The sequence below is a fragment of the Perissodus microlepis genome, chromosome 23 (assembly GCF_051167445.1).
Source record: "Perissodus microlepis isolate ML-2025 ecotype Zambia chromosome 23, ASM5116744v1, whole genome shotgun sequence".
Lineage (NCBI taxonomy): Eukaryota > Metazoa > Chordata > Actinopteri > Cichliformes > Cichlidae > Perissodus > Perissodus microlepis.
This window is the reverse complement of record NC_140482.1, coordinates 21,442,083-21,730,440: the sequence shown is the minus strand read 5'-3', so window position 1 is coordinate 21,730,440 and position 288,358 is coordinate 21,442,083. Positions and strand designations below refer to the sequence as shown.

The 288,358-nt window shown below is 41.3% G+C and overlaps 5 protein-coding genes, 1 long non-coding RNA gene and 1 pseudogene across 24 annotated transcripts in view; all 7 read left to right on the top strand.

Annotated features, from left to right (window-relative positions):
- The window catches only part of LOC146361395 (receptor tyrosine-protein kinase erbB-4-like), a 363,843-nt gene extending 282,577 nt beyond the window's left edge, over positions 1–81,266 (top strand). For 2 of the 4 annotated variants that reach the window (XM_084922477.1, XM_084922480.1), the window contains exons 16-27: positions 2,132–2,176; positions 8,296–8,428; positions 17,704–17,826; positions 20,260–20,358; positions 27,731–27,916; positions 54,767–54,928; positions 59,080–59,155; positions 59,358–59,504; positions 68,166–68,263; positions 68,428–68,598; positions 71,245–71,530; positions 72,571–81,266. In XM_084922477.1, coding sequence (XP_084778603.1) covers positions 2,132–2,176; positions 8,296–8,428; positions 17,704–17,826; positions 20,260–20,358; positions 27,731–27,916; positions 54,767–54,928; positions 59,080–59,155; positions 59,358–59,504; positions 68,166–68,263; positions 68,428–68,598; positions 71,245–71,530; positions 72,571–73,409 — 2,365 coding nt within the window. In that variant the 3' untranslated portion in view covers positions 73,410–81,266. The remainder of the gene's footprint in view (positions 1–2,131; positions 2,177–8,295; positions 8,429–17,703; positions 17,827–20,259; positions 20,359–27,730; positions 27,917–54,766; positions 54,929–59,079; positions 59,156–59,357; positions 59,505–68,165; positions 68,264–68,427; positions 68,599–71,244; positions 71,531–72,570) is intronic. The other 2 variants (XM_084922478.1, XM_084922479.1) reach the window with 2 other exon arrangements.
- Positions 81,267–155,723: 74,457 nt separating this feature from the next.
- On the top strand, positions 155,724–158,138 carry LOC146361394 (uncharacterized). The gene is made up of 3 exons (XR_014799539.1): positions 155,724–155,855; positions 155,974–156,079; positions 156,610–158,138. It is a non-coding gene; the product is annotated as an uncharacterized LOC146361394 (long non-coding RNA).
- Positions 158,139–161,850: 3,712 nt separating this feature from the next.
- Positions 161,851–171,545, top strand: lancl1 (LanC antibiotic synthetase component C-like 1 (bacterial)). Of its 2 annotated transcripts, none has more exons than XM_084922004.1 (10): positions 161,851–161,954; positions 162,285–162,431; positions 162,521–162,638; positions 163,630–163,840; positions 164,669–164,816; positions 164,964–165,110; positions 165,532–165,714; positions 167,745–167,921; positions 168,702–168,774; positions 170,807–171,545. In XM_084922004.1, the coding sequence occupies exons 2-10, from the start codon at positions 162,345–162,347 to the stop codon at positions 170,881–170,883; spliced, it is 1,221 nt and encodes a 406-aa protein (XP_084778130.1). In that variant the 5' UTR covers positions 161,851–161,954; positions 162,285–162,344; the 3' UTR covers positions 170,884–171,545. The 2 variants fall into 2 exon arrangements, with proteins under 2 accessions (XP_084778130.1, XP_084778131.1); XM_084922005.1 differs by having other exon boundaries at positions 161,860–161,962.
- Positions 171,546–172,877: 1,332 nt separating this feature from the next.
- Positions 172,878–178,603, top strand: mylz3 (myosin, light polypeptide 3, skeletal muscle). The gene is made up of 6 exons (XM_084921744.1): positions 172,878–175,760; positions 176,127–176,154; positions 177,407–177,550; positions 177,632–177,802; positions 177,907–177,984; positions 178,073–178,603. Exons 1-6 carry the CDS (start codon positions 175,758–175,760, stop codon positions 178,099–178,101), a joined length of 453 nt encoding a protein of 150 aa, XP_084777870.1. The 5' UTR covers positions 172,878–175,757; the 3' UTR covers positions 178,102–178,603.
- Positions 178,604–181,120: 2,517 nt separating this feature from the next.
- Positions 181,121–192,180, top strand: LOC146361391 (long-chain specific acyl-CoA dehydrogenase, mitochondrial-like). 5 transcript variants are annotated; one of them, XM_084921967.1, is made up of 12 exons: positions 181,121–181,342; positions 181,572–181,710; positions 187,449–187,628; positions 187,709–187,846; positions 188,205–188,369; positions 188,460–188,526; positions 188,608–188,772; positions 189,135–189,236; positions 190,470–190,583; positions 190,735–190,862; positions 190,948–191,034; positions 191,118–192,180. In XM_084921967.1, the coding sequence occupies exons 2-12, from the start codon at positions 181,598–181,600 to the stop codon at positions 191,209–191,211; spliced, it is 1,353 nt and encodes a 450-aa protein (XP_084778093.1). In that variant the 5' UTR covers positions 181,121–181,342; positions 181,572–181,597; the 3' UTR covers positions 191,212–192,180. The 5 variants fall into 5 exon arrangements, with proteins under 5 accessions (XP_084778093.1, XP_084778094.1, XP_084778098.1 ...); XM_084921972.1 differs by lacking the exon at positions 181,121–181,342 and adding an exon at positions 182,044–182,145 and having other exon boundaries at positions 181,627–181,710; XM_084921971.1 differs by lacking the exons at positions 181,121–181,342; positions 181,572–181,710 and adding exons at positions 181,791–181,857; positions 182,044–182,145.
- A 7,297-nt stretch (positions 192,181–199,477) lies between these two features.
- Positions 199,478–206,522, top strand: LOC146361390 (long-chain specific acyl-CoA dehydrogenase, mitochondrial-like; annotated as a pseudogene). Its single transcript, XR_014799489.1, has 11 exons — positions 199,478–200,539; positions 202,839–203,018; positions 203,099–203,236; positions 203,589–203,753; positions 203,844–203,910; positions 203,992–204,156; positions 204,519–204,620; positions 204,934–205,047; positions 205,199–205,326; positions 205,412–205,498; positions 205,582–206,522. The product of XR_014799489.1 is annotated as a long-chain specific acyl-CoA dehydrogenase, mitochondrial-like (transcript).
- A 2,836-nt stretch (positions 206,523–209,358) lies between these two features.
- Positions 209,359–286,648, top strand: LOC146361389 (uncharacterized). Of its 10 annotated transcripts, none has more exons than XM_084920492.1 (18): positions 209,359–209,469; positions 238,047–238,117; positions 250,851–250,914; positions 262,104–262,282; positions 264,697–264,771; positions 267,253–267,477; positions 268,620–271,301; positions 271,505–271,696; positions 271,793–271,927; positions 272,542–272,597; positions 273,998–274,115; positions 274,280–274,327; positions 276,089–276,399; positions 279,148–279,240; positions 279,898–279,990; positions 280,622–280,703; positions 284,666–284,778; positions 284,875–286,648. In XM_084920492.1, the coding sequence occupies exons 4-18, from the start codon at positions 262,141–262,143 to the stop codon at positions 285,082–285,084; spliced, it is 4,575 nt and encodes a 1,524-aa protein (XP_084776618.1). In that variant the 5' UTR covers positions 209,359–209,469; positions 238,047–238,117; positions 250,851–250,914; positions 262,104–262,140; the 3' UTR covers positions 285,085–286,648. The 10 variants fall into 10 exon arrangements, with proteins under 10 accessions (XP_084776618.1, XP_084776616.1, XP_084776624.1 ...); XM_084920490.1 differs by having other exon boundaries at positions 271,790–271,927; XM_084920498.1 differs by lacking the exon at positions 267,253–267,477 and having other exon boundaries at positions 271,790–271,927.
- Positions 286,649–288,358: the final 1,710 nt, after the last annotated feature.

Below are 288,358 nucleotides of genomic sequence, written 5' to 3'. Positions count from 1 at the left end.
TTAAAGAAACATGGAAAGGAGAATTTTCAAAGTAGAGGGGATGACAAAGGATGGAAAAGGTACAAATTATTTACAGATACACAAGTTGAAGATCAAGAATTTTAAGGATAAAACCACAATTTTTACATCTTGTATAGAATCGGTACCTTGTTTAAGGACACGTTCACATGGCAGGTCACTCATTAGGCAACTTTCCTGACAAAAAATAATCCCTGGCTTGTTGTGTCTGTTGTCAGAAAAGTCCTTTGTTCTCTGCTAATGCAGAAAGAAAACTGATTGAAAACACACACACACACACAACACAACACTGGATACAGACACTGATTGCTTGCTAATTAGCTATTTGGTACACCATTTAATTGACAACCAAGTGACTTTTGAGGAGCCACAGTTGTCACCGATTTAATTCCAAAGTTAGCCTGCTCTCCTAATTTGCTAAGCAATTTGTTGTGTCGTGTGTGCTCACACAGCCTTCGCGTGCACACACACCGAAGCATTCAAAACCTGTTCTCCTGTGTCTTTCTTGTTGTTCAAAAGTCCTCCACTCAAGGATCTGGAATTAATGAGCAGCTAAGAGTCTACTCTAATCACTTCCTGCTTACCTAGTGTTAACAACACTTCTTACTGATCGCTGTGCTTTCACCACCATACCCCGAGTATCTATCCACTGTAGTCCACAAGATCATCTAGGAACTCAGCTGATCAGTAGGTGGTGATTTTGTACATGAATGTTAGGTCTGCAGCAGAAGTTACCATCACCCTTGTGAAAAGTACATTTTTGTAACAATAAAAACGCAGCATTAACCCTGAACTAAGCCCTCAAATACTTTACTTTGTAGTGCAGGCATCAGGTTTTCCTAAGGCAGGAAGAATCTTCAAGGAAATGTATAATGAGGTCAATGCGTTCAAAAGGCTCCACCATGGGTTGACCCATACAGGCCTCGCCCAAAATACAGATAGCTTACCCAATAAAATGGTTAACTCCAAAAAGCTTGTCGCACATACAGTCACCTTTGGTCCTGATTAATCCAGCCAACATGTGTCATTTCTCACATTCACCACAAAAATACGGAGGTATTAACACAAATTTTGTGTACATTGCTCTTTTACCCCTGTTTTTCTCTCTCCACCAATCCTTGAAGGAAACACATGCTGCTATCTATCAATTTGATCAATTCTAATGCTTTACTTTGTTTTTTAGGGAGTAGCAAGTCTTGTCCATCTGCCACGTGTTTCTGGGCAGGTAGCGTGCGGTGGGTTTTGAAAGCTGCTTTTGTAAATGTAAATTTTTGTAAATACAGAGAGCGGAAAAACCCCAAAGAGCTGAGGAGATTTGCATATTTAGGTGATTATTATCTGTGTATTCATCACTTGGGCGGCTCCTTTTTCCTCACTGACAAGCTGTCATTATGCTCAGCCGTTTATCAAGCAGACATGCAAACAATATAACACCACTGCAATAAAACTGTATGCCATAAAAGGCTTTAGATTCTTTTAAGAAATATCCCTGCAGCTTCCATATTTAAGGCAAATGCCACTTTAAAAAGCTGTGTGTAGAATGAGGGTGGCTGTGAATACCACTAGAAGGCCCGACAGTAAATCCTGTCATACCAGAATATGTGAATCTTGACCTCCACCCTCTAAAACTTTAGACCACAAGTTCACACCCAACATTTCTCAACCTCATTACTGTTTTTTGGGGCTAAAATGCTCAGTGGAGTCAGAAATGGCCTTATTGTGCCCTTTTTTAAATTGCAGTTATTAATCTTTTAGAACTATTGAAAGTTTTCTTTTTAGATTGATATTTGTCTCTTTCCCATTGATTTCCCCATAGGTTTGAAACAGCACTTTGGTTTGACTAAATGATGTATGCTGAGATGTTTGTTGGGTTTTTTGTCTCAGCCCAGAAATCCATTGAAATAGCACGTGAACCAAATGAGAACAAACAAGCCTTCCAGCTCACACACCTCTTCGTGTCATATTGACAAGCGGTCAGCCGTGCTCGGGATTCGATATTTCACAGGTCCCTGCCCAGTGACAGCTGATTGACGTGGAAGAAAAGCAACATGAGGTTTACTCATAACCTGTCCCCGATTTAATGGATGATCTCTCTGGTTTCTCTGCCCTGCAGGTGTGTCGGGCCAAGACTCCAAGATTGTGTTGGGATGATGGACAGGTAAGGCATCTCAGGATACATTTGTGATGTGGGACTGGGAGACCACCATCAGATCCTGCTAAAACTCATTAAAGTTTCTGTTAAATCCCGTGCCTTATGATGCTCATTAACAACAGTGTAGTCCATCTGACAGGTAACATGGGAATCTTTTGTTGTTGTCTAAGCTTGTGCTAAGCCTTCGTCTGGTCCAATTATGTTACTTTGACTGTGTCTGATATGTGTAGATGGAACCAGCAAGGGGAAAAAAAAGAAAACAAAAATCCTCTGAAAACCTTCACAGATGTGGGATAGAGTGTATGGAGGACCAAAAGTGCCAAAATAAATCAATAAATAAACTATTAAAAGTATCAAAGATATTTACAAAATGTTTCTTTAATTTGATTATAAATGATGATTTTGGTCCTTTATATGTTGTAAATTTTTGCTTGAAAAACTGATATTAGCAACATTTTTATATTTATATTTGGTATTTATATTGTCCTTCTTATTTAAAATTTAATTTTACATTTTTAGTTAACTTTTTAATTTTAGATTTCGTTATTATATTTATTTTTCAGTGATGGCAAAAGCAGTACTTGGGTGGCCAAAAGAAAAATATACATTAAGAAACTGCCATTAAAAGCACCAGTCTTTATATTAAGTGTATTTATACGTTTTTGGTCACGTTTTTATTTTTATTTTCTTCTTTTTACATTCTTTTGAGCATTCTAAATAAGACAGGCTGTCATTGGAGGTGTTCTGTGGTATCAGTTTTTTATCCTTTAGAGAGAGACGGCATCCTGCGGTGAGATGATTGCTAATTTCTAATCAGGCTGAAAGCCCCCTCCTCGTTTGGTAATGAAGCAGAAATGCACAAAAAAAATTCAAATTAATAACGGGGAAATAATACACATAAGCAAATGAAAACAGAATTGAGTATTCTTCTAATACTTTATAAATTAATTTGTTTATACGTTTATTTAATAATGTCATGGTGCATTTAATGGCTTAATTTATTTATTTATTTTTATATATCTGTTTACTTGGACTTGTCATAGTGACACATCAGTTTTAGGCCTTTTATCACATTGGAGAGGGTATAAAGGAATTGTAAATCTTTTAAATGAATCTTTTAATTGATAATTAAAAGATGCAAAACTGATAACACTTTAATAACTAACTGATGATGGGAAGCTACTTCTGTAAAGTAGCTGTGTAAAGTATGAAGATGGAAAGCTGTGGGAAAGAGTAAAGAAAAAATGAACTTGTCAGCACCTTTTAGCTCCATTTTGATTATTATGTTGACAGACCACCACCAGAGACTCCTGACATAATAGCTAGTTCTGTAATTACAATCACTGATCTGCTACGTTAGTGTTTTTTCATATCTAAGAACATTCAGGTTAAATTGGGTAAAAGACGCTACCTTTTTTTGATCCACAGCACGGTGAATCATTTAAACACTCAGAATTAGAATGGCAGATGGTAAATATAGTGCACCAAGTAGTGATTTCATTACGTGCAGGGTCATAACCAGAAAATAGTGAGGCTTTTTTTCACTTAATCTATCGCATTTTAGGGGTAAAACGTTTGCTCCACTGACCAGTAGGCTAAACTTCTAAATAAACTAGATCAAAGCATTACAACACAGTCAAATTTTGAAAACTTAAAAAAAAAAAAACAGCTTTCCTTTTCTGGTATGTGGAAATATGGAATTATCCCTTCATTTGAAATGTTAAAAAAAAGCATTTGGGAAAAAAAGTTACTACACAACAGCAGAAACCATTCTTCATGAGTCACACTTCGACCTAACACCTCTAAACGCAACCCAGTCAGAGGCACAGTAGGGCCTTTTCAGAGTCTTTTCAAAGTAAAAGCCATCTAGAGCAGCGGTCCCCAACCCCCGGGCCTCGGACCGGTACCGGTCCGTGAGTCGTTTGGTACCGGGCCGCGAGAGTAGAGGCTCAAGTGTGAAATGTATGGTTTTCAGGGTTTTTATCGGTTTTCAGCGTTATTTTGTTATTGTTTTTATGGTTAACTTGGTTTTCCTGGGTCTTTTCACGTGTGTTATGAATAAATCTTCTTTTTTTCGGTACCAGTACTAGTCTTATTTTGTTGTATTTATCCGCGACACCTTAAAGGCCGGTCCGTGAAAATATTGTCGGGCATAAACCGGTCCGTGGCGCAAAAAAGGTTGGGGACCGCTGATCTAGAGCGTCACATTACCCCAGTTTTACTCTTTTTTCACTGACTTCCTGTCTATTTAAGAATGGATTTTAAAATTCCGTTGCTTGTTTTTAAGTCTTTGAATGGGCCCCCCTCCCCTTATTTATCTGAGCTTTTAAGTATCCAGATTCCTGCTACGGCACTAAGGTCCTCTACTGTTCTTATAATACTTGTAGGCCCTACACTGTGGACCCGCTACCCCTGAACACCAGATCTGATAATAATTTAGGGACCTTCATGTTGTTACCCAAAGCTCGCCTGTTTTCCCTGGCTTTTAGAGAATTTAGTGGTTTCGGTTTAGTTGTTTTAAATGTGCTATGCAAATAAAGTACAAGTTGAAGGTGCCAATTTTTACCATCCTACAGAGGTCCAGACATCAATTAACTCATAGCTGGTTATGCCCAATGCTGTGTGTTACTTTTGTTGGCTAATCCTCCCCCAGATTTTTGTGCTAAAAGGAAACACATAGGTGCATTTGCCAAACTGTTGAACTTTTTTATAAAACCAGGATCTGATATTGAAATAGGACTTGGCTGCTATTATATCTTGGCTTAGTAAAGTACAAAAACAAATTAAAAAGATCACACTTTTAAAATACAGAATTTTATTATTATTATTAAGATACAAGACTAAATGTTCGAAAGGCTGAAAGAGCAGGTGGCAGCAAGAAATCCCCAAAATACATAAAAGCAGCTGTGTTACCAGCTACGGCACAGAGAACCGTATTACTATTATTAACAAAAGGGCAAAACAACAGCAAGCAAGTAGGGTTAAGAACATGTGGTGAACCTAAACAGCCCGAGGACGACAACAGTTCTATTAAAACACCCATAAAAGACAATTAGAGCAAATTCTAAAGAGAGACGGAGTCATTAGAATTTAACCAAACCAGTATACCAATAAAAACAGAGGCCACGAGGTCCTCTTAAACCCAGAAAATTAGACCTTTTTACTTTCCTCTGGGAGTCTTTTGCTGAGTCTCCGGGTTCTTCTTCTGCTCTTACAGCGGCGTTATTCCCCTGTCTCATCTGATGACCCCGTGTCACTTGTCTTGCTATAAAACCTATCCTCCTAATTAAAGTAGTCCTTTCCCTTGTTTAGCGCTGTCTCACTCTGTAATTTGTGTCACTGCCAGTTTCTCATCTTCTTTTGTTTGTTCTTTTTTCTCCCCCCTCCTGCCTTCTCCTTCTTTCTCACCTCCTATCTACAGCTCCCCCCACCCCTTACACTTCCTTTATTTGTTGTTTCTCCTTGTCTGTCTTCCCCTCTCGACCTAATCATTTCAAACTGCCGCATTACTATTCACCACATGGCCGTATATCTCATTATGTCGAAGCCCACAGCCTCTTTGTAAATTTCAAGCTCCCCCTTCTTTAAGTCCATCACAATCGATATGGCAAATGCTGCGGCACCTTCCTCTACCAGAGCACCGTGGCACACAAGTCTTCCATTAGCCGCTAATGGCTTCCACAACTAATAGAGTTTTCAACTTCAGGTATCAGGTGGAAGCAGGTGTTATTTTATGCTATGCGGTTGTGTTGATTCTGCCATCGGAAAGAAGGGGAAAATGGAATACAGATTGGAAAGAAAGAGGAGAAGAATGAGGATAACAAAAGAAAAGAGTGTTATTAAGAAAAGAATTGAGTGGTAGCGTAACACTAGACACAAGTGAAAGGGGTATGTAAATGGCAAATGCATTAGTGCCATCATTAGTGAAGAGAAATAGCTTTTAACTTCCAACTTTTAGGCTTGCCTTAAGCAAGATTCACCTCAGAAGATTGAGAAGCAATTTGCGAAGGGTAGGTACTGTTAATTTCTCATTTGTTCGAAATTTGAAAGTCAGTGAAAACTAAGTCGTATGAGTTGCTGGGCTTGGATTAACTATAAGGAAATCCAGCGCGGTGTAGTAGAAGCTGTGGCTCCTTTAATAAAGCAAGTAAAAGGATCACATAGCCTCAAAGGCTTTTATCTTCTGACCTGTGAAAATGGAAGTAGCCTTCAATTAGAAATTGCTCTGTGCTCTATAGGGTGGGACTGTTTGGTGAAATGGGTTAGGGAAGGTAGTAAAAATAGCTGTGAGTTTATGTGTGTCGCTGCAACAACATGAGGGAAGGTGTGAGCAACTTGAGAAAGACTGGCCACAGTCACATTAAGGATTGTGGGTGGTTGCTGGTGGAAGATTGGACTGTTTGAAGAGTAAGGCATGAGTCGGGGAGGTGATCTAAGAAGTCATGAGCCATGCAGCAAGGGCAGAAAAAAGGAAAATACTTGCAAGGAGAGTTAAACCAACCCGGTTTTCATTCCAGGGGTGTCAAATACTGTCTCGCTGTCAAAGCTGCTGGTGTCTCAGAGATAGGTGCAAAGTGTCCTTTGGCATCTGTGTGAAGACAGCCCTGGTCTCGCAAATCATCTCATATGGACCCATTGATGTCATTTAAATCCGCAGAGTTATTGTTATGTTATGTATGAATGTTATTGTTTTTCACCTAAACCCAACCCAATTATCTTAATAGGTTTGGTGCATAAACCAAATAAATTTTAGTGTGCAAATCAAACCAACAGCTTTTGGTATCAAAACCTAATCAAGTAGTTCTTGGTGCATAAACCCAACAAAGTACTTTTAGAAGCTCTAAGCATGACAAGTAGTTTTTGATCCCTAAACCTAGCCAAGTAGATTTTGGTATTAAAACCTAATCAAGCAGTTCTTGGTGCATAAACTCAACAAAGTAGTTTTAGCAGTGTAAAGTCCGCCAAGTAGTTTTTGGTGTCTAAACCTAGCTAGGTAGATTTTGGTGTGTAAAAACAACAAAGTAGTTTAAAGAACAAAAAGCCAGACAAATCTTTAGTGGGTAAACCAAAACAAGTAGTTTTCAGTCCAAAGACCTAATCAAGTAGTTCTGGGTGCATAAACCCAACTAAGTAGTTGTAGAAGCGTTAAGCCTGAGAAGTAGTTTTTAATGCCCAAACCTAGCCAAGTAGATTTTGGCGCATAAACCGAACAAAGTAGTTTTAGACGCATTAGACGTAGACACATAGGAGTGTAAAGCCGGCCAAGTAGTTTTTGGTATCTAAACCTCATCTTAGCTTTTTTTCCCCCTACATCTAATAATTTAGACTTTACTGAATAGTTTTTGGTACATAAATCTAACCTAGCAGGGAGAAAAAGTGAAGAAAACAATACACAGCTTCTGTCTGATAAATGTGTGATTTTCTGTCCTACTGTTTCGGACTTCTGTTTCCCCTCACCCAGACCGATCATGGCATGCCGTCACATTTGCCTTGTTCTGTCATAGGTGTCTTCACCAAGCACCTCAGGCACATTTCCTTTACCTTAGAATATAAAACAACTTAAGATGACTGTTGTTGAAAACTGGAGCATCAGTAAAATTAAATATTTAAAACAAGACTACTATGTTATCATCAAGTGTTGCTGTGTGCAGTTAAAGGGACACTTTGTCAATGAAACATCAGCGGCTTCAGTATTAGATGCCCGGTGATGAGTGTGTGTCAGCCTTACATTAGAAGCATTTTTGACCGATTAAAAATCGACAGTTTAACTGTGCGACACACGGCACAAACAAGCTATTTAATTGCTGCTAGCAGATGCTGAAAAAGGCTCTTAGCAGAACATTGTTTGTTTTCCACATGGCTCCACTGACATCAAACGATCTCTTAGCCCAACAGAAATGGGCCGCTCCACTAATAAACTTTTATGGCGATCTTGAAGCGAGCATCGCATTTTTCCGGCAGAAGACTCAATTTGACCTTCAGGGGTTAAATCTAAAGGGTGTCGGAGCAGATTGGATAATTTGTCAGCACTGGCTGAGGTTTGCACTTTATTGCAGTGTGCTCGTTAGTTTCTTAATGTTTCAGCAGTGTTCATGTTTTTTTTCTCTCTTCCCCTGTCTCTACAGGACACCCCTGATAGCAGCTGGAGTCATCGGCGGCCTATTCATCATTGTCATTCTGGCGCTCAGCGTGGCCGTTTATGTTCGCCGCAAAAGCATCAAAAAGAAGAGGGCCTTGCGGCGTTTCCTGGAGACAGAGGTGAGAGAGTAGAGGGTAGAGCAAACATATTGGGAGGTTTCTCCTCACCTGTGTTTTCTGAATGTTTTCAGCTGAATTAAGTTCCCTTAAAAAGTTTCATTGCACTAAACTTTTACCTTGTAAGGAAACCTTGAAATATTAAACCTTGGCTAAGGTACTTAGCCAAAGCAGGCAGCGCGAAGAAAGGTTGGAAAATTATGCATGGTCACCCCGCTGCCCATCGATCTGGCCTTGAAGAAGGTTCATTTCTGGGAAGCGTTAGAGAGCGGAGCGGACTTCATTATCAAAGGTGAAAGTCAAAGATCTGGAAGGGTGCAGGGTTTATATAAGCATCCATGCTTTGGTCCATGCCTTTTATGGTGCTACAGGACTCTCTCACACTGTTTCCTCCAGCAGTCATATTATCACTGCAGGTCCGCCGAGTTGGCCGTGCCCGTAGGTGGGGTAGGCTGCTTGTCATTCTGGATTAGGATAATTTACAGGTAGAGGCAGCAGTGTTATAGACAGCTGCCAGGCAGGAGATGGAATTAGAGGAGGGCAGCCATGGGCAGTTTCTGCCTCATCCCGGCCATGCACATCCATCTTAATCAAGCAGGCCCTGCTCAGACAGCCGCTTGACCCGGAGGGAAGTCTTCACTCCGTGCAGATTCGCTAATGTACTGTCACGGAGCAGGAGGGGGTGGCTGAGAAGGATTCAGGTTGGGGGATGGGGATCCACTTGACCCTTTTTTCTTTTGTTTTTTTGCATTTCTCTGTTCAATGTTCATTCAGTGCTGCAGCAGGAAAGCCTGAAATAAAGCCAGCATAGCCTTTTTTCCCCTCCCCCTTCATTCCCTGAGGGGACGTGTAAAAGTAATTAGACATAAAATCTTAAACGCCTCTGGCCCAGGGGCTACACAGATTAAGAGCGGGTCACAGGTTCCGCCCACATGCTCACATATTAGCAGCCATGGAGTGTCCTGAGCTGGACGTTTAACCTCAGTCTTTTTTCAATTCAATTCAATTCAATTAAATTTTATTTATATAGCGCCAAATCACAACAAAAGTCGCCTCAAGGCGGTAACTTTTGGAGGTTACCGCGTACGAGAGCATCAGCCGAACGGTGAAAGGACAAAAGCAGTGGATCGATGCCATTACCTGACGGTTGTGATCGGTGCCTGAATATGTAATTCCCCTGCTGTAATTTAAAATAATAGAAAGATTAAAAGTTCAGTCCAGATTCCTGTTATTTATTGCTGGTTCTAGAAGGGATTAGGTTCTTCATTTGATTTTTGTTTTCCCTTAAATGTATCATCTCATTGTGCATGCACGCACTACTCTCTCCATCTGAATGCTTTCCCGCGCTCTCGCTCTCCCGGCATCCTTTAAAAAAAAAGACCATGCGCTTTTGCAGTTTATATCACGCCTTTTTTTTTTTTTTTTTTTTGGCTGATGAAACTACGTGATAGGCTTTGGACGGCCGAGTGCGGATTCTCTATTCAAACGAATAATGGAGCTGACTCTGTGTCTGTGAATGGAGATCAAGCTTGTCTGGATGAGGGATTTGGGGGACGGCGCCGGGCTCTGGGACTCCCCCTCTCTCTCCTTATCTGCCATAGCTTTTTTAAACAGAGTGCTCACCTCCTGCGTCAGACGGGAGGGAAAGATGCCTCCAGTGCATGCTGTCAGAACGTGATCTGAGCGCCCGACTCCGCATTTCCATATCAAGGACACGTGTGAAGGCTGTTGCACTGTGTTGACTTGCAAAAAAAAAGGAAAGAAACACTCACACTCACTCTGCCATTTCACTGTTCTCCCTTTCTTTCAGTGTTTTCTCTGTTTTACTATTCACCGTCTGTCTCTCGTCGTGTCCTCATCTTCTCGTTTTTTCCCCCATTTTTGATCTCTGCTTATCTGTCTCCCTCCCTCGTGAACAGACGCTTTATTCCTCTGTCATCTTAACTTCCTGTTTTTGTTTTGGTTTTGGGTTTTCCTCCTTCTGTCTCACTCTCCCTCACCTCTCTCTTCACCTCCCTCACATACTATGGAGCCTTTTTGATGAAGCCCCTGAAAACAGATTGCTTTCACACAGGGGACAGGCGGCACAAACAGCAGCAGTCCCCTCACTGCTGCAGCGTGACCCCGGGGTTTTGACCTTTGAACCCAGCTCAATGAAGTAGGACTAATGCCTTTGAATCCTCCGATGCCCCGCCCCTCGATCCCCCTCATCTCCCCCTCATCTCCCCCCTCCCCCCAAGGTCCTTCTTCTAGCTCCTTTGTACAGGCGTGAGTGTTTCAGCACCACGGGTGAGGACAGCTCCCCTGCTGCTCATACGCTCTCTTACATGAAGGGTTTCACCGTGGACAGCTCCTGTTTTTCACCCCAAGGCAGGCTGACTGAGCAGAGGCATGGGGAATCATCAGAAATGCATGCAACTGAAGTTTATGTTAAATTTAAGCCAAGATCTGAGAAATTCAAACCGAATATGACACCTAATATGTCACAGCAAACATTAAACAAAGAGAATATACATGACACGCATTGTGGAACGTATGAAAGTTAACCCTCTGAGGCTTGAACCGTGAAATTATTGCCAGAAAATTTTTATCTTTTTAAACTGGAGTCTTTATTGAACCTTGTGGCGAATAAAAAAAGAGATTAAATATCACATTGCGTAAATCAGGTTTAATTTGGAGCTTCATTTTTGCTACAGATGACATTTTTGTTCAGTTTTATTGCTTAAAAACTACACTGATGATGTAGCAGTCTCAAAAATTCAAAAAACCCATGTATCAAATATGATGTACTTGGCATTAAAGGGTTAAGGTACAAATTTGTGTTTTATATTACATCCAGCCTCTCAGTTTTCTCATACATAAGGATACATTGCATAAAGTCACATAAACCTCTATAGAAAGGGCTAATAACCTGGGATATACTCCAAATACTCTGAAGCCCAAAATCATCCAATGAGAGGCACTTCTGCAAACTGAAGCGCCTTGTTTTTTGGGTTTTCTTTTTTCGAGGGGTCAGAGAAGAATGTCCGGGCTGGTTTGAGCTGACAGAGAGGTTACGGTAACTTGGATAAACCACTCTTTACAGCAGTGGTGAGCAGGAAAGCATCTCAGAAATGCCCAGCATGTCAAAGCTTGAGGCAGACGAGGCAGAAGACACAGCCGAGTTCCACTCCTGTCAGCCAGCAAGAGTAATCGGAGGCAGTAGCGGGCACCAGGCTCAAAAGAGCTGAACAGTTGAAGACTGGAAATAAAAAAAACAACATAGCCTGGCAGAAATCCCCGCTCTGCAGAGGTCTCGTTTTTTCTTTCTTTTGCTGATTAGCTGGATCAGGTGTCAGGTGTGTTGTGCTAATCAAGAAATAATCAGGTGTGGGTTCTGAGGACCAGGACTGTTTGTTTCTGTGATTTGATTTCTTTCCTCGGTGGACTTTTTATAGGCATGCACTGCGCTTCTGTAACGAGAGTCATAATCAAAAAATAAATGGACTCATTAAAGAAACAAATACTCAGCTGAAGGCATCGGTCCATTTAGATATCTATGTATCTACATTTTTGTTGTTTCTTTATATTACTGTGTCTAAATTGTTATGGTCACCTTTATTCTTCAGCACAGTCTGAACTCTCTTAAGCAGCTTTCTCATCATTTCTTTAAGTCGCCTTCAGGAATAGTTCTCCAGGTTCTTGAAGGACATTCAAAGCGCTTCTTTGGATGTTTCTGCCTTTTGTTCTGTTCTCTGTCAACATGATCCCACACTGCTTCAATAATGTTGAGGTCCGAGCTCTGGGGAGGCCAATCCATGACTGATAGTGCTCCACTGTTTGTTTTTCTATGCAGGTATGGTTTTACTGCATTGGCATTTTGGTTGGGGAGCATTGTCATGCTGAAAAATGAAGCTGTTGTTAATCAGATGTGTTCCAGATGTTTTTGCATTGTGGATCAAAATCTGATGTCACTTTTCTGTATTCATAATTCATCAATTTTTGCAAGATCTCCAAAACCAATCTCGATTCATCACTCGTTTAGACCTGTTGTTTCTGATTTTCAGTCCAGTTTTTGTGTAATTTTCATTCCTCAGCTTTTTGTCCCTGTTTCCTTTCCTTAAGCATTTTTGACAGCTACCCTTCCACATTTCTGATGACACTTCAGTGTTCAGTAGATGAAGCTGAAGTAGCTGAAGGTCCAGATGCATCTCCTGTGTCAGGTCTTTGCTGGATTATTTCCTGTTTCTTAAGGATGTGCTTCAGATCATTTTTTTAGGCCTGACACTTCTTCTTTTGTCCTCCACTTTTCCTCAGTTTTTTTAAGGACACACTGCACACCATGCTGAGATATGCCAAATGTTTGGCAATAGCTCTTTGCGAATTACATTGTTGGTAATTCTATTTTATGCCAAATTGTTTTATCTTTGGCATTTTTCATAGATCACTCTAAAGAAATGGTAACAAATGATGTGTTTTTGTGACAGCCTGCTAGTAACAAAGTGCCTAAAGATACAATCTAAAATTGATTCTTTGTTAAGTTAACTGTATGTCTAGACAAAAACACTGGTTCATCCCTTGAATTAGGAGCCTTTGCTATGCTTGACTGATTCATAGGTCAGTGCTAAATGGTTTAACAAACAAAAACGTTCAGGCACAAGGACTGGACTGAAAATGAGTGAAAAAGGAACCAATGTCCAAATAAATAGTGTACTGTAAAATATCAAAGAAGAGTAGAAACGTTTGGAGTAACAGACAGTATAATACGTACCGTATAATCAATGCTAACAACAACAGGGAAGTTAAGTAGGAAAGTAAATAACACAGGCAATTGATTTACAAGTAAATGTAAAAAAAAAAGAAAAACAATATTCATTTAATTATTTCATAATTAATCCCTATATTTAGTTATAATATTATCTTTGGTTTATTTAAAGTCATATTTATTAATTCATCAATTATGGCACATTAGGTCCTCCGTATTTTCCAAACTTAGCCTAAAGTAAAGAACTTTTTTCTTTTTAAATGATAACTGTGAAAGTTACTGAGTCTTTTTCAAGTGACAGGAGAGATGAGTAAGAAAAAGTCTGTTTCAGTCCATACAGCAGTGGAGGAATTAGTTACTGCTCGCCTTTCTCCAATATAGCACTCTTGTTTAAGCAATCTCGCCGGATTTGAATAACAAAGTCAATATAGCAAATTAAAAAAAAAACAGGGGTTGACCCAACGTACTTTCCGGCTGAGGCAAACTTATTAACATTCAAAGCCGCTAACCCCCCCCCCACACACACACACAAAACCCACATAAACAAACCACAGCATTCGAATGAAGATCAGACGATGCTGGTTGTTTAATAAAACAATGTTAGGTGCAAAGAAAATTCCTTTTTTGTGACCTTGTATGTCTCAGTCCATGTGTTTGAGTCTAATAGTTAAATGGCTATCACATTTTTACATTTGTAATTGCGAGGTTATTGTTATACAACATGTTTGTCTGGTATAAATTCCAGTGACCCAATTTTAACCCCTATTAAATCACTGGTGCTTTCGTAAGTCCGACATCAGTCACTAAGAATCAAAATAAGCCAACAAAGTTCACCTGAAAATTGACCAGGCAGCAACACAGGCCCGAGACCACCTACTGCGACTGCTCCGGGGCAAACGCTTGTAGCACGACAAAGTTGTTTCACCTCAATATGTTTCAATTACAGCCAACACAACAAATGTAGCTCTTTGAATGGGTAATGCGAACATTAAAGCATGTACCCGAGGGTTTGCAGAGCAAGTTCATGTTTGAAGACACTGTTTACTTATTCAATACACAATAATTCTGTGAATGTATTCTAGCTCGAGGCTTGAACATACTGCTTATTTGTCCAATGAAGCATCCCAATCCTCTCCACCGCGCCACCAGTGAAGCTCATTTGGCAAAGGCACGGTGCATTATTAGCTGGTAAATAAAGTGGCGTGGTGAGTGTGTGCGCGAGTGAGAACGAGCTCAAGAGAGCTTCGTCGGCTACGGGTCTGTGTCTTATTTAATAGACCTCTCCTCTCTCTCTCCTCTCCAGTCCAGTCCAGCCTCATCCTAATGAAACAATAACAACTACAGCCTGTCACCATCTGCTCTTATTACTGCTCCATCACCACCTCCCTGTGCCTCATCTCTGCTCTCTCTTTCCAAATCACTCCATTTCTCTCCACCCACAGCGGCAATTGTTTTTTTTTTTTGTTATTCTAGCAATGTATTCACACACACCGAAATGCAAAAAATGCTCTTTGCACAAATACCATGCTGATATGATGGATGTGACCAAAGCTTGCCCTTTCTGTTGAGGTAAATACATCCAGTCAGCAACCAGTCATTGCTAGAAAATTTCATATTTCATTTAAAGCCTCAGAGGCACACTGTATAGACGCAGTGATATACCCACTGTTTGTAAAGCCTGTCTTGGCTGTTTGGAGTCGGAGGTGAGCATAAGAGAAAAGACAGCTAAGTTATCAGGTAGAACTTGGAAGATTTATTAACAAGATACAGGCATAGACTGTATGGATGACCTTCAGAGACAGGTACCTGCTAATCAGGGTGAAGGAACATACTAGAATGTCACTCACCAAAACTAAAGAAATTACCTGTCTTTGACAGTCTGTTAGTGTAATCACCACAGAGTTAGCCATATTAATCATCAAAACAACTGCACTAAAATGGTCCTTAACAAAGCACAGGGATGTTAGAAATAAATTATGACATCTGATTATTGAACTCAGAACTTTTTATGCGCAGAAGGCAGTAAACATGCTTATTCTGCTGTAAAATTGGGCATTTTACCATGGGACTCGACAGTTGTTGATTCCCGTTTTTGGTGCCAGCCCCCAAAGTGGCCATGTGAGGAAGTGCAGCTTGGGCTCAGCACTGTATTCCCATAAGTTCTCCCAGCTAAAATGACACAGTACATATAAATGTAACCACGTGTGCATCAGCTGTTTTATTAGCTACATAAATGTACTTGGCAGACTCCCTTTTGCCTTGAGAACTACTTTCATTCTTCATGGCACAGATTCAGCAAGCTGCTGGAAACATTCCTCAAAGATTTTGATCCATGTTGACATGATATGAATTGCAATTGTTGGTACTTATTTGGATATTATCATCTAAAAAATAATTAAATAAATCAAGACTTATAAAGCCTGTCCATATTCTGTTTCCTAACTTTTGTCAGCTCATGTAAATTGCTTCAGTTTCCTGTTCATAGCTGACCAGAGTAGCACCCAATGTGGTCTTCTGCTCCTCTCTGTGTCGCTCCTCATACCTTGGTTGTAACAAGTTGTTATTTGAGTTACTGTGGCCTTCCTGTCAGCTCAAAGCCTTCTGGACATTCTCCTCTGGGTTTTCCAACAGTCACTGGCTATTTTCTCTTTTTTAGGCCATTCTCTTTAAGAGATGGTTGTGTGGGAAAATCCCAGCAAATCAGCAGTTTCTGAAATACTCACCAACAACCATGCTACGTTCAAAGTCAATTCAATCACCTTTCTTCCCCATTCTGATGCTCAGTTTGAGCCTCAGGAGATTTTCTTGACCATGTCTTCCTATACCCACAGTATGCCCAAACAGTTGCATTAAATGTGTGCATAGTTCACAGTTAACTGTCAGGTAAGATGTCAAATGCTTCTATCAGCATTTGAAGCGATTTGAAAAACGTCATCAAAGCAGCACTTTAAATGGCGGGGTTACTGCAACGTACATTGCATGAAAAAAGAAGAAAAAGAAGAAAATTGATGTTTGGAGTTAAAAAAAAAAAAAAAAAATGGGTCCATTTTCTTGACCTTGGAAAGAAAATTCAGTTTCTCTCCATGTTAGATTTATGATCCAAACCTTTTAAAACATCTCACATGTGCCCCAATGTGATACAGCTGTGGCCGTTTGTTTCCGCGCTTCATCTTAACGCTTGTACAAAAATGCGATTTTGGTGCTCTACAGACCGAATGAGGTTTCGAACAGCACGTTACCGTCACTCGATCCACTCAGTCATCCTCTCATCGCTCCTTCCTTGCCCTCTTTCATCTCACTCACTTCCCCCCGTCTTATGAAATTTGTCATTTCCCTTCCCCTGCTCTAACTCACTACCTGCGGTGACATCTCAGCGGGCTTAACACTGCGCCTTCAGGACCGGCCATAACGATAGCCATTAAACGACGTGTCATTGCCGAGCTGCGGGCAATGTCATCTATTCTGCAGACCGGACCAGCGCTGCGATTGCCGGTCCTATTGTGCTGATGGTTTTATATCACATTGAGTAAGTGCTTGTATGGCTGACCGACTGATATATGGTCTCATTATATTGTTTGATGGTCGTGGCCAAGCCGGGTGATTATGACGCTGATAAACCGCAGCGAATGAGGGACCCGATATGCTCATTAAGACACGTATTGATCAGGTGCATTGACTTTTTGTGTGTGTGTGTGTGTGTGTGTGTGCTTCATCTGAGATGTGTACTATAGGCTGCCTGGATGAAAATGTGTGTGTGGCTTTCTCTCTTGCCTCTGGCTCAGATCTTTTCACGGCTCGGTTACAGGTGCCAGCTCCTGCTTTTTTCATACTTAGTCGCCGAGGCTTTGTTTAGCGGCTAGCGGTGAAGGCGGGTGGCCAGGCCAGCTGCTGGGATGCGGCTCAGTGTCAGCTGTTACTGGCAGGGAGGCGGCGGGCGGAGGAGGCTTGTCATAACCTTGAATTGGAATTGTTTTGTATGTGCACAGCTGGTGAGCTGCTGCTCTTTGTCGACTGTGATAGCAGCTGACACCAGACTGTGATTTGCCTAGTGGTGGGCACGCTGCGGTCCACTCTGGCAACTGCCAGTTCTGACAGAACTCCACTTTCACACCCCCGAATTGTCTTTCATAAATGTGTGTGTGTGTTGCAGAATCATAACTATCAGGGCCGTACAGTCTCAGTTTTTTGGCTTCTTTTTTTATTTGCTGCAAATAAAAACCTTGTGTTCACCTTCCACCGCTCTTTCCTAGACTTGCTTTTTACTTATTATTTTAAATGGAGCGGCCTCACCCTGCTGCATGCTCCCGGTGGCTCTGAAGATGTGTTTTAGCATTCAGAGTGCCAAGTTGCAGGAGGTTAAAAATATTTGGATTTGATGTAAAAGAAAGGCACACTTCTAGTTTTCGATAGCTTTGCAATAAAAGCAATAGCTGCCAGGAGGTTTTCTTCACATTCTTGGCACCAGATGAGACGGAGAGTGGGATAAATAGTCTTAATATGAGTGTGTCTGTGTGTTTGTGTTTTGCTTCCTCAGCTGGTGGAGCCCCTGACCCCCAGTGGAACTGCTCCAAACCAGGCCCAGCTGCGGATCCTGAAAGAGACAGAGCTGAAGAGGGTGAAGATTTTGGGTTCGGGAGCTTTCGGAACAGTCTACAAGGTCAGTGTGTGGTAAAGCCATCCTGCAGACTCTGGTACTGATCAATATCAAGTAAATACAGGGTATTGCTGATACCTTCAAGTTGTAAAGGCAGCTTATGTAGGGGACAGCAGTGTGTCACAACTTGTTATGTTGTGTTAACACAATAAAACACATCTTTCAGCTTTTCATGTATTTTGAAAGCCAAAATGCCAGATAGTTGCTGTGCTATCAGATGCACTAATCACTGTTTAGTTACAGCTTTCTGATTGGCATAGAGTATGGCACCAACATGTGAGCACATCTCTCTTAACCCTGCCGTATAGGCTGAATCACACCAGTCCCTGCTTCTCCACAGCAACATATTTAAACTGTAGATGATTTGCTGGATATTGGTAAAATATTTGGTCAACTTCACTGTTATGACACAACACTGACAAATTAACACTACTGGAACTTTTATGGCCCTACACTGTAAATGTCCAAGTCAACAAAACATAAGATTTACATCATTTAAGTAGCTTCTTTAAGCTAGCTACGTATTAATGATGATCAGTTTCTTGCTCTTCTCCCACACGGTGACATTATTTACCCATCCAGAGTGAAAACGCATGTAGCTGACCGTACTTTGAAAGCTTCCATCCTGGCAGTAGGGTAAGATGAAGGATTCTATAAAAGATACACGTAGATGTGACTGAACTGGAGCTCTGAGTGAGAAATCGCCACTTGGGATTTAAATAAGGAGAGATCATTAGCAGGAATTGAACATCATTTATTGATGTACGGAATTCAATTTGAGGTATTTACCGGTTAGACCAGAATGGCCTATCGCAGCAGAACAGAATCCCGGTGGTGATATTGATTAGGGCAGGGCCCCCCGAGTCTACATCAGGGCTGGCAACTCGAGGCCTCAAGTACGGAAGAGGATTAGGGCCACTGGAAAAAAAAAAGTGGGCAAGTCTTTTTTTTTCTTCTTTTCCTGAATTCTGAGAAAAAAGTCAGAATTCTGAGATTAAAGTCAGAATTCTGACTTTTTTCTCAGAATTCTGACTTTTTCAAAGTCAGAATTCTGACTTTTTTTCTCAGAATTCTGACTTTAATCTCAGAATTCTGACTTTTTCATCAAAATTATTTTTTTTCAGAATTCTGAGAAAAAAGTCAGAATTCTGACTTTTTTCTCAGAATTCTGACTTTTTTCTCAGAATTTTTTTTCAGTGGCCCTAATCCTCTTCCGTACTCAAGGGCCGATGTCGTGCAGGTTTTAGATATCATCCTGGGTCAACACACCTGAATCAAATGATTAGTACATTACCAGGCCTCTGGAGAACTTCAAGACATGTTGAGGAGGTCATTTAGCCATTTGAATCAGCTGTGTTGGATCACGGACACATCTAAAACCTGGAGCTGGTCATCCCTGGTCTAGATGCTGGTGGGGGAGATGAATATGGAGGCTTGGATGGAACCTGAGTAACTGGGAGAGGCGGAGATGGGGAGGAGGTGGGTTGCGTGACAGCATCTGCAAACTAGAATGACAGATAACCAGTGATATTTAATGTCTGCAGAGTGGAGGCTGATGGGCCTGAAGGAGGCAGGCAGAAAGATGACTGGACTAGACCAGTGATGTCACAATGAGCTTGACTGCATGGCAAAGTGGTCACGTGACTGAATAGAAATTCAGTTGTTGACAATCAACACCAGATGTTCAGATATCTTTCATAGGTCATATTTGAGGGGTATTTCTTCTACTTTCCCCAAAAATAAACAAAATATAGACCTTATCACGCTAGTGTGGAGGGAATACCAATACCAGCATAGGTGTCAGTACTATCGATATTTAGATGAATCGGCACCTCAGCCGACCTCTCTCGGTTGAAGAACAACCTCTGAACAACAAACACAAACCTTTTCTTTTGTCACAGCGTTTCCTGACAGACACAAGCCGAGGGCGGCTCAAGGACCTGGAACGGAAGCTGCTGTTTGCTTGCCAAATTCGCTGCCCTTGGCAAAATTATTCATAGCACCCCGAAAATCAGCAGAATCCATCAAATAAATACTGCACGTTCTACCGCTGGCTCCAAATTCCTCTGGATTCCTCTACTCATCTGCCCGTTTTAAGGCATATTTTATTTAAATTAATCTGCATGCAATTTATGGCAGTACAATCCCACAGCAGTTTGCTTTTAGCAGAATTTAAGCCTCATAAAGTGAATTGAAATTGTGATATTTGTCTTTTCTAATCGCTTTATCCAAAGGGTTTTAAACTTAGTTATGCACGAGCTAATTGTTGAAGGCCAACGGTATGTTTTGAAGACGGGGTTGGATTTATTAGAGCTGCAGGAGACAGTTAAACACAACAACCACCATTCAAAGTCAGTTCTGCAGTAGCTCTGTGTGTGAGTGTGTGCCAGGGGTTGTTTATTGGGTACATTTATGGTGATTGCTTGTATATTTCAGGGCATCTGGGTCCCAGAAGGTGAGACGGTGAAGATCCCCGTGGCTATTAAAATCCTCAATGAGACCACCGGTCCTAAAGCCAATGTGGAGTTCATGGACGTGAGTATTTATATCGCAACAATTTGTATCTGTTTTCGGCCGTGTGTGTGTGAATGTGCGTGCACGAGCCATAAAGTGTTGTCACAGAGACTGCCGGGTCTGTCGCTTTGTGGAATCGTGCATTTGGCGGTAAATTCTTACGAGAGCACCTTCTCAGTCGGAGCCTGTAGTAAAGTGAACTCCACCACGCTGTACAGCCAGCCATGTATGGAACAAGACTCTATTAAAGAACAGCACTAGTTTATGAGATATGGCTTTATAGCAATGCAGGAATGATGGAAGGGAGAGGAAGATGAGGAAGGGCAGGCAGTGGAATTTCCATTTTTTTCTTTCTTTTCTTTTTTTTCACATACACAAGCGTTTGTGTCTCATTTATCACAAGGTTGTGCAAAAAGGTGCCTCATCAATATACAATTGTGGATGCTGGATCATGAACCCTTTCATCTAGCTGTTCATTTCTGTCTTTTTAAAAGCAAATATCCCGTTGTTTTCAAATCCACCTTTTCATTTGGGGGGATTTTTGGCTCTTCTTGATCTTATGTGGCACTGAAATGGAGTATTGTTGCATTTCAGGTTGCTGATTGGGTAAAACAGGTCAGCTTAATGTCTCATTATTGTACTCTATGCATGTGATGAACTTGGTCTGTGTTTTGTTTCTTTCCTTTAATTCAGCCAGAATAAAGATTTGAATAGATTATAATGAGAACGTAAATGAAATAGCTGTATGTGATATGCAGATGTTGGAGAACAGTATAAAAAATAATGAAATTGAATTGTTAGCAAAACAATGTGGATAAAAGGTTATAAGTAGCATGCAAAAAAAAGTTATTAAGCCTCGCAGTTGTAATTATTAGTCAAGTAAAGTACCCCGTCTTTCAGTTTTAAGGTTTTAAAAAGTTTGTAAATACAAGCTCAGACCAAGCAGACATGCCATAAGTCACTGCGTTACTAATTATAGGCAAAGATAAGTAAAAATGCAGAATCAGAGTGTGAAAAACTAATTCCACTCTCACCGCTTCCACATGAATTAAGAGGGTAGATAGCAGCTTGATGCAGATTATTAAATACTCTTGATTACCTGATCATCAGGAAGTGTGAGCACCTCTATAAAAGCAGACGTTTTTGTCAGTTTGAGTTATAAAGTCATTTCCAAACAATCTGAAGTCCGTCACTCTGCAGTGAGAAAGATTATTCACAGGCAGAAAACATTCAAGATAGTCCCTGATCTTCCCAGGAGTTGACATCTCTGCTAATTCAGTCCAAGGTCAGATCGTGCAGTGTTCAGAGACACTGCAAAAAACCCAGTAGCTACATCTCAGACTCGACAGGCCTCACTGGCTCATGGCATTTGGTTGCTAAGGAAGAGAGGGAAGGGACGGCGGCGAAAGAGAGAGAGTGATGTTGATAGCAGATTTTAAAATTTGAGAGAGATTTGTGATCTTTTGCGTGTTTGGAGTGTGTAGTTAGCGTGTAGTGTAGTCAAAGATGCCACCAGTGTCTCCAGGTGGACAAAAGGAGGAGTGATACACCCCGGAGGTGTCGGGGCAGTAATGTGCCGCTCTGTCTGGTGCTTGAAGTGGCACAAATACTTTGTGTGGCATCTTATTGTGGCACCTGATTGGGAAAACACACCTGAGACATCGGCTGCATTTAATGTAAACAGTTGTACCTTTGCTCTTTGCTGCATTTGTACATAATCTTTTAAAATGTGCAATTTATGTTTGCATTTCAATTTGTGAAAATGCTTTGTTTAACATGTTTGTGGTTGTTACAGTAACTTTTTGCTTCTCAGATTTTGTGCTTTTTTTGGTGATTTTAGTTCCATTGTGTTAAAGGGAACCCCGGCTATTAACACATGTTTGCTCTAAAATATGCATTTTGCTTTCAATAACACATATGTGGTATTAAAATACGCCAAATGTTTTCCTTTTAAGCACATTTTGATATTATTTGTATCCCACTGTAATTTTACTGTATAAAGAGCTAACATCTCCAAAATTTCTGGAGTAGTTAGTCATTATAAGAAGTGTTTATGAACTAAAAATCATGAACGTGGGATACTGTTAGTCCATGATTTCGAAAGGCCAGTGTATGCTCCCGACGCAGGGGAAACAAATTCTGTCGGGGATACCTAGTTTGGCACAACGGCTTCAAAGTTTTGCTGCACTGTGTTGCATGGAGAATCTGTAAAAATAACGATATCGTAATTTCACTGTATAATAGAAATTAGAATTCTATTAATGTTTTTATCATGCGGTTATGCGATACCATGGATAGCTGCTGCCATAAAATTAAGCTCTTTACACCAAACGCTCTCAGTCGCCGTTGCCATTGGCAAGCAGTAGCCGCATAGACACCAGTAGTTTTCCCTCACTCTCGCGTCCTCGTGTGACGGATTGTTTTCATCTTCATCTAAAGTAAGTACTGGTTGACTGTTTTCATCATCTCTCTCGATTTGCTCTGGTTCAAACTGGAAAAGTTGAACAGAAGCCATTTCCAGTGCGCTTCTAACTGTGAACTCGATGTGGTGCAACCATGTGACGTCTCTACCCAGAGTGCATTGAGAAGTAAATAACAATGGTGACCTATTTTAATACCACATATATGTTATTGAAAACACAGTGCATATTTTAGCGCAAACATGTGTTAATAGCCGGGGTTGCCTTTAATGTGTTAATACAGTATGAAAAATAACTGCAAAGTCAGACATGTGAGGTTGTGCTGAAAAGAATGATACCTAACAAGGCAAGGTAAACTGTTTCTAAAGGTGAAATCAAAAGTAGTCAAAAAACAGCCATTTATAACCTTGAACCCAGTGGGTCAGTACAGTTAAGCCAGAGGAAGCTTATTTATAGAGTAGCGACACTCCCACTCACATGTGCACTTGGACACACAACCCAGAGGAAGGTGTCCACGCTGGATGAACACTAATTGGACTGATATCATGCCGGAGTCTGGTATCCAGTTCTCATAGAGCATCCGTGATCCTTACACGTAGCATAGTGCTAACAACTGCGAGACAGATGGCTACACACAGTGATCAATACTAAGAATGTTAATGCAAAAATCAAACACTAAAATCATTATTCACAACTAGCTGACTACCAACCACAGTGCGAACCACTTTATTCTCTCTCCTGTCGCACACACAGCCGCGCTCCGTCCTGCGTTTCCCCATTTCTGGGCACTTTTTTTAATCTGTGTGTAATCCCTCCCTCCTTTTCATCGGTCCCTCTCTTCCTCTTTCTCGGTGTCTCTCCCAGTGGGCGTCCCTGTCCATCCAGAGCCAATATGCTCTGTCTGCTGGCTTGTTAAACAGCAATCTAAAGGCAGGCTCACGCTTCGCCACTGAGAAACTGGCCACTGGAGTGCCAGCTCCAAACACTCTCTGAAAGTCCGCACACACACACACACATAACCAAACACGCTCTGTGCAACAAAAAATAAGCCTCCCCATGGGGTGAGGGAGGGGGAGGCGGGGTGGGGTGGCCTTGCGTGCGAGAGATGCAGAGTGAATTGCTCGTGTTTGCAAATATGTGGATTTGACTCGATTATGTGACGTGTGAAATGCAAAGGCCCTAACAATACATTAATTTAATGCATCTGTTCCACTTTTGTAGCACTCGCGCGCAGACACCCACACGCACTAGCACAGGCGCAAGTTTCACACGGCTCTGCCAGTCTATCACCTCGTGTTTGTGCAAGTGTGTGTGAGGGGGGCAAGTGAGCAAGGGAGCGAGATGGAAAAGGAGGGTCAGCCGGCAGTAATGGAGGTCGGCGCTCAGGGAGATGAGAGGGAAACCAAAACACGCACACACACGCACACACACACACAGGCAAATCCTCGTAACATTTGCCCGGAGAGTAGAAAGCAGGAGCAAGAGTTTAGCCCGACACAGTTTACGACTCCCAGGTCTCTATTGAGATCACAGTCTGAGAATAAAAGTGCTCTTCCCCCTTTTTTTTCCCTTCCTCTCTGGATCCCGAGGCGAGGCGCATTCCTGGTGCAGAGGTGGCTGATGGCGAGTGGTTGGGGGCAGGGGGGGAGCAGGTGGTTTTAAGAAGTGAAAAAGTAGTGGCACTACTTCAGTGCTGCGAGGCTCTGCTTAAATCAGGCCACTGATGGTGCCAAAAGCCTCCCGACGGCCTATGGCCCCGCTGCTGTTTAGAATTAATCTACTCGCGCACCACCCACACTGCCACCACCTCTCTCCCTCTCAGCTCATTCTTTAGCATCTAAATTTAAAAAGGCACCTCATCTATCCATCGGCTGCCCCGGGGCCAAGCCTGGATATACACCTCCTCGACCGCTTGCCGTATGCAAAGATGGAGAGAGAGAGTGTGTGTCCTTGAGGGCGTGAGTGTTTTCGAGAGCTGCCAAGAGAGTGTGTCTGCATGTCAGTGAGAGAGAGAATGAGAGCCCGAGAGAGGCAATAGGAGACGAGAACGAGTGAAGTGAGTGTTTCTGAGCGATGGCACTGAAGTGCAGCTTCTGCTCAGCCGTAACGCGTATACGCGCCGGCCACAAGTATCGGTCCTCGCCATCATAACACTTCATCACCGGCACACATCCTTCTGCTCGCAGCGCCGTAATAACAATTACCCAACGTTGACTCCCAACTGTTCAGACCCCTGCGTCTATCTGCTGCAGAGAGAGACGGAGAGGGAGGACAGAAAATGTATTTACACGCCAAAATGACAACAAGAGCGAGAAATTCTGAAGCAGCTTCTGAAATCAGAGGCGCAGTAACTTTGTGTTAGACAGCAGCGTGGATTCTAAGCATGCACGTTTCACTGTGTTTTTTTCTTTTAATTGGAGCAACATTTAAGAACCTCTGTGTGTTGTGCATGCTAAAATATAGATTAAAAAGGCTGTGTTTGTGCAGCTTTGAAGAAGGGTTCTGCAGGGTTTTCTCTCACTATGAGTTTACTCAGGGCAGATGCTGTGCATGCAGATATAGTAATCATCTCACAAATATTAATTTATGCATCTAACTTCACTATTAGGAATTCTTTGGTAGACACTGTAGTGTTATCCAAGGGTAACAGCTTGATCTGTCATAGAAAAAAAAGGATAATAGAACATAATGCTGCTCAATAAACTAAATATTTATAATGTTGATTGTTTTCCTACAAAAACCCAGAATAAAGATTCCAACATACTTTCAGCCCAGAGCGTCAGATACTGATGTATTGTCAGATGTTATGACAACGTGTCCTTTGGCGTCAGTGCCTTAAAAAACTGGGTTTACGGAAATGTTGAAACAGGAATGTCTTGACAACTTGATGACTTTAAAGAGTTAAAGTCGTCAAGTTTTGTTTGTATGGGTTCCCATTAGAGGCGGGAATCACCCGACACAAAACAATGTTATTGTGATTTTGAACATTTTGCAGTATCTTGAGTTAGAGTTAAACGTTGTCAATACCTGCTTTATTCAGTGAGGTTATCTCGCCTCCGTTATTGTTGTGTTGTAAAATTAGGCTTGTTAAGCACACTAAAACCTGCCATAAATGTTGACGTAACACAGTCAGTCTGCAACCAGTCTGTGATTGGATGGGGTCAAGTTGGCAATTAAATGCAGTTTGTTTCTGATAAACGATTAACTGTGATAAATCGTGGAAAATCATTGAGATTCAATCAGACTGATAGCAACATGTTTGCAGCCTATCTGCTTTTATAAATCAGAAAGCAATTATTTGCAGACCTTTAACAATCTCTCTGATAGTGTTTGCAAGCAGTCCAAGTCAGACTGCAATTGTTTGCAGAAAGGTTGCCTCCTATCAGGCAACCTGTGCAGTCGCCTTGAGATTAAAAGTGGTCACGAGTGTTCAACACCCTCAAAGTCTGGGCAGCTATTTAGTCACGGGTCACTATTGTTTCTTTTAAATGTCTGATTTTTGTCCTTTTTTTTTTTTTACTCGCCTTCCTGAGCCGTTAACTTGCTCTGAAGTAGGAGGTAGCTTTATCAGGCTAATTGTGTCTAGTGTGTGATGGTTTTCAGTTGAGCTGATTTAATATAAGGGCGCTCAGTTAATATTATGTCATTGTGGCGGTGCATAAGATGAGTACTTTGTAATATTTTTATTTATGTAATAAAATATTGATATTTGGTGTGCCTTTATCCACACAATATCACTAGATAAATATCATTGTGCAGTAGTGCACCAATCTCTAGTTCCTATGATATCAAATTTAAGTTGAAATAAACCTCAGTGTTTGCGTAAATCTTACCACAAAGACTTCAGTGAGATAATGTCAATGTTGAGTGTGTGAAAACTGTTTCCCTCTTTAATCAGCATCAGTATTTTCACAGCTAGTGCATCAAGGTACCAAAGTGCCAAACGGCTCCCTGTGTGTGTCTTGATGATGCTAACTTTTTTCAAAATATCAGATTTCAGTGCCCTGGAAAGGACACTAACTGTTACTGTTGCTACACAAAAATAATTTCCCCTCATTAATTTCCTTCAGTTTCTTTTTTTTCCCATAAAAAGGCTTGTGCTAATACGTAATAATGCTAATACCAATACTATCCCAATGGAAAAGAATCAAGAATCAGGAGTTGAACAGCCAAACTTGGCATACAGGTACACCTCAGCCACCTGAAGGCTCTTGTTTTATTGTATGTATTATTAATGTATTATTACATTTTATAATGTCAACATGTTGCCCTGCAACCAACCATGAACAGGCTAAAGTGACCCATTTGTAGCTTTTTTTGCACCTACAACACCTGAAAAAAGCAGCAGATCATTTTTCTGGATTTTATGTCTACTAAACCTGAATTATGCATGATATATTATGATGTCATCACATTGCCTAGCAACCACCAAACACAGACTAATCAGACAATACTCCAGAGTGGGCAGGTACAGTAATAGTTTAGAAAAAGAAGCAGGAAGTTTCTCCATTGTTGTCCGTCATTTTAATTGGTGGAGGTTTTATTGAATGGTCATGACTTTGTGACGTATAGGAGGATGTTGGTCACAATTTCATGTTTTTCCTTAAACTTTTTAACCAGGTCACAAACAGCCCAGTGAGGGTTGTTTCCACATGCTAAATGAGCAAATTTTCAGGAACTAGATTTCAAATAAATTTTCACACATTGCCACCTTTTGAATCAGGTTCTTTTTTTCAGATTTCCGTGTGCCAACTAAAAATAACAAAAATATATATGCCTACAATTTGATGATATTGAAATTACGCAAAAATGTCATAGGGGGAAGCTGCAAGCTTAAAATTCTGTTCAGTGCGACACAAATATAGTACAGAAAGCAAAGAAGCTCCAAAGTATCTGAAGAGAAGTTTCTTGAACCCTGTAAGTCAGCAGTCTTCTTAGTCCATTTTTGTCCTCCTTCCCCCCCTCTCACCCAGGAGGCCCTGATCATGGCCAGCATGGAGCACCCCCACCTGGTACGTCTCCTCGGTGTCTGCCTGAGCCCCACCATCCAGCTGGTCACCCAGCTCATGCCCCACGGCTGCCTCCTCGACTATGTGCACGAGCACAAGGACAACATTGGATCGCAGCTGCTGCTCAACTGGTGTGTCCAAATTGCAAAGGTAAATGACTATAATCAGGTCGAAAGAGGACGGCGTCTGTTTGTGCTGTGGTGTTTGTGCATTACTGTACTGCTGGCAGGTGTTTTTATGGATTTGTGTTCTTGTTGGACGAGTCTGCCTTTTTTTTTTTTTCATCCCCAGCCAAAAATTTGGCTGAAGGTGACATGGAGAGGCTTGCCAAGTGCAGTGTCAAACCGAACGAGTGTGATTTTTTTTCTAAAATATGATCTCATTGCACTTTCCAAATTTGTATTTAAACAGCTTTCAAAACAATTTTTGAGCTGCTATCACAAACACAAATGTCCCTAAGCTGCCGACCTTTCAGTTGGATGCTTTACTTACTCGGGTTTCTGTTGTTGTTTTCCAGGCTTTGTGGAACTGTATAAACATCTACATTATGCAAACCCAGAGCAGTCATAAAAAAATCTAAAATCAAAAAAGCAGCTGCATGCATTTGAAAAACAATGTAGAGCGCTGCAGTGTGTTGCTGTTGAAATTCAGGTGTTCAGTTTTCACAGCCCTTTAAATGACATGATAGGTTACTGACTGTGAGCAAGACCGAGGCCTAGCTTGCCTTGGAGCTTGTCCTTGAAGCATTCGACATTATTCTTTCAGCGTCATAACAAACATTTAAATTACAGACCCATTCGTTGCTGCCCAAACAAAATCTGCACTCAGAATCGTTGAAACAGCAGTAAGGCTTGAAATACTGTGTGCGTGCTTTTGCTTACCCAAAGAACATTTGTGTTTTGTTTGCAAATTAGGTTGATGCAGCCAGAGTGCTTGATAGTGTAACTGCCTGGTAAGATTTAACTTCTCTGAGTTATAACTCTGGGATGGCAGTGGGGTGCCTGGCTGCAATTACATGCTGTGCAGGCAGACATCTGCTGTGATACAGAGGCATCCCCCCATCAGTTTTGGAAGCGGTACATGCAAAAGAGGATCTGACAGAAGTCTGACTTACCGCTGATCACACTGATCGCAGTTAAGACAAGGGAACAACTTTTGACTTTAATGCTGTTAAAGTTTTGGATTCTGAGCGCTTCTGCCCGTCGAGGTTTAAGTCGAGCAAAGAGACAAAGGAACCAGCTCGACTGTGCCTCCAGGAAATGTTTTTGTAATTTAAAATCGTAGCTATTTCACTAGCTGGTTGGTCTGGATATACATTAGAGGTTTTGGACAAAGTGAACAACTCCATCGTATCTGCGCTAAACCAGTCGAGATGGTCCGAAAAACACAGCTTCATTTATGCCATTAATCCAACTTCAAAAGGAAGTGAGCAAGCTTTCCGATTCCATTTTGGCAGCGCCCCATTTCCCCAAGGGGTTGCCACAGCGGGTAGCTCTGCATATTTGATTTGGCAGATTTTTACACCTGTTACCCTTTCTGACGCAACCCCAAATATAAAATGTGTCAGAATGTGAAGTGGAAAAAGTCTCATGAAGCAAATAAGGGGGAAAAACGGGGGGATTATAAAAAATATCTCAATATAGTTGTAAAGTTTACATACTTCATTATGCTAACAAACTCTTTAGATTAGGATTATCGCTGAAATTTCAAACGAAATATAATACTCAGGAAATACCCAACAATTCATACCATTTTCTACTCCACAAGAGGAGAAAAATTCACAGTCTTTGTTTTTTGTAAAGATGAGAATAATACATCAATCACATCACTGTTTTCTTTTTTTCTGATGTAACAGTGAATTGATATATGACAACTATGTCTTAAGATGCTCTTGCTGGTAGAATTTCTAAAAATCTTTTTTTTTTTGTACTTAATATCTTTTTAATCTCTGGATTTAGGAATAGTGGGAATCATGTATTCTGTTAACACTACTAATGTTACCAATAGGCAGCACTAATAATGTTTGCTGACTAGCTCCAATATTAATATTATTCTTTTATTATAAGCCATGGCCACTAGCTGCTACCATTATAATAACTTAATAGATCAGCCAGTGTTGCTATCTGATAATTGCTAATAGTTTAATGGCTAACATTAGCATGTGCACCAGCTATGTCAACATTTATGATATAACTGTTTAATATTTTAATATTGAAACAGAAGATTTACTGACATCTAACATACCTCATAAATTGTTTAGTTTTGACATCAGCTACTGTTCACGTGTTCAGCTGCTAGTGAGGGGAGGGGCTGTGCACCTGACGGTCTGCAACGGTTCTGTGGGAAGTTGTGTCAGTTGAAGGAGGCAAAGTTGACACTGTTCATATCGATAATGTTGATAATGTTGATCCAATAATAATTCCTAGTATTGATTTTTGGACCCTGGTCTAGAAAAGGAGGAGCAACATTGGAACCCATTGGCTGGGGCCATTTATCAGACAAATATGACTTCCTGTCGCATTCAATGGTCATTCATTGCAGTCTAGTGATGAATGAGCAGAAATTAAAAACATCAAACAGAGGACATAATTAGCCACAGCCATAGCCTCTACTGTGAAAATAACTTAATAGATCGACTAATGTGGTTAGCAGGTAACTGCTAATTGTTAAACAGCCAATGTTAATGTGTGCACCGGCCAGGTTGACATTTAGGATAACTGTTTAGTACTGTTCAAACAGGAACTTTCCTGACCTTTTGTAATTCATCATAAAGTGTAGTTCAGTCTGTTGATATTAACTACTTTTCATGCATTCAGCTGCTAGTGAGGAGAGGGGCTGCTACCAACGGTGCTGTTTGAAATTGTGTTTCAACTGAAGGTGGCACTGTTCGTATCGATACTGTTGCAAATGAGTATCTAATCTGATGATAACTCTTAGTATGAAATAGTATTTGAGTAGTGTTTTATTTTTATTTTTTCTTTAGCAACGCTTTGCTAGATAAAGTACTAGCAATATGGGAACCCACCAGTTAGGGTCATCAGACAGACATGTAACATGCTTGTCTACAGTCTGGGAATGAATGAGGAGAAATTAAAAACATCAAACAGAGGACATCAGATAAGAACCTGTGGTTGTGAGTTAGCTTTGTAGCCAACGTGTTCATTTTTTTTTCATATCCAATCAGAGTTTTAACCCGTATGCAGTCAAAGTTCAGTCAACTGTAGTTAGGTAAATACAATTTGGATTGCAAACTGAAACCAGATTCTGGTTCTTTGCCTACCATATAATATATTACGTTTATTATGCAGTGATCTGATTTTCATATGTAGTGAGTGAGAGCCTGAATGGCTCTTCATCTGTTCCAGCAGGTCTATCATTTTTGCTTATCATTACTTTGATGACTTGCTAATCTTTTATTGTATCTGCTGCTAAACTGATAAAGCTGTCAAACATGGACCTTGGTTTTTGTTCTCAAAAACTGGTTCTGTTTAAGTTTTCATCAAATAACGTACATGTGCACTCTAAAGCAATGTTTGTGTAGTAAATAAAACCACAGTAAGAAATGCCTACTGCACCAAACACTGTTCTTATACACGCAGGCCTTGTTTTCAGCTATAAACACACTAACACCACACTAATGTTAACATTAACCCGTGCAAACTGGTGTGATAGCATGACAAAACTGTGTGTTCATAACTGTGTGTTCAGAATGTGCATGGAAAGCCATTCACAGAGCATTCTTCAGATAATTGCCTGTTTCTAAAGCACTTTTTTATCAGAATTGATTTGTATTGGCAAAGTATTCTCTTGTTTCATCACTCTGAGTCAGCGATGAGAGCTTCGGGTTAACAGGGTTAGTGGGAGGTGGGTTAGCGTGAGAGGGCTTAACCCTTTATTCTCCAATGATAGATGATTCCCAAGAGCCTGAGGAACAGGTTACTTAAGGAGGTACTTATTGCTGTAATTGGATTCAGTTTCACCTGTGGTAGCAGGAGGGGAAATGTCAGGTTGTGGTTGTTTTGAAGGCGATGGAGAGCAAGGGGAGACTATTCAAAACCATCCTCTACCCTTCCTGTACTGTGGCATTCAACTGATTGTGACCAGTAGCAATAACAGCTGTTCGGTCTTGATGTAGGGTTGGGATGAAGCTGCTCGTCTGATTGAAAATTGTATTTGGATAATTTGTTTTTATTGAGTGAATTAGTGAATTGGCATAGTGGAGGAATAGAGACAAACTGTTCCTGTTAGCCCTAAACAGGCTTGTATTTCCCTTTATTGTTTCCATTATTATCAATAACTAGCAGCTATCAGCGTGCTGGCTGGATTGTCACCACCTGGGGCTTAATGACAGGCCATGGTTTGCAATGTTAAAATGACTCATCACTGAGAACTAAATTTTCAGTGGCAGCATCTCAGTGTGTTGTTTGAAAGGCTTATTTTGTTTCCAAGGTAGAGTATCAACAAAAAAAAATCTAACAAAGAGTAAAGAGTCCTGACTCAGGGGTGACTCTCAGACGAGTTATAATCGTCGAAGGCACTGGAACTTTTAACTTTCGTCAGAGGATGTAGGGGACCTGTAGTCTTTATTTCCAGCTTCTTTTTCATTTAGCTTTGTGTGATTCCAAGTTTAAAATAATCTTTTTAAGATAAGCATTTAGAAGAAAGACTTTATTAGTTGCAGCTTGCTACTTCCAGGGTTGACTCCCTTTTCCTTCCCTTCAGTTTCCTGTTCTTATTTGGCAGGAGTGGCTCTCGGTGTGGTCTTCTGTTTTAAGGTTCGCTGTGTTGTGCGTTCAGAGATGCTCTTATGCAAACTTCGGTTGAAACAGTGTTGCCAATATCAGCTTGAAGCACACGTAATCAAAAATGAACACATCTTTCTACCAAGCTGCTTAATGAATTCAGCTTCCAATTTGACTTTTCAACAGCCTGATTAAAAAAAATGAAAAAGCTTGGTGCAGTCTAGAAATAAAAATCAAATAGCTTGTCAACCCGAGTTGCTGAGAGGCCAGTATTTATAATCCGAGCTGCTAGTTGCACGGTTAATGGGCTGGTCCTTATATATAGTCCTTTTCTTCTGTTCCTGAACACTCAAAACAGTTAAAACATGCCACAGTCACCCAGTCAAAAATGCACTTTTTTCTATGCTTAAGTGCTTTCCTTCAAACATTCACCCACCAATGGATGCAACTTGGGGTTCAGTATCTTGCCCAAGGATAACTGGCATGCATAATGGAGAAGTCAGGGATCAAACCACCAACCTTCCAGTTAAAAGATGACCTACTCTAACTCCTATATATGCCCACTATAACCAGATATATTCAGAGTGATCCCATTATTTTCCCTTTTCAGTGTAGCTCTAGCATACTACATGGATTTGTAAGAAATGTGAAGAATATAGGTCCATATATTGCTATCTGAATACTTTTTATTCGAGAAGTATCAGAACTGATCCCAGAAACCCATGTTTGATGTTCTCTAATTAAAAGGTACATATACAGGTACTTTTGAAAATCAGTGATTTTTAGGAAGTCTCACATGAGTGACTGTGAACATAGATGTGTTTTTTTGTATGGGTAGGAAAAATTGATGTGTTGTGTTGGGTTTGAACCAGAAAGCTCATGCTGGAACACACAAAAAAATGGTTGCCTTTCAAAGGTATAGTCACGTGTATGACCTGGTGTGGTATTCAGCCAATAGAAGAGAATCAATTTGACTTCTTATGAGCCCCACCCCCTTCTTACAGTTAGGTGTTGTCAGGTACTGCAGGGAGCCCATTTAGCAGCATGGGTTTTCTAAGCCACACAAGCCCAGTGCACGGAGTTAAAGATGCTCACAGCGGGGGACCCAGGTAGCGTGGTTCTTTTGTGTTAAGTTAGCCTCTTGGATCCTCCTCACAGGTCCTCCATCACATAGCTCTAAGATATTTTTCAAGCCAGAAAAAGACTGAATTTCTCTGTGGTGTGTGTTTTTGCGTCCCTGTCTATCTGCGCACGTGCTTGTGTGTGTTTGGGCATGTGAGCCGAATAAATACCTCAGAGCTCTCTTCTCTGAGTGATCTTGGCACTCTCAAGGTAATGACGAGGAACCTCTTCTCCAGGAGAAAGAGCATCCTTCAGAAGACGCACAATTTTCTAGCAAAGGAGAAAATAATTTCCCTTTGCTCTTCAGTTAGCTTTGAAAGAGGTGGGAGGAAAAGGTATATAAAAAAAACACAAAAAACAGAGAGTTCAAGAAACAGCTTACAAAAGGTCGCTCGACATATGGCACCAGACCAAGCATCCACTGTGAACTGCTGCATACGCATTCATCAAACGCACCCCATTGTATCATGAGTACTATCAGTGATAGTCAGGTCTTTACAGAGAAACACTTTGACATTTTGTGAAATCACCTGCTTCAACTACTTGGTAAGAGTTGGACTGGATGACTGACAGCACTTGTCAGGGTTCCTGGGTCGGTGACCCAGTGTTTTCAGTTTTGTCACATTTAGGTTATGTTGCCACATCAATGTTCTCACTTCCTGTTTTTTCCCCGTGTCAGCTTGTCTCTTGTGTCATTAGTCAGATTATGTTCAGCCCTGTACTCACCTGTTTTCAATCATTGCCATCATTCAACCTGTGTATTTAAGTTCCTCGGTTTCACCAGTTCTTTGTCGTGTCATTGATGTTGATGTTCGTGTGATGTTGTCCTTCCCGTGTGTTCTCTCAGTTCAGTCAGCCATTCAGTGATCCAGCCAGTCAGTGTCCGTTCACCCTCTGTTCATCCACTCCTTATAATAAACCTTCACCAGTCTTCACCTACCTGCGAGTCCTGCGTTTGGGTTCCTTCTTCCTCGCCTCCACACAACGCCTGACAGCACTCATGTATGTCCGGTTGTTTTTCAGACACTGGCGAGAGCCTGGTGTTACCCTTCAACTAAGCTCAACTACCAGTGGCTCCAACTTCACATTGAATGAACAGACATGAGTGTGTTACCGGCTTTCTCATCTAAACTGCCTACAAGCAGATTTCAGGAAAATGTCAAGCATTTTTTTTTTTTTTAGCTAAAGTACAGCTGCCACAGTTATTTAATAACAAATTCAGAAATTTCAAGATTTGCTAAAATTATGTGCAGAAGTTTTACCAGTACACTCTATTATCAGTGGTGAAAGTATTACATGCAACATGCAGACCAAAAAAATGCAATTTAGTCTGATTGTAACAAGTTTGCAGGAATCTTGTCATGACATTTCTAGGAAAAATCAGTGGGCGAGCAATGATTACATTCATTATTATTATTATTATTATTATTATTATTATATTTGGGGTTTGAAACACTGTGGACACAATTACACAGGTTGGCTGGTGGGAGGGAGCCTGTCTTTAAGTGACCAAATTCCAAATGGCACCAGTTGCATTCATTCTCTGTTTTGCAAATAATTTCTGTCTACTTTATGAGTGCAGACAGGGCCAATACATTGGAATCAGTCTGAGTCACTCTGCACTGATGGGCTTTACTCTTTTGCAACATGTTCCTTTGCCATAGGGGACTCAAAGCTGGCTGCCAACTGGTTGTATTCTGGTTATATTCCTATAAAAAGGAAGGTTTCCAAGCACCTGTATCATTTTACAGTTACTTCACCATCTGCACCAAATTTGTTGCTATCTGTTGAAGAATTGCTGAATCTGTTTAAAATCTATGAGGTTCTAGCTGGACTATCTTAATGTGTATAAAATGCAGTCAAAGCAATACAAGAGCCTGAACGGCATTTCATAAATCTGCCTCTAAAAGTTAACAACACATCCCTGATACAAATTTAGCCACTGTCCCCTTCCCAAATAGGAAAGATTGTGTTAGCAGATGTTTTTTGGGGTCTGGGTCATAGCTGAATACTAAGTTTATCATCACATATGATGATCATAACATCCAGTGTAGTGTAGCTTTAAGGCCGTAAAAGACTAATTGGGAATTCTAAAGTACAACTACCTGAACAAGCACATTATTTTGAATAAAATATAAATATAATTTAGTTCCCAGAACAGTTATGGAGCTATCTGTGCATGCTGCCAAAACCATGAAACCCTGGCACAGGAAGGCTGTTTTTCCTTTTTCTCCATACTGTAACGTGGTGGCAACTTGCCAGTCCCCCCCAGCACCGCTACCACAACAACTACACAAACACCCGCCGTATGTGGGCTCTGACCCGGGCAGGTGACTGCTGTGCCACAAATTGATTGGCCGAGGCCTGTCGCCAGGCAGTGACTCTTCATCACTGAGTGTTTTGGGCATTGAGATAATGGCCCCCATTAATCTAGAGCCACACTCAGGGCTGTTTCACTCCCACTGCCACACACGAACACACACACACACAATGACTGACGCTCACATGCACTTGCACACATAACCCACACAGAGGTCTCTTTAGATGTGTGTGAGTAGCCTCTAAATTATAAGTCTCGATCTTTCCTTTCCTTTTTATGCTCTTTCCTTTATCCCTCTGCCGGTTTTCCTCACTCATCTGCTGTTTCTTTTCCTTGTTTTTTTCCAGGACTTCCTCTTTATGTCCTTTCTTTCTTTTTTCTATTTTTATTACACTCATCCATTTTCCTCTTCTTTTCTTTTTGACGCCCTTCTTCCTTTTCTCTTCACATTTGATTTTGTTTTTTCATCATAACCCCGTCCTGTCTTCCTTTTCATTTATCCTTCCCTTTCCCCTTTCTTTGCTCCATTTCCATTTATTTCCTTCCTTTCTGCTTTTCTTTCCACTTCATTTCCTTTTCCTTCTTCTTTCTCTCTCATTTCCACAATATTTTCATTCTTCTTATTATTTTGTTTCCATGTCATTGTCTCTTACTTCCTTTTTCTTTTCTTTCCTTTCATCTGTTTCAGTTTTTTCTTAACTAATTCTTTTCTTCCCATATCCTTTTTACACATCTTCCCACCCTTCCTTCCTTCTGACTTAATTTTGACATTTTCTTTTCTTATAGTTTCTTGCTTGTTTTCTATATTTCTGTATTTTCCTGTTCTGTTTTCTGCCATTCGTTTTACAGTACGTTGGTCAATCTTCTTTTTTAATTTTAAATTCCTTCTTTAATTCTCTTGTTACCCCCCACATCTCCTGTCTTTCCTCATTTGTGCCTATGTTATCATTTGTTTTCTTATTTTGTGTGGTCCTGTGTCTCTATTTCCCACTCCAGCCCTCAGATCCTTAGACGACCCCCCTGTGCCCATATTTACACGTGTCCTCCTATCTGTTTCTGCATCTCCTCTTTGTCCCTCACTCAGTGAATCTCTCCTCCCTCTTTTTCCTGCTCCCTCTCACACTCATATTAGGAGCATTTTTTTCATTAGGTATTGGATTATTAATGGAATAATTAGTAATGGGATGTATTTTAATGAACAAATCAATCACTGAATTAAATATGGGTTTGAAACTGAATGTATGCGGGGCTACAGTAGTCTTTTAATTTGGCTCCCCTCTCCCCTTTCCCTCTCTGTCTTCCATTCACGGTCTCTCTCCTCAGGCTCGGCATAATGAAAGCAGAATACATTCAGCGAGTAGCTGTCCTGCCACTAAAATGATTGGCTTTGGCAGGGAAGCTCTGGCTGGACAACGGTCTCCACTGGGGTTTTTTATGGTGGGGGGGTAGAGGTGGGACGGCTGTAGGGAGGAGGGGGTTGTATCTAGGCCACTGTCAGTGAGTGAACAGTGAGACAGTGGGGTCATTTGTATTTGTACCAGTGCACGTGACTCTGCTGTCACTGTGGCTCTGTGCTAACACTGACCTCGTAGCATTTCTGCACACTGTTAAAATATGCAAGAAGGTGTGTGTGTGTGTCACACACCAACAAACTGTAAAATAAGGCAAAATCAGCAGGGACTTTTTTGTTCATGCGTGTGTGCTCTTCCACATCGCGGTGCGTGCAGTTAGAGTTGCATCCTGCGGCGGCTCCCCAGAGATGCCACCCCGATGGCACGAGATCCAATCTGGTCAAGCTTAGCGTGGAGCCCTCTGTGTCACTCACTTCCCTGCGAAACGCCTCTCGGTGCTGAGCAAACACATCTCGCCTGCACTTATTAGCCCAGCCTTAACACTTCTTCTTCCTCCTCCTGCTGCTTGTTCTCTTTTCCCTCCCAACACGTTTCCCCTCGTATTACCCTCCCTCGCTAAAATGACGGAGTCAATCCTTTGCTTGGAATCAAATCATCTCCCTCCTGTGCTCGTGTGTCTATCATGCCATCGCATGTCAGTGAAATGTCTCAATACTCTCAGCATGCAGATGTGGACCTGGACAGGTGTGTTTTCTGAGATGAGATTGCCCTGATTTGATGGTTTTGTTTCCCTCCCGTTACACAGTTAAACTGCTGCTGGAAAAGCAAAAAAGAAGGAGTCACTTTTCAGGGCACAAAGGACAAAAACCCGGAGGCTGGGCCTTTTGGAGTGAATCAAAAACATCTTTAACATGTATTTTCACATGTTACATAAACAGCAAGATTTTTGGAATTCATTTTTTGAATGATGTAGTGATGCTAAAACTGTTTCTTACTGGTATGGTTTGTACTGACAACGTGCAGGCATGTAGGGAGTGATATATGGGGTTGTAAATATCATGTTACTCTGGACCTCTGACCTCTCCTTCAAGGTCAAATAAGGTCAAACTTTCATAAAATCTTATCTTTAAAACTGCGTTTAAATTTCTGCTGCCTTTTTTATTGGCAACATTTTTTTATGTTAACTTTGGTATGTTCAGTGCCAGGATATAACAGTTTAAATACATAACAACATGTTCAAGGTTCCTGAAATAAGTATCACTGTTTTTGGAAAAGTAAATGAACTTGTGATCAAAATGCTTGATATTTATTACTAAACATTTAAACTAATTTTACTAAATTGGTGTAGCCGCATGAATAAAATAATAATTGTACTCAAAATTATGTCAGGTGTATTAAAATGAGTTTCAGCAGGGCTAATAACAAAAGCCTGCGCCTTGCATTTGTTTTTACTGCAATACAGTATGTTTTTTTTTAAAAAAAAAGGAAGAAAAGGAAGCACAATGAATACATACAAAATACTAGGAAAGGAAAAAAACTACATAGCAAGAAATTATATTAGTCAGACACTCCATTAAAAACCCTCCAGAAGGCTCTAAGGGCACAAACATAGTAGAGGAATCGAGTTACTCAGTCACCCACATGGATCAAAGAAGCTGCAACCTTTATTTGTACCAGGCTGTAAACATTATTTTAAACATGGGAGACTTTGGGAACTGACCACATTGCAGTTCCTCAAGTAGCCACTAGAGGAACTGCAGTTTTTACCTCTTCTCAGCTCCAGAGGTTACCCATGGTAACAATGATATCACAACTCAGTCATCATGTGATATATGATAGACTCGTTATATTAAGACAGTTATCTAAGATTCATGGCAATATTTGTATAGAAGAAGAAAAAATGGCCGCCGTGTACGTGTATCATATTGATCCAGTGTGTTGATGCATCTTAGCTTTCCTCTTAAGTCTGCTGTCATTATACGATGTGTTTATATTGTGGTATCAATATCTTGTCCCTGCCCTATTCGCTTATCACAGTGTTGACTCCCATTGTCGTGTGGCTGATAAGTAAATGAGACCAAACGACTGTAAAAATGCTCAGTTATGCGGCAAACTCACTTTATCGATTACTATTTTTTCAGTCATTGTTTGGCTGCCGTATCATAGACCCAGTACATTTTTCAACAAGCAGAAGAAGAAATAGAAATCTCAGTTAACTGTTATTGGCATCTCATTTCTACATTGTGCCTCTGCCGTTACAATCATATCTACGGTTGTAGTACTGTGAATAGGAACAAAGCCATGTCAATATAAATGTTTAAGTTGAGCAGTTGGTTTGGTGTACAAAGATGTCTTTGATTTCTCTCTGTAGTGCCGTGATACCCGAAATATCCTCCAGTGCAGGGTTTGTTCTCTTGTATAGAGTTCCCTCACAGATCTTAAATCTCTCTTTAGCCGTCATTGAAACTACTACAGCCAACTGCCTGCCGGGGTCTGGTGAAGATAACAGTCTGAGCAGGCTCAGAAAACCCCAAGAGATAGTCATCAAGCATCTTCTGAGAGTCATGCTTGCACAATATGCTGGTAAAAGCACAGCCGTATATGTGAATAACTACACAGTTCTGCTGTGATTTTTTAATACACTCAGTATTTGGACCCTTAAAATAATGCAGTAGGTTTGTCAAAGATGTTATAATAACCACTGAGGAATTACCTTCATTTTGACCCAGTGTGTCACCTTCCTCAGAATGCTCATTTTCAGGTCTCATGTTTAAAATATAATATATTATTAATTAACAGCAACACCTTTTAGTTTACACACCAGATATCTCGTCTCATTGGCATCCTTTAGCTCGGAATAAAAGGCGCTGCAGCGGAAGCAATTAACCACAGAGTGATGAAAATGTTTAACTGTGCACTGAAAAGCAATTACGAACTGAAGAGTAGCATGATTCCTGTCAACAATGTCCATTTAAATTTCTGTTAACATCTGATGAGCAAATCTAATACAGCCAGGAGGTGAAACATGTTTTCCACCTGCGTGTGTTCATCACTGACATGTTGAACATAAGCAGAAACTAGTACACGCGTGGTGTATGTCAGGGAAGCGGAGAAACATGATTTTAATGTGCAGATTTAAAAAAGCTTACTAAATTCAACCCTGTGTGTCTCTACTGTTGCTAATGTTCTGATATCTATGAAATCAGAAGTGACTGAGCTTGAAATGTGGCAACTTCTTGGCCTAAAAAGTTAAGCCAAAACTGCAGTTCCACAAGTGGCCACTTGAGGCTTGCTTCAGCAGCGAGTCAATGTTAGAGGGGCCAACTTTTTGTTTTTTCCAGGTTACATTTCTGTGTTAAGGCTTAAAGTTATACATGGCCCATTTTGAGTTAGCCCTTATTCACATGGGCCTGAAGAACAACTGGTGATCCCCTGTAACCTTTCTAGGGAAAATCATATATTCAGACTGGTTGGTGAATGGTTGCTGATGGTTTGTAGGTAATCACAAGGTGAAATTGGTTCTCAAGAGGATGATGCACCATAAACCTTGCGATTGGTTTGGTCTCTAACTGATTCGCATAGTCAAATGCTGTTTGCATGGAAGATGCTGACTTGTCTGCATCTTGTCTGCAAGTATTGGTCAACTACTTGCCAATTGGTATTAAAACGTAAAAGTAAAATCAACAAGCTTTTTGAAGATCATTTTCACTGCTGCTCTGTAGGCAGTTAGCTTGCAGACGTGTGGGTGTTTCAATGACTGCAGCATACCGGATAGCAAACAAACTAATCATGAGGGGGTAAACCTCTTTGCAACCACTTTTCACCTAGCGGTTGGTAGCAACCACTCAACAACCATTCAGGGAATACAGATTTTTCCACAGTAATCAGAGGGTACCAGGGGGTCACTGACTGCTTGTATGACTGCAGCAATGGATTTAACAGACAGCCAACAACCACGACCAACAACTAGCCAACTGCTGGCTGTAGAGGTAGAGTGGGGTGCCAACCAATTAAAAGGTTGGTGGTTCGCTCCCTGATCCTCCAGTCTGTGTGTCAAAATAACCCCCAAGTTATCCCAAGCGCATCCATCGAAGTGTGAATGTTAGCCGAGGTGTGATTGGGTGAATAAGACTTGAAGTAGAAAGTTCTCTGAGTGCTCAGTTAGAGTAGACGAGTGCTATGCAAGTATCAGTCCATTTGCCATTTTTCAGACGGTTGACAGCTTGTTTCTTGACCTCTGTGACTTACTAGGATCTTAAAACCTCCATTCAAGTCACTTTGAAGTGTGGTTTCTCTTTGGAGCATTTTACATCACTTATATGACAAATAACATATTTTGTTTTGTGGTTAATTTTGCAAAATGCTCCTTGACAGCCAAGCTGCTGGGCATTGGCTGAAAACTTCACTCAACCCTCTTGTCCAAGATATGGGCACTACTTGCTGTAAAAAAAACAATGCTGGTTCCAAAATATGTTATACTACAAGTGGTGACATTCATTTTTAACACTCTATTTTTGATGTCAGCAGGTTTTTATTCCACATCCATTCAAGTGTCCCTCCAAACAAACTGCTTAAACAGATTTGAGCGCTTTCTAAAGCTTTTTTTTTTTTTCCGAATCCAGATATGACAAATTGCCACTGGATGCCAGCTCTAGCAGTGAAAATAGCACATTTTAAAATCCTTCACACCAAAGGAGGATATCATATATTTTAGCACATAAGCCAAATGATTGATGAATTCCTTTTAGTCTATATTTTCCACTAAAAACACATTATATAAAGTTATAGTGAATTTATTACTGTCAGCAGGCTATATGGTAGTGATCCATGTTCAGCTCTTTATTTCCCCGGGGCTTCATTAATAATGCAGTCCCACAATTCTTTGCATCTGAGAGCTTGTCGGGAGGCACATCACGCCATGATTACCAAACAACCCATAATACTATCTTTCATGATAAGAAACAAAAACCAAACCAAGTGATGTATTTTCCTCCAACGCAAACACATTCTCAAATTCTTTCACACACACACCGGCCGGTCCCCAGGAGGACGCACATGTCCCTGCTGATGCAACAAAATGAGGAAACAGGACGGGGGGAGACCGCAGAGGAAGAGTATGAGGTGATGAGTGGAACGGGCGGCGGAGAGATAAGCCCCCTGGGTCTTTCTAATTATCTGTAAGGATCAGCAGTGCTCAAGGATGCATAAGGGGAGGGATTTGACTGCCAGATCCACTGGTAGGAAGGCCTGATTGGATCGGTCACCTCTTACCATACATCCCGATTACTCACAATGCCTGGAACCGAGACTCATTAGACACAGACGTTCGCACGCATGCAGATGAATGGCGGCAGGTGGAAATTCGCAGGGATTCTCCGACAAACACTTCATAACCGTGCCTTTCTGAAATGGCTGCAAACAAGAAACAACTTTCTTCTGTACTTATTATGGAGTCCTAAACATGTCATTTTAGCAAAACAAGCATAAACGATTCTGCCAGGCTGCTCTGTGAATCAATTTCGTGCAATCAGGATTTCATTTTCTTTGCTACGAGCAGCCTTATTACAAACAAACGGGATGAAACGGCGTGCTGAAATTAAAGCATTTTTGTTACTTATTTGTGTGCATGCGTGCAATGTCAACAGTAAAGTGTCCCCTTTCCCGTATGAAAAGTAGCCAGTGGGCAGAATAGTCTGTCAGCTTCTCACCGAGATAATTACCCTCTGTGATTAAAAATTATAACTTCTCAGTGTCACAGCGAGCAGCAGACAAATTACAGGCATTACTGTGAACGCTGGACTGAGTGTATGGCTTGGTGCTCAGCTGATTCAAATCAGGATCAGATGTCCTCATTGTTCTTTTTTTCCCCCTCTCCTCCTCCTGTTTGCTTTCTCTCTTCCTTTCTGTCCGCTTCACCTGTCGAAGTCACGAGGCCTCTGAGCTGCTGATGAAACCCATCATTACCGTCCTCTCGGCTGCCCGCAGGCCATCCTAAACTTCACAGGATCTCACTTGAGTGCTGTTAATTGATGCTTGGATAGCACCGTCACCCCCACAAGGACATTTAGTTACATGGCTGAAAATGTCATCTTTTGTTGCAGCTGAAGCGGGAGGGTTTTATTTAAATTTTACTTGAACTTCCATGTTTCTGCAGCTTTACGCTACGGTATATATTACCTGTATTTACTCAGGAGAGATGAAATTCATCGCACTGAAAGGGGGAAAAAAATCTTCCTTTTAATTCCGTTGCAGAAGCCAAAAAAAATTATTGACATTTGCTCATGTAAATTCGCCAGCAGCGGTCTGTTATTGCCTGCACAGTGACATTTTGGAAGGATCTCTCTGTCCCACAGGGGAGTTGAGATCATGGCAACGGAGCTTAGATATTTTTACCTTTGGTTCCCTCTCTTGAGGAAAGATATAATTAAGAAAGGAAGGACGAAGACAACAAGCGCTGATAAGTTCCGACATTGTTTTTTTTTTAAGTTCCCTCCCACTGAGGGGTTTGCTTTTACGTGCTCTGTCTTACCTGCGTACGGTGGCCCTGAGGGGCAAAATACAAGAAATCAGAGAAACATTTTAAATATCTGACACAAATAGAAAGTGTTTAATAAAAGTATGATGATGGACGGATGCCAACAAACAAAAAAATGGATTACCAAAGCTTAAAAGCCACCAGAAAACAGACCAGTTACCATAAATGCAACAACTTAAAAGTTCTTGCATCATCATCCAAATACTGATGTAGAAATCTGTAAAGGAACAAAATGTGAGGTTTATTTAGCATTATGAAGTTAGTTACTTGTAACCAGAGCGGCTGTTCTGAGTATTTCAGAATCTGCTGATCCTACTGGGATTTTCTCACACAGCCATCTCTAAGGTTAACAGAGAATCGTTTGAAAAAGACTGAGGCAGCGCGACAGCACAGCGGTTAACCTGGATTTGAATCCACCATCTGGCCTTTCAGTTTGGAGTTTGCATGTTGTCCTCTCCGGGTACTCCGGCTTCCTCCCATAGTCCAAAAACACGCACTTAGTAGAGTTAGGCTAATTGGTGAATTTAAATTGCCCATAGGAATGTGAGTGTGAATGGTTGGCTGTCTCTGTTTCTGTGTTAGTCCTGCAAGAGACTGGAGACCTGTATAGGATGTACCCTTTCTCTCGCCCTTGGTAGCTGAGATAGGCTTCTGCTAGAAGAGTACGGATGGTCTGAAAAAGACAAAATATCCAGTGAGCAGCTGTTCTCTACATGAAAATGCTTTTGTTGATGTCAGATGTCAGAGGAGAATGGTCAGACTGTTCCAAGCTGATAAGTCTTTACTACCACGGTGTGCAGAAGAGCATCTCACCAGGTCCCACTCCCTTCAGCTAAGAACAGGAAACTTTATCTATAATTCATACAGGCTCACCAAAACTTTATAATAGAAAACTGAAGAACTGCTGCACAGTCTGATGAGTCTTGATTTATGCCACCAAATTTGGATAGCTGGGTTGAGATTTAGCATAATCAGCATGAAAACATGGATCCATCCTGTTTTGTATCAATGGTTCAGTCTGCTGGTAGTTTAATGGTGTGGAGGAGGGTTTCTTGGCACACTTTGGGCCCTTGAGCGCCAACTGAGTATCGTTTAAACACCATAGCCTACTTAGTATTGAGTATTGTTGCTGACCATGTCCATCCCTTTATGACCACAATGAATCATCTTCTGATGGCTATTTCTAGCAGGTCAGCACACCATGTCACAAAGCTGAAATCATCTTAAACTGGTTTCTTGAACATAACAATGAGTTCACTGTACTGTTTGACACTGTCATGTCAACATGGACCAAAATCTCTGAGGAGTGTTTCCAGCACCTGGTTGAATCTGCGCCATGAAGAGTCAAAGCTAAAACAAAAAAATATAAGAAGCTGGAGTTACAACCTTAAGACAATCAAAAGCAAAGCAATCCAAACAGAAAGTTACAAAAGAGGAACCTGAAATCATATAATACAACAGAACTAAAGTGTATCATTGCAACACAAAAGCCCAGGACCATTACAAAGATGCTGCCAATCTAGAAATGTTGCTCTTTGTCTTTAGTTGTCATGTTTTGCACCCCAGTGCCACCATACCCTTTGTGCACACAGACGCACAGATCAGCAGCTCTGCTTGATAGATAGCTACAGTTTCTCCTGCTTTGTGAAACCAGAATGGCTGAATGCGGAGTAAATGGGCCCGCACCCGGCGTGCTGCGCCACCGCTTAGCCGTCGTTACATATGTCCCGTTATGCCACATTCACCTGCATCGTTCATTAGCCATCCAAACCATCCGGCGACGGTGTGAGGGTAATTCAAACAGAATGCTACTTTTTACGCATATAATCTCTTCTTTGGGGAACAGATTTGACTCAACTTTCTGTAACAGCATTTCAGAATAAAATTTGAATTTGTTATGCGCTCTCAATTGAAGAGACTGGCTCACTCTCACTCCCGTCTATTTTCCCTCGCTCCCACACAAGCGCACAGCGAGGTCTTTTTCACACACATGCTTTGGAGACTGCCAGCTCTGTGGGAATGCCTTCCATTCTATCTCCAGCTCAGCACACAGCGCATGACAGACGACCACCTGCGCCACCTGAGCGGAGCCATTGTGCATGCTCCTTATCGCACTGGTCCCAGTTCCCGGCGTGTGGACAGTTCCATATTGCTCATATTGTTGCTGCCTCCTCACCCTTTCTGTGGGGCGGCTGGATTTTTTTTATTTTCATTTTTTTCTGGGTGGGAGATGGGTGGTGGTGGAAGGGGGGTGCACCACATGCGGTGCTCTTATCACTCCCTCTGGAAACAGACACATCACCTTTTGGTTCCTTGGAATTTTTTCTTTTAGCCTTTCTTAACATGAATTCCCAAATAAAGTGAACTCCAGGGAGTCGGTGCACGTGTTTCTACCTGAGAATTGGATCATTAAAGCTATTTAACTGCTGAGAGTCCCCATTGAAACTGCCGCACATTGGTAATAATTCAGCAAAAACTGGATCTGCTGACTTGACTTGGATATATTACCTGTTGTAGTCCACCGTGTCCATCCTCCTCTTTCTCCTCTTACCTTCCAGCTGCTCTCCTTTATGCCCAGCATCTGTTATTCTGCAGCACCACTGCTGAGGTGCACCGCTCCCTGCAGTTACTCCTCTACTCCACTCCCTTTTTTTTTCATGCGCTTGTTTTTCTACATTACCGATGACTCAGATCTTCCTTCTTCTTTTCTTCCTGTTAGATAGGAGGTGCTAATGGGTTGCCGACCAGCCGTGACCTCGTCTGTTGCGTGCTTTGGAAGACTTTTAGCCCCTGTAAGCAATTCAGGAGCCCGCGGAGATGAAAAAGACCTTCGGTGCTGTTTAAAAATGAGATTTTATCCCACTTGCTAGCCCTACACCAGGTCAGAAAAAGGATAAACTATTCACAATAAATCCCTCTGCTTTCACAAGCTATTTAACAAACACTTAACAAAACAACAAGGAAACATTCATTCCCTTCTATCTTGCATATTAGTTCAGATTTCTGACCTTTTTCTTCTCTATATAGAACAAAAACTGAAGCAAGTGGTGTAAAATATGAGAAAAAGTCTGCATATTTTATTCCAACGAGTCAGAGGTAAAGACAGCTATGACAAGAAGAAGCATTCCTCTGCCGAGTCTATTAAGTGACATTAGAATAGCTAAAGCAAAGTTTAAATAGCTGACTAAACACTGTTTAAAGTTGTTAATTACACAGCTTTTGTGCCGCAATTACTCGTCACCTTTCAGCCGACACATCCAGCTCTGATAAAGCTGCGGTGAACTCAAACGTAGTGATATGAGTGAGTTTAGGTCGTGGCTTTAAGAGTTGATGGGTGAAGCAACATCAGGCATTTGTACCGTTTCTGTGGCTTAGCTACAGGCAATCGTGTTAACATTAGCTCACCAGGTATAGTAGGCCGTCTACCTGCCTTGGGCAAGATACTAACCCCGTGTTGCTCTCCGATGCATCCATCAGAGCATGAATGTGTGTAAATGTTAATGTGTGAATGTTTCCTATGCACTTCTGCGTAGGAAAAAAAGTGCTTGTGTGAATGAAGAATGTTGTATAAAGTGCTTTGGGTGCTCCGGGAGAGTAGAAAAGTGCTATGTAAGAATCAGTCCATGATCATTGGTATTTACATTTACAGCTGCTCCATAAGACCCACTGGCACCTCAAGGTCTAACACACTGTACAAAGCTGAAAGACAATGTGGAAGTGCCAAAAACAAGTCAGGCCCCACAGACTTCCCTGTTAAAATCCTCAACTTTACATCACAATCCACCATGTTTCCATATTAGTACATGAGAAATACATTGAGGGTGTTTTTTTCTATTTCCTAAAGCCTCTTAAGGAGTGTTCGGTGAGGTTCCTCAGTTATCTGCGCGATGGGAGGACAGACTGAGTTTTGGGTTCCTATGCAGGGAGGAGAAAAATAGCAGAGCAGTGTGCAGCTTTTCATATCTGGCGATATGGACGTTACTTTTATTTATATTGATTTAAAGAACAAGAGCACAAAAAAAGGGGGAAATGCAAACTGCATCTAGGAGATAAAGAACTACATTATATTGCTAACACAGCACTGGTTCATTGCAAGAACCTGCACAGACAGCATGTTAGCAGGGATTTGTGCTGGCATGTCGGGCTGTGGCTTCAGGTTTCTAATGTTAACTGGTAATTATGAGACAATGAAATTCAGGTCATGTTATGGAGGAACATGAAAATAACGTACAGAGTGGTTTAAGTAAAGCTAATTTCTCTTTTAAGAAAAGTAACAAGCAATAAGTAATTCTTTTTTTCTTTTTGAGTAACAACTGAAGGTTCTGCATTATAAGACCACTGAGAAACACACTGATCCAGAGTCACTTAAACAAACCTCTCGACTACGCTTGTCCAGTTAGTTACATTTTTAATAATCACTAAAAACTATCTAATAGTTACACTCGATGGCCACTTTATTAGTTACAGCTTTTATTCTTCATGTACTGTGCTCATAAATGGATGGACATGGTCAGCAAGAATATTCAGAGACGCTGTGGTGTTTAAATGATGCTCAGTTGGTGCTAAGGAGATCAAAGTATGGTAAGAACATTACCCCCACACCATTACATCACCAGCAGCCTGAATTGTTGATACAAGGTAGGATCGACCCAATTTTGGTAAATCTGTGTGAATCATAGCCTCAGTTTCCTTTTCTTAGCTGACAGGAGTGCCACCCAGTGTGGTCCTCTGCTGCTGTAGTTCATCTGCTTCGAGGTTCAACATGCATTCAAAAGCATAAATGCAATAAACTGCTGCCGTGTGATTGGCTGACTAAATATTTGAATCAATGCGCAGTTGAACAAGTGTCATTTTCTAATAAAGTGGCCTGTGAGTCCACATAGTTCGTTGCGTGAGTTTACGTGTGCAGAGGAACCAATAAAATGGACAGTGTTTAACACCTTCATAGAGCTGTGTGTCATCAACTGGTAGCATTTGAACAGTTGAATACCCGCCAGCCAATCAAATCACATGTGATTTTTTTTTCTTTTACACCATTTTTGTAATTTTTAAAGAGTCATACTCGCTTACTTTTTTTATCTGCAGTCAAAAAAAAAGTAGTTGTGTATGAGTTGGATATATATAGTGCATTAATAACTGGTGTTTTGCCAGTGTATGCACAGACAGTAGACCACGGTTGACCATGCCAACGTCCCAAAGCACATCCTGACTTTTACAAAGGTCTTGGCAAAACAGCTATTGAAAAGTTACACAGAGTAAATGTTTTTGGCAGACAAAAAAAAAAGTAAATTTATTTCAAACTGCTATAGCAGCACTTCATGCTCAGAGGGCTTCAAACATACCCCCGGTGTCATCTGGGATTAGCAGCAAGGATGTTAGGCCCTTAACCTTGCTGCTGGGAGGCGGGGGAAAGCTGCAGTGAACATGCTCAGCGGGACCTTTCATATACGGTTCAAGCACATGTTTTCTGGAAACTGTGACTTTGTCTGAATTGGACAGACGTATTCAAATGAGCTGCTGCTGTTCACAGTGACCATTCATCCAGTTGTGCCCCAGTGTCAACATTAACAGCGAAATTGTGTTACACAATGAGAAAGCTGACTTGCCATTTAAATGAAATGAGATGAGCAAATACAGAGGATTCACGTTTGTCTCTCTTCTAGCTTCAGTGTGAATCACTGTATTTGTATTTCAGCTCCTTTTTTCATTTAGCTTCAGTAACTTTGGGTCATTCTACATCCAACATATGAGTGAATGTTACCAAATGTCCTTGAAATGTTTGCATGCTCACCACCACCTTATATTTTTTTCAACTTCATTATCGGTTCTCATGATAAAACTGACTTTAAAATGCACTTAGTCCACAAGAGCCCTTTTTTACCTTTACTTATATCAAAAACTGATAAAGTTACATATTGGGAGGTGTAGCATGTCATTCGTTACTTGTTAGAAAACTCACAGGCAAACTGCATCTTCTCTCTATTTATCTACATCAGCCTGAGCATCATCATCTTTCCTTCAAAGGTCAGCCGTAAACATTTACTTTGAACTTTGAGTGCATCGGCCCGGTGGGAGGTTTGGAGTGACGCACGATGCCAAATGTAGCTCTTCTTCTGAGGCCGACAGCTTTGCTTTTTGCCACAGAAAAATAATGGCTGACAGAGAGAGAACAAAGTGATTTTGCCTTTCGGGCACGTAGACAGGTACTTTACTCATCTGCTGTTTGTTCAAGCTGTTCCGGGGTTCCTGCAGATCCTGAAATAGTTATAAAAATTAGGCTTTAATTGGTATTAAAATGGGCTTCCAAAAACCTTAAAAATGCTAGGAGACACAAATGTTTTCTGATGTAATCTGTCAGTTAAAATCTGAAAAAAATTCATATCATCTTCCCTCACATTTATAGAAGAACCAAACTACTTTGCTCTGAGGAGGAGATCTTCAAAGCAAACGATGTGGGGGATCGACAATTTCAATGAAAACAGGCAGTTTCTGAGGCACAGCTGAGGCTGGTACCACATAAGGCGAGATGTATTATGTGCAGGAAGTGTTGCAAACTCTTTTAAGGGATTTAAGGCAGTGAAATCCTGCAGTGCTATAAAGCACTGGATGCCCTTTTCCTTGCAGTTCAGCTAAAGCCGCCTACCACACTGCTTGACCTGCCCGTTACATCTCACATCAGCTTGTTTAAATGCTCAGGGAGCGACTGAACCAAACCACAGAAATCAAACACCAAACTGATTTTGTAATTACTTCAGTTTTGCTTATTGTAGAGTTTTTGTTAAATGTTATTGTTATCATTCACCTTAAATCCAACTTCTTAAGACACAGGACCCAAAGCCAAATAATAATCAGACTGATCATCCAAAAGTCCAAAGACACCCAGAAAACTCTCAACAAACAGCAGTTTAATGACTATGGAAAAAATTGCTGGTCTGAATATTGCTTGTGTATTTAATAGCCATTTAAAAGCAATCATATTTTAAATGTAGCTGCTAGTGTGGCATTTTAGCCTTTACTGAAATAGGAAAGTGGAGAGAAAAAGAAAAGATGACTTCAAGGCAGATTCAAACCCAAGCTGCTGCATTGAGCTTACAGCATATTAGTTGCTAGCGAGATAAACCAGCACCAAAGTGTGACTCTTCAACAGAATGTCAGGTGGCACTAACTTTAGCATTGTTAGCATTTAATGTGTTTCAGGTTAACTGAACATGGTTATGTGCTATTCTAGTTGAGTGGATAAATGCTAGCTTTCTGTCACTCCTGAGAAGGCTGTTCCAAGTTTTCTCCATGTGTGGATAACGGCTCTGATCGTGGTTCACTGGAGTCCCAAAGCCTAAGAAATTTTTTTTTAACACTTTCAAGACTGATCGACCTCAGTGAAATTGTTTCTCTGCTGTTTCTTGTGGCATGATGTCAAATGTCAAATGGGTTCTTATTAAGTGATTTCTTAATTTGACAGGCCTGGCAGTAATCAGCTGGGGTTAATCAAAGTTCATTCGTGATTTAAAAATCATAAGATTGTGTTAGATCTTAAGACTATATGAATAATTATGAATAATTAGTTCATCTGGTATTTCTGGTGACTAGTTGTGATGGTATCAATGCTTAATTGTCTGGCTGACCAGTTGTGCAGTAAGCACCTTTGTTAAATGATGTATTAAACCAAACAAGTTCTTTAAGAGGTCACAGGAACCATCTTCACCGTGTACAGTTCAAGGAGCATGAAAAGACCGCTGTTCTCTCAATACCAAAAAAAAATCACGTAATCCACATATTTTTTTCAATCATCTCTAATGATCTAATCACCCTTTTATTTCTTTATTATACTCCATGACTCAGGACTCGGGTCTTGATTGAAAGTCTTAAACTGTGCACTGGCAGACGGACCCTCTCGACCTGAAACGCTGGCTGCCCCCAACGTCCCTCCCCCCGGGACGCTGCTGTTTACTGCCCAGGGTGGCTGAAAATTAATTGGCTCCTTGAGCTGCTCTACGTTCCCCGTCAGTGCGATGGCCTCCCCTCATTGCCCTGTCACTTTAAGTCGAAGTGTATTAATGGACTGTGTGGGCCATTGATTCCTAATTTCTCTCGACGTCAACAGGCGGGATAAATACGCCCGAAGTCGGTCGTCTTCTGGTTTATTGTAATCAGCATTGTTATTGATCACCTGCCCGACCCCCCAGAAGTAATCTATTTTAAATACACTTTCAGTAAAAGAGGGGTGCTCATTGCCTAGTCAGGACACATTGTCTTCATATTAGAGAGGAAAGCCACAGATGTAGAAAAAGGGAGACAGGAAATACAAGTAGGAAGTGTCCTGAACTGGGAGATAACGGAGAAAGCAAGTGAGAGACATGCAAACTGGCCGATGGATGCGTTTCACGAGGAGCTGGGCACCGTGGTGAAATATCGCTTGCTTTTGCGTGTAGGTGGTGGTCTCTGGGTGGTCACTGTCAATGTGAGTGCGTGTGCATATGTGTTTCTACACGTCTGTCTCCCCGAGACCAGCGGATGATGGATGAGGACTCAGCTACCAGCGAGCCAGACGCTGGAGCGATCAATTTATCCTCACATTCGTCTGGGAGGAGGAGGCGTGCGGCTCACCACGGTGAACATTTCAACACAGTGTTCCTCGATATGTGCCCGCGTGTCCACGAACACACAGGCATATACAGTATTTTCATAGTAAGCATTTCAAATGGGCAATGATTCTCTCGCACCAGTGGATGCATGAGCCGTGGTTTGAATTCCTCATTGTGCGCTGACCATAATGACCACCAAGGTGTTTTCATTGATCCGCCTGCAAAATGGCATCCACTTGTTTAACATCCAGAGTAATAATGCTTCAACTGGCCCAGCCTCGCCCGTCTACCTGTTCATCTGGCAGTTTTCTTCAGATATGACTGCACAAGACAGGAGAAGAGTGAGTGTTTGTGCTCACACATGCATGATAAGACGTGCCTGTTTGCGTGTGTCTGGCATTCTCTGCTTGACTTCACGTGTGTCCATGCGTACGCTTGCACAGCCACAAATAGGTTTTTGTGCGACTGTCAAAAAGCCGCTGCTCCGTCCAGCCCATTGAGCAACAAATTAGGGCTGCGAAGCAAAGTTGTCTCCAGTCTAAGCTTTGTTGTTTTTCCCCTTACTCGCTTTGCTCATCGGGTGTTCATAATCAACGTTAACAAATCAGCAGGGCATCCATTGTTCTCCCTGCCCAGCCATCTTGAAAATGGCCCCAATTACTGAGGACACCAAGGCGACGTGTCAGTTATGAGTGAACAAGATTGCATTTGACTTGGACGCGTTACAAGACGTAGGTACTGATGTTGCACACTTCGGTACAAAGCCAGCACCTGTTTTTGTTTTTTTAACAATATATTGTGAATGTCAAAGAGCTTCTAGAAGGAAGTTCCTCCACCTGGCAGTCATTTCGATAGTGCTTCTGGGCTCTTATTTTAAATCCACTGTCAAAATGAATATGGAAAGAGCTTTTCTGTTATCATCAGGGCATAAAAACTGTATAAAGCCACCAGTCTAATGTGACAGAAATAACTTTTAAAAATGGGTATTCTTCCTGAAAAAATTGGCTTTTGAAGCTTTTTCAGGTCAAACTTCTTCTACGCATGCTCGCCATTAAACAACTCTATGACTTCATTAAGAGGTCAATCAGTATTGCTGACGTCACACCATTCATAATGAAAAACTCCATGCATTCATCTTTTATTCACATATTTGTTACTATCAAAACGAGAAGATAGAAATATCTTGAGCGACCCCTCGTTTCTTTATGTTTTGCTGCTTCAAAACAGCTTTCTTGTAATTTTTGTAGGGTATCAAAGTTTTTCTTTGGACATTGGCTGCTTTTTCACTCATTTTGAGTCCAGACCTGACTATCTAAGGAAACTGTGGAACACAGGCAACCACATCAGTCTCGGATTGGCCTCCCCAGAGCCCGGATCTCATCATTATTGAAGGAGTGTGGGATCACGTTGACAGAGAACAGAACAAAAGGCAGAAACATCCAAAGAAGAGCTTTGAATGTCCTTCAAGAAGCCTGGAGAACTATTCCTGGAGACGACTTAAAGAAATGACAAGAAAGCTGGCTAAGAGAGTTCAGACTGTGCTGAAGAATAAAAGTGGTCACACCAAATATTGACTTTCAAGCTCGTTATGATTGTACAAACTCTGTTTTTGCCTTATTTACTGTATTTACATGTGCGTTTTCAAATGTTTCAATAAAACACTGCACCTCTTTCCCATTCCCTTGCAAAATATAAAGACATGAGAGGCAGTCCAAGACTTTTGCACAGCAGTGGATGCCACCAAATAGTTATAAATGTCGTGAAACTATACTCCAGCTAAGTTGGTTATTTGCTGTTTGTTGCCATTTTTGCATTTACTGGATTCTGTCATATGTTGCTATTAAGGTTTCCACTGAGCACATCTCTCTTTCTTATAAGGTCTCTGGCGTTTACAGCTTCTACGTTTAAAACGTGTGTCATCATTGACTCAGTGGCCATGAATATCAACAATTCAATGTTCTCTAACAACAAATCTGTAGTGACATCACTGTCATGTGAGTGCTCACAGTTTGGGAAATTTTAGACTGAGAAATGTTGAGTTTTGTTTTTGGACTCTGACAGGCAGATCGTCTGCGCCAAAAAACTGACATCGCTGAAATGCTGTAAAAGCCGACTTGGAGTCTCCATCTCTTTGAGTCATGTATATGAGAAGTGCTAACAATGAATGATTGAGTCTAAATGTCTGCTTGGATGTGCAGTTAATGACAATGACAATTATGACAATAATTTTATGTTAGTGCTGACATTTGCCGCATCACCGATCTCAGACTGCTTCAGTCTTGAAATTTAAAATGATGAATGAGTTCATGAGAGGATTCGCAGTCAACTCTTTCTCTCTCTGTCTCAGGGAATGATGTACCTGGAGGAGAGGAGGCTGGTCCACAGGGACCTGGCAGCTCGGAACGTGCTGGTAAAGTCTCCCAATCACATCAAGATCACCGACTTCGGCCTGGCCCGACTGCTGGACGGCGATGAGAAAGAATACAACGCAGACGGGGGAAAGGTCGGTGTAAGTGGAAGAGTGTTAATCTTTATGTGTGTACAGCGCAATTTCACATGCGGGACAATTGATATGAAAGTACTAAAACTACAAGACTTGTGACAGGGAAAACCGTACATAAACTGTAGAATGACACTTTTCACAATAATATACATTAAATTCAGTTCATTTCAATTCAGTTTTATTTATATAAACTTGTCTCACTTTATCTGAGCAAAATCACAGTGACTGTTGACTCGAGGCGCTTTATATTGTACAGTAAAGATCCTACAAGAATACAGAGAAATCCCAAACAATCAAACAAACCACTACAAGCAATCACTTGGTGATGGTGGGAAGGAAAAACTCCCTTTTAACAGGAAGAAACCTCCGACAGAACCAGGCTCAATGAGAGGCAGCCAACTGTCATTGGTTGGAGGTGATGGGAACGAGAAGAGAGCCAATAGTAACTAATGACGTGATTATTTTGGATCATTATTACTGATTCATTGATGCCTTTAATGTTGCAGCTGTTGATGACTTTAATTATATGTTGCTGAGTAGCTTGATGTACAATGATACAATTTATCTGCTAAATGTTAAGTAAAAAAATAAATGGCATTTAGTAGAAAAGAGTGGCCTTGTAGCAGAAAGTAGTACTAACATATTAATGCTTAAACAATGCAAAAGTGCATCACACCTTCAGTACTTCAGTAAAGTACTTTAGTAAGTGTACACAGTCTCATTTCCTACTGGTCCTTTCCAGGCTCTCAACCAGTGGTATTAACAGTACTCTAGTGCAGCGGCGTGCCCTGGCCTTGTCCACCATATTGTCCTGTAAATTTACATATTTGCACAGTAAACAGTTACAATAGCCCATAATACACTACAACCACCTACTCTAAAAAGTAAGTAAAAAAATGTTACTATTTTTATTATATAATTATATGTAATTAGTTTTTAAAGTGTTTGAATTGATGATATCTGTTACATTTCTTTTTTCCATCCTTAGTTTTATTTCTAGCTCCACACTGGCCTTGTTAGCACAGCCTGATTAGTTTCATAATACATCTGTGCGCAGCTCTTGTATATTAAAATACAAGCACTTAGAGCACTTACAGCGTTAAAAGAAGACAACAGTGGAGCAAATCAGAAACAACCTGACAGCTCGTTGATTCACGAGAACTTCCTTATTACCTCCCGATCAGTGGCTTTACAGTTAAAAAGGAACCAGCTGTGCGATTCTTTAAATATTGATTGGATCATAATTATCTGAGTGCACAAATCAGTAATTAGTCATTCATTACAGATTACTCACTCAGTAACTGTTTTTGTTTTGCTTTAAGGAAGGAAGCACCATACTAGATGCATACTACTACTTCCTTGTTGGATAAGGAATACTTTACCATTAACTACCTTTTCTGTATCACCTTGAGTAAAGAATACTTATTAGTTACTTATTTCCTAGGGACTGTCACTTATTGGTTTTTGTCTGTTCAATCAAATAAGGCAAAGCATTTAAAGATACAGTCATATGAAAAAAAGACACCCCGAGCTTCAAAAAATGACACCTCACGATTCGGTAGCTTGTAGAACCAAAAACTTGACGGAAGGATTTTCAGTCTCTCACATCATTGTGGAGAAAATCTAAATCGTGCTGCCATGTTCTTTTTAAAGAGGAGAAGAAAGGCACAAGTCACACTTGTTCAGTCTTTTTCTACTTCTACTTGGGATGGGTCTCATCTCAAGAACGACGAGTCAGCATACAGAGAGGAGGTGCAACAGCTAACGGACTGGTGTAGAGTTAACAACCTGTCTCTGAATGTGGATAACACAAAAGCCATGATTGTTGACTTCAGGAGAGCACGGAGAGATCAGTGTCCACTTAACATTGATGGATCATCTCTGGAGGTCATCAAGAGCACCTAATTCCTTGCTGTCCACCTGGCAGAGAACCTCTCCTGGTCCCTCAAGACTCGCTCCATAACCAAGAAGGTTACAGCATCTGTACTTCTTGCGGAAGCTGAGAAAAGCCCATCTCCCTCCATCTATTCTTACCACGTTCTACAGAGGGATTATTGAGAGCATCGTGAGCAGCTGCATCACTGTCTGGTATGGTAACTGCACCGTATCGGTTCGCAATACCCTATAACAGATAGTGAGAGCAGCTGAGAAGATCGTTGGAGCCCCTCTCCCCTCCATCGCGGACACTTATAGCACCCGCTCCATCCACAAAGCCACCAGCATCGTGGAGGACCCCACACACCCCTCACACACACTCTTTACCCTGCTGCCTTCTGGAAAGAGGCACCTGGGACCTCACTACCAGACTATGGAACAATTAAAAGTGTTACCATAGAGAGCTTTGAAAACGCCAGTCAAAAGCCGGCTCAGACAGTCAGGGGCTGCATAGCTGTAAAGTAAAGAAGACACAACCTCTGTTACTCTATCATCACTCATTTCAAATGTCAGCACAGCCAGTCACACACACGGCAGAGTTGCAGTGATTAATCTCAGTGTGTTTTTCTTTTGTCAGACAACTTTGTGAAGATCAAATAATGATCTTATCGGCGTCAGAGCAATAGCGGAGAATTACTTTTCACGTCACTTAGCAGGTAGTATCCGTACCCCGCGATCAAATCACTGTTTTGTGCACGTTCAGCGGAACAAAAACAGACACGCGTGTAAATGAGAACAACAAAATCATAAGTGTGGCTTTGTTTAATCACAGCAGAGGTAATGATGGAGATAAGGAGGAACGTCGGCGGGGTTACAGCACTGTGTTGGCTCCATCTGGCCAGATATTAATTGCCAAGCTTAATTTTGCTGTTTATCAACCCAAAAAAGGGAGAAAAATAAGAAGAAAGGCTGCCGTTTTCATATTTCAGTCATTTAGACTCAAGTAGTTATCTTTACAAGAGCAAAACAAAACAAAAGCACTGTGATTACAGTTTCAAATTTAGAAAAATTAACGCTTTTTGCTTCATGAGCACCTGAAGTAGCATGGACGTACAACAAAAACCCCAAGGAATGTGTTATGTTGAGCACATTTGGTCAGAAAAAACGGTGGTGAACTTTAGCACAATATAATTTAGAAGTACTTCATGCAAACAAATAACGTAGCCGCAGCTCCCAATCAGTTTGTTTTGTTTGGGGAACCAGTCTGCATTAATTAGAATTGCCTTTTCTTTTTCCCCACCCCACTCGAGACTTCCTATGCAAATGTTCTGATCAACTCCCTTTATTAAATTGGCTCATTCATTGCTACACCCATTCAGCTGGAGGCCCGTAGGTAGCCACTGCATCTTGAGTTGGAGCAGTTATCTCTGGACACGAAAAGGGTGGTGGGAGTGGGAGTGTGGTTGCGGGGTGGGGGGGCAGTATTTTCATAAACCAGGCGAGTTTGATTCAGCCATTCTGGGTGATTGGCTCCATGTTGGTATTCACTGATGCCTGGAAAAAAAAAGAAAAAGAAAGAAGGGTGGGGGCTGTTGTCAGCACATCTACACGTATGCCATAAAAATAGACGTGCCGTGGGAGATAAATCAACAGAGATGAAAGTGGCGGTGCCATACCACATTTCCAACCTGAAGCAGTTTCATTTCCTCCCTTCCTGCTCATTTCCCCAAAGAATGAGTGTGTGTGTGTGTGTGTGTCTGTCAGGCTACCAAACGAAGGGAGGGGCTGGATTTTAAATGACCTCACATGCAAAAGGACACATAATTGCCTTGCTCAGTAGACATGCTGAAAATCCAGTCAATATGGAAATCACACAGTGGTCGGGATTTGGCGCGACGTCTGCCGTCGTCCTTGTCGGGAATGTCGAGAGATCTGCTGTTATTACTGTTTCGCACCCCTTCCCGCTCTCTTTAGGCTGCTCGGATAAAGTGAGACAAATGGCCGATACAATCTCATTTAGCATCTTAAAAAGCGTACTCGCTATTGATGATTTCTGAGTCCAATCAATCACAATACTTGAGTAATATTGAGCAAAGCAAAACTATGGTTGAAGGCGCTGTCGATTGCCCAATAGCTTTTGAATGCTGGAGTAAAAGAAATGGCTGCTTTTGAGCAAAACAGCATAATGGAAAGTTGTCTGCAATTCAGGTATAAATGGATCAGATGAATGAGAAGCTAATAGTTCAGATTTTAGTTGTTTTATTTTTAATGTCTCTCCTCAGATGCCCATTAAGTGGATGGCTCTGGAGTGCATCCACTACAGGAAGTTCACCCATCAGAGTGACGTGTGGAGCTACGGTGAGTGTATTTCGTGTAGGCGTCAATGTTCCTCGTGCTCCAGCGACCTCAAATCCTGTTTAGTGTATCTGCATTTGCATTTTCACCCGCTCCCTGTCCCCTGTCGTTCTCTGGGTCCCTTTGCCTCACCTTTCCCATCTTTCTCCGTCTATCTTATTAATATTTTTGTTTTTCTACTCCTCTTCCGCACAACACACTCCAGGAGTGACCATCTGGGAGCTGATGACATTCGGAGGCAAGCCTTACGATGGGATCCCCACGCGAGAAATCCCAGACATCCTGGAAAAAGGCGAGCGCCTGCCCCAGCCACCAATTTGCACCATAGATGTCTACATGGTCATGGTCAAATGTAAGAACACACCCCCACACACACACACACACATATGTCAGACTTCTTCTTGTGTCTGAAGCAAAGTGATGAGTGGGGTATAATTTTACATGTGAAAAGAAATGGCATAGATAAGCTTGCTTCTGATAAACATATCTATAAATAATAACCACATGTGAAAGTCTATTTACGCATTTAAAATTTAGTTTAAGTTTATTGCTGCTTTGCCAATAAACATGGCTTCCCTGCTTTTCATTTTCTTAATATGTATCTGGTGTCAACAGGCCACCAGCTTACAATAAAACTGTCTGAAGCTAAAAGCAATGACAATGACATAACAGCAGAACCTGTAATATTTACTAATTAACACGTAAACACACAACAGCGTTAAATTTGCTTGGCTCTCGAGAGCTGCAAGTTCTTTGGAAACTAGCATGAAGTTACTAAACTAGAAAAATAGCTCATAACTGATCAGAAACCCACAACTTTTTATTTTTAGATATAAAGAGTTAGTTTAACCATGCTTTCTCCGCTCTACAAGTTAGGCTTGTAGATTAATTTCACATGTGAACAGAATGAAGTGAAATTAACACATAGATCCTCCTGATAGAAGAGCGTCAGAAATATTACAAGTTATATGTGATGGCTTAATCATTCCATGGATCTTATTGGGGTTTGGACACATATCATGGTAGGTATCCTCTAGAGACAGCATATAAAAGATGTAAACCTCCATGATATCAGTTACTGGATATGCTACAGTAATATCAGGGAAAACAGTGGATGGAGACCATGGAACGACCAATATTACTGCAGCTGTGTGCAATGAACTTGCCCCCTTGTTTCCTTTGAAAAGCTTGCTTTCAAAAATTGAGACCAGATCTATGATCACTCCCAGTCGGTGGTCATCTCTGAGTTGACTTTGGTGCGTTAAGACTGGCAGAATGGGGTCAAGTTTGCAATTGCATGCAGTCTGGGATAATATGTCAATTAACTGTGATCTGTTGCTATCTGCTTCACTTTTGCCATCTATGTACTCAGAAATTCACATTAACTACTTAAATTTAGAATCCAGCCTGAAATTAATACGTTTGAAATAAATAAGTCCTCTGCAAACAGTGACGTGTTTGCTAAACAGCCATTTTACTGTTAAATGGCATAGGCCCTAGCTTTTATATTGGAATTTAACCAGAATACAACCAGCGGGCAAACAGCTCGGTCGATTCTCCTACTACAAAGAGACGAGTGTAGAATGACTCAGATTTATTGCAACCTGTTGGAAAGCTATCCGTGTTTATAAATTAGATGGTAATTATGTTTAAACCCTAGCTATTTGGAGTCAGGTTGCCTCCCACCAGGAGAGCTGTGCAATGTGGTCAAAAGTGGTTACAGTAACTCCTTGCAATCAATCAACAAATGCAAAACAAAATAAATGTCACTGATTCAACATTGATTATTTTCCATTTCCAAGAAGATTGCTGTCTTATTTTTACTCTAATATGACTGCTGTTTTGAAGCTTTTGGTATTTATAGCATATGAAGCTAATAAGCTAGCAAACTTGGCCAATAGCATGTTTTGCACATTGCGTGATACTGAGTGATGTGCAAATTTTGTCAGGCTGAAAACAGACGTGAAACTGTACTACTGGAGTAAATTAACCAACTCCTTGGAGTATGTCTCAGTATGCTGCTATTAATCTAATGAATGCCAAACAAGATCATCCACAATCAAAGTAGTCTCACCTCTACAAAAAGCGGACTTTTAAACCTTAATAGAAATGGCTGAGTTATATGAAATGGCACCTACTGTAAAGATGTCATAAATGAAATGAAGGGAGCTTTAGAGACCAAATGCATTTTTGTACCAGCATGTAAACCTGTTTATTTCTGCTCTAAAGTCTATGGGCTCTGTCCTGTTTTTGGAGCCTTCCTCAAGTAGTCATTAGAGGAACTACTGCCTCGGCCCCCAAGTTTGCTGCTTGGTGTTACAAAACTCTAGATCCATATTATATATTAGTATATAAGTTTTAGCAAATTCCTTATAGCAGTCATTCAAATATTGTTGTTGTCTACGCAACACATAGCAGCATGAAACAATGTTACAGAGTAGCACTCCAATAAAGCACGCCTCGTGGAGAACATGATCAAATTTATTTTTATGCCATGTTTATTCACTACTGTAATTCGGCTTAAAGTGTCACGCATGAGTTGTAGTTTAATAATAAGGCTCAGATGTTTAATATTCATCTGGTGAGATGTTAGTTGGGCTCTGGGGCTTCATTTCAAGGCTAGAAGAAAAGCTGGTATATGGAGAGAAGGAAAGTAGATGAGCTGTGTTGTCATGAAACTGTGATGAGATGCTGGTTTATGGTCTGCAGCACAGCCCAGCCCTCACTGGGGATAATGCCCACATCCTTGTTGGTGTCATCCTCCATCTGGACAACCACATCTCCCCAAACGCTCCCTCAAGCCAGTACAACTCATCCAAAAATCCGCCTTCTCCCATCCTCCCCAAATTCTCCCATGTCTTTCCCATCTTGCAATCGTTCCCCTGGCTGAATTCTGTACCCTGTTGCTGGTGTCCATGGCTGTGGAGGGACCCTCCCTCCCATATTTCCAGGAAACTGTCCAGACTTGTATGCCAAACCATGCTCTGAGCTGTGCCAACCATTGGCTAGTTGGCTGTCCATCCACGCACCAGTCTGGTATTCACGCCGCCCTGTCTGAACTCAAGTATGTCGGAGTGACTTTTCTGTCACTCAGTCTTCTGTTGTCTGAAAATCTCCCCAAAAATGACCTCACTTCCACTCCTCCCCACTGACTTTCTTGTTTTCCCTCTTTACTTGTGATTCTCAGTTATTTTTAATTATCTAATCTTTTGTACCAGTGTTGTATCTGAATACATTCTTATGGCTGCTTGTAGCGCAGTGAATTTAAGCTTAGTCTACTGTTCCACTCATTGTAATTCACTCTGCAAAGAGCTTAAAATGGCAAATGTGTTGAAAGAGAATAATGTGATCCAGCTTAGAGCTTGATATCAAAACATATTCCCATGACAAAAATGTTAATCCAACCGAAATGTCATAATATCTAATAGTTGCCAATGGCTTTTGACAGCACAGAAGCAAACCATGAAAGCCCTGCAGCCATTTAGCCTAATAATGCCAACTTATCCTCTCTTTCCTCCTGGTGGAGAAATGTAATTTTTATGTGCTATGCTAATTTGTCTGGACGTGTCTGGACAATAATGTTGTAAATGCTGAGGTCAGAGAGGTTCATTCAGCTTAACAAGCAGCAAAAATGCTTATGTACACCTGATTTATTAGGGTAGATGTCTGATACACAGTACACCACAGAAGCTTTGAATGCTAAAAGTAAAGGGAGAATGCTTTCAAAGCTGATGAGTTTGAAGTCAGATGTAGTATGAGTACCCTTTGTCAGTTACATTTCTGTAGTTTTACCTCTGTACACCATCAACATATGATCGAACTACTGAATTTAAGCTACAGTTCACAGGATTAAACAAAAGTTTTAACTGTTTAGGAATTACATTCATTTTTATACATTGTCTCACAAGTTCCATAACCGGTGTTGGTCAAGTTACTTGAAAATAGTAATTAGTTACTAATTACAGATTACTTTTCCAAGAAAGTAATCCCGTTACTTTACTGGTTACTTATTTTCAAAAGTAATTAGTTACCTTACTACTTAGTTACTTTTTAAAAACATGATACATAAAACCATATAAAGCAACAGACCTTTCAGCCCAATTCTTTTTTTTTTTCATAATCAATCATATAAAATGGAATCAAATGAAAAAGTCTCTTTTCAAAACTTGTTTCATTAGTTTTAATCTTTTAACTTTATGCAAATTGTATCAAGTACAACTTAAATTATATGCAACTGTCTTTGACTTGAAGAAATTTGTTTAAAATTAAAACCCATTTTCTGCATATTCCAGCATATAAAATATTATTTTGTGTGTTTACACTCACTCTTTTAAATAGATACAAGTAGAACACAGCAAAAAGTAAATACAATCAAAGATTCAGCGGCACTGTCGCTCTTAAATCTATTTTCACCTGTTTAACAGGAGTGGAAAAGCCGGAGGTTGGCCCAGTCATGTCAGTGGGGGGATCCGGGGGTTTCTCTGTGAATTCCACATTCCTGTGGCAGCGTGCTAGGTGCTTGCTCAGATTTGAAGTTTAATATTTACGCTGTAGAAAGACGATTTTTCCAAATAGTAATCCCTTACTTTACTTGTTACTTGAAAAAGTAATCGGATTACAGTAACACACTACTTTTAACACGTTACTGCCCATCCCTGCCCATAAGTAACTGGACAACTGAATGACAAGCAGTTTCATGGTCAGGAAAGTGCTGTTCCCTCATAATTACATGACAAATTAGAGAACCACCTTATAATTTTACTTTTAATTTAAAGATCACAAATAGCTCTTTCAAACTATATATAATCGTGTAACATTTTTATCAATGCTTTCTAATTATGTGTTTCTGCTGCACCACCACTGCTCTCTCCTCGTCATCTCCACCTCATCTTCTTCCTCCTCACCACGAACCTCGTTTCCTGAGCTGACATCAGGGCTCTAGCACATGAAAACATTATTATTTATCCCTGGTATTGTCACCGATACTTATTGTCAGCAGATTAGACTTTTGACCCTCTCACATCCTCACATCGAATGAGTCGATTTGCTAAGTATCAGAGTCCAACAATGTTAGATCCACTTCAAAGAAAGTTTGACATACACCAGCTAACAGAGGCTAACTCCTGCTAACAGCGGCAAAAACAACAGCACTTACTGATGGAAAAGTTTAGGATATCCTCAACAACTCACCTCAGTATCACTGTCTAAGTAAGCTTCGCTGACTTTCTCAAAGTTTTAAGCCTCCTCCAGAGCAAATAGATGTGGACACTTCTCACTTGGCATATTGACAGCTGAGGTAAACAATAGTTTCTCAAGGCAAAGAAATGGGATATTCCACAATGGCCAAGTCAGTGACCTGATCATAACCCAAAAGAGCATACTTCTCAGTTATTAAATGCAAACCTGAAGGCAGAGAGACCCACAAACAAGCAGCAGCTGAAGGCTGCAGTAAAGGCCTGGCAGAGCATCTCAAGGGAGGAAACAGGATTTGCTCATATCCATGGATTCTAGACTTCATGCAGCCACTGACTGCAGCAGATTTTCATTCACATATTAAAAACAGTCCCTATATTTAAGATTGTATGTCTGATTACTTTTGAACCTCAGAAAAAGAGGAACTGTGTGTAAAAAGAGCTGTGATTCCTGAACAGTTAAAGCAATACTATCATATTTCACCCAAGTAGTGACTGGATGCTGTAGAACTATCTTTTAAATTCAGTGATTTGTAGTAACAACAAGCACTTTTTTATTCTTGGTTGTGCGTGGTGTGTTTGTCACCCGTAGTCATTGTGCAGCTGACACAAATGTCGTTCCACTTATCCTACTCACTATATTTCACCCTTATTATTGTAGTTTACATTAGTGAGTGGCTGTTTTAACACCATGGAGGAAAAATCATAGAATAAGTGATTCTGACTTTATGTGATCCCACACTTAATCAGGGCAGGGCTCCTTGTCTTCTTGTTTTTTGGCATTACCTTTTAATTAGTAATTTTATATTACTGCTTATCATCCCAGCAGGTTTAAAATCTTCAGAAACGGACTATTTTTTTACCCACCAATTAGCAAAAACTAACAGTGAGCATCAAAAATAACCCAAACAGGTCAGGCACAGAGTCCAAGTAGCAGGAGAGTCACACTGCCCAGTCAGAAGCCGGAAGCAGGCTCAGCAATCGGCCGCATTAATTCTAATTGCATGTTGACTGCGAGCCGTTTGTTTGTGATCTCATGGGCCGTCACACTGCGTGCCCCACCGCTTCTGCGCCACCCCAATAAAAATGAAATAGAGTTTGATCGCTGGAGTAATTACACCTCATTTAGGTAATGTGCCTGCGTGGGGTGTTACAAGTGGAAATTTGAACAAAGTCAAACAGGCGAAGTGACAGCTGAAAGGGTCAGGCTTTATTTAAGAGGAGCTAGATTAAAAGTGGTGCCCAGAATGTAAGAAATGCACATAAGACTGCAGATTTTTAATTCGATAAATGCCGTTAGAGTATAGCAAGGTATATGCAAGTTTTTTGTAACATAAATACATGAAAAAACAAACAATAACTACAATAAACCCCCTACTGGACTGCTGGAGACACCTCACTTTAGCCATCGATGCTGCAGAGTGTGTTATGGAGATGTCGACAGTGAAATCAGCAGCTCTCCTTGCTTACGATCTAATCCGAGCTAAGACACCACCTGGCATTTTACCTTCAGGGGTTTGCTGTGTTTACTGCTGCAGTAGCCTGAAGGAGAGAAATGTGGTTTACAAAGTAAAATAAAAAAAACGTTTTTTTATTACAACCTCTGAGTTGCCCTTGAGCAAAGCAGTAGAATTAAGTCAAAGTGAACGGCACTGTTGCTCATTCAGCATTCCTGAAATAAATGAGGGTTGAAGGTACACAGTGACACAGCTTTCATTGAGTGCTTTCTCTTAGATAAACCGCGCACAGATAAAAGTTTAACAAAGCACTACATTATCCAGTATAAAGTGATAGCTGGAAATGTCCCCTTTTACCATTTCTTACTGAAGTGTATTCATGGAGCTGTTGGATTGCACCAAAATGACATTTTTTTTTGTTTTTATCCAACTGAAGAAACAGAATATTCACATTTAGTGCAATCTAGCTGAAATTCAATTATTATTATTAAATGGTATTTCATGCAAGAGAGCTAAAAAAGATAAATTAAATACTCACAGCTCTCATATTGATGTTTAAAGTGTTTTTGATTGATTCACAATATCAAGTCGTGCACTGAATAACACGCAAGGAAACATTCCACCCTAATCGCTGTCGGTAGATGCCGGTTGCATTCAAACAACACAATGAAAGACACTCATACCCTGACAGTTGGTTATTAATATTATTGCATGGATGTCAGTATAATTTTATTCTACCAAATTAAAAAGAATAACTGGGGAGAGAGAGGGCAACCATCCTGTAGGAAAGTAATGGAACAGAGGGAAGAAGACACGTCTAGGGAGAGCAGCGGCTGATGAAGATGGTCAGGCAGGCTGAGATGGAGATTTATGATCTATTCATAAAGCCTGTCTAGCATTTGATCATGTGTTCAGGCTAATGTATGAAAACCACAGTGGTTACCTTAGAAACCAGTCGCAACCCTGCCATGCTCATGCATCATCAGTGTCCTCCGGTATTTAGAGACACATCACTGCACCCCTGGCTGTATTCTGTGATATGCCAGCTGTTTGTCAAATATTATTTTGGTTTGAGTAACACTTTGCAATAAGAGATTCAAAAGTGGGGAACAGGAACTACTGAGTAAATATGCTTTTACACTGGGGATAAAGACGTTATTGGCAAGTGTGACGTAATCCTGAAGCATTGAGAAATTATTGAGGACCTCTAATGATAAATCATACATGAGAGGGTAGCACTAACAAAAAGACAGGAGTCAGAGCGGTGGAAGAGTGGAAAATGCTAAGATTTTTACTGGGAGTGACCAGAATGGTATTCATTATAAATGAGTACATCAGAAGGACAGCTCAGGGTTCAAAGATAACGTTAGAGAGGCGAGGCTGAGATAGTTTTTATTGGACAAAGGGTGTAGAATATGGAGATGGAGGAAGGTGGGGGGGTACCACAGAGGAGGTTCGTGGATGTAGCGAAGGAGGACATGCAGAGGGTTGGTGTGCCAGAAGAGGTTGATAAAGGTTGGGTAGGATGTGGGCAGATTATCTGCTGTTCCTACACATAAATGGACCAGCCAAAAGAAGAAGAAGAAGAAGGGGAATGTAATAGCAACGTAGTCCTAAAGTCATGATGAATGGCTACATAACTACTGATTAATTACTGAGTAACTACTGAGCAAGTATGTGTTTACAATGGAGTGTGGAGGAATGACTGCTAAGGATGACAAAGCAAAGAGAAACTGCTGAGGAACTATAATGATACATCAACTGAGCAGATAAAGAAACAGCAGGTAAAGTAGTTCTGAAGTTATGAGCAACTACTTTGTAACTAGTGAGTAACTGCTGAGTGATATACTTAATTACTTGAGGTAATAAAAAAGAATGACTAAGCAGCAATAAAGAAGCAATTAGTGTTTTGTTCTGCTGTGTTTGATTTATCGAGAATGAACTCTAGATATGAAAAAAAATGGACCTTTCCAGATTTACGGATGATTATGAGCTAATCATTACCTAATGATACACTAATAGTGTGTTTAGCAGCTGGCTCTTAAGTATTTAATAGCCCTGGGTCAAGAGTTATTAGGGAAGTACTAAAGAACAACTCATTAACTATCAGACTGTTCCTGATTTGTTGTTCCTATTTCTTTAGCAACTATCCCCCTCTTAGAGTAATACACAGGGCTGACAAGAAGCTGCAAATGCAGTAAGAGGCTCGAGAGTAGTCCTTCTGAAAAATGAGCAAAGAAAAAGGAGACAGCTGGGATAAAGGTTAAGGAATTGTAGACAATTAATAAACTTCTCTCTGTATATTTCTCTGCTTCTTTTTCTAACTCCACGGCATTCTTCCTTTGCCCTCTTTCTCTTCCCCAGGCTGGATGATTGATGCAGACAGCAGGCCGAAGTTCAAAGAGCTGGCCGCCGAGTTCTGCAGAATGGCCCGTGACCCACAGCGATATCTGGTGATTCAGGTGTGTCCTTAGATAAAAACTTTCCTTTGTTTCTTTTCTCTGCAAACATTTACATATCATGCAGACACAAAAGTATTATCTGATGCATCTCTCGCTGCAATCTGTATGCTGCTGGAATTAATTTGGTGCTCGGCAATTAAAACTGTTACACGTGTATAACTCAGGGAGACGACCGTATGAAGCTTCCCAGTCCCAATGACAGCAAGTTCTTCCAGAGCCTGCTGGACGAAGAGGACCTTGATGACTTGATGGATGCCGAGGAGTATCTGGTGCCTCGAGGTTTCAACATGGCCACTCAGTCATGCACGACCAGGCCTCGTGTTGACCCCAACAGGGTAAGACCACTGACGAACACTGTGTTATACTGCATTTTGGAAGCATTTGTGTGCCAAACACTCCAAAGTTGTTAAGCGTCATAGATGATCTCCAGCAAAAAACTACTTTAATTTTGTGTACGTGCCTCTTCTCTTTTACTGTCCTATATAAATGCTCAAGGTGGTTAAGAACCTGCAATACACTGATGATTTCCCTCTACTAATAACCTGCCTCCATCATTTCCATCACAGTGTGTGTGTCTTAAACCTGGACTCTTTATGCAGTAGCTCCCCAGGCCCCAGGTTTCATTACTCAGAGCGCCATAGGCAAATAACAAGCCGCTATCTTAAAATGCTGGAGTCGTTTACAAATAGACAATGAGCACAGGCTGGGCTGCTTGCTTTGCAGCATGCACCATGCGCTGCTGGCCAGCCCATGGCTCCGCATCTTATACAACTTTAGCCCCACGACCTATCCATTTGCCAGTGGCTCTTTGTTCCCTGACAGCCGCTCACATACGCCAAAAAAACCCACACATGATAATTGAGTCAAAGTCCTACTTGTTTAAGGTCAACAACCAGATTGGCAATTGAAGATCTTTTGATTTTACAATCAGAAGCTGCCGCGTGCCCAAGCAGGGAAGGGTGTATAAATCCATCAGTGAGCTGACTTTGCTGAAGGAAGTTAGTTATTCAGGTTGTGCCGCCTCAGACACAGTCTGATACAGACGGTTATCTTATCTGTGCTGATTTGCTCTCACTCGCTCGCACTTGAAAAGACGAGCCGATAATGACTTGCTTTGAAGAAGGGATGAACAGAGAAGTTTGGAGGAGGAGGATGTTGATTGCAGTAGAGGGAAAACCGTAGGAGTAGGTGGACGAATATAACCCCGGGACATTTCCCTCTTTTCTGTTGTGTTTTGTAGATCTGCTTCCCATAATTGCTGCTGTAACGCTAGCAGCTGGCAAGAGTGCAGAGAAGTTGGCCTGGATTAAATAGCCTGCGGCAAGCCAACACAGCTCCGCAAGAAGCCCTTTGCTTCATTTGTCATGTTTTGTATACTCTGGTGGGCCTTTTTTTTTTTTAAGGTTCAGGTGTTTGTATCATAGCTTTGCCTGGCTGCCCCTCACAGTCCCTGGTGGCTGATGACTACACCAGCAGAACTTTGTCTGAGAATTTTACTTCAAAAGGCAGCAGCATGGGTTACAGCCTCACTGCTTTGCCGCAGGTGGAACAAAAGTTGTGTACGCTAGCTTAAACTTTGTTGTTATTAGCTTATTTGCCATAGATATTATATCATCAAAGAGAACTGAAGCAGCAAACTGCCACTACATTGTACGGTATGATGTTCTTTTTATGAAGTGCTGTGTTAGTTTTATGCAGATGTAGTGGAACTCAAACCTTCCACAAAGTTCAGATGTTGTTTCATCAGTCCACAGAATATTTTCCAAAATTTTGGGGCATCATCAAGATGTTTTCTGGTCAATGTGAGACTTTGTGTTTTTGTTTTTGGTCAGCAGTGGTTTTCTCCTTGAACTCTCCCTTGGATGCCATTTTTGCCCAGTCTCTGTCTTATTGTTGAATCATGAACTTTGACTGCAGTTCTTTAGATCTTGTTCAGTCCACTTTTGGTAGGCCATTCACTCCTGGGAAGGTTCTATAACCGATTCAATTCCGATTCACAAGGTCCTGATTCGATTTGATTCAATTTTGACTCAGACAGTCAGAAATATTTTAATTCTGATCATTTATCAGTACATATCCATATTTTTTATGTCTATGTATAAAAACAAAGCTGACACTTGAGACTTCATCAGAGGTTTAAGCATCACAGCAGATGCCTATGTGTCAAAGTAACTGAGGATAAAACGCAGAAAAACATGAAGGAGATTTTCCTGCCCTGGCTTTTTATAGCAGATTCTGCAGTAGAACAAAAACTGAAGCAAACCATGAATCAACCTATGAACGTATTACCTGCTGCTGCTGAAGTGAAGCAGAGCAAAGTTACAGAGGTGTTAACATCTTTCTGTGGAATCCGTTCACCTGCTTTTTAATCGTTTAGTGTTTTAACTCTTTGGCAGTTTTTGAAATAGTTTCGTGAGCCTGAGCTGAGATTCTGGCATTTCTGGCAAAATACATTTACATTTAAAAATTGATTCAGAATTTTAAGAATCAATATCACATTATTCAAACTAAAATCAATTTGAAACGGAAAATAGATTTTTTTATACCCACCCCTAATAATGGCTCTCACCGTGGTTCACCAAAGCCTTAGAAATGTTTTTTATAACAATTTCAAGACAGATAGATGTCAGTTTGTTAAATCTTAGCATGATGAATTGATATTTGAGATACTTTGGCCTACTTCACTTTGCCATACAGGTTCTTGTTAAGTGATTTTTTGATTCAGTAGGTCTGGTAGTAAGCAGGCTTGGGTGTGGCTTTTGAAATTGAATGTAACTTTACAAAAACATGTGGTTAATCACAGTTAATTCATGATTTAACAATCAAGCAGAGCAAAATAGCCTTACTTGCACTTCTTTAGCAGAGAATCAGCTGTGTCATGAACTTATTTGCTCCGACTTGGACTTCATGGCCCCTCTTGAACTCATGCTATGCTCAGTTTTTCTTATCTTAACCCCAATCCCTGCCTCTCTTTACTGCAGAATCAATTTGGCTATCGAGATGGTGGTCCAAATGCTGCAGAAGGACCCTTGGCAGGCGCACAAGCTTGTGTGAACCAGGATGCCACAGGTGGCCCGAGCCCAGTCCTGGAGGACCAGCGTTGTAATGGAAGCCTGCATAAGAAGAGCCTGAGCCAGGCTGGAGGGGAAGACAGTGGGGGTCAGAGGTACAGTGCTGACCCAACCATCTTTCTGGGGGAGAGAGCATTGAGAGGGGACACTGATGAGGACGGATACATGACGGCAATGAAGGACAAGAGCTCCTCAGGTACTCATAGTAAAGCCTTATGAGACTGTTGTGGCCACTTGAATCATTTAGAAGATAGTTAATCCAGTTTAATTTTCCAGAGTATACATTAGAAGCAGAATTGCTCTAAAGAAGCTAAAAATAAGTTCAGGTAGGAATTCTGCAGTCCTGCAGGGTATTTAATAGTAATGATGCATAAATGCATTTTAGGAGCTGTATTTAATCCACAGCACATAGTAGATAATATTAAACTTTAAAATAACCTTACCTAATTAAAATAATTTCTTACTAATCTACAAAACAAAACTGTGCAGTGGAAGTTAAAGACTGATTACGCTACAATCATCTATGCAGCTCCACAAACAGCAACATAATTAAAATGATAAACAAGTACATGATATATGTGCACCTTTCTCTCTGTCCTGTCATCTCTTTGCTCATTCACAGAGTAAATACGATCTTTTGTACGATAGTCGGCCTGTCATTTTTCCTGTTCATTTCATCTCATTCCATTGATTAAAATTCCTACTGAGTTTCCTTCGACGGCGGTGTATGTCAGCTACTACTACAGAGTCATGTTTTGCCTTTGATCATAATTCAGTCCATCAGCCCTGCTCTTGCACTACCGTCTTTGATTTTTTTTTTTTTTTGAGCAGCTCAAAATATAACAAAGCCTGCAGCAAAATGCATCTGATGCAATGTCAAGGAGCGGAAAAGTGGGCAAAATCAATAGGTTTCTCACCCCACTATTATAGCGCTTGGAAGCAGTGAAGAGGGGTCATTTGTTGGCATTTTCAACCCCGGCAGATGGAGTTTCCAGTGCCAAAGAACTGCTGGCAAGATGCCCGTCTTGTCCTGAGTGCCTGCCATTAACGCCATTATCATCTCCATCTTCTCTCCTCATTACCGAGTGATCTCTTTCTTTTACTCCATTTCATTCTCTATTTCCTTTGTTTTCTCACCTCTTGATTTAATTTCTCCAGATTTTTTGTTATTGCTGTCTGAACTGTTTTTCTCTTCTTCTAATTCACTCTCCTTCTCATTCATTTTCTGTGGTACAGAATATCTGAATCCCATCGAGGAGAACCCGTTTGTCATGCGACGTAAAAACGGCGAGATCCACGCCCTGGATAACCCAGGCTACCACAGCACACCCAACAGTCAGCCCAAAGGAGAGGACGAGTACATCAATGAGCCCCTCTACCTCAACACCTTCCATATCCCCGCTGAGTTGGGCCTGGAAGCCCTGAGGAGAAATGGTCTGCCCCTACCCACCCAGCCTCCTTCTTCTATCTCAGCCACAACCTCAGGCTCCCATCTCCCGCTTACCATCCAGACTAGCCTGCCCCACTACCCCCTCCCCACAGCCCAACCATCTCCATCTGGTATTCCTTGCCATCATGGTCCACCGACTCACATCCTCCATGCCCACCACACCGTCAAACCTGCAGGCCAACCTGGCAATCCAGGTGGCGGCTCTGTTGCTCAGAGTCAAGCAGGAACTACTGCTCAGGCTCAGGTGAGCCAGTCGGGTGCCCTGTCCACTTCAGCCACCATCGGGCATGGCAGCCTGCCAGCCTACCAGAGCTACGGCACCACACACCCTGCCAGTTTGCTGAAGCATGGAGGGCAAACATCAGGTAAAGCCAGCGGGAAGAAGCTAAAGGTGACCTTTGACAATCCAGAATACTGGCAGCATAGCTTGCCTCCCAAATCATCTAACCAGGCAGCCTCAGATGGTGCCCAGGGAGGTTCCACCAATGCCAAGCTCTTCTATAAGCAGAATGGACACATACGGCCGGCAGTAGCTGAAAACCCTGAATACATGTCTGAGTTTTCCCTGAAAGCTGGAACCATCTTGCCACCTCCACCTTACCGGCAGCGAAACACTGTGGTCTAGATTATTCCATTTAACAAACGTTCCCCAATCTTCCTCTAGCCTCCAACAAGCCCAACATCCTCTCCAGTTCCACGGTCCTACACAAAGAGAGAGTAGCCCCAACCAGGGCTGCTCTCAGCCCTGCCCAGATAACAGGCCATCTGCTGTAGATTGTAGCAACATCTGGAGGAGGTGGACCGAACCAAGCAGAAGCAACTCAGACCCCTGAACTGTCACTATAGACAATCTCGTCCATCTCTGTTCTGTAGATAGAGACTGTGCTCCATGTCATTCAGAATGTCAAGGTTATGGTAGTTTTCAGTAAAGAACAGATGCTTAATTATCACACAGCAGTGGACGGACTGTATCTGGGGGTACCTGAACTCACTGCCAGCCACTTGGGTTTCAGATTTGTGAGAGGAACAAGAAGTTTTACTAATCTTTTTGCTTTCTATTATAAAGTTGTGAGGAGGAACAATATTCTGCAAAGGGTTTCTGAAAGACGCAATCACATAGAACAAATACAGTCTGTTAGATGTCAAGATGCCTGGTTTTCTGAATGACCTTAGAGTGAGGTAGCCAGGCAACAAAAGCAAAGTATGGAGGAAGAAAAGACAATATAGAGTGGGCAACAAAAGATGGAGCACTCATCAATCATATTCAGTGATTTTGCCTATAGGATTATACCCACCGTGTGTTCTTTTATATGAAATATGTGAATCTCATCTCATCCTTCTACTGTAACTGTGATACTGTGATGGACAAAACTACAGTGATCTTTTCTTTCACACTTGTAGTTCAACCATGGACTTTTTAAATTGCTCGAGAATCTGCAGGGCAACTGCTGTTCTGTTGGTTTTGCTTGGCTGCTGTCTGTTTGGAGAAGCTGACTAAAACAGCTTTCCCAGGGCAAATGGTAAAAGGGAAACCACACTGTAAACACTTTTATAATCACGGGTTTCAGTGCTGAAAAGATTTTTATACACTGGTTTTCCCATTCAGATCGTGAAGCTAACTCGGATGAGAAAACCTGCTATGAGCTGTAGAGTACTCAACAGTAAAGCAGCTGAACTCAAAATGGTGTTCAAAGAGAGAGAAAAAAACTACAGAAAGGGGAGGAAAAGTTCATGAAAGTTTATACAAACTGACTAATGAAGACCTCAAGGAAGGAACAAGACAGCACCAGCAGAGCACAGTTAAACAGACTACTTTATATGTCTATCTGTCTTTATGTTAGTGTGATTGGGATTAGTGTGTGCGTGTATGTTCATATTTTAGCAAGCTACAGATGATCCCACTGGGGGGTAAAAGTCAGTGTTAATGGAGTCGAAAGCTAAAGATCTTCAGTACTAACCAACGATCGACTCTATCAAGGCTTTTTTTCCTATGTCAAGTATAAAACAAACCAAGCTCAAATCAAAAGATCATTAAAAGCCCCAAACTGCACCAAATGGCACCAAATCTCTGGAAGGGTTTTATAGATTTAGGGTGTCCTTAGCTAACGTTACTTTCTTTGAGTTGATCAAAATCAAGAATGTGAGGATTTATCATTTTATTAACTGGAACTGGAGCTTGTCTCGGTCATGGTGTTTGTTATATTCTCGATTGCTTGGTCCGAGAAAAAGTACAACTCTAGACTACTTTTGGCCACATAACTCTTGATTATTTTTGTCCACATCTGATCTAGATGTTTTTTGCTTTTTTTTTTTACAGAATCATGTTTTTTCCAGACCCCACCCATATTCTTATTAGACTGTTAATTGGTAGCTAATTTCATTTTGGCTACTAGAAGTGTCAGTGGTTCCTACCCAAATTGTTCACAAGGCAGAAGTCGATAAGCTAACCTTGTCTGCTAGAAAATGTATTTTAAAGAGCAAGACAAAAAGGATGCTTTCAAATAAGTCAGATGTTTTAAAGCTAAATTTATTCTTTAGCATTAAAGCTAGCTTAAGCCTCACATGCACCTCCATAGAATTGTAACTACACCTTGTGGCAACATAGATCTCTGATCTTGCCAACCAGTATGTGGCCATAGATTGTGGCTAAATACAGAAAACTTGACAGTAGCTTGAAGTGTATATTTTATTTATATTTCAACCAGGACAACTATAGTCAGAAGACTGTTGTTTTAGTAATTTCTGTTTGGAGGTATGGTTCTATTCTGGGCTAATGTAGAAAGCACAAAGCAGGGAGACTCCTTTCACATAAACTATACTTCTGTATCAGCTCTACGTCGTAACTTATACCATAACCAGACCCCATTTTAACCCTATGCCGCAACCTTCTAAGTAACCTGTCGTGCACTTCCCTAGAAATGTAACTACATGTCGGGCCAATGCATACCACAACGACTTGATGGTGTGGAAGACCTCAGTGTAGGGATACAAGGATTTTCCAATTACGTAGTTAGTTGGGATGTTGAGATTTCCCACAGAAGTCTAAATGAAATTTAAGATTTCACAGAGCAGAAATAACAACAAATGTGAAAAGGAAGAGTTAGCTGGATGTGGGGTTGGCTGCTTCCAAAAAACTGTCATAAGAATGTGTAGAAGGGTACTAGCTGAGACATTAGCTTATCCGCTGGGACTGTGGTGGAGCTTGACTTTGTCACCTGGCTGAACTTGGCCTTTGCTCCATGTATGCAGTTGTGGTCAGAAGTTTATATCCACTCATCAAGAATATCATGGTCATTTTGGGCTTCTAATGAATTCTTTGAAACTGTCTTTTTTCCACGGTGAAATGACTTTAAAAACAAAAAATTGGGCTTTAAAGTTTTAAAAAGTATCTGGCATAATTCTGGCAGATATTTGGGCACTCTTCTTGGCATGCATTGAAAATGTAAAAAGCAAAAGAAAAAAAAATTCTAAGCTGAAAAATAACACGACATTCATGCCCATGATGAGTGTATGTTAACCTACGACCACAACTGGCCAAACCAAGTTCATAAAGCTCTGTTTTGAATACATGTATTTTTTTTTTAATGCAGCACAGGGTAACTGGTAAAAGAAATGAGTACTATACTATATGACATTTTTTCAGTTAAAACTATAATGTTATGTTTTCCGATATTAAGTTAGTTTAGTTTTCATTAGTTTCTTGGTGAATCACCAGACAGTCAACTACTGTTACCAGTATTAATAACTGTGCCAATTTTTAACATACCTAAGAAAGTCATTTCTTGTTTTGTTTGATGTAATTTGCACTTTCAGCACCACTGAGTTTTAAATTAATTAGTCTAGCCACTGTTTAACGAAGCCTCTAATCTATAAAGGCTTCACATCTGTTCTTAGCCCAGAGTGATATCATCACTCTCAAGAAATCTCAAGAAAATAGTTCTAACCCTGACTACTGATGCCTGTGTAGGCAACTTGCCAGTCAATGCTGCTGAAAGCACTGTATTACAGCCGTTATTTCTTCCACCAAGCCATACACAACACCTGTGGGTAGGGGAAAACACTGCAACGCTTGCCAAACTTAGAAGTTCAAGATAAAACTTGTGTTATGTTGGTTTCTCTCAGAGGTCCTTTTGCAATATCTCCTTTATTTAGTTGAATGAATATGAAGAAAAACTTGTAGTTCTTGAACCTTTAACAACAACGGTATTTTTCATTATTTGTGGAGCATAAATATTGCTTTGTCATAGTTTCAACAACCTTTCATCATTCTGCTCTGCCAGAGCCCAGCCCTGCCTAAGCTGTGTTCTTGCGTAGGTTATTTATTTTGTGTATTTAAAAGTGTGTGAAAGTGTGCTTGTCTCAGTCTATGCACATGTAACGCTGTATGTGTTTATCCTCCCCATGGAGCACTTTGATCAAAGTCGCGGGTATAAAGAAAGGATTTCCACTCTTCGTTACTGAAATATTCAACTTGTTTATCCAGCCGTTTACCACTTCAGAAAGCAATAGCTTTAGCAAAAGTACAAGGAAGGAACTGGGGCCAAGAGGTCATAAGGAAAACACATTTTACATGGTACTTGACCAGCTTCAAGAATGTCCTTGTTTCCATGTTTTTTCGTTGGCTTCAAACAGTATTTATAGTAGTGCTTTGATGCTGTCATGATTAATTGATGAAGGAGTATTTTGTAGTCCTTTTTTGAGCTCTAATTCAGTGAAATAGAGACAGCATTTAATATCAATGTGAAATATTTATGGCGCGTTTGAGCTTGTTTATACTGAGCGATGGAAGCGACTGCCAAATCTGGGTTTCAAGAAAAAGGAACAAAAACATGATGGTGGTCGAAAGAAAAACACATGCCTTGGTTTATGCCTGTTTTGCCCTAAATTACACTGCAGACCCAGGCAAAATGTGTGTTTGAATCAAGAACAGATTGAAGGACTGATTATACGAATGGTTTCAAATGTTCTCAAGAGCACTTAAGAGAATCCGAGGTATCCCCACTCTCCCATTTTTGATCTGAGTCATTGACTTGTTTGTTGACAGAAAGGTAGGAAAAAGCACCTGAAGTTCCCCTTGTGTCAAGTCGTGTTTTTTCCCATCCTAAGGCCTTGGTTATCCTTTTAGAGTACCAAAATGTGTTGCGTCTATATGTGGAAGCATTTTTTTTCCTCTCTGAAGACTAATATCTTGTGTCTTGTTTCAAACTAATTTTGCCTTGGTGTTACCTGCTGCTATTTGTCTCAGTCCTTAACAGGCTTGTGTTCGTGGCAGTTCAAAAGCATGCCAGGGGGAAACACTGCTGGTTAGGCTGATCCTTTTTATATTATTTTCTGGGTTTAGTTTTTTTTTTTTTTTTTACTGCCTCCTCAAAGCCAAGGTGCAAAGGCATGTAGCCATGTCCTGAACCGAATCCTTCAATATTTTATCCTCAAACACCATACAGGCTTCAACAAAGTCTATTGTATAGTAAATATTACATTGCATGGTTCCCAAAGTGAGTGTTTTACTGCCCTCCACCTTTGTATCTCATTTATGACAACATTATACTCAAATTTCTGTCTAGTGTGGGAAAAATTAACCAGATATTTTTTATCGAGTTTAGTAGCACAAACTGGGAATCCTTATTTCTGCGATGTTTCATGGGAATTTTTGTGTGTGAGTGTAGTACACCCCCACCCCCTCCCTACAGTGTCTTTTTAATATTGAGTTTTATCCTTAGTATCAACGATGTAACTTCTTTTTCCCACTATTGTGTTGGCTACTGTACATTGTTCAACATGTTTGTTATTCTAGCCACGTTTTTTGGTTTCTTGACATTTTAATTGCACAAAAGAAGAAAAAGCTACTCTTAGCTACTCCCTTATTCACAAGGGGTTGCCATAGTGGGTAGCTCCACATATTCGGTTTGGTAGATTTTTACGCCGGATGCCCTTCCTGATACAGCCCCGAAGGGATTTGCGTCTCCTACCGGAAATCAAACCAGGAATCTTTCGCTTGTTAGGCGAATGTATAAACCACTATACCATTGTCCCTCATAAAAGAAAGTCCTCCATTTTCTGTATTCAAATCATTGTATCAGTATAACTGTACAGAATCTTTGGGATTTCCTCCCAGATTTATCTAACACACTTCAACAACAAATGTGAATAATATTTTTATAAAGCACTGAAATGGCCGACTTGGTGAATTTGTAAATAAGGAGGCGATGCTTTGAATTTATATTGGTCTCTCCTACTGCTTTTTTCTCCTGCTTATATCGACTTGTACAAAAAGAGCCGTACATATTTGCTTTATGTAAGTGTACCCTTTTTACTAATGGGTATTTCATTTTAAAAGTGCTTGTTGTTCCCTTCTCATGTGAAACTCTGTTCAGTGGCCCTGCTTCAGACCTTTGTGGCTGTTCACGTGTAACGTTTCAGTTTAAGTGAACACTGTTAAACACTACACAAATAACAATGGGTGGTGTCTCACTTTGAATACTTCCATAATAGTAGCATATTAGCTTGATAGTGTAGTGTTGTCTGAAATCAGGCACGAAAAGAGGCTGGACTATTGGAGCATTTGACCATGGCTGTCATGCTAGCTGGCACATTTTGTTCATGTTTACATTTATCAAGTTACTTACTAAATGTAATACTAAATTCTTCTTAAGTAATGTAAACACAGTAACATCAGTCCCAGATTGAAAAATCTCTTGCTTTTAGCTTTCCAGATAGCTAGCATTAACAAGGATTGTTGCGCTAGCTGCAACATTTTATAAACATATGACAAAATGAGCTTCTTACCATGTATAACACTTCTCTGTCATTGCAGATGTAAGTTTAACATGCATAAATATCAGTCGGTGCCATAATGCGTGAAATATCAATCCCGGGTTGCTAAACATCTGCTGGCGGTAGCTAGCTAGATAGCGCAGACTGCAAGTCTCACACTAGATGGCGCATTTAGTGAATTTATCAAGTTGTTGAGCCTCTGGTCAGATATTTTACACTAAAATCTCTATGAAGTCACAGAAAACTACCAGACAATACCACAGTGCAGACAACATGCCAACAACACAAAAACAACTAGCTAGCTAGTATTAGCTCAATATCTGGCTCTAATTTGAAGATCAGCTGTTAATGCCTTAGTTTCCACTACTTAAGGCCTAAGTCAGACAGGCTGTGCGACGGGTTCATCATTCTTCTTGCAATATCTGATCACTAAGGAAAGATGTATGGTCCCCAGTTAACAAGTGGTTGCTGGAGATTGCTGTCTGTCACAAATGGGGTGCTGCATCAGACAGCCTCCTTGGGATTGTTTTGTTTGCTTGCATATTGTTGCTTTTGCCTGTAGTTTGCATGAAAAGCAGCCACTTTTCAGCTATGCTCTCTGTAACTGGAAACGGAGAACATTCACCTTCAAAATAAAAGCAGTGCCTTATCATTGGAACTAAGACATTTCAAAAGGTGCAACTTTTACAATTAAGGTGAATATTTGCCAATTGTGCCACACTTTTGACAGTTTCACTACAGCTTAATGAGTAGTTTGCGAGCATTTGCAGACAAGTTGGACGCTTCCATGCAAACTGGAGACTGTGCCAGTCTAACAGTGGCTAAAACAATCATAAGTAGATTTTTGGTACAACTCTGTATACCTGTTGGTAACCAATGTCATACTAGCAACCGCCAGCAACCTCTAGCAGCCATTTGCATACTGTTTGTGGAATATACACTCTTTTGCCATGGTGTTCACTAGCTGTTAGGGTAACCCCACTCACTCTAGGCCTAAGTGAGTGAAGGTTTTAGCAATCAATTTCACAGTCATTGCTCGCAACATCCAACAACCACTCATCAACCAGTTGGGCGATGAACATTTTTCCCTAGCAACCGGTCATAATCAGATTATTCCCAGCTGGTCTCTAAGCCTGTGTGAATAGGTCCTGAGCAACATTCGGAATAGTGCATGCCATTCACAAAATAACGGTAGGGGTGGTAGTACGCAAACTGAGACACATCTGATTTACTTTTCCAATGCCTACCCTGTCAGTCAACCAAGAGAACTCAATGCCATCTTTCTAAATGTCATAAAACTGAAACCTGTGGTCCCAACTAACCTATATAAACTGTGTTTGAGAGTCAGTGTTACCTTCTCTGCTTACTTTCAACTCGAAATATTACTGAGCCAAGTCCACCCTCTTACTCCTCTTTTCTGCACAGCCTTCACAATAGGCCCTGATTTCATTTAATTTGTTTTGCATGCTTTCAAAAGGAGACTTAGTGGAGAGAAGGCGTCATCGCTTGCTCCTCTCTGCGTACTGTTGGCTTTCAATACTTTCCCCTTGTCCCTTTACCCAACACCGTCATTGCTGACTTTCTCTTTGAGTACTTTGAAACCATACCCAAAGCTTTATATCATAGAAATACCGTTCCTCATGTTTGTTACATGAATCTGTCAAAAGTATATTTTTAATTTAATATAAATAAAGATTGATTCGATATATGGTGTGGTCGTTTGTGCACGTGTGTTTAGTAAGTGTTGTGGGGGCTTTCTTTACTTGATATTTACTTGGGAAAGCACCACTTTAAAGTTTTTATCCTTGTTATGAGTTGTGTATCGTCAAAATCAGCCAAATCAGGGATTGCTAACCTTATTAGGCATTCTGTATCTTTTTCAAATACCCCTCAGTGGGGAAGCTCAAGTCCTCAGCCCAGATCATAGGTTTCCTTGCTCGACACGCCACCCTGCTGCCTATAAACAGAGTGGAAAACGAAAGCTGCTTTCAGATGCTCTAATCCACATGCTAACAGCTTCAATAATAAAATTTAGCAGATGGTGTCTTTAATTAAGGCAAGGAAGCTCTCAAGTTACAGTGCGCTTATTTTGACCCGACTTCATGAGATGAACATTTCAGAAACTTGCACTGGAGACGAGATGCTGCACCGCTCCACGCTTTCATGCTCAAAAGGACTTGCAGATGAAGACCAGCTGCATCAAAAAGGTCCGCAGTGTGCTCGCCTAGCTTCCTCCAAAACCTCGCCTCAAATCGGATAATGTGTGGATACAACATTTTGCTGTCGTTTTACTCTCGCCCCGTGCTGCGCTTAATACACTGTTTACCCAAGTGTTGGTTATGTAAACTGGCATAGGCAACATCTTTGCTATGCAAGCGCTCCTTCATTCCCCTCCCAGGCTTTCATTTCAATCATAAATAATACAAAACTGTCCAATGGCAGAATATGAGCTTTCTGAAGTCACTGCTATTAATACTAATAAGGCAATGGGGTGCTTTAAGTAAACAGTGTTTATGAACTAAAATCCTCCCCCTCCTTTCTCGTCCTCCTTCTACCCTCTCCCCTCTCTCTCTGTTAGTTTCCTCAGAGCACCGAGACTCCATTAGTAAGCACATCGAGTTCCACCACAGTAATTTAGAGAGGTGGGCTTCTACTGCGGATGAACAATATTTGAACTATCTCCTGTTATATATTCTTATAAAGCTGCTTATTTAAAATCTATATTAGGTCTGGCTTCTTCAATGACTGTCCAGAAAAATTACGTTTCCCATTCGCTGCATAAAAAGGAAATTTAATTGATACTCATTCCCTTCCTAACACCAAACTCACATAATAGACAGATTATCTTGAACATTAAGCACACTTGCCGACAAGACTTTGCACATTATCACCCACACCAGACAGCAAAGGGGGGAGAGGTCACTGTTAATTTGGCAACTGCTGTATAACCATTTGTCAGTGTATTACAAGTCTCCTTTAAAGCCATTCTTCCATTGAAGCCTGCTATCGCCGCCAGGAGACGAGGGTTCAGCTCCATCCCGGAGGCCTGTAGCAATTATACTTACAGCTGCCCTGTACACCTGTGACATAGCTCGACGATGACAGCTCATCGCCAACAGACTGCCGCTGTTTAATTGCAGCGTGTCACCTTGACGGGGTGTTTTGCCCACATCTCCTCGCACCAAGGAGAGGCAGCTTTTTGAAATGGAGCCACAAGATTGATGACCCTTTAATATAGCAGCCTGGGGTTTGACTAGTGCTTGTTTTTTTGTTTGTTTTCCACCAGAGTTTCATTTATTGTGGTCAGAAGTACTCTCAGCAGGATGTGGACCCCAAGTGTAAAAAGAATTATTCCATGAATTAGGAAGGCTCTCTTGAAATAAAGAACAATTGCTCTACTTATACAAATTCATTGCTGTACTTATATGCACTTATTGCCCATATAAATTCAGGAAGACAGCTTTATGTCAGTGAGCTACTTTCTCTAAAGATTAAAATGGCTGTTTTTGCATTTTAGTGTACTTATTAGGATGCAGATAACGCCTTTTTGATTTAATGCTGACACATTACCAAGACCTTACTTAGTCTATGTGCTGCTGATGTGCTGGAAAAGTGGATATATGTCAATACTGTTCAAAGTGTACCATAGAGCATGTCTTTTTTGCATCAGCCAAAAGGCATACTGAAGTGGAATTGTGTTTTAAAAAAAGAAACGAACAGAGAAACATACTCACACGCCACTTTATTGGGTACATTTTGCTAGTATCAGGCTTAACTTGTTGTTTTCAGAGATGCATACATTCAACAAGGCGATAGCAGTACACTGTTGCTGCAGATTTGTCATGTTCAACAAACCAGTTTCAGATGATCTACACTTTGTGACATGGGATGGACATGTTCAACAACAATACAAGAAAATATCCCCCAAACCATTAACACCACAACCAGGCAGGATGGATCCATGCTTTCATGTTGTTTACACCCAATTCTGAACCTACCATTTGAATGTTGCAGCAGAAATTGAGACTTATCAGACCTGGCAACATTTTTCCAATTTTGGTGCAGCCATCGCCTCTGTTTCCTGTTCTTAGCTGACAGGAATGACACCCAGTGTGGTCTTCTGCTGCTTTAGTCCATCGAGGTTCAATGTCTTGTTCATTTAGAGATGCTCTTCTGCATGCCTTGGTTATACTGTTACCTTCCTGTTAGCTCAGAGCCATCTGACTATTCACCTCTGACCTCTGACATCAACAAGGCATTTTCACCCAGATGGATGTTTTCTCTTTAGAGTTACTACTATTAGTTGTCCAGACATTTTACAGATAAACGCAGCGTTTAATTCATTTCTCACACTTGTGCTTATGAGTTCAATTTTGGAGAAGGAAAGAAAAGGGACATCCACACAGACACCACCACCACTCTTTATTTACACAGCCTTGTGCACATCACTTCAACATGTGGAGACGTTCAAAGCTTGCCATACCAGCTGTTGCTTGGTTACAGTTGTGAAGCTACATGGGAGTGTGAGACGGTTAGGTATTATTTACTCTGCTGATGTTATGATATTATCCTCTCTCCGAAACATCTGAATTCCGTAGGATTCAAACTGCCACCGAAAAAGCTGCTAGAATTGAATCATAAATCTGTTTCTCTGTTAATCTGTGTCGTTACAGCGCTCCTCTTCGTCATGTTAGTGCTAATCTGACATCATTACTCTAACATATTGCACCTTTTTAACTTCAGATGGCATATTTACATTGTAATAACACAGGGAAAACTGCTCGTGGTGTTGTGCAATTAATGTAATGTGCAATTAAATTCAGAACGTGTGGGTTACGCGGTTAAAGATATGAAGCATAAATCACAGTTATCTCCCATCATGGGGCCATATCTCTCCTGCCGCGCCACGGCTGCACATGGTTAATGTTAGCTGGCAATTTTCATGAGTTATATCCAGCGCGATCCAGGGCTGAAGCAAGCACAGAATCAGGGGCAAAGCCACGAGTTTTGCCAGCATAATTAACCTACGTGATCGTTAAGTCTTCACCAAGCTGTAAAAGATTGACTCTTTCCCCTCCATTTAACCTCAGGCCGGCCAAACCAATCGTGACGGCATCAAATATATAGACTGTGTATGATTTCAACGAATGAACTCAGGATAAATGTGAGCGTGATCCTGCAGTTAATCTTTCAAATGCATGCATGTCGTTTCATAGCTATCAGAGATTTCAAAGGACGTTTTGCAGCTTTAAATATGAAGCTATGGTAAGCTCCTGCATCATTAGTATTCCTCAGCAATCCCTCCAAAGCCACGCAGATCCAGTAAGTGGTTATTTAGTCTAATCGTTTAGAAAATAGCTTTGGTATTACACCTTTTTTGCTAATTTGAGGAAAAGTTATCTACCCTTCAACCCCCCACCTAAAGCTAGGTGAAATGTTTATTACTGACTCAGCTGCAACCTGAGGTTTTAAATCCTGGGATCTGTCATTTTCAAACTCAAATAAAAGTTTCCTGTTTATAATTGAATATTTCTTTAAAACTCCAGGCTGCTGTTGTTGTTAGATCAGCCCTTTTTTTTTTTCACCAACCAGATTGGAAACCGGTGGGACATGCTAGCTCCATGCCTGAGGCTTATGCAAAAGTCTGGGGGAAAAACAGAACCAAAGAGACCTATCTGCTGCCTCCCACTGAAGACGCTCAGTCCAGTCTGCAGCTGAGGATTATCGTGTGGAACACAGGAGGAGGAACGTGAGACAGCAACTTCCTGTGAGGCAACTTTTCCACACAACATAGTAATCAGAGCAGAGACGGCAGAAGAGGAGAGAGCAGAAAACAAGAGAGGGAGAGTTAGAGAGGAGAGGCCAAATGGAGGTAAAGGTTGGGCACAACAGCCTGAGGCACACTGTCGGGGGCAGAGAGCTGCACAAAATCACCTCTGAAAGGGTAGCTGGAGCTGCTGTTGACTGAAATCATAACAATACTGTGAGAGGCTTGATTTTATAAAATATTTTAGGAACAAAAACTTGTGAGGAAAACTAAAAGTGCAGTAAACTGAATGTGTGCTTGCTATTCCTTCTACACAAAGTTATATGTGCTGATTAGTGCGAAGACCTGTTTTACGGTGAAAACTACGGCTCAAGCAGCTAGAGTCATCACTTCAGGTTATGAGGCACCTTTCAGTCGATGTTGTGTGTGTGGTGGTGGGGGCAACCCCCCCAGATTTCCAGCTGCCATGTTTGTGTTTTCTACAGTTGTGGTGAGAAGTTTCCATCCATTAATCAGCCTGAATGCCGTGGTAATTTGGGGCTTTTAATGGTTTCTTTGAACTGTTCTTTTATCCCGGGTTGAATGATTGTACAGCAAACATCTTTGATGACTATAAATATAAAAACTGAGTGTACAAGCTTAAATTCATTTTGGTTTTTCTCTAATCCACACATGCTCAGATGTCTACACAGAAGCTCAAATATATACATACACTGACATAAATCTTTTAGTAAGTGGTGCTCGAGGTTCTATGAGGCCTGTCGGCAGCCCTCTGTATAATCTGACAGACTCGGATCTTTGGTACTGATATATTAAAAATCGACACAACTGTACATCTGAACAGCGAGCATAAATGCGCCCTTATGGATAGACCTCAGGGATCCATGTCCTCTCGATGAAGGCACTATGCCCACTCAGCCCAATTCTATCGATATACTTTGGCTAGAAGTTACAAACAAATTAATGCAAGTTGGTAGTGAAAAACTTAAAACACCCATATCACTGATAATTTATAGCAGTGCAAATTCAGTTTCAGTTCACACAGTAGTGCTTCTGGAGAACTGGTGGTAACCACTGGGTGGATGAGCCCATGCAGGTCAGACTTTGGGAAGTATCCCTCATGTCTCTGTAAACTAAAAAGAGGTCATTCATCAGCTGTTTGAAAATTGCAAAACAAATGGAAATGCATTGAAGGTATTGTGCACTCAGTCAGCTGTTGATCCACTGTTGATAAGTTGGGAGTTCTTATGGAGCTATTTCTAAACAACTGCAGATTGCAAGATCAAACAGTTTAAAGAACTGTACTTAAGTACAAGTTATTCCAATGCGTGAACACTTTGCAGAAGTCTTGAAGAAGACCTGAACTGTCAGTCTTAGATTAGAGGAAAGTGGTTTGGATATTCAGGAACAACTCAGGACCTGCTGAGGCGCAAAACCTGAGGCTCAGAGTTTTACATCATCATGGACTGAGAGGGTGGTGACCAAGAAAGGATGCCCTCATCCAAAATCGATGACTTCAAGCTCGACTGAAATTTGCAGCTGCTCACACAGACATGATAAAATAACTTTTGGAGGAAGGTTTTATGGTCAGATGAGACAAAGATTTAGCTGTTTGGCCACAGGGACAAGAGGTATGTTTGGAGGAGTAAAGGTGAGGCTTTCAAACCCAAGAACACTGTAGCAGCTGTTAAGCATGGTGGTGGTAGCATCATGCTCTGGGGCTTTTCTGCTGCCAGTGGCAGTGGTACATTACACAAAGAGGATGGAATAAATACCAGAAGCTTGTTGATGGCTACCAAAGCATCTGGTCTAGGTGTAAATTGCTGAGGAACATTTAACCAAATATTGCTGTGGGTGTTTGTCTGTTTCTGTTTATTGTTATTTGCCAGAACACAATTAACTTAAAATGCTCTGATTTTTAACTTACATATGAAACATGTTATCTCATCATGTGTTTTGCTGGACGTCACCTCTTACAGACTAATTTCATGTACAATCAATAGCTGCCTTGAGTTTCTCATCTCTGGCTGGTAGGTCAGGTACTCCTTGTCCTCCACCTGTTTTCTTCTTTTTCTTATGGTCTGTTCATCTTTTTTCATATTACCTTTGATGTCAAACCTTTTCTTTTTTTTAACTCATGGCTCAGGGAGAGTCTTGCAAGGATCGATATTCAGCACCTCCATTACTTCAGCTCAAGGATTTTTTTTAAAGCATTGTCAACCTGTGGAAACCCTCGGGAAAGGTGCGCTTTTCCTGCTTCCGTTTCTTTGTGCTGCTTTTTTGCCTTAGAGTCGCAGGATTCTCTCTTAAAGCATCGTTATATCTTTCTGCCATTTACCTCAAGGCAAACATGTTTCTTTAAAGGCTATAGAGAAAAGAAGCCACAGAAGTATGCAGATAGCATGCAGATGGTATGTAGATGACAAAAAGCCTCCTTCATTTTGATTCACCATGGTGGTATGAACAAAACCAGTCAGTGTGTTAATTTCATGAATCTGACTGTAATTGTGTGTGCGTGCTTAGTTTATGCACATGACAAGAACATTTCATAGTGAATGAGGCCCAATATTTTTGGCGCAATCAGCACTGAGTATAGACGTCCAAGGATGGCTGAGAATGACCAAGCTAAGATAAACTAGCGATGGCTCACCAACCGGACATAGTAGTGGTGGATAAGCAGAGGAAGACACAGCTTTACAAAGTGAGGAAGAAGGAACATGAGAAGCTGGAGAAGTACCAAGGGCTGAGAGAGGAGCTTAAGAAGATGTCGAGGGTGAAGGTCACAGTGGCCCCTGGGGTAATCGGAGCGGTGGGTGCAGTGACCTCCAAACTGGGCGAGTGGCTCCAGCGGATCTCAGGAGCAACATCGGAGATCTCTGTCCAGAAGAGAGCAGTCGTAGGAACAGCTAAGATACCGCGCAGAACCCTCAAGCTGAAAACTGCCATTTTTAGTTGAAATATAAGTCGCACTGCATCTGAATAAAATTTTTATAAATGTAGAAAAGAGAGCATTTCTAGCATTACATTATTTTATTAGTTCATTTCAGAAATGATAATTCATGTTTATGTTTTTTTGGGGGTCCTCTTTAAACAATTTCACTATAGCATCAAATACACCAACCAAAGGAAGCCATTCCCAAGTTGGCAGCCGACTTAAAGGCAAATTAGTGATCACTTTTCCAGACTGCTCCTGAAAATAATGAACACACAGACTGATTTTTTATTTAGTAATTTTAACTTTGGCACATCTGGACTTCCATATCACAGAACATTGGTTAACTTCTTTTTCCTGCAGCTTCCTCGCACACACAATACAGACAAGATTACAGGTAAAACTGCACATGTACTCCTCCACACACCTTTTTTCTCCCCTTTTACCACTTACTGAAAATTTTCACAGTGAGAGGTTTCTGACTTTAACTTCCTCTTTCCTGCGGTGACCCTTAACAACACACGCACACACACACACACACACACACACACAGTGGCCTAAGGACAGAGATGGAGAGCTCTAATTTCCACAGGGCCCACAGAGTCCCTTCATCCCTCTAAACTCAATCTCGTCTCTTTCTCCCTCACAAAACAACACACACTGGCAAAATAATCACACACCCACACACAGACACACATATTTTGCAAATGTGTGCAGTCTGGCCATGTACGCCAACAAAAAAACATCTCTTTACTGTTTTCTACCCAATACTACATTATCTTTACCGAGCACAGTTTATAAAGCAAAATAGACATTTTTATCCTTTGCATCCTATCCAACTCTGTCTTTGTTTTTTTCTTTTATTACCTGCTGACTCAATCACATGTCGCTGTGGATAAGAGCATCAGCTAAATCCCTAGCATGTAAAGAGGCTTGGAGACGTCCAGATGGTCTGTGGCTGCTCAGTAATTTGTCAAAGAAAATGATGCTGAACAGTGTAAGAAATTCAGCAAATACAGGCAGAAAGCATTCTTTCTCTTTAGTTGATGGCAAATGCTGTTTAAAGATGAGGCTGGCACGGCTTTAGGTTTTGTTTTAATGTGCGGTCCCATGAAAAATAGAGCCAACAGTTAATTTATCTTCACACTAAGTGTGCATTATACAGCCTATAATCGGGAAAACTGGTGTCTTTGAACCTTTTTAAGAGTCTAAAAAGCAATAGTTTTGCCTCCTGTAGAGCCTTTACTCCTCTTTAGCAAGCTGAAGCCTGGACATACATTTTGAATGACATCACGCTGATGAATCACTTATTAAGAAATACAGAAAACACCACAGATATTCCCAATACAAAAACTCATGGACATTTCTTTTCTTTCTTTCTTTTTTTTAAAAAAAGGCCTCTTCGCTGTCTCTCCCCTTAACTCTGAACACTTTGATGTGGCCAAATGGAGCAGAGGGGGCATCTAACCGCCGCCTACCTGCCTCTACTTTCATCCAGGAGTAAGCCTAATAGCCTGCAGAGGGATTCCCACAAATGCAAGAAAGTCACAGTAAGCAATACTTACTTTTATATCCTGAAGAGCTGTGATTTAATTAATGTAACCACCGAGGGAAACGGGCGGGGGTGCTGCCGCTGTGATGAATCAAAATGAGCATGTGCGTGTCTTTGTGATGGTTCTCGGTTATATGGTACCGCTGGAGCATAAACGTTGTCTCATAGGTATGTGTGCGCATTTGTTTCTTTTGTAAACGCGTCGGTGTGTTTGTCCTATCGGCTCCTGCGGTGACTGAGTGGCTCTAATTGAGTGTGCAGCTCACTCAGACAGGAGGTCTCAGACAGTGTTGACATTCAGGCGGTGGAAGGCCACCATTGGGGATGACAGCTGATCATTCTTCCAGCCAGCACCCTAATTACACAGAGATGGAACGAGGGAAGGGAGGAGGAGCAGGGAGAAAGTGAGAGAGGGAGACTTTTTAAACAACAAACAGGTTCCGGTTGCTTCCAATCAAGCCTCCCGTCCCGCTGTTTCGTCCATTCATAATGGCTGCCCCCCCCACCGGTGGGTAGAGAAGCAGCCAACACCCCCACTGTCTTCCTGCTCTCTGTGACCACACTGCTTCCCCCACCCGACTCTCTCAAGCTGGCATCTTTCCCAATTATACCAAGTCGCGAGCTTCCGTGTGTGATTCGAAAAAGCATCTTCCTGTGTGTGTCTCGCTCTTTCTCTGGAGTGCACACACGCACATATAGAAACGTACTGACACGCACACAATCCCTTTGATGTATGGAGTCAATCAGACCTCATTGGACAGTGCTGTGATAGCCTCGGGATATCAACAGGGCTGCTCTCTGCTCACCCACATGATAAACTCTTTATGTGTCTACAGGCTTTTGGAGTAATAACAGTATCGCTGGCCTTCCTCACTCTTCACCATCCAGTTCAGCATATTGATAGCGCTCAGTACGTAGGTCATTAAGGCATGTAGACATGGTCAAGACAACCTGCTGAAGATTTAGAAGAAGATTTAAGTGACTTTGAATGTAGCATGGTTGTTGCTTCCACATGGGCTGATCTGGGTATGTGAAACTGCTGATCTGCAGGGACTTTCTGATATAATAACCTCTATGGTTTACAAAAAATGGACTGAAAACGATAAAAATATCCAGTGAGCGGAAGTTCACTGGGTGAAAATGCCTTGATGACCCCAGAGGGCAGGGGAGCTGATGGGGGGAAAAAGTAACGCAATTAACCACTCGTTACAAATAAGCAGTGTTGGGTAAGTTACTTTAAATTAGTAACTTAGTTACATTACTAGTTACTTCCATCAAAAGTAACTCAGTTACTTCAAGTTACTCGTTACTTTCAAAGTAACTAGTTACTAGGGAAAGTAACTTTGGTTTTACTCAGACTTCTCTTGTTAATGTGTTGCTAACTGGATACCCAGCAAGAGTGCCAGTCTTCTAGCTTGCTTACTTGCCACAGTGCACTGTGCCACCTACCAAAGGAAAAAATAATGTGCATATTTCCACGAGAGAAATCCCACGCCTGGACCGTCGTTGACCGCCGCCATGATTCTAGCCTACGTCACAGCGTCATGTGCGCTTTTTACATCCAACACAAAAACTGCAGTCGTGGTGCTTTGATTGTACTCAGAACTCGGAAATTCTGCCTTCTGAATAGGAAGATGTAGGTAACACCAGACTGCAGATGAGCTGCATACAGGGCTGGACTGGGACAAAAAATCAGTCCGGGCATTTTGACTAGAGACTGGCCCGCCATTATAGCAAATATCATAAAGCCTTTGAATGAAAACAAACGCTATTGTGACAGTGATGTACACTGTCTTGATGGTATATATGTATCAATGTATCAATGTATCAATCTATCAATCGTTTGTTGTAAGACTCAGATAATTATTTATTAAAAGCGAGACATTTGAAATGAGAATAAGAAAGTATTTCTTTGTACCCCCCTTCTCCCTGTTAATGCCCTACCTGCCCCCTGGCAACACTTTGCTAGATCCGCCCCTGCACAGTTACCAGCTGTCAGCTACTTAGAAAAGGATCCTGGTGTTATTTGTCTCTCAGAAACAGTTCATAACTTCCCTTCAACTCATTCATGTCACCTAAAAGGTAAACCTGTTTCTCCATCACCTGTTCAGCTCTGATGATTCAGTAAGGACATCTCCTGGTTTCATCTTCATGTTTCCCTCTCACCACATATCCAAACCAACATCATGACCAGCAGGTTTACAGCTGTGGCTCCAGCAAACATCAGCTGATACTAGAAATTAATATTAAATAAATTCTAACAACAGCTGATCAAACGTGCTGCTGTTGTTTAACGCGACATCCGGTGGTTTCCTCTTTCTGGCGCAAAGCGGACGATAAATAAACAAGAGGGAAAAGCCGATCAGCTGATCATTGATCAGTTTCATGATTAAAGTAGCAACAGGAGAGGGAGGGGAGAGAATGAGAGAAGAAGAGGCAGCTGTGCAGCGTAAACACAGAATAACTCCAGCTTTGTGTCTTTTTCATTTTAGCTGAAGTCCGGGACAAACTGTTCCTTTTCACCTCAATACGAAACGCGTAATAATTTCTCTGAATACGAGACGATTCAGTCTTTTAGGGAATGGTTGGCAACTCTAATAATTAACCGTATGAACAAAATAAAGTTCAACATCAGTAACATAGCACCACCCAGCTGTATAGAAACCCCGTCATGCTAGCTAGCACGCAGTACAAAAAGTCAGCACAACGGAAATAAATTCCAACTAAACTTGGTTTATATCTGACCCAGATAGACTGCAGGTCATAACGTCTTACCTGAAGTTCAGTTCACCTGACACTCGGACGGGCGGCCGCTTCGAGTCTCTGCTCCTCCTGCGTCCCCTTTCTCTCATCCACCTGCTGACCTCCACCACTTGCTAATGTTACTGAATCTGTGGAAGCTCCGCGATAGCCACCACACGAAGTAACGAATAACGAGCCTATCTAAATCCCAGTAACGAGTAACGCGTTCCTGATTTTGGCATAATAACTAGCTACCGTGCTCGTTACCACAATAATAACGTAGTTACTGTAACGCGTTACTTAATAACGCGTTAGTCCCAACACTGCAAATAAGATATGTAAAAGAGCATCTCTTGAAGCAGATACCCTGCTACAGTAGCAGAAGACCACACCAGCTGTCACTCCTGTCAGTTAAATTGAGGCTACAATTCACACAGACTCAACAAACTTTGGACAACAGTAGATTGGAAAAGTTGGCCTGGTCTGTTGAGTCTCAATTTCTGCCACAACGTTCAGGTGGGAGGGTCATAATTTGGTATAAACAACATGTCTGACCACTGTCTACTCATAGTATGCAAATACATTCACCCACTCTTTTTGAAGGTTATTCTGTTTTGCCCTTTGGTGTAACCTGTTCAAGGAAAGACTCATCCACTCACCTTCCTGTTCTGTTCTGCTGAGCCAATGTAAGACCTCTGCTTGACAAACTTCACTATGTAAACTAACATCTTCTTCTGGGAAGTTGCTAACTGCGCCATTCTTTAATAAATCTAACAAATCTGCCAACTATTGTCTGAGTCTGCTTTTGGGGGTTGTTTCTTGCCAAACCATGACAGAAACATCTGCTAGTATCTTGTTGATTCTGTTGGTTTAATCCACAAAGAGCAGTGAATATACAGATCAAGCCCACAAAACAAGTTATTCTGTGACTAATTTCTAAGTAATTCTTTTCTCCAAATTAGACACCAGAGCTTAGGATACCGAAGCACCTTTTGGCCCCTGGAGGCATGCCAATATGGACCAAAATCTCTGAGAAATGTTTCAAGAAACTCGTTGATTGTAAGCTGCGGACAACACCAAGTCCATATCTAAGCTACAAAACAGGAACCATTCTTGACAGCCTTCACAGCCCAGTCATGCACACTTCCAGCACAGGAGCCCAAAAACCCATTTGAGTAATGCATATTATACAGGAGTCTGTGTATGAAAGTATATTCTAACCATCAAACAAATGCAAGAAGGGCAATTGCAAAGCAAAGAAAGGTGTAGACGGGCAGTGAAAGTGTTTACAGGACTGGTAAGCCGTTCGCTGCAGTGTTTTCATTTTGAGATCTCACCTTGGCTCTAGTACCATTCTACAATAATCTCCATGAGTGCATAAGCACCCTCTTGTGAATGTTTAAAATCTTTTAGCCATTATCAGGGCCTGCAAACAGATGCTTTGTTGTGGCCTTTTTTTAAGGAGTGGCAGTAAAAAGATTAGATCCTGTATGATTCAGCACTTTATTCAGTCGCTGTACAAAAACACATATTTGAGGCACTTGTGCTCGATATGAGTACTACTATTGTATAATTCTACTTTATTACAATTAGAAGAAAGCATAGTTTTTTTTAACGGTACAGTTATAAATGAATATTTCACATTTGGAGTACTCAAAGCTTTGTTGAGCTTACAAAACATGACTCTAATTTCACTGGCTAACTATAGCAATACTTTGACCAACCAAAACAGCAACATTTTAGGCTTTTGATGCTATAAGGACATTTCACTAAACATTTCTGTGCTTTTACTTACATAACATTTTAAAGACTATCAAATAACCTATTCAAACCAAACTACAACTTCTGACAAGTCAGTGTGGAATGACCTTAAACATGATTTCTAACGACCTGCAGGGTGCGAGTTCAGAAGAAGAAGCAAGATTTTATACAAGTCGCTGTGAAAATGGCTCTCGGCTCCATTTTCCTGATGAGATCTTGATTTTGTAATTTTCGGCCCCAACTGGAGTCAAAAGGGAGAATAAAGTTGGGTAGGCTTTACGGTGGACCTACTCAGTGATTAATGAGGTGTTACAAAGATCCATCAATCGCTCATCAAAAAAAATGATGCCAACAGCCAAAAGATTCAGCTTTACTGGACTTCACTAACTAACAGGAGACCATCACTTATGCAGAGTATTAGCTATAGAGGTTTGTCATGTGATGTCACGTGCACATTGCTTAAGAATGGTCCATCATATTGGATTTGGTACAACCCCCATTTGGTAGGAAAAACATGTGCTCCCTGACGAGTTGGCAAATGGTCTTTTGCTTCCTGTCACTAGGTGAAACTGGTCACAAAGACACTGCTGTTAAAAAAACAAACCCTTGTAATTGTTATGGTGTTAGAAGATTGCCAGAGCTGCCTGTAGTTTGCATGGAAGATGACAACTTGTATGCAAACACTCACCAACTAATCAACAAGAGGTAGTAAAACTAGAATAAGTCAGCACATACCAGAAACTGAGAAAATTTGCCTTCAATCTAAAAGCTGCACCTTTTGAAACATGCTAGATGCAATGCTGAATGACTTTGTTACTTTGAAGGTGAATATACTTTCATAGTTTTACAACTGCTCAGAGACTAGTTAGTAAGTTCTTGCAGACAAATCTGCATGTTCAATGCAAACTACAGGCGACTGCAGAAATCGGCTACTGACTAAAGCAATTCCAAGAAGATTTTTGGCAACCAGTTGTAGAATAAACCTTATTCCATAACTGCCAGCACAGTCTCTATACTGGTGTGACTGGGGCCTTAATCACTTGTCCCCACACTGTCACACATCCAAAAGTTAACAAGTAAATGCCACATGATTAGCAATCACATTACTATTCAACCTTAATAGTTAGAACATGCTAATTAGTTTAAATAGCAAACAGCATCCATAATTCACTATGAGATTGATGCCAAATCATTAAAATGAATTTATTCAGGAAACAAAAGAGCTGACTTTTTAAATATTCTTTTAGTACAGACAAATGCTGAACAACATAACTTGTCTTTCATTTATAGCAGCCATGGGTTTTTATAATTCACGACTTAATGTCTTAATACAAATGCTATATAACAATATTGCCCCTCTACAGGGCTCATGATGGTAAAAGAAGTCAAAAATCATTTTTTAATACCAGGCTGTCAGCGTGCTTTATAGTGCTGTAAAGCTGGCCACGATAATATGGGAGTCTATGGGGAGTGACTCACGTTTGGAGCCAGCCTCCAGTGGCCACTAGAGGAACTGCAGGTTTTTTTTGTTTGTTTTTTTTACCCCAAAGGGTATGGGCTCAAAATGTGGTCATAATTATTTTGTACTTGTAAAAAAGATTTGTGTGTGCGTAAAAAAGATTTGTGTGTGCGTAAAAAAGATTTGTGTGTGGACTTAGAAAAAAAACCCCTGCAAGTTACAAGTACGAATTTTGACCCTATTTTTCTTCCTTTCATCTGATTGGTCAATGTCATGTCAATCACAAATGTAACAATCCAATCAGAGAACAGATGGGTTTGGCTGTCGGAGGGGCGCTTTTTTGAACTGCAGGTCCTTGAAGGGTGATACAGTTTGAAGCTGGAGGATCTCTATATAAATATCCGATAGCAGCTAGGTCCCCTAACTTTCAGTAGCTGTTGAAAGGAAAAAGTTGTGGTATATCAGTGGTTAGAAATACCATTATTACTTTAGGATTAGTTTAACACAAAGTCAGGGCTGACCCAGGACCATTGCTGTGAGTCACAGTGCGCAGCATAAAAGTCCTTTCACATCAGACGCAGGATGTGCTGCTAATGCTAACTGCTAACTAAAAGCAAAGGATCCAGAATTTGTTACGCTGGCTGCTGGGCTCTGTGGGTTTTTGCAGCAGCTCTACCTGTACTAGATGCACCTGCTCCTTGTCTTTTCTATCTCTGACTTTATGTCCTCTACAAGAGTTTCTGTTTTTTTTGCTGGTTCTTCAAATGTTCAATAAAAACATGTATGCTAATTCATAACGAAGAAAGCTTTGTAATGAAGACTGTCATTTCCAAAACACTGCCCGCCCCCACCCCGCGGTCCGCAGCGCTGTTGAAAAGGCTGTGGAAGTCCCTATATTAAACACGTAGACCTGTGACACAAAAATCACCAAACTCGGACGACCACAGACCGTTTTCCTTCGTGGTGATGAAGGAAAACGCTGGGTTGGCATGTAAAAGGGCATTTATTCCCTTCAAAGACAAAAAAAAGCGCCCCTCCAACAGCCAAACCCATCTGTTCTCTGATTGGATTGTTACATTTGTGATTGACATGACATTGACCAATCAGATGAAAGGAAGAAAAATAGGGTCAAAATTCGTACTTGTAACTTGCAGGGGTTTTTTTTCTAAGTCCACACACAAATCTTTTTTACGCACACACAAATCTTTTTTACACATACAAATCTTTTTTACGCACACACAAATCTTTTTTACACATACAAATCTTTTTTACGCACACACAAATCTTTTTTACGCACACACAAATCTTTTTTACACATACAAATCTTTTTTACGCACACACAAATCTTTTTTACACATACAAATCTTTTTTACAAGTACAAAATATTTATGACCACATTTTGAGCCCATAAAAGGGTCTCCACTTGTAGCCGTATTTTTACTTTTATCTTAGTCAAGAATGTAAAATACTTCCTCCACTTGCATGTTTTTTTATGCTTCTTACGTGGTTAAACCACTGACACACAGATCACACAACACTCAAACACAATAACACAGAAATGTTTTATGAATTAAAAAGCACCACCGCATACGTGCACACACACACCATGCAAGCCTGCAGGACTCCACTTGAGATTCATAAGCATTTAATGAGTGTCTAGTAGGGATGGGTACCGGTATCCGGTGCCATGATGGCACCGGTTCTGACATAAACGGTAGTAACCAGACCGAAAAACAGCGCACATTTCGGTGCTTTATTTCGGTGCTTTTTTTCCCTGAGCTGTGATACACTTTGAATTCTAGCCAATCATTTTACATTTCCGAGGATAGTAGGCGGGTCCAGGTACGTACGTTCTTTTAGAGCAGAGCTACAGATTAAAAATGCCCAAAGCGAAGCGGTCAAAAGTCTGGCTGTACTTCACAGCAAAATATGCAAACTCAGCTGCCTGCAACAAGTGCTTTAAGCTGATACTGTGATACTGTCAAAGGAGGTAACACCTCGAATCCGATGAAACACCTGGCGACGCATAGCGTTTGTTTTTAAAAGCCGAGAAATGCGCCGTATTTGATAGCTTGCTGCGAGACCTCACACCGAGCACATCTACTGCGGGTGTGGTGCCTGTTATCGGACCCGGAGTTAGCAACATCCCCCAAGAACCCGAAGAGGAGAGTCCTGGCCCCTAGCCCTGCCAGTGTAGCAGAAATGATGATGATGATGATGGCAGCAGCAGCCGTTCTTCTCTGCGTGAGTAGCTTAATGTTGTTCGTGTATAATTTACATTGAGTAGGCTAACCACGTTATTACATTAATGCATGTAAGGTGAACTAGCAAACACAGTCGTAGTTACATGCAGCTGTCTTCTTGTTTGATGGCAGATACTCCCTTCACCCTGGCCAAAAAGGCTAAAATGACCAAAGAAAAAGTGGAAAACAGCTAAACATGAGAGGTTTTTGGACAAAGTTTGTGTTTTTTCCATTGTTTAAGCACTGCTTCCAGCCAAGAGTGATACCATATATGCCCTATAGCTGCAGAAAAGGCTAACATTGTTATCTTTTTACAAAAAAAACAGCTGAACATGAGAGGTTTTTGAACCAATTTTGTGTTCTCCATTCTTTAAGCACCGGTTTGAGCACCGTTTAAGCACCGGCACCGTTTCAAAAGTACCGGTTTGGCACTGGTATCGGATAAAACCTAAACGATACCCATCCCTAGTGTCTAGTGGGTGGCAGTGTGTCTGACCTTGCTCATACCCCTCTCTTATTGCCATACATCACACAGAACCCTGCGGACTTGAGCATGACAGGGAGATGAGTGACAGCTCTTCACATGTGAGCCTGATCACATGTGAAATGAAAAAAGGGGGTGGGGGGGCATGTGAATAAGATATGTGGAACCACGTGTAGCGACGGGGATGGTGGGGGTAACATCAACAGTTCCACACTGGCTCCATGTGTGTCAACATGTGTGTGGTCGTTCCAACATAGTTGTCAAGTGCTTGAGCGGGCCAATCTCTCATCTGCCATACACTCAGATGAACTGACATACAGCCAAACCAAACCGACATAAAGACAGAGCGGAAGGCATCACTATGCAGCTCAGCGGTGCAGTTTGTCCTGACCCTGTCTGGGGCCCTCTCCTCTCCGCTGATTCTAATGAGCTCCCCGGGGATTAGACTTTGGCGGCCAGCGTCCCAATGAGGCACAAGAGGGGGGTGGGTGGTGTGGGGACAGGCAGAGGGACAACATCAATACGCCCACACAAAACAGTACACACACCTCGACACAAAAATACAAACTTGTTTTAGAGGGGGAGTGCTGGAATTTCATGTATCAGCGACATACTGTAAAAATCCATTTTTAGCACATCCATCCAGGTATACAGGTGCTTTTTACAAGTATACCCACACATATACTGTATCAGTGCTTTCTGTGGATGTGATCAGCAATTAATTTAATTATCATTTTAAAATCAATGTAAAATTCCTATTGTTTTGTCTTTGTCAGTGCTGAAAGTCTGACTATCATATACAGTCACACACACACATGGTACATACACCCTATGATTCAGTGGCTTTTAGAACCAACTTTAGCAGCAATAGTAATAATTTTCTGTATGATTTTATCATTCTCTTACATCGTTTGTACATCCTATTACCCCTTCGTTGCTTCAGTTCATCCATTTATGCACAGCTCTCTTAAGCGCCTGTAACAGTAGCTCAATAAGATTGAGGTCTGCACTTTATTTGGTCTATTGTAACACCTTGATTCTTATTTTTTCAGCCATTCGCAAATGTAAGCCCTGTATATACTTTCTTTAAGACCTGCTTTTGGTATTCACCAATGACTGTCTTTACCAACTGCTGAACATGGTGCTGTATCTTAACCCCGATATCCACTAGCTAAATGATGTTAAAATACACCTAAGAGGTAGCTAATGGCTGTGGGTGTGTCACTTGTGTAATTTTATAATATGTTATGTTGTAACATAAAGTACTTGACATGACATTTATGGTAAACTTGCACTAAGCTGGACTACAAGTGACCTCGAATAAAAGAAAAAAAATGTATAAATAGCTATATAATTAGCTAATATAGCTAATTATATAGCTACATTCATTACACGCATATTTAGCTAATACGTGTAATGAATGTGTCAGTGTGGGTTCTATGTTGCCCCACACAGGAAGTTTCTAACAGTGTAAAAGCTCAAAATTCAAAAAGAGCTTGCTAGCAGCATAAAACCTAGTTTCTTTGCTAGCCTGTTAGCTAAGGACTCAAATGCTTCTGGCTGCAGTGACACTTCCGCCACTTACCTGAAATCTAAGGAGACACAGTGTAAGAGTTTTTCATAACATGATTAGGCTTGATTTTATACTCTTTCATTTTCAGATAAGTGTGGTGAGATTGAAAATTGTAAAGATTTGTTTAAAAAGACTTAAAAGAAATGTTAAAGTTTTGAATGCAAGACTATCGTCGTTTTCTCTCCAGACTACCTTTACTGTTGAAGCTGATGTAACTATAATTAAAACAGTTATCCATTGGAGGATAAACCTCACTCACAGCCTGTATATTTGTGCCTAATTAGATTTAAAAAGCAAAAATAAAGTCAGTTGTTTTTACATCATCAAATGTTTTAAGTCCAAGAAAGTTTAACTGGTATCATTTCCGTTTTCCAGAAGCTTTCAGGCATATTATCTACAAGCCGATATCTAATTCACAGTTTTTAAAGTCATGTTCTGTCTTTGCAAGTGACACAAAAGCCTTATAAGTCTGCAATTTCCTTCACTGGTATCAAAGGTTAAATGGTAAGAGGGCTGATCAGGTATTGTCTGCACTAGACAAGCTCATTAATGTGTCACAATTCATTATCAGAGCCTTGTCCTCACCTTGTCAGGTGGCTAATGGGAATATCAATCATAGGCTTCCCCATCACGACCCTTCTCACATCTTTGCTTCGCATCTTGCCTCTGTTGACTTCTTATCCTCAAATACCACCAGGCCCAAACAGATCTGTCTGGAACAAATGTCAAACACAATTCGGCTCAGGAGTAAACACCCACAAACATGGCTGACATACCGAGTGCGGTTCTTCTTCTTACACCTCAGAGGTGCCTGCTGCTGTTGTTTTACAGATGTTACCCAGCTGTTATACACAGATACAATGTGTTGGCCATGATGGTTTCGTGGACAAGTGATGAGCTTTGGAAGTGCTTACAGACATAAGAAAATAAGTGCTCAGAGTCATACGGAACATGAAGAACAGAATAGGATGAGATAAGAAACATCAGAGATAAACGACGTTCATTTTTAAATGTAATTGATAAAAAGATATTAATTAATTTTAATTATTTAAGTTATTTTAAAAAAGTTTTAAATATAAGTAATTTTGGAAAACCTTTTTAAAAGGGTATGAAATAATTTTTTATTAAAGCATTTTGTTTAATTTAAATCTTATTAATTTATATTTAATTCAAAATAAAAATAAATAGTGTCATAAGATTAAAAAAGACAGAACAATGTTAGCTCTCAGTCACACAGCCCCAGAAATTTGTAGGGAACCCCCAGTTGCTAGAGAAAAATGCACATTCCCTGACCAGCTGAGGAATCACAGAGAGGATGCTGAACCAAAAACTTCCTTATTTGCTTTGATTGCTTACAAATTACCATGGTTGCCAATGTTTTTCTTGGAAAACACTAAATTGTCTGCAAACACTTGTAAACTGGTTGGCGAGTGGTTGCAGGAGGTTGCTAAGTGAAAATAGTGGAAGTTAGTTGCAAAGAGGTATATGGTGCTGCACCAAAAACCTGGTGATTGTTTTGGTCGCCTATAAGTTGCATGGTTCCAATTAGCACACAGTGAGAGCACTTGTAGAGGAACCAACACTAAGATTTCAGCATCTCTGCTTGGATAGCTTTGAAGGTGTTTTTCAGGTGTATGTGTGCTTTGAGTTTTAGCCACACCTCAGCTTCACTTTACCTAAAAGGGAAGGCAGAAAAAAACAGCAAATGCAAGCTGAGCACTCTGCTCAACAAATAGTCGAACAACTCTTTCTGTTGCCCCAAAAACACATAGCCTATGTGGAGACTGTATGAGTAACAAATGAGGGTTGTTTCAAGGCCGTTATTAAAAACAAAACAAAACAAAACAAAAACTTTTTGAACAAACTTTCAGAAAAAGAGGCCTCGAGCAAAACATTTGTCCAGCTTCTTTTTTTTTTCTCACGTGTCATTGCAATGTTATTTGCCAGTGTACCAGGAAGCAGATCTTAGCTTACAAAAAGCTGATTTGTGAGTGAAATTAGTTTAAAAAAAAATGCCTGGTGTTTATTCAAATAATGGCTTCCACCACTTAATCACACCTGCGTTCGTTTGAATGAAAACATTCATTTAGGAATTAAAAGTGTCTCTTGTGTAATCACTTTAATTGGTTTCTGAAGCAATTAAACAAACATAATAAGAATCAATGGTGAAAGTTAAGGGCTTTTCATGAGAAAGCTTTTTACATGGTTATCCTTTGATTTCTCCCAGTTTAGATGTAATTAGTTATTATATTAAATGTCATGGAGAAAGCCAGATCATCTAAATGAGTCACAATAATTACTTAATTATTACTGTAAATCTTGCACCGGTAATGTATTAATTCCTTTTTGCATTAATGCAGCAGGTTCAGTTAGACCTGCGTAGCTTTATTCATTCAGCCCTCCTGGCGTATAGCTGAATAGATGCGTTTCCATACTGTGATATAATAACTAGTGGCTTGTTTAAGAGAAGCTAAGTAACTGTCAAAGGAGCAAAGAAACCTGGAGCAGAATGGGAAGTATAGTGCTTAAAGAATGCCATGAATGGCAGGTGGTCAGGAGGCCAACTCTGCATTCCCAGACTATTTCTTCTTTTTGTTCTCCTCCTCTTGTGTTTTCTCTCTCTTTTGTTTCGACTTGATACAGCTCCAAGGCGGAGAGGAGTTCATCGACTTGGACAGCTCGATAGCAGGCGTCGCTTCCAGAGCTCCTGCTCTCAAATTGCCTGTAATTTCATTTTTGTGTTTAAATATGTGTTTCTTGTCAGGTATGTGGTGGCAAGAAGAAAAACAGGCACACAGACAGCTCTGACAAGCAATTACACCACAGCTTGTTTGGGAGGCAGATTGGGATGAGCTCTGGTCTGCTGGCAGGGCAGAGGATTCAATACTCCAGAGGAGAAAATGGCCATAGGGAGAACAGTGGTGAGGAAACCACAAGCACAGCCCTGGCTTTTATTTTATTCTAATTCTCTTTGTTGACTGAACATAGCCGGAGTTGTGGGAGGAGATTGTCTGGGAAAGGGCAAGCAAATAAGCCCTCAGCAGGACGCCTCAATTGGTAGTTCGACTAAACTTCACATAAAATTATATTTCAAAAGGTTTTGTCAATAGTATATTTTGGTGAGAAACGCACAGCAGCCTTGTGGTAACAGATAGATTCAAATTGTAGATCTAAAGAGTTATGATTATTTTATTTTATTGTTTTGTGTAAATAACTAGTTTCTGTGTCTGTCCGTGTACCTGCTTTCATACTGGAGGTTTTATAGTTTTCCAGTTTTCAGGAAATTTACATAATGACTGAGGAGTCAAGTTGTCTTTGGGTGAATATAAACCCACTGGACACTTCATTAGGTACGACTTACTAGTAGATGGTTTGTCTCTATTTTGCCTTAAGAGCTACTTTAATTCTTCGTGGCACAGATTCAACAGAGTGCTGGAAACACTCTTTAGAGATTTTGGTCTATGTTGACATGATAGCGTCACACAGTTGCTGCATGTTTGTTGGATGCACATCCATAATGAGAATCTCCTGTTCCACCACATCCCAAAGGTGCTGTGGAGACTATTTCAGTATAGCAAACACGTTGTTATGTTCGAGAAACTGGTTTGAGATGATCTGAGCTTTTATCTGAACATAGTACACTTTGGTCACAAAGGGATGGACATGATCAGCAACAACACACAGGTAAGCTTTGTTGGGATGGATCCAGGCTAAATAAATATTCATCTGAACAGGCAATGTTATTTCAGTCTTCGGTTTTAGTGAACCCTTGTGAACTATAGCCTCATTTCCTGTTCTTGGCTGACAGGAGTGGCACCAGGTATGGTCTTCTGCTGCTGTAGCCCATCTGCTTCAAGGTGTGACATGTTTTCTATTCAGAGATGCTCTTCTGCATACCTTAGTTGTAAAGAGTGGTTATTTTATTTACTGTTCATATCATCTCAAAGCAGTCTAGCCATTCTCCTCTGAAGGCATTTTGTCCAAGAGGATATTTTCTTTATTTTGGATGATTTTCTGTAAAACTTGGAGATGGTTGTGCGGGAAAATCCCAGCAGATCAGCAGGTTCTGAAATACTCAGATCAGCTCCTCTGGCACCAACAATGCTGCTTTGTCACTTAAAAAAAGTCACATAAATCTTCTTTCTTCCGCATTCTGACGCTCGCTTTGAATTTAAGCTAGGCGTCTTAACCATGTCTACATGCCTAAGTGTGTTGAGTTGCTTCTATGTGATCGGTTGATTTGATTTACACCAACCTGACTCCAAATTCTTGGCTTCTTGGTTGCATTTAGTGACAAATGGCGATAATGGTGAAAAACACTGACAATCATTTTTTTAATAGTCTTATCTACCTTGACCACTTTGGTGTGAGTTGAGATGTTGCTTTCTCTTGAACATAATGTAACTACGTGACACTCTCTTTAAGCAAATATTCAGAAATAATGTTTCTTTCTTTAAATAATTACAGTTACTCAAAAAAGCAGATTTCTCCTTGGAACTTGTTTTTTTTCCTTCAGTCATATCATTCTGCAGAAGAAAACATTGTGTTCATGACAAGAGGTCTACTGTAGCTGCAAACTCTGATTGTTTGGCAAATGTAGGCAATGAAAAGAAAATAATTCCTCGATGAAACTGCTGGGTCGTGATATCAGGAAGAAACATCGCTGCTGAGTTTTTCAGATTTTTTTTTTGTTTAGTGCCTTGAGCTCCTCGAGACAAGAGTAAATCAAATCATCATATTCAAGAGAAGGTAGACATCTGAGCAGCCAAAACAGTCAAACTGAAACATCCACTCACATAAACATGAAACTGTCCCTAACAGAAACGTACGCTTCAGTTCTTTAAACCAGCTAGCACTAACACTGCTGGAGTTTTAGACAGGACTTAGGATTTTACTGGATGTGATGATTAATCGATGACTTTGCTGGAATCTGATATTTTTAGCATATGCCAGCTGGCAGAAATGTCTGCTGTACACAGTCTTACAAAGTGCAGGCTATGTTTAAATTGGACACATCAGTGGTGTTCAATAACGAGAAAAAAACCCTGCATCCAGTAATTTTCTTAACCATTAAAAAAACAAACCTGAGGGCGGTTTCTCCTTAGGTCAGCTTTATGGCATGGCGCTTCGCCAAGGCTACAGCCTTCACAGCCATTCTGTCATCAAAGCTTGTATCACTTTAGTGAACTGTAGGGGTGTTGCAGAGGGTGCTGACAGTGGTCATATCTGATGCACAACCTTCCCATGGTGCACACATATGTGGATGTCAGAGCCAGTAGCTCAGGAGGTGGCATGTGACAGATGGGCAGGGCAGCTCAACTGTCCTCGGTTGTGAACCAGGAAGTCTCACCCTTAGAGGGAGTCCCAGGGCAATGTGCGGTGGCTCTGTGGGAAAGAGTACAGTTAGTCCATTCTCAGATGTTCCATTAACTTGATTAATGGCCTAATTACTGCCAGTAAACACCGCCAGGAGATAAAAAGCAGGAAAGGGGAGGAAGGTTGGGGAAGTAGAACCAAGCTGGCTCATGGTCAATCAATTACGGTTGTTCTTTTGTTCCTAAAGAACACAAAACAAACTTAGACAGCTTTTTTAACCTTTTTTTACCCGGGTTTTTTTTCACTGAGAGTAGTGCTGCACCAAGTAACATCCTCATGGGATGAAAACTGGAGGCAGTATGCCTAAACCCGCAGTTCCTCTAGTGGCCACCTGAGGTTGGCTACTAAAACAGCTAAAATGCTCTTTAGTGAACTTTTATTAACAACCTATCGAATAAGCCTGTACATAAAATGTATAAGAAAAAAAATGTATGGTCCCATTCGAACATATTTAATCAAATGCTTGATTGGAAGTAAGCGGTTGTGACAGGGTTGATATTTTAGGGAGCAGAACCACTTTATGAAACGTAAGAGCTGGGGAACAACCACCCAGCAATAGCATATTTTAAATGTTCGACTTTGAGGTCTGGCAGACACTTACAGCCGCTTTAATCAATTAAACCACCAAACGGCAGATGGTAAAGAGTTTGAAGCTAACTAACCAGTGAATAAATTAGAACATTTGGCAACTACACTGGCAGATATTTACCCCGCAAGTCGGTAGACACAAATATCAATATTGCGGAGTGTTTAAATGGGAGGTGTTTCTGCGTGGGGTACAGGTGTAGATTCGTATGAAGACCTTGTGTAAATTGGAACTATTGATTTTTTATTTTTTTTTTAAAAATGTATTTATTTATGTAAAAGTTTGCCGCAAGAGACAAAATTTACAGTGTTGGTTTTAAAAGCTTTAAAGGACTAGAAGGCCTGTTCATGCAAAAAGATTCAAATCGTCTTTGCATGTATAATCATCACTGGGAAACAAAACCTTGTTCTTGTTTTTCTGTCTCTCTGAAAATAGTATCTGGCAGGAAAACAAATACCTCCAACAAATGTTTTGGAGTAGCGTGTCTGGTGCCCCCTCTGCCATCCCCGTTCGCCGTGTGGGCGGCTCGCTTCAGCCTCTCTTCCATCTCCCTTCGTCTTCTTCCACAGATGTGGGTTGAGAGTGTTGCAAGGCCTTTGCTCTCTCATAGAGAGAACCAAGGAAGCGAGCCTTCATCCTCCTCCACACTAGTCTGAAACGCAGCCAAGTTCAGCGAGGCAGCCGCGACCCACCCCGTGCAGCACTTACAAGCAGTTCAGAGGCTGCATCCTGCTCCGTGACGTGGAACAGAAGTGTGGGCTTCTCTGATAGTCGGCAAAATAAGGTGTTGAAATGAGTGGAATTGATTATGTGATTTATGTATTTATGTAAAAACAAGAACTAGTGCTATGATCAATGTGTGGGCAATATACGTGAAACATTCATTGACTTTGCAGGGGCTGCGTCCAATTACTGCGTTGTATATATTTTTCCATAACGTGTGCAAAATCTTTGCAAGGTGTCTCTTTTATTTATGATGTTAATGATTGTAATGTAAAGAGTGTTCCTAATGACTGAACTTCTTTACTTAGTTTTCACTTCTTTAAGTCCATAAATCATTGAGTTGTTACTCTGGGCTTCATTTTGAATGTTGTGAGGGGGATTCACTGTTACTTCCCTCCAAACTGAGGTCTTTGGTTCTTTCTCAGTAACATGCGTATAAAATGGGACTCTTTTATATTGTTTTCATTGATTCTGTCATGGCAACCTTGTAACAGAGCCCTGCTTCATAATTGGATTGCTACATGGGACACAATAAGCTTCAGTTCCTCCAGCTAAAGCTGGTGAGAGACGGCACAAGGTGGAAATGCTTGTAGGGTTTTGATGCAAAGCTGCTTTGAAATGTGTAACAAAAATCACATTTCACAGAAGATGCTGTAACATAGTGTTGTAATATTCCCGTAAAAGGGTTTGAAATGAAAAGAAGCATTACAGTAAACGAAATGAAAAAAAGTTGATCTGTGTACTCATTTCACGAGGGCTTGTACCTTGTGCCTCAAACAGGGAGTAGACTTAATAATTATATGATTAGAGTTTAATGATGAAGGATAACACCTATTTTCTTGTATATATCCTCGGGCACGTTCGACTCTGTGTTATTGAGGAATGCTAAATGCTCTCCTTTCACTGGTTTTGAGTTTTACAGTAATTGGGCGAGAGTCAGAACATGCCTTGAAAGGCTTACCAGAACAAGAAAATGACTGTCAGAGACATAAAACTGGATAATAAGGACATCCTGTCAATCCAGAGTGTTTTCATTTTAGTTTTAATGATGGACTCTGTCAGTGGGTTGTCACAGTTTCAGTGGGACCACATCTATTTGTTTTGAGAATTTTCTTTGAGTCATGCGGCACAACAGCAACAGACAGGTCTGCTTCAGTTTAAGCTGTGGTTTGGCGATAACTCTCAAACAAAATGACACAGCCGTGAAAATGAGTGTTCCTGCTGGCTGCCATGTATCCTCCATACAAGAAAATATTAGAATTTCAGTGTTTAGTGAGTTAATTCTTCACTGAAAAATCAGCTTTTTATTTATCAGCAAATGTGTTTTTTATACTCCACTTTGTTTTCAGGCCATTTTTGTAATTGGAGGGAGTTTTATCAACTACTAGCTTAGCTAGCTACTAGCTTAGCATTAGACTGTATATAAGGTTAGTGTCTTTTTTCATGGTGTAACTAATGGCTTCTGTTTATTTCTGTCTGCATTCATTTATCAATAAAGTAAATGATTAAAATAGAATAAACAAATTAAAAGTTATATATCTGTTTGTATGTATTTATTTTATTTATTTGTTATTGCACTTTCAATCACTGGTTTTACTTACAATAAAACGTTTCTATTGGACAAGCCAGGCAGCACTGCTTGCCCAGTGATTGGGCCCAGTTGATTCCATTGCCTGTTTACATCAACATTATTGCTGTCTCAGGGCAGCAGTTGCCTATTTGGTGGGTTAAAGGGACATTTTAATACCAGTGGATCCTGAAAATTATGCTATACTATACTGTTTATAATGTTTTCATTTACTCTGTTTGTTAAATCTGAGTCCAGCTTTCAGTGCTGTACATCAGATGATCTTATTAAATAAATGACACCAGGTGGTGGATGTGTTTGAAGCAGCATCAGACTGGTTTAAATCTCATCTCACAAACATCTCCCTGCCTCTTGGACAGATAATTGTCATTTTTATAAAATAAAAACCCTCGCCATTTGTATGCAGATGAGATCCAGCTGTCCCACTCTTTCAAACTTAATGAGCTTTTTAAAAACCTGTTTGACTGTGTTCTCAAAGTTCCTCTGCAAAATCTAGCCTCTTTGGGATTATTCTGGACAGTTCCCTGTCTTTAGACTGTCATGAATGCTCAAGTTTTTATATTATTAACAGATTCTCTGTTTTCACCAATTTTAAGTTTGTTCAATCTTTAAGGCCCCCGTTATATCCTGGATCTTTTATTGACCTATACTTCCAACTGGTCCTTTTGGTCTTCTGAGCAGAGATTCTTGCTCACTCACTCTTCATCAAATTAAAAGCACTTAAATTTAATGACCTGGTTGATCTTAAAGCAGTCTGAATTATGTACAGTGCAAGACTTCATACACCGAACCCAAATATTCAAAATTTGTTTCAAGTTAGACAAAGAAACCATCCACCGAGCGGAAACTTTAAGAAGTTTAATAAACCACCTGTAACAACTAATAGTAAATATTACAGTAATACACTCAAGAGAGTAACAATGTGGAATAACTACACAGTGGAAATGAAAACCAGTTTATCATTGCTTAATTTCACACAACTATATAAACATTTTTAAAAATGAACATGAGGATGATTTGACTCGGTAAATATTTAGTTTGCGTTTTTTGTTCATTTTTACATGAGGGGTCAGGTCTTAAACTTCTACTCTTTGGGACAAAAAACATTTTTTTACACCATCATGAGTTTGTGCATGTTTGGTAGCATCCTCATTGGTGTATTTTGCTTTTGTGTTTTATTTTATTTTAAATAAACTTCCTAACAACTTAGCTGATGCCCCACACTGGTTTTTAAAACATGCAGAGATCGGGCTCAGCTAAAGACAAATATTCAGACAGGCGTTTGGTAATTATGTGTCTGGGTAACTTTGTGTATCTGTTTTATTGGTTTGCACTTTGTGACTTTGTCTGTGGAAGGTGTTTTATAAATGAACTTTACTTGTTTTCATTAGCATACCTGTGTCGCTTTAATAAAGCAGGGCAAGCTGAGACATCTGCAGTTTTGGGGTTGTTTTCACGTGGATTATGGATAAACCTGTGGTGGTTTGTTCTTCAGATTTATTTTAGGCATTTAACCTTTATTTGATGGGTTAGTAGGGAGAAGACAGTGTGTCAAAAGACAGAGTCTTCCCTGCAATGGTCTTCAGCATGTGAAATGCTTGCTCCACCAGGTGAGCTGTAACAGCGCCCTGAACCCTTGTTAGGGCGCTGGTCTGATGGGAGACTGACGGAACACCAGTGAGCTCGACAAGCTGCTCCTGGCTCTGGTTTCACTGCTTTCAGATCAGTTACAGTCTGCGTTATGGTGCATATAAAAATTAAATCCAACCATGTTTCACCACGTGAATGCTTTTAATATGTAATGACAACATGAGCCCTGAAACAAAAGCCGACGCATGCATCCTGTGAAAGCAATGCCAGAAACTCTTTAAAATGAAAATATACTTAAAACTCTAACACATAATAAATATGCTCAAGCAAATGGACTGGTACTAAATGTACATAGTGCTTTTCTGCAAGCTTCATCCACGCCGGTACCACGCAGGATTTCACCGAGCTCCTCAGAGCGACCCATCCGTTCACAAATGTTTGCAGGACCAGCCTGCACGCCTAGCTTCTTGGTTTTATACACCTGTGGCCATGAAAGTGATTGGAATGCCTGAATTCAATAATTAGGATGGGTCAGTGGACACTTTTGGTAATTAACTCCTAATTTAACCCTGCTGACCACTGTTGTCTGAATAGATTAATGAAAATAAGTTAGCTCATCCTAACGCAGACTAATGCTTGTTTTAATATAATTAAGAGTCTCTTTATATCTGTCATTTAAAGGAGAAGAAAAAATAAAAAATGTCACCGAGTTATACGTCTAACGACAGAAGAATAATGAAGATTCCTTGTTCAAAAGATGAAGAATTACCACAAACAAATCAGTGGGGTTAATGTGTATTTTTAAGGAGACTTAAAAAAAAAGCTGCAGTTTTCTCCTGGAGGCTTTATAAAAAGCAGACATAACAGGCTGAGTTATAACCGGTCTCTATAATTATTGCAAATACTGGACGTCCACAGCTCATATCGATCCTCTGTAAAAAGAGGTGCAGCAGGAGCGACAGCTGTAATTTGTTATGAAAGTTTTCAGAAGTCCTGGCTCCCTTGTGGTTATTGTGCAACTTAGTAACCATCCACAGCCCACAGCCGCCCCCGAACGGATCTTTCATCGTGGTTCTTTTTTCTGTCCTGTTGCATTTGTGCAAAGAGAAATGGAGAGCCCAGCACCACAACAGATGGCATCTCACACCCTCGCTGTCCCCTGAGCCCACTCAGCGACCAGTGCCATGCTGCCACTCTGGACGCAGGCACTATGTGGCAGAATTCATTAGCAGGCTGGCATAAGGAGGTCCGCGCTCGTCGGACGTGGGGCCCAACATTTCCTGTGTCACTTCCTTTTGAAAGGTTCTCTGTCAGTCACCCGGGTGTAAGGCCCCCTTCACCAGTGAACGATTATCACTTAGCCTTGTGGTGAAGATCCCTGAAAACGAGTCATTGATTCAGGAAATGAAACTACCTTGAGCTAAACTAACGGTGTGTAAACACACTTTGTCGCTGCACACCAAAACAAATCCATACGGAGCACACAGTCCTTCATGAGGGATTTTCAAACACCTCGCTTTGTCACAGCTCCTGGATTGTAGTGGCGATAAATAGATTGAGGCAACCAATTCACAGTAGAAAAACCTTTGCCGGTGCGCTCTAACCTCGTTGCTGGCCACATCAGGCTCTTATGTTTGGCCTTTTTTATTAAAATTACATTACAGTCCATTGGCCTTTTGGAGCAATCTCCAATTCAGAGTCTTGAATTGAAATGAAATAGAAACAGGCACTCCTGCAAAGGCACAGCTGCATCATCACGGTAAGGTCATTGCGGCTCTTATGTTTTTCAAATCACCTCTCAATAGCTCTCTGAAAAAGACCGAGGATAACATCAAAACTGAAAGTCCAGGCCAATAAATGTTTAGTTCGGGGAGCAATTTTTGGAGGTTGCGGCAGTTCATTGTAATCACATTTGAAATATTCTCGATTCACTTTGTTGTTGCTGCTGCTACACAAAAGCCCGAACAGCCCCCGAATCGCTACGCGCTCAGAAGTAATATTTAGCCGTCTGTTCTGCTCCTACAGTTTTGCTTTCGGTCTGGGAGGAATCAAGGATGTTTTCTCATCTCCACATCTGGTATCATCTGCTGTTTTCATGTCCATCAGCTTTAACTGGCACCGGATGAGCACAGTTGGTCAGCGCTATTTTCATCCAGTCTGCCTGTTTATGTGTGTGTCTACTACAAGTTAGTCCCCAGAAAGGAGGAGAGGTTGCAGAGATGCTTCTCATTACATATTCTCCCTGAAGAACTCCACACTATGTTCACTGAAAACTCTGGCTCCCGAGACAGACTGGCTGACTCTCGCTCTCTTACAAATAAACATGACTCCTGGTTTTCCAAACCTGAGCTGAATCGCAAGAAGGGAGGAGATCTGAAAGTGAGAATACTGTAGCATACTGTAGTTGGGTGTTTTATGTAACCGCTTTGCTGCAAACAACCAAGTCTTTAAACTGTCGCATGCTCCTGTAACTATTGGAAAACGTAGTTATTTATTTATTTATTTTTTATTTCTAAAACAAGAAAAATTAATGAGGCACGATCAGATTTCTGACATAAGTCATCAATAGTCGTTACAGCAGCGATTTCAGGCTCCTGCATGACACAAGATCGGCTCGGGCTAAATTAATCAAATGCATCATGCCCAAATGGAAGATTTTCTTAAATTACTTCCTTCCCAACACGCCTCAGAGTAAACAGTGATTCCCCCGTGCGCCTCTGTTTGACTCACAGTTAAATCTGTCCTGTCTGAATGTAATGCCATATGCATTATTGAGGAACAGTGTGGATCGTTTGGAAGATCAGGTCCAACAGCACCACCCTCTGATCATCCTGAGGGACTACAGAAGGTCCTTCAGCATTTATGATTACAAATCATGCATTTGGAATATGTATCATCTCTGAATACTAGCAAATACAAGCACATCAACGAGATTTATACTATATATATATATATATATATATATATATATATATATATATATATATATATATATAAAATGTAGTGCGAATGGTGTTCAAATCCTTTCCAGCATCTGAGGCGCTTTGACAGCTTTCTGCAGGAGCAAGATGTGGAAAAAAAACAAAAAAACACAAATACACACCGAGTAAGCACTTTCACTAGTTTGTTTCCTTGCCTTGACAACTTCCACCAAGTCGCTGAGCTAATCTGACACTTGTCTCACTTGTCCACCTCTCCCATCAGCCGGTATTCTAAACTCTTCAAACCCGTCTCCCAAGAGCCCACGGACGTTCTGGGACCGGCTGAAAATCCCCAGCAACATCATGTCAAGAGTTCCTTTCCTCCCCATACGCGCTGCAGACAGAGACGCTGGCCCATGCACACTCACATCTACACACTCCTGTCTGTCACCGCTTACCACCGGGGTTGCCGCAGACATGCGCTGACATCACAATTAAACCGAGAACGCCCCGGCACTGCACGGTCATCCATCACACGCACCCACCGGTCCCAAACACACACACACACACAGATCGGAGGGAGAGAGAGAGAGAGCAGTGGCAGGAGTGTCTTCCTGCATGCTAAGAGGGAGGTTTGCATCTCATGCTGGCAGCTCCACAAAGCATCTTAATTGGGGTGTGAAAATAAATTTTCAGCCTCAATCAGCCCACAATATGCTGCTCGTCTTAAGCGGATTTTCACCCCAAGATAAAAAAAAAAAGGAATAAAACGCTTCTCCATTTCTGGCTCCCCCCTTTGAGAGATCGGACGAGACCTTTTGATGCAGTTTTGATGACACGTATACGGTAATATTATCACTACCCTGCAGTTTTCCTGCTAATATCCTCCGAGTGAGCGCTCATGGCGCAGAGGTGAAGATAATCCCCTGAGTACCAAAGAAGATGCCCTCGCAGGAGCCCCTGGCACTCAGCAGACGGGCGGCCCCGTGATTCTGATCTCATCAAGCGAGCACGTCCGCCTCCATTAGTCTCTGGCATTGTGCTCGAAATTGCTCTGACTTGTCGGGTGATTACCTCAAATGAACAATTAGGCGGCTGGCTGTCACAATAACTTGCTAACCCGTCTGCGAATTGGCTCACCGCTTTTAACAGCTTCTGCTGCTGCTGCCATCAAGGTGCTCCAAATAAATGATCCATTCTGGAGGGGAAATGTCAGATCATAGCCCTCATAATGAATTGGTGCGCAACATCTAGTCGCATATACTGTAATGGGATGATGAAGGAGATAATGCTGTTATTGGACAATGAATAAGTTGGCAGGGAGCTTCTTGAAGAGATCAGTTTTTTAGTGGGTACATTTCTGGTTAGTCATTTCAGGGAAGATTTGAATTATTAATTAGGGCTTCTGCGTGCATGTGCCACGCTGGTTTGTTGCTATTTAAGTGAATGCAAAATGCATGGTTGAACAAATGCATTGACCTTCATAGCGGCACTGCCTGAACGGCCCCATTTGCAGGAGTCAAGAGAGCTTCACTGATCTCACTGTGGAGAGACTGAGCCACAGATGCTGTCTTTTTCCATTCCCTCCAACCTCCACCTCTTCAGAACCTGCAGCCCACTGTGCATACATTGCAGGTCAGGGAGTCAGTTGTGATGCGATTGTAGCCCTAAGCCTCTTGCCGCAAGCAAAAATAGGGTGCAGTTACAGAGATCTTGCCAGTCACTGCTTTGTAATTCCACACCGTCATTCATATATATATATATATATATATATATATAGATAGATAGATAGATAGATAGATAGATAGATAGAGAGAGAGAGAGAGAGATTTTTGAACTTGGGGTCTTCGTTTCATTTTGTATTTTACAACAAATGTATAATAGTAGAGGATTGTTTCCCAGGTGGGGACAAATCCCAACATAACTCACTGTCTATCGGTCTATCAGTGTGCTGGCAACATGCACTAATTCAAAACATGCTGAACCTTGCTTCAAGTTGAGGCAGTGAACGAAGCCTGTGGCAATGGGCTGTTTGATGAGTACAGATGAGTGAAAACATTCTGAGTGACCCTGCCTCATATACAGCTGGTCTTCACTGTCCACTAAACCGGCCTCAACCAGCAGAGGCACTGACACTGTGAATGCAAACAATTTAACTTTTTCTATAGTGTTTTTTCTTATAATTTACTCACTTTATAATCAAGGAACTGACCTCACAGCCCATTGTTCATTCAGTGGGCCGGTTTCAGTCATTATGCAAATGTACTGTTTATAAGGTTGGAAACCTGCAGTCAGCTGAGACTGAAGAAGTCACTTGGATGAGTGACGAAACGTTTCTCCCACTGAAAACGCTACGTCCAGATGAACAGAATCAACCCTTTTGGACTCACTTTATTAACTTATGTGTGGCACAGTGGTGCAGCATTTAGCACTGTACTTTATGTCCTGTGATAGACTGGAGAAATATCCAGGATGTACACTGCTTTTTGCCCCATGACAGATGGGATAGGCTTCAGCCCCACCTTGCAATCCTGAGTTAGACAACCATAAGAACATGGATGGATAGATGGATAAGAAAGACCTCTGTGATGGAAAATGCAAAACACTTCACATCGTTAATTCAGTTGTGCTCACTTCATTTATGTCTTGTTTGCGCTGTGAGGCTGTGTAATGTTATTGTCAGTGTTTGTGAGGCCAAGAACAGTGTAAAGGTTTAGTTATCAACAGGCCACCATGACTCAGACTCCTGTACCAATTAGTGGCTCCTGTGAGTGTTTTTGTTCCTGGCTATTGTTCAAATGTTAATAAACCCAGTGTTCGTGTAACAGTGCGGTGTATGGGGCACAGGGATGCAACAGTGAGATCACTGTTTCTTAACACGTAACAGAAATATTGTGTAGGTGGACTCTTTGTGGAAAAACAACAAAAAAGAAATCTAGACCCTTTATGAAGGCATTTGTTCTTTAGTTATATTCATCCAAAAATTTGCTTAACTAACCTCTCCTGCTTCTGTGTACTATAATAAAATTCCTTACGTACTGCACACTCTAACAAGGCAGTTGATTTGGAGGTCAACGGAAGTAAAAATCCCATTTATATTCACCACAGGGGTTTTGATTATGAGCCATAATATTGTAAGCCTCAAAAGCAGAGTTACGAGGAGGTACGACAGTGAAACAGTGGTATGTACTTCTGTAGAGAAGTCTGTATAAAAACCTTGTTTTAAGAAAACAATGTGATTTACTGGCAATGCTGTGGAACGGAACCACTTTACCCACCAGGACCACAGATTTTTGTTTTGTTTTGTTTTGTTTTTGTAGCGAACATTGACTTTTTAACTATATAAGTGCTTTACTAAACACATGAGGGAACTTAGCTGGTAACAAATTAAAATGATTAATACTCCAAACTTATATTGAGGCTGAAGCTTGCAGCTTGGGGGCCCCCAGTGTCTGTGGGGACTCTATGCATCTGGATAATCAATACATTGAGGTTTTGTAGACACGTGACGGTAAGGTTGATGGAAAAATTATTGGTAAAGCACCTGTGGAGAAAAGTGGAGTGCATGGTTACTGTAGAGCTCTATAACTTACCCTCTTAAGTTGACGTCTTTCAAGTTATGCCAACTTGTTGAATTTTACACTGCACCAAACCTATGACGTTTCCTTATTCTGTCGGCATTAGCAGCAGATTCTTTATTTCCTAGAAGCTGTAGTCATCGTAATTTGTATTTGTAATGACACAAGATGGAAGAAATCATTAACTGTCCGAGATACAAATTAACTGCGTGCTCCAAATCTTCCAAATCTCTGAATATTCTGCAAGACTTGTGCTAGACGTCACTATATTGATTAAAGGGCAAAAAAAAAAAAAAAAAAAAATTAAAATTAAAATTAAAATGGATGTCTTTCAAAAATAAGTAAGTAAGTAAAATTTATTTATTAAGTGCTTTTCACAGACAAACAGTCACAAAGCGCTGTACACAAATATTAAAATAAACAATACAATCAATAGACATTATACACAATGTAAAAGATCAAATGTAAATAATGTAAAAAATATAAAATATGTAGATCAACAAAAGGCTTGTTTGAACAGAAAAGTTTTTAACTGCTTTTTAAAAGAATCCACAGAGTCAAGCAAACGTAATTGTAGTGGTAAACTGTTCCACAGCCTTGGTGCAACAGACTGAAAGACTCTGTCCCCATGTACAGCCATGGTCAGTGTATTTTAAGACCAACAACAGTAACAACATATAGAAAGGTTAAAAAAACCCAACTCTACTTACTGTCATCAGTCACTGTTACAAAAGAAATTAGAATTATTATGCTTTGATAAGAATAGTGTCAAAACAATCTTATTAAACACTCTATTATTAGAAACATTCAAAACTGGCATGTGAACTGAAAAAGTGAAATACAGCAAATCGTGCGCTCGGAAGTTCACAGAGATGTAGATGTTCAAAAATGATCTGCGTAACCTCACAACTCCCGCTAATGACAGCTACAGCGGCACCACCACTGAGCCGTGCTCCCAAATTGACTCCTAAATGAAGATTTCAGTGTAGTTGCTTGGCTACAGAGAGGTTCAATGCAACAAGAACAAACAGGCATTTTCAATTGTGACCTTTCATGTGCACCACTGTTAGAAGATAAACAGCCTTTTAAAAACAAAATCCAGAAGAACTACAAAACATTTGATGGTTCAAGGTTTCACCTGTACAAATTTGTTGCTTTTGTTGTACTTATGTTCTTCTAAATAAGGATTTTGTAGTGATGGGGATATTTAAAGGTATTGGGGAAAGTGTAGTGGCTGCTAAATGTCCTCGGTACACTCCTGCCATAGGACACTGACACCTCTTATTGATGTTTCTGCTAATACTTTATTTTTGTGTATTTGTTTCATTTGTAATTGTGTGAAAAGAAACTTTCTCATTGAGTTTTTCATGACACTGTTTCAGACACATCCTAAAATAAACCTTGGTGCAATAACCCAAAGATCTTTTGTTCTGACACCAAAATGACTTTGTTTTTCAGAAAGAAGACTTAGCTCTACTTTTTTTTATTTTATTTTAAAATACATCAAACTATTTCCAAATAAAAATAAAATAAATGGTGGATCTAAGTTTCGGGGCAAGGATACAGCATAAAACCAAAGTATGGGGACATTAATTTGTCATCTGGTGTGATATGTATAATTCTAGGGTGATTTATAGTCATGACGACTCAGGTTATTTGTCTTTTACATTTCCCTTTTCATCACAAGTGCAACACAGGATCACTATTCGTCACTGTGTTGCCCCACGCTCTCCCCAATCCTCCAGCTCTGAACTGGGAGAAAATCTGGTCTGCACTGATTTTCCAGCCACGGTGGGAAAGTCATCAGAAGCCTCAGCCATTGGTTCCGGACGCATCTGAATGAGGCATAGACATCCACTAGAAATGTAATCTCTATGTGTGTGCAGCTATGTGAGTATGTCTGTTTCTACCTCTCAGCCAACTCGAGGAGAGCCCCCGCAAGGAAATCCTGCATCAGTTCAGACCAGATTACCGATCAGAGTGTGACCAATGTCAGAAAGCCGAGAGCATAGTAATGCGGCCTAACGGTGAGACAAGCCTGGGACTCTTTAATGGTAATGAATACACAATGGCGGCCCAAGGCAGGATGAGAGGGAGGGTTGGGTTGAGGGAGTCGTGACCAGACTGGAGAGGAGGGAGAGATAACCACACTGTGTGTAGTTCAGGGGTGCTGACAAAATAACAGAAACATGTAACCAATCCCAAGCTTACTGTTTGTTTTTTACCTCTGTATTTCGACCACAGCATATTGCAAATCAAACAATAAAACCTTCATTACCCTCTCCAAATCTGGCATGTTATTTTACCTGTTAACAAGCAGCAGTGGATGTCCCAGATGTTGCAAACTTGTGCTGCGGAGGCAGACGTTTTTACAAAACCACAGTTGTTTGAGTGAAAAACCAAAAATGTCAGATGTGTGAAGATATTTTCTGGATATTTTTGTAGGAAATGATAATATTTCTGTTTGATGAGCAATGCAGCCATAGAAGCATTAGGTGTTAAGCATTGGGTTGAACACATAGCACGATCCGATATCATTGCATTGCTGTACTTCCTAGATCAACAAAACTAATGTGGGTCTAGGTTCAAGTGACCAGTCACGTTGTAATGATGTCATAATTTTACAACATGGAAACACTATGAAGCCACACAACAAACCCTAACCCCAACACCTTAACTCTAATTACAGCCCTGTAATCCTAACTCTATCCATGATCACATCCTAACCCCCAACTCTAACCCTGACCCCACCCGCCCCCTTTTTTCCTGAGTGGATATCAGCAGGTTTTTCTCAAAGCTATGACACCACAGGAACGTGATTGATCAGATGCAGCGTTGATACAGGAACAACACAAACAACACAACACAAACACGAGGATATCAGATACACCTTAACATATATATTACATACTGTAGCTTCAGTGAAGAGTTGGAATCTAAATCGGAAGATTTTATAAATGAAACTGTGAGATAAGAGTGCATTGATACATGCATTTAACAACCTACTGTAGCTAGTGAAGTACAAACATAAAGGGAGGCTGTTTGGCGGGAGGTGGAGCGGGTTAAAGGTCATCGTTTCACATATTTTGCACTTTTACAACTGCAGATTCAATGTTAAAGTCTGCCGTCTGCATTTTAATAAACCTTCAGTGCAGCTGCTGGTTTGCATACTCTCGGTGGTATTAAAATCAATTTGCATTGGCACGATGCATTTTAAACAAAGAAATGAAAAGGACACAAATTTGGCTGTGAGCTCCTTCCATACTGTGTGCAAACAAACAGGAACCTGCTGCACCCACCACAAAGATGCAAAAACAAACTCAAAGGCCTTGGAAAACAGAGTTTTTTGAAGGAGGAAACATTTACAGCAAAATGTAGTAACACCAAATGTTTCTGGTTTTAGTGAAATTAACTATCCCGCTTTCCCCAGAGAGATTCAATAGCATGACACAGCTGCAAGTGCTTCTAAAGAATTCAGTGAACAAGTTCAGGAGTTTACAACAATAATGAATGTTCACCAAGATCTTCTCAGAGTACCAAAACATAAACTCAGTGTGCAGGAGCTTAGATTCAGGTAAGTCCTTCAACTTTCCCTCCGGGGCGAGCTTTCAGTTCCCAGATCCCAGCGTAGTTAGGTTTCCAACAGGGAGTTCTAGATAATGGGTCAGGCAGGTAGGTTTTCCACGCAGGCCAATGAGAAGACAGACAGGTAGGTGCAACCAGCAGATTAATACATAAGCAGATACATTTCAAAGTAGCAATGAGGCCTGGGCTGTAGTACCAGAGAAGAGCCGTGCCAGTGAGTGGGAATGGAAAACAGGTGCATCTGCTTGAATCCACGCCCACTGCTGGTAAGAGGTAAACACACACATGCACACAGCGATGCACACATGTACTACTTACAGAGAGACAGACAGAGTAATTAGAAGAGCAAAAAGATGGAATCAACACCTGGAGGACGGGGAGGCAATGACACGAATGTATAAAAATGCCTCAGATTGTGTTTAAAATCTTAATTTGCTGAATGCAGAAAGTAACAACAGAAATCCTTCTCTCAGGTGCAGAAGCAGAAAATGAAATTAAAATACTGAAGTGCCGCAGTACCTAATTATTACCTTGTAAATACCTAGTAAATACTAAGTACTTACTACGGAAGGAATCTACACGGAACTTGGAACCAAGTCTCAGTGAAACATAAGACCAGCATCCAACACAAGCTACAATATTAGTTATATGCTAGTTTTTTAAATTGTTTCTACGTCTTATCTCTCTCACGAAATACAGTGAAAAGGTTTAATTAAAGAAAAATAGATGCACAACTTGAATGTTATTCCTGGTATGGACACTACAGAATGGTTGTTACAATTATGAACTGTTTACCCTGTAAATGTATTTTCTTTTGGCAAATTTGGGAAATGTAATTATTTCCATGTACAGATAAATGTGATGTAAGTTTGAGCTCTGTGGACCTGGTGGCCCCTCCAAAAACCAGATCGAAGATCATCTTTAAAACTTGCTTTTGGGCAACTTTTTGTGATATTTATCTTAAAATGTGCAATATAACAACAGTTTGGAGGGTATTTGCACTCATAAGCAATCAATAAAATGAACAAACAATCAAGAAAAAAATATATTTCAATGATTTACAACCGAAATCTGAGTGATTTTCATCACTAGGACCAACTTTATACTTTCATAATTATAAATATATTAATATTCATTAGAAAATAATGTTATGTCATACCCAGTTAAACCAGTTTTGATCCATTTAGGCTTCACCACTTGCTCAGATTTGTCAACATTGTCAGTCTAATGAGCCTTTAATGCATCTTGTTTATTGAGACTTTGGATGGTGAGTCAGCAGCTTTCACATATTGTTGTGTTTGTCTTGCATTACATAATGCGAGGAACTGACAAACACCCTCCATAAACTCACAGAGAAACAAATGGAATCTAACGTAAAACCGTATGGAAAGAAATAAAACTAAACTGAGATGAAAACAAAAAATTCCAAAGTAAAAATGAACAGTTTAGCAGCACCACCGCTGTTTACTCTGGAAAAAATGGTCTACCAAAATAGTTGTCCAACATGTTCCTCGAGCTAAAACTACAGCCTCAAAAAAAAAAAATCTCACAGAGCCCAACCATAAAAATGCCTTTTAAATTTTAAGGCGTTGAGGTTTTTCCTTTTTCCTCTCAAATAAAATGCAAATGTGGAAAGTTTTAGTCTGTTTTCTCATTTAAATTGTTTTGCCAGGAGTGGCAAACAAAGATGAAAAAGAGTGGGGAGGACAGAGGGGTTTGCAGCTGAGCTTGTTTTGTAGTATTTCTCATTTAGTGTCCCTGTCTGTTGTGTGCAGAGCCTTACTCTCCCCATGTGATGATTCTCAGCCTGTGTGTAACAAAGGCTTCCTTCAGTACCACGGCCAATAAAAACAGGAATTAAGGATGATCAGAGTGGCTTCTTCGAGCTTCTCTCGACACTGACTTCCGCTGACTTTCTTTGTCTTTATCTTTCTCTCTTTTCACTTATCTTCAAGGCATTTCTGGGTCTGCACCGTTTGTTGCTGGCATTTCTATTAGTGAGCTTGATTGTGATCAGAGTGAGGCTCACAGAGGAAGACGTAGAGATAGGGACAAATGTGGAAAGGATACACTAAAGAAACTGCATGTGTGAGATATATATTCTTGAATGGTGCTACATTTACTTTAATTACATTTAAGACCATTTTTCTCCCTTAACCTCCTAGGACCTGCATGGCGTCACATTTAGACTAAAATACTCAATTTTGCTCTACATGGGCTGAAATCCACTTACAAGAACATTATACTGCTACTGTTCTATCAAAATTTTAAACGAATATCCTCTTATGTGGCTCTTATGTTTCTTAAAAACAAAACAAAACAAAAAAAAGTTCTGGTAATTCTTTGTTTTTGGAAGAGTGCCGTGGAAGAGTTCGGGTCTTAGGAGGATATATGTATGTATATATATATATATATATATATATATATATATATATATATGTACACATATATATATGGGAGAAAAAATATATATATTAGGAAAAACAGGACTTGCAAAACTAATTGCATTCATTTTAAGCACTTATTTGCCAGAGCTAAAGCTAAATATTTAATAGACAGTGTTTCAACTGCTTCTTGTGTTCCCAAATGATTCAGGCTGCCCTATTTCATATTGACAGTCAAGAAAATGTAACAAAACCACAGTGTCACAGTGTTTTTGTGCCGTTTTCCCTCTTTTCACTGTTGCTGCACTTGGGCAATTTTCCGGATTCACCTTTTTTTAATCACTTCTTCAACTTCTCCTATCATCTGTTAAAAAAGCGGATTCTGATAAGATAGTGAAAAAGACGGGATATCATGTGGAAAAAAAGGCAGACTCTAGATAGATTTAAAACATACAGATCTCTTGAAGTCTCTCTTTGCCTTAGGAAATCCATTATTTGGTTGATTACCTCCTCCTCATGAAGCGAGCTGCCGCGGCGAGCGCGACCAACGGCAGTCTAAACGGACTCGCATTAAAATGCAGCTCGGTGTCCGCGCAGTCTATTGGATCCAATCAGAAGGTGAAATCTTTCAGCCAAATTGTTCTGTTTCAACACACATCCCCACATTACGTTCTACAATAGATTCGACGACGGGAGGGAAAAGGCATCAGCACATGTTCTCTTTTGTCAGCAGAATGGTGTGAGAGTCTGTTTAACTCTGATTTAGAAATAATGAAAAATGTAATCTGTTACACTATCAGGATGAGAAAGTACACACTAGAAATGCGCACTTTTTTAATGTGTGGCCATAAATTTCACATATTCAACATTGAAGCACCACCTGTTCAGAGTCTGAATTAAGCTTCGTACGGTGCACCTCAATATACACTCGTGATTTAATTCAACTCAATTAAGTTTTATTTATATATAACCAAATAACAACAACAGTTGCCTCAAGGATCTTCGGCTACTTGTAATTGATTGGGGTTTTTACCTTTAAACATGTTCAACAACAATTTCGTGCACCATCATAGTCACAGTGTGCACATGATGACGAGCAGCTATCGTTCAGTTCATGCACTCTAGCGGTTGCTTTCTAAAGATTTTATTCACTTTGGTGGGGCTGTGCAGTGCGATCTCCAGGTCAAGAAGAATTTGCTGCCCCGGTGAAGGCGTTTAAGTATTTCCGGGGGTTTGTTCACACTGTCACGGATGCTGTATTGTACTGTAAGCAAAGCCAATGATATACTGGTTCCTGTATTACCACCCTCAACTATGGACATTAAGTTTAGTTTGTGACCAAAAGAAAGAGATTTCTCCAAAGGTGGCTGGGCTCTGAGCCGGTGTACAGTCTCCACTCCTTCACATCGAAATGAGCCAGTTAAGACTGTTGTGGAAAATGGATGCAGCAGAAAAAGGATGAATGCAACTCTAGACCATCGAGAGTATCTCTGTCCATCATGTGCCATTGTCCCATTATTAGTACTGTTAACTTTATATCCTGGTCTGAGAGTAACTTACAGTAGTTGATGTTGATTCATAATGAATTTTGGGTTGGATTTCTGTTAAAATGACTAGGCCCTACCGTTTTGGTCATCTCTGCTCTTGTCCTTGTCCACATCTCGTCTATATAAAGAACACTCATGGAGGACCCTCATCAAGTCCTCTTTTGGACTCAAATGATAGCATATGATTACTTTAAGGAAGCCTAGAAGAACGACAATATAAAATATACAGAACACACATAGTTTCCGTCCATTTGATTTTCAATAGATGCCTTGTAGCTGAAAGACAGCGTCTTTCTTTTGTGTCATTTTTCCCTCCTTCCATCTATGTGCATGCTCCATTAGCCAGGGTCTTGCTGGCAGTGTCTCTTCCATTTTAGAGCTGTGGTTTACTGCCAGCATGCTTGGTCAGGCTTGTGATTCACAGAAAATGATGAGGTAAAGGTTGAGGCCTCGCCAAAAAAATATATGGCTGTAGAAATGGATGTCCTAAATTTGAGCCACTTTGAAGGGAGCTGTGTGATTTAACCAGCCAGAAAGTTTAACTGCTTTTAAGTTGTTCACGCTTCGAGCCTTCGGTAGCCCCAATATTAAGTGTCCTCTTTTGTTTCTGCAAGTAAAATTGTATCCAAGCACCGCTGACTTTTTCTTCGTTGTCTTTAAAGCTGTCTTAATTTGTCATCATTGCTTATGGAAAAAGCTAATGGCGTCTCTCCCCTAATTGTGGAGATGAGATAAGTAGAACAGCTGAAGTCAATGAAGGGGGGAATTAAGGAGGACCCTGGGGTTTCCAACTCCTTTTTTCCAACCAACACAAAAGGAACAAGTTTCTCTTTAAATCCCCGAGGACAGGAGGTAGGAAATTCCTCTAGGCTACACCTCTCTAAAGAGAAGAGTACAATCACAGTGCATAAAACAACCACTCGGTGACCTCTTTGCATTTTAAAGGTTCACCAGTTTTGGTAATATTTTATTGACAGTTTTTGCCTGGAGCCATCTGCTTTTATGTTTATTGGCAGTTCTCAGTTTAATTGCATCATTATTTGAATTTGAAAGTGCTCTTTCTAATGTGGGAAAATGTAAAAGTGCTGTACATTACAAGAAAACACAGGTAGGACCTTTAAGGCTGACATTTCAGTTTCAATTAATATATGCGGCCTATCATCTGAGGACTTTGAAAGTGTGCCGTCTCGGAGAAGCTGGGGAATTATGGAAATGCAACTTCAGCAAAGGAATCGACTGCCCTCAGCTCGGAAATTACACTGCCACAAAAATAATTAAAAGCCATGTCTAATTTAAATACATGCTTCTGCGCTCTAAAATACCCCTCAGACCTCTCGGCGCAGGTCTGGAAAATGCAGCTTCCACAGGTTTCGGAGGGGGAAATCACCCACGGGCGTCTGCGCCGGAGCAACAGTGATTGGACCTACCTTTAGAAAAGTGTAACAGAGAAGAAAATAAGATGTAACCCTTTCAGCAGAATCAAAATGGTGTGCGTGTGTGACACAGAACAGTGTGGACTCATGCAGAGAGAGGGAGCAGTAAGGTGAAATAGAGCTGAGATAAAATAGAGGTGACGCAGGAGAAAAATGGGCAATGCAGATGGAGTAAAAGGCAGGGAAAAGCATTTTTTCACACCGTTCTCAATATGTGGCCGTTCCTAAGTCTTCCACATACACTCATCTATGTGGCTTGTATAGGTAACGGCCCTATTATGAAGCAGTGAAGCGACTCAGGCCCTATCCGCGGTCTTGCTGACAAAACTCTAATGTATAGGGCCCTGTGCTCTCTGTGCTGGGATTCAATTAGACTGCCTAACAGTGGGGCCTGCCCGGAATGGGATGGAGGAGTTAGAGCCCTGTCATATGGGCCCAGTGGGGCGGCAAGCCTCCACTCTGTCTGCCTAATACTGGTGTCACAGCTGTAGGGAGAAGCCCACTGCCTGCGGCTCTGACTGACTGAATGAACTCACTATATTTGTTTTGGTTTTTTTGTGCGTCTCTCCTCTCAGCGGCACTATTTCAGGCTTTTATTTAAAGGTGGTGCTTTTGTCAGCCACGGGTTGTGGATTTATACTCTTTTCCTAAATTCAATTCAAGTATTTACACTTCTTAGCTCACGAAGGCTAAGAAGTGTTAAGATGTTTCTTAAACGGCAGAGAGAGCACAAACGCTATAAAATAATTCCATTTATGCTGTCGTCTTTCATTTTTATGATTAGGTTTGGGGATTTTTTTGGGGTTTGGATGGTTGTCTTTTAGCGACCCACTTTTTAAAAATGACAAACCACCAAACACAGACAACATCTAAAAACTGTACATAACCTTCAGAAACGTGAAGCCAGCACCTTGAACTGGCATTCTTTCTTGTGGCCAGCAGGGGGCGAGTGCTGGTTGGTTGCAACTGTGTAGAAATCTATGAGGAAGTGACCAATTCTCACTAATAAGCTGTGTCCCAGTTCGTGGGCTGTGTCCTTCGAAGAACGCAACCTACGCATGCTGCGTCCTTCATTTGAGATGTTTCATCGATATGTGATATATGTGAGGATGAAAGAGGACTTTGTCCTATGAAGGATACATCCGATGGATCCTATAAATCTTAGCTTACGTAGTTTATGAGTCAGAAAAACATTAAGTTATTATGTAAAGTGACGCACTGTGGAGTCGAGCAGGTGACCGAAAGCTGGGCAGGTAAATATCTCTGTTTAACTTAGTGACATTAGCACTTATTGCCTCCAGAGGATTTGCCTGGGTGGCTGTAGCTCAGAAGGTAGAGCAGGTCATCTGTTAATTAGAAGGTTGGTGGTTTGCTCCCCGGCTGCTCCGATCTGCATGCCAAATATCCTTGGGCAAGATACTAACCCCAAGTTGCTCTCTGATGCATGCACTGGAGTGTGAATGGTTGAATGAGGCAAGTTGTGTAAAGAGCTTTGAGTGCTCAGAGTAGAAAAGTGCTTTATAAGAACCAGAACATTTACCTCTGTAAACATTTTTATGCTGGGTTCATGGGTTCTGTCACTAATTTCAGATCACACTGAATAACAATTTAGAAAATAAAAAATGTAATTCTTGGTCATACCATGTTTTAACACTGAGGATTACTCATGTTCGGCTCATTGTCTAGTCCTTAGCCAGTCAGACCCATCAATCTTGTTATGCTGGGGGGGGGGTTAAAACCAAAATGAAAGCCAAACGCTGGGTCTTACATTTCCAACTTGTCACATATTGGTGTCGCCTTTAAATACAATGAGAAGATGTGATTTTCTTCAACCACAGTGGAGGCCACGAGCCAGTGTACTCCCAGTTCTGGATAAATTGTGAGGATTGCTTGTTTGGAGGAAGGTGGGATAGACGGCGATGCAAGGGATACAACGAGATGGAGGCTGATGATCCACTTTCGCAACTCCTAAAGAAAACGGCTCAAAAAAAGTCTTAAAGCACATCTTTTTGCTTCCCTCCTCTCATTGATTCTAATTTTAAGACTTTTTGACTTTTAACTCTCTGATGTCTTCAACTGTTATTTTATCCATACTGTGATTTTGTTATTTCTTTGCTTATTAGGTGTCCTTGACTGTTTTGAAAGGTGCCTATAAATAAAATGTATTATTATGTATTATTATCTTATCACTTAATTTATAACGTCAGTAAATATTTTCCTCACGGTCACAGCAGCTAGTTTGAGGACTTCTTTAATACAGCACGCTATTAATGTGGCAGCTATTCTCTTTGGAGTAAACTAGATGATAAAACAGCATGTGCTTTAGTCCATGGCAACTTTGATTAAATAGCTGTTACCATATGAACATGTAGTGTTCTATACAGTCTATAGATGCGCTTTCCAACAGGCCTTATCTACTATAAAAAGTGAGAGGCGTGAACTTTTGCAGAATTTTTTTTTCCCATAAAGCGGTAAAAATGTCTTGAAGGTAGACAAACTATTTCATAAAAATAGATTTCAGTATTCAAAAGTTAAAGTGACATTCACCTTGGTAGAAGTGGCAGGTTTCATTCATGCTCAAATTGGGCAACCTCAATCATTCTGAAGGAGGAAGTAACTCTATGAATGTCTCTCAAATAAAATCTTTAGAGAAGATTAAGTAATTTTGTCAAACAGCATTTTCAGCTCCAGAAGATTAGTCTACAAATTTCTAGCAGCAGGGAGATGTATAAACATTCATTATGTGTGTTCATAAGCAGAATGGGAATACATGCACTGGCGTAGCTTATTAATATGTTTTAAAAGCATGTGCTGATGATCATATTTAAATGAAAGTTGCTGAAACCTAACTGCCATGCTTACTTTCACCCTTAAATGACATATTAATCTGGATGAACCCAGTTCATACCTTTAATTATATCCAGTTACTCGAAACATGGGACTGAAAAATGATCTCAAAAACATTTGTGAGTGAAAAATAAAAGAATTAAGGACATGCTTCCACCATCCTGTTCCTAATAAGAGAATTTTATATTTGTTCCTTATTTTTTGTGGCAGTTTTGAATTACCATAAATAGGGTCCTGCTTAGGACAGTGTTTGAGTTTGGATGAACTGAGAGACTCTTGAGCCTGCAATTTTTCATCTTTAATGTGGAGCCCACTTTAATCTCCTATTTGACATTTTCTTGCACACTCCAAAAATCACAGCTGTCTCTTATAACCTTCGTCTGATTGGTGCAGCTGCAGAACACCATATCTTTATTTCAGTCTCCCTTCACCTCCCTTGTGAGGCCGTGTCTGCAAGTCCAGCCAAACAACTTTCCCGCCATGGAGGCCAGATCGGAATGTAATCAGCAACAGAGCCTCGGAAGCACAGCCCCGCGTCAAAACACTCAACGTGAGCAGAAAAACGTAACCAGGTAGAGCTATGCCTTGTGCTCTCCTCTCTGTCCGTTGCTGAGGCCGGAGTCAGCGGGACGGTGGCCCCACTGCTGGTGACTCAGTGTGGGATAATCAGTGTGCAGCCAGAGTTGGGATTACATCGGAGCAGGTAACGCGGAACGGTTGGCTGAGGGCGAGCAAGGTGACAGGGTTGAGTAGGGAGTAGGGGGTTCTCCTGCCATCAGCAGACCCAGCGTGAGATGTGATAATCACAGCCCACCGTGAGCCCCATAGCTTGTCCGCAAACCAGCTTTTACTGAGTGCAATCACGGAGACGGAGGCCCATCAAAAATAAGGAAACAAAAAGACACAGCGGTACCTGCTTTTCTGTCTGATAGACACAGTTCTGTTTGGGAAAGGCATAAATGAAGTTACTAAGTAAGCTGGAAGATTCTGGTACTTGAAATCAGCATGAAGGTGTGAATCAGAAGATAAATATTTTTTCCACAATAGCAAAATGATAAAAGCTAAAATTGCTGTTTTGTTTTTTTTTTCTTTACAATCAACACTTATTAAGCTATGAAGAAAAGAAAACCATATGTTAGCTGCAACAGGCTCCAGCCTCCCAGCAACCCTGAGCTGGGTAAGTGATTACAAGAATGGATGGATGGATAAGTCCAATATATGCACCACAAAAAGTGAAGTATTAGCTAATTTACACAGTATATTATGAAATAATTAGACTTACATCTTAAAAGGTTATATAAATAAATCCAAAAAATTGAAGAAAATGAAATTTTCTCCAAACATTTTAGTTACTTAGTTATTTAAAGATCAAAACCTAATTAGCATACAAGCCATATAGCTTGTATGTGCAGTGAAGCATCATGAGACAGCGCTTACATTTTGGGGAAATGTTGTCTATGCTGCTGCTGTCATCAATCAGTCACAATGTATAAATTCACAAGGCAAATTAAAAGAAGTCAAACTAGCAACTAGCAGTTAGCATTAGTCTTGCTAACTGTCTGTGTCTCCTTTAATTGTATAAATGTTTCACCGATATTTAAAAATAATCTGCTGCTCCTAGCTAGCTAGCTACCGTTAGCGTTGGCATTCTCATTGGTGCTGGCAAAGTATCTTCCTCACGCTGGCTGACATTGTCTGGTGGTTCCGAACTTGATACAACATAACCAGAAGGGAAATCATTGAGTATGATTTCAGTCCTCTGCCAGTGGTATATAATGTGATGATTCCTTAAGAGATGTCCGTCATATTGATTCTTTGTTTCTCCCAGCGACCCTCCAACCATTATGGGGGTTGCTGGCTGTCACTAGATTAAATTAGTAGCAAAAAGTTTGCTGCACCAAAAACTTCCTGTAGAATATTGTGGTTGTCTGTACTTTGTGTTTAAGAACCCAACTTGCAAGCACTCGCAAACTACATACCAATTGGTAGTGAAAATCTAAACTCTGAATAGTCAGATTTAAAGTTACCGTTGTGCCTCAGTGCTTCATGCCTCTTACTTTGGAGACAAACAGTCCACATTTCTGTTTTTTGTTACACTTTTCACAGTTTGACTACGGCTCAGAAAGTTGGCATGTCTTTATACATAACTCGGCACCCTCCATGCGACCCAGGGGCAACCGTGTTAGTGACCAAATTATCCGCAAGGAGGTTGGTGTAGAACCATATATCTGTTTACAGGCAGATTCACCTTGAGACTGCTATCGACCTCCAGCAACAACTTGCCAAATGGTCATTTTTCCCTCACACTAGGTGATCACTATGTGGTCTCTAGGCCTGTGTAACTGGGGCCTTATTCACCGACCGTACAGCATTACCTGTCAACAATGTCGGATAAATTATAGAGGTCACCTGTCACTGGGTTTTCCCTTTGTCGTAGTCTTTAAAACTTTAAACAACCTCTTTTTTGGATTCTCCGTGGTTCATGAACAGCAACTGCTGTTACTCAGTACTTTGTGTACTGTAGCCATACTTGCCATAGTGAACATGTTTGGGTGCTCAAAATAGCAAGCATAAGTAGAGAAATACAAATAATGTGTTTGTGTACTCTGTAGCATTAGCTAGATGCTAGATTCAGTTTTTCATTGGGTTATTATTATTGTGCCTATCTTCACTCTTCACTCCTCCTCCTCATTTTTTCCCCCAGACAGCAGCATCTCTTCAATCTAAATTTGTTTATGATTAGTCAGCTGAGAGAGTGGCCAAGCTGTTTAGGAAACAGCTGCACTACAATGTTAATAACTGTGTATCTACACTATAGGCAAAACACTTGCACATAAGGAAATGGCAGTACCAGCAGTGGCTCTAGCATTATTCATGTCTGCAGAGAAGACAGAAGATATTACAGGCAAATGATGAGTGAATGTTGAAAACATTTTTATTTTCCTCTTTTCCATTACAAGTTAATCTTGCTCCATTTAACAAAAAATAGAGCTACAGCCCAATGCAACCACGGTCACAATTATTATTATGAGTCCTGCCATAGATGTGTGTGCGGTTCTGCCGGCGATAAACAAATTTTCTATTTGTGTTATTAGTTCCTGCCTGCTTTCTCTGTTCCTGTTACTTGCTCCTGTCATTATACATTTGATAGTTGAGATGCTGTGCACAATGAGTAGTTCTTTCTCTCCAAATGGCACAGGGTATCAGTGATTGGATGAAAGTATTCGATTAATTTAAAAATTGGCATCATGTGAAGAGAAAGTTTTGCGAGAATAAAAGTGATTAAATCATTTTTCTGCAATAAGTTGAGTTTTGATAGTTTGTCTGTATTATAAATATTGTTAAACTCTCTGTTAGGCTCTCATTCCCAGCTACCTGTCCTACTCATCAGATTTGAGATAATTTGCTAATTTGGAGTTTTGCCCATACATAATAAATGTTATTTTACCTCTGAGATGTGCATTGATATCATCAGCACAAAAGTTTTTTTTTTTCATTTAATGTACCTAATTGCATTGCTCTACACGGATGAATGCACACAATGAGAGCGGTTTTGTTATGGTAACTGCCAAACGTACAATTACAAGTCCCATTAACATCCTTTTGAAAAGAACGCTGATGCGCTAAAGCGATGGACTTGGATGCACGAGGCGAAATTACAGGCAGCCGATAGCCCCCTGTTCACTGATTGTCACAGAAACACAATGGAGTCTTTAGTAGCTTCACAGAAGAGATGGAGGAATGGTGTTTCCATCGCAGGGGTGACCAGGCAGGAAAGTGATGGGGTCATTTTAAATTACACTTTAATTACACTTTAATTCAACAGACGATGACAGTCATTGTCGCCGTGCTTTGTATCGAGTTAAGTTCCTGAGAGAAAAAGTTATTTAGTGCCTCGGCATACTCTGGTAGACAAGTGACTGTTTATTTTATTATTATTATTGTTCACTTTATGTGCGATGGTGGAGGGGGGGTGATGGTGGTACATTACATGTTTATCTTTAGTCTACATCAAGCGTAAGTGTAAATGGAGCCGTATGTTTGTGTCTGTATGAATACTTTAGGTACTTACAGTACATTATATTTATTAATAAATAATTATGAATAGAAGAGTATATGGGAACATCTCGCATCAGTTTGTTTCCTATTACCACTGCATGACCACGCATATGTCCTGCTCTACTACATAAATGTCCACTAATAGGCCATTGCTAGGCAGCGTGATGACATCATTATGTAATATTCAACGTTTTTGGATATAAATGAGACAATATGGTCATGAAATGAAAACAGTAGAATGTTTTTCTAAGGTGTTATAGGTGTATAAATTCAAAAATTGTTTAATTTTAGACCCTTAGTCATAAGTGATAAAAATAAGCACATTAAATTCACATTTTGTGGAAATAAATTAGACGTTATTGTCGTGAACTGAAAATGACACAGTTCTTTTACAGGGTTATATAGGTGGGTCATTTTAGCCCATTGGTAGGTGGTTGCTAAGTAACCCAGTGACATCACAATTTCTGATCTAGACAAAAACCTAAGATGTCTCTGTGGGCTAAATTTTGCTGCTCAGTTCCTGATCGTGTAGGCGGAGTATGCGGACAAACAAACGTAAAGACAGCCAGAGAATTAGTGAATGTGTATATTGTTAGAACTGTTTTTGTTTTTATTACGTATTCAAGTCATTGGGGGGGGGGGGGGGAGACAACAGAAGCATCATTTTACAAAACATTGAGGTAATGCTGCCTGTCCTTGAACACACACAGGTAGACCCCTCGTCATCCTGAGACACCATCTCACACGTCCCCATTCATAGATCGTGTTCTGGAAATAGAAACAAAACAAAATGCAAGAACAATCATTAAATTGTACAGATATTCTACTGTTCTTAGTCTTGGTAAATGAATCACATTTATGTCTGACACCAGTTTGCCTTGGTAGGGGGTGTCAATGTCCGGTTTGGGGTTTTGTGCCGAGGCAGTCCACAAAATATCGTGGAGGTTGTCATCAGTGGTGCGTGATCTGTGCTTGGTTTTGTTTAAATTCATAATTGAAAACATCTGTTCGCACGGATAGGTGCTCCAAAACATGGACAGAACACGAGCAGCATGAGGTCGGAGCTGTGGCATCAAACCAGTAGAATGTAAAAGTCTTTGACTGCAGGATCCTGGATCTTCCCTCTAAGGCCACTGTCACTTTGAAGCTGAACTCCATCTGAAGGTGCTGGGGCGCACTGCAGACATCGGCAGTGAAAAGTTTGGTAAACATGTCAAAACCAGATTTCTGCACTTTAAAGTCAGAGAAGCGCAGACAAACTGGTATTAACTGGTGCACTTTGGAAGCCAACGGAGAACATGAAAAAGCACTGCATCATTTCCACTTGCGCATTGAAAGCATAGCTGCTGGTGAGATACCTTTACCTTGACAGGTAACAGTTGAAATGCACTGTGGAAGATGTAGTCTATGTTCAGGTTGAGCATTTAAGCAGCATACAGTAAACGTATTTTAAGACAATCATGCACAAGCTCTCGCAGGCCACTGAAAATGACATGGCCCATTTGGCCCACATTTGGCCCATGGGCCTTGAGTTTGACACATGTGACGTAAGGGCACGTCTCCTTGACTATGCTGATTTCCAAAAAATTACAACAACAGACGTTAACAGCAACTTTCCTGAGTGAAAGTAGAAGGTTGTAACCACCCACTGATTTTGTTTTCGATAGACTGCATTGGTAACAGGTACAGACATGGCTGTCTGCACATTACTAGATTCATGAGAAAGCACAAAAAGCTGCACTATAGATGTCTTGGGGGATCTTTACCTCCCTGCAAACAATAACATTACAAACATTAGAAAAATTCCACTAAAAATGCCCCAAAAGGCACCAGTAGTGTAAAGATTTCTAATTACCTCCAGTTCAGTGACTTCAATTAGCAGAGGTGAAACCTAGCAGCCACAGGTTACTACGGTGACCATGCTGATGACCCCAGTGTCGTTGGACATTAGAGGAACTGCAGTTTTTGGCTCTTTCACAAATTAGCTCGCCGCTTGCTGCTCCTAGAAATTCTCTTAAACTCCCTCAAAAAATTATCTATATATTAATTATGTCTTAATGACAAAAATAAAAAACTTACAACATTTTATATGTTTTTTTATTTTTCAGGAATTTCATTTTGGGGCTACATGGCCATTCTTAATCTGGAATACCCTGCAAGCACCTCGTACCTCGTAAATATAGAGCACCGTACTCCAGTGCTCTATATTTGTTACTCACCATCACACATCTAAATTTGTTTTGAAATGAATTACCTTGAAAATATAATTTTCGGCTGCAGCTGCTGATGTTCCTGATTAAATTGAAAGCTATCTGAAAACACCTGTAGGACTCACGGTGCAGCGATGTGAGTCGAAATTTAATTGAGCATCAGGTCTGAGAGAAAATATACAGAAGGGTATTTCTATTGTGATGGATTTTATTGTTGAGCTCTAAAAGCATCGCGGGTTTAAGTCAGTGAAGCGTCTGTGCAGCCCAACTGACAGAATTACTGGGAGGAGAGGTAAAGTCTTTGAGAGGGGTGAAAAATATTTTAGAGTGTCCTCAATTAGATAAGCAGGGACAATCACAGCTGACGGAGTCAGAGTACACTGGACCACGGCTCTCCAAAAGCAGATTATAGCTTGAGTGCGATAGTTTGTGGGGTTTTTTTTGTTATTCTTCAGACATTTGTTATTTTGAGTTTTCTGTTTGTGTGCACACTTTTGTGATTCCCCATTGAGGTTTACACCTTAGAAGAGATGATATTCAGAATCAGGGTTAGGGTTAAACACTATTATCTATCTATAAACTTGCTTTCTCTGCAGCAACAAGGTTTTTGTTCCATTCTTTTCTGGCAAATCAGTTTTAACTTAACACAGAACTGGATTATTATCCTGTCTGGCAGCATCAATACGTCTGAATGAAAAACAGATCATCAGAATTCATGAAGTGTCTGCAAAGGCTTTTCCCCCCTCCCATCAGTTTATGGATGCAAGGACTTTAAACAGGTCCAAATTTAAATAGTAATTCGTTGCTGTTTTAGCACCATCCATGGATTTTCTTATTGCTTATTCCTGAAAAATACATTTTTAAAAACCAATAAGTACGATTAAGAAAGAAGTGGTCTATGAATAATCCAAGATCTATCCCAATCCCATTTCAGAAGCTTCTATCCAAAAGCAAGCTGTGGTTCGGTGCAACTTTTCTTGCAATATGATTATCATTATGGGAGGAAAAGAATAGCTTGCAGAGGCTTGTGATGGACACGCACATCTGTGGACAATGGCTCCCTCTGAGAGAAGGAACGAGGCTTCTCGAGGTCGAGAGGCTTTTGTATCAACATGCCTCGCTTTCATTGGCACTTCGCTATCTGTGTCCCCACATGGGAGACGGGATATCAGCTGCCGTGCTTTGACAAAAGAGTCGAGGAGGGACAAGAGCATTAGCTACAGTCTCCTCAGCTCTCATATTCTTTCTATATATTTAGTCACATTTTTCTGACAGTAAATTCTTTATATTTTAAAAGGTAAATATAGTATCAGGTTTTATCAGAAAAACAAGTTAAACCAACTGGAGAAAAATTATTCTTTCAGTGCACTGTCACTGTTTTTAGGGTGGGTTTCAGGTAGATACTCATAATAATAAGAAACACTATAAGACAATAAGAAACACACATTTATTTAGTAATCGATTTTCAATTATTAGATTAATATTAATAATCTTAATTATTAGTTAATTGTCATCTTCAATTAGGGCTGTGCGATATGACCAAAATCTCATATCCCGATATAAAACATCTATCAGCCGATAACGATATAAATCACAAAAATTTAACATTTTCTGTAAATTCTGTGAATCTCGGGTTGCTGAAGTGTTTCCAGCTGGGCGTTGTGTACCTGGAGTCCAGTGTTTTAACTGATACATGAAACTACACATTTTTAGACATATGTTGTATCGGCTGCTGTTTCCTTTGTGAGTATTTATTACACAGCGTTCTGCGGGGGAAAGCCTGTTCTAACGTTTAAGTCTAAGGTTTATTTTTTAGCACCTGACTGCTCCTTTTTGCTTCTCATCCCCATATGGAAAAGAAATAGTAAAAACTTATATGATTTACTCATGAAAGTGGCCACTTTCATGAGTAAATCATATAAGGCTTACATGATTTACTCTTGAAAGTGGCCACTTTCTCATTACTTTCATATATTGTTTTAGTAAGTATCCAAAACATACAAGTTTCATTATATAATTTTTCAAGGGATCTTATATCTGTTTTCACCCTTGTATGCTTTTCATACAAGTTTCACACAAGACAGATACAAACTTTATAAGATTTATATATATCTTTTCCATATGGGTCCGTAAATCCTCTGCATACTTTTTCACGTGATTCCGTTTATTTTGAAAAGTCTCAACAGGATCTTGTGCTTTATTGTGAAAGGTTTATGTGGAAAATAAACAAGCGGACATGCGATGGTTTTACCGTCGTTGTTGCTAAGGACAACACATAAAAACAGGCGCTTGTGTGGTTATATTAAATATAAGAGAAAGAGAGAACTTTAATAAATTAATATAGCCACTACAGTGACCATCAAAATGATGAAAAAATATTGCCGTAAACAGTTTATTTTAAGCACCACAAAACAAACGATAGCGTAAAATGAAACGATAGACGTTTTTATATCGTCATCCGATATATGTCGTTATATCGAACAGCCCTATCTTCAATCATCTTCAGGGAACATATATTTGTAAAAGAAAAAAAAACAGAGTCTTCAATGAGCTCAGAAAAATAGAACAACAAAAATAGAACATGTTTCCCGCCCCTCACCCTCAACCGGTCATGACAGTTGTTTCCATTTCCCTGAGCCTGGTTCTGATGCAGGTTTCTTCCTCTTAAAAGGGAGGTTTTTCTTCCCACTGTCACCAAAGTGCTTACTCATGAATGTTTGTATGATTGTTGGGGTTTTCTCTGTATCACTGTAGTGTCTTTACCGTACAATATTAAGTGCCTTGAGGTGACTGTTGTGATTTGGTGTTACATAAAGAATATTGGATTGAATTGTATATTAAAATGTATTAATAGAGAAAAACACAGTTAAATAAAAAGGCTTTAATTTGTGATGTGGTTACCTTTCAGTATCTACAGGGATATTAAAAGTGTGGTTTACCAGCAAAACTGCTGGTTGAACCTCATGATTTATCATAGATGCTACTCTGAAGGTGGTGGTTCTGAATGTTCACTTTGCTAGCATCCTAAAGGAGTTATGACAGGTGTCCTTCATCCTACATGTTGGCCAACATAGTTGAGAAGAGAAAGCTGATCTGTTAGGATGATAAATCAAAGAGTGTTCGTTTACTTGCTGTTTCCACACAAAACTCAGATCCTAACTGATCTAAGACCAGTGAAAGCAGAACTATGAACTGCTTATCTCCCATCAGTTTCCCACCAGAGACGAGCGGTTAATCCACAGACACAATAATATTAAACAATCACAGTCAGACTTAAACCTGCGTCCGGCCAACTGTGACCACAAGATGGCAGTCATTCAAACAGCAAGAAGCCAATACATTATAATATAGCAATATAACATAGAGCCACTGATCTATATTATACCGTTGTGCAGCTAATTATAATAAAATCCACCGCCATGCTAATTTCTAAACATTCATTCTTTATGACATGGGTAACATGTAGCACACACAAGTGAGGGGGTATCTCATTTAGCTCTTAGCAAAAAAAAGCCCCTCTCTTTTTCCACCTGTTACCCTGGATTATGTTCTTTTACACAATTGCAAGGCTCTTCAAAAGGCTTTGTGAAATGCAAGGCTCTTTCTGCGTCTTTGAAATATTTCTTCTCCTGTTTGCTAATCCCTTCCTCTAATGATGCTGGACCCTCACTCTCTGCTCGAGTCCATAGACATCCTCAGGACCCATTTCTGCATTTCAAGCGAGCAGTCGGCAGCACGCACACACATACATGCCGACAGCCAGGAGCGCTTGGCAGGACCACGCCCCATTCTTGCTCATTATTAATGAAGGGGTCAGGTTGGACTCAGCACTAAGCTGGAAACATGAGGTGATTTTAAAAAATGAAAGAAAGAAAGAAAACACAGTGGACAAAGCAGGCTGCGCTGAGACACAATGACTAATGAGTAGATCTGTGTTGCTGTAACATCACCGTTTCCCATGCTGTGATGTGCGTTTGGTCAGCTTGCATGAAAAAGGCATAAGTGGGTGAGCTGGTGCTTGTGACGAAAGGAGCTCCCACAGAGCCGAGCTGTGAGAGCTGCTACTCCTCAGCAACTGAGGATGTTATTTAGCAGGTAAATGCAAGTCATTACCTAATGCGACACCTGTGTTTTAATATTTATTTGTGAAGGGGGGATCGCTGCGGGTTCAGACTCTACATAAACACAACTAAAAACATGCTTGTTAAATTCTTTCTTTACAACAAGCCGCGTTGGGAGACTTGAGATAAATTTAGAAGCCTTTTGCAGTTTGTCTGCGCTCTGTGGGAAAACATCTCAGTTCTGGCAGGTTGCTATTTACTCACGAAAATGAATGAGAGTTTACCTGTCACATAGCTCACCCTCTTCTGCCAAATTAACCGACATGATGAGTACAGCGCAAAACCCCAAGCCACTTATTCCTATTAATACATCTCGAAAATCTGTGTTAAATCATTGTTGGCATTCAAAGCGTCTGTGGTACGTGATATATGTGTTTCATGCTCTCCTGGAAAGCAGATATTTATGTGTACCTTTTTCCTAAAGGTGCTACTGGGAGTAAATTGGTAGTAGCAGCAAGGAAAACAGTAATCTTCATTTTATATATCCTTTATTTGTTGCATAGGAGTAGACAACGTTTCCCTTTTTCACCACTGACTCACTTTATATATGTTTTTCAATGTATTAGTGTTAACTACAGCATAGTACAGAATATTTTAGGACATAATTTCCAAATATGAAAAGTGATGAATGCTTCTGCTGGTCATCGAGAATGTCACCATCTCATGTCAGTCTCTGGTGTTATTGCTGGTTTTAAGCCCTGACACACAGTCAAGGGTTAAAGGAGGGTTAAAGGAATTGGAGGCCTAAGATCAGGTGTTACAGCATAGCACAGGGAAAATTAGATTCAGTTTACTTTTATTTATATAGCACCAAAACTGTTGGTTTTATTGAAAGGTAAAGACTCAACAATAACAGAGTGAAACCTTAACAATCAAACGATATCATGTGAGCAAGCACTTGGTGAAAGTGGGAAAGAAAAACTCCCTTTTGAAAAGAAAAAACTTCCAGCAGAACCAGACTCAGGGAGGGGCGGCCATCTGCTGCTGGGGTTAGGGGAAGAAGGCGTGATTAAGGGAGGATTCCGGGTCACCTGAACCAGCCCTAACTATATGCTTTATCAAAAAGGAAAGTTTTGAGCCGAAGCTTAAAAGTAGAGACGGTATCTTTCTCCTGAATCCAAACTGGGAGCTGGTTCCATGAGCCACAATAGATTTTCCTTTGCGTACATGCTGTGATAAGCTACTGCCGCTCTGATATTCATGGCTCTTTGTGGATTTTGCCAAATGAATCCAACAACTTACAGGAAGATGTTGCACAAGCCGTGTGACCCCTTAACACTATGAAGTGAATTAGTATCATCACCTTAAATATAAACTGATGTCTGCTGCCCTTTATGTAATCAAACACTGGCCAGGAACAACACAGCCAAGAATTGGTATCCTTCAGCTTCTCTTGCAAAACATCTCACGAAAACATAATTCAACTAGATCTGACACCTGATATACATAATCTGATCTGAAATGCTAAACAACGATTCAAAAGTTGCATTTGAAATTACCTGCCACTTAAAAAAAACTCCATGAACACTGGCTTTTTTCTTGTAGTACAAGCCAGATTTTGACTATCAAGAACAAAACTTTATTGACATCTGCACCTTGAACGCATTGTATTGAGGAAAGAAGAAAGGCATTTTGAAGCAGTCAGTATTTTCTTACTGAGCAATTATCTGTAATGTGAGCAACACAAGCATATTTTGTTAGGAAAATGGACAAAAGGTAGAGTGATATATATATATATATATATATATATATATATATATATATATATATATATATATATATATATATATATATATATATATATATACATATATATATATATAAGATAAGATAAGATAAAACTTTATTAATCCCTCGGGTGGGTTCCTCTGGGAAATTCGGTTTCCAAAAAAGCACAGCACCGACAGAAGTTACAGAGTTACAGAATATTATATATATATACACATATATAAATACAGAGACATATATAAATAAAATATACAAAGGGGATAAATAGAATAAATAGGAAGTGAAATTGCACATTTCGAGTATTGAAGTCTATTGCACCGTTGACTATTAACAAAAGTATTGCACAAAAGGTAATTGCACAGTGAGGTGAAGAGGCACTACAGCTTGCTTGTTCCCCCCTCCTTTGTCCTCCTGTTTCTCCTCCCTCTCCCCTCCAGAGAGGAGTTAAACAGTCTGATGGCATGTGGGACAAAGGAGTTTTTAAGTCTGTTAGTTCTTGTCTTTGGGAGAAGCAACCTGTCACTGAACAGACTCTTCTGGTTGTTTATGGCCGTGTGCAGAGGATGCCCAGCATTGATCATAATGTCCATCAGTTTTTTTAGTGTCCTTTTCTCTGCCACTGTCACCAGAGTGTCCAGCTTCATGCCGACCACAGAGCCAGCCTTCTTGATCAGTTTTTCCAGCCTGGATGAGTCCTTCTTTGCTGTGCTGCTCCCCCAGCACACCACAGCATAGAAAAGTAGTCCAGCAACCACCGACTGGTAAAACATCCTCAGGAGCTTCCTGCAGATGTTAAAAGACCTCAACCTCCTGAGGAAGTACAGTCGGCTTTGGGCTTTTTTATACAGGTGCTCTGTGTTGCATGACCAGTCCAGTTTGTTGTCCACCCACAGCCCGAGGTACTTGTACTTGTTGACCACCTCCACCTCCTCCCCCTCTATCTGAACCGGCAGTGGACCTGCTCTGGACCTCCCGAAGTCCACAACCACTTCCTTAGTCTTTGAGGTGTTGAGTTGCAGGTGGTTTGTGTGACTCCATGCGACAAAGTTCCTCACCAGACTTCTGTACTCCTCTTCCTGATCATCCCAGATACACCCCATGATGGCCGTGTCGTCTGCAAACTTCTGAATCTGGCATAATTCAGAGTTGTAGCAGAAGTCAGAGGTGTACAGGGTGAAGAGAAGAGGGGACAGCACAGTTCCCAATATATATATAGATATATATATATACAGGGAGTGCAGAATTATTAGGCAAGTTGTATTTTTGAGGAATAATTTTATTATTGAACAACAACCATGTTCTCAACGAACCCACAAAACTCATTAATATCAAAGCTGAATGTTTTTGGAAGTAGTTTTTAGTTTGTTTTTAGTTTTAGCTATTTTAGGGGGATATCTGTGTGTGCAGGTGACTATTACTGTGCATAATTATTAGGCAACTTAACAAAAAACAAATATATACCCATTTCAATGATTTATTTTTACCTATGAAACCAATATAACATCTCCACATTCACAAATATACATTTCTGACATTCAAAAACAAAACAAAAACAAATCAGCGACCAATATAGCCACCTTTCTTTGCAAGGACACTCAAAAGCCTGCCATCCATGGATTCTGTCAGTGTTTTGATCTGTTCACCATCAACATTGCGTGCAGCAGCAACCACAGCCTCTCAGACACTGTTCAGAGAGGTGTACTGTTTTCCCTCCTTGTAAATCTCACATTTGATGATGGACCACAGGTTCTCAATGGGGTTCAGATCAGGTGAACAAGGAGGCCATGTCATTAGTTTTTCTTCTTTTATACCCTTTCTTGCCAGCCACGCTGTGGAGTACTTGGACGCGTGTGATGGAGCATTGTCCTGCATGAAAATCATGTTTTTCTTGAAGGATGCAGACTTCTTCCTGTACCACTGCTTGAAGAAGGTGTCTTCCAGAAACTGGCAGTAGGACTGGGAGTTGAGCTTGACTCCATCCTCAACCCGAAAAGGCCCCACAAGCTCATCTTTGATGATACCAGCCCAAACCAGTACTCCACCTCCACCTTGCTGGCGTCTGAGTCGGACTGGAGCTCTCTGCCCTTTACCAATCCAGCCACGGGCCCATCCATCTGGCCCATCAAGACTCACTCTCATTTCATCAGTCCATAAAACCTTAGAAAAATCAGTCTTGAGATATTTCTTGGCCCAGTCTTGACGTTTCAGCTTGTGTGTCTTGTTCAGTGGTGGTCGTCTTTCAGCCTTTCTTACCTTGGCCATGTCTCTGAGTATTGCACACCTTGTGCTTTTGGGCACTCCAGTGATGTTGCAGCTCTGAAATATGGCCAAACTGGTGGCAAGTGGCATCTTGGCAACTGCACGCTTGACTTTTCTCAGTTCATGGGCAGTTATTTTGCGCCTTGGTTTTTCCACACGCTTCTTGCGACCCTGTTGACTATTTTGAATGAAACGCTTGATTGTTCGATGATCACGCTTCAGAAGCTTTGCAATTTTGAGACTGCTGCATCCCTCTGCAAGATATCTCACTATTTTTGACTTTTCTGAGCCTGTCAAGTCCTTCTTTTGACTCATTTTGCCAAAGGAAAGGACGTTGCCTAATAATTATGCACACCTGATATAGGGTGTTGATGTCATTAGACCACACCCCTTCTCATTACAGAGATGCACATCACCTAATATGCTTAATTGGTAGTAGGCTTTCGAGCCTATACAGCTTGGAGTAAGACAACATGCATGAAGAGGATGATGTGGACAAAATACTCATTTGCCTTATAATTCTGCACTCCCTGTATGTGTGTGTGTGTGTGTGTATATATATATATATATATATATATATATATATATCGAGAGAGAGCGAGAGAGAGAGAGATACACAAAGGTGGAGTGATACATATATAGCACAGTCTGAACTCTCTTAGGCAGCTTCTTCAGGTAGGAGTCTTCAGGAATAGTTCTCCAGGCTTCTTGAAGGACATTCAAAGCTCTTCTTTGGATGTTTCTGCCTTTTTTTCTGTTCTCTGTCAACATGATCCCACACTGCTTCAATAATGTTGAGGTCCGGGCTCTGGCTATGAGAGACCTTCAGAATACCTGGAGAACTACTGCTTGAGAGCACTTTAAAACATTAGAAGAAAGTCTGGCTCCTTGTAAGCAAAATGAAAAGAAACGAGGGTGGCTCAAGACTTTTGCACCGTTCTGTACAATAAATTCTGTCATTAGCAGTATCTTCTCCCATACATTTTCATTGCTAGATCTCTCTCTCTCTCTCTGTGCGCCTGCAGGTCTCTCCAGAGGTTAACGGTCAAACGCAGCATTGATTTTAAAGCCATTTCTCCGAGGTCCTTCAAACCTCTCCGATCTTTTAATCTCCTCGCCTTCTTCGTCTCCAGTCACAGTCCAGAAGTGATTGAGCTTTTTTTTACTGTTGATTTCAGATGGTAGAACAGACGTCACCACCTCCTACAACCTTTAACACCCACTTTTATAAAAAAGAAGAAAAAAATGGCCTTTGAGCCTTTAATAATTCAAGTTTGTTGCGTTCTCTGCGAAAAAGTATAAAAACACTTTTAAACATATTGAAGATCCACAAAAAAATGAAAGAGGTACTATCTTCCCACCTGAAAATGTAGGCCAGTACACATTTGCCATAAACTGCAGTGCCTTAAAAACTGGGTTCAAAAGTAACTCAACCCCCATAGGATTCCCTGTTACAGGACCGAGCTTTGCAGAAGAAATAACCACATTTACAGCATGCTATGTGCTACAAAGAAAACTGTTGGTAGCATGATAATTTCATTTTTTAGAACAACTGGGGTGAATCTTTTTCAGAACTATTTTGATTGCCAAGGCTTAAAGACACAGGTGACTATAGCCAAATCCTGACCTTGACTGCTTTGAGTCACTAGACTGGACATTTGTTGTCTTGCTACCTTTTTGTAGCACTTTTTAATTAGTCAACAAATAATTTGGGAAATTAGTGCAACTGTGAGTTTGTGCACAGTAATTACCCACCATGTGTGTCTGTGACCTTTAAAGTCTATAGATTACCTAGCACACCACAGTCCCATCTAAATATGGGTCCCTTGTGCTGCTGGCGACATCCATCTTTTATATGCAGTCTGTGTAAAAAAGGTCACATTTTTAGCAAACTTGATTGTATTTAATGTGAAAAAAACCCAACAACACAACAGCATTATTTTGATTTAACAACCTACACCGATCACACTTCTTCCTCTACTGTTCCTTTCCACCTAATCTGGGAGAAAAGCAACAGCAGGAGTAAATTATGTGAGAAAAACGGGCAGACTCCAGGACAATGTGGAGATGAAGCACCTCTGGCTGGGGGCTGGACTGCTAGCGGGGATCCCTCTCTCTGCAGGTGGGAGGTTGTGTGGAGCCTAGGCAAAGAGCGAACCGCCAGCCTTATGATTCCCTCCACGTCCCTCTGATTCCCAGCCACTAGCAGATCAATAGCAGTCTTTGAGCAAAGCAGAGGCCCTATTGTGGATGCACTCACCGGGGCCAAGCTATCGCCGCCATTGGTGCAGCTAAACCATGACGGATTCATCCCGGCCTTGTTCTCCCATTAGTCAGCCACCACGGGTGAAAACACAGAGCTAAGGTCCCCTAATGGGAATTTAATGTACTTCAATGTACCTGCAGCCAAATAGAAAGAAAACGGTTGCTGTTTTTCCCTCCACAGATGATGACTCGCAGTGGATATTAGATCTCCACAGTCGGAGAGGCCGACATGTATCATAAGTAGTGTCTCTTTGTGTGCCGAAGCGGCTCCAAATTGGAATCAGGGACATTGAGTGCACTTATGTGCCCTGGCTGGGTTCGGGGCTCAGTGGATGGATCGTTTCTTTTACTGGGAAGGAATTGTCTGCTTAATATGGAGCAGGAAGTGTGTACATGTGTGTGTGTTTGTGCCTCAAGTGTGGATATAAAATTGGCTATGTGCTTGTCCAGTTTTCAGTTGAGAATCAGGGCTTCTGTTGGGTCTAGAGACTGTGCATGAAAGATGGATGTAGCCACGGTGACTTTGGTTTTAAGCCAAGCACACAGCCATCAGCTAGAGCTGCATCTGCTGACACATCTGTCAATCAACATGGCCAAACTTTGACCTTTAAACCTTAACAAAAGCCAATGCAGGCTGTGCTTAGTTTGAAAACAATTCCAAGCCAGCCCGAAGTTGCCATTAGAGGAGCTACAGTGTCAACATAAGGTCTTGTAATAAACATAGCTTTTTCTGTGCTTTTTTGGCCTTTCATCCATGTGTTAAAAGGGTTTTAAATCACTGAAAACTTTTTTCAGGGTGAATATTTTCACCATTGAAAAGTAAAAATTTTCTCTTGCAGTGTCAAAAGTGAGTGCCTACATCAGACTGCAGAAGGCAATGATTTACATACTTCATTTTATGGAAAACACATCTGATATAAGATTCCAGCTGCACAACGGTCCTGGGTCTTCTTTGTTGCAGTTTTCATTTCACAATGCTCCAAACGTTTTCAGGTGGTGGAAGGTCTGAACGACAAGCAAGACAGTTCAGCATCCGGACTTTTCTACTCTGAAGCAAAGCTGCTAATAGATGCAGGATGCACTTTAGCGTTGTCTTGCTGAAACATGCAAGGCCTTCAGTGAAAAAGCTGCAAATTCCATAGTCACAAATGCACCCCAAAGCATCAGCGGTGTGAATAGAGTCATGGTGTCCATGACTCTATTCAGAGGTGTGAATAGAGTCATGGAGAGTGTTGAATAGAGTCAGGGGGAGTGTTGAATAAAGTCATGGTGTCCATGACTTTATTCACACCTCTGAATAGAGTCATGGAGAGTGTTGAATAGAGTCAGGGGGAGTGTTGAATAGAGTCATGGTGTCCATGTTTCAAATTTACATTTTTCAGAGCACATAACAGTTTTCCACTTTGCTTCAGTCCATTTTGAATGAGCTCGCACCCAACACTGATTTTTGCCCTTTTCGTTTTTCACACAGAGGTTTCTACACAATTTTAGGATATTTTAATTTTTGTTTACTGTAGATGATGAAAAAAAAGCTGAGAAATACTTTTCTGAAATTGTTCTACAGTGTGTAGACTATGTGTAGTTTTCTGTAGAACGTCTGCCCATTGTCAGCTTTGTTAAATGCTGCCTCTCTAAGATGCTCTTTTTATACCGAATCATGTTACTGACCTGCAGCCAGTTCCTGCCAGATGTTCCTCCAGCTCTTTCCTTTTAGGTACCACTTTTCCAGCCTTTTTGCTGCCACTGTTCTAAGTTTTTAAGAAATGTTGCTGCCTTTTAATTCTAAATGAGTTAGTATTTTTCTCAAAATGATACACTTTAACAAGAAAACAGTATAACATAATACCGAATAAACAAGCTCCAGCTTCCATTTATGCCTATTTGAAGTTGAGAAAAGCATGGTATTTTAGTCCTTCACATAATACTGTCAGGTAAAGACCTTGAAGTATTAAAGAGAAAATACCAGAAATTAGACAATTCTATGTGAGCCAGCACCTGGTGATGGTGGGGTGTAAGAACGCCCTTTAAGAAGGAAAAGATCTCCAGGAGAATGATGTTCAGACAGGGGGGAACCATGTCAGAGAGTGAAATTAAAGAAAAGAGAAAAAAGAAGACCACAGCGAGTCATTGCATAGAATATAGACAAGAAATATTCATCAATTTTTCCAAACCATTGTGTATCCACTTCTTTTTGCTGCTTTAGTTCCACTTGACTGAGGTCTTAATTGATCTAATTACTCGCTCAATTTGGTTTTCCACTCCAAAGTTCCCTTCCAAAATCCTAATTTTTTAGCTTTTGCAGCACATGTAGAAGTAAACATTTTAATGGTGTCCATGTTTAAGCACAGAGCAGAAAGTAAACACTGTTTGTAATGCTAAATGCTTTGCTGAACAGATCAGCTTAGAAAGTATTTCATACACAGTTGTATTTCCGTCTGCGAGTCGAGGAAATGCTCATTTGTGAGTTGCAGCCCGTTGTGGCCAGCTGGGATTTGCAGAGCCTCAACAGGCCTGCTTAAACAGCATTAGACCTCCAAGCCTTTAATTTTGTAGTGTGTTTTAAACAAAATTAAAGCATTCAGCCGGTAAGCTGTGCTGTTAACTTTCTTGTATAATGACCCTTCCCTTGCTTTATCAGCACTTCCACAAAGTGTTTGCTATTAAGATTCTCTGTGATTTTGAATGTTCAGTCAGCCAAAAGATCATTGGGTAGCACAGAAGGCTGTGCTCTCTATGCATTACTACTTTGCCCCTTTTGTGTTGTTTACGCCAAGGGCTCTGACGCTGACCCTCCAGCTTTGGAGAGGGCAATGTGCTGGGAATGGCTATAGCTGGTGGCTGTAACCCCGTGAAACCTCCCCTGGACAGACAAGGCTTCGTGAGCACACAAACCCCAAGTGTATGGGGTTGTGGGAGGGATGAGTATAAAACATGACAGTATTGGCAGGTCCCGGGATGGCCAGGTCTCGAATGCCCCGCCAAGGTGTTGGGATTCATAATGACCCTGTACTGCTTCTATCCAATGTGTATTGAGCGCTTGTGACACATAAAACTGTCGTGGCGTGATAAGAAATAACCACTGTCAGCCCACATCTGCGCTTCAAAAGATTTAAGCACGGTTGGGAGGAGAGGGGAGGCGGGAGAGGGTGGTGGGGATGCAGAGAGAGATGGACCAGAGATGAGAGGAGGCACAGAAGAGAGGGGGGGAGGCAAAGGGCAGTCTGCATGGCAGCTCAGCATGAGTCATGCAGCTACGACAAGACACAGGCTTTTTCAGAAAACACGCTTCGGTTACTATGGCTTTGTCGCTGGTTTGCTGACAAATATCAAAATAGGGATTCGAGGCACAGAGCTCTATGACCACTTTCAAATCATTTTTCCTAGTCTTCACGTCTGTTTCTAGTCGAGAAATCGGCCGTCCCGGTTGGATTGGATATAGGCCACAATACGAGAAATGTGCAAAAGAAAAAAGAGTTCACACATGAGCACATCAACACTATCACATAAGAACGTATAAGCAAGCTGTAGCTTCCGTTCATGCTTACAGGAAGTTGAGAAAAATACAGGATGTTAGTCCTTCAAATGATTGATGCATTTGACAACTTTTCCCCACCGGTGACTCAATCGCGCTGAAAGCTGTTAACATCCCCGGTCCAGCTGAAGCCTTAAGACAGACAGCTTTCACAATACTGTGTGCTGAGTTGGTTTGTTTTGTTTTGTTTTTATCTCTTTTCTTTAGGTGCCGGATCATCTGCAGTGATGTTTAGTTGCGGCTTGTTCCCCACAAGCTGGTGATCTGTTTTCCACATCAAAGATTTTGCTGTCTTCTCCACAGTTAATCCAGATTTTTTTTTTTTTTTTTTGATGTGTCACATTCTCATACCTTCTGCATTCACCAACTGTGAAGATGACCTGTTACTAGTCACATTGCCATTCACAGCACCTGGAGTATTTAGTCCCACAAACATTTTTCAAAGTCAAGGAAGTAGAAGGTTCCTTCAGAGGTTTCTGCCAAAGTCTCCAATCAGCTGTTTTTACTATATTCTACATTTTTATTGTCAATCTGTGGCATGCAGTACTCACATTGCTCAAAAATAATGCTTTTATAGTTAAATATTATGAGGTGTTGGCTGAAATGAAAAGCTGCGACTACTTAAAGAATTAGGCATCTGGCATAGTGTTGGAAGTCCAAACCCCCAGGAGATCAGCAGTTTCTGAAATCAGCTATGTAACATTCAAAGTCACTTAAGTCACCATGCTTCCATATACCAAAATGCATTTAGTTGCTGCCATGTGATTGGTTGATATTTGTGTTAACAAGTGGTTTAACCTGATATAGTAGCTGGTATATTGGGTGGTTAAAGGGATGGTTGGTATATTTTACTCCTTGTACATCCCAAGAGACTGGCCAATAAATATGCACATTTGCCTTACAGTGATACAGTGATCCTGTTTCTAGTCTGTCTGTTAAACAATGTTTCTAGCTTGTGCACAACCTACTGTATGTTAAAGTTCCTCATTTAACATAAAAACTGTTTCCCCATAGGTTGTGCATCTAAATTAACTCAGAGAATAAGAAAGGTAAACAGCCTTTGATGTTTTCTCCCCCCCTTCTTTTGCTGTGATGCTTTCAGGCGCAGTGGACTAATGTGATTTTGAGTGATGAGATGAGCTCAGCGTGTCTTCTAACTCTCTGAGGGGGTTCCGGGTAGTTCTACCTGTTAACCGACAGTTAGCCTGAGCGTCTGAGCCTGCCACCCTGCAGAGAAGCAAGAACGTCTCTGCAGGGGGACGAAAGAGAAGGGAGGTGGAGAACGATGAGAATCGTGTGCCGCTTCCCAATCATGTCATTGCTCTCATAAGTTTTGTAAGTGGGTGACTCTCTGCAAAAGTCGGCAAAACTACAGTATCTGCATGCCTGAAATGAACACAACTGAAAGTAAAACCTTCATCAGTTTCTTTGGATATTTTATCCAAAGAAACTGCAACATTTTCTGCTAAAGGTGAAGTTTTGATTGTATTCGCAGGTATCTCTCTGATCTTTGTAGTGACTTGAAGTCAGTGGGTCATAGGTGGAACAAGCTTATAGGCATTCGTCATTATTTAAACTAGTGTCATGAAGTAATAGAGTTTGTATTGAACATGAAAGTGGCCACCAGAATCACCTATTAGTCTCAGGTCTTTTGGAGCCTTAACTGACCATATTTGGTCAAAGGGTTGAATGCCGTTATCAAGTACCTCTGGCTTTATTAGCATGGTGCTTTCATTAGTTGTACAGTTGTATTTTATTAACATACAAATAAAATACCTGAATTGAAGCACAACTAAGGTTTGCAAAGTTACATCTCAACAAACCACAAGACTTCAGGAACAATGTATTTTGGATAGACGAGGCCAAAGTGGAGCTGTGTGGCCATAATGCACCAAAACCAAACACAACATATCAGCACAAACACCTCATACCAGCACAGTAGTGGAAGAGTGATGATTAGAGTTTGTTTAGCAGCCACAGGACCTGGGTGGAAATCCTTGAATTGACCATAAACTCCTCTGTATACTAGAATCAAGTGTGAGGCCATCTGTTTAACAGATAAAGCGTGGACCAAACTTAGTCATCCAGCAGGACAATGATCCCAAGCACAGCAGCAAAACTCTAAACGAATAGCTGAAAAAGAAAAGAATCAAAGTAGTGCAATGGCCCAGTCAAACTCCTCAACCTGACAGATGCAGTGGGACCTTAAGAGAGCTTTGCATGAACGAATGCCTGCAAATCTCAATAAACTGAAGAAACACTGTATAAAAGAGTGGTCTAAAACGTTTCCACAGCAATGTGTTACACTGATTAAGTCATTCAAAGTCAAGTTATTTCAGCTTACAGTGGCCACTTACGGCATTGCAATTTTCCGATTTTGACTTCATTGTTTAGCCCCAGATTTTGCTGCCTATTATGAAGCCATAATAAATTTCATGTGACTTCTAGCACTGTCATCAAATCAGAATCTGATAATTATACCTGCAGAGCTAACGGCAGGTGCATGGTGATGGTGGTGGTGCATACGATAGACAAACATGCTAGGTGCTGAACATCAGTGTGGATAACTCAAAAGCAGCGCTGTGCCTAACTGCTCACAGAGCAGCAAGAGGTAGATGAATATTGTTAATTTTAGCATAAGTTCACATTTAATGTCACCTGTAAATACTCTGGAATTAAATCCAAGCCTTCAGTGGTTTCAAGTGCATACTGTTTGTCTCTTTTGCAAGTACAATGATGCATTCACCTGTATAACAAAAACACATCAAACGCTCATTTTAAATCTGGTGACTCATCAGCCGCTTTTGTCAGAATCTGCTGTTGCTTTCCTCTTCAACCTATTTCACCCACTTGTACTTTTTCTACAGCTATTGTGTAACGGCTTTTATCACTCCAGCTCTGAGCTACCAACAGGTTGTCCACAAATCAAGATTCGAAACCCTTCTTTACCCTCCCCCCACCCATTACCTGTCCTGTATGTAACCAAAGAAAAAGAAGTATAGAGAGCACGGGTGGATGTGGGTGGTATGGCAATGGTGCGATGGATGTTGTTCAGGATGCCCTCGTCTTTTTGTGCATCAGTGTGGTGCCTTTTAATGAGGATCCTGTTTATTAAGTCCACTCAGGGAGGCTGTGCAAGTGCTTAGCATTTGCTCTCTAATTAGGAAAGCTAAACAGTCCCAGTTGCTGAGGATCAACCATCAGGGGGGAGGGAGGGCACTCAGCATGGCTGTGCATGGGGTTTAGCCTGCACAGCCAAATACTGAAGGAGGAGGAGGGCAAAAGAAACAATCAAATACAGAGTTAATGTCACTGCAGACAATAGGCTCAAATTTTCTTTAAAGGAAGGAAATTGATATCCATGGTTATAGCAATGATGAAGTAAGCAATCACACACTAAGCACCAGCAGGGACTACAGTATATGAGGGTAAATACATCAAAGAAGGCCAAATTGCTGCAAGGACTCCACCTAGTGGTGTAAATTGTTGATGAAACACTGTTTGTTTGTTTGTTTGTTTGTTTGTTTGTTTGTTTGTTTGTTTGTTTGTTTGTTTGTTTGTTTGTTTGTTTGTTTGTTTGTGGGGTGGTATCACTGTGGACGCTGACCACAAGCTGTCCGTGTCCCCAACTATCAACCAAAGATAGCCACACCTTTTATGAGCGTGTAAAAGAGCAAGCTGAGGTGGGAAATATGCTTTCCACGTGCAACACCGGCAGAGCCACGATGAGGATGTTGACAGGGAAAACAGCAGCATTCTGCCACAGCTCCTTTTCATCCACACATTAAATGCCTCTCTGATTAGCCTGTTCCCTCGTCACGCAGACTGCCGTTAAAGTGCAAGCAGAGACAAGCGCTGTTTAGATTAAGACCCTGATCAAATTTTCATAACTCACTTTCAGAGGGGGCAGGGAGGGGTAGGTGTAAAACTGTGTGCGTGGACTGTAATCAGCTTTCTTTGTCTGCATTCATTTCATTTTGATTAAAACTGTGTCACTGATGATAATGTTTGTATTAGTTGAAAAGAGCTGAAGCTGATAGTTTCGCTTGGTTGTTGCATTAAAGTTGCTGCTTTTTAATTTGCAAAACCTTTTCAGTTAGCAAGAAAACTTCATAAAGTTTTATTCTCCTCTTACATTTAAGTGGAAGTAAACATTGAAGCTGCTTCAGTTGGAGGCACTATACTCAACAAACTGTGTGATAGTACCATTTCTGAATTTCTGTTTCTACATCATAGGCTATTGGTGATGCAATGGTCAGACTTCAACTCTTCAACTCTTGCCTTCTGGGTTCATGCCAATCTGCTGGGGCTTTTCTCTGTGGATATGTGTCTCTGTGTGGGTTTTCCATGTCCGTGGTGCATGGTGGCTGGGCTAGATTTTAGCCCAGCAACCCTGGCTGGCTATGTAAATAATAAGTAAGTTAGGCCCCAGTCAAACAGGACTAGAGACCATTTGGTAACTCGCTGGTCTTTAGGGATTCCCTGACCAGTAGGCAAGTGGCTGCTTGCTGTTACAAGAAGAAATTGGTCACAAAGATGTCGACAGTGCTACACTGAAATCCTTGCGATTTCTTTGGTCGCTCTCATTTGGATCTTGAAGTATTTGGAGTAAAAGAGGAAGACTTGTCTGCAAAAACTTACCAAGTGCAGCAAAAGCCGGAACTAGAGGAATTTTGTCTTCAAAGTAGAAGTCTTGTAAATCATGTTGGTTGCAAAGGTAAGGCACAACTTTTACTCTGAAGGCGATTGTTCTTGGTTTCCAGTTTGTGTCATGTTTGCAAATTCTTCAATGTCAAAGATTTGCAGACTCTTTGCGACCGATTTCACCCAGCAACAGCTTACAGCAACCTCCAGGAACCACTCATCAAGCGGTTGAGGACCACACACTACCTAGCAACCAGAGTTTGCCAGGTAGGTCTTGTTGGTTTGTGTAACTGTTAACGGGTACATCCAATAAGAAAGATCTGCAGTCACTCCTTTTCCTTTACATCAATTCCACTTTGCAGTGCTTTCAAATTCAGTTCTGCAATCATCACCCTGTCCACCGGGAAAAATCTTCATTCCCTAACCAACTGGCGAGTGGCTGCTGGAGGCTGTTGCTGAGTGAAATCAGTCGCAAAGAGTCTACAAATCTGAAAATCCTGTGTACATTACATCAGCTGCCTTTTGCTTGAATGTAGCAATGGTAATATGTGTCGTCCTTGTATAAATAAAATACAGATACTTTTTTTTAAGAACATGCTGCACAAAAACTCTCCTCGTGTTTCCTTTAGTTGATAGCATAGTTTTTACCAAATTCTCCTAGCGACTGCAAGCAACCACTCATCAACTGGTCGATTTGACCTTTGGTTGCCAATCAGTCTCCAATTGGTCTCTAGACTTGTGTGGGGCCTAACCGAGAATGCCAGTTGCCCAGATGTAGTGACTTGTGACACCAAAAGACAAAAAGACACCGAAGCTTCAAAATGAGTAATCCAGAAACCAGTGAGTGACATCACAGTGGCTACATCTGTCATTTAGATCAAGTTTATGATGATAAATTTTGGTCATAGACATATCTTGACCATATATTTCTGCACACACATTCACAATTTATCTAATTATGTCTTGTGCCTCGGTGCTCTGCGACCTGCACAGTCGTTCTATATTACATATTTCTTCAAATGGGATCAAATCCACAGAGTTTCATATCTGCCTGTTCGCCGCTCTGTGTTTGCTTGTCATGTCCTGGATGAGCCCAGGAGGTTTAGCACTGTGGTATAACTCGTGTACACTGCTCATGTCTCTTTCCTGAGATAGCAATATTACAGTGAGCACACAGCACCCTCCTCGCTCTCCTTTGTGCTCCCTTATCTATTTCTTCTCTATTGCTTTCATTCATCCTCTCTATCTTTCTCTCGCTCGTTTCAGTTGTTCCTCTTTTCCCTCTGCTCCATCTCAAATGATTCGACTTGTATCTGTCTGCACCTCTCTTTCTCTCAGTTCTTTCCTCCCCCCTTTACCTCCTTCCCTCTCCTAGACAGTTGACTGGTATGGCGACGCCAGACTGCGTGTATTTTTAGCGCCGCCACAGATGGGGCCATGGCAGCATGTCAGAGACCAGAATGTTCTTTATCTCAGCTGTCAGGCCGTTCTCTGGGATCGAAATGGATCCCGACCACTTAGAGAGGGAAAAAGGGAGAAAGGAGGACTACTAGCTTTCCCTCCTCTGTTTATACCACTCCTCAAATTGAGGGTTTTAGTCATGTCTTTTGCTATGGTTAAATAACTTCTGCTGCATGGGGAAGGTGCGAATGGAAGGTGGTGAAAGGAAATACTCTCAGCTGCTGTGTCAGCCCCTTTGTGGGAGCTGTATCCAAACCTATGATCGAGAGGAGGTGAAATTGTGGGTCAAAAAAAGATTTATCACAAAGGCGGGCTCACTGAAAGGACCGAGTGCAGCAGATATCACCACCAGGCTTTGTGATAAAAAGATGTTTTCCAACAGACTGAGTGGAAAGAAGATCCAGCTTTGCTAGTGTCCTATAATCACACAGCTGTGTTTGTTACTGTGACCAAACCTGCTCTTAAAAGGCAAAATAAATGTCTAAAGCAAGCTTTGTGCATCTCTGCATTAACACAATACACCCCCTGGCATAGCAGTGATTGCATATAGTAGAATTTAATTCACCCACAGCCTCTAGCCGCAGTGCTGGACAACAGAGAACAGGAAGCGCCCCTTTGTGTCTCTGAAGATCTTTGTTTTTTTCCTCTCTCGCTGCAGGCTACAGCCGGGGGTCAAGTGGTTGACTTTGTGCATCACAGTTTGGAGTCTGCAGAGACTCTCCTCTGGCAGCGTTCACTCACTGTAGCAGCAGGCCGGCCGTCCACGTGAATATAAAGGAGTGGTGGGAAACCGAGAGAGGCAGTGAGAGAGGGAGGTGATGGGTGACCGGGTAACTCAATCAGAAATTATCCAAAGTTCAGTTTGTCGGGCTGTCACGTTGTGTTGAGGTCACTTGGATTGTATTCAGCAGCTGTGAACAAAGAGCTAAGGTATTACTTCTAGTATGTCTCAGTAAAATAGACATACTAGTGTAGCCGAGTGGTAAATTAATAATAATATTTTCCATTTCAGTTAACCAAATATCCATTTAAGGTTCAAAAAGGGGTCTTAAAATGTTGTTTCTTTGTTTCCATGTATGGTAAGACAAGAATGTTATTGGGTAATTTAATGTTATTGCTTGTGCTATTTCTTTGGTTATCTGCATGTTGTGTGCACTTGGAGCTGTTAATTTTATAGGTTTGTGTAGTTGCATATTGTGGTCACTGGGGGGGGGGGCAGTGCTTAAGGGTTAACTGCAGTTTTCCAAAAAAAAACACTTAACAAGAAATGCATCTTGGGACTTCCTGTTTACTTTTCTTTTTGTTGTGGATGTGGAACGGGAATGTTGTGAAGGAGTTAAATTGTTGGTAAGGAATTGTTAAATATGCACATAACTCATTGAAACATATTGTTATAATTGTAGTGCAGTGGCAAAACGTCAGTATTTTAACAAGATGATGTATTTCTTAAATGTATGATGCAAAGGACCTGTATGTGCAGCGTGGAGCGGCCATTTTCTCCATGCAAGGGATAAGTTGCGAGATCGTCTGTGTGCTCCAGTATTGCAAGTGAGCTGAGATTTCTGTGGAATGTAAGTGTTTATAAAAATGTATGTAACACTTCCACATTTTTTTTAAAGGAGCCTTGTGTGATTTAGTTCTTTGTATTTTGTTCTGCACAGACAGAGGCCACTGCCGTATTTTTGTGTTTTGTATTTCATTTCATTTCTTTTATTCCTCGTATTGTATTGGCGCATCTTTGTTTAATCGGTTATTCTGTTACTTTGCCACGTTACCTCTCGTGCTGTCGATGTTCAGTACAAGTCCATATGGCCGCTGTTTGACAAAAGTAAAGGTCAAAGGACATTTTTTTGGTTTATTCAGTCGTTATTGACAATAAAACTGCACATTAAGAACCCCAGTAATTGTGTCCTGTGTGGCTAACCATTTCCCAGGCTACACTAGACAAAAAACACACTATTTAAAAGTGTTTGCCTCCAAGTCCTAGACAAATAGCAATAAGTGTATACTGCTTGTCTTGTCAAGTACATGTAAAGCATAAACATTAAATGCACTACACTACCAAAAGTATTCAGTCACTCATCCAAGTCATTTATTTCAGGTGTTCCAATCACTTCCATGGCCACAGGTGTATAAAGGCACCTCGGCATGCAGACTGCTTCTACAAACATTTATGAAAGAATGGGTTGCTCTCAAGATCTCAGTGAATTCCAGCGTGGTCCATGAAAGGATGCCACCTGTGCAACAAGTCCAGTTCCAACATGAATGCAAACCTGTGCACAAAACACAGTCCATAAAGACATGGATAAGCGAGGTTTGGGTGGGAGAACTTGACAGGCCTGCACAGAATCCCGAACTCAACCCAAGAGAAAACCTTTGGTATGAATTAGAGTGCAGACTGCCAGGCTTTCTCATTAACATTCATGTTTGGGATGAGCCCTCATGAGCGATGTCTCTCCTTGCAATAGGGAACTTGACTCAAGTTGTTGTATTCTGGTTATATTCCTGTACTAAAGCAAGGTTCCTGAGTGTCAGTGTCATTTTGCAGTAAAACTGTGGCCCTGCAGCAGCGAGACTCCACTTAACATGACTTTGCTCAGAAGAGTTAACTGACTAAACTGAAAGCTATTTTCGGAGGCTCTCTTATTCACATGGGGTCACCACACCAGGTAGCTCCATATGTTTGATTAGGCAGATTCTTACGCCCCACAAAGGATTTGTCTCTCCTATGATCAAACCAGGGACATTTCACTTGTTAGGTGATCATGTAAACTACTACATTGACCTTAAAAAAAGCCAAAATTTTACCTTTTAATTTGCTGCTAAGTTTTTAACAACATTTACAGTATTCTCTATTTATGAAAACTGTTATTTGTTGTAAAGAGGTTTACTCTATTTTTATATAAAACAGCAGTTTGTTATTTGCTCCTCATTTAGCTCCTCTCTACTTTATGCTAATTTAGCTAATGTTAGCATGCTAATTCACTAAACTTATTTGGTAAATAAGTACTTAATGCACCAACTAGCCAATATAGGAATCTAAGAAGAATGCCCAAACTTCCTGTATAAAAAGTATAGTCTGTTTACCTGCATGAAGCTAAATCCTGCTCAAACAAGCCTCAGCCTACAAGCAGAAAAAAACAGCTTCTGCTACTAAAATCCTGTCCCTTAGCTAAAGATGCTGCATTACTCATATACAGCTATCTGTTTACAGGGATCAAAATCACAGTGAGCATCCTACAAAGCTGATGTTGGCAATGACAGCGTTGACGAGTTGCTTGCTGAACACTGAAGTCTTTGGAAAGGAGATAACAGCTTTGACTACACATACAAATACACAATAATCAACGTATTGCTGGTTTTGTTCTTTATTAAATGACATTTTCCGCCAATGAGAACTAATATAAAGTTCCATCATCTTTATTTCAAGAGTTTCAGTCAGGTTTCAGAGCTCATCACAGCACAGAAACAGCTTTAGTGAAGGTTACAAATGATCTGCTTATGGCCTCTGACAGTGGACTCATCTCTGTGCTTGTCCTGCTAGACCTCAGTGCAGCGTTCGATACTGTTGACCATAATATCCTATTAGAGCGATTAGAACATGCTGTAGGTATTACAGGTACTGCACTGCAGTGGTTTGTATCATATCTATCTAATAGACTCCAATTTGTGCATGTAAATGGAGAGTCCTCTTCACACACTGAGGTTAATTATGGAGTTCCACAGGGTTCAGTGCTAGGACCAATTCTGTTTACATTATACATGCTTCCCTTAGGCAGCATCATTAGAAGACATAGCATACATTTTCACTGCTATGCCGATGACACCCAGCTCTATCTGTCCATGAAGCCAGATAACACACACCAATTAGTTAAACTGCAGGAATGTCTTAAAGACATAAAGACCTGGATGGCCGCTAACTTTCTGCTTCTTAATTCAGATAAAACTGAGGTTATTGTACTCGGCCCTGAAAATCTTAGAAATATGGTATCTAACCAGATTCATACTCTGGATGGCATTACCTTGGCCTCCAGTAACGCTGTGAGGAACCTTGGAGTCATTTTTGATCAGGACATGTCCTTCAACGCACATATTAAACAAATATGTAAGACTGCTTTCTTCCATTTGCGCAACATCTCTAAAATTAGAAATATCCTGTCTCAGAGTGACGCTGAAAAACTAGTTCATGCATTTATTACTTCCAGGCTGGACTACTGTAATTCATTATTATCAGGATGTCCAAAAAACTCACTGAAAAGCCTTCAGCTAATCCAAAATGCTGCAGCAAGAGTACTGACAGGGACTAGAAGGAGAGAGCATATTTCTCCTGTTTTGGCTTCCCTTCATTGGCTTCCTGTTAAGTCCAGAATTGAATTCAAAATCCTGCTCCTCACATACAAGGTCTTAAATAATCAGGCCCCATCTTATCTTAATGACCTTGTAGTACCATATCACCCTATTAGAGCACTTCGCTCTCGCTCTGCAGGCCTACTTGTTGTTCCTAGAGTATTTAAAAGTAGAATGGGAGGCAGAGCCTTCAGTTTTCAGGCCCCTCTTCTGTGGAACCAGCTTCCAGTTTGGATTCGGGAGACAGAAACTATCTCTACTTTTAAGATTAGGCTTAAAACTTTCCTTTTTGCTAAAGCATATAGTTAGGGCTGGACCAGGTGACCCTGAATCCTCCCTTAGTTATGCTGCAATAGACGTAGGCTGCCGGGGGATTCCCATGATGCATTGAGTTTTTCCTTTCCAGTCACCTTTCTCACTCACTATGTATTAATAGACCTCTCTGCATTGAATCATATCTGTTATTAACCTCTGTCTCTCTTCCACAGCATGTCTTTTATCCTGTCTTCCTTCTCTCACCCCAACCGGTCGCAGCAGATGGCCGCCCCTCCCTGAGCCTGGTTCTGCCGGAGGTTTCTTCCTGTTAAAAGGGAGTTTTTCCTTCCCACTGTCGCCAAAGTGCTTGCTCATAGGGGGTCATATGATTGTTGGGTTTTTCTCTGTATCTATGAAGCGCCTTGAGGCGACTTTTGTTGTGATTTGGCGCTATATAAATAAAATTGAATTGAATTGAATTGAATTGAATTTATCCTTGAAAAATCTTGCTCACAGCAATAATGTTAGCATTATGATACAGTAAAATTAGGTTTAAGTGCCTGATTTGGTCTCAGCTCGAATGTTATTCTGGCCTAGAAACACAAACAAATGATCAATCTCACATCTATTTAATGTTTTCCTCCATGAAGCCATTTCTCCTGGCAGCACAGTGGGAGGGAGACTCGGTTCAGTAATGTGTCTTTCATCGCGAAGCTCTAATCAAGCCCCAAGGTCTCCTTCTGAATCTTGTCGCATTTTGGAACCTCATTTCCATTCCTTGTCCCCGAAGGCAAGGTAAAACAGTCCCGAGGTATATGGGCAAAGGCTCTGTACTTTGTACTGCATGAGTAGCCTTCACCTGCAGCCTGGTCAATTGATATGGAAATGACTGGGAGAGCCAAGTTTCTCTAAATGAAAGGAAATAATGGAGCATACACAGACATAAAAAGCAGAGCGGTAAACAGAAAAACAAAAGAATGACAGTGATGACTGAAGCAAATCGGGTGCTAATCTAATCGTCAGCTTCATTTGCACTTTTCAAAGACAAGGTCACACGAGTCATCAAGATGGGGGGTGGGGAAGGACAACAAACAATCCTGCTCATAAGCGACTCGGGAAAAAAAAATGTTACATCAAGTTAAGATGAGTGCTAAAAACTCTGCAATTCAAGGCTTGCAAAACTTTGATGTTATCTTGAAAGCATTTGCATCATAATCAAAAAACATCAAATAGGCTGAAAATTTAGTCACAAAATTTAGTCACATTCGCCTGTACTCTTGCGGGAACCTATTGAAGTAAGACTAGCATAGCTGGTTTATAGTTTAATTAGGATTCAGTTTTGATGTATTTTAAAGTCTTAAACCCGAGAACAATCAAAGCCCTTCAGAGGATGCATCCCATTGCAATCTCTAATATCGCCGTGCCATAACAATGTCCTCTTCTCACAAAAAGAAGACTGCAGATCTGGGGGCAACTTCTATCTCTGCAATAAGTCAGAATATGCTAGGAAGCTCAGCAGAATGCCAATCAATATCACTTCCCTGTGACTACAGTAATTATCATCACCATCCACAGGAATAATACCATGTGGTTTGAGCTCTGCAGAAGGTCAAGAGCAGATTGGTGGCACATGATGTTTCCATGGTAGCAGTTTGTGTGACCTGCACTCCACCTTGTGCCCATGCATTTAGGCCTTTCTATTTATACTGGAAGTCATTAGACTCACCGGTGTGGCACTTTTATCAGAAAATTACAAAAAAGGTGACAAGATTAGCTGAGGCGGGTTCACTGACATAGCAATTACCATAAAGATCTGATGATGGGCTGAAATGCCTGGGATTAGACACCTGTGTGACAGTCACTCTAAACTCCTAAATAAGGTTGTTGGTGCAGTTTTCTGACTGCGGAAACACTGATGTTTATCAGGCCATAAATCACCACTTAATTCATGGTGAAGTTAAACTGTATCTAATGGCACTGGGACACAGCTTAACAGAGGTAATTAAAACTAAAAGTGAGGAGTGGAAGTATGCTGCACAACTCACTGTATCATTTTCCTTTAATAAACGCACCATGGCATGTTAGATCCTCCTAGGATTATGGTACATTTAAACTGCACAAGAACTCCAGGGATCTCAGTGTGTCCAGTTAGGAAGTGCACAGTGTTGTGAACCAATTTCAGCAGCTTTGGTGCAAATGAATGTGACAGCGGGTGCACTGGACAGGCAACAACACAACCCCCAGATGGGTAATGGTGTTACAGGAAGAGACCATTTCTCCCTCCTTATTCCTCCTGATTCATCTTTTTCTAGTTCTGCTTATTGCTAGTGTCCTTGTTAGTGTTGGTAGTCCTGTTTTAGACTGTTAAGTAGGACATTTTCAATGAATCAACAAAAATCTTTTTTATATTTACAGGACAGTCTAGGCAATGAGCAATCAGAGGCTTTCTCCTTCTTTTTTTGTAATTTTACACATTTCTTTCTTACAATTTAAGCCCAAAGAGTCATGCTGATAGAGTAGATCAGCTTTATCAGTTGAAAAATTGAGAAACTGGGTTGAAACTGCACTTCTTTTTCGTATATTAAGATATCTCCGGGATTAGATGTGTACTTAACCTCATGTACACTGACAGAAAGGGGAGTTTCTGGCACACTTCAGATTAAACTGTGCTGTGTAGGTGGCTCACGCCACGATACAAAATGAGTTTGACGTCCCTGAGTTTCTAAGCTGCAGTACCACTCCTGCCGCAGGAGGTGTCAGTAGTGAGCAAAGCAGTGCGGATGTACCGTCAGCTTAAAGTGAAGACAAAGAAGAGTAAACACCAACAGTGCATCGCTTGCAAAGGTACCAAGGTGCAAATTTCTATTTTATTTTCTCACCCTGTCATAATTTGAAGGTATAAAGTCGTTCATTACTTTATAACAACATAACCATGCAGCTAGCGGCTAATGTTAGCAGCTAGCTTCAGCTGCGTAATCAGAAGCAGCGTAGTTGAGCTTAGCTGTCATGAGTTGGTGTGTGGGGGTGTGGAGCTCTGCCCAGCAGGCTCGATGCTCCGTGTTCTTTTATATTCTATGTTACAGGATCGATAATTTGCTATTTTTAGTCTTGCTTCTATTACACGGTCTTCGTCTGTGCTTCTTGCGGCTTTTATATTGCCTCTTTTCCCTGCAGATTATTTTCTGACCCAGATAAAATAAAAAACAGCGCAGCAGCAGTAACAAGGCTCTGAAAATGGACACAAGAGCCTTGAAGAATCCCTACCCCGACTATGATGGGAGCCTCGCATCCACACAGGCGTTTTTTGACTTTCAGGGAAAGGTAATGCATGAAAAAGAAGTGTGTGAGCATGTCTTTCATGTCCGCCATGATATTTACAGTTTTTGTTTTGTATTTTTTTAAACCCTTAGCTCACACCAGAGTTTGCCCAGCGGCTGAGCAGCAAGATCAGCGAGCTGTTAGGTGTCATGGAGAATGGGCTTAGGTCTGCTGATCCCAGAGACTGCACTGCTTACACTGGCTGGGCAGGTGATGATAGCATTACACAGCTGGGATAAATAAGTCAAGTAGCAGGGAAATGCACGTAACTGTGCACATGCTGTGAGACTGTTCTGTCGTTTACCTGGTATGCAGCTTTACTTCAGTGAGACCTTCTTTTTTTATGTGGACTACTAATGAACATGAATTAGTGTGTAATTATGTCTTCCAACAGACTGATACCTTCTTCTAAACTTAATTAATTCATTAATAATACATAAGAGCGAGTGCCGTGGTGCCATTTAGCATAACCTTTAACCTCCACTAACTTAACTCCACTAACTGCATGTCTTTGGACTGTGGGCAGTCTTGTCTTTTGACCACGCATACACAGGGAGAACATCCAAACTCCACACAGAAAGTCCCCGGCCAGATGGTGGATTCAAACCCTGGACCTTCTTGCTAAGCCAACATTAAGCCAGCTAATGTTAGGCTTGAGTGTCCTAAAAATCATACTTTGTCTCCAATAAGCAGTAGTTTTATAAGAGTTGTTTAAGTGTCCAGGTACAACAATGTTAGAGCTGCTTCAAAGAACATTTTGGTAAGGCTTGCTAACAGCAGCTAACAGAGGCTAACAGCAGCAAAAACAGCAGTGCTTGGAAAAGTTCAGGATATCCTCAACAACTCACCTCAGTATCACTGTCATCAGACAGAAGGGGGCTTAAAGGACTTATCGACTCATATTAGACTTTTACAGCCTCTTTCAGAGTAAATAAAGGTGGACACTTCTTCTTCGTCTTGAATAGCATTGACAGCTGAGGTAAACAGTACAAATACATTCAGTACAAATAAATGGCAGCCAGAGTTGTTTGTCCTAAAGCAGCGATGGTAGCTAGGATTATGCAATTGAAATGGGAGGGCTAAGAAAACAGAACTCAGTTGACTGAAATCTACTGGCATCTAATTGCAAGATACAGTATACCTTTAAATTAAGAAAAATTTCTGGGGCGCTTTCCAAACTTTCAACATTGTGTCTTAAAAGGCATCGCCCTGCTCTATCTGCACCTCCACGATGTGTTCAGGGAGCCCTCGTTCCTTCACAAAGCTCTCGAGCATGTCACCCAGAGCCTCAAGTGCCTGACCCGGCGCCATGACGTCACCTTCCTGTGTGGGGATGCGGGGCCGCTGGCCGTGGCTGCTGTCGTCTTCTATCGCCTTCAGAGAGTGCAAGAGAGCGACGAGTGCATCAACAGGTCAGCCTCATATAAGTCGGTATAAGTAATGAATTTAGGTGTACATTAAAGTGTACTACGTAACCACCACTGTGTCTGCAGCAGTTTTCTCCTTTCTTGGAAGGTTTCTCTTTAGGAAAATGTGTTTTGATGCCAGATTTCTTCTCCTGTTTGACAGGCGATAGTTTTCCTGGCCCAAAAAAAATGTCAAATGCACTAAAGAAAATACTGAAAAAGGCTTTTTATTTTATGGATTTGCTCTGTAATGTCACTCCACTGTTACTGAAACGCTCTCTAGCACTCACATTTGCAGCATTGTTTTCCTGCAAAACCTCACCTCCTGTGAAAGACTTCTCCTTGAGAGTCTTCTGTTACAGGTTAGAGGCACGTCTGCCTCTGTGGGGATCTCCTCCATGATGTTGTGAAACACATAGAGCACCAGTCTGAGCCTGTGAGCTGCAAAAAGAAACATTTTGTCCCTGTTAATAATTTAGACCCCCACCCCCCCCTCCGTAGCCATTAAAATATGCAGTTTGTATAGCCTACATCATTTTGTTGCGTGCCAGCATGTTTTCTTCAATACAACTGCACTTAGTATTATTGAGGCTATTACAGCTTTATTAAGTATCTGCAGTATGAATCAAATGCACTCGAATGGAGCCGATTGGACCAGTTTAATTCCCAGCTTAATGGTCCGGATCTAGTTCATTTAACTGCCGGAGCTGGAATCGCATTTATGATATAATTAATTGTACGCGCTTATAGGTCGTCATAAATAGAAGGTCTATTTTAAGATGTGGTTCAGTGGTGCAAAAAATCTGTCACAAACTTCCTGTGCCTCTCCACCAGGCTGATGCAGTACCACCAGACGGTGGTGAAGGGTTCGGGCGGGCTGCCAGACGAGCTGCTGTATGGGCGGGTGGGCTACCTCTACTCACTGGTCTTCATCAACCAGCAGCTTGGAAAAGACAGGATTCCAGATGGATACATCCAACAGGTGATTCAGAAACAGTGCGCTCAGTCCAAAGTTTTTTATTTTGTTGTATTTTCTTTGTGAGAGCGACAGTTGCCATAGAAACCTCTAGGTTTAAACCATTTTCTCTCATTTATCTCCACTAATTTATATTTTTGCTTCCTTCCGCAGATCACCCAGGCTGTGCTGGAATCGGGTGAGCACCTCAGTAGGAAGTTCCGGGTCCAGAACCAGAGCCCCCTGATGTACGAGTGGTACCAGGAGCAGTATGTGGGGGCCGCCCACGGCCTGGCTGGCATCTACTACTTCCTCATGCAGGTAGAACAGGATCCTGGTTTTAGATGCAAGTGGAGTAGTCTTGTGCTTGTGCAGGCCATATGGGAAATAATTTTCTGTGGTTTTGCAGTAATTCGGTGTACTTTGTGGTTGTGTATAATGCACTTTCATTCGAAGGGATCTATGGCTGCACCAAGAACTCTGAAAGCTGAAGTTATTAAATTTTCAGTTCTAAGAATCAAAGAAAACATACAAATCCCTCTCCTCGTTTAAGAAGCCAGCCTGCAAATATTTGTTATGCCATCTAAAAAGTTAATTATGCTAGCTCCAAAGTTAACTTTCTAATAAGTGCTCTTGTGCAGAAGCTAATCTGTCTGTTTCCAGGGTACCTCGCGCTCTACCAAAGTTGCCACCTGTCACCTTTTTTTCCTCCGCTGAACTTGATCTAACCCCTCCTTCACAGCCTGGCTTTGTGTTCTCGGAGGAGCTCGTGCACAGGCTGGTGAAACCCAGCGTCGACCACGTCTGCCGTCTTAAGTTCCCCTCGGGAAACTACCCTCCCTGCATGGGGGACGATCGAGACCTGCTGGTGCACTGGTGCCACGGATCTCCAGGGGTCGTGTACATGCTCCTGCAGGCCTACAAGGTAAAGACTGAGAGCTTGAAAATTTGATTACTCATTTGCAGAAAGAAACAGTGAGTCTGTTCAGTCTGTTTGTGTACCAGGTCCTACATGAAACTGCATTTAGTTAGTCTGTTCACCGGGACAGTGTTAAGCAGAAAAGTCAGCAGTTGTAATGCATAAAAAAAAAAGCAGCAGTTGTAATGCATAAAAAAAAAAGTAATGCATAAAAGTGCAGTTGTATGGATGTTGTTAGGGTTCAAATATTGAGGAGGGATACAGGAGGAATTCCAAAATAACAACACTGATCCGGCCGGGTGGAGTCAAACGATGATTTTAATGAACACGCGTGGAGAGATGAACACTGTTACACAATCAGCATCGATCTCTCTCGAACAATACACAATCAGTTGTTTTTATACCATCAGGGAAATTTATAACGCCCCCTCATGCGTTAAGCAGATACAATATATGCATACATCAAATCAAAACCACAATGACTTTTAACACAGTTTGCAAAACAACATCGCCTTGTCTCCATCCCAGGTGTCTTCCTGTCGCTGCCGGACGCTCGCTTATCGTCTGGAACATCAGGCACACATTCTGCAACAAACTGTTCTTTTGCAGGCACAATTTTGCAGTTGCAAGCTTTTACAAAATATTATTTGAACCTTCACCTACCCCTGAGTCTAACTGCTGTGTAAGTGTGTGTATGTGTACGTGTGTGTGTGTGTGTGTGGCTCGACCTCACACGAACTTTGTCTTATGAGAAGAGAGGCCAATTCTCATGTGCATAATAACCTAACTGAAACTATATCTGTAATATGTTGAATAAATGTTTTAATCAAGAACCTCTACTAAAAGCTTAATCAAAAGATATAAATGAATAAAAGACAATAATGAATAACCTGGTTATTCAAATAGCATCCTCCCAACAGCTCCTCAAAGTAACTTACACTTAGACTCTGCTTTAGTTTCACTTTCACAAGCACACTCTGCAAAAGCCTGCGCTTCCTGTCTACTTTGGCACAGAGTGTACTCAGAGTTAGGCCTTTCTTTTATAACCCAACAGAATCAGCACATACACATTTAAGATTATAACAAGCATTCAAAAGCATTTAAGATTATTGATTTAACTCAACAGTTTAAAGTGGTTATAACTGCACCTGTAATAAAGGCTAATTGGGTACCAATATGTTTAAACATCTGAATACAATATCAATATTAATTATTAATGCAATGGTAATGATGATGATTATTAACAATAGCAGCAAAATATTTCTCTAATCCCCACAATGTGTTAGCTGTAAGTATGAATTTAAAGATTAAACTGCATTAATATTTTTGTTAACTGTCCATAAAATTAAATAGTTAAACAGTTAAAATGCATAACTGTGCAAAAGTCTTGAGCCATCTTTCAGCTCATTATATTTTGCTCCTTGTCAGCACCTATTTCCAGATTTCCTAGCAACATATAAAGAAATGAGGGGTGACTCAAGACTTTTGCACAGTACTTTAGCTAAGTGAACTGGTGGATAAGCAGTTCAAACCAGTCACTAAACATTGTGGGCAGCTGTTAACTGGAATAGTCACTAAAAGCTGCGGGTAAAGGGTTGAAATAAGTTGTTACTTATGGATGGTTATAAACAGTTAGCTAAGCCTAACTGACAAATTAAAGGGGTTCTGTGGGGTACTTGGTTAAAAACCACTGTCTGAGAAACACAGGGGTCATCGAAAGACTCATAGTGCCATCTTGTGGTGAAGTAGAGTCATGTTTTAATCTCATAAAATTCTCCCTTTTCTGTCTAAATTGAATAATATTGCCAATGAATGACATTTGAAGGACAAACAGTCCTCACAGAACATATCCACAGAACAGTTTATTTGTAGTATTTCTTAACTTATCGTGCTACATGAGACAGAGGGTATCGTTTATACAGTACCGCTGAGGTTCTCTTTTTAACTTGGAGGTTTTTTTTAATTCAGATCTCACAGAAATCAAGATCTGCTTTATGCTTATCACAGTTAAGATGATGACATGTCCCTCATTCCAGGCTTTCAGAGTTCCTCAGTACCTGGGCGACGCTCTGCAGTGCGGGGAGGTGGTGTGGTGGTACGGCCTGCTGAAAAAGGGCTACGGCCTGTGCCACGGCGCGGCTGGTAACGCCTACACCTTCTTGGCGTTGTACCGGCATACGCAGGATCCGAAGCACCTGTACAGAGCCTGCATGGTGAGAGGACATAAAAGCTCTTTAATAATGTAATCACTCCTGGGCTGCAGCGGCCAGTCGTCTGATCAAATAACTGCAAATATTAATTGCGTCGCACCAGCAGTGCATCCATCATAATTAGTGTCCAAAGGCTTGATTAATGCCTCCACTGTTTGAGGCTGTAGAGTTATGACTAGGGGTTCCTCATAAGAGCAGGACGTTTTTTATCCCTGAAATTTTAATGCGTTTGTAGAAAGCCACGAGAAGTCCTTTTATAATTCCATTTTTGAGTCTCTGTCGCGTCCTCCCTCGACGCTCAACGACTTTGATGTGAGACGCAAAAGTCATATTGAACTTCAGTTCAAAGCTTAACCAATCAGAACGTAGTTGGTCACTCGCCAGCCCTAAAATTGAAAATTATTCCAGAAACGATGGGCATGTGAGAGGCAGGGCCTTTTATGTTTATTGACAGCAGGTCGGTCGCTGTCTGTGCGAGTTGGCGTCAAAGCGTGGCTCGCTAGCCGCTAGCGAGCTGGTCTTGGATGCACTCCAGATGGCGAGAGTTCCACGTGTGCTTTCATTAATATGAATCTATTCATTGATGGAAATAGACTCCTCAGATGTGTTGCCTGCCTCCAAGCACAACATTGTGGTCGTAATCCGATACATCGACAGATGCTCGGATTTCACGGAGAAGGGCCCGATTTTTAGGACTTGTTGACATTTGCTCGCTGTTCTCCGGAGACGGATCAGCGGTCCAGTGTCATTACTGTTGTAACATTACTTTCTCTTTCGCTGCAGTTTGCAGACTGGTGTATGAACTACGGCAAACATGGATGTCGGACACCAGACACTCCCTTCTCTCTCTTTGAAGGTAATGCATAATGGCAGATCCAACCTCCCAAAAATATCATGTTACGCACAAAAGGGCATTTTTTAAGTTTTTGTTACATGTGTCACAGATTACAAGGTAAACTAAGCACTACATTTTTAGTGATGCCATTTTTCTGGGTTTGGTACATCGTTAGATATTTAAGACTTGCTGTTGCCAGGTTGCAGGCATGGCTTACATTGTAGTAAGAATTACAAGTGCAAATAAATGACTCATGCTGTGAGATTACAGGAGTAGTGCAGTGGAAATTGAATAAGATTATTTTGAAAGGAGCTAAATTGGCTTCTGTGGTAAGAAATATGAAGTTGGCAGAACTTGTAATCACAGCCAGCTGCTTCACACATGTTCATCTGTCCCTCACACATAAATGCACAATGTACTGCCAGAAGTATTCACTCGTCTGCCTTCCCAAACACATGAACTTGAGCGACATCCCATTCTTAACCCATCGGGTTTAATATGATGTCAGATCATGCTTTCGCAGCTATAACAGTTTCAACTCTTCCTGGAAGTCTTTCCACAGGTTTAGGAGTGTTTATGGGAATTACTGACCGTTCTTCCAGAAGCACATTTGTGAGGTCAGACTGTGAGCCAGGCCTGGCTCACAGTCTCCGCTCTAATTCATCCCAAAGCTGTTCTGTCGGGTTAAGGTCAGCACTCTGTGAAGGCCAGTCAACTTCTTCCACACCAAACGTGCACATCCATGTCTTTATGGACCTTGCTTTGTTCACTGGTGTGCAGTCACGTTGGAACAGGAAGGGTCCATCCCCAAATTGTTCCCACAAAGTTAGGAGCATGACATGGTCAAAATGTCTTTGTAGTCTGAAGCATTAAGATTTCTTTTTATGGGAACCAAGGGGCCAAGCTCAACTTCTGAAAGACAAGCCCACACCTTGGCCCCCCCTCCACCAAACTTTACACTTGGCACAGTGAAGTTCATGGAGTACCATTCCCCTGGCAACCGCCCAACCAAGAGTGGATGGAGAAGTGTGATTCGTCACTCCAGAGAACACGTCTCAGCGTGGAAACCAATTCCATAAAGCTCTCTCCATACTGTTCTTGAACTAATCAGAAGCCACATGAAGTTTGGAGGTCTGTAGCGATTGACTGTGCAAAACGTTAGTGACCTCTGCGCACCATCCACTTCAACGCACTCTACCATCTACCACTCTATGGCTGAGTTGTTAGCATTCCCAATTGCTTCCATTTTGCTATAATCCCACTAACAGCTGACTGTGGAATATTTAGTAGTGACGAACTTTCACGACTGGACTTGTTGCACAATAAGATGGCATATCTTATCACTGTACCACTCTGGAAGTCACTGAGCTGCTAGAAGCAGTCTGCAGGCCTAGGTGTTTGATTTTATACACCTGTTGCCATGGAAACTTTTGGAACACCTGATTTTGAATGGGTGAGTGAATACTTTCTGCAGTGCAGTGTTAAAGCAGCCAGGGTTGCAGGTTTAACAAAAAGGGTACAAATATCAGCTTTCTAATAATTACATCAACCAAACTGATTCTCTGTTACTAAGTGAATGTAGAAAACTGATAAGCTGCCTTACCAAGGTCAGTTCTTAGTGATAGTGGATGTATCCACTGCAATATTAAATTATGAGATAATGCTATAGCTATATTTGTGTACAACACACAGACGAATGTGTTTTTACTAGAGAAACATATAAATAAAATACCAGAATCTTCAAAGTCTTTGGATTTCTGCCCCAACAGCAGAAACGTGGTGGAGAGGTTCAGTTCAGTCTCTAGCAACAGCAGTCAGCTCCAGCTGTCTGGGTAGTCTGTTTTAGAGACGATTCAAAGTCCTGCTTTGGTAATCATTCAAATATAACTGTATTAAAAAAAACATAATGACTCATAAGTAAAGTATATAATTCATCTGATAGGAATAAGTGATACATGCATGAGACCACAGCTAGCTGACTGGGGAGGCCAGATTATTGGTCGTGTATCTACGGAAACTAAACTAACTAAACAGTGTCCCTTCTTCTTATCAGGCATGGCAGGCACCATCTACTTCCTGGCTGACCTTCTGCATCCAATGAGCGCCCGCTTCCCGGCCTTTGAGGTGTAGAAAGTGTCCGCGGGTAATGATCCCAGACCCACACTGGAAATCATTGAATAAGAAGACCCACACCGCTCTGCTCTTTGTCACACATGGGCACCGCAGTCATGACGGCTGGCTTTTAATTCAACATTCAGACATTGTGCCATGTTTTTCCTGCTTTTCCCACCTGGAAACGTCATGTGTTATTAACAATACATTTCCTGTAATGTTTTGGAAACGTGTCAAGGTTGTGAGCTTCCCTAGCATGCCCCAGCAACCCCTGCTCTGTGAACTAAAAGGAAGGGAACTAATTTTAAAATGAAAACGTGGGAAAGCTGACTGTAATTTTTTTTAGCACTTAGCTGTATATATCTGTCTGCTGTCTGTAAGTTTAAATGCTTTTGTTTTCTATTGTCTTACTTGTTTTGGGTGTAGAAATGTCTGGTGCAATGCTCCGTTGCGTTGCACCAGACATAACACAGCTGCCTAGTTTGTCGATGTTGTGCAGCGGTGAAGAAAAAGCACAGAGGGGCAGCAGAGAGCCACAAAGTTCACTCAGTGGTGACTTCATTAGCAGTGTATTTATATCTCATCAGATGTTTTTTTTTTTTTTTTCATTATCATTTGGTGTATGCAAGCAAAGTTTGGGTTTAAACTGGCTTTAAGTGATAAATATTGTATTGCAATGAGTTGAATTTTCTCTTTTTCTTCCTCTGTGGGACCATTAGCTCATCTAATCCAGTCTTTTCCATATAAGGCTCATGTACCAAGCAGCAACACAATGCCATCTCTCTTTTTTAAGCTCCCTGCCAGAGCTTCTTTATGACCCAAGGCCAGCTTGGTAGGAGGAGGTGGTGAAGGGGGAGGTGGCTACTGTACCAGGGAGTCTTGAGACCCCAGTCTTCGCAGAGCAAACGCAGCGTAGGAGAAACTCAACACCACCAGTGGGAATGAGAGTAAAAATAGAGCTCATCTGTCCAGGAGGGGAGTGGTCTCCAAAGGCATGTGCTTCACTGTGCTTCACTGTGGTTCACGCGATCCTGCAAGTGTCCTCCAACGTGTCCGTTCTGATGCTCAGCAGCTGATTGCTTTGTGTTACATAGACGATGACAACTTAGGCAGCCTAGCAGCACTATAAGTGTCTTTCCTTCCTTTTGGACCTACTTTAGAGAAAACATTTCTTCTATTTTAACAATCGTGTCTGTGTGTGTGTGTGTGTGTGTGTATGTGTATATGTATGTGTGTATATATATATATATATATATATATATATATATATATATATATATATATATATATATATATATATATTTGTACAATTCTATCGAGCTTGAAAGTCAATATTTGGTGTGACCACCTTTATTCTTCAGCACAGTCTGAACTCTCTTAGGCAGCTTTCTTGTTATTTCTTTAAGTCGTCTTCAGGAATAGTTCTCCAGGCTTCTTGAAGGACATTCAAAGCTCTTCTTTGGATGTTTAAGGACAGGACTTTTAAATCTTGTCCATCTGTAGTTGATTTTTCAGGCCTGACACTTCTGCTTTGGTCCTCGACTCCAGTTTCCTCAAATCTTTTAAGGATATCCTGCACACAATATGCACTGGAGACCTATTGCTCAACACCAACTGACAGCAAGAAAGTCTCGCTCCTTGGAAGCAAAGTATTATAAATGACTTTTGCACAGTACTGTAGCTGGTATTTATACATAATTGGCATGATATTTTTCATTAATAAGTTTATATTAATGAAACACGCAGGCATATATAGTCTCCCTCGCCTAAACCAATCTTCCCTGAGCCTTCTACAACACTCAGTGTTAACACACAGGGATCACTGCTTCTAGGCTGTTACCCACATGGAGTCACATGTATGTGACAGCAGAGATGAGCATATATTTAACCTAAAGCATGGAAAAAAAACAAAAAAACAGATTTCTTCTATGAAATTCACAGCTTTCTAAATTTTCAGAACATTTTATATTTGAAATAATAGTTTGTATCAATGGTACTGTCAAGTTGACAAGTAGACTGTCATAAAAACAATACTATACCAGAAAGACTGTACTGACAATACAGGCCCTGAGGCAGAAACCAAACCAGCAATAAACACACCAGTGATCACTGACATGATTTGAACCAATGAACATGACTATAAAATGACTTGTGAACACCAGAGCCTCCTTGTTGTTTGGACCTATGTGTTGTTCCAAATAGAAAAAGAACTGCCAGAGGAACTGAACAATCTAAATTAAGGATGGAAAAAGGATACAAGAAGACTGGGGACCGACAGAAAGTCAGTCGAAGCACAGCTGCAGCAATAATCGTGCTAACCAGCAACTGACCTCCTAAAATGACACCATGGGCAGTGCATTACTTGCACAGTCTAGCTCTAAGAAAGCTAGCGCTTCAGATTTGGCACAGGGTTTATAAATGGAAATGGCTCACAACACATAGCATAATGCCATCTTCTATGGACGCACCCTAAGCGAAAAAACACTGCTGGCTCTTTAAAGGAAAACTCCAAGATTGAATTTTGCTAAAGAATTCCAAAAGAAGACTTCTGAAAGTTGGGCGCACGTGGTTCACAGACGATTACCATGTGAAAGGTTTTGGGAAGACTAGTAGATTGTGTATATACCAAAATACTGGTTGACGGGATGGCTCCCAGTCTGCAGAGGCCTAACAGAACAATGAGGAAACTGCCAGAATCACACTACAACCTGTCCTAGTATGTTGACAGACTTGAATCCAATAATCGCCTTTTTAAAGAGAAAAGCAGAGCAGCTGAAATCAAAGAATATCAGGAATCTGTCAATACTGGCGTCCCTCCAAACAGACAGCAATGAACAAATTATTTAAAAAAATGAAAGATTCGTATGAATCTGACAGCCTCTAACCAATCAAAGACTCCAGTTATCTCTGTTTTCCCTGTCTTGTCTCTATTTCTGCCTCCTTTTCTCAATAGGTTTTTTTTTTTGTTGCCTTCTTTGTGCCTGTTTCATGTAGCTGCTATGATGCTATATTACCTACTATCCAACTGTTTACTCTTAGGGTCTGGTCACTATCTCCTACCTTCATTTGTGGTTCTGCCCTGTGATACCAAACTAATTATCTAATTCGAACCAAGAGTCAAATTCTACCCAAAAAAACTTACATTTTAAAAAATTTCTGCAACCCTGAACTGATTGGATTGGATGGATGGATGGACAGATGGACGGACGGATGGATGGACGGATGGATGGATGGATGGACGGATGGATGGATGGACGGACGGATGAACGGATGGACGGACAGATGTCAGCACAACTTAGAGTTGGGAGGATGGATGGATTGATTCAATTAGATTTATTATTTATCCTTTCAGAAATTTGTGCTTCGGGGCGACTGTCAGACAAATAACCACAACAACAATATCACAGTTACAGACATTAAAGACATCTATGTCATCCCACATCATAACAAATATCACCTGGATGTGTTCAGCAGAGTTGTACAAGGTATAAACTACCTCGGGGCGCGAGGTCCTCACAGGGCTGGTGTACTGCTGTCTTGACTATGATGACTGTGTGTTACGTCTCTGTGAATGTCTCGCCCCGTCCCATCACTCATGACTCCCAAAGTTGGCACATACTATGCTGTTGCTGACCTCTTACTGCCCATGTTTACAAGCCTACTGAGTTTGGTCTTATAAACTACAGAGAGTGGAAACACCAGACAATAAAAGAAAAAGTTAAAATGCTTTCTACAGATAAACGATTAAAAAGAACCTCTATGCATCTATGAATCTAAACTGTTGGGTAATAATTGTATATGAGGATTAGTTACTATTACTTACATAAAGTAAGGATAACCTTGATGCTTTTGAAATTGTGATTTGTAATAGGTGGGCTATAAATAACTTGAAAAATGAAACTGCACTTCGCAGAATCGCAGGCAATGATTTTTGATTTTTTTCCAGTTTTTTAAATTAAGTTTGTTACATCAAAAAATGTATCGAGAAATTCATTTATTAAGATTAATCTTATTGGTTCTTTCTGTTCCGCTGTCAGCACCATGGAGAGCTCTGCTGAAGATGGAAATGAAATTGACTTTTAAAAACGTCATTTATTGTGCTATGAATGTAGTTCTTAATAACATAACCTACATTATGTAAGCTTAACTTTGCTCCAGTGTATTTGCCTATTTATTAATGGACAAACTGATCAATTTTTAGTTAGTTGAAGCCAGCAAATCTGCACATTATGAATTTATTTGTTACTTGTCCTATTCTGAGGGTAGCGCTGTGAGAGCAAATCTTTTTAAGGTCTTTAGAATTGTTATAAAACCTGTTGTTTTCAGGTTATCTGCCACTCAGTGTCAATGTTTTTAACACATGCCTGAATGGAGTGAACTTTTCAAACGATTTTTTGCCCGGTTCTGTTATTTAACCATAAGAGGAGGAGCGGTGGGGCTGTTTAAAAATACCACCCTGTAAATGAGCTCCTCACACCTGGAGCCCTCCTCAAGTGAGCCTCAAGGAAGCTGAGTTTTCTGCATTTTCACTCACCAGCTGTACATCTCTTTCCAGAGGAGAGAAGTCTGAGTGTCAATGCTGCCGAAAGCATTTCGGTTGAAATTGTAATGCATTCACAGACTCTTTGAAATCTTGCAACCGTTCTTTCAGCCTTCTAAAAATAGCCCTGTCCCCTTCTAAAGGCCTACTCCCACTGCTCCGAGGGCGTACAGCTCTCCTTTCCATTTGCCCTAAGAAAGTTAAAGATGTTCCAATGTGTCATCTGATCTGCTCATTAGCATATGTGACATCACATGCCCGGAATAAATAAGAGGGGTGCTTTGACCATGGCTAAGGACCACACTGTCTTGGGACTTCAGCTTCTCATCTCCTCCAGCTCCTGCTCTCCAAAATGGTGTGTACGAACTTCTGTTTTGGACCTTTTGGGTGGGGCATTGCTGATGGAGTTACCTTTTTTTCCTTTTAATTGGTTTGGATATGAGCTCGATAATGACCCCAAAACTGAGACTTTTGCTAGTGAGGCAAAATGAAGACTGGCACCCAGGACTAGAGTCTTGGAATGCATTCACATGTCTATGTTTAATGTCTAAAAAGGCTAATATTCTAATGCAAAGAGGCCGTTTTAGAGTTTCAGCATCCATCATGTGTTCAGAATCCTTTGGACAGTTACATAAGCCGGATATACTCATTTTGTTTTTCTTTATTTCTCTGTTTTCTGTGTGTTTGTGTATTTGTTAATGTGCCTTTTTAAATGTGACAGACTGAGTTCACACCGGACCAGATTGAGGGTAAGTGAAGAAAAAGAAAAAGAGAAATTTTGCCTTATATATGAAGGCACCAACCTCTCAATCAATGTGCTGGTAGGTATTTACGTCTAGCTTTTGCAATTGTCACACGAACCAAATTCTCAGAGTAGCTCCAGGCTTACTTAGATGAACTTTTAATCTGATTAAAGTGCTAGAAAAGTGGAAGCAGAGGATGACAAGCGCCATGCCATTCTACCAACTTCTCCAGCTGTCGGGAAAGATTTCAGACATGTCTATTCTCAGCCTTGTCTTGCAAGTCGCCATTGTCCTTATTCAGGAGGGGCGTTAATCCTTAGGTCAGGGTTTAAGATGCAGTGCTGGTGGCATCAGCTTACACAAGAATCTGAATCACCCCATACCTTTTTTGTTTAACTGCCGAAAGACATGTCCTCTATAAACATGCCCTATGGGATATATTGGGGTCCCCATTTGGACATGGATACTTTTGTGTAGTTAAAACTCTTCCAGTTGTGTATCCTAGACTTGCAGGCAAACCTTTAACACGTTTTCAATCAGGCTTATTTGTTTAGTGCTGCTTCTGCACATTCTGGTACAGCTATACTATATGTCTAACATTAAGTTCCTTTCCAAGTTACGGTGTTAATTACGGCCCAGTCAGCATTCTTGGGTTTGACTGCATGGGGGGCCATGTCGCTATGTCTCTAAATGGCCTGCGTTTCTCTGTCAGGGTGTATCAGTTTGCACGCAATGTTGCTGTAAATGCAAGTGGAGGCAGGAATGTAGAAGGACGGGGTGGGTCGAGTGTGGTGGAAGGGTACAACTGCTGTTCAGAAGCCACACGAACACATTAATCTGTCAAAAAGGTCACTTTGAGTTCCTGGTGGGATTCACAGACATAGCCAACCATTGTCTGGGCCCCCAGTTGGTGCCTTCCTCTTCACAGCTGTCCCTCTCAATTAGCTGAGAACAATGACAGAATTATGTGGCTTTTACTGTCTTTAATCTTCCTCTACATTGTGGCACTGTGCAACTGACATAGACGACTATTGGTAACACTGTAATAGATAGAGTAGGAAACCCAAAGGGGATGGATCTAACACAGCAAAGAAAACATGGATGTCATGCCATAAAAATAATATCAATTATACCATTTGGATGGAACAAAAAAAAGACTCTGGCAGACTTTTTTGTTTTAATTCTTCCTTATTGTTGAAGCCTTAACTATAAGTCCTGAAGAACTTGTACTCAACTTTGTTTCTCTCCTCCTGGCCAGACTTCAAGGAGGCTTTTGGTCTCTTTGACAGAGTTGGTGACAGCCAGGTGGCCTACAACCAGGTGGCTGACATCATGCGTGCTCTGGGCCAGAATCCCACCAACGGGGCCGTTAATAAGATTCTGGGCAACCCAACTGCTGATGGTGAGACATAAACTGTTTTTTCTAACACAAAAGAGCAGTCTGTGTCATGGTATGTGTAATAATTTGGTGTGCTATCAACAGACTTGGCCAACAAGAGGGTCAACTTCGACGCTTTCATACCTATGTTGAAGGAGGTCGACGCTCAACCCAAGGGAACCTATGATGACTACGTTGAGGGTCTGCGCGTCTTCGACAAGGAGGGCAATGGCACAGTCATGGGTGCTGAGCTGCGTATTGTGCTGTCCACTCTGGGTGAGCCTCCTAAATTTAGAAGCACACACATATAGTTTGCTTAGCATGCAATAGTGAGTGAAATGGGAAACATATCCCTGACATGGATCGTTGTGCATCCACAGGAGAGAAGATGAGCGAGCCAGAGATTGATGCCCTTATGGCCGGCCAGGAGGACGAGAACGGCAGTGTGCACTATGAGGGTAAGACCGGACTTCAAACCATTCCACTTCCTTTTTTTTTTTTTTTTTGAATTTCCAGGAAGCTAAATATTTGAACTTCTTCCTGCAGCTTTCGTCAAGCACATCATGTCTGTGTAAGAGGCCAGCAGCGAGAGTGCTGAAGAAACTGTAGCTCGCCTACAGACAGCCCCACAGTGTTCGTGACATCTACACTGTTTCAAAGACCAACCACGGAAAGACAAGGACTATGTACAAGGGATGTTGAAGCACGCCCATTTTTTCGTTTTGTTTATTTTGTTTTCTTTTCCATTTCGTCTCTCACCCTCCTCTCTTGGGACATCGCCATCACCTCTCCATTGTAGACCTCCATCACTCGGCCTCTACTTCCCCCCACTGGGGCGCGTCTCCACTCACCACATGGGGTGAGGAACGGGGGAAAAGGGGTGACCACTCATCAAGTGAGGGTAGATCCCTCCATTCCCACCGCCACCTCATTCAGTCACGCCATCACTGGCCCAGCAATGCCAAAGGTGCTGGAGAATGGTTGTGGTCAGAGCGCCAGAGCTCCCTCCTTCCCTGAAAAGTTGTATTTATTTTCACTCTCTTCATTTGAGAATAAACTTTTCCAACGTACATCCCATCTGGGTTGATTCTTGATCTTTCATTGCCCACATGCTTTTGTAGACTGCAAGCCGCAGGTCTCAGATTGAAGAAATTTATGTAAAAAAGTTGATGCTTAACAAAAGGCTATGAATAAGATAGAGCCAAAAAAGAAAGCATAAATTATTAAATACATTTAAAAAGGAAAAGGGTCAGAAAGTGAATTAAGAACTGAAGAATTAGCTTTAAGTATAGCCAAGTAACTATAAACAATAAAATTGTTAAATATACATAATGAAACAATAATGGACACCGATGTGTAGCTAAAATAATCAGTTTGTAAATAATTCTGCAAAAATGTATATTAGCTAAAATTATGGAATAACAATACAACAGTCTAATTGTTCAACTGTTCAATTTTTTAACAATTAGGGTACAGTGAGCAAAGAATGATTAAACAGGTAAAAATCTATCCTAGATATACTGGGGTGATCGCTGTAATACGGTAGCTAGCTAAAATTATGAAAAAGCTATGGGATACTTCCATGTAGCTAGCAGTTCTATTGTTAGCTAACATTATAGTTGAAACACATAACAGTTTGGACACAGTTAAAAAAAAATTTAGCTAAATAAATTGGATTTCAATAGTAGTTATACTATAGCAGCTAGCTACTGAATTGGAAACAAAAACTAGAATTTACATTATTAGCTAACAGTACAAGCAAAATTGTTAGCAATATATAATAAAACATGATTTTAGTCCATTAAAACAATAAAGTCAAAAAGACAGAATGAAGAATAATAGAATAGTGTCTACCAGCTACTTTACAAAAAACAAAAATTCTAATTTTATTAGCACTTATTTAAGGTTAATTTGGTTAATCTAAATGTAGATTACTTACCAAACACACATACAATATATGAGATTTTAAATTGAAATTTTACAAAAATATATTTCTGTCATTTTGGTTCTTTCTAAAAATAAGATATTCCTAGATATCTACATATTGAAAGATATTCATACAATTTATTCAATATTCAAATGAATGTTACACAGAAAGTATGGACTGTAAACAGTTAAAACTGAGACTTCAGCTGGATTTGATCCAAAGTGGTTCCTTCATTTGTTTTTACGTTCAAAGGATCCAGCCAGCACGAAAAAGCATAGAGAGTCCATGTAGGTCCAACACTAAAAGTGGACATAAAACATTAAAAATCAGACAAAGGGAGAGAAAAAAACAAAGTGGGGGGAAAAAAATGAACCATAACATTGTGTGTGTGTGTGTGTGTGTGTGTGTGTGTGTGTGTGTGTGTGTGTGTGTGTGTAAAACTGAATAAATTACTCACAAAAGAACAGAAACACAAAATGCTCCCCCAAAAGAGATCAACCAAATTTTGATATATTAAAGTTAAAGTGCTCTGTTTTTGCCGATGCATTTTAAAGATCGCTACATATAATTTGCAGTGTTTAAATAAGAAGCCATTCAGCCATTGTTGACTTTTGCCCCACTAAAAAAATTTTTCTTTTCTTTATTAGAGTAAAAATTACTGTTGATTTATTTTGCAATATTCATGCTATAACAGAATGATCATTAATATTTGTTTGTATGTGCCTATGACATCAGCCTGATTTGAGTCAAAGAGTAAATGTTCTTTTCTATCTCTCTATATTGCACCATGTGACAGGAAAAATGGAACAATTTACATTGTAAACTTGTCCTAATATGTAGTTGTTGTACATTCACTGAAAAATCTTTCCAGTGACTGTAAAATGAAACTTCATGAGAGCTGAATGAGATTTTCTCCACTTTTTAAGAGGAAGGTATATCTGAGTCGTTTTGAAACAGTAACAATTTTGTCTGTGAAGGTTCTCAGTCATCCAGCAACAATTTTCCTTTTTAATGTCAAAGAGCATACTGAGAACATACTGGTACTGCAGAAGATCAATAAAGCTCAATAAACCACCAGATTTCACTCGTTTGTTTTTGGTTTCTTAAAGCAGCCCACTTGTCTGGACCATTTTCTGTTGGGCAAAAAAGTGTGAATCATCTAGTTAAACTGAAATAACATAAAAAAAGTGTGTGATTATTGAATGAAATATCTCCATTCTGGACTGTGCATTAGATGTTTCCTAATGTTAACAATCCCTCAGGATGTACAGTGCCTCTGGTGCTTGTGTTTCAGTGCAGTAAGACAAGTTTTAACCTGTGTGAGTCCTGCCCCCGTGTGGTGTGATGTAGTAGTAAAGGTGCATACATGAAGCTGCTGATAGTGTTTTTGTTTTTTTGCATTTGGGTTTAATTAAAAAACATAAAAAAAAAAAAAAAGCTTCCATATTGTGTTATGACTGGCGGGAGCTTTTTTTATGCTTTATGTTTTCTCAGACAAAAGACATACATCAACACTTTTTTTGGCCTATAATTTTTTACTTAACTTTATGCTTAAAATTGCCTTTAAAATGATAAATACTGCAGGGAGTGTTTTGTAACTCCAACCAATAGGTGGAAATGCTGTGCAAACACACTTGCTTACACTTCAATAGAAGAAGAAACCTACCCATAAATGATGAGTTGGAGGTCTCACTCTGCTACTGTTTTAATGGACGAAACTGTTGATTTGTATTTGTTAATAATTCACTGATTAATTGATTCGAAGATGTTGGCAAACAGAATAATCTGATCTTGTGTTTTCGGACTGAGAAATGTGTTTGCATGTCGCAAACACATTTCGCATGGAGGCGCATCTGTCGATATCAGCGTGAAGAAATGCATTCAGAGCTGTGAGCGGAACATTTACGCAGTTTTGGGAAATAGTTTTATTTTGTATGATTATATCTATATCTATCTATATATTTAAGGTGTCGCGGATAAATACAACAAAAATAAAATGATACGTCCAAGACAAAAACTGTGGTATTTTGTAAATATAATAATACACGCGAATAACGCGAATTCACTGTGTAATTGTGTAACTTTATTAGCAGCGTCCTCCTGTCCATCTCTGCCCAGGTTTTGCGCTGCACTCTGACATCGTCATGCCCTACATCGTCAATTACGGCAGCAAGGAACAGATCAAACACTTCATCCCAAAGATGACCGCTGGGAAATGTATCGCCGCCATCGCCATGACTGAGCCAGGAGCAGGCAGGTCAGGACTAAAGCACAAATATAACATCAAGAAATCAGCACACATAATGTCAGGTAGCTTCAGCGACTCAGCTCCTCTATTTCATGCCCTCCTCCAAAGGGCTTTCACAAAGGGCGGAAGCTGGAGAAGATTGGCCTGAAAGCCCAGGTCCTCATCTGCATCTCTGAATGGTTTTCTTGGCATCTTTTTTTATTTATCAGGGATAGAATAAGGTCGTGGTAATGACTAGTTTACTAGGTTTACTAGTTTACTAAGTTTTGACTAGCTTACTGCTTAATAGTGTTCGTTTCGTGCTCGTTTCATTACATCCTCTCACTTCTGGTTCTTTCAAAGGACACAGCTGAGTTATTCTTCGAGGATGTGCGCCTCCCAGCTGATGCCCTCTTAGGAGAACTCAACAAAGGTTTCTATTACCTGATGAATGAACTCCCTCAGGTGAACACAACATCTATGGCATGTTCATATCAGTAACACTTAATGCCTCCTCTGCAGAAGGACCAGCTCTCTGTACCTTTGACTTGTGTAGAGATCCAGCCTGATTTCACCCAGATGCAACAAAATTAGCAGAAACAGCTCTTCCTTACTTTTATTTTTCTTTGGTGTCTTATCACTCATATATGCAACTTCCCAGTCCCCCCAGGTCCTCAGCTTCTGGATTGCTGTCTGCTCTCCTGGCTGGCTCGCCAATTATATTCTGGCAAAAACAGGACTACTTTTAGTCCCTGATAATAAGAGTTAGTTATTGATGTAGACGGAGGAATAAACACATGTGGGGCATCAGCTTTCACAGGAATATACACACCAACGTGACTTTATTAAACTCTCACAGATGCGCTGCAACATGACACGACATGTCCTTTCAAAATAAAATCCCAACAGATGACAATGAGATGACCTATTAACTAGTCCAACAATACGACCAAGACCAAGATAAATATAGTTTGCATAGTTTCTTTACCTGACAGCATTGTTTGGTATGTTTGTCACAAAGATCAACCAGCTGAACTGGGTAGAGAATAAATGAGAAAATAAGTAACCACACAAGAAATGTTAAAGTAATCTGTTTATGTTTTGTGTGTCTGAAAGATGAAAAAAGAGAGAAAAAAAATAGCTTTAAGCAGCTATAAACATAAAATTAAGAAATTTATTTTAAAAAATTATTATTCTGCTCAAATAATATTTGTTAAAATTATGAAATAATGTTTCAAAACAGATGATTAGGGTCCAGTGAAAAAAGACTGATTGAACAATTAAATGTAGCTAGCTATATAGCTAGCCAAATTATGTTAAAGCTCTATCATTGGACAACTATATGCATTTTATTATCAGTTATTATCAGTTACTGTGGGACTGTTTGAACTAGGTCAACCAAATTTTCACTCCATATCTTTCACAGTGTTTAAATGAGAAGCTGGTGTTAGAGATGCTATTTTATCTCTTTATTATATTTCACCATGTGACAGGAAGAATGCAATAAACAAATAAAGCCAAACAAACCACCAGATTTCCATCATTTGGTTTGTCTTTGGTTTCTTAAAGCAGCTGATGCGCTTGCCTGGAACATTTTTGTTGGGCACAAAGTGTGAATCACCTTGTTACTCTGAAATAACACAAAAAATCGTGCAATTATTTAATTAAAACCCATCTGCTGTTGGCGTGCTTTTTTGGCCTATAAATGTCAGAAACTTGCCTTAAACTCTAAATTACTGCAATGAGTGTGTTTGCAATAGGATAACCCCCACCAATAGGTGGAAATGCTGAGCAACAAATCAACAGAAGACAAAAGTTAGCGGTCTCATTCTGCTGGTGTTTTTATGGTAGGGTGACCATATTTTGATTTTCAAAAAAGAGGACACTTGGCCCAGTCATGAATAATTTTAATAATACCGTTTGCTTAAAGAAAACATGAACATATTTAAATGATGTCTTCTCGGTGCAGTTAATGAATGGTGAAATAAAAAATGTCATACACGCTTTTACAAGTCAACAAGTGCAAAAAAAGAGGACAGTTGGTCACCCTATTTTATGGACTACACAAATCGTTTGTATTTGTGATATTAACGTAGTTTAAAGGCAAATTCCCGCTTTATTTGGACTCAATCATAAGCGAGACCCACCTCACATAACAACAGTACGTCTCAGGCGTTCACATTTAAAGGCACCTGTGAAACGAACCGAGTGATGCTGGATCTTATTGATTTATTGCAAAAGGAATCTGGAAGTAAAAGTTATCAGGCCTTGTTTCAGTTTTTAAAAGAGGGGAAATTGTTTGGAAGGATTTGGGGGGGGTGTTTGTTTTGAGCGACGTTCCAGGCCACACTCCATACCAGTTGGTGGCGGTAATGTACCTCCTCTTAGTGTCGATCAAACGATCTTTTCTCTGTTTGTCTTTTTGCTGTGAAGTTGTACTTTGATTCGAATATGTTGGCGAACAGAATAATCGGAACTTGTGTTTTCGGACTGAGAAATGTGTCTGGAAGAGGACGGCCGCTCTCTGCAGTTTCTGCGAGGTAAAAATGCGCAGTTAAAGCTGTTTCTGGTGAACTGGAGCCGCATCTGTCGATATCAGCGCAAAGAAATGCATTCAAAGCTGTGGGCGGAACATTTACGCTGTTTTAGAAAATAGTTTTACTTTGCATGATTTTAGTGATATGTTTTATAGTTGCGGAGCATTTTTATAGTACAGAAAAAGGTCGGACTGTAGTATGTGTGTGTGCGGTTACCTTTGACACACTTTATGGTGACCTGTTGTTTACATGGAGACCTTTAATGTGAAAATCGAAACCAGAATCTCAAAATTTAGTGAACGTTTTAAAATTACAGCAGTCTAAAAATGAAGATACACGAATTTGGCCATTTTTATCTAAATAAAACATGTTATGGTTGAGAGTTGTTGTTTTAAGTCAAAATGAAATCGTATTGAAGTCTCCACACATTGAAGTGTGCCTAAAGGTAGTTTGAAAGCTTCCCATATTAAATAAACTGTCTGTGTGCTGAAGAGATGTCAACTGAAGCTGATCTGACAAGGCTGTACTTCCATGTAATTCCATGTAAAGTTGGTGTAACCTTTATTTAAGGCGTCATTAAGAAATCATTCTTATTTACAGTGGCAACGAGGGAAGAAAAGCAAAGCAGAGGTAGATAAAGTGTAAAATCTCACCAGTAGATGTCAGTGGGTTGTAGATTGTAGTCAACGGAGTTTGTTTTCTTACCTCTTCCAATTCAAGTCAATAACCTTGGGTGTGGTGGCCACTATAAGACAACCATATTGTAGTAAGCTATGCGCTCATTTTTGTACACTCTATATTTTAAAATATTTGAATAATGTTAACATTTAGCAATTGATTTACATCAATTAATTATTTTGGAGGATTTCACATTTTTACCTACAAGTCACCTCAAAAACTGACCGTTATTCATCTGTACTGTGAAGTGTGTACATGTCAGATTTCACTGGAAGAGTCTGTAAAACTTTGTGAAACGAGTCAGATAAAAGTCGATGAGGCAGTAAAGGTCACTTCTGACCACTGACAGTGATACTGAGATGATTTTATTAAGGATATGTTTAGTCAAAGGAGCTTGCAAAGAAAAGCGTCTGGACTTCTTTAAGTTTACTTGAAAAACTCCAGACGCTTTTCTTTGCAAGCTCCTTTGACTACGATGACCTGGATGACTGAGAACCTTCACAGACACAAGGATATGTTTAACATTTCTGTCAATAAACACAGCTTTTTTCCCCCAACGTATGCTGGCGTTAGCTGACGTGAGTGAAACGTTCTTTTAAGTGGATCTAAAGTTGTTGGGTGCTTAGCAAATAAACTTTCATGTATGGAAATGTAATCAAACTGTTTATCAGAGGGAAAGCGTGATTGTTAGGATGCTTGAGTCAATCATTAGCATGTTAGCTTATAACCAATGTTTGTTGTTGGCTCATTGTTAGCTGTTCAGAGTGTCACTTAATGTCTAATCTTCTCTTTATTCTCTGCCACAACTGTGGCAGAGAATAAACAAGCATGTTTAGTGTGTTTGAGTCCTGCCCTCAGTTCAGTTCAGTTCAGCAGCTGAAGCTTAAGGTGAGGAGGAAGAGGATGCTTTACTCAGATGTGTTGTCTCTTGTTCTTCACATTTTCACTTCTTTGGTTTAAGGGGACCCTACCTCACATGATAAAATATATGTATGATCTTTTATATCTTGAGTGTGATGGTGCAGGTAGGAATTTAAATTTTCCTCCATGCCTATCTGTTCTCTTTTCTTCTGTCTTTTGCGCACTACAAATGTTGCTGGTCCTTAGCTACATACATAAAACATAATTAGTTTATGTTCTATTATCAGAATACAACAGTTTGTTTCAAGACTTATCCCAAAAGGTTGATTCTGTTCATCTGGACGTAGCGTTTTCAGTGGGAGAAACATTTCGTCACTCATCCAAGTGACTTCTTCAGACTCAGCTGACTGCAGGTTTCCCCAATCATATAAACAGTACATTTGCACAATAACTGAAACCAGACCATTGAATGAACAATGAGGTCAGTTTCTTGGTCATTAATATGCAAATTGTCATGACCATTGATCAACAACCACCAATCAAAGCCCACTGATCAAAGACCACTGATCAATGGCCATGAGTACCATTCACAGAGAGTTGGGGAATGGCTGCAATCACAGCATTGTAAGATGGTGAAAGATGTACCCTTAGGCCCCCTCCTCGATTCAGAGATGGTCTTTCCCTTTTTACATAAATGGCCTCCTTGACTCCGCGCTCAAACCAGCGTTCCCCCCTGTCCAGGATGTGTACATCCTCATCACTGAAAGAGTGTCCACTGGCCTGTAGATGTAAATAGACTGCAGAGTCCTGGCCTGACGAGGCAGCTCTCCTGTGTTGTGCCATCCGCTTAGCCAGAGGTTGTTTGGTTTCCCCGATGTATAAGTCATGGCAATCCTCCTGGCACTTAACAGCGTACACTATATTACTCTGTGCCAGGGGACCCGATCCTTGGGGTGGAACAATTTTTGATCACATACCTGAATCACTTGGCATATTCCAGGGTAGGATAACAAACTCCTCTCTTCCAATTCTTCCATGTACAAATTGGCCACGATGAGTAAAACTGGGGAACCCGTGGCACACCCATGTTTCAGCCTGTAGTGCTGACCACTGTATGTAAAATATATGGAATGAAGACACAGTTCCAAGAGTAAAGAATATATGTACCAAAGATACATAAACAGAGAGTGCCATTAAGACCAAATGTCTGCTTGATCAACTTGGTCACCTATAACATCTCAAAGTTTCTAGCTTAGATCCTCAGGCAGCTCTGAACATCACATCCAGAACACCTTTTTATTTTTTTATGAGAAGTTGAGGAAGATGAAACAATGGTCTCGTACGATGTTACATCTCTCCACCTGTGTTCTTGTCACTGGATCAGTGGAGGTAGTTCGTAAGAGATTACAGGATGCAATTTTTTTAAAAGTTGAAATATTGATACATCAGTTGTTTTTGTTTCTGGTCCTCAGCTGTATGTAATGATCTGTTTTGGAGGGTTTTGTTTGTTTTTTCTGTCCTTTCTGTATATGTGTATTTGTTTAATTTAATAGCAGCTTTCATGAAATTCAGGACAGAGACACAAAATCTGCTGCCACTGCTTTAGCTGAGTGAGTTAATTTGTCATGGAGCTCCCAGGTCAGGCACTTGCTGGCTGTATAGTGACGTGTGGTTGAATTTCTGTCCCCACAGATTTCAGCACAGTAAGTCTGAGGAGTTCAGGCAGCCTGCATCCTCAGGCCGACCTGAGACCTCCAGCGCCAAATCCCTGATGGACATCGGGACCCGCCGGATCTTCAATGAGGACCATGACCTCTTCAGACAAAATGTGCGGCGCTTCTTCCAAGAGGAAGTGGTGCCTTACCACAAAGAGTAGGTGGAAGTTTGATGACTTACCAAGAATTATTAAAATAAGCCTTTAATAGCTTTACTTCAACTGTTTTTTGTTGCAGGTGGGAGAAGGCAGGTCAGGTGAGCAGGGAGGTGTGGGAAAAGGCTGGTGAGCAAGGTCTGCTGGGAGTAATGACACCAGAAGAGCATGGTGGCATAGGAGGAGACCTGTTTTCTGCAGCTGTCACATGGGAGGAGCAGTGAGTTGTCCTTCAAACCACCGTTCAATATCTGAAGCTATTCGCCGACATTCAGAGAGACTGAAATATTTTAGCAATGAGTTCCAGCTGAGATGTGATTTTAAAAACACAAGAAAGAGAATTAAGCTTTTTTCCAAGTGAGGACATGTGATCGATCCATTGCTGCAGTTTTTTTTTTTTTTTTATCCAGGTATGATTTTACCACTTCAGAAAGCTTGGAGAACTGTTGCTCAATACCATTTAAAAAAAAAAAAACAATCACAAGAAAGTAGCTTTAGTGATGATGACCAGTGTATTTGCCAGATAGTCAGCTATCTCTTCATCCTTCAGCTCATCTCTGCTGTCTGCACCACTACAGAATGTATTGCAACTGCACAGGCCCAGGTTTTGCGCTGCACTCTGACATCGTCATGCCCTACATCGTCAACTACGGCAGCAAGGAACAGATCAAACACTTCATCCCAAAGATGACCGCTGGGAAATGTATCGCTGCCATCGCCATGACTGAGCCAGGAGCAGGCAGGTCAGGACTCAGTCACAGATGTAACATCAAGAAATCAGCACACATAATGTCAGGTAGCTTCAGCGACTCAGCTCCTCTATTTTTTTCCAGTGACCTTCAGGGTGTGAGGACGTATGCCAAGAAGGACGGCGGTGACTGGATCCTCAACGGCAACAAGGTACTGAGTCAAGACTTCAAAAGTATCCACTCAATTACATTTAAAGTCCAGTATAGATATTACTCCATCTGACCTCTTCAGGTATTTATTACAAATGGTTGGATGGCAGATCTGGTGGTGGTAGTGACCGTGACCAACCGAGAGGCGAAGACGGCAGCACACGGGATCAGTCTGTTCCTGGTGGAGGAGGGCATGAAGGGCTTTCACAAAGGGCGGAAGCTGGAGAAGATTGGCCTGAAAGCCCAGGTACCAGGGTCATGGAAATATATGAAGTGCCCCTACATCATTTTTTATGGTCTACAAGTGTGGGTTTAACTGGTTCCATGCTTCAAAATCAAAAAGAAGTATCTGTCTGAAACAGCTTTTGTGTCTGTGGGACGATCCCTCCCGACACGCCCAGACTGCTCTGATTGTTCAGCTGAAGAAACAAAGGCAATTTTGATTGCACATATAACTCTCTTAGCGCTTTAAATTTCAAACCTTTACTGTAAATTACAGTTTATACAAATGCATGAGGCTAAAAAGTGACAACAGAACTTGGTCATTTGTGCTACTAAGGATTTATACTTCATTACATCCTCTCACTTGTGTTTCTGGTTCTTTCAAAGGACACAGCTGAGTTATTCTTCGAGGATGTGCGCCTCCCAGCTGATGCCCTCTTAGGAGAACTCAACAAAGGTTTCTATTACCTGATGAATGAACTCCCTCAGGTGAACACAACATTTATGGCATGTTCATATCAGAAACATTTAATGCCTCCACTGAAGGAGTAACTCTCCGTACCTTGAACCTGGGTGGAGATCCAGTCTAGCTGCACCCATATTTTTACAAAATGAAATACCTAAAACATCTTTATATTCATAACTAGGGCTGCTCAATTAATCGAATTTTAATCTCGATTACGATCTGGGCTTTCAACAATCATTAAAAATGACTGAGCTGATTATTAGCCCCTCTCTCGTGCTTTACTCTCGTGCTGCTCCGTGTGGCAAATCGAGCGCACCTCTCTGCATTTCGAACACGTGTCACAACAATTAAGAGCAGCGGTCCCCAACCTTTTTTGCGCCACGGACCGGTTTATGCCCGACAATATTTTCATGGACCGGCCTTTAAGGTGTCGCGGATAAATACAACAAAATAAAACTAGTACCGGTACCGAAAAAAAGAAGTTTTATTCATAACACACGTGAAAAGACCCAGGAAAACCGAGTAAACGATAAAAACGATAACAAAATAACGCTGAAAACCGATAAAAACCCTGAAAACTATACATTTCACACCTGAGCCTCAACTCTCGCGGCCCGGCACCAAACGACTCACGGACCGGTACCGGTCCGAGGCCCGGGGGTTGGGGACCACTGATTAAGAGGACCCGAGGGAAGCTCGGAAAGTTAAGCAGAAGTTATTTGGAGAGGAGAGTGACTGCCGTTGGTTGAAAAGAGAGGTAAAAAAAACTTCAGTGGTGTGGAAACATTATGGGTTCGCGGAGTCAGACGTGGATCAAGTAGACATAGTGTGTAAACTTTGCTACAGTGTCGTAGCTGCACCACAGAGCAACACTGCAAAGTTCACTAAACATAGATGTTTACATTTTTCATTTATTTTTTATATTGCAAACATTTGCACTGTTATCAGTATTTGCACACTATTTTATATTATTTTATGACAATCTTTAAAGTCATTATTCAACACATTGTTATTGTTAAATAAATATCGTCAAATAATCGAGATCTCAATTTCAGTGAAAATAATCGTGACTATCATTTTTGCCTTAATCGAGCCGCCCTATTCATAACTTAGTCAAATCTGAACCTACAGACATGTACTTTGGATTTTTAGCCTCATCGTCCTAAATATGTTTTATCACGTGCTTGTACACATCATCTGCAGATAACGTCTCACTTGGGTTAATTTGACGTCAAACAACCTTTTCCCTTCTCTAGGAGCGTCTGCTGATTGCTGACATGGCCATTGCGAGCTGTGAGTTCATGTTTGAGGAAACCAGAAATTATGTAATGCAGCGGAAGGCTTTCAGCAAAACAGTCGCTCACCTTCAGGTCTTTATAGTAATTCTTTTGGTGAATATTTTTAGCATATTTCATGTAAGGATATAGTCTGTCCTGATGAGTTCCTATTAAAAAAGGACCAGTTTATCAAATCATCCTCCCAGTCATCATACTATCTGTTTTTTGTCTTTGCGCTCCACAGACCGTGCAGCACAAGCTAGCAGAGCTAAAGACCGAGATCTGTGTGGGTCGAGCCTTCGTGGATAGCTGCCTTCAGCTCCATGCTGAGAAAAGCCTGGATCCTGCCACGGCCTCCATGGCCAAGTATTGGTGAGTTTTTGGAATTTGCCACCTCATGATCTAAAGGCTAAGCTGTGTTGTTGTCGCGCGCTGATAAACTTCATCTTATCTGAAGGGCGTCTGACCTCCAGAACAGAGTGGCCACTCAGTGCCTGCAGCTCCACGGAGGCTGGGGGTACATGTGGGAATACCCCATCGCCAAGTTAGTATCACGTAAATGTTGCAACAGAGAGCTTTGATTGTTTTGGGGTTTTTTCCAGCTCATCAACATGTTTGCGTTTTCAGGGCATTTGTGGACTCGCGAGTTCAGCCTATCTACGGAGGAACCAACGAGATCATGAAGGAGCTCATCGCTCGTACCATCGTCAGCCAGAAGTGAAACTGGGTTGTTGTTTTTTGTAATCTTTTTTTTTTTTTTTGAGATTTAGGAATTCAGAATCTTCAGGTGCAATGTAAAAAGACTGGATCTAGTGTAGCTAAAAACAACACTGGGAACGTGTCCTGATGACAGCCATGCTTTTTCACAGTTAAAATTTAACAACATACTCAGAAAAAAAAAAAACACAAAAACCCACAAAACTGTCAATAAAGATCTCCAGTTTAGTTTTTTTTTTTCTGTAGGTATTACACTCATATCGTTATGTGAATTATTTTGGCTTTGATAGCCGTGCAGTGGAAGTGTGAATGTGAACACCAGTACGTCCACTGGTTTAATTATACTTGAAATTTTCAGATCGATAAAGGGAATAAAAGAACACTGTTTGCTCTTTGCTCTAATTCTGTAAATGTTCAACCACTGTATGCCCCTTTTAAAGAGAAGTTTTGAGCAGCAGGTGGGCGGAGCTTCTGCACTCACACGACTGTATATGTGATATTAAGGATGGACATACACTGACCTCATGAGTTGAATCTTTGGACATAATAATAATAATAATTTTAGCATTCAGCATTGCTACAGTACACATATGACAGGAAATACAGAGAATTTTCTTTAACAAAGTTTGTCAGCAATGCCTTGTTTTAGCATTGATAATGTGGCCAGTCTGCATCAGATTAAAGATATCTGACGTAATTTCCCTTATAGGAGGTTTTCTTTTTCAAAATCAGTGTTTGTTAATATGCACTTAAATGCCTGCTTTCATAATCTGCCACTCTCAGTTAGCGGTCTCATTCTGCTGGTGTTTTTATGGTAGGGTGACCATATTTTGATTTTCAAAAAAGAGGACACTTGGCCCAGTCATGAATAATTTTAATAATACCGTTTGCTTAAAGAAAACGTGAACATATTTAAATGATGTCTTCTCGGTGCGGTTAATGAATGGTGAAATAAAAAATGTCTGTATTTGAAGTCAGTTTTCACAGCTCGTACATTTTCTTTTTACACATATATGTAAGCATTGAGCCAAATTTAGTAATGCCAACATACTGAAGGAAAAGGACTGTGAAAACTGTTTCTGATAGAATGAAGAGTAGACTGATATATTAAATATTCCTTTATAGGGTGAGAAAATCAGACCATGTCATAACTGCTTTAAGTCATACAGAATAGATATCAGAGCCTTAAACAGGCTGACTTCTGCTAAATGGGTCAAACTGGGCAGAAGGTATCCAAACACATAACATCCTTATAGAATATGATGTAACACTATAGATCAACTTACCTCAGAATATATAAAGCATATAAACAATTACAGCAATATGATGCAACAAACACAGCAGTACTACTAATCCAAAATACTCAAAGCTTCATAGAACTGAAACAAACATTTATTTTTAGGTCCATTCTGCTGCTGATACATACTTTAGGTTTCTGAACATTAAACTTGTTTCTGCCTTTCATAGTGTGTAACTTGAAGGCCCTGAGTACTTTCTCCCACACTGAAAACACTGGAATGATAAAATTATTTGAACATTACCTAATAAGACTGATTCAGGACAGACAATTAGTGATTCTAAACTTTTCTAGCAGTCCTTCACAAACAGGGAACAGTCTGTCTATTCTCTCCATCTGTCAGCTGCTGCTGGCTCTTCCTCCTCCTCTTCCTCACACACTGCTGAGTTTGTCCTGGTGGATCATCAGGGGTGCAAAGCCTCACAGATGATGTGCAGCAGTGGGTCCCTCAGTCTGTCCTCACTCTGGACACTTGCAGTTGTCACACATGGAAATCAAATGTGTGATAAGCTGCAGGATTCAAACACAAGTGTAACTTATAAATACATGTTCATACTTTTATTCCACAATCAGAGAGAAAGAAACAGAGAGAGAGTGCAGGACAGACAGACAGGTGACAGTCTCAGGTGTATACACTGCTACAAAACAGCACAAGAGAAGGAGGATTTAGTGTTTGTGTTATTACGAGTGATAAAGAAGAAGAGTTCCCAGATGGTACAGTGGACACATGTGTGACTGCTGTGATTAAAGCATCTTTCTTTCAGCTTAACGAGTGAACCGTCAGCTCGTTCAAACAAACATTAAAGTCTGTTTGGCTCGACACCACCGAGCAGAGGCAGCAATATAACATAGCTAACATTAACAGTGCAGTGAATCCTGCTTGTGCCGTGATATTCAGGACTGCAAACCGAGCAGCATCACTGACTTTCAGCTTGTTGTGTTTGTGGATATATGACTGACTTTAATTATCCATGAAATCATCACATTCTCTGTAAGATTAAGGTCGACTATCGAACGGCGTATATTTTAAAGTAAAGGCTTTAAAACCAAGTTAGTACAAACATCAATAATGTCACATAACTTTGCCGACATGTGGCCAACAGTAATGTTTTAATGTTCTTCATTATTAAACATTCGCACATAAATAAGTGACATCATATTCAGTACTTACTTGACAGTTCACTCTTTGGCCGCTCCCTTCTGCCGTATTTTGCGGCAAAATTATCCACACCCACCACCGCGCTATGAATTGTGGGATATATGGGACCACGAAGCGTCCACCGGACCACGCCTGATATTTGGGGAAATCGACGGCGCATTTGTAGTACGCATTTGAAGTACACTTTGAATTGGGACAGCCGTCGTCGCGTGGCGGTGACGTAATCGCACTTAAAATGCGTACTTCAAGCGTGCAGACCCTGAATTGGGACACAGCCTTAGTGTCGCTCAAACAATCTTTTCTCTGTTCGTCTTTTTCCTGTGAAGTTTGTTATGGTAAGGACTAATTCAATGGTTCATGCAGCACCCTCTGGTGGTTGTGCCGTGTGTATTAGTTGTTGCAGCTTGGCAATAAACAGAGTCGCCACGTTAAGACAGAGCTGTCCCAGTCTCGTTAATGGTGCTGCTATTATAAACCCGAGATCTACCAAAACATGGTGTCAGAAGTACTCTGGAGGGAAGAAGAACGTCACGAAAACGGAAGCTTTCTCACCGGAGAGAACTCGCCCTGCAAGTTTGCATTAACAGCCACAGTAAGAGCTAAGCTAACAAATTAGCAAACGCTAACTAGCATCTCGCGACTAGCAGCATGGCAGCCGCACCGGCAGCCTTCCAAGTATCACCGCCGCCGAAGTTCGACTTTTCAAAGCCAGAAGAGTGGCCGAAATGGATCCGACGCTTTGAGAGGTTCAGGATAGCATCCGGACTCGAGCTACAATCGGACGAAAACCAGGTTAGCACTCTGATATATACAATGGGCGATGAAGCTGAAGACGTGATCACTTCGTTGAACCTGACCGAAGAGGAGGCGAGTGAGTACCACACTCTCAAAGACAAACTTGAGGCACATTTTGTAGTCAGAAGAAATGTTATCTTTGAACGTGCAAAGTTCAACCAAAGGCAGCAAGAAACAGGAGAGACTGCAGACGGGTTTATTACATCCCTATATGCCTTGGCTGAGCATTGTGGCTACGGGGTGCTGCACAGTGAAATGATAAGAGACAGACTCGTTGTCGGAATAAGAGACAAGAGGCTCTCGGAGCAACTGCAAATGGGCGCGGAGCTCACGTTAGAAAAAGCAGTGATATGGAGTCGCCAAAGTGAGCTTGTTAAGAAGCAGCAGGATCTTCTTAAAAACAACTTCAAGCAGGAAAATCTTTGTAACGTGGACATCATTAAAGCAAAAATAAAACACTTTAAACCAAGAAAGACTGTGCCACAAACCACAGAGAAGAATGTGAAAAGCCAATGCAACTGATGTGGAAAGACACCCTTTCACAGCAAGAACCTGTGCCCAGCCAAAGAGGTACTCTGCAATCAGTGTAAAAAGAAAGGTCACTATGCAAAAGTGTGCAGGTCTGGGGCAGTGGGAGAAATACGTGCAGCAGGTGGTGACAGTGAAGAAAGGGAGGTAGCATTTTTGGGAACAGTAGCCTCAGAGTGAACTGAGGATGCGTGGTTGACTAAAATAAAAGTTAACAATGTAGACTGCTGGCTCAAAATTGACACAGGAGTGGACGTAACCGTCTTGCCTGAAAAAGAGTACAACGCTCTAGCACAAAAACCACAGCTGCAACCCACAGATCTGAAACTGTATGGGACGGGAATGTCTCCATTAGCAGTTAGAGGGAAATTTACTGCTAACCTGAGCACTCCAAGCAAAACTACAGTACAGCCTGTGTATGTAGTAGCAGACCTGACGCAAGGGTTACTTAGCCGCTCAGCAAGTGTAGCACCTGGGTTAGTGGCCAGATTAGAAGCAGTGTCACTCACTTTGGTAGAGGCAGTAAAGCAGCAGTTTCCAAAACTATTCAGTGGGTTAGGCCGAATGGAGGGGGAATACAAAATTGAGCTTAAAGCAGATGCTAAACCATTTGCCCTGTCAACCCCAAGAAGGGTCCCGCTTCCCCTGTTGCCCAAAGTCAAAAGAGAGCTTGCTCATATGGAAGAGTTGGGGGTAATCTCCAGAGTAGAGCAGCCTACTGACTGGTGTGCAGGAATGGTTCCAGTACCCAAACCAAACAGATGAAGTGCGTGTGTGCGTGGACTTGACCAAACTGAACAATTCTGTGAAAAGAGAAAGACACATGTTGCCATCAGTTGAGCACACCCTAGGACAGCTAGAAGGCACAAAGTTGTTCTCAAAACTCGATGCTAACTCAGGATTTTGGCAAATACCTTTGTCCAAGCAGTCAGCTCTTCTCACAACCTTCATCACACCATTCGGAAGGTACTGTTTCAATAGACTCTGTTTTGGCATATCCTCAGCCCCTGAGCATTTTCAAAAAAGAATGTCTCAGCTTTTGGAGGGGCTGGACGGAGTTGTCTGCCAAATGGATGACATTCTGGTTTATGCTGACACACAGGCCCAGCACGACAAGAGACTGGTCGCAGTCCTCGAACGGCTCACAAAAGCAGGGGTGACATTGAAAAGTGAGAAATGTGAGTTTGCAAAGACCTCAATCAAGTTCCTCGGACAGATCATTGACACTACAGGCGTCAAAGCAGACCCAGAAAAAGTGAAAGCGGTCAGCAACATGGAGGCACCCACCGATGTGGGTGGAGTGAGACGATTCCTAGGAATAGTTAATCATCTAGGCAAGTACCTTCCCCACTTAGCAGAGAAAACACAGCCATTGAGAGAACTACTCAGTACCAAAAACATGTGGTGTTGGAGTGAGGCTCAACAAACAGCGTTTAACAACATTAAGTCAGAACTGAGTAAACCACCAAACTCACATGTCCCGGGCAAATACATCGCAACTGCAGACGTGCTGTCCAGAGCACCTGAAAGAACTGTTTGTGACGAGACATTAAGAGACGAAATGGACCTGTATGCACATCAGGTGATTTCAGGCCTTCCTGCAACAGAGGAGAGACTACAACAAATAAGAGAGCAGCAAGACAAAGACGAAACACTAAAACAAATCAAACTCTACTGCAAGAATGGCTGGCCGGACAAACTCAAAATACCAGGTCCATGTTTCCCATACCACCAGCATGCAGGGGACCTGACTGTTGAAAATGAACTTCTCCTAAAAGGTATGTGTTGGGTCTGTGTTTCCACAATCCCCGCTAATTCTAGAGACTTATTCATCATGAAGAAAACAAGACAGTCGATCGATCAATCACTTGCGCAAGGGAGGCCTGTGTCCACCACGAAAATGACCTCGACGACGACCTCCCTTGCTGCCCTTTTTATTGAGACACAGTTCACACAAAACACGTCAGAACAAAGCCACGCCCACATGGTTCTAAGACAAGGCATTGTATGTATATGTGTGAACTTCTGTATCTAAGTAAGAATGTGTGTGTGTGTGTGATGTGTGTGTGATGTGTGTGTGATGTGAGAATGTGTGTGTGTGACCTCCTGCTGACCAAAGGGTCGTAAACGCAGGAAGCTTACATCAAAAGAAGCAGATCTTCCAGATAGGATGTATCTGCAATAAAACATTACAGCCCCCCCATCCAGAACCTCGAGAATCTGGGGGGAAGGACAGTGGAATTTCTTTCATCAGAGTTGGCAAGCATAGAAATGACAACATTTAACAATTCACTCTAACAGTATGCGTATAGTTATTCCAAAGATATTACAAAAAGATGTTTTGACACGACTGCACACAGGTCACCAGGGCATTGTAAAGTCCAGGGAACGAGCCAAGCAGTCGGTATGGTGGCCAGGACTGAGCTCTCAACTACAACAGCTGGTAGCAGAATGTGAGACATGTGCAAAGGTGAGACAGCAACCCAGAGAAACACTCATGGCAACTGAGTTTCCTACACGGCCGTGGGAGTTAGTTGGTGCTGATCTTTTTGAGTGGAGTAACAGCCAGTATTTGGTTGCAGTGGACTATTTCTCACGATACATAGAAATAGCTAAGCTGTCCTGTACCACATCAGCAGCAGTGATTGACCACTTAAAGTCCACGGCATACCAACAGAGTTAAGGTCGGATAATGGCCCACAATTCTCCTCAGAACACTTCCAAAAGTTTGCTTCAGAGTGGGGCTTTGCCCACACCACTTCCAGCCCGAGATTCCCTCAGAGCAATGGTGAGGCTGAAAGAGCAGTGAGAACAGTAAAGAGCCTTCTACAGAAAGAAGGAGACCCATATCTCACTCTCATGGCATATCGCGCCACACCACTTGCCAATGGACATAGCCCTGCAGAGCTTCTGATGGGGAGAAAACTTCGTACCACAGTTCCCATACTTCCATCCTGCCTCAACCCAGGCTGGACAAACATCTTCAACGAGTCCCTGGCGAAGTCTGTGGTCCCCACATGCTTCAAAAGATCCACCATCATCCCTGTGCCCAAGAACAGCAAACCCTCATCCCTGAACGATTACCGGCCAGTTGCACTGACCTCGGTAGTAATGAAGGTGTTTGAGAGGCTGCTGAAGAACATCATCTCCTCCTCCATCCCAGACACCACAGATCCGCTGCAGTTCGCCTACCGACCCAACAGATCCACAGAGGATGCCATCGCCCACGTCCTGCACACCACCCTCAGCCACGTGGACAAGAAACAGGGTAACTATGTGCGAATGCTGTTTGTTGATTACAGTTCAGCGTTTAACACAATAGTCCCTGCAGACTGTTCACAAAGCTCAGGGATCTGGGACTTAACAGCCGTCTGTGTGCATGGGTGTTGGACTTCCTCACTGGCAGAACTCAGGTGGTGAGGGTGGGTAGATGCGTCTCTAACAGCATCACCATCAACACAGGAGCACCTCAGGGATGTGTCCTCTCGCCACTGCTCTACTCCCTCTACACTTCAGACTGTGTGGCCACCCATGGCTCCAACACCATTGTGAAGTTTGCTGACGACACAGTGGTGTTGGGTGCCATCTCCAACAACGATGAGGCGGCCTACATGGACGAAGTGAAGAATCTGGCATCATGGTGCCAGGACAACCACCTCCAGCTGAACGTCGGCAAGACCAAGGAGCTGGTGGTGGACTTCAGAAGGAGTCAGCACAGAGACTACAAGCCCATTATCATCAATGGAGCTCCAGTGGAGAGGGTGCAGTCCTTCAAGTATCTTGGTGTCCACATCTCCTCAGACCTGACATGGTCTGCCCACATTCAGGTCCAGACCAAAAAGGCTAGACAGCGCCTGTATCACCTATGACAACTGAGGAAGTTCAGGGTCTCTCCAAAGATCCTCAGGATTTTCTATACAGGCGCTGTGGAGAGCATCCTCACACAGAACATGACATCATGGTTTGGGAACAGCTGTGTGAAGGACCAAAAAGCTCTCCAGAGAGTGATCCGTACAGCAGAACGCTGCTGCAGGATTGCTCTCCCCCCGCTTCAGGACACCTACACCAGGAGATGTCGGACTAGAGCAGCGCAGATACTGAAGGACCCATCCCATCCTGGCAACAAACTGTTCCAACTTCTGCAATCTGGTAGAAGGTTCCGCATCATCCGGGCAAGGACAGAGAGACTCAAGAGGAGCTTCTATCCCCAAACCATCCGGGCCCTAAACACACACACCCGACCTCTCACATCATCTATAATTGACTGAGACAGGACTCTCTCCCAGACACTCTAAACCCAGGCACAATGTACATTCCAAATTCCTTTAATTTTAAATATGTTTATATTGTCTATTCTGTAAAATAGTCAGATGTCTATTCATATTAATGTACAGAATTCACCTGCTTGCTGCTACTACTGCACATTCACCCAATGTATATACTATATATATATATAATGTTCTTCCTCTACCCCCCCCCCCCCCAATTTTTGCACATGTCGAGGAGCGTGTCAGGCTACATTTCACTGTGTGTTATACTTGTATAACTATGCATGTGACAAATAAAGAACCTTGAACCTTGAACTAAACTGAGAGAGAGAGAAGGGAAGGAGAGAGAAAAACAGTGGAAATGGTTCAACAACAGACACAGAGCACAAGACCTCACTGGACTACACCCAGGAGATCAAGTTTGGATCACAGACATGAAAACAAATGGGACTATATCAGGCAGAGCAGATACGCCATGGTCTTACCTTGTTGAGACCCCGAGGGGGCTTCTACGTCGAAACAGGAGCCATCTGATCACACTAAAAGGGACCAAGACTGAACCAACTGAACAACAAATCCCTGTCCTGCCAGAGAACAGCAGCAGCCCTGTTTCAAACCAGGTTCAGCAGTGTCTTATACCACCAGGTAACCAGACTACTGAAAGAAGATATCCTACAAGAGACAGAAACCCACCGAGGTACCTTAAGGACTTTGATTTAGGTAGAAGGTACTCTCGAGCACCTGAGTGACCAGCCCAGGGCAGAATAATCCCCTCACTCAGTTGAAGGACTGGGTTGTCTACCCCACCTTCATAGTTAGAATGAGTTCACACAGTTAAATAAATTAATAGTTATAAATAAAGGCAATAAATGTTTGTTACAGATTTGAGTTAATGTAACAGCCTTGGAGTATCCAGCTACAAGTTAAGTTGCAGTGATTTCAGTATTGACATAAAAGTGGATTAATACAGAAAACATTATAGTTTATAATGTACTCAGAAGGGGGGATGTTATGGTAAGGACTAATTCAATGGTTCATGCAGCACCCTCTGGTGGTTGTGCCGTGTGTATTTGTTGTTGCAGCTTGGCAATAAACAGAGTCGCCACGTTAAGACGGAGCTGTCCCAGTCTCGTTAATGGTGCTGCTATTATAAACCCGAGATCTACCAAAACAAAGTTGTAGCCTTTGATTCGAATATGTTGGCGAACAGAATAATCGGAACTTGTGTTTTCGGACTGAGAAATGTGTCTGGAAGAGGACGGCCGCTCTCTGCAGTTTCTGCGAGGTAAAAATGCGCAGTTAAAGCTGTTTCTGGTGAGCTGGAGCCGCAGCTGTCGATATCAGCGCAAAGAAATGCATTCAAAGCTGTGAACGGAACATTTACGCTGTTTTAGGAAATAGTTTTACTTTGCATGATTTTAGTGATATGTTTTATATTTCACTGTAGAAGTTGCGGAGCATTTTTATAGTACAGAAAAAGGTCGGACTGTAGTATGTGTGTGTGCGGTTACCTTTGACACACTTTATGGTGACCTGTTGTTTACATGGAGACCTTTAATGTGAAAATCGAAACCAGAATCTCAAAATTTAGTGAACGTTTTAAAATTACAGCAGTCTAAAAATGAAGATACACGAGTTTGGCCATTTTTATCTAAATAAAACATGTTATGGTTGAGAGTTGTTGTTTTAAGTCAAAATGAAGAAGTCTCCACTTCTTAGAGGGAACATGTTCTGCCCGGTGGAGTAATTAAACTTGGAGTAATTAGGACCCTACACCACCGGGCAGAACATGTTCCCTCTAAGCCTGAAGGAAAAAAGAAGGAACACACACATGTAAAGGAAGCACTCAAAACGTGCGGCTATCCTAAATGGGCGTTCTTAAAGTCAGCAAAGAGGCACAAAAAAGAAGACCAGACACCAGCGAGGGAGGATAAGAAGGACAGACGCAACAACATTGTCATCCCCTATGTAGCCGGTGTATCAGAAAAACTTAGGAGAGTTTTCTCCAAGCATGACATCCCGTTGCATTTCAGACCCAGCAACACGCTCAGACAAAAACTGGTTCACCCGAAAGACAAAACGCCAAAACACAGACTTAACAATGTGGTGTATGCTGTACAGTGCAGCGAGGAATGCCCAGACCTCTACATTGGAGAGACCAAACAGCCACTTCACAAGCGCATGGCACAACACAGAAGAGCCACCTCCACAGGACAAGACTCAGCAGTCCATCTGCATCTTAAGGATAAAGGACACTCTTTCGAGGATGCCAATGTTCACATTTTGGACAGAGAGGACAGATGGTTTGAAAGAGGAGTGAAAGAAGCCATCTATGTCCACTGTGAGCGACCATCTTTGAACAGAGGCGGGGGTTTACGACACCAACTCTCTGCCATCTATAATCCAGTTTTGAGATCCCTTCCCAGACGCCTTAACGCCCACTCACATCCTGGGCCATCTGACCTCAGGAATTCGCTTGATAAGGTGGGGCCAGGTTTCACAATGAACACACCCGAAACTCTGGCTGATTGGGACCCACACCCGGTTTCACACCTTGGCTCAGGCGATTAGAGGATCATCAGGGGGTCCTTTTGTCCCTCTGTGGGGGGATACTCCCACTAGGTTTATATCTGGGACTCTCCACCATTTGACCTTAGAACTGAAGAAGCTTCTCGGATGAGAGGTGAAACGTCTTCAAGCAACTTAAAGAAGTCCAGACGCTTTTCTTTGCAAGCTCCTTTGACCAGAGGTTGTTTGGTTTCCCCGATGTATAAGTCATGGCAATCCTCCTGGCACTTAACAGCGTACACTATATTACTCTGTGCCAGGGGACCCGATCCTTGGGGTGGAACAATTTTTGATCACATACCTGAATCACTTGGCGTATTCCAGGGTAGGATAACAAACTCCTCTCTTCCAATTCTTCCATGTACAAATTGGCCACGATGAGTAAAACTGGGGAACCCGTGGCACACCCATGTTTCAGCCTGTAGTGCTGACCACTGTATGTAAAATATATGGAATGAAGACACAGTTCCAAGAGTAAAGAATATATGTACCAAAGATACATAAACAGGGAGTGCCATTAAGACCAAATGTCTGCTTGATCAACTTGGTCACCTATAACATCTCAAAGTTTCTAGCTTAGATCCTCAGGCAGCTCTGAACATCACATCCAGAACACCTTTTTATTTTTTTATGAGAAGTTGAGGAAGATGAAACAATGGTCTCATACGATGTTACATCTCTCCACCTGTGTTCTTGTCACTGGATCAGTGGAGGTAGTTCGTAAGAGATGACAGGATGCAATTTTTTTAAAAGTTGAAATATTGATACATCAGTTGTTTTTGTTTCTGGTCCTCAGCTGTATGTAATGATCTGTTTTGGAGGGTTTTGTTTGTTTTTTCTGTCCTTTCTGTATATGTGTATTTGTTTAATTTAATAGCAGCTTTCATGAAATTCAGGACAGAGACACAAAATCTGCTGCCACTGCTTTAGCTGAGTGAGTTAATTTGTCATGGAGCTCCCAGGTCAGGCACTTGCTGGCTGTATAGTGACGTGTGGTTGAATTTCTGTCCCCACAGATTTCAGCACAGTAAGTCTGAGGAGTTCAGGCAGCCTGCATCCTCAGGCCGACCTGAGACCTCCAGCGCCAAATCCCTGATGGACATCGGGACCCGCCGGATCTTCAATGAGGACCATGACCTCTTCAGACAAAATGTGCGGCGCTTCTTCCAAGAGGAAGTGGTGCCTTACCACAAAGAGTAGGTGGAAGTTTGATGACCTACCAAGAATTATTAAAATAAGCCTTTAATAGCTTTACTTCAACTGTTTTTTGTTGCAGGTGGGAGAAGGCAGGTCAGGTGAGCAGGGAGGTGTGGGAAAAGGCTGGTGAGCAAGGTCTGCTGGGAGTAATGACACCAGAAGAGCATGGTGGCATAGGAGGAGACCTGTTTTCTGCAGCTGTCACATGGGAGGAGCAGTGAGTTGTCCTTCAAACCACCGTTCAATATCTGAAGCTATTCGCCGACATTCAGAGAGACTGAAATATTTTAGCAATGAGTTCCAGCTGAGATGTGATTTTAAAAACACAAGAAAGAGAATTAAGCTTTTTCCAAGTGAGGACATGTGATCGATCCATTGCTGCATTTTTTTTTTTTTTTTTATCCAGGTATGATTTTACCACTTCAGAAAGCTTGGAGAACTGTTGCTCAATACCATTTAAAAAAAACAATCACAAGAAAGTAGCTTTAGTCATGATGACCAGTGTATTTGCCAGATAGTCAGCTATCTCTTCATCCTTCAGCTCATCTCTGCTGTCTGCACCACTACAGAATGTATTGCAACTGCACAGGCCCAGGTTTTACGCTGCACTCTGACATCGTCATGCCCTACATCGTCAACTACGGCAGCAAGGAACAGATCAAACACTTCATCCCAAAGATGACCGCTGGGAAATGTATCGCTGCCATCGCCATGACTGAGCCAGGAGCAGGCAGGTCAGGACTCAATCACAGATGTAACATCAAGAAATCAGCACACATAATGTCAGGTAGCTTCAGCGATTCAGCACCTCTATTTTTTTCCAGTGACCTTCAGGGTGTGAGGACGTATGCCAAGAAGGACGGCAGTGACTAGATCCTCAACGGCAACAAGGTACTGAGTCAAGACTTCAAAAGTATCCACTCAATTACATTTAAAGTCCAGTATAGATATTACTCCATCTGACCTCTTCAGGTATTTATTTCAAATGGTTGGATGGCAGATCTGGTGGTGGTAGTGACCGTGACCAACCGAGAGGCGAAGACGGCAGCACACGGGATCAGTCTGTTCCTGGTGGAGGAGGGCATGAAGGGCTTTCACAAAGGGCGGAAGCTGGAGAAGATTGGCCTGAAAGCCCAGGTACCAGGGTCATGGAAATATATGAAGTGCCCCTACATCATTTTTTATGGTCTACAAGTGTGGGTTTAACTGGTTCCATGCTTCAAAATCAAAAAGAAGTATCTGTCTGAAACAGCTTTTGTGTCTGTGGGACGATCCCTCCCGACACGCCCAGACTGCTCTGATTGTTCAGCTGAAGAAACAAAGGCAATTTTGATTGCACATATAACTCTCTTAGCGCTTTAAATTTCAAACCTTTACTGTAAATTACAGTTTATACAAATGCATGAGGCTAAAAAGTGACAACAGAACTTGGTCATTTGTGCTACTAAGGATTTATACTTCATTACATCCTCTCACTTGTGTTTCTGGTTCTTTCAAAGGACACAGCTGAGTTATTCTTCGAGGATGTGCGCCTCCCAGCTGATGCCCTCTTAGGAGAACTCAACAAAGGTTTCTATTACCTGATGAATGAACTCCCTCAGGTGAACACAACATTTATGGCATGTTCATATCAGAAACATTTAATGCCTCCACTGAGGAAGGAGTAACTCTTCATACCTTGAACCTGGGTGGAGATCCAGTCTGGCTGCACCCATATTTTTACAAAATGAAATACCTAAAACATCTTTATATTCATAACTTGAACCTACAGACACGTATCTTTGGATTTTTAGCCTCATCGTCCTTGTACTTTGGCACTCCTAAATATGTTTTATCACGTGCTTGTACACATCATCTGCAGATAACGTCTCACTTGGGTTAATTTGACGTCAAACAACCTTTTCCCTTCTCTAGGAGCGTCTGCTGGTTGCTGCCATGGCCATAGCGAGCTGTGAGTTCATATTTGAGGAAACCAGAAATTATGTAATACAGCGGAAGGCTTTCAGCAAAACAGTCGCTCACCTTCAGGTCTTTATAGTAATTCTTTTGGTGAATATTTTTAGCATATTTCATGTAAGGATATAGTCTGTCCTGATGAGTTCCTATTAAAAAAGGACCAGTTTATCAAATCATCCTCCCAGTCATCATACTATCTGTTTTTTGTCTTTGCGCTCCACAGACCGTGCAGCACAAGCTAGCAGAGCTAAAGACCGAGATCTGTGTGGGTTGAGCCTTCGTGGATAGCTGCCTTCAGCTCCATGCTGAGAAAAGCCTGGATCCTGCCATGGCCTCCATGGCTAAGTATTGGTGAGTTTTTGGAGTTTACCACCTCATGATCTAAAGGCTAAGCTGTGTTGTTGTCACGCGCTGATGTACTTCATCTTATCTGAAGGGCGTCTGACCTCCAGAACAGAGTGGCCACTCAGTGCCTGCAGCTCCACGGAGGCTGGGGGTACATGTGGGAATACCCCATCGCCAAGTTAGTATCACGTAAACATTGCAACAGAGAGCTTTGATTGTTTTGGGGTTTTTTCCAGCTCATCAACATGTTTGTGTTTTCAGGGCATTTGTGGACTCGCGAGTTCAGCCTATCTACGGAGGAACCAACGAGATCATGAAGGAGCTCATCGCTCGTACCATCGTCAGCCAGAAGTGAAACTGGGTTGTTGTTTTTTGTAATCTTTTTTTTTTTTTTTTTAAATTTTGGAATTCAGAATCTTCAGGTGCAATGTAAAAAGACTGGATCTAGTGTAGCTAAAAACAACACTGGGAACGTGTCCTGATGACAGCCATGCTTTTTCACAGTTAAAATTTAACAACATACTCAGAAAAAAAAAAAACACAAAAACCCACAAAACTGTCAATAAAGATCTCCAGTTTAGTTTTTTTTTCTGTAGGTATTACACTCATATCGTTATGTGAATTATTTTGGCTGTGATAGCCGTGCAGTGGAAGTGTGAATGTGAACACCAGTATGTCCACTGGTTTAATTATACTTGAAATTTTCAGATCAATAAAGGGAATAAAAGAACACTGTTTGCTCTTTGCTCTAATTCTGTAAATGTTCAACCACTGTATTCCCCTTTATGCCCCTTTTAAAGAGAAGTTTTGAGCAGCAGGTGGGCGGAGCTTCTGCACTCACGCGACTATATATGTAATATTAAGGATGGACATACACTGACCTCATGAGTTGAATCTTTGGACATAATAATAATAATTTTAGCATTCAGCATTGCTACAGTACACATATGACAGGAAATACAGAGAATTTTCTTTAACAAAGTTTGTCAGCAATGCCTTGTTTTAGCATTGATAATGTGGCCAGTCTGCATCAGATTAAAGATATCTGACGTAATTTCCCTTATAGGAGGTTTTCTTTTTCAAAATCAGTGTTTGTTAATATGCATTTAAATGCCTGCTTTCATAATCTGCGACTCTTAGTTAATTTACAAGCAGCATGAACAATGTTTAACACAAGACACTTGTTGTAAATTGATTTATTTGCCAATAAAAACCATGTCAAAGTGCATGAAGCACTAACTTTGTGCCAGTGGTTCTCAGCTCTTGTTTGTGAGTGTCATGAATGTAATTAAATAAATGACATGGAGTGTGACTGAGAAGGGAGACTCCTCTAAATGCCAATTTTAGATTCTGTACATGGAAAATCCCCCAGATTTTTGGAAAACAGTCCTAGCTTTTTTAACATTTTTGAGCCCTCGTAACTTCTTAAAAACAGGATATATCTATTTGAAATTTTCAGGCCTGAAAATATATTTCAGGTCTTAAAAGCTACAATCAAGACAAAATTTTCACATGTTCCAAGTTTAAGAATTCAAGACAGGCAGGTCAGGTAAGCAGGGAGGTGTTTTACCTCTCGAAGATCCTCTGAAGTTTCAGAAACATCTTTCGGATACGATTCCCTGATGTGTTAGCTTCAGGGAACATCTAGTGACAGCTTATTGAAAGTTATGTCACTCTGCAAGTCTCTCTACATACTGCACAGATTGTAGCAGGTTTAAGATCAATGGGGTGGAACTGTCTGCATCATTACATAAACATGAATTATGAATTACTGGCAAGTGTTAATTATAATTAACTCAGATTTGTGCATACTTGCATTCTTAATTCATCAGGTATGGGTTGTTTTAGTTAAACATCAAAATAAAGATGTCTGCTTTAAGTGCCACACTGATTTATGCTGCATATACTATGCTTAATAATATGGCAGCGTCAGCATCTTCAGTGCATTGACTTACTTCCATCAGTAGGTGGCAGTAAGGGACTGCTCAAACCTGGAGGAGCCCATGAGAAATGACAGTGCAGTGGAAAAAAGCAGGCTGTTGAATTAGACCTGATGATTCAAAGCATCCCTTCAAAGTTTGAAGCTCGTTTTTTTTGCACGTTAGGAACGTTGATCACGTTTTCTGCACATTTATTCAGAATTTTGGGGCATCAGTGTTTCAGAGCTTGTGTATATTTGTAAATATGGAGTCATGTCATTGTCTGTGACCATCACGCCTCACCTCGAGGGCACTGTGAGAGTATCTGCTGTTGACTAGAGGTGGCTCAAATTGATCCAAATATCGGCAGTGTTGGGAAGGTTACTTTTAAAATGTATTCCGTTACAGATTACAGAATACATGCCCCAAAATGTATTCTGTAACGTATTCCGTTACGTTACTCAATGAGAGTAACATATTCTGAGTACTTTGGATTACTTAATATATTATCATGCTGTTTACAACTACGTGAATGTACTATTGCTGTGATTTATTACTGTTACTGAAGGTCCGCGGCTCCGAACCGTAGTAAAGGGACCTCTGGCTAATACGGTGGGTTCTGTGTCGGGCTCGTAGCCGAAAAATAGCTTTACTTTGTTGTCTGGGTCAACTTTGCTTGCGAGAGACAGAGAGAGGCGTTGAAAGGCTGCTCCAACGGAACTTGTTGTTTTTGGAGGAAAACACGAACACGGTGTACAGTCGAGTCTTAATAGCTTACTTACAACTGGGCTCGTCAGGCACTCTTCTTGGCTGCAGTGGTTATTATTATACAGTATTTACATGCTTCCAGCTCCCGTTTTTGCTCGATGACAGCTCGTACTTTTCCTTTTTCTCCCTCCCTCGCTCACAGACACATAACGGGTATGGCAGTCCATTCTCCCTGCAGCACGGACTACACTGCCTATGATGCTACATTCTTTAGAGCTATACCTGTAGCATTCTGCCTATTAGCTTAGCACAACAACAATAAAAAGGCGCTCTCTCACCCAGGAAACACGCAGAGAGAGAGCGTCACCCTGTAACCGTGGCAACCGCAACGCTGCCGCCTGGAACAACAGAACATCACAGCTGTCAAACAAAACCCAAACAGTCCTGACCCGCCACAATATGAAACAGGGAAGTACCGCCGCGTAATCCATTTATTTCAACAAAGTAACTGTATTCTAAATACCACCTTTTTAAATGGTAACTGTAACGGAATACAGTTACTCATATTTTGTATTTTAAATACGTAACGGCGGTACATGTATTCCGTTACTCCCCAACACTGAATATCGGTAATGCTGTACCAATAATTGGTATCGCTGGATACTTTGTTTCTGTCCTCCAAGTTCAATATGTATCCTGCTTAATTGTTCTAAATAAGTTATTGTTTTTGAAAACTAAAAAATAGACCTCAAACATTCATTATGAAAGATGTCTCCACCTTTTTGTGTTAACTGTCAGTCAGTCTGTTTTATTTACTGTTTCGTTTAAAGCCTGTAACGCATTTAAACAGTAGAGGTTGACCCAAAGTTCTTTATAGCCAGGCACATTTAGGTTCCAGGTCTAAAATGAATGTTTCGATTACGTTAAACGCTGATTATTCGTCAGATAAATCATGGGCTTTATGAGATCAACATAAGCTGCCTTTGTAAGTTGAGCCTATTGGTATCTGTATTAGTATAGCAATACTACTGCACAGCTCTCGTGTTCACTGGTCCATCTCCTCTGCCTCCTTCCCATTTTCCCCCATAGCCCCACTCGTCTAACCCCCTCCTCTCCTTTTTCTTCTCCATCTTCCCTCAGCAACAGCCACACCCCGGTGCTTCAGCTCCGCACTCACATCCACTGCAGACAGAGAGCTTCCCCCTTTGCATCAAATCACTCAAAGCCCTTTAGCAATGACCTGACATCAAACCTTTACACCTATATGTGCGTGTGTCCGTATTTACAGGAGCTGCGTTGTGTTTTCTTTATTTTTGTGTTTTTACACTACAAAGATGTTGCACAGAATCTACATCATCGCATACTGAAGCCACATAATCCGCCTTGCGCGCAGACTTCTGCATTTACGGTAGCTTCATTTGCAACGGGGAGGGGCCACAGGGCCCCCATACCGCTCTCATTGTCACCACAGCTCTCTTCCTATCCAAGGGCATTAGTGCCGCTCAGCAGCCTGAACCTCCAGGTAAGACCCAAATCGCTTTGCTTCGTCATGTGCGGGGAAATAAGACTTTACGATGGCGCAAAGCAGCGCGGATGCGCAAGTTTAAGATGTAGGATTGCGACACCGGCTGCTGGGAAAGTTTGACAAAAAGTCAGAGTCTGCACATCAATGTCGCTGTCCACTAATCCTCTGCTGCTGTGTGTGTGGTTATGGTGTTATGTATGGTTATGTGCGTGATTCTTAGAGAGAATGGGGGATATCTGCGAGTGTGGCGGATTGAAATGCGTGCCTTTTAAAGTCGCTTTTCAGTGGAGACTTGTATTTAAAATGCTGTTAGGTAGATGTATTAACCTGGGTATTAATTTGCGGCATTTGTCACCGTCTTGCTGCGTCCCGGCGAGCCTCTCTGCGCTGCTGCATCCTGCGCCTTTTGTTCTGGTCCACGCCTGCATGGTGCTGAAACCGGCGCCGCTCGCAGCCATCCACTGCAGGAAAGGATCCCCCTTTTTCTGCAGTGGATATTTAAAAGGAAAACTGTAAATATAAGTGCAATATAATTGTGGATTATTATAGTTATCCCCATCTCACTGCCCCCCCCCCCCCCCCTTTTCGGGCTATTACCGATTTGTCAATGCGTTATGATGGGAGTAGCCCAGCGTCTACTTGGCATTATAGGCACCACCACCACCTCTCACCAGCAAAATGTAGTTTGAAGGAAGCCTTTTATGTGACTCAAATTAATAACAATGTCCCTGTTATGACAGCTGAAAGCCAAAACCATATTCTGGGATCTTCCCTGACGGACTCTAATATCGTTTTACAGCCTTAAATATATGTACTCAGTCACAGATAGTGATCTGAAAATCTGCAGGCTAAAAGGGTCTGTTCCAGTTCTGCATCCTTTCAGCATCTCCCGAGCCTCAGTGCAGTGAGGAGAAGCAGGAACTCTGTAGAATTTTAAGTGTGAAAACAGTCTTTTATGGAAAGGAATTCAAGAGTTTGTGTGTTTGGACATTCCAGTTCCTGCCTCAGAAGATCCTGGCTGTAGACGAGATGTAGAGGGAAATCAGTGCCTTGGCATGTTGGGGATGTCCAAGCTTGGTAACCTGAGATCCCCCCAAAGTTCAGCTTAATGCATTGTGGTTGCTTGTTCAGTCAGATTCGATTTGATCACGAAAAGTGGAATTTGTTTTACCAGCAGTAATGAGCCAGAGGAACGTAGTAGAAATGGACTGATTGTTTTCGCGAGAGTTTTTCCTAAAGCCCCGTGTAATTCAGGTTCACATTAATGGCAGATTCAGATAAACATACAAAACATATTTGCCTGTTTGACACAGAATAGGTGTTTCTTGGCTCAGGCCAAATGAAGGTTGACAAAGTGCATTAGCACAGCAGGCGAGATGTGAATCAAGTTTCGCCTGCTTCTCCTGTAAGGACAAGCCTCTGTCAGACCAGATTGGGCTGAGTCTAATCACTGACAGAAATGACCTTAATCAGGGCACGACAGGTTGGGGTTTTGTGTGTGTGCTCACTCTTAACGTCTTTAAATTTCAGTTGTAGTGTGTGTGTGTGTGTGTGTGTGTGTGTGTAGGTGTGTGTGTGTAAGCCATATCTAGCCATTTCTTGCTCATATAACCACCAGGAAACCTGAGCCGCCTCCCTGCACCACTTTGGTAAATCTCCCATCGTTGATTCTGGTTAGGTCCTGGAACCACAGACCTGTCATCCACTCCACTGGAATTTAGACACATCATCTTTGTTGGCCCTTCCTGATGACAAGCGATTGCATTAGAGTTGTGTCTGGAATCACGATCAGTCTCTGATATTCCTCATTATTCAAGAATTTACGTGCATTCTAGCTTGTCGGTGAAGTAGATTACTGCAGTACACCTCAGTGCCTCAGACACAGGTGTTTAAGGTCTCAGGACATATCTGTTGCTCCCGTCTGAGGCTCCTTTTGTTCCACAGGTGTCTAATGGGAGATGGCAGAGCTGTGCTTTAGTACATGATTAAGTCTCAACTGTGAGAGGGACCTAATCTAATTCGCCTACGTCAGAAGAACCAAACGGCCCACTGACCTGCATATCAAGTGCACACACACACATACCAAAGCTTCTTGACATACTCAAGTGCTAGAAAAGATCTTAGAAATAAGACAAAAATATTTAATTTATTCCCCATATCTGGGAATTTATTTTTTACAGCAAGTGGAAAAATGGTAATAATAATAATAGTATTGTATACTTTAATATAATGTAAATGATTATAATAAAGTGTGAGTTCAGCCACATTTCCATGAAGTTTATAGTATTATTACTATTCATCTTCACTGTGAACTCCATCTTTTTTCACTATACAAAGTCTTCCTGTCCAAGGATACTTTGAATAGGCTGAGAGTCAATTGACTTTGCGACTTGTAGCCTTACAATCCACATGATGATAGCTTCAGCTCTGCAGTCCTGTTGCTTCTTCTCTAGCATTAGCATCACGCATGTACTCAGTGCTGTCAACTGGCACAGCTGGCAAATATAATTTTTTTAAAAATCCAAAAGCAAGAAAAAAAGATTTGTAAAGTAGTAAAGTAATTAGTAATTAAGAATAATTGAGTAAGTGATTAAGGAAATGCTGAAAAAAGCAAGAAAAACACACAAGAGCTTCAACAGGCTGCCACTCAGCAGTGTGCCATGTTAATTAGGACCTACAAGTCTTTTGTCAGGCATGGATGAAGAGCATCGTGAACGTCATTCTCTTTTCAGTAATGAATGAACTTATCATTGACGTAGGCACTTGTCCACCAAGGCCGTTTCTAGTATCCTGCTCTTTAAAAGAAGATACAGCTGTCAGAGACACTTTGTATGCACAGGAAGCATGCTGTAACAACAGAGGACAGATGGATGTAGCGGGTCCCTAAGCTGTGGGATAGGAGCAGAGGTGATCAGTCTTAGAAAAAGGCCTACAGCTTTTTGGATTCAACCAGCATGCAGAATCTGCTGTCTAGTTGTAGTAGGAAGAGCTGGTAAAGTCTAAACTAGTGTGTGTTAATTAAGCTTAACCACACAGATTCTTCATCTTGTGACCTCCTTGTTACAAGATAGTCTCTCTAATCACTCATCCACCCTGTTCGCCCTTCTACCCGGAGCTGCAACCATGGCTGGCTTACAGCTAGTTTCCCAAATGAGCCCTGACAGTCAGTGTCATATTTCATTCCTCACGGACGTTGCCCCTCAACAGAGAGGACACTCATGCAGGGCATTCTTACAGTCAGGGGCTGCTCCCCCAGATATTGGCATCTCTAATATTTGCTGCCGCTCTAACCTCTGATCTTGTGTTAGCTAATCTGTGAGGAGGACATAAGGATTGGGTAAAGAAAACAGAAAAAAACATTCTTCAGAATTTTTGAAAGACGAAGTATACAACCTGCCTACCAGGCCAGCTCGAGTCCACTCTGTGTTGATCCAAACCTCGGTCATCCACTGTAAAAATGTCTTTTTTTAACAGTTTCTGTAGACAACAACACATTCCAGGCAAAAACTTGTTGCATGTTCCCAAAAAGCCGTCAAGGGACGTTTATGTGTTTCTGTGTTAACAGGGTTATGACATTTAACCTGCTGTTTGTGGTTTTACACCCTTAATTGGCAAACAAAATTGCACACAACTGGCCTGCTGACATATTCTGGATGATGTTAGGTCAGCTATATGTAACCAGCTGAGTCCTGCCACTGTATTTTAGTAAAGTGCTAATATTTGGCTGGATTTTTATAGGTTTTGCAGTTTAAAAACAATATAACGTATTACTGTAATGAATTACATTTTTTATTGAAGCACAACAAAGAGCAAATGAGGAAAGTGATGTAAAACATTAACGAAGCTACATTGTACAACCCTTTAGATTAAACCTGGAGAATTCTACACGCAAATATTAGCCTTCAGATTGTAGTGGACTACAGTATTGCTAGAGAGATCGAAAAACTGCTCGAGTCTTTGCTGGTTTTTTACACGTTTGAAGGTCTTGAAAAAGCATTGGCGGGATTTTGCCTTTCAATGTGAGGTTATTTTATGTCACTTCAAAACCAGAACTTATTTTAGGACTTAATGGTAGTCTGAACGATGCAGCTGGAGCAGCAGTGCTTACATGTGAGGCTGGTCTGATTTTTCGGACTGGGAACAAACCACTAATGAGCCTTAGCTTTTTACCGAATAGGCCGGGGACCTCTTGTTAGCCTAGCGTAGTAGCTAAGCTACTTAGTGCTGAGCCTTTATGATTTCCAGATGTGCAAGCTAAACAGCTCAATTGTTTTCTCCTCATCCTTTTGCAAACAGCCAACTGACTGCGGTTGGAGGCTAATACACTGAGTGAAGTGTGCTAGAGGACTGAATGAAGCTCATTGTTAGAGTATTGTTAGAACATACCAACTCTATTGGGTTTCTCGAGGTTTTTTGAACATGTTTTCTCTTTTGTTTTTTTTTCTTCTTTTTTAGTTCATCCATTAAGGGAAAAGATTGGATGGTAATGTAGTGGAAATAAAGTCCCCAAGGATTCGGGGTAAATTGCTTCTCTGGGTTTGAAGCTTCTTAAGTAAACCAGAACATCTCTTCGCTGTGTTAGCGTGCACACGCTTGAGTGCGTCTGCTTGTCAGGGTCGTATTTTGGATGAATGGAAACCCCCTAGTTCATAGAAGCGTCACACACAGGAGCTCTGTGAAGCCAGTGTGAAACATAAAAACAGATGGAAGACATGATTACGGCGATGGCACATTTCGTTCCTTTTGAATCTTGTTTTTAACTAGTCTGCTGGAACAAGGGGCAGCTGACTGCGTGTAGTGGACGTCCTGGCTAGCATCCAGGAAGGGGTTTTACTGTGACCGCTGCCGAATGTGTCTGAAGAGAGGCTTAAAAGCATATCTAACATCCTCTCTCTCACACATGCCACAGAGAGACGATGGAAAAATATGCAGGATGAAATCATCAGACTCTGCAAACCCACTTTGGCTTCACATAACTGACAGTTTTACCCCAGAAGCAGTTATTTGAATTAATTAATTAATCAGCAATTTTAATAATTTGTTAATTGCTTTCACGCCAAATCAAAAGGACCCTCTGGTTCTTGTTCTTGAATATGAAGATTTGTTACTTTAGGCAGCACGGTGGCATGGTGGTTAGCACTGTTGCCGCACAGCAAGAAGGTCCTGAGTTCAATTCCAACATCAGGCCGGGGTCTTTCTGTGTGGAGTGTGCATGTTCTCCCCGTGTTTGCGTGGGTTCCCTCCGGGTACTCCGGCTTCCTCCCACCGTCCAAAGACATGCAGCTTGTGGGGATAGGTTAATTGGATAATCCAAATTGTCACTAGGTGTGAATGTGCGAATGAATGTGAGTGCGAATGGTTGTCTGTCCCTGTGTGTTTGCCCTGCGACAGACTGGCGACCTGTCCAGGGTGTACCCCGCCTCTCACCCTATGACAGCTGGGATAGGCTCCAGCGCCCCCCGCGACCCTGAAAAGGATAAGCGGGAGCGAATGGATGGATGTTACTTTACTACATAATTTATGCCAAAACCAGTTGTTTTGTCTTTTTTATGAGTCATTTTAACGTCTTCTTTCACTGTTTTGACATTTTGGAGTACATCATTTAATGAATAATGCCTTACATGTCCGCCTCAGGATGCCTGGTAACTACTTTGTAATTCTAATCACATTTTCCTTCTCTGTGTGTCAATTAATGCGTTACAATAATACCTGAAAAGCTGATAATGCCAAAGAAATTGCATCATTATGGTCATTGGCTTCGTTAGATTTCCTCTGTTTTCACATCTTTCATAAATTTAAATGTCTTTGAAATGACAGCTCAGCTCTAATGACTCAGAATAATAAGACAATCAAGTCAACCAAATATAATTTGACAAAACGTTTACAGGGACTGATGTTTTGTTTGTTGCTTGCAGCTGTTTGTAGGCGTCTCTAATCTCAGTTAATTGCATTCCTGGAATATCAGGTAGCAGCAGAAACCAAGAGTTTTGTTATTTTACACATTTAGCATAACATCATCAATTAATCATAACTGTTATTGTTATAATTCCCAACACAGAGACAGAATTCATAACAGGAACATTGTGCACATTTTTTAACGTTTCAGAAAAGTGAGGGGTCCTGAGTCGCAGTTTAGAGTTGCAGCTGTAATCACAGCTGTGGCAACATTTTTAGTTAGTAAACATGTGATTGGTTTCCTCAGGTCAAAAGTATTTGGGGGGTATTTCACTATAGCTTATTTGGTTGAGCAGGTGAACCATATGCTGTAAGACCATTACAGCATATGGTTTGGATCTGCCCAAGGCTTTTTGTTCTGTCTCTCCCTAACCTGCTCTCTCTCCAAGCTTTCTTAACCACTCCTTACTGTCCTATCATAATAAAGGCTAAAAAGTGTTATGTACAGCAGCGGTCCCCAACCCCCGGGCCTTGGACCGGTACCGGTCCGTGAGTCGTTTGGTACTGGGCCGCGAGAGTTGAGGCTCAGGTGTGAAATGTATGGTTTTCAGGGTTTTTATCGGTTTTCAGCGTTATTTTGTTATCGTTTTCATCGTTAACTCAGTTTTCCTGGGTCTTTTCACGTGTGTTATGAATAAATCGTCTTTTTTTTCGGTACTGGTAATAGTTTTATTTTGTTGTATTTATCCGCGATACCTTAAAGGCCAGTCCGTGAAAATATTGTCAGACATAAACCAGTCCGTGGCGCAAAAAAGGTTGGGGACGGCTGATGTACAGTTCATTATTGTCCTGGAAGCCTTGTACTACCTTAAGTCTTTCCCCCATAATGGCATTTGACAATCTCTCCTGTACCCTTAATGATGAGTTTTGAGACTTCAGTAAAAATTAAAAGACGGGGTTTGACAACCATTAGATTAGTTTCCAAGGTAGCTCCATAGGGAGAGGCCGGCCTCAATAACTTCCTAGCCATTTTGTCCTATAAGCAGGCCTGAAATATGACAGATATTGGTCAGCTCAGAAAAGTTGTTCAAGGTTACATAACTCCTAGAAGGCTTTCAAGGGGTATAGAGTTAATGCAACCATAGTTGTGTTTATTTGTTCTCCCCACCAAAGACAGGAATAACCTATCAGGAGGTCATGTAGGGGATTTACATGTACATATATTACATATATTGTTTTTCCAATTGTAGACAAAGTCTACTGGGACCATCAAGGCCCTTCCCACTCACCAGGGCAACCCCTGCCATGGAAACCAGCCCCTCAAAGGAATGACCCTCTTTGAGTGTGTAGCCCCTCTGTGCGTCTCTGCCTCGACTTGTAAAAAAAAAGATACAGACAGAAGCCTAGAAAAAAAGGTTTTTCTGTCCTTTTTATCACAGCATAATGTTCCCTTTCCTCGCCGTTCCTTTCTTTTCCTCCACACACCTTCAACTGGATCTGGGAATCCGCTGATTGGTCTACAAGCAGTACCATCAATAAAATGAAGAATATCTGCTTGTTTGTTTGTTTTTTTGTATTGTAATTCCTCATAATGCCAGCTAATCTTGAACTTTGAATGGCCCAGCTGCATTGAGTTGTCCCCAAGGCGCCGTCTACTGAAGGTGGGATGGGGAGACTTCACTACTTCGGGTCACCTCATTAAATCAAACAACATAAATCTCTACAGAAAAAGGAGCCTTAAGCTTTATTTAGGAGCATCAACAGATGTTTGCGAATGCCCCCCCTCGCGGGAAGGAGACTGTTGTTTTCCACCACAATGAGCTGGGTGACATTTTTTTTTTCTTAAGGAGAGATTTGTATTCCTGGGTGCCATTGACTCAGTGTGCCTGCTGACAGTATCTGGTGATAAATGGGCAATAAACTGGAGAATCGGAGCCGCATGCTTTCACATGGCACGTCTGCAGTGCTTGAAACTTGTAGCTAAGAACATAGAAAAAGAAGAAGGCAGAAGGTTTTGGGGAAATTCAGCATTTGTACATGATGCAACTGGCTGCAAAGGTTTTCCATATTTCCAATCCTTTTATTTATTATTTGAGTCATACCTTATATAGTTTGCCTTCTACATCATATATAGCCCCTGTTTTCTTGTAAAACTTACATTCACTGTGTTTTTTTAAGGTTTTATAACAAATACAGCAAAATCCATTCAGGTTCTGGGTCTGTTGGGAGCAGCAAACCTGTCTTCTGTGTTTTACCTCTGCGTCTAAACTGCCTGCCATTTTTTCAGGCAGAAGCCTGAGAGGTAGTATTTTACTATGTTACTGAAGCTTAGGGGGGAAATCCCGCTGTGCATAGAGTCTGTATAGATTGCACAATGTTTTTAGACATATCTGCTTTTCTTCTACCATTTCTTTTTGTTTCTGTTGTGCCAAAATGACTTTCAGTAGGCTTACGTTGCCGTGAAGCTTAAACGCTTTATTACAAATAGAGCTCATTGATGATACCAGCATGTTTTCCCTCAGACCAAGTCCAAACAGCACAGGCGTGAACTTCAAAGCAGCTTTACGTGGGATGTGTCCTGATGTTATCTCTTTTTTTACCATGTCTGCGGCAGCTTTGAGCTCGATCGCCGTCTCTGGCGTCTTTGTTTTTGTATTGCGCGTCCTTCTGATTCTGCACCCAGAAATTGTTATAGGAAGCCCGCAGTAAAAATATTCTGACGAAGACAACGTAATTAGCTGCTTCTCTATGTAAATCCACCAGCTTTCCTCGGTTCTTTTGTCTGCGCACCATGGGTCTCCAATTATTGATTTTGTCCTTCCAGAGCTCGTCTTTTTTCTCAGCTCACCTATCCCCTGTGGGGACGCAGGAGGAGGAGGAGTAGCGGGGGGGGGACCCCTGTGGATCTTCATGCCCACATTCAGATGCTAATCCTCCGCCATCTGCTTTCTACCATGATGATGCCTTACTGTCCAAGAGAAAAACCATAAGCTTGATGTGTCCTCAGGGGCTGCCAGGCCGATTGTCACCCTTTCACCCTAATCTAGGCGCAGCATTATAACCCCCCCACCCCCCACCCCCCACCCCCGTTTCTCCCCACACGGGGATCATCTATAGAGATCCCTGTGTGCAGATTCTGTGCAGGGCCATTGGACCCTAGGATAAAAGACCTCATTTTCTGCGTGACCCCTGGTAAGTTCAATCAAAGAGCCTTCCAGCCTGATGAGTTAATCACCACCGGTGCGCCGTCGCGGCCCGCTCAGAGCTGCTGGTCTTTTAGCCCATCAAATGAGGCAGATGTGATTTACACGTAAGTTTAGAGCGGCTCAAGTTTAGCTCCCACTTGTTTGAGTGGGAACAGTTCTCCGGCTCGGTGCTGTGTGTGGGACTGTGCTTGGATTTTGCATCTCCAGGATGACATAATAGAGTGTATTTTGGCACTCGTGGCTGGAAGTTCCTCCTCGTGATTGTAGCCTGTGTTTAGAAGGCAATTCTGTGTTCAACATTATATGGCCATCTATTTTTGCATGAACCAACTCCCCATCCGGAACTAAGCCAAAACGCATTTGCTCAGAAGGCAGATAGTGAAACGACTTAGCCATGTTGTCCCACTGTAATGCACACTAACAATGGGCGGTGCAGTTCAATAAAAGCCGTTGAACCGCAAATAAAAATAAAAAATGTAAATAAGCGATGAATGAAAGCATTGCTGCCCTGATAACTGCTGTGATAAATGCCTCTGAAAGTACACACAGAGTACCCTGCCCCTCTCATGCCTCTCCCAGCCTGAGATCAGATGAAAACTGAACTGGGAGCTAATGCAAACAGGAAAGTAAACCCTTCAGTTCGTTGATGCACAACGTCCTGGTTCCACCAGCCTTTATCTGCCGTATTCCCACCACAAATTCAGCACAGCTCCGTGCTTTTCAAACTGGGGGAGACGCGGAGTGCATTTTTACTTTATTTTAGCTCGTATGTTCTCAGGCCCAGCTATTTCCTGTGCTGGGTGGCATCCCATCAAAAGACATGTGAACCAGTTGTGCTGGGAACCACAAAGCTGGAGATACAAGACGCTTTAATCTGCATCCACATCTGTGTAATGAAAACACAACACCCGGTCTGGCTAATGCTGCCCTGCATCATTCTGTCTGCACGTGGCAGTGCTGAGTGTGTGTGTGAATTCCAGCCACTGTGGGTGTGGGTATGCATATGTGTGTGTCTAGCTGTGCAAAGCCAAAGTGACACTCAGTCAGCTGCATTGGAGACGATGTCACTCTACTGCAGAGCCGGCGATTGCGGCACTCTGAATGCTGATGATGCACTGACACGAGTGCTCAGTGTCTCTTTCTGACAGATGGACTCACCTGCAGAAGGTTCAGTCAGCCCGTCTGTTCGACAGAGTGTCTCCGTGATTGTATCATCACTTTTGTTGCAAATAAATAATAAATTAACTCAGCTGTTGCACAGCATTGTGTGCGACTCAGGAGTTCAAGCTTAGCGTGTGATTTCTGTCATGGTGTTACTGTTTCAAATTGAAACTCATTTAGATCATTTTTAAACAAAAAATAGGAAATCACCATTTTGAATGAAAATATTTGATGATGAAATATTTTAAATATAACTATAGACTATTGGCTTAATAATTCTAGTCTTCAGTTGGGAGACCTATATGCATGTACAGATATCACCTATATGTCTGTGAAGGTTCTCAGTCATCCAGGTCATCGTAGTCAAAGGAGCTTGCAAAGAAAAGCGTCTGGACTTCTTTGTGTGTTCCTTCTTTTTTCCTTCAGGCTTAGAGGGAACATGTTCTGTCCGGTGGTGTAGGGTCCTAATTACTCCAAGTTTGTGTTCCAAAGGGTGATGGGAGTCAAAGAGGAGGTACTGGTCCGTGTGTGTGGGCTTCCGGTAAACTTCGATGTTGAGTTTGCCGTTCTCTTCAATGTGCACAGCAAAGTCCAGGAAAGGCAAACAGTTGTCCTTTGTGTCTTCCCTGGTGAACTTGATGTTTTTATCCACAGCGTTAATGTGCGCAGTGAAGGATTCCACTTCTTGTGTCTTGATTTTGACCCAGGTGTCGTCCACATATCTGTACCAGTGGCTGGGTACTCTTCCTTTGAAAGAGCCAAGAGCCTTCCTTTCCACTTCCTCCATGTAAAGGTTGGCTACAATAGGTGACACGGGGGAGCCCATGGCACAGCCATGTTTTTGTCTGTAAAAGCCTTCGTTGTATTTGAAATATGTAGTGGTGAGGCAGAGGTCTAACAGTGTGTAAATCTGATCGGGTGTGAAGTTGGTCCTGTCCTCCAAGGAGCTGTCTTCTTGTAGTCGTTTTCTGACAGTCTCCACGGCCTCCGTGGTGGGTATGCAAGTGAAGAGAGAGACTACATCAAAGGACACCATATCACCTATATGCATATTTAGGGGGGGTTCACACCTGTGACATTTAGTCAGTTTAAATTGTGTGCGGTTCAAGTCCAACCCAACACCTGGTGTAAGTTGCAAGTTTGAGCTAACGTATCCTTTGCATTCTGGGATCCAACAAGGCACCATAGATGTTCAAGGGTAAGCATGGGCTAGCAACTATCTGAGAAATTAATCTAAATTCTCCATGTTCTCAAAATATTTATATAAAAGTATTTAATTGTGCTCCTTCCTCAAACATCTGGTCAGTAAACAGACAGAACATACTGTTTTGATTGGAGTTCGCTTGGATTTTACTGTGTGAAAAGAAACAAAACAGCAGGGAAAGTCTACAAGTTTGCAAACTTGTCAACTGACTTCAACCGAAGTAAACGAACTATAGGTGTGGTAAATAAATTGTATTGTTACTGTAGTTTGTGTTCAGTTGTGTTTAATACAGAAGCATCGTTGACAACTGGTAAATCTTTACCTCGCAGTTGTTTTCATGATATTTTCATTTCTTTTTTGTTATCGGATTTCTTGGGAATGACTCAGGCCTTTTCATTATGACCTTGGCTATAAGCGAGAATTCAAAAGTACTAGGTTAATAGTATCAGCTTCCTTCAAAAAGATAAAGCATCATCATTTTTAACACCGTCTGTAAGTTCATAGAGTACCAAGCTTTTATTTCCGAACACATCACCTCTCTGTCAATAAGAGCACCACCGCCGTCCTTGGGTCTTCCTTATTCATTTGACTTTGTTCCCCAATGGAGCCGTAGCCATAGTGACTCATCTCAGTGTCATGGAAACAAAGTACTATCTTTGCAGTAATAACGGCAGCCTCCTGAACCCCACACAAAAACGGAGCCCACACAGCGTCCCCAGCTGTGCACTAGAATAATGTCTAGATTAAACTGTGGAGCCTTTGCTTGAATCAAATTTACTACCGTAACCTATTGTCTGATCAATGTAAGAGACCGGTCAACTCGATTTTCAGTATTTTTGAAGGGTCATTCAGAACTCTTGATTGAGTCTTGGATTTGACTTCAGATGATATAACCCTGACAGATACACCCTCACTGGGCATGAACTAGACCACTTTTCATGTTCTGTTATTCGACACTTTCGCAAATCAGAGTCTACAGAGACCGCAGAAGTAATCAGAGAGACATATCCTGAGCCACGGCCGGCTCCAAGCATGCAAATGTCAAGTAAAGTTAATGGCGAATGACCTCAGCCTTGAGCCCCTTAAGTGCAGGAAGTCATTATTGGCTTCCCACCCTGCTGGTGTATTATACCTGTGCTCTTTTATCTTAATAACTCTATCTTCAGTATTCACTCCATCCTATTTTGTTAATGGAAACTCATAACTGATTCCCATTCAACAACATCCCCACCCCCCAACTCATCTGGCTGCTTCTCCAGCCTCAAGGGGCTGAACATGTTACCGCCTCCCCCTGCTTCTCCTCTCACTCTAACCACAATATTGCTTGTATCACTTACACTAATAGTGTGCACTTAGAGTACCTCAAGGTGAAAGGCTTTGCTGCGATGCTTCCCGATGACAGGAAATGCGCACGGGGAGCACAAATTTGACTACTCATGTTTGCTATTAAAATGCAGTTTTAAAGAGAACCCGTTTGAGTTGGTTGTCATCCAGTCCATGTCAACATCGATGCCGTTGATGTTGACAGAGTGGAAGTGCCTGCAGTGTAAGGTTAAGCTCCCTGGCTGCTTTTACTTTACATGCTGCACAGTTTCAGGTGTACTACATCAATCAATCACAATATTAAAACCAGGTGAAGGCTTGCTCGTGTTTTCAGTTTCACCGCAACTGTGACTGTCGCCGAGTCCTGAGCACAGAGTGGAAGTGAAGCATAGGAAAGCTCACTGCTATGAGTTAGACATCAATGTTATGTACTATGTTGCTGTCGATAAAACGTGCCAACATTGATGAAATGATTCGATAATCCTGCAGGCATACGATTCTGGAACCTCTTTTCGAATCACACCCCAACTAAACCCTTGCATATCTTCTCATTTAATAGCACACGCTTTTCCAGACTTTGTCATATGAATACACTGGCATTGGTGTTTACATTGGTGGGGGACTCTAAGGGCTGATCATCTTTAAACTACAGCAGCGACATTGTGCAAAGTTTGCAAAGTCAGTTGGAAAGACGTGACCTCCCTGCCCGACTCCATGTACTCCCACTGCAAGTGGCATGCATGACTCTGTTTAAATGACAACAATAAGGATTCGTCTCATGAAAACAAAGACGTGTTATCCTTTTGGGAGTGACCAAAAAAAAGGAAAAAAGAGAAAGAGGAGTGTTATAAAAAAAAGATACGTTTGTGGTGAGTGGAGTAGATAAAAACGATTAAATAAAATGCTCAATAATTAAATGCTGCGCATTCAGGCTTAAATATAGGGAAAGAGATATTTGAATAGCTTCCACAAGTTTTCTGTCTGCAGGCTGTGACATGACAGTCGAGTGTGGAGTTAGTAAATTGGGATATGAGGGGACGATTTCTTAGCAGAGCTAGCAGGCTTCAAAGAGCATAGAAGCTAGCAGTTAACACTTTGCATAAGTGGGCGTGTTGTTGATGTCACATTATTTATGATTTAATGGTGATATATGCTGGTTGCAGAGGTTTTGCTCAGCGTCCTAGCAGACTAGAATTGTCACAGCCCAGAGAGCCAAAGGTTCAGGCTTCAGACTACTAGAAACGCTCAGTTTTGGGCCTTTTTTTCCTACTCTTAGCTCTTTGTGATGTCATAGAGAGCAGACAGCCTTTATGTGGTCATCCCAGGCACATAAGCCCCAACCAGCTGCTGTTTAGGAGGAGCAGGCAATCACAAGACAGTGTTCCTAAAGGGGCAGAAGCTAAGTGGGATTTTTTTCTTTTTATTTATTATTTTTAATGCGTAAAAAGAAAAAAACTGCCAAACAAACATATTGGGTACATCATATATCTTTAATGTTATTTAGTGTATACCGGTTTCTTCTGGATCTCAGACTAAAGGCCAACTTTTCCATTTCATAGATGACATGAACACTGTCCATCTGTTATTTTTTGTTTTTTGTAACTGTATTTTTGCTAATATTACTACTCTTTTGGCTATTAACAGTATTTAATACTAATACCAGTCCTCTGTTTTTAACCACGTCTTCTTTATAAAAGCAGAAATAAAAAGCTTCAGTGGGACTTTTGGAATTTTGGGAATTTTGGATCTCGATATTTTACTCAGTTTCAGACAAATTCTTTCCCAGAATAACTTTATTTTGGAACATGACCAAAATATATATCAGCTTCCAGGTTTCCGCACTGCTTCCAACATGTTTCCAACCAGCTTGTTCGACTCAGGGTGCACTGAGTGGTTGCACCAAAGTCCATTAAATGATTATTTTGAACCGTAAATCATGCAAAACCACTCTATTAGAGTACCAGAATAAAAATATGGAGCTGGAAATAAGCATAGTGCTTTTTAAGCAAAAGAAGCACAAAAGAACCATCAGCAATGTGGATGCTAATTTGTAGTAAAATATGAGTTTTAGGGGTTTTTTGATGCAAAAATAAATTCAGAATTACATTCACTTGAAATAGTAACCAGTTTTCATACCATACAGATATAAATAAAAACAAACAGCTGCTGGGAACAATGGGAAAGCTGCATCCGCAACACTAAAATGGAACAGAGTGGTTTTCAAAATGGTCTGTTTTGTAGTAAATGGGTTAAAACATGCAAAACCACATGTATGGCCCCACGGCAGACGCCAGGATTTACTCTCAATAAAAATAGATGTCGAAACATAACACATTGTTATTCATTTATCACGAGGGTGGTGCTTGCATTTTCCCCCCATACAGTACAGCCAAAAAATCAACATCATCTCAATTCCTGAGTCGCCTACCATGACTCATTCTTGTTGCGGGGGATGGGAGGAGGGAGGCTTGGACGCTTTACTTACAGGGCGGTTTCCCTGCGCACGGCCTGAATGACAGAGTTGCCCCATAAGACGTGACAGCTGTTGACGCCAACTCCGAGATGTGTTTCCACGTGTTTGTCATTTATTGGTGTTAACCATGGCTGCGTGTTTGCATGTCAGGCGGCTGACCTGCCAGCCCAGGATATGGGCTGTGTTTTTTCTCTCGCCCAGAACGTGTTTTTATGTTTTTCAGCAAGTAGTATTTTGCACGTGTGAGTGTTCATTTGCTGTATTTGAATGCACACGGTATATCATTGGACCTTGCGTCCATGCTAAGTGTGTGGATGTTTTTGTGCTGTGACATCCTCCTCCACTGCAGTAAAAGCCCTGTGCAGCTGGCCCCCTCCGCCCTGCCTGATGACTTCCAGAAACTTCCGCTCTTCACTCAGTCTCAGTGACACATGTGTCCTCTCTCCTCCAAGCCTGGACGCCCCAGCAGCTCTGCAAGGCTGATCATTTCTCCCTCATACTTCTCTCTGAAGAAACAAGCCAACATCTGGACTTAAATATCATTCAGTCCACCAAAAGCCTTGCTAATAGTCATTCCTGAATCGATTATTGGTGTACTTAATTTTATGTGTTTGTGCTTAATCTGCCTTATTATTCTTGCTCAGCACTCAACTGCAACTTGTTCAGGAAGTCATTTGGTACGTAGTCCAAACAACTGTGCGACCTCCGCTGCTCATTTGCTCTTGCTTATTTGCATATAAACCATGAAAAAAGAAGAGCTCACTCTTTCTCTGCCAGTAGCTTAGTGCTGTCCTGTGCTGTTGGAGCTTCAGGACTCTAAACCTCAGCGTCTGACCACTGGTGCCCAGATCTGAGCGCTCCCTGCGTAGGTGCTAATTTAGAACAGATGGCATGTGGAAGCCAAGGTTCAGATCTCCCCTGAGCAGTAAAAGGCTCTGAAATGGGGACATCCCTGCTACAAATTACCTCTGTCTACTTTTCTTTGCTAGTAGTCTGCCCCTGAAATGATCCACAGAGAATTTGCATTATTAGTAAAAGACTCGAGGCATATGCAGAGCAACAAAGGGAAGCAACAGTAGAAGTTATTTTTCCCTCTTTTGGCACGTTTGATTCATTGTGTCACCCTCATTTCCATTTAGTTTGCCTTTGCTGTGCGCTCTTTAAGTCTCGTGCAAAATCTCTGACCTTTGTTCTGTTTGCTTGATTATTTGCTTGCTTTGCTGCATTCAGACACCCTGCAGGTAAAGCAGAAGAGAGAGACGGCTTCAGTTGGAAAATGAGCACCTGAGGCCGATGTTTTCCAAGAGAGGTTTGGAGCTTTGAGGTAGCACGGTTGCTGTGACAGGCAGTTTAGTTCTTTAGGGTGCAGTTTGTAGCATTTCTCTGAGCGCTTTTTAATTGCCAATGTGCCAAACCCAAAAAAGATTAGACTTTCACGGATCGACTGATTTCTGTGAGGCATGTCACTCAAGTGGAATTTGTTGCAAAATCAAAAAGATGTGACATTTATGCTTGCTCGTAAGCATTTTGCCTAAATGCCATTCTTCCCCCACAGCATTGCTAATAACAGCATACAGCAGTATTGGCTCGATACAAGATGGCTCTAGCCAGTGTGATATCAATTATTTGTCAGTCGAGTCCTGAAGTCAGTTATCTCAGGGTTTAGAAACAGGACGGCAAACCAAAGCATAGATAAACAATGTTGTATGAATGTGTGTGTGTGTGACTGCAAGAATGAAACTTGCAGTAAGAAAGCCTTTTGAGTGCTCAACAGTCATCAGTTCAATATGAGTAGCAGTGGATTCACTTTTTTCTAATCAAAAGATAATTTATCAAATTAACTCCTGAAACTGACCTGAAACTAGCGACTGATCCCCCAAAGTCATCAGCAAAGGGTTGGGAAAGCAGTGAAGCTTCCCCATCATTAGCTTAAAATGTAGGTTTAAGGCACTTCCACATTGGCTAATGCTAATGTCAGCAAACAACCAGCTCCTACCACAACGCAGAAAGACGAAAAACTAAAACCGATCTGGTTTCTGACAGGATTGGCTAGAAAGCCAGCTAAGGTTAGCCAGCTGCTTCTACATCCCATAGTCAGTGATTTGCCTGTGTTTCCAGATAAGCTATGGGCTCAGTCAAACAGACATAGAAAACTGTTGGTGACCACCTGGCAACCACCGTTTGCAAGGAGACCAAACAGATGGCGAGTAGTCACTGGAGGTTGTGGCCTTCCACTACAAGTGGTCACAAAGCGGCATACGATTCTGCACCAAAAATTTTGGGATTGCTTTCCAGGTCGAACAGTCACCAGTAGTTTCATGGAAGATGCCAGTTTGTCTATAAACAACTACAAACGAATGATATTGAAACCATGAAAAGTGCAACGCAAACTAGAAACAAAGAACATTCTCTTTCAAATCAATCTGTTGCAACAACAAGGCACAGCTTTTAATTTAAAGATGAACATTCATCATTTTCGGGCTACAGCACATGTTTTCAAGTTTCACTTCAGCTTGGATGATGAATAGCATCAAAGAAGTTGCCTTTACATATACAATACAGGAAACTGCGACAATGGGCGATCAAAGATATTCTGAGAAGGTTCTCGGTGTAACACTGAATACCTCTTTGTGACCAGTTTCACGGTAGCTACTGACTGTAACCTCAAGAAATCACTCGCCAGCCAGTCGGGTAATACACACAAAGGTTGCTGGGGGTCGCTGGCCAGGCTCCATACCTAATACTCACCAGAAGAGATCCAGATTTACCTCCTGAAGCCCTTCTGGCTATTGTTAGCATGCACAAGGTTTACTCTCTTTTTAACAACGTATGATTTATATAAAGTCAATTAAATATCTTTGGGTTCAGCTGTTCTGGTCAGACAACAAATGAATTGGTAAAGTCAGACCCTGCCTCCTTCAGTCCACACGCTGAAGCATCCTTGGGCAAGATATTGAATCCGGACTTGCCCCTGATGTCTCCATCAGAGTGTGAGAGAGTGCGTGACTTAGGCTGAGTGCTTAGGCATAGATCAAAGCACTATACAATTAAGGTGAATGAGACTTGAAGTATAAAGTGCTTTGAGTTTTCGGCTGAGTAGAAAGGAGCTACAGTCCATAACAGGACGCCAACCTCCTCACGACTTGGAAAAAAATCAGTGGTGGCTGGGTGATTGGATGTGACTTTTTTGCATTTGGCAGCCAACTGCAAGTAGTTGCAGCCACCAACTGGTTGCTCAGAGAGTGAACATTCAACACCCTCAACCTCTGGGGTATCACTTTCACAGGGCGAATGCATAGATCACCTGGCGAGAGGCAACCTGTGTCCAGACAGCTGTGGTCTGATTTGGACTGGTCTAATTTATAAATGCAGACAAATTGCCAGCATGCTGCAATTAATCTGAGTCAGTTAGTTCAGATGAGTACAGCTTGTCTGTGACCCGTCTCTTTGGAATAAAGAAACAAGACTCCCAAGCCCCTTTTTGAATTTGCAGATAAATTGGCATCCTGCAGCAACTATGTCACTATTTATAGTCACTATTTTTAGTATTTCTGGTTAAAATCTATGAGTTTGTGGCTGGACTCTGAATGTAAGAAGTTAATGTGAATATCTTTGCATATAAACAACAACAGACTTTTGTTTTTCACTGTTTCATCACAGTTCATCACTGTAATATCACAAACAGATTGCATGTAACTGCCAATGTGACTACATCCAATCACAAACTGATTAGCAGACTGTGTCCATCCTATTTATCACCGTCTCCATACAATAATGCATGAAGACACTACAGTCCATAACAGTCCATTTACCATCTCAAGCTTGGAAATAAATGTGATTGGCTCTTCTTTTAAAAATGCACAGTTTTCCTATACTTTATTTTTTGCCCTTTTTTCAGCCTTTTCTGCCTAGTGAAGTTTTACAAGGGGAATATAGAGAGAGCAGTGTTCCCTGTAAGTAGAAAGCATGTTGTGATTTTTCCATGGGGTAATACAGGATCTTGTACAGTGGCCTGTGTTAGAGTTCAGCCCAGGGTGTAGGAACTACTTCAAAGCCTTCGGCTACACCCTGTGGTTAGTGTAAAGCCAGGCACATGCAAGCTAGAGTGTTCGCACAAACCTTGCAGACAGTTAATATATACAGCATTTATTGTAAGGCAGGCACACGCCCTCAGACAGGCACAAATTTGTTTAAGTCCATAAAAACACTTGACTGCGTCTAACCCCTAAATTCCCCCCACAGTCTTAGCATCAGCCTCCTTCACCCACCCCTCCACTTCCTCTCTTTTCTTTCTCCTCAAATCACGTCTCTGTTTTAAACTGGCCTCTCTGAGGCATATTTCACATTTGAGGCATTTCCTGTGTTCTGCTCATATCTGAGAGGAATGACAGGCCGAGAGTAGCGCACTCAGGCCATCTTTAGCCTGCCAGTGTGTGTGTGTGTATGTATTATGTGAATGATGGGACAATATATACCCCCCTGAGGCCTTCCTGCTGGGTGGTAAAGGGAAAAATCCATCACACTCGATATGTTATCCTGTGGTGGTCCAACTGTTGCACAGGACTGGACATTCCCACGCACTCACTGTAAGTTACAGGACACATTTTGAGGTTTTTGTTATGAATGGCAAGCCGGTCATTGAGATGGTCTGACGCTCTCTTTTGGCAAATGGACCACCTGCTATTTACTCTTGGCAGCGGCAAACAAGTACGGCTGCACTTTGACAAGCCACTCAGGCTTTTATGCTCTCAAGAGCTTTTCACCAACCTTCTTGCAGTTGTGCCTTTTGAATAATGATAGGGTGACTGTGTCAATATAATAAACAGTTTCCTAATACATTAATGGATCACAGTTCATCTGGCGTGTGGATGTAAAAGGAGTAAGGCACCCTCTTTGTGGAGGCAGATATGTTCTACTGTTTGTCAAGGGGAAAAATATGCTGCTTTCATGCCAACCATTAAAACATTTAGCTTGTTAGACTGAATAACTGATGTTGCAGAGCATGAAACAGGCATTCAGGAAGTAACCATCCATTAGACAGGTCCTCTGGAAATGACATGCCTTCGTTTATTCATGTTTTGTTCCTCCTAGCTTTCACATTGTGTTAGCAACTCTGGGGCGATAGTCAGTCTTTGGTTCATAATGATTTTTATAATTGGCTCTGACAAGTCAATATGTTTTATTTTCACCTTCATATTGGCTCAATAAGGCCTGGTCTTCACTGTTGGTCATTTTTTATGTTTTATTTTATTATTTAAGGCAGCTGTGAAAGGGGATTGATTTTGCTTATCACCAGCTCTTTTTATTTTTGGACCCAAATAGAGTCACAATTCAAAAGAATCCTTATTTATCTTATTCCTTGATGCTTCGGGTCACATTTTAACTCCCTGCCACCTTCCTTAAACAATTCGGTCACAACAGAGTAAAAATAGGACGCCAACCTCCTCACGACTTGGAAAAAAATCAGTGGTGGCTGGGTGACTGGATGTGACTTTTTTGCATTTGGCAGCCAACTGCAAGTAGTTGCAGCCACCAACTGGTTGCTCAGAGAGTGAACATTCAACACCCTCAACCTCTGGGGTATCACTTTCACAGGGCGAATGCATAGATCACCTGGCGAGAGGCAACCTGTGTCCAGACAGCTGTGGTCTGATTTGGACTGGTCTAATTTATAAATGCAGACAAATTGCCAGCATGCTGCAATTAATCTGAGTCAGTCAGTTCAGATGAGTACAGCTTGTCTGTGACCCGTCTCTTTGGAATAAAGAAACAAGACTCCCAAGCCCCTTTTTGAATTTGCAGATAAATTGGCATCCTGCAGCAACTATGTCACTATTTATAGTCACTATTTTTAGTATTTCTGTTTAAAATCTATGAGTTTGTGGCTGGACTCTGAATGTAAGAAGTTAATGTGAATATCTTTGCATATAAACAACAACAGACTTTTGTTTTTCACTGTTTCATCACAGTTCATCACTGTAATATCACAAACAGATTGCATGTAACTGCCAATGTGACTACATCCAATCACAAACTGATTAGCAGACTGTGTCCATCCTATTTATCACCGTCTCCATACAATAATGCATGAAGACACTGGTTTCCCTTTGTGTCACAGATTCAAAGTAGAAAACACTGTCTGCATCCTGAGCTTTTGACTCACAGAGATTAATTTGTTTTATTAATTCATTCATTGTCTTAAACACTCATGTGGTTATTTGGGTATTTAATATGAGTATCCGCTATCTGCAGTATATAAGGAAAAGCAAACATTTGTTTGACTGTGATAGTTTCTTGTATTCATGTGCTTGACTCTTCTCATGATAATAAAGTATCTACTTTATAGTAGCAGCTAAAAAAAGACCACAAAAGAACAGTTTTCTGAGACATTCTGCTCGTACAGCGAGTTGAGACCGTACTAGAGCTATTAAAATCACTGCAACTACGAAAATGTTCCTGCAGGTCAGAAAGCAATATATGACTACATAGAAGCATAGATGGTGACAGAAGTAGCTTTTAGGCAGTCAAGGCTTAAATTCAACAGAAGGACAAGATTTTTTTTTTATTTTTTTTCCTTAAAGTGTTGACTGGTGTCTGGTGTACTTCACTGCAGAGTTTAGACTAAGTGAATAAGGTGGGGAGCAAACGTCAAGCTCCTCAAGGAGACCCGAACAGGGCATTGGAATTTGAGATTGAAGTTTTGAAGGTTTAAACAGCTGAATTGAACATTTTGCTGACAGAATCTGTAGCTTTTAAGTGTAGAGTTACCTTTGCTGATGACTGAAGCTGTCATTGTAAGCTTAACCATGTTATTATGTTTCCTAGGCTGACTGGAAAGTCCACAAAGCATGCTGATAGAGACCTGAATTTGTGCTGAAGTTTAGAAAACCCCTTTTTTAAGTTTAATTTTTTACTCATACTGTACTTTCCTACTCTCACTAACTGGTAAGAGATGTGATGGAAATGATCTGCGTCTCAAGGGACTCCAGGCTTACCCTTAGATACAGCAAAAGAAGGCCACCCAGGAAAGGTAGTTTGGTATCTGACTAGGCTGGGTCCTCAACACTTTCCGAGTGATTTTTTTCAATGTATGTCCAAACACTAAGAGAATGGGGAAGACCAAGGACATGCCATGATTATGTCTCTCGACTGGCTAGGGAGCTTGGTGGAAAACTATTGCTGGGAAGAGGCAAGTCTTAGCATTTGTACTAACACTGATGCCCCTCCATATCAGGCCCAGAGAAATGGCAGAACATGGATGGATGGTGTGAACCAGCAACAGATTAACCTAAAAATCTTAACTGAAGTGCAGATAGTTGGAATCTGAAATTAGGATGTTACCAGACATGAATATAAAGCAAGGAACATTTGTGAGCTATAGGATTGTGCAGAATAATTGTCTTTGTGGTAAATCAGTGGATGTCTAATGACTTCTTATGTTGTCTGCAGCGCACACGGCTCGGATAAGATGTCACGCAGTGGTGTTTGTGTGAGTCACGCTGTTGTGTCTATATACAGAAGGCTCTTAAGGGATGGAGCGGATCAGCTCATATGTTTGGTCTGAACAGAGTCACCTTTGACCTCTTAACATCAAAGCGTGCTAGAGCAAACATCAGTAAGCGAATGCCTTGGCAGAAACATAGGGGAGAAAATTTTCTCCAATAGGCAAATTTGAAGCAGAGTGAGACTCAAAACCAGAGAAACCTTTGAGCAAGTTAATCAAATTGATATTGTACTAAAAGGAGAGACTTTAATGTAATAATCATAATTATCCTCAGTGGATGAAGTTACTGGTGAGGTCTGGGACAGATGACTTCCTGCTAACCATTAAACAGACAGTCAAATCAGCAGGGATTTGAGTAATTAGATTTCCACGGTCTTAAATCAAATTTACTACTTGTTTAAAGCAAACAACAAAACAAGCAGATGCCGCTGTGTTTCCCTCTATTTCGAGCTAAATGGAGCAGTTGTTGTTGTTTGAATTGGACGTCAGCCTCATGCTGGAAAGAGATTGCTCCCGCCGTCCTGCTGATGCTAGCGGTGATCCAATCCTCAGCCATTACTGTGCCAGCACAGGCGATTATTAGGTCCACGTCTGGGTGAAAGTATTAGCGTGGAGTTAACATGGTAAGAGGAAACATATGAATGCAACCTTTATGTTTTTTTATAAAGCAGGCCAAAATACTAAAAAAGACTTGGACTAGATTGGGCTTGAGGGTTTTAGCATTGTTGTGTCTGCTATGATTAGTTATTGACTGAAGACTTACCTGATCATCTTCCAGAGCCAGGCAGGCTATAAAAGAGTCTCTAAATCATTATCACTGCTCTCTTATTGAAATAAATTCTTTCACTGTGAAGTTCCCCTCCTGATTGAGGTATTTGCACTCTTTTACCCAGTGTGACTCTCTTTGTGATAAGAGTTCGTCTCTACTGGGATTTTACTTAAGTATTTCCACTATTTCATATTAAACTCTTCTATTCCCATTCATTCTAGAGGAAATTTTATCAATGAATAAATAATGCTGTTTGTATAAATTTTGTAAGAACAAATAACAGAACAAGTGTCAACTGCCTCCATAGACCTTATAAAACATACTGTAGATGTAGATTCATTTTATCTCAAGGCCACCAGATGGCGATAGCTGTGGCTGTAAAAAAGATAAATTAATAAAAATGGTCAAACGACTTTTTTTCTTGACCTCTCTAAACACTATCCTGCTGAGTTTATAGGTGCACTCCCTCATTTTGGATCATATTCAGTAATTTACATCTTAATCGTACTAGTTTATATGTTTCAAAATAGAGGATTAACTGTAGTATCAAACCATATGCTCACTTGCTAATAAAGCGTCAGTCATTAGTCAGTGAGTGTGCAGGTTTTACAGTTAGACCCACCCTTCCTTGTAATTACAGGTGGGTGATATAGCCTCAAAATTATAATCAAGAAAATGGCGTACTGGAGTAAATGGTTCGTTTGTGGTGCAAGTAGTGAAGATTATTGTTTCCGTCTTTAGTTGGAGAAGTTTTCTTGCATATTTTGTAGTGTACTGTGTTTTGCTGGAGGATGTTAAAGTAACTTCTGCTCTAGGGACTCAATCATTATTATCATTATCATTATAAAAGATTTTTTTTTTTTACAAACCAGTCCTTACAGTGGATGCTTGTTGGAACCACTTGTGATTTCAGGGGTTTAAAATCGCAGTTTCAGGACTCTTGATTAATAAAATAACGTTTTCCAAACTGACCCATGTAGCTGCTATGCCGCCTCTTTCCAACGTTTCCGGACAGTGAAACAACCAATCACAGGAGATTATAGCCTCGCCCTGATGGATGTAATCTGTCTGACCAAGTTGCATCAGACATCTTAGCTGTTGCATTACACAGCTTTATAGATGTGCCGTAATAAAAAATTACTCTGCCTCTTTAAGCTGCCATTTGTTATCCTGATTCATCTCATAACCTTTAAAATGTCGGAAAACATCGATGGAACATCTAAACCTAAGATTAGCTTTCCACATTCCCTTTATCTCACACTTGTTTGACCTTATTTTCCCAAAGCACTTGCTGTAATCTTTAATCGATATCTGCATTCATATTAACTCCTCTCAGCACTCTCATAAGCTACAGCAGTCTTAGTTATACAAAATAAAATGGAGCCGCAATCTCAGCCCTAATGACACTGAAGCACCGAGGCCGCCATCGCTGCTGTTTTGTCCTCGAAGCACCTGCAGTAAATTTGCTCGCTCAGCCAAACGTAATTTGTGCTAGTGCTGCATTTTGTTTTTCCTCATGCTTTCAGAAGATGAGTTGTCATCTTTTGGGTATCTTATGATGGTACTCAGGCAAGTCTGTATATATATCAGTTCCAGTAATAGTCAGCAGCTGGTTGTTATCCTGGAGAAGCAGATGATGCTGAATTAGTTCACACTGCAGTGATTTGCTTTAGAACCTCCCTCAAGTGCTAATCCATCCCTGTCTGTGTATGTGTGCGTTCAGCTTCCAATCTGGCAGGTGTTTGCTTTAAAGGCAAGAGTTAGAGACCCGATCAGAGGAGGTACATCTTGAAATTACATTATTTAAAAGACTTTTCTTCCAGCCTTATTCTTGTGATGATTTGGGTGTTGTCCAGGGATATCCAGCAGCTCTTCATACAGGACCAAATCATCCACGTCTAGCTGAAGGAGCCTGGGGTGATTGCACAGAAGTCACGGTGATCAGTTCGGCCAAGCCAGATCATAATGACTTGGCTCTGTCCCAGTCTTACTGTCAGAAGCCAAACACAACCTTCATTGACCAACCTCTGCTTCCAACAGTGCAGTGAGATCGACGTAATGTTGGATCAGTCTGGAGATTTGAGGCCTGTTTGCACTGATTTGTTTTACCAACCACGTGTGCGGCTTAAACACAGGGTGAACAACACGACGAGTGATCTGCCTGTCGCTGTGTCTTGTTGACAGTTCGGCTGTGGCATATTGGTGTTAGCGCAACCGACATCTGCTTTCTGGGAGATTAGATGTTACCGGACTGTGCTAGCTGGCTCTGCAGCTCCGGTCCAGGCTTGGTCTCTAATCGGTGCTGGCACGGCCTCCTTAAAGGCTGGAGGCGTTGACAGGGCCGTCTGAGCCTCCCTCCCTCGATCTTTCATTCCTTCTGTTTGTCTCTCCATCCGTCCAGTTTTCTCCTTATCTCTTCCGTCTCTCTCTGGACTTCAGACACTGACAGATCTGCTTTGTTGCTCGGGTCATGATGAGCACTGAAACCTCCCGAAGAGGTGAAATCTGAATATGAGCTCATATTTTAATTTGACACTGAGATTATTTTTCAGCTGTCATTTTAAATGTCTCATTTGCTTTCTTTAAACTTGATCCAGACCTCGATGCTGACAGGTTGATTATAGCCTCATGCTGATGGCTCTTTCTGCTTGTGGTCGACCGATATTGGTTTTTCAATTACCAATAGAAAATCTTCAGAGAGCAGGGTGGCCAGTATGTATTGCTGATATCATAATTTTTCACATTGGAGACTAAGAGAGGATGTGGAAGGAGCACAGCCTCTAACTTCTAAAGTGGTTTTGGAAACCGTAATGACTCTGTCCTTTGTGATTCAGCTTCACATCGACCTCACTGGCCTCCGAGGTTTGGCGATCATGTCAGGGAGTGTCTCTTGACATCAATGTGGTTGTACTGGTTTTACTTTAATGGCTTAATTTATTGGCTCCTTAAAGGGCAGGTCCTTTAAAAATGCTTATGTTCACAATAAAGACCATCAACTTTTTATAGCATTTTTTATTTTTTTGGTCATCTTATAGAAACTGTAAACATGTACATTTTAGATTTTATATTGCAAAGTCAAGGCGCTGTATCAAAGATTGACTGTTTACTGTTTACTGTAAGCTTAGCTCAGGCTTGGTCTCCACAAACTCCAGATCATTAGACAGTAAACGCTCCTATATTTGTTAGCAAGTTGCTAATGTTATCTGTCTGCGATTAGAAGCAATGGATGTGCGGTTGGATTTTATGAGAACAAGTCTTTAGTCTTTAGTCTTTGAATGCGCTCCCATGATTACTAGCTAATGACTCAGTCACGCTATAGTAAAAATGGGGCAGCAACCTCCTTGCAACTGGTGTCTACCTTGTTATTAAACTGAATATTTTGCTATCAGAAACCAGCAACCGCCTGGCTGCCCAGAGATGAACCACTCTTGGCCTCTGGACAACCACTTTGGATGGATGGTGATTGCACGGATTACCTTGAGGAAGGCAACAATCACAGTCTGACTCAAAGTGACTGCAGTCGCTCTCACATTGATGAGGGTTCACACATAATTGCCACGTAATTTATGAACACAGGCTGTCACGTTGTTGCAGTCAGTCTGAGTTTGTCTACGCAGGTGAGCGTGACTCGTCTTTGACACTCAATTCAACTGGTTGGCAACTGGTTGTATTTTGGTTATGTTCCCTTATTAAAGGCTGGATAGCAAGGCTGTCATTTTGTACTTAAACTGCTGCGCTGCAGCAAGTCTGTAACTATTTGTCAAGGAATTCCTAAATTTCTGTTTCAAATCTATGAGGTTCTGGCTGCACTCAGGTCAGGGAATAAGCATCATTCCCTAGCAACCAGAGGTTGTCCAGGGGTTGCCAACCAGTCTCTAGGTGTGTGTGGTTGAGGCTAATTCCTAATTATATGTGTATGACGTATATCAGAGTCACGTTATAAATGGGAAGTCATTGGTTCTTTTTGCTGTGACCTGATTGAGTATTAACAAATTTGCAACCAAGACAAATTCTGACCAAGAAAAAAATCTGAACCTGTCGTTTGTTTCATTAAATCCGCTCACCCTTCCAATTATTCAAATTTGCACTCACTCAGTCTTTTAGCCACTCCAGCGCTTAGCTCATAATCCCTGTATTTATTAACATCTTTGACATCTCTAGTAGATCACGTGATGGATTACTGGCCCGAGACCATTGTTAGTCTCTGCACTCTAAATATATTTCATTTCATGTGGTTTGAGGTCGGAGGCCTGGTGAAACCGGGCTGTGTGTGCTTCTGCTCTGCTGGTCCGGCCTCTGCAGTCTACAGACATCCCCCCCCTCACCCTCCGGTTCCCCCTCGCTGTCTTTGTTTCGGTGCTGCTGCTGCTGCACTTGGCCATGCCTGCAAATGAGCACCAGGACAGAGCAATTATTCACCACAGGGGCAAACCCTGCACCCCTCCTTTGTACATACAATACACACACACACAGATACTGTCATGTTAAAATGTTTCATGCATTTGTAATGTGTAGGGCTGAGATAAACAGGGAAGAGAATGAAACGCACTTCTGGAAATTTCTTGGATGGAGATGGTCTTTTATGTTGGAACTTAATTCCCTCTGGGGGTTTGATGAGCTTCATATCCCTTTCAAAGATGAATTAATGTAGCCCTGACACACACACACACACACACACACACACACACACACACACACACACACACACACACACACATTTCTTGTGTACATCTCCACCCTCCCCTTTTCTCCACCCAACCCCAATGTAATGCAGACACTGGCTTGTCTGCAGCACTATCTGTATGTGTGTGTGCTGGTGAAGGGGAGATCTTTGTGAGGCAGTGTGCCGGTCCTCTGTGTGTGTGTGTGTGTGTGTGTGTGTATGAGAGGGAGTGCGTAATCTGCAGCGGCGTGCTCGCCAGCTCCGCTTGCTGACAAAAAGGCATCTCTTCGTCAGCGTGGCGCTGCCCCTCTGACTCCTGCTCTCTCCTCTTCTCGCCTCTTCATCTCTTTTCGTTTTCCTCTCTCTTTCTCTGCAGAAGCCGCTGCCTTGCCCCCTCCCCCTTGTGTCCTCTTTGCAGACAAAAAGCTGGAATAACTTCCCCACCAGGTAAGATGCTGTGTATTATATTATATAGTCCCTTTCTAGCTGCTTTTACAGCTACAAATGTGATGTGCATGCTCAGTATTAAACAGGCTGGGGGAAAAAGGAAAATTCTCAAGAGAAAAAGTGCCGGCTTTCTTTCTTTCTTCTTCTCCTCCTCCTTGTCTGATTGTGTGTATGATCTCTAATCAGCATCTCCCTGGGTATCATTCTCTTTTGTTTGGCACAGATTGAGAATATTTGCTGCTGACATATTCGAAGGACGGCATGAAAAAAGTGATGCTGTGATAAGCCAGGGGCTGTTGTTCCTCTGGTTTGATGACCTTTAGTCTTTGTGACGTCCTCCGTCTAGACACCCCTGATTATTCAGCCACCACGGTTCACTCAGGGTGAGCTGCTGCTGCTGCTGTGTGCCTGTGTGTGCGAAACCAAGATAAAAGCCTGATCTTCTGATTTTTTTATAGCTTTATTTCACTTGGAAATAATGCTGATTGGGTTCTATTTAGAGGCTGTAGCTGTGATGGCATGCGGCCGTTGGCGGTTAGCGACTCATAGCCAACAGATTGTTGGTGGTTTCTCAGTGGGAGCGACACCAAGCCGAGCGAGACCGCGGGATGCATTACGCTGCCTGTCAGCGCCGGCTGAGCTGGCTGTCACAAGTTTGCTGACGGCTCGATCGACTTTTGGAGCAGGTGGCGATGTAGCGCCCTTTTTTTTCTCCCACTCTATCTTTTCTGTTTCTTTTTTCTTTCTTTTTGTCCTTTCCACTATTTATTCCTCCGCCTCCTGCTTTTATCTGTTTTGTTCTTTCGTGTTGTGGCACCATCCGAGGGGACAATAAACCACTCCATATTCACTTAGTAGTTAAACAAACTTCTAATAGTCTTAATCTCACCGTAATGCACCAAATCTCTGTTTCTCTGTGTGTTGGTTTGTTTCTTTGTCCACAAACTCCTCCCATATCATTAAGAGTTGAGCAACCGATCTTGGCACACAGGTTCATCTTAAGGCCAAGAAGGTTCTTATCTATATCAGATAAAATGAAGCCATCCTGTCGTTGAGCAACAGTCTGTTGTTTTTAGCATTTATGCACCTGTGAAAACATATTAAAGCATCCTATCCTTTTAAATTCACAACAATAACATTTGAATTATACCCACAAAAACTGCATTATGCATGAGAAATTATGACGCCTTCAGATTGCCTGGCAACGACTGAGCAACTGACAAAAATGAACTGGTATTTTTTAAAACTAAACAACATCTACTATGCATATTTTGCCAGCAGCACCAACAGGGCAGACAGTACTGTAACATGGGCGTGTAACGGCATGCACCGGTGTTTATATATAAGAAGCCTTTTCCTCCCTTACTTTTTATAGTGGACAGTTGGCCTCGGGCAGGTTGCAGTATTCACTGTAAATGAAAGATGGACGTAGGCCTGTGACTCACATATTTATGTATATTTATATGTATATAGTTCTTGGACAGGTCCCCAGTCCATCACAGGGCAAACACGCAGCAACTCAGAACCTTCTCGCTGTGAGGCAACGCTGCTAACCACCACACCGCTGTGCCACCCTCTTATTTTTGTTCCTGCCGTCTCGCCAACGTTATGCTTGTATAACTGCGTGCTAGAAGTCACCGCAATGTCTGTCATATCTAGAGTGACATGACACCCCCTCGCTCCCCTCCCTGAATCCCCTTTTCTCTCCGCCTATCTCTGTCTCCGTCTGCTCGCACGGTTGCTGGGCAGCTCTCAGGCGAGCTGTCTGCTTTCTGGGACCAACTTGGGATGACATGCCAGGGCTGAGGCGGGGAGGACGAGGGGGGCGGATGCGCCCTCTTTCTGTCCTTGTTGTTGGGGTCACAGCTTGTCCCCCAATCACCCAGCACCTCCTCTCCTCTCTTTCCCTTTTTTTCCCCTCCTCCCTCCTCCTGCATCCCTCTTCCGGTTCTGCCAAGCCCATGCCTTCGGAATAGGGCGCAGCAGGCAGTTAACCAACTGTTGCCATGCTTGAAGGGCAAAATGAGTGGGAGAGAGAAAGAGTCAACACCACCCTGCTTCTCGCTGCTGTTAGTCAGCGGAGATAAATGTAGGTGCCACAGCGAAGTCAAGCGCAGAAAAGAAAGGCACTGTTTTCAACTGCAAAAAAAATATGCCTAAACTGTAGATTTGATCTGAAATTGCAGGGATATTGAGCCCGGGTATTTAACAATACAAAATGCAACTTTTTCCGAACTTCTTAATCAGGTTCTTCATCATTAGGGGGGGAAATAAATTCTAGGCTGATTATCCAGCTGGCACAGGAGCTGCTGTAGTCGCCCAGCGTTTCTCAACATCTGCCTCTCAGGCTGCAGTGTTTTTATACCTCCCTGTCAGAGATTAATACGTGCTGTGGATAATTTGAAGAGGCAAAGTGTTGGAGACAGGAACACGGGAGTCCCTCGACTTTGACAGGAAGCCCTGAAGTGAGTGTTGACAAGTGATACTTGATGCGCATGAAGCTAGATGCCAAAGCTGTAAGAGGAGGTGAGCCACAGGAGACAGTTTGTCATTTCAGGGGCGGGAGGGGGGAAGACTGCAGCAGAGCCGGTGAACTGACTGGTAGTGTATTTGAGGAATGCGTGATGATGCTGCATAGTGGAAAACACCCAGAGGAGGCCAATGACATGAGGTAGCATCCCGTCAGTTTGGGTGTTGGGTGGACGATTTAAAGAAAACAGAACTTGATGTATTTGCAAAATTCATCTCAGTTCGCATGAGGTTAAAGGCTAAAAATAACAGAAGTTTCAAGAGGTGCAGTTTTTAATCAGCTTTAGTTGAAGTTTTAGGGCAATCAGATTGACCAGAAGTGTTATTCCCAATGATAACCACCTCTGACAGTTTCATCTTCTCCTCATGAGATGATTACAGGAGAAAAGGGCGTCTCATTTGAAAGCCTGACACAGTCGAGACAGCACAGGTCATATAGGTTTTTCTGACACGTGTATGGGTGCAGATAAAAAGGAGCAAGGTGAGTAGCTGCTTAGTAACAACAGGTAATAAAACCCAGAGACTAAATGTGTACAGCATTGAGCTTCAAACGGTGTCAGGTGTGCGTGTGCTTTGTAATTTCTGACCATTTCAGTGACTTGAGCAGAATCTTACTTAGATTAAAGTTTCCTTTTAACCTCAGATGCGCTCAGATTTTGAAAGCAGCGTAAGTCATTAGTTTAAAGTTTAATAGTTTTGGGAGTGGGTTTGTAACTCTTTACATGATCATTTTCAGTTTTATTCAGTTTCTGTTAACTTTTAGATTGTGTTTGCTCATTTCACTTTTTATTTGTTACTTTTAGTAACTTTATACTTATAAATTCACTTTATATTCTTTATATTTTGCTATAAAAGTGTGATTTACCCAAACAAGTGCAAGAAAATATAAAGACATTAGGTGTGGCTCAAGACTTTTGCACAGTAATGTAGATATATATTTGTCATGGGCGACATTTAAGATGTTCAGAGTAGCTTTTATAACACAAACTAAGAACTAAATAGTTCCTGTATATTATCATCGCAGAGGTTCACATTGGCGGCTAGCTTATGTCTCAGCTGCATATTTCCATCAAGGAAACTTTAAAAAGCTTCAAGGATTAACCAGAAATGTCTGCGTAACAACTGCAGTCTTCTTCCTAAATGTTTTTCACTCTCTTTGCATTCCTCAGGGTGAAAGTAATGAAATCGCAGCCTCCGGGCACCATTTCGGGTGGCGCTGTGCTAACGTGTTGATTGATGAATGTGCTTGTAATGCTCCAAGGCCACTAAAAACCTCCATATATACATACTGTGAATGCATATAGATCAGTTCAGCCACCTGTCCTCGCTGTTAACTGCAGCTGTCGTCTTGGAGACACAAAGACCCGCACCTGGTCCTTCCTGCTTTACAGAGGAGAAAGTGCTACGAGCACATGTTTAAGCTTTTAGGTCATGTGAAGGGCAGAGAGCATTACACGTAGGAAGCATGTGTGTTTATGTTCTTCTCTGCTGTACTTCAACAGTGAGTAAAAGAGCCAATCCATTATAAAGCTCAGGTTACTGTGCGGTTACTTGTTGTACTCAGTCTAAACATGGGAAATTTGCTAGCTTCTTTTTCATGCTAATAGCATGCTATTGCAGCAACTAAATCCAATAATCAAAACCATATTTCCTGTTGTTTCTTGTCATAAACAGGATATTACTTTTCTCTGGGGCTCCTGACTCAAGGATCAGACTTAATGGATGCATTTAAAGAGCTGGATTGCACGATGCCCTATTTTTCCAGTGAAATTTGCTCCGAAGCATCTTTTCTTGGGTCCACTGAGTCCTCTTCTGGCTGACTCCTGCACACACTGTACAGTGATACCTCCCTGTGTGACTTTTTAACATTTCAAATTATGACAAAGAGAGATTTGCATGGATTTTACAGGTCTACACTTTCCTACTGGTTTCCTGTAAAACAAGTCTGTTGTTTAGCCACAGGGAAAGTGGAGAGAACAGAGTTTTGGCTGTGTTGCCGTCTTAAGATAAATGTTTCAGTCAGGAACTGTTAAAAGTAGATCGGTATTTCCTTCTGCAATTTTTATTTAGCAGCTTGGCTCTGTGCAGGAAGCAACACAAACATCCCGGGTACAACACAAAACAGGCATCAGTGACGTAAGACAGAATACTGAGTCATGCAGCGTGAAAGGAGGAACTGGGGTGAAGGTGGGTTGCAGAGTGGTTTGCAGATATACCACAACTGTAGGGGAGGTCAAAGGAAATTTATAAGTTAATTAAGTGTGAGCTAAAGCAAATTTTACATTTCAGCCTACCTGCTGTGGATTTCAGGTTTCACTGGGTTACATTAGCAGCTAACTGAGATCAAATAACTGTAAGTTTTGCTGTCAGATGATAACTAACGTCACATTATGCAATTCATTCCAGGAAAACAACCAAACAATACACAAATTTGACTGGGATACTCATCTAAGACCTCCCTTTAAGTTTCGTTCTCACTCACTGTTTACTTTTTACCATTTCCCACAAAAATCTACCCAAAGTTAAAAGTGTGGATAAAAATACACCTTGTTGCACCTTTAGACATGACTGTGTGACTGTGTTTATGACAATTTGAAAGCACTAAAAAGCACGTAATAAACTACTTTGTTAATGTATGTAGCTCTTAATAAAAATAACTTTAAGTACTCATTTAGAGTAAAAAAAACACTACTGGGAATAATGGGAATTCAGAGTCTCAGGATAAATAATTAATTTCTGATGAAATTGTGAACTAGAAAAAGAAAGGCCTTTCTAAATTATAGTATGACCCACAAATGTATCTGTGACACCCCCTATGCTAAAATTAGAGCCAAACTAATGCTGTATTTTCACACCTCATAATTCACAGTCATGTGAAACTTGTAATGAAGCTTTGGTCCAATCGTCATAAGCTAAAACAAGTTTGCAGACTTATGTAGAAGACAGATACCATCTACAGTTGTTTGGTTTATTCCCTGTCATCGCCTATGTTTCTTTTCTCTCTGATATTAATAAAGTTAAGACAGCAGTAATGTGCTCTTCATATTTTGTGAACATGTGCAAACATACATGCAAATACAATATATAAGGCAAAAAACAGAGTTTGTACAACTCTAATGTGCCTGAAAGTCAATATTTGGTGTGACCACCTTTATTCTTCAGCACAGTCTGAACTCTCTTAGGCAGCTTTCTTGTCATTTCTTTAAGTCGTCTTCAGGAATAGTTCTCCAGGCTTCTTGAAGGACATTCAAAGCTCTTCTTTGGATGTTTCTGCCTTTTGTTCTGTTCTCTGTCAACATGATCCCACACTGCTTCAATAATGTTGAGATCTGGGCTCTGGGGAGGCCGATCCATTATAGTGTTCCATGCTTTTACTGTATTTGTGTGTTTGCAATCATTGTCATGCTGAAAAGTTGAGCTGCTGACAATCAGATGATTTTCAGATTGTATTTAATGGTGGATCAAAAAGTGATGGTACTTTTCTGTGTTCATAATTCCACCAATTTTGACAAGATCTCCAACACCACTGGCTGAAATGCACCCCAAACCATGACAGACCCTCCAACGTGTTTTACAGATGGCTGTAGACGCTCACTGTTGTACCGCTCTCCTGTCCTCCTCTGTACATACTGACAATGATTTGAACCAAAAAATGTGGATTCATCACTCCATCAAACCTGGAAGTCCAGATGCATCTCTCAGGTCCTGTGTCAGGTCATTGTTGGATTTTTTTTCCTGTTTCACCAGGGTATAACTTTTAGCTACTGATCATCTGCTATAGATAGTTTATTAGGCCCAATACTTATTTCATCCAGTTTACTCAAATTTTTTTAAGGACACACTGCACACCATGCTGAGATATGTCAGGTTTTCAGATAATAGCTCTTTGGGAATCATCTTGTTGGTGCAAAAATACTATTTTACCTGTCAAACTGTGTAATCTTTGACATTTTTTTTCATAAATTCAACTAAAGAAATGGTTTCTTTAACAAAAGGGGCTTTTTATGCTTGGACGATTCACAGGTCAGTGTTAAGTGGCTTAACAAAGAAAAAACATTCAGGTACACCTTTTCATCTCCAAACTGGTGCTACAATCATTAATAGTTTTCACAGGGATCACTGATGCTCACCTCTTCTGTAGTTTCGAAAACTGCCACCTTCCTTCTCTCTCTTTACCACTGTGTGATTGCACTGATTACAAGTCTCCTGCAGAATAAAAGAGTTCAGGACTAGATGGAGAGTCGTGATTGGAATAAGGCGAAATGAATCACCGAGGCAATTACACAGCGGCGATGGAAAGATAATGAGAAGTCGTAAGCGTTTAATGCCAAATGTGAAATGGTTATCGACACCAACATGATGTAGAGGAACGTTAAAGAAGTGCAAAGCCTAATCTCATAGTTTGCAGTACTTATTGGGGATTAAAGACTCCCTGTAAAGTTGTCTTGAATTATTTCTTTGTGCAGTATCTGAGCATATTACAGAATGGATTTCACCTTGAACTCCTATAGCGACTTTGATGCATTAAACATACCCGTGTTTGCGTGTGGCCTGAGGGAGTGTGTATGAACAGGTTTGTGTGTGTGGGGGGGAGGGAGGTAGGTTGCCTGTGTGAATTATAGATGAGGAAGCGGGGGTGATGGCCAAGTTAAAAGGGAGGAAGCAAAAACCTTGGAGGAGAGTCTCTGTCAAATTATCTGTCTGGATCACCAGCTTGAACCAAAACACGCCACAAACACAGACCGCAGCTTCAGCGCTCACGTTGTTACTATAGAGCAACACGTTTCCTGCAGCATGTTTTCATTATTATTTCAGGAAAATCTTTGTGTGGGTTTTGAAAATAAAACCGAAGAATCGAGTGGCACTTTAGTGATTTAAAGTACAGCGGCATTGCCAAGCAACACGATCGTGCAGTCTTTATTTAGCCTTTAGCACTTGCTTGAGGAGGTAGGAGTCTGTTTAGCAGAAGCTACTAAGTCATCAGGTGGCAGCCATACTCATTATCCTCAGTAACCTTGGCACTAAATACAGGCCTGTAAGTGCTTTATGGATGCTTTGCATAAAAAAAACTGTCTGAGATTGTTCTTAAAACTAGAGTGAAAATGATTAGAGGTGGTTTCAAAATAGAAGTAATCCTTGTCAGTGTTTCTTCTAAAGACACCTCTGTGGATGTTGTGAGATCATCTACTCATCACAGGACTGACAATTCTGCCCTTTCACCTACTAAGTGATGTGTTCACATCTGCCAGTGCTGAAGTTCCAAGAACTTCAGTTCCGCCAATGGCCACTAGGGGCCAGCTCCGAAAGTGAGTCAATCCCCATGGACATCAGTGTGAAAATGTCCAGCTCTGAAGCAGAAATCATATTAAACATCTTGCTGCAGTGGATGGTACTTTTCAAACACAAGGGATTAGAAATAAAAACCTGCCTCTAAAACAACCCTGCTTCAAAAATAAAGAGTTTTCTACCCAGTCATTATACAAGTGCTTTTTTCTATACATAAGCACTTTTAACCTAATGTTCACATACGAATGCATCAGGGGCAACTCAGGGTGCCCAAAGATACTTCAGCACATAACTTAGAGGGGCCAAGGATCGACCTGCCAACCTTCTGATTGGTGGATAGCCTGCTTTACCTTCTGAGCCACAGCCAAACCTTTAAACGTAATCATAATCTGTGACATTGTTGAGAAAGCAAAAAAGCAAAAAATGTATGAGTTCTATGAAGGCCACTTTAGTTTTGGATGGTCGTGCCAGCTGCAGTAATTTATATGTGGCAGAAATGCTGTTCTTGGACCACCTGGTGGTGGGTAAAGCATCACTGACAAGCTACATCAGCAAATACAATAGACATCTTCAAAAGTAAAAGAACTGAAGTGACAGTGGGTTGCAAAGAAGCTTGCAGAGTCAGCAGCAACTGTTTGCACAGTGATGCAATTTAAGCAGCCTATCTGAGATTTGCAAACGACGAAGTGTACAGGCTGAGCCATGGTTTCGTGTTGAGGGGTTGGAGCTAACGTTGTGCTCAGGGGGGAACACTGTGATGGGGAAAACTGCTTGATTATGAGTTTTCTTGGCATCCAAAGGATAGGATAAGAGTATGGCTCATTGTGAGCTTTCTCTCAGGGTTTCAGCATTAAGATCAGTTAATTGCCTTTGAAGAAATGTCGAAATTGACCTGATCAAGTGAGACAGATCAAGTGTCTTCTCCACTGATTTTTAGTTAATGTATGTTTGTAAAGGCTTCAGTGTGAAATTCGGATTTGGATCTCCAAGACTCTGCAGGACATTTGCCAGAGTTAGAAACTGCCAATAATGCAGAGAGGCTGTTCAATTAAAACACAACCAGCTAATTCTGGAAGTGTCTTTCTGTCATTTTTTTTGCCTCTTCTCATTTCAGAGAAGTTGAGCGAGGTTTGTCGGGGCCTTTCACACGACACTAAGATGAGTATTAATTTCCTGTTTGCCTCATTTCTGATGAAGAGGGCAAATCTGTGGATTATGTCGCCCTCTGACCTCCATCTCCGCCTTCCTCCATCCTTCCTCCGTCTCCTCTCAGTTTGCCCCCTGTTTGACCCACTTGGACTCCCTCCTCCAGGGAGGCGTATGCGGGTCAAGTTGGATGTCAGGATGCACAAAAAGCATCTAGTCATCTGTGTTCGACCTTTCCAGGGGCTGATGAGTAATGACGTGTTTGTTCCACCCTGCAGTTTGTTCTTTTGTTTGTTTTTAAACCGATGAAGATGATGCGCTGGTGGGTTGACTGTCGCTTTGGATGACTGATAAGATTGTGAAGATGTCAAATTATCATCCTGTAAAAGCTTCAATTAATGAGTTTGGTGATAAGATAAGAAACTCTTTAGATATATAGTTTTTGTTAAAAAGCAGTCTGGGGAAATCAGTGGGTGTTTGCTGATTCTGGTGCTTTGCAGAGACAAAGAGACAGTCATGAGAAGGCCAAAAACATACTTTTTTACTCAGTTAAGCAACTCCTGTTAATTGGTTTCATCCTACAGTGAGGAAAAGTTGCACTTAATAATGAATTACTCATGAGTAATGAAGATGGATGCACTTTTGAAAATAAAAGAATGACGAACTGTGCTGAGGAACATTTGGGTTTCATAAACAGGGCAGCTGCTGTGTGAGAGACAGGATCATTTACTGTAACCATTAAAAACATGTGGTGCTCAGTCCAGCGGTTCTATTCCTGTCACGCTCCCGATATTTTTGGACGGAGCTGTAACTATACGTCTCTCAGTTTCTTTCTTTCCCTTCATCCCTTTCTCTTTCTGGCTAAGCCTCCCTGGCTGGGCAGCTCTCCTCTGTAAGAGACATTACTTCCTGTATGATCTTAGTTTTTTTTTTTTTCTTTCTCTGCCTTTCTTCAGAGAGCCTGCCTGCCTTTTATCTGGCTCTGTCTGTATGCAGATGGATAACTAATTAAAGAAAAATAGAACTGAAGCAAAATAAGCGAAAATATTTAAAATTTTAATGTTCATTGTACCAAAGGGTAGTTTTGGAAGCCGGGGATTGGAGCCCAAGGATGTCCGCCTGATTTATAGCTGAGTTGCTGCCCAAAGTGGAGGAGTTTAAGCATCTCTGGGTCTGACTGGAGCAGAATTGAAAGCTGAGGGTGAATTTATGGTGTTATGGTGAATTTACTGAAATGTCCACTCCTGGGAATATTGTGGCATTGTGTTAGCACACACCTGAATGCTACTGACCTGCAAACTGCCAAAACTAATGCTTTTATAGAGATGCTCAGACTTATCAATCATCAGTACGCTTAACCTCTTAATTCTTAACCTCTGATGTTAGTAAGGGTGTACTTACTAAATCCAGGAGGTTCCTATAGAGCAGGGGTGGGCAACTTCAGGCCTCGAGGGCCGGTGTCCTGCAGGTTTTAGATATCACCCTGGGTCAACAGACCAGGCCTGTGGAGAATAAAAGTCATGTTGAGGAGGTAATTTAGCCATTTGAATCAGCTGTGTTGGATCAAGGACATATCTAAAACTTGCAGGACAACCGGCCCTTGAGGCCTGGAGTTGCCCACCCCTGCTATAGAGGAAGGACAAAGAGTCGTGTGAAAACTGTTTTCTGCTAGTTCCAGGTTCTTGGAAAGCAGCTGAATAATAAAGAGGACAGCCACAACAGGAACCTGTCCAGCAAGCAGACTGGGTTTTCAAAATAAGGGCCAGGAGATTATTCACTAGTAATCTGATTGCATATGGTGATGAACCATTAAAGACATATAAACAAACATACAGAAATGAGTTTCCATATAATTGAAAGTATAAAGTCTTTGCGTGGGAAATACTGAAAGTTCACCTGTAACTCAGAAACTTTAACCATTCATAATAAAAATCTGCTTTCTGTACAATTTACATGTGGTTATAACCTTAAACTGCTAAAATAGCAGTATAGTTTTCAGCAAGCATTAGCGGCATTAGTAAATACATTTCCTACTCTGTGCATCAACTGAGCAGATTAATGAAAATGTCTTAAATTACAAGAGACCTTGTGGTTTAATTTAATAGCTAAAGGCTAAAGCTGATAAGTTAAGCATGACCGCACAATTATGGGTTAATAGCATAAGCACAAAAAAATTACTGTCGAGCAAGACAACATTAATAACAGTGGCATTGTTCTGTCACTTTTTTTAAAAAAAGAAGGAAATATTTGACTTTCCTCCTCTGTGAGTTATCTTTTCCCCACTTTTTTCCCTCTTATTCTTTTACTCTAATAACAAACCCCCCCCCCCCCTTTCCTGTTTGGAAAATCTCTTCTCCCCTCCTCTCTCTCCTTCATTCAGCCCTCTGTTGCATTCGGTGTCTCTCTCCGAATGCCTGTTTTTGGCTCCAGAACTCCCCCATGGTCCTTTCACACTGTTTTAATGTTAACAGGATGCTCTGTGTTCTGCCTCCTTACAGTCCCAAAGCAGAGCAAACGTGCAAATCTGTGTTTCTTCATGGCCGACATGGCTTTAACTCATCCCCTGGCTCAGCCCCAGCGGTCCGATCCAAGAATTTGATAAATCTTAAAAGCAGCTCGCCATGGAGTGCGTCTGTTTGGCATGCACGCTCTTGTAATCACTTGTTTGTGGAAGATAATTATTTTTGATTTATTCTTTAGAATATTATCGTCCCTACAATTGAATTGGAAGCTATCCTAATGACTTCTGTTTCTATTTTTATTTTTTATTTTTTTTGGTCACATAAAAACTGCGAGCACGTTGTAGAACTTTACATAGTGAAAATGTATCAAAGTACTTGGTTTAAATTCGTAGTAGATACCAAAAGAGTTTTTCGTGTCAGTCTCCAAACATGTTTGTTTCTGCTGTAAAGTTTTAACATGGGCGTCAATGGATATTGACTCGCCTTTGGGGGCACCCTCAAGTGGCCATTAGAGGAACTGCAGTTTTGGTGCTTTTGATCCACATCTGCTTCTCTCAAGAAATGAGAGTTGTGCTTTAGAAGTGCTGAAAGTTGGTTTTTGTCAACTTTTACCAGAGCCAAGCTAGCTACAATTTCCCCATTATCACTTCTAACGTATGCTAACCTACACCTTAACCCACTTACCATACAAAGTCAGTTACAGATTAAAAGGAAATCTTGCTTTTTTGAAGGAAAACCAAACAGTACGATCTTGTTAGAGAACAAAAGCATTTGTTTCGTATGGTTTTGCAAAAGAAAGCATGTGCAATAACAACAACAATAAAACAATGCTTGTAATGACACTCAAGCCCATAATGAGAAAATAAAACACCCAGACAGGCAAAAAATATTCACACGTGCTGACACTGTGAATAGATTAGATCATCTCTGGCTTTGTTGTTGTGCATCAGCGGCGGCTTAAAAGAGAGGAAAGGCCACGCTGACGATCGGATTAACGCTGCCAGCAGACTCCAGGTGACAGAGCTAAGCTGCTGCGTGTACGCGTGTCTCACGCCCGGCTTCTTCAAGCACAGTCCAAAATGAAAGCTGTCATGTAGAAAACGCCCCTCATTTGATTCAGGACTAGCTAGACAGGATTCAGAGGTTTAAATGTAAAGATGTTGGTGAATTAAAGCAGCTTAGGCTTGTTTCTGACCCAGTGACACACAGCTCCTCTTTTAGAGAGAAGCATGTTACAAGTTAAACATTTTTTTCCACAGTTTAATGATGTCCTAACATGTATTCTTTTCTTTCTTTTTTTTCCCTCACAGAGAAGACGCCTCAGCTCGTCGCTTTCCCATCTCATTGATCACCGACGACAGCTTTTCAACTTCGGTAAGCCAACATAGTTTTAACATGAATTCTTCTCAGTATTTTAGTTAAAAACACAGCTTCAAAGGTGTTACAGTAACAACATTGAATAAATTCATGAATGGCTGATGAGTTATTTCACTCCAGAACAAAGAACATAGACACAGTGGCTCTGAAAAGCACGGCCACTATAGGGGAACAGTCGGCTACAAACATAACGTTTTTCCATTCAGGACACAGCGAGGGCCCTTGTGAACATAATAATGTTACCCACAGCTGTCTCAATGATATAAATACCATGCTAATACAACCTGAACTACAGCAAAAAAACAAAAACAAAAACTTTACTTAAAAAGAACTTTATCCACTTATTTAAAAAGTGGATATTTAAATTTATAAGTGACATCTCAATGCAAGGTGTAGGTGTAGACCCTACAATATTACAGAAATAACTCTACTGATAAAAAGATCCCCTATAAGCGAGTACATGGTGACTGTGGGGAGGAAGAGCTCCCTTTTAACAGGAAGAGGCCTGTTAAAAAGACTTGGCTCGACTTACTGGGGCGTGAGGGGAAAGAGGAGGAAACAGGACCGTACAACCTGCAAACGTGATGAAACCAAAACCAACCCAACTGGGAGCCAGTTTTATAGGATAAGGCCTGGTTTCCACTTTCAGGCTGTTTTCACACCTGTAGTTTGTACTTTGGAGCTTGTTGCCCATGTTTTGGAGTCTTTTTTCACAGGTTTGTCTGTGTTGGGAGCAACAAAAGTAAAGACAGGAAGAAAATTATGTGTTCTGGACTAGAGCCCAACTTGGATACGTTAAGTTCATTTGAAGGCCACAGTTCACCAGTGGTCAGAAGTTTCAAACATGGACATAAACGTTATAATAATTTTGAGCTTTTCATGACTTAATTTATTTGAATTGTTCTTTTTCTGGTGTGGAAGGACTGTACAGAAACATCTTTAATGACTTTTGAAAACACGAATTTGGTTGCGCAAGTGCTGGAAGTTCTACAAAGTTGACAAGGCCTCTGAACATTTTGTTAGTGATCATGATTGGCTACAACTGGTAGTTTCTCTTTGGCAGCATAAAAAGGATTGTTTGACAGCACAAGTTACACAAGTTGTGAAGGTCTCTTAGAGCCATTATGAAACAACTGCAGATCCCAAACTCATCAGTTCAAACAATTGTATGTCAGTACAAGTTATTCAGATCGGTTACTACTTTGCTGAGGTCTGGAATAAAATGGTAAATGGCCTGTAATTTGTATAGCGCTTTACTAGTCCCTAAGGACCCCAAAGCACTTTACACATCCAGTCATCCACCCATTCACACACTGGTGATGGCAGCTACATTGTAGCCACAGCCACCCTGGGGTGCACTGACAGAGGCGAGGCTGCCGGACACTGGCGCCACCGGGCCCTCTGACCACCACCAGTAGGCAACGGGTGAAGTGTCTTGGCCAAGGACACAACGACCGAGACTGTCCAAGCCGGGGATCGAACCAGCAACCTTCCGATTACAAGGCGACCTCCCAACTCTTGAGCCACGATCGCCCAAACTGTGACCCCCAGATGAGAGCAATGTGGTTAGGATGTTCAACAATAACCGAGGAACCTCTGGGGCTCGAGCCTGTCATGAATTGAAAACTGTGGAACACCAGGATCATTGTTCACAGTCATGAGGTATGTTGGGGCTGTTTTGCTGCCAGTGGTACTGGTACACTGCACAAAGTGAATGGACTAATAGAGAAGGATGAGGACTACCTCCAAATTCTTCAACGTTGCTTCAAATCAACATTAGAGTGTTGAAACTTAAACAAAATTGGGTGTTCCAACAGGAAACAGAGCTAGACCAATACCACCTAACCCAAAGGGTCTCTATGCTGTTTTTTTGGTCCACACTGAGTTTGATTACTGTTTTCACATTTGTGTAAACAAACTATACTAAAAGGACGAACAACGATTGAGTCCTCTTTTGGGATTTCAATATGATAACTATTAAGTCTTTAAGATACGATGGGCCCTGATTACTCAGGAAAAAAGAAGAAGAAAAAGGCTTCCTCCAAGAGTGTGAGAAGATCCCATTGTTTTCTCACTTCCTGCTGCTAACCCCTCACACCTTGTATACATTTGTATTCAATTTGTGTTCAGCAACTTATATGAAACTCATTTCTGCATGTCACACTGCAGCTAAGCATGTTTCAGTTTGACAAGGATGCAGTTTCATGCAAAACAAAGTCAGCGGAGAGCGATGAGTTGTTTTCTACTCTGGTCTTGAACAACTTAATAAATGTGCTCCGTCCGATTTTACCTCCACGAGATAAAATGACGCACCATCGCTGCCATCTGCAGAGCCATGTGCAATGACCTTGTATGCATATAAACCTACTGGAGACATTGCTGATAAACTCTGGCTTAATGAGAGCTTTTAAAGTGACATAAAGAAAAGAAAAAGCAAAAGCAGGAAACTGTGGCCTGCTGCCAGATTCACTACTTCTGCTCATATGCCCCCATGACATTTCACACTCAGTTTTCCCATGACTCATGGGGCCCGGGGAGCCGGCTCTAAGTGACTGCACTCAGCCAGATGATTAGCTTGACTATTGTCAATATATATATATATATATATATATATATATATATATATATATATATATATATATATATATATATATATATATATATATATATATATATAATAGAGAGGGAATTACGCTCACAAAGAAGAGAAATGATTGTTTGCGTTGGTGTCATGACGGATATTTTTGTACGCCAAAAAGGAGTCATTAAGCTGAAAGTCTAATCTTGTGTTTTCCCGCTGATATGTGTTTGAGTGGCGTCACAGAGAGAGAAATGACAGAGCGAGCGGCAGGACAGAGATTTCACAAACATCTGTTTCTATATCTAGCTTGTGTTAACAACGCTCTCGCTCCTAAGCAACGACTTCTGGATGCATTTGAGCTGTGTTTGTTTGCGTGAGCCGGTGGGTGTTTGTGTACGTGTCAGTTGATTTCTAGCAGATTGTGTGCGTAGGTGTAGGTGTATACAAGCGCGGTAGTGCAGTAATTGGCATCATAATTCACTTCGGTTTGGGTAATAAAGAGAGGGCTTGGGCTGACAGACAGGAAGTGTAGAGAAACACGGCGGCGAGCTCGTGCTGTGTAAACATGTCACAGTTGTCCTGTTGGTCCTGGCAGCCGTTTGTTTGATGTGTCAATAATGGAAAGTTATTCAGTTCACAAGTGTAATTCCAGCTCTTCATGATCATGAATGGTCCACTGTCTACTTGGTGGGCACGGTAGGCTGGTAGAGATTTGCCTCCACTCTTTAATACCATAATAAAAGGAAATAATAAGCTAAAAAAAACTAAATTATTAGCACTGAGCCTTCAGGAGATACATCCAAAACGAGCTTTGATGTATTTCACAGCTATAGGGCTTCGTTACCCTGTCTTTAATTAGCATAGTTTTCTTTTGTTTAACTGTCTGTCGATATGTGCGTATCTGAGGATCCTGGCAAAGCAGTACCTCAGCCTCCAAGTGTTGTAAGTAATTAAGTAAGTAAGTTTATTTATTTATTAAATACTTTTTACAGACAAACAGTCAAAAAGTAGTGTAAAATAAAAAAAAAAAACAAGTAAAAGCTTTTTATGCTAAAGTCTGCACAGAAACACAGAGGAATGTTTAAACACCAGCGAGTCTGCAGATGAAGTTAAAAACCGTCTTATATACATCAAACAACTCGGCCTGTTAATTTAATGGAATAACAAGTGTAATCTTTCAGATCCTCCTGTGCCTGAATGATGGAGCTGATGGACTTTATTTATACTGGTCTCAAACACACAGCTTCATGCTTATAGGAACATGCTGAGTTAAATGAACTACAAACAGTCGTGGTCAGAATGTTGCATCCACTCATCATCGGCATGAATGTAAATGTCCCTTAGCAAGTTGCACCTCAACCAGACACTTTTGGTCGCCATCAGCAAGCTTCCAGTATAATTCTGGCTGATATTTGACCGCTCTTCTTGGCAGAATTGGTAGAGTTCATTTTAATTGTTTGGTTTCCTAGCATAGATCTGGCTTTTAAGCGCTATTAACAAATTTTTAATAGAGTTCAGGTCAGGGCCATTCCAAAACCAGATCATTGTCCTCTTGGAACACCCAACTGTGTCCAACTTTTCACCATCTAGCTGTTAAATTCAGGTGATGTTGAAGAATTTGGAGGTAGTCCTTCTCTTTGTTCATTATTCCAACCATTTTGTGTAATGTACCAGTACCACTGATGGCAAAACAGCCCCAGAGCATGATGATACTGCCACCATGCTTAACAGCTGGTAAAGTCTTCTTACGGAAGTGTCTGTGTCTGTACGGAAGCCCCAAACGCAATTTCATTGTTCTCTGACAATGACAATAAATACTTAAATAAATAAATTAGGTTTCACCTTTACTCCTCCAAACATACCTCTGGTCATTGTGACCAAGCATCTCAATCTTTGTCTCATCTCTCCATAAAACTTTTCTCCAGAAGGCATCTGGCTTGTCCATTTGGGCAACTGCAAATTTTAGTTGAACATATAGGTGTCAATTTTGGAACACGGGCTCCACCAGGGGGAGCAGTGGTTTTGCCAGTTAGGCTGACACCATTGAATCCAGAGGTTCACCTGACACAGATGTGTCGGGGAAAATACTGCAGAAGCAAACAGTTTTTGATCATGCAGATTATTATGCTTGACTGTGTTGTTTTTCTTTCGATGTGTGTTTCTTATGCATCTAAACAATCCAGCTGTAACCTTTTTTGAAAAGCAAAAGGTGTGGGAAACGACAATAGGAGCCAAGACTAAACTGGAAGGGTTGCAAGGTGATTAACAAAATTAGGGGTTGTCTCAAGTTTTCTTTTTCTTTTATTGATTATTTTTGTAATCAAAGCATGAAAGGCATACATTCTTGATTTATTTCTCTTTTAAATCCTGCTGTGTGGTATTTTTCTTACTGTCATAGCAACTAAAGAGTCTGCATGCAAAAATATATAATTAATACCGCCCCCATTAGCACCACCAGCAGCATAAAAGCCTAAAATGACATCAAGAGCCCAACCTGTAACCAGCTATCAGGATATTGATGAGTTAAATGGCTCTGCTCCCATTTGTGAACCCCCCCGGATCCTGCAGGCTCTGCTGACCTCTTTGTGGATCCATAACGTGGTCAAAGTCACACTCCTCTACTGGTCGCACTGGCTGTTATATCACCATGGAAACAATGACATCACTGCAGGATGGGGCTGATGCATGCCAGGGAACATCTACTGCTGTAATAAAGGGTGCAGAAAGCCAGCAGTCGATTTCAGTTAAACTCAACCCTGAATTGCCTTAAAAGGGGGAACATCAGTTTGTAGGTGTGGGTTACTTAAAATGAACTGCATAGCACACATTAATGAACTTACTGTTGTCATTGTTTTCGAGTGAGGAGCATTTAGATTACATCAAGTGAATATATTGTCATGGTTACTATGATGATGACTAAGCACCTGTATGGGTTTGTTTGTGTGATGAACACATATCAGTTCAGGCTACATCGTGTTTTGGTGACAGCTGCAGCAGGCAATGTGTTTAACTAATGCACATATGTACAAATTTGAAGGATTTATCTCAAGCTTGGAGAAATTTTGGAAGGGTCAAGGAAATTTGCTCAGAAATTACTAACAGTAATAATAAGTTAAAGTTAAGTTAAAACCTACCAAGTATAACTTACATACACCAGTTAGACATCACGTTATGACCTTTACGACAAGCATAAGGATTTGAGCAAGTTTGACAAACTGGCCAGATTGTGATAGCTAGATGAATCGTTCAGAGCATCTCCGAAACTGCAGCTCCTCTGGGTGTTCCCAGTCTGCAGTGATCAGCTTCTGTTGAAAGTGATACAAGGAAGGAACAGCACTGAACCAGAGACAGGGTCATGGGTGGCCACAGGTCAATGATGCACATGGGCAGCTAAGGCTGGCCCGTATGGTCTGATCCAGCACACAAGCTACTGCATATCAAATTGTTCATCACAGCTTGTTGCAGAAGAACGTGCATAGCCACAGATCAGTCAGAGTGCCCACGCTAACCTCTGTCCACCACAAGTTCCCACAATGGGTACATGAGCAGCAGAACTGGACCATGAACGATGGAAGAAGATGGCCTTGTCTGATGAATCAGGTTTTCTTTTACATCATGTGACCGGCAAGTGTCATGGTTTGAAAACTATGGGTCCTCCCATCCATGTGGATGTTACTTTGACACAAACTATGTACCTAAGCACTGTTGCAGACCATGTGCACCAGTTCATGGAAACAGTACTCCCTGCTGGCTGTGGACTCTTTCTGCAGGATAATGCACCCTGCCACAAAGTAAAAATGGTTCAGGAATGGCCTCAAAATTCTCCAGATCGCAATCTAATCTAGCATCTGTGGGACGTGCTGGACAAAAGTCTGATCCATGGAGCCTCCACCTTAAAACTTACAGGACTTATCAGTCAAATCAGTCATCCAGTGTTGTTATATTGTCCTCTTTAGTAAGTATGTGGACATGTTGAAAGGTTTATTGGTAAAACTGTATATATGAACCCCAATCATTACTGACAAATTAAAGAGGTTTAAGGAGAGTTTAAGGAGGTTATATCCTAAAGTCCCACAATTTTACGATCCCTTTTGAGGAGCAACTTATCAGCGGTGGGGAGGAAGAACTCCCTTTTAACAGGAAAGAGTCCTTCAAGAGACCCAAGAGCTCGGGGAGGGGCAGCCATCCACCATGACTGGAAGAGTGTGATGGGGAAGAGAAGAGAAAAAATAGAGCACCGAGACAGGAGGCAGCAACATAAAAGATGTTTAAAAAACTAAGTAATCGTCAATTGTCGAGTTTTATGAGTCAATAAAAATCTTATTTTACCACGTATGAGTCTATCTCATCTTCCTGGCAGGAGATACATGGACAGATCTGGACTGTGACCAAAGAAAGGGAAGGAGGCCCGGATACAGTCACTTAGATCTCTTGAAGCAGTTATTTGATAGGAATGCAGATACATAGTGATGTAAACACAGCAAAAAGAAAGGCTGGTGACATTAGTTTTTGATACTCAGGTTATTGTTTAAAGTATTAATAAATAAAAAGGAGACAAACAACCTTGAGCTTTTTTACAGTTTTATTATCACATGATTTAAAATATTTAATGTATTTTTAATTGGAATATTTTTTTACTGAGTAATATCAACATTATCTAGAAAACAGTGCTTTTGAAAGAAGTGCTAATATAATCTCAGTGCACCTCTACCCCAGTTATTACGGCACTTAATCTGTAAGGAGTGGATATCACCCCTGCCTCGTGTTCACGGCTGTGAGTTTGTGTGTGCGCGTGCCTCGCTCATCGTGCTGCTCTCCAGCATTTACACAGTTCATTTACACTTCGCTGAAGGCACTCATTACGCTTCATACCCCCCCAGCCCCCCGCCACATGTTCTGCTGAGTCAGCAAAACATAATCTGTCCATCTGCTGCCAGAGGAGGAAGCCGCTGGATTCTGGGTTGATTACAGGTCACGGGAAACTTTTTTGTCCTTTAGTACTTCACAGTTCTTCTGTTCAGTGTGACAGTCAGCCATCATCCAGTGCACCAATGCACGTGTAACAAGCTGATTTGCTTGAAAAAAGACACGAACAATAAATAAAATATCTATATCTCTATAACACGTTCATTTCATACAGATATTCAGTAGATACTATCGTGAGATTAGTCTGCTCGAAAGCAAATAGAAGAGATTAAATGATACTGTTAATCTGTAGTGTGGTGTAGAAAATCTTACCTAGTGACCGTGCTGATCCTAGCTGCAAACACAAAGGTTCTCCAACACACACACATTCAAACACACACTCAGCCTCTCCCACAGAGGATTAAGGCCAGGTTGGCCTACTGAGACAGGCTGCCAGAGATTCCATCCTCCATCCTAAATGGATGGTGACATTCCGATGTGAGTGGCGCTCTACGGAGGCATGATGGGTGACCCAGATTGGGGTGGGGTTGGAAGGGGGGATAAGGTGCAGACAGGGAGGGAAATGTGGTGGGATTAGAGCTTGGGTGGTGTGATGAGATGCTGGGGGTGGAAGGTAGAGAGGAGCGCAGCAGGGGGTCATGAGAGCGAGAGACAATGACAGTAAAAGAGGAAAGAAAGACGAAGAAGAGAAACCCACTCATGCCCAATTAGCCTCAGGCCTGCTGCCACACCTTCTCTTCTTCTTCTCTGTGAGCGATCACGCTGGAACGTTTCATTTAAGGCATCAAACTCGAGATGTGATGGAATTTGACGGATCACTTTTGACTCCTAGTGCTGTTGAGCTAACCCTCTAAGCATTAGAGAAATGTGATGGTCCTCATGCTGTGCTATTGCTGTTAGGATTGTATCTAAAAAATGCCTAAAAATATAAAGATCAAACTTCATTTTGTTGTACTTTGTCTGTTCAACCCTGCAGAGTGTATTTCTTAAAAGAATGTCTTAAAAGAGAGGGATTGCTGTGGGAAACATGGGAGGAAAACCGTTATAGGGCTTTTCATCACTGCAGAATACGCTTCATTTAATCTTCTAATTTTTTGGTGTTGTGGTTGGAAAATAGCCACTGCAGACTTTATCCCTTTCTAACACAGTAAGACTGGTAAACAACCAAGGGGAACCGGTGCGAGAGGGCAATGTCGAATCATGTTAAGTGTACGAGGATGACAGGGTATGCCTGGAAATCAAGGTCTGGAGAGTTGGCAAAGCCAAACAACAGAAAAAAATAGACAATTTGGCGTGACTTCAGTATAAAGTGTTACTTAAGTCCAAAGGTCACAGAATAAATTATGATGAGAATCTCCATCTCCACCACATCCCAAAGGTGCTCTACCAGACTGAGATCTGCTGACTGCAGAGGCCATTTGAGTACAGTGAACTCAGTGAACTTTCTGACACCTGATGGGTGTGTTATGGGTACACTGTGGACATAAATGGATGGACATAGTCAGCAACAATACTCAGGTAGGGTGTGGTAATTAAAGGATGCTCAGTTGGTACTAAGGAGGCCAAAAGGTGCCAAGAAAATATCCACCACATCATTACACCACCAGCCTGAATCGTGATAAGGCAGGATGGATCCATGCTTTTATGTTGTTTAAATCAAGTTACATCTGAATGTCACAAAAATTGAGACTCACCAGAGCAGGCAACAATTTTCCAATCTTCTGTTGTGTAGTTTTGGCAAACCTGTGTGAACTGTAGCCTCAGTTTCCTGCTTAGCTGACAGGAGTGGCACCCAGTGTGGTCTTCTTGAGATGCTCTTCTGCATGCCTTGGTTGTAATTCTGAGTATTTGAGTTACTGTTACCATCCTATCAGTTCAAAGCAGTCTGGCTATTCTCCTCAGGATATTTGCTCTTTCATACCATTCTCTGTAAACTGTAGAGATCACCGTTGAATGGAGGATGCAGAATGGAGAACAAATCACCTTTCTTCCTCATTTTGATGTTCAGTTTAAACTTCAGCAGGTCGTCCTGATCATATCTGGATGCTGTTTAGAAGCACACCAATCCACACGCATTTCTTGAATGTCTTTGCTGTAATTTTATTTATCAGTATCCTTCAGAAGTATGGAAAAAAATACATGTTCTGCTCCTAAGGTCAATGTGTAATTTAATAGTACTGCAAACTGGCAGTACTCTTTAATTGAAGGTTTTAATTGGCCCAAAAGTCTGTAAATTAACCTGTTTTTTACTCAACGTCTTTATTTAAACAGCCAGGGTTTATGGCATCCTTTGCAGGGATAATGTGTGAATGCCAAGTGTGGCACAATATTGCTGAAAAAGAAGCTAAAAGCAGGTCAGAGCAGTTCTGAACCACCATGAGCACCATGTGGCTGTCAGCGCACCAGTTTTCTTCCTTAGCAACAGCTGGGACTAGACTGAGCCCTGGGCTGAGATTTTCAGTTTCAGACAGTTTGGCCTAGTATCTTTGAGTGTCAGTAGGTCTTCCTCCTACTCCTTCTTCATCTCTCTCTCTCCCTCTCTGTCTGAGCCTCACACTGCAGCAGACATTAGCCCCGATCACTGCGGGCCTGTCATCATGCGACGCTGCAGGGTGGGAAAGGAGACAGGAAAGGAGTGAGGATGAGGCGACACAATCGCTGGCGTGATGGTTATTTTTATTGCATAGTTTGGGGGTATAATAGATGTATTAACATTCTGCTGAGAGTCTGACTGACCGACCCATCCACCCGCCTGCCTGCATGAAGGTTGTGCCTCAGAAGGGAGAGGAAGAAGACAGGAGTCTTCTTGATGGTTTGTTATGATGAAATAATTTGCAGCTGCTTGTTTATAATGATCCTGTTTAGGGAGGCTGGCAGACACAGGAGGCAACATTATGTGTTTGCTCTGGAGGGTAAAACATAGCTTTAAGTGAGGCTGCGTGCTTGATTAAAACGTAGATAGTTCAGCAGCACGTACTTGAATGCAACAAAGCTTTTTGTTGTTGTAATTGGTGGAAATGTGCTCGCTGTGTTATATTCCAAGATTTGTGTGCATACTGAGCACTTGTTTGCTACTGAAAGGGTGAGCCTGTCAAACCCATCTGCCGGACGCCCCCCCCCACCTACCCTTAAGGCCCGTTGTGGTTGCCATGGTAACAGCCTCCTTATGGGATATCAAGGGTGTGTTCAACCACGGTGTCATAGCCTCTCTGCAGCAGAGTGTCACATATTTTGGATTAAAAATTGAGAGAATTTGTTTGTTTTTTACTAATCACCGGCTTTTTTTTCCATCCCTGCACTCTGTGGGGCAGAGGGGGGGAGGCAGGGGGGGTTAATCCAAATAATCGTACAATGAAGGCATGTATTTTATCAGGCGGTGTTGCCATATACACCTTTATGATAAAAGCAAGACCAAACAAAGAAACTAATGAATCGTGACCAATGAGATGCACATATTCTCCCTCCTGTCTCAGCACGTGGATGCTGAGACAAAGGCCGGCCGGTAAAGGATCAGCGTAGCACACTGCTCCCTCTAGTGGCCAATTCTGTAACCTTCACCACGCAGGGGGTTTTCTCCCTCTTATTGTTGCAGCAAAGACTCATCTCTGCCAAGACTCATCTGTTTATTATTATTATTATTATATAATACGTTGTCTTTTCTCCCGCCCCCCACCCTTAGACACAACAGGTGACCCTTCCCCTCCCAGCAGGCAGGCATGGCAGACGGTCAGCAGCCAGAGGGGCACTGGGCCTCCAACGGCCAGGAGAATGGCGAGAATGGCTACTCCGCCTACAGCTCGGCCTATAGAGAGAATGGATACCACGGGGGCGGGGCGGCTGCGCATCCTGGGACGTCAGGTAGGCGTGCGGTGTGTTTGCGAGCGTGTGCAAAAGCATGTGCATGCAAAGTTGTATCAATGGCATTGATTGGACTGCCTGCACACACCACCAGATGGGTCTACAGCTGTGAGGATTGTGATTGGCTCCATCATGCTGGGCAAGAGCAGTCAATCCCATGAAGGCACTTGAACAAATTAAAGTGTTTTGATTGAATGAGTGCTGAACATGGACAGTCTGCTGTAGCTGTGTTAACAAAGGCAGAAGGACATTGGGGAAGGTACAGTGATGGCTCTTTGGTGGGTGTAAAATTGGTGATTCCCATACGGTGTTAAGTGGAAGGATCAGCTCAACTCGTCTGACAAAGTAGAATTACAATAAGATTTAAGAGCGCAGTGGACCGGATTGAAATTGAGCACAAAAGTTAACAAATAGCAAAAAATGAAAGTAGCCAAAAAGGGGAAAAAATTATCAAAAAAGTTATGATTATAAACCTACTAGGCTGTAGATAAACTGTCTCGAACATCTATAATCATCATCAGCAATCAGCAATCAGCAAATGCACAAAACTGGAGGGTTAAATTATTATATAATTGCAGTATATTATTATACTGTGAAAAAGTCTTGAGCCAGCCTCTTTTCTTTATATTTTACTAGGAGAATGGGAAATAGGTGCAGTGATTATTGAAATGTCCAAACATCCATGGAAATGCAGTAAAGTTTCTAATGAGCTTGAAAGTCGATATTTGGTGTGACCAGCTTTATTCTTCAGCTTTATTCTTTTCTAACATTTATGATTTTGGCAGTGAGTTTAAGATCATTGTCATGCTGAAAATGAAGCTCTTGCCAATCGACTGCTTCAGTGATGTTAAGTTCCAGGCTGTGGAGAGGCCAGTCAATCAAACGATGAAGCTGCTGCCAATCAGATCGTTTCCAGGTTTTTATTGCACAGTCAAAATCTGATGCTACTTTTCTGTGTCTACATTTTGACAAGACTTCCAACACCACTGGCTGACATGCAGCTCAAACCATGACAGAGCCTCCACCGTGTTTCACAGATGGCTGTAGACGGCTGTCACTCTTGTACCTCTCTACTGACCTCCTCCAAACATAGTCAATATTTTAGGGTTTGGGGTTTGTAAGCCTGATACTTCTTGTTTTGCCCAGTTTCTTCAATTATTTTTAAGGACACACTGCACACCATGATGAGATATGCAAATTTTTCAAAATCTCTTTGGAAATCACATTGTTGGTGCAAAAATACTATTTTATGTGAAACTGTGTTATCTTTGGTATTTTTCAGAGATTCAACTAAAGGAATGAGAACAAATTATGTGTTTTTATGACAGGCTGCTAGTAACAAAGTGTCTAAAGATACAATTTAAAATTGGCTCTTTGCCAAGTTGTCTGTTATATGTAGACACAATACAACTGGTTCATTCCTTGAGTGTTTTATACTTGAATGATTCACAGGTCAGTGTAAGTGGCTAGCAAACAAAAACATTCCTCTTAAAATGGTCAGGTACAACGGCTGGACTGAAAATGCCAATGTCCAACTAATCACTTGAAAGTCCTTCAGAAAACCTGGAGAACTATTGTTCAAGAGCCCTTTAAAAATAAAAATTAAGTCTGGCTCCATTCGAGCAAAATATAAAGAAACAAGGGGTGGCTTTAAGACTTTTGCAAAGCACTATACATTGTTTAAAGTGTCTATTCTCAACCAAATTAGTTGCCTGCTAAAAAAAAAAAAAGACAACATTAAAGAGACAGCATTACATCTACATGGAAACAGCATCAAGATCCACTTCTCTGCGGTCCAGTGCCTGCATGATATCAGGGTTCCAGCAATGTTTGCTGCCAATAAACAATTAAATTGTTTACTAAAAGCATTCATAAAAAGTTGAGTTGAATAAATAAATACCAAGAAAACTGAATGAATAAACCCTTAAAACAGACAGAGAAAAACTAGGCAAGAAATAACCTTGTAATTTAGATAATGCAGTGCTACAACACCATGTTAGAATTTAAATGAGAACCAATGACATTTGTGCCACCATCTAACAAGTACATTTGGAAAGTTTATGATGTGTTGATCTTGGGTGTATTCTGCCTTATAAAGCTTAATAAAATGTTTTTAAAAAAGAGTTTCTCTGCATCATTTGGGTAAGTTAGTGAGTCTGTTTGCATTTGTCCTCAACGGGCAGCAAACAAAAGGCCCAACTTATTAAATCTCAGAGAAAGTGTCCAGTCTTGTGCTGAGCACTTACCATTCATGAAGCACACACAACCTGCCAAGCTCTGAATTCAAAGGGAGACCTCACAAAGAGATAAGGTCAGCAGAGTGAATCGTCTTCATTTCCTTCCTCCCATCCATGTCTTGTCTTCCCGGTGTGTCTCTCTCTCTCTCTCTCTCTCTCTCTCTCTCTCCTTCGCAGTGGATGAGTCAGCCAATTTGCCTCCCTCCCCTCCCCCCTCTCCATCCGCTGAGCAGATTGGGCCCGTGGCACAAGGTACACCTATACACACTTAAAGCCAATCCAGGCTATCCAGGTTGACGGTGTGAATGGCTGTGAGAGTGGCACAAATGTCTCTAAAAGACACCCAAACACACTTGTCCCTAGGATTTAAAGATGGGGCACCCTCTTCCTCCTCTCTCTCTTTCCTTTTCCCCCTACCGTTTAATTTCACGGTGCTCTGTCTGCATGCCAGCTGATCGTCATATCACCTTTAAGGAGTTTGGAGCATGCATAGCATGCCGCCCTGTCCTGTCCACACTCCTGCATTGGTTTTAAAACACATAACAGTTAGTTGAGTCGTGAACCCCGCACACAAGGACTAGGCAACACAAACACTCTTCCTCCATTCAGGCAATGGTACATTACCAGCCACTGGAGTCCTTCATTTCATTAGTCTGCTTTCCACCCCTCAGCATCTCCTCTGTTGTTCCCTAGCTCACTCTGAGTATTGATTTTTTCCAAGTCTTACTTTCAGCTTTTTAACATATCTGTTTGTTTCTTCTTGACATGTGGCATGCAATTACAAAAGTGTAGCGTTGTATAGTCTCACTGCATGGTTTAGGGTTAGTTTCTGTACTCAGTGTCTGAAATTTAGATCTGTGGTGCAAAATAATAAACATAATAATGAGATATGCTCATAGACCGTATTAAAAAGATTGAAATAGCTACTTTGACAGCTGGTTTGTGAAGTAATGCTTTTTTTTTCAGTCATTGCCATCTTAGCTTTTTGAAACCTGAGGTGGGAGAGAATGAATCTGACTCTGAACCACAATGTAGGTCGCGCGCTTAATCATACACTGATTTCATGTAATGTTGACTTTAAATGGCTTTTCTACTCAATAAGAATTTAAGCTAGTACATGAGATGCCACACTCTTCAGGAAAATGTCTGTTGGGGTTGTAAAAGACCTGACAAATAAGGTTGTTATTGTTCCATCTGCTAGACGAGTCGCCCCCTTCTGGCCAACAGGTTTAAAGTTATACTATCTAATCTTTGTACCGCTAGATCTCAGTAAATTGTAGATTGCAATCAAGGATTGATATAGGACAAACATGTTTTAGTCATCAAAGACAGATAAAAAATATTAAAATTAGACTGTACCCCATAACCGACGAGGCTGGTCGACATGTTTCTGCTTCTGTGTGTGTAAGAAGTGCAATGTTGTACACACTATATTTTAAGATACTTGAATAATATCAACACTTAGCAATAAATAAGGAAAAAGAAGGAAATCTAATACAGTCAATTAACAATCAGTTAAATATTTTGAAGTCACCTCAAAAGCTTTGGCCACTGTTCACCTGTAGTAAGTGCTCTCACACGGCAAAAGCAACTCCGGACCAGATCGCCCCATGGTGTAGGCAGTTAGGCCACTGTTTACCTCAGCTGTCAATGCTGGGTGAGAGGCATCGTGCTTTATTTACTTTGAAGGAGGCTGTAAAACTTTGTGAAAGGAGGTCAATACAGGTCAGTGAATCAAGGAAGCTCATTTCTCTCCAATGACAGTGATACTGAGGTCAGTTATTGAGGCTATCCTGAAATTTTATGTTAGTGAGTGCTGCTGTTAGCCTCACTTAGCTGCTATTAGCCTCTGTTACCTGCTGTTAGTGAAACTTTCTTTGAAGTGAATGTAACATTGTTGGACTCAGACATTTAGTGAATAAACTCTCATACCATGTAAGAACCTAATCAAACTGTTAATCAGAAGGAAAGTGTGAGTTTTATTAGCCTATAACCAACTGTTGTTATTTTTAGCCAGCTCATTGTCAGGTATGGGCAAATATGTAAACCGTTCTTCCTAGCAACTGCATTCAAGATGGCAGGGTGACATGGCAGCTTCCACAAACCAGCACCCACTCATATGTACTTTTAATAGCTTAATAATAACTTATCTATGTATATTTATAAGTACAATATCCCTTTTTTATATTAAATAACCTCAAAATACAAATACTGACTTAACTTTAAGGCACTTTTCCGACACAGAGGCTATGCCCATCTTTTACGTACAGTCTATGAATAAAAAGACAGATGGCTTAGAGCAGGGGTCCCAGTCCACGAGGGCCGGTGTCCCTGCAGGTTTTAGATCTCACCCTGGGTCAACACACCTGAATCACATGATTAGTTCATTACCAGGCCTCTGGAGAACTTCAAGACATGAGGAGGTCATTTAAATCAGCTGTGATGGATCAGGGACACATCTAAAACCTGCAGGGACACCGGCCCTCGTGGACTGGGATTGGGGACCCCTGTTACATACTGTTATATACTATTGTAGTAAGATGCTGTAACCGCTTCTACATCTAGTATGCAAACCGTTAAATATTATGTATTTAATTATAAAGACCAAGCTAGAAGTCATGTCGATTGCATCCCATGCATCTCCATCAGAGCTGAAAGTATCTTGTAAACCATGTAATCCCAGTTTTGTCATCCTCCATGTCTCATCTATGCGTCTTCCTTCCCCGCCCAAAGATGATAAAGTAGAGGTTGTCAGTCAACAGCAGGATGAGAAGGAGGAGGCTCCAGAGGAGTTCAACAGTCACCAAGAGGATGTGACATATGAGCAGCCAAGAGATTTGCTCTTAGAACAAACAGATTATTTAACAGAGCCCCAGGCTTTGGGCTTCCAGCAAGCCCAAACCCCTGAGGCCCTCAATGGAGGAAGTCATCAAGGTGATCACAACCCATCACAAAAAGGTGTGTGTGGTTTTCTGTGTGTGCATACAGTTTGTGTGAGGGTACAGCGTGAGTTTACGTCTGCCCGTAACCTATTTTGCATGCTCCTCTTGTGTTCTGTAGCGGGTTCAAAAACTCTTAATGAACTGTAATGCAACTGAGGCTTTGCTGCCAGCCTTCCTGCAGCTTTGTTGCTCTGAAATCCTTAAGCTTCCGCTTCAATACCTGAAGTTGCAAAATGATGTGGCAGCATTTTGAGTTTGTGCTTTTTCATCCAAAACATTACCATTTGCTTTCCATCGGAGCGACATCAGAACGCCCGATCAACCACATTACAGTTGATCCATTTCTGCACCTTTGTATTGCCAGCTACATTGCAAATGCAAATATCATTGTCTAAACTGTAAAGCCTTGTAGATGTAATTGTTGCTAGAATTATTGCTCTTTATATTTTTTATGTGGGTTTTGCTGGAATATTTGTGTGTGAAGCAGCTGTTTCTGAGAGTACCCACATGTATGGGTGCCTCACAAATCAGTCCTGAATGTATTTTGAGTCTGTTGTATCACTGCTTTCAGTTTCACTGTTGTTTTCATTTCATCCCAGAGCAAAAGTTAATTTCCTATTGTTGCTAAAAACACACTTAGGATAATAAGATTCACCCTCATTGCTCATCACTATTGTGAAACTTAATAAAGATTATATTGCAAATATTAGTTTTATAATTTGTGCACTGTAACAATTCATTCATATCCACAGTATGCCAATGTTTGCAGTAGAAATTGCAGTAACACCATTTATACATCAAATAAAAGTAACTTATTTTGATCACCATGTTGATGACCATATTTTATAAATCCTCCTGTATTGCAATAGGAATTCAGTGTGTTCGGGTATCATTTTCTTCTTGTCATCTAACATCATGCAACTCATTCCTTCATTCCAGTTCTGCACGCTAAATTAGGTGCTGTGATCCCCCCTCTGTGCTGTTGTGGCCTGCCACAAAATACACTGTGCTGTGTGTATTGCTTGATGGAGAGCTACTGTATCTATGTGCAGACAGCGCCGGCTTGACTGTATTGGCTAGCTTTTGTGGATGCTGCAAGCAAAGCTTTTAGCTAACATGACCCGACACAAAGTTGTACAGTATCCTTCAAACTCGCAGCCCAGCCAGAAGAGAGAGTCAGTAAACCATCTTGTGAGTCCACTATGAAGGAAGATGAACCGTCGCCACCTGAGAAACAAAGAGCAAAGGCAGAAGGAGAAGAACCTGCCTCGACTGGCCCTCCCCTTCTTTCTGATAGAGAGAAACCTCTCCCCTGCACTTCCTCAACAGAGCAGGGTAATCAAGACAGAGAGGGTGGGAAAGAAGAGGTCACTGACAGAAAATTACTTTCAGAGTCTAAAGAAAAAGAAGCAAAAGAAGTTGTTGTGACAGAGGCCTCATCAGAACTTATGGCAGAAGAAAAAGAAGAAGCAGGAATTATCTTACCAAGTGAGTCAGGGTCAAATATGAATGAAAGAAAAGAAAAAACTGATGTTTTTGAGGCGGTCAATAAGGAGGACCAGCATGGTGCAAATGACTGTAGATTGCATGACACACCACTGCTCACTGATATTCAAAAAACAGACCTTTCGCAAGAAACTCTGACGTCAAGTCCAGAACTTGACAGATCGGATGTTTTTGTAGAGCACGTGTCAGGATCAAAAACCTACTTTGACACATCCATGGAGGGTCGAGAAGAAGAGTTGCCACAAACCCAGAGCTATTATGAGCTCAGCACAACGGCAGAGACAAAATTAAGTGGAGATGATGAAAACATTGTGCAGAATATGGAGAAACAACAAGAGCAAAATGTCAACACATCTTCTGGTAAACTGGGACTGGAACAAAGAAGTCTTTCCTTGAACATTACTGTTGGGTCTTCAGCCGGACAGACGGTGAAGGAAGAGAAATCAAGGATCTTCATGGGAAGCTTGTATCCAATCAGTGGAAGCTATGATGAATCAGAGGTTTATCCGTCAACTCCATCTGTGGTGAGCCATCCACCTACGTTTCCACCAGCTGTCTCCATTACCCCGACTAACACTGAAACACCTGAAAATATCCCCACCGTGGCAGATGAGCCCTTACCTTCTGATAAGCACACAGATAGTTCTAAACAATCAGGAAGCCTCTCTGAGATGTTGGACCTGGCTGGTGCCCTACCTCGTCCATCCCTGGAGAGGATGGAGGTTGACTACATGAGAAGAAAGTCAGTGCCCGCCAATGTATCTGCCCTTGTGGGAAGTTCTTTAGCCAAGCTTGCCTTGACAGATCAAGCCCCAAGTGTTGTCTCACAAGAAAACCAGCTGGAGGAGGTGGGCTACTGTGTCTTCAGTGAGTATTCAGGGCCCATGCCTTCTCCCGCTGATGTACCCAGTCCCGGGGATTCTCCACACCAGCATTTCCCTTCTGTAGAGGGGGAAGTAGAGGAGGATCTAGGGGATTTGGAAGCAAAAGATGTTTCAAAAGGAATACAACAACAAGATTACAAAGAGGTTACCCCTGTGATCTCTCAAATACCAGTGGTAGAAAAGAAAGGCTCACCAGTAAAGTCTAACCTGATCCTTGAAAAAGCTGTAACCAGTGGAATAAAACCGGATCGGCTAAGAATCCCAATGACTACCTCAAAAGACAGACTGAGTGAATTTCGTTTGGAGACTGGGTTGCCAGGGAACATAAAGATTCAAGCTATCCCTGAGGTAGATGTTGAAAAAGACCCATCAAGAGAAGCTTCACCTATCCCACCAGACAGTTCGTTCACTTTCGCGCCTACAGAAACTGGAACCAAGGTTCCTCCAACTCCAACAACTCCCAAGTCCCCAGATGACACATCATCAGAAACCCAAACTGCAGGAGAGAAAGCACAGAAAGATGACCCATCAGAGCTAAAAGCATCTGAAAATGTTGATAATAAACAGTCAGAGTTAGACAAAGAAAATCTGAAGCCTGAGCAGAAAGAATCTGAAGAAAGAAGTGATGAACCAGAAATGCCAAACAAAGACTTGGCTTCAGGATTATCTCAGTCTTTAGAAGAGAGCACAGACAAAGCTAAGACAATCCAAAGTGGGCAACAGACCTCAAACACTGCTCAGGATTTAATTACTACAAAGCACACAGATGAGAAAAATGACCAAAACCAGCAGCAAAAAAGCAGTCTGGTGAAAGCCTCACCGAAGCTTCAAATATCTTCTCCAATCATCATTATCCCTCAAGCACAAATAGATGAAGAAGCAGAGGAGGAAGATGATATTGAGATTGCAGAGGAGCCTCAAGAGATAATGGAAGAAGCCCAAGAGCCAGATGAAACAAGGAAGAGTCAAACTGAAGAAGCTGGGAAGGAAGAGCAAAAGACAGAACAAGTGAGACTGATGGTGGGTGACCAGATGTTGGAAGAAGATCCGAAGTCTGGAGCAGAAGAATGGAGTCACAGCGCCCAAAACAGCGACGAACCTGCAACAGACAGTTCGCACTTGTCTCCCTGCTCTGACCACGAGCTGACACAGCAAACAGAGGAAGGAGGCAGAGAAGACATGGAGGCAGATAAAATAGAAGAGGACTTAGACACAGATAAGGTGAAAGGGAAGACAGACGAGTACGAAGGGGTGAAGAAAGAGGAAACAAAGGAGGAAAAGGAAGGAACGGAAGATCATAAAATGATAGAAGAAGAGGATGGAAAGAAGGTGAGGAAGGTGGAGGAGGAGACCTCGGATGTTCTTAGCCAGACTGATCAAGCACCTAACGATGAAACCACCATGGACGTGTCCATCGTAGATACAGACAGTGGCTGGATGGATTCACAAGGTACCCAGAGTAAACCTGTTAATAAATCACTTGTTTAAAAAAAGATTAAAAGCCTTTAAATGTTTATTTAGTTTAATAATTTTGGTTTAAAAACTTGCTAGCACCAGAAAACTTGTTTGGAAATGTGTCTTTTGTGCTAAGCTAGCTCCTAGCTAGCAAGGAGTGTGGAGAATTAGCCCTCTGTTGATCCTTCTCCACTGCAGATGATGACAAAAGTATTATGACTGAGCAAATCGAAGCCCTTCCTCAGCCCCAGAGCTCGACCAGTAAGCCTGTGGTGGTGGACAGACCCGCTAAACGGGGCCCCGGCAGATCAAGGGCCACCACTGAGTCTAAAGTATCCCGCAAAGTACTGAGCCACCATCCACCAAGAGAGGAGATAAAGAAGAAAAAAGGTTCCAATTCTGTATTTACGCCTGAAATTTATAATCCTTGTCATCTAACCGAGGTTTGCATGTCGGTATAACCTTGTCTCTCCTCTCTGCTAGTAGGCATCAGGAGGGCTGACCAGAGTAAGGTGTCAGCCCTCCAAAGTCGTTCCCCGTCTCGAAAGGGTGTAGCCAAAGCGGCGGCCAGACATCCTAGGCCTGCTCTGCTTCACGGCTCTGCTAGACGCAAGGCCACAGGTGAACACTTTTCACCCGGAGTCAGTGCCGTGGATAGAGAGAGGGCAACACCCAAATAATTAAAGCATTTTTTCAAATGTAAATCAGTTTTGGATATGTGGCGTTTGATGTCTTTGCTCTCTCTCTATTGATGGCTCATTGAGGAATCAAGCAAGGTGCAGTGTAGCTGGCAAACATCATGTGCTGCTGATTTATTTTTTAAAGTTCTGTCATGTCTGGTCTGCTTTGGGTTTCTTTTTCAGTTTTATTTTTCTAAAAGCTTTAAACATGCTTTGTTTTTTCTCATTTTGTCAAACATGGAGTATTTGTTCCCGCTCTACTTCAAATTCATGCTTTTATTTTTTTCTGCTCAGTGATGATGTTATTCATTGTGACTGGTATTGAATAACTCTGGTTTAACACTTGTGTGCGTGTGTATGTCTCCTGAAAATGGCCGCATGTTTGAAGGTTGTGTGTTCTGTCAACAAGCGAAGTGAGGGTGACGTGAAATGTCGTGATACGTGTACAGAAGGTGCTTCTGTAATATGAATGTGCTCATATGTCCACTTTTTCACCTTGTATTCAGCAAATGTGCATTTGTGTGTGTCACACTGATGAACATGTTTGCTTCACAGGTGTGGAGCACCATCAGCCCCTCAGTGTGGCCCACCAGTCCAGGGAGAGGACCACTGTAAGTATAACAGTCAAGGTTTATTATTTTTTGTCTTTCAATTGAAATCCTCACAAAGTTAAGGTTATTCCAAGAGTGTTTTCATCATCTCTCAGTAATATTGATCCCTAAAAGACCGCTTTCTTCTTATTGGCTACCCCTCACCTGGATTCCCGTGTGATTCCCATGTGTGCCTTTTTATTTTGGGGTTACTGCCTTCCTATAAGCTCAAATCATTCTGGCTATTCTCCTCTGACCTCTAACATCAACAAGGCATCTTTACCCGCTTGCTGGATATTTTCTTTTTTTCAGACCATTCTCTGTAAACACTACTGATGGTTGCTTGGAAAATTAGATCAAATCAGCAACCATGCCTCATTTAGAGTCACTTAAATCACTTTTCATCCCCATTCTGATGCCCAGTTTGAGCTTCAGCAGCTTGATCATATCTACAGACCTAAATGCACTGAGTTGCTCCAATGTAATTTGCTGCTTTTGCATTAACAAACAGTTGAACAGTTCTATCTAACAAAGTGGCTGGTTAGTGCATTTTCTGTACGACTTTAGGCCATGGCGTCTTCATATTTTGTTTTGTTTTTGGGCTTTCTTCTCTTTTTTTGCATGTCTGCTTTTCTCTCTCTCCATAATCATTTTGTCTTGCATGCTTGCTTCTGTCCTTGTGTCAGTCTCGACAGAGAAAATCTGTGAGTATAGACATCAAAAGTGTAAAAATCGTTTACATTTTACCCTTAAAAACACACTTATGATGTGCAGCAACGAGCGACGCAGCTCATTCAAACGATTTCAGCCAAATTCTGTTTCGTGTTCCTTTCATTTCATTCCTAAAGATTATTAAATCAAACAGAAATAATAATAATCCAATGTTCATGTGGTTCATTTGGCATATTTATAAAGACAACAATGTTCTTAGATATGTTCGGTTAAATCAAAACACACACGTACACAGACAGTCTGTTTGTGTTTGAGCCACAAATAAACACATTGCATTTTTACTCCATCCTGTCTCAACTTTTCATTTCTCCATCTGCTTGTCATGCCTGTTTTCCATCCTGAACATCTTCCACCTACCCTGCATGCCTTTCCTCCCTGTTGTCATGGTCACGGTCAAGAGCCCCACAAGGGCGGTTGTATTAAAGATGGCAGTGCAGCGTCGGGGGTTCGATCGCGAGCCCCCCCGGCCCAGCTCTGCCTGTAGCCTTAAACGGAGCCCCCTCGTACAGGCGGAGCTCTGCGAGGCCCGTCCCTCCTCCGCGTGCTCACGCCCATCACCTCTGTCTAAGAAATGGGTGGAGAAGGTAAAGTGAGGGTGGGGGATAAAAGCAAGGGTTGAGGGGTGGCAGTGACCAGCATGTGCATGCCTCAGCCTGCATCTCAACTCTGCTGTGTGTCTGTTAATCCAGGAGAGAGCGTACCGGAGCCCCGAGAAGAAGTCGTCCCTCCCCAGGCCGGCCAAGTCTCTGACACGCCACATCCCGGCTGCTGAACAGGAGGACAACAGCACCCCCTCCAGGCCAACCTGTAAGAATCTCCACGGTCCAAAACCTTCAGATTGTTTGCTTCCCAGATTAATTGCTTCTTTACTCACCAGATTATTTGTATTATACTTTAACTCCCAACACCTTCCACTTCCCACCTGCTGTTTTACCCCTGATTTTCCCTTTTTATTCCCTTCTTCTGTAAAGCGTTCCGAACAGCGGACACCAGGTCTGGAAGAGCCCCTAGTATGGCAGGTAGAACACCTAGTAGATCCTTTTAGACCTTTCACACCATCTTCATCGACATCTGTTTATTAGTTTATACTGTTTATTTATGCTTGTTTGCTTTAATAACTATAAGATAAGGACTTATATTTTCCATAGAAGAGAGCATCATCCCTTCATCCCTGCAGTAATACAGAGAAAACCCCAACGATCAGATGAACCCCTATGAGAAAGGTTTTGGCAACAGTGGGAAGGAAAACTCTCTTTTAACAGGAAGAAACCTCAGGCAGAGCTTGGCTCAGGGAGGGACAGTAATCTGCACAAAAGTTTAAGGTCACTTGATTTTGAAAGAAAAGCATATTTGTTTTTGTGTAACAAACATGAACTGGATTGGAAATGTTGCAAATGGCAACAGATATCTCTGTTTCTTTCTCAGTGGCCAGCCTTGTTTACCTCATGCAAGTTTAATGGGGCTGGATCATCAGAAAACTCTCATCCAAATGGTTAAAAATGCAATGAATCTGGCCTTTTGGGTGTCCGGAAAGAGGTTTTCATTCAACAGTGTGTACTACCCTTTTCATAAACAAGCACAATTCAGCTGTTCTGGGTATCATTTAATCAAACCGCCAGCTGAAAACTTGTCAGGTCTGTGGATGCACTTGTCTTATTGCCTGGTTTTGTACCAGGATCTCCTCTTTCTCCTCCTCTGGTACAAAGCCATCTTGCCCTGTTCCGAGAAGGGTCGGAGATGTCCCCCTTTATGTGAGACTTGACTTCTCGTCCACATGCATCGAGACAGTGTCCCATATTTTGAGTAGCTCTACTGTACCAAAAAAGTAAATAGATTTGATTTTATTTATTTATTTCCCCAAGAAATTCAAAGAGGGTAATCACACAGTACAGCAGCTGAAGTAATGTTTGATACAGGTGATCCTTAAGACCAGAAAAACTGCTTGTAAGAAGTTAAATTTAGTATGTTTGTGCCTTCCACAATGGGCTGCTGGAACATGAGACTGATCAAGTGACCTCATATGTTAGCACAACACTTTGCAGTTCTGTGCAAAAGTCTTGAGCCACCCCTCATTTCTTTATATTTTACTTCCAAGGTGCCAGACTTTTTTGTAATTCTTTTAAAGTGCTCTTGAGCAATAGTCCTCCAGGCTTTCCTAAGCTCTTGGACATTAGACACGCTTTTTATTTTTTCAAACGATGCCCTATGACATCACAATGATGCCATAAAGACTTGCAAAACCACACACCGCATGAATGTATCCAAAAATCTCAGGTTTTTACAGCTTATAGAAGCCAATTTTAGTATGTTAGTGCTTTAAGGTCATAGTTCAAAGGTCAGGGTGACACAAATTGGGAAAAAGCTTTAGTTTCCATTGGAAACAGGTATTTATAAAGCGTGTCTAAATAGGCTTTATCCACCCTGCAGTTATCTTATCAGAAAAGCAGGTGTGGATCACAGCAACAGGTGTGTTTGTTGTTCTGATGTAGGATAAAATCTTATTGGTTCTTCCCCGGTAACGCAGCAACAAGCCACCAGCAGCTAAATGAATTCAGCTGCCTGTGTTTGTGCTTTCAGGCTCCTCGGCAAACACTTGTGTGTGATCTTGGCTGTTTGCTTAGGTGGAAACTGAGCAGGTCTTTTTCAGTGCTGTGTTTCTCCTCCATCATCATCATCATAAGAAGCAGATGAAGGATCACTCCTCTCTATCCAATAGTTTGAAGGTTTTCTTTTCATTCCTCCTCCTTCGTCTTCTCATTACTGCCCTCTCTTCTCTTAAGGTACAGACTCGGCGCGTTCCCGATCAGTCCACAGTGGCGCCTCCACCCCGGGCTCCTCCGCCGTCACACCCGGCACGCCCCCTAGCTACTCCTGCCGCACGCCCGGCTCGCGCACCCCGGGCAGCCACACGCCCAAGTCCTTCAGCGTCCTCCAGGAGAAGAAGGTGGCGGTGATCCGAACCCCACCCAAATCTCCATCCTCTGTCCAGCGGCAGCTGAAGGTCATCAATCAGCCTCTGCCTGACCTGAAGAATGTGAAGTCCAAGATCGGCTCCACCTCCAACATTAAGCATCAGCCGAAGGGCGGACAGGTAACAAGCAGTCCTGAGACACAGAGTGACTTTTGTCTTTGCAGCACACAGAAATACAGGAAAACATCTGCAGGTAGAAAAAGCACAGATTTCCATAGATTAATGATTTCTGTCCTTATAAGTATTATGTGTGTACATAATTCTGCCACATGGGGGCAGTAAAGTACACATTTTAAAATAAAAAAGGCTGCACAAGACTTTAAACTGCAAACCAATCACGATTTCACAGCTGTTTTTAACTTGAATTATTGTCAGTTCTTTGTATTATTTCCCTCAGTCAAAACATTTGACTATTTTTAAGAGATTTTTTAAATCCATCCTTTTGTCTATTATCATGAGTCAGTATTACTGGATGCTCTGTGAGTGTCAGAGTGTAGAAAAATCTTAAACAGCTCCTGCAAACCAGTAAAAAAAAAATAGGAAGCTTTAAAAGGATGGGTTTTTATCTCCTTTTTCTCTCTATAGAGATGTCATAAAATGCTCAAATAGTCTCCTCATGCTCTGCGTTTGCTCTCGCTCACTGTCTGGTGTGCCTCTAACCCACCGTCTGTGTGTCTGCCTCCCTCCGACTGTCCTCTGCCCTCTCCCTGTCCACCGTCATCTCCATCAGTCTGGATGAATCCTCATCAGCTGCATCCTTTCCCCTCTTCCTCCGTCTTCCTCCTCTTTCTTTCCCAACAATTTTCTCCCCGGTGACCTTCAGCTCTCCCAAAGTTTTTTTGTTTTGTTTTTGTAACATAAAGCCTTCCTCCTAAGAAAACACCGCCTCCAAGGAGCAGCCAGCCTGCAAAAGCATTTGCCCCTGAGGGAGCTGCTTTCGTCACTGTGCAGGATTTTCCCTTCCAGCTCTGGGTATTAATAATTTCAAGCGTGCAGAATTACCTATGGAGGAGTCACATCAAGGTCACAGCATAAAAATATATCATCTCTCTTCCTTTTATCCACCCTTGACTTTCAGAAAAAGATGTCTTTTAGGAACCTACGAGATAAAAATTTTAGAGGATCTCAAGGTGGCCAAGCTGTTAGAATAACTGAGAGATGTTCCTTTGCACTGACGTACCTCACACATAAAATAACACATGGACTGCATGCAGATAGGAGACAGAAACCATCTCCTTGCTAATCTTTGGGGTGTAACTGATCATTTTAATGTCCCCACAGTGCTGTGTTGGTGAGGTCATTAACCCTGTGATATATGGAGGTGGAGTCGATTCACTGCCAGCTCTCCTTACTTCTTTGGGGAGAAAAGTGACAGAGGGACAGAAATTTTTAATGAGGCTCGGTGACGCACGGCTTAGCGGAGCAGCACAGGAGCGCAGACAGATATATACACCAGAAACATTAGAGGACCATTTTCTATCTTTTCATATTAGCTTCTGCTCACAGAGAAGCTTTTCTTCCACACAAAATCACTCTATTTAGACTGAAGTCTACAGGAGCTAGAATGACTCATGGGTCAGTGTTAAGTGGCTCATTCCTCTGAAAATGGTCCGGTACAAGGACTGGACTCAAAACTAAAGAAACACTTTAAGAGACCTGAAAATAGTAAATGTGGTATTTCTGTTTTCAGTATTGTGATTTTCCGAGTTTACATAATTAGTTCATGTTTTTAAAATAAACCAAACAGGGCCGTCATTGGGTTCAGTTCATTCGCTCTGTCATTGGTCGACCTTGCAGAAAGGCTGAAACCTCTGAGCTGAAACAGCCACAGAAGGAATGAGAAAGATAACCTCTAAACACAGCACATGTTGTTATATGTGAGAATAACTCAACATCAGAGCTGTCGGAAGAATCCAGGTCAGTTCAGTGGAGACTGAAGGAGGAGGCTGGTTCTCACAGCTCTCATGTGTTTTCCCTGAACCCCTTTTTCTCTTTTTCCTTTCTCTTTATTGTTTGTCTTCACCTTCTGAGTCTTTGAACTGCAGCACAGTCCCCCTTTTTATTATTTTATTTTATTTTTGCTGTACAAGCAACACAAAGGATGATGGACAAAGCAGAAACACTCTCACTGGTTGTGTTAAATCCAATTTATTACTGTTTACTGGGTTTTTACTAATGCAGGGGAAAAATACGTTTTCTTGTTTTCTATTTGCAGATTTGATCCTCATCATATTTATAACATCTTGATCTTTTTATTGAGCATCAGTCTGAGCATCTCTCAGGAAAGAAACTCAATTTTTCAGTTTTTCTTACTCACAGTGAGGCTTAACTTGACCAGTGAGATTATTTCTGCCTCCAGGACAGCTCTGCGAATAACACAAATTTGTCCTCTGTAAAAGATTCTTGGAAGGTCATTTCTTGGGCGTGACTGCAGTCTCAGTTACAACATACGAGTCGAGCAGTTTGTAACACCACTGTCTGGGGTTCTTGCACCTTTTTATCCTGGTCATTATAGACTGTATATAAAAAGCCGACTCTGAAACTGAAGCCAGACTGCATTCCTTCTAATGACCAGCAGGGGGGAGGGATTAGAAGGAAGTCAGATTGTAAAGAAACCTAGAAGACTATTGTCTATTATAAGTCTATAGTGACAAAGGGACAAAGCGAGAGACACTAAAGTGGGAATTAAACATTTGTATCACTGCTATTCTCAGAGCTGTATACACCACCACGAAGAAAAGCATTGTTAGTTCTAATGATGCACGCAAACAGACCCCGACCGCTCACTGCACACTTATCTAAATGAGGCACATACAGTGTTTTCTTTTTCTTTTTTATTATTATCATAATTATCCAATTTTATTTTAGGTTCACATTTTACACGAGAAGCTGGACTTCAGTCATATTCAGCCAAAGTGTGGCTCCAAGGATAATCTGAAGCACTCGCCCAAAGGAGGCAATGTATGTACGCCTTTCTCTCTCTCTTTTTTCTCTCTTTCTCTTATTTCTCTTTCTCTTTTTTCTCAGCTGGGGCTGTCGGAGCACTCTGTCATGCTACTATTATGTGTTCACGCATCTGTCATCTGTCCGTCTGCCAATACGTTGTTTCGGACAAGCAAAAGAGAAGGGGTTTATTTCCAAAGGTGTAGCACGCCCATGTTACTTTTCGTCAGTTAGCACTGTTTAGTGTTTAGTGTATAACAGGAAAGTTAGCATAGACTGGAAACTGGGGTGGAGGTGGGTTGCAAAGCAGCTTGCAGAGCTAGCTGTTGGTGGAAGATTTGATTTTTCTTTAATTTTTAAAAATTGTGGATGTTGCACACTGGGAAGTAAACTCTTTCGTGCGCTTCACGTTTGAGACTTGGTGCTAAACAGGGCCTTGATTTCTGCATAGGCTTCAGCCCATTTCATGCAGTCTGAATTCAAGCGCACTCGAGTTAAAGTGGGCATCGACAGACTGATGTAAACCTGGGACGCCTCTACAGGATTATTTTAAGCAGGAAAGTAGGAAGGGTTTTTTTTATTAAGCCCCTCGACTCCACGGCTGTGTGAGAGACCCTGTGTGTTCTGTCTGTTTGGGGTTTTTTTTAAAGAAAAAAGTCAACCTGTCATCCGCAGGTCATGATTCCAAGCGTTAAGCTGGACTTTAGCCACGTTAAGTCTAAATGTGGCTCCCTGGACAAAATCCAGCACGCGGCAGGCGGGGGAAATGTGAGTGACTTAGCAGAAAATCATCTCATCCAAGATCTGTCGTTCTTGATAACACTTCACATTAAGATGTGTGTGAGCCGTCCTCGTGGAGTGTGTTCGTCTTCATTAGCTGTATTTTGTGTCTCAGAAACAAAAACATTTACAATTGTATAATCTTTGTGCATTCACCTGGGCCACAACATACAGCATGTCTGCATAGTGCATATATTTCATAACATAAACCACTTCCCTCTGCAGCCTGCAAGGCTGTCAGTTTCTCTTGTTTACAATGCTCGCACTAATTCACATCACCCATGGACAATAAAGTTTAATTGAAGCACCTGCTCCCCGTAGCGTCACACAGTAGCGCCCGTGTTCTGTGTTTGTTTGATGTCTGCACCGTCACTGCTTGCGTTCATGTTAACCACCCCTCCAGGGATCTGACATCAGCCTCTCTGTGGCTTTTCTGTGGACTGCGGTTGATTGACTCACACCGCCTTTGTCTAGAGATTCATGTCATCTCACCACGTCCATTTTCTCTCTTTTTGAAACCTGTCGCTTTCATTTCATTGCATTTCATGCCTGTTATTTGTCGTTTATTCACATTCAAAGCAATTAAAGGTGAATTTGTGCAATGTGCCACTGCTCGCAGGTCCAAATCCAGACGAAGAAGATCGACCTGAGCCATGTCACCGCTAAATGTGGCTCCTTTTCCAACATCCACCACAGACCAGGTACTGTACAGCCACAGCTGGCCTTTTAGAAAAACTTAGAGAATTACATTAATTGTACAATGTATTTAAGGGCCTTTTCTTAAAGGAATTCTGAGACTAGTTGTCATTACCACATCTTTAATTGTCCTTGTTGAAAGAAGTTACTCGTACTATAAACTTTTAAAAACATTGGTGATATATATTCTTTATGTATATCTCACTGTAATCCACGAAATCTCCAGTTGAGCAAAAAATCCTTAGGCCCCCAATGGTTCTTATCTATATCTCAGACAATGACCATCATCATGTTGCCTAGCAACCACCTACCAACTACAGTTGGCACGATACCACTTTTTTATGTCCGATACCGATACCAATATCATAAATTTGGATATTGGCCGATACCGATATGAATCCGATACAGTGTTTTTTAATCAATAAAACTGTTTTTTTAATATCTTGCTGCATTTTGTATAAGTTCAAACTCAAGTTTAAAAAAAATAAAACACTAAAGCTATTCTGTTATACCTGTGTGCAAAAAATACACTGCACCCAAAATATTTCATAGTTCAGCAATATTGATCAATCTAATAAACTTAAACCTACTCCGTCCTCCCTATTCTGGTATTTTAAAGAGTAAGCAACCTAACTAATAGGGTTGCAAACTCCCAGCACAAAAAAAAAAATAGGGAACCACCCCCCACCTCATGATGCTTAATCAATGTAATCAACTTTAATTTGATGCAGTGTGAAAAAAATGCACAGAAATAAATTATTTTTCAAGAATAATTAAATAGATTCAACAGCTTTCTTCAACAGAACTGCAGACTGCACAGATGGTACCTTCCCAGAGGAAAAAGTACTATAGCTTACTAGGGTATATTAGACTTAACAGTTACTATATACAGTAATGGACTTCTATACATTTTACATCATATTAAAACTTTGGGTGTAAGATTCAGATAATTAATTATTAAAAGCTGGACATTTTAAATGACAATAAGAAAGAAAAGTATGTCTTTGTGCCCCCTTTTCCCTGTTCATGCACTATCGGCCCCCTGGCTAAACTTTGCTAGATCCGCCCCTGCACAGTTACCAGCCGTCAGCTACGTAGAAAAAGATCCTGGTGTAGAAAGTAATCTTAAATAAATTCTAACAACAGCTTATCAAGCTTAAACGTGCTGCTGTTGTTCAGCCGCTGGTTTCCTCTTTCTGGCATGAAGTGGGCCAAAAACAAAGAAGAGAGATGGACTCGCGACAGAAAAGCTGATCAGCTGATCATTGATCAGTTTCACGATTGAAGTAGCAACAGGAGAGAGAGGGAGAGAGAAGAGGCAGTCGCTCCATATATCGGTTGTTAAGCTTAACGCTGGAATGCTTTATAAACATTCAGAGATGAACTTACACACTTGCTTTATTTCTCTCTGGGATCACTTCCTCAGAGATGAAATGCCGGTTTGGTAGTGAGGCTACAAATATTCAACCAGACCACGGACAGGTCTCGCATGCCACAGCCGCTCTATCACGCGATCACTGCTCCGACGTGCTAAGGTTATGGGCCGAGTTATGCCATGTCGCAAGTTTTGTGAGGTGCTTTTTTGATATTTAATGGATCGGATTACATTTTTTTATTTCTCTCCGATATCTGATCCAGTAATTTAGGTCAGTATTGGACCAATACCTAATATCGGATCGGTCCATCTCTACTACCAACGAGTTAAAATGGCCCATTTGCAGCATTTATGCACCTATGACTCCTTATAAAAGCTTCGTATCATTTTAATTTAGTGGCAAAAACATCTAATTTATATCCACAGCAGTTGAATTATGCATGCAACTTATGATGTCTAAATGCTGCTTTGCAACTATCTAACAACACACTAAAATCGCAGACCAAACAATACTCCAGCATGCATTTAACTAGTATATATGATGTATGGAAAAAAGGAAGGCAACCTACTTGTACAAAGTATGTAAGGCTCTCTTCTTAAAGGAATGCTAAGACTAGTTGCTATTAGCTGATTTTGATTTGTCCTTATGGATATAAATGATTTCTGTGCCATTTAGAGCGTAACAAATGCTGTGTTTTATAGTAAATGTTGGATCATTAAAACCTTCCAGTATTGATATATGTTCCAATTCTCTTTATGTATATCCACTGTAATCCATGAAACCTCCAGCTGAGCAAACAAACCCGGTCCCTGATTGTTCTTATCTATAGCACATCATCACATTGCCTAGCAACCTCCGACCAGCAAGCTAAAATGGCCCATTTGTAGTATGCAACTAAAACTCCTTATAAAAGCATTGTATCGTTTTAATTTCAGGACTGTGCGCTCACATTTATATCCACAGGAGTTGGATTATGCATGGTATATACTAATGTCTTTGTTGCCTAACAACCACCAAGCAACAAACTAAAATCCCAAACAATGCTGTAACACAGCGGTCCCCAACCTTTTTTGCGCCACGGACCGGTTTATGCCCGACAATATTTTCACAGACCGGCCTTTAAGGTGTCGCGGATAAATACAACAAAATAAAACTAGTACTGGTACCGAAAAAAAGAAGATTTATTTATAACACACGTGAAAAGACCCAGGAAAACCGAGTAAACGATAAAAACGATAACAAAATAACGCTGAAAACCGATAAAAACCCTGAAAACTATACATTTCACACCTGAGCCTCAACTCTCGCGGCCCGGTACCAAACGACTCACGGACCGGTACCGGTCCGAGGCCCGGGGGTTGGGGACCGCTGCTGTAACATTTTTAAAAAAGGGCAACCAGCAAAGTACTCCATAACTAAATTTGATGAGACATTGACAACTCGTCAAGTACATCAGATCTGGATGCTAATTTCTTTTGTGCTTTTATTTTCTTGATTTAGGAAATTTGAAGTCTTAAGAATCAAATGTTGCTGTCAATTCTGTGGGGAGTTGTGGGGAGAGAAATACCGATGGAGTTTGTTGTCCAACTGATGTAGAACAAAGCACCAGGATTAGAGTTTCTCCTATTTTGGTAGTTTTTCACTGAAACGCTACAAATGTTTGTGCAGCACACATACTCCTCCACAAATAGCCGGTTTCTGGGCTGACTGAAGGTGGTTGGAAGGTTTTATCATGTTGCCCAATCCTATTAGGAACTTAATGTGAAGACGCTGCTTGATTCCACACAACTATCAGCTGTGCTGCTGCTCTGCTACATGTGCTGCAGGCAGCCCGGATGGAGTCAGAGCTGCTCTGCTGGACAAACTATGACGATTTCTAAATGATCCCAAACGTCTTTTACCACATTACACAATTATAAGACGATTTAAGCCACTGTCACACAGCATGAAAGTTTAAATTTTACTCTTTTAGCAGTTGGAGAATGCAGTTGGTCACCATCCATTTTATAATAGAGGCAGATCCACATATTGTTATTTTATATTACATGCTTGTCTTTAACTTACAGTGCAGCACATAGTTCAGTGGCTGTGGGTTGCACAAAAGGAGTCAGAAATTCCACGTAGATCAACATAAAGATGTCAAACTGTTTGTCTTTTTTTTTTTTTTTAAAAACAAGGCCCAATAACACCAGTGTTTGAGCGAAAGTCTGTTCTTGTCAAATTAGTTTTGATTTAGTAAAAACATATGTATTTCCTTTAATCGTAGCAATAATCTGATTGATATTTCTTAATTTCATCTGTCATCTGTCCACTTACAGCTTCAGTTTTGCCCCCATAATGTCACCATTTCAATGATATTTACAAGAAAGTGTCAAAGCAGGAAATTGAATATTGCATCCAGTCTAACATGGTACTATATAAACTGTATAAATCAGGTCAAAGCTGGCACTTGTGCCTTTTTCAGGCTGTGCAGTGTGCAGACTGAGATTTTTTTTGCCCTGAGCATTGCCTAGGAGAAGTGATGTCCTGCAGGCGAGCAATTCCTCGTGGGTTTAACACTTCTCTTCTCCTCCTTGCTGTCCTGTTCCCAGGGGGAGGACATGTGCGTATCGACAATGTGAAGCTGGACTTCAAAGAGAAGGCCCACGCCAAGGTCGGCTCTCTGGAGAACGCCAGCCACACTCCTGGAGGCGGGAACATAATGGTAAAAGGAAGCCTCTTTTTATACCAAATGTCACTGTCAGTTCACGTTAAAGAGGAAAAAGAGCGCTGACCTAAACCGTCTTCCCCTGCTCACCAGATCGAGAGCCACAAGCTGAATTTCCGGGATTCGGCCAAAGCTCGGGTGGACCACGGTGCGGAAATCATCGTCACCCACTCCCCTGGCATCGAGACGGGAGGCACCTCTCCTCGCCTGTCCTCCTCCGGCAGCATCAACCTCCTGGAGTCGCCCCAGCTCTCCACGCTGGCCCAGGATGTCACCGCTGCCCTGGCCAAGCAGGGCTTATGAGCCAGCTGCCTCTGCTTAGGAAAAATACAAATCCACACCATCACCCCTCCTTTTCCCATCGTTCCCATCACAAGCTTCCAGTGTTTAACGTAACCCCCACAGTTGTAGCTGGTTGACCGTCTCATCCAATCAACGATCCCTCCGGCCCTTCCAAGCGGGATTTAAAAAAACTGAATTCTTCATAAATCTTCATCGACACTCCCCGTCTGTCGGTCTGCTTTTTATCCTCTCATTCACTCAAACGTGGACTGTTCTGTTTTAGATAAGCTGAATGCCAAGGTTCAAGTGGTTCAAGAAGGTGGTTTTACGATTGTACAGGATTTTTCTTTGGTCCTTTTTCTGTTCATCTTTACTTCTTTTTCTTTGGTGCGTTGAAAAACACCAACACATTCCCACTCGCACGGGGCTAAAAATTTCAAGTTGGACCGTGACGTCCATTCAGAATTTATACGGTACTGAATGCAAGATATAGCTACTAGACAGTAGGTGCTAGTCTTAAAGATAAGCGAGAGACTTAACTGACCTGCAAAAGAATGGCTGATGAGCATGTCTGCAAAAAAACAACATAAAAAAGAAAAGCGTGTGACATGAACTTTTCTTTGTTGCGTTTGTTGGATTTCCTGAATTGTGCTGAATTGTTGGACAAACTTGTGTTCTCTTGTTTTCTTTTTATATATAAATATATAAAAAATATATGTCACTGTAGTTGGAAGTATTTACAGTTTTGTACGTTCCCTGTGGCTGCTCTGGCTTATTAGCATTTAAATGTGGATAACCATTGCAGCTCTGTCGAGTCGGGCGCTAAAAGGCTAGCTTTCCAATAGATTTTTGTGTTTTAGTTTCTTCTCTCGTCAGCCGTCGGGCTGCGCCGCCCCTTCCACCCTCTCTTCTTTTTATTTTCTGGTTTTACATTAGCGCTGTGGTTTTTATTAGGCTACAACAATGCTATTATGCTGGCATGGCAAATAAATGATAAATAAATTAGATCTATTTGGAGCGATCTTCGACTTTTCTGTGTGGGTGTAAAATGGCCCGGGTGCATTCTAGCACACGGGCCCCTGTGACCTTGCTCCTTTTGCAAAGACTGGGTTGTGTAGTGTATTTGAGTGGGTAAAAGCCCCGAATTTTGTTTTAAAAAGTGTTAAGTGTGAAGCTTTATATGAAAACATTCCATTTGAAAGAAGTTTTTGAACGTTTGCAGAGATAAAGAAGGTGAAGAATGGGAATAATACCCCACAAACCTGCAGCTTTTAGAAGTTTTTTTTTTAAAAAAAAAAGAATAAAAAAATGTTCTAGCATATTCTCTGCTCACCATTATGAGACTCCCCCCCCCACCACCACCTCCCCTCCTGATGTCACCTACCCTTCCAGTGTTTTTCTGTGCTTCCTATATCTCTCTCCTCCCCCTCTTTGCCTGTGTAAGTGTATTTAAAAAAAAAGATTTAAAAAAATTGTAGATGTGTGCACACTTTCCGGTGTTTGAGACGTACTGATGACAAAATGCTCCTACAGGATGATGGCAACAACAAAAATAAAGAAATAAAAGAAATAAAAAACTGGTTCATTCTAGTCTTGTGGATCAATTCTTTGAAAATACTCGTCTTTTTGTGAAAAACACGTCAACCTGCATGTTTGGCGTGCCTGTTTGGTTATCATCAGCACGTGTTTTGAAGGCTAAATAAAAATGTCATTATTATTCATTAAACAGGAGGCATTGCTGGCTTTACTGTAGTCATTTGAAGTTTGTATATTTGACAGACAAACGCTTTAAAACCTGTTATAATTTTCTATAGTTCTGCATGCAAGTTGATAATGGTGGGTAAAACATAAGGCATGGGGGCCAGAATCGACCCAACAAACATTGGCCCTGTGGCCAGCTTTGGGAAATGTGAAGGGGAGGATAAACTTTGGAATTTTGACTGTATTTTCACAGATTTTGTAGCTTTTCTTTCTGTTTAAACACCTCCACAGTTGTTCATACTGTGCCAAAGAACAACAAAGTAATTAAGTGATAGATAAACAATTAAATAACAGCAACCTTTCCCTTTTTTCATTACTACACACATTTTTTTTTTTCTTAATGAGTTTGTTAGTTTGGCAAAACAGCGATTTAAAAACAGACATTTTTCGTGAATTAACAAAAACTTTCAGTTTTATTATTACATGAATTTTTTCTGTAATTTTAAACATTAATATGTTTTAGTTTATGCTCAACGAAGCGCGATGACAGATTTCTTTAGCTGACTAGAGAAGCATTTCTTTTCTGGGCTCTAATGAAAGTTATAGTGGGACAAATGCAATTTTTGCAGACTTGCTTCTGTACACCACTGCAGCTTTTAATTCAAGAGGGTTCACAAAAATGTATGTATGAGTTAAAAATTACAGTCATTTTTGTACACTATCCCATTTTCAGAAGCTCTAAATCAATTAGACAATTGACTGACAGGCAGTTTGATGGCCAGATTAGGCCTGTTCCCTTCTTCCATGACAAACGAAGCAGATAAAATATCTTAAGTTGATTCCAGTCCAATTTCATAGCTTCTTACTTAAATATTAGGGTCAAAGAAATGTCAGTGCATGTGACAGAGGCCATCATGAGAGCTGAAAAGACCTATCAGATATATAGCAAAAAATGTAGGAGTGGACAAATCAGCTTCTTCTTTAGAGGAAGGAATGTTCTAGCACACGAAGACAATAAAGTGGATGTTAAAATAAATAAAATGAGCTTCACAACATTTCTCAAGAGAGAGACTAAGAGATGCCTTCAACAGCATGCACACCACTGGTTTCACACATGAATAACAAACATGTAAACAAGCCGAACAGTTATGGAAACAAATTCTTGAGACAGATGAAACCAAGATGAACTTGTAGCAGAACAATGAGTAGAGCAAATTTTGAAGAAGGATAGAAACAACCCATGATCTGAAGAATATCACATCATCCATCAAACATGGTGGAGGTCATGGTATGTTACGGGCAGAGATTAACGCCGTAATCCAATTACTTTTTTCAAAAAACGAGTAAAGTAAGGGATTACTTTTGCAAAAAAGGTAATTAGATTACTGTTACTTTCCCGTAAGCACGCTGTGTTACTGCGTTACTAAAACCGTACTTTTTTTGCGAGAGTGTCTCATGGCAATGAGGTAAGGGAGTGCTGCCTTTGTGGCAACAGCTGTGTGCAGATCAACAATGGATAATATATCTAGTGCGGAGAGAGTATGAGCTGCAGTGTTTAAAGCTTGGAAGTACTGACCTTACTTTGAGTTTGATT

Excerpts from the sequence above, each read along its gene's own strand:
- mylz3 (XM_084921744.1), top strand. Across the intron at positions 177,551-177,631 it reads GGGCAACCCAACTGCTGATG|ACTTGGCCAACAAGAGGGTC; the intron begins GTGAGACATAAA and ends TGCTATCAACAG. Across the intron at positions 177,985-178,072 it reads CGGCAGTGTGCACTATGAGG|CTTTCGTCAAGCACATCATG; the intron begins GTAAGACCGGAC and ends TTCTTCCTGCAG.
- LOC146361391 (XM_084921967.1), top strand. The coding sequence starts at position 181,598 with ATGCCCTACATCGTCAATTACGGCAGCAAGGAACAGATCAAACACTTC. Across the intron at positions 188,527-188,607 it reads GGATCCTCAACGGCAACAAG|GTATTTATTACAAATGGTTG; the intron begins GTACTGAGTCAA and ends TGACCTCTTCAG. Across the intron at positions 189,237-190,469 it reads TGATGAATGAACTCCCTCAG|GAGCGTCTGCTGATTGCTGA; the intron begins GTGAACACAACA and ends TCCCTTCTCTAG.
- LOC146361389 (XM_084920490.1), top strand. The coding sequence starts at position 262,141 with ATGGCAGACGGTCAGCAGCCAGAGGGGCACTGGGCCTCCAACGGCCAG. Across the intron at positions 276,400-279,147 it reads ATCAGCCGAAGGGCGGACAG|GTTCACATTTTACACGAGAA; the intron begins GTAACAAGCAGT and ends ATTTTATTTTAG. Across the intron at positions 279,991-280,621 it reads ACGCGGCAGGCGGGGGAAAT|GTCCAAATCCAGACGAAGAA; the intron begins GTGAGTGACTTA and ends CACTGCTCGCAG.
- lancl1 (XM_084922004.1), top strand. The coding sequence starts at position 162,345 with ATGGACACAAGAGCCTTGAAGAATCCCTACCCCGACTATGATGGGAGC. Across the intron at positions 163,841-164,668 it reads AGCGACGAGTGCATCAACAG|GCTGATGCAGTACCACCAGA; the intron begins GTCAGCCTCATA and ends CCTCTCCACCAG. Across the intron at positions 164,817-164,963 it reads CAGATGGATACATCCAACAG|ATCACCCAGGCTGTGCTGGA; the intron begins GTGATTCAGAAA and ends TTCCTTCCGCAG.